This window comes from Dasypus novemcinctus, chromosome 11 (assembly GCF_030445035.2).
Source record: "Dasypus novemcinctus isolate mDasNov1 chromosome 11, mDasNov1.1.hap2, whole genome shotgun sequence".
In the NCBI taxonomy this organism is placed as follows: domain Eukaryota; kingdom Metazoa; phylum Chordata; class Mammalia; order Cingulata; family Dasypodidae; genus Dasypus; species Dasypus novemcinctus.
The window spans coordinates 51,903,934-52,192,291 of record NC_080683.1 but is presented as its reverse complement, the minus strand read 5'-3'; the positions used below and the strand labels follow the sequence as shown (position 1 = coordinate 52,192,291).

At 38.7% G+C, this 288,358-nt stretch overlaps 3 protein-coding genes, 1 long non-coding RNA gene, 1 other non-coding gene and 1 pseudogene across 14 annotated transcripts; 2 read left to right on the top strand and 4 right to left on the bottom strand.

The window, feature by feature from the left end:
* Positions 1-57,813: 57,813 nt before the first annotated feature.
* LOC139439994 (uncharacterized) lies at positions 57,814-62,881 on the bottom strand. Of its 2 annotated transcripts, XR_011650083.1 has the most exons (3): positions 62,749-62,881; positions 61,670-61,768; positions 60,029-61,470 (listed from the first exon to the last, which is right to left on the bottom strand). It is a non-coding gene; the product is annotated as an uncharacterized lncRNA (long non-coding RNA). The 2 variants fall into 2 exon arrangements; XR_011650082.1 differs by having other exon boundaries at positions 57,814-61,768.
* A 96,830-nt stretch (positions 62,882-159,711) lies between these two features.
* On the bottom strand, positions 159,712-189,896 carry LOC131280408 (WAS/WASL-interacting protein family member 3-like). Its single transcript, XM_058307069.2, has 2 exons — positions 189,574-189,896; positions 159,712-160,619 (listed from the first exon to the last, which is right to left on the bottom strand). Exon 2 carries the CDS (start codon positions 160,617-160,619, stop codon positions 159,804-159,806), a length of 816 nt encoding a protein of 271 aa, XP_058163052.1. The 5' UTR covers positions 189,574-189,896; the 3' UTR covers positions 159,712-159,803.
* On the bottom strand, positions 163,417-163,773 carry LOC139439946 (endogenous retrovirus group K member 8 Pro protein-like). Its single transcript, XM_071218378.1, has one exon. The coding sequence runs from the start codon at positions 163,771-163,773 to the stop codon at positions 163,417-163,419; it is 357 nt and encodes a 118-aa protein (XP_071074479.1).
* Positions 169,572-170,511, bottom strand: LOC101420576 (UAP56-interacting factor pseudogene; annotated as a pseudogene).
* Positions 188,661-251,993, top strand: HMGN3 (high mobility group nucleosomal binding domain 3). Of its 9 annotated transcripts, XM_058307073.2 has the most exons (8): positions 188,671-189,042; positions 191,491-191,637; positions 241,334-241,384; positions 247,251-247,280; positions 249,981-250,031; positions 251,108-251,221; positions 251,337-251,379; positions 251,748-251,993. In XM_058307073.2, the coding sequence occupies exons 1-8, from the start codon at positions 189,028-189,030 to the stop codon at positions 251,759-251,761; spliced, it is 465 nt and encodes a 154-aa protein (XP_058163056.1). In that variant the 5' UTR covers positions 188,671-189,027; the 3' UTR covers positions 251,762-251,993. The 9 variants fall into 9 exon arrangements, 8 of the variants coding, with proteins under 8 accessions (XP_058163054.1, XP_058163058.1, XP_058163055.1 ...); XR_009187963.2 differs by lacking the exons at positions 251,337-251,379; positions 251,748-251,993 and adding an exon at positions 250,247-250,656 and having other exon boundaries at positions 188,661-189,042; positions 251,108-251,225; XM_058307075.2 differs by having other exon boundaries at positions 188,662-189,042; positions 191,568-191,637; positions 251,337-251,993.
* Positions 251,994-260,410: 8,417 nt separating this feature from the next.
* Positions 260,411-260,514, top strand: LOC111762345 (U6 spliceosomal RNA). Its single transcript, XR_002795476.1, has one exon. It is a non-coding gene; the product is annotated as a U6 spliceosomal RNA (small nuclear RNA).
* The last annotated feature ends 27,844 nt before the right edge of the window (positions 260,515-288,358 follow it).

Sequence of the window (288,358 nt, the reverse complement as noted above, 5' to 3'; positions counted from 1 at the left end):
CTCTGGGGAAAATAAAGTGGGAATTTAAATAGTGTTGCAACTTGCCATTAGTGCTGGTTTTCACTGTCTATTTCCAAACGAGGACACAAATGATAGATAATGGAGAAACTGCTTGGACTATATTATGCTCAGTCAAATCTTCCATTTATTGATTCTGTAAATACACAATGCATTAACTGCATAGATGGCTTTGTTTTTAAGCTGTTACTCTTTAAAGAAACTTTGAAATTTCTTTACTTAGCAAATATTCTTATAGTCCTTGGACACAAAATGTCTACCTACATATACATATAGAAGCAGACTTATACTTCATATCCATCAAACAGAAAAACAATTTATTCCAAGTTGCAGAGCAACCTACTCTAAGAAAACACTGACTCTCTTCATTGCTGATTATTGTACATTTCCCCCAGCCAGATTATATATTGCCCAGTCCCTTTACTTATGAGCCCTGGTAAAAAGCCCAATACCCTGCAAGACGCAACTAATAAAATGTTAGGGCATACTCAAGTGCTAGAAATAAAAAATAAGACAAAAGCTCATAGATAATAACAGTAGTAATCATCAGAGCAGTCACTTAAACTAATTAGTGCTTTTAATTAACCAACCTAAACATAATAATGCAAAAGCACAAATAGAATTTAAATTTAAATTAACATTCTGCACTGTAAAAAAACAGGAGGGTAGGGGTGAAATTGACAAAGATACTTTTACTTTACCCATATAAAATCAGACTCTTTTTTTCTCCCTAGGCTTGTTTTTCTTTCTTTGGCATGACAGTTCTGATTCTTCAGCCTCCCCATGAAGAAGAGAAAAATTCCCTTGAAGCTGAACTAAATTCATCAGCAAATGAAATTACATTCATTTGATAAAATGCTAAATGGAAAAAGGCAGGTTTATTTTAAGCCGTCAACAGACTGTTTTAGTTAATCATGCACAGTACAGAAGACAGGAGTTTGGTTGCTAAGAAAATGGTTGGCATGCTTCCATGAGATCCATGTGATGTAAAATGCATCTGTTCGTTTTAACAGTGAAATAGAAAAAAAAAATTTAACAGTTCAGGGTATATTTGGTGAGTCATTGTAAAGAACACAGGGCCAAAATAACTTATGTCATTATTTTATATAACCTTATTGTTATGATTTTAGTCTTTCTTATAATTAAAAAATTAATTTGATAGTGATATTTTTATTAGACAAGTAATGCATATTTATCATAGAGAAACTGGAAAATATGAAATAAGAAAATAAAAATGTGCTACAGTTCACACACACACACACAGACAAATGAATACCAACAACTGCAATGGCTGGCACATGCATGGTAGGGGCTCAATATTTATCTGCTGAATGAATATATATATATAATTTTCTTTGGAAAAATGGGATCATATGCTATATACTTTTCTTACCTTCTTGTTGTCCATTACATGAAAAGATTTGTCATAAACATTTTCTATGTTATTAAATCTTCTTTAATATCATTTTAATAGTTTCATTATTATGGGACATTTAAGTTGTTCAGGAACTCTGACAAAACTTCAGTGGCCAGCAACTGAACACAAGCATCTTCCTGATGAGGCTGGTACTATGATGCTGATAAAATCTGAACATGTTCAAAATTTTTCTGCTTAGATGTCACACCTATTTCTCTATTGAAATAGCAAATGTAGTCTCAGCTCTTCTGATCATGTGTAATTTCACCACTTCCACCACCAGATATAGACCTTCACTACATCTGGACAATTACTTGCTGTCCGTGTCCAGGTGTACAAATGTAAAAGAGAATGGCCAAAGATGATAACCTGTCTGACATCCCCCTGCACATGCTATTTACAACATCTTCATCTTGTCTGCTGTGGACAAAGTGAAAAGGCAAAACTGAGCAGTATTAAGTTACAACGCAAAAGAATATACTGTTTAAGGAAGCTACTGACTGCATGATCCAGAAGGCTGAGAAGTTCAAAGCAAAAAAATTGGAAGCAGAGAAACCTGGTTGTTTTTTCCTAAGAACTAACTTGAATCCACCCTCTTCACTAAGGGAAAAGTGGAAAGCAGGAAAATTCAAGGTAAAAACAATAACAGAGGGAGAACAGATTCTTAAAGATACAGTAAAACCATCAGTTGGCCAAACAAGACCAGTCTGCAGAAAAGAAAGAATTGGAGTATCCGCAAGAGTACTGGAGGAATGTCTTCAACTTTGCCATTACATGCTGTATCAGGAAGTTAAGTACATGCCAAGAAAAATGGCTTCACATGTACAGACCTTCTCTGTTCCCTGAAACCACTATCGAAGAAGGTGACTTTGCTGACCAGAAAGAAAACATGTTCCACGGACTTGTCATAAAGCTTAAATTAATTGGCAAGTCAATTCAGTGTCAGTTTAAAAACTTTTATTTGAACTGTGGATGAGCTGTAGAGATAAACAGGTCCAAAAATGTAAAATGGCTCAAACAAAATATTTATTGCTCACTTAACACTCCAAAGCAGGTATTTCAAGATTGGTGCATAGTTCTCCACAACACAATCATTCAGGGACCCAGGCTTATTTTGTCTTGTCTCCATCATGGACTCATCCTCATCATCATTTCTCAGAGAAAGAGAGCATGAAGGAGGCATACCTGCTTCTTTAAAGCCTTGTCCCAGAAATGGTATTAATCTTTTGTGCTCATATTCCACTGCTAGAATTCAGTTTGTGATCTAACTGGAAGGAGACTGGAATATGCCAGCCAGGAACAGTGGACTTGCTCTAGGTCCATGTACCAAATGTTGAGTAGCATTTCTCTACACCATTCCTGGACCCTAAATCCACACATTTTTCAAAACCAAGGCTCCTGCAATATAAGACAAGGGTGAAGAAGGGGCCAATTTAAGTGTTCTGTATGTAATATGCAGCAAATGTTATGACCTCTCCATTCTTGTAGTCTGGTTAGATATAGTTTCCAAAATATGTCCTTAGCCTTGGTATTTAGTTCCAAACTTGTAAAATAACCATATATTTAGAATTTCTCACGCTGTAGATTATGGTCAGTCCTAAAGGTGCTGGTTGCATAGCACATTCCATTTTACGAGTGAAAAAATTTTTGTTTTCTATGCTTAAGAATTTTTTTTAAGTCAACATGTGAACTCCTATGAATTTGGAGTCATGTGGAATGGTACATGGAACTCCCCACTCAGGTTTTACTCCACATAAGGGTTCACCAGACTACCTTTGGTCTACGGTTTCCTAAACAGGGCTCTTGGCATTTTAGGCACTGTCTCAGCTTTTGTTTTCAGCATTGAAAGGACTTGTTGCATCCAAATAGGAATGTTCATAGAGATCATTTTACCGATTTCCTCTCCTCTGCCTCTCTGACTCTTAAGCCTCCAGCATTCTGCGTTTTGCTCATGATGTAACCCATTTAGTATGATTAGACTGGGGGGTGGCATAGTACTACCAATCTTAGTTATGTTGTTAGACTGTAGGAAAATCTATTTCTTTTTTTTTTAGTTGTAGGTTTTTTAAGTTGTAGGTTTACAGGAAAATCATGCATAAAATATAAAGTTTGGATACACTACCCTAGTATTAACACCTTGTATTTGTGTGGTACATTTGTTACAATTCATAAAGGAATATTTATATAATTGTTCTATTAACTAGAGTCCATCATTTATAATAGGGTTCACTGTTTTTGTTATGCAGTCCTAAGTATTTTAAAAAATATTTTATTCTAGTAATATATACAACATAAAAGGGAAATAATTTCTTGACTGTCCTTTCTCCCTGAAAAATGTAGATTTCCCAGAGAGAGAGCATCCATTTTTATGTAGTTTATATAGTGGCAAGATAACTCCATTTTATTGTTTAGATTTCAACTAATAATTCTCTTCAACAGTGTTGCTTCATGCAACAAAATAATGGTATCTAGAGTATCTGTAAACATTAGCAGAGGTGAGAAAAAAATTTAACCATTCATTCACCTTCCAGGGCATAGTTCTTTCAGTCACCTTTGATTAATTAGAGCATGTTTAGAAAAAGCAAACTTATAGTTATGGTGGGCACAAGAAATAAGTAAAATTTTAGCATCAAGTCCCAAGCAAAATGCCATCCATACTTAATTTTATTGCAATCTATTTTAGCACATTGACCTTACTGACAGCTCTATCTTAGTCTTTACACTGTAGCTGGCCTCTTTTTGTTGAATAGCTTTCTTCTTTCATTCCCTACATTTGTTGTATTATACTTTTAAGAAAGAAAAATCTGCTAATGTAAAAGTTCACATTTACCAAACAGAAAATACTCTGAAGGCATTTGTATGTCAATCAAAATATGTACTAAACATAGTTATACATATTAATTTACAAATATAAATGGGGATAATGTCTAAACCCTACTCTAGATGATAAGTTTTAATCATTCACCAAAATAATAAAGTCTATTAATAATCTAAAGAGTCTCTCTGGATCTGCTTCAGAGAAATGGCTGTAACAGTTCGAAGGAAGAAAAGGGTCTGAATATGCCAAACCCAGGCATTTCCCCTAGGTTGGGGAGAAAAGGGGAGAGAAGACCATGATGGGATCAACCTCAGATCTCTGGGGCTACAATTAGTACAAACTGGGTTCAAAGTCATCAACATTGTTACCTGATGACCTAAAAGACTTGGGGTAAACTATAGATGTCATCACCAACCATTAGGCATCTTTCTCTTAACAAGATTCATCCTACCAGTCCCATTCTGGATTCCACCTCTTCCAGCTTCTTTCCTCCCTGGGATCTTATTCCATTAACTATCCTTGACATGTGACTGCATAGGGAACAAGCCTAGGGAGCATCATCATGTTCTTACATCTCATTCATGCAAAGGTGGGAATGTTTGTAAACCATTTCTTGACAATCCACACATCTGCAGTGCCTGGAATTTCAAAAATGAAAGCCCACTCTGACATTATTATACCAATTATCAAAACCTCTAGTGTTAATTAGAGACAAAGAGAGCTGAGGCACTGTTACTGCCTCTGGAGTTTGGGCTTCTGTTCAACCCAACCACTACCCACTTTTGGAGTATGTATTCACAATTAGGATACCTGTCTGCCCCCGGGTCTGGCTTAAAATGAACTGAAACACCTACTTACACACACACTGTCTCTACTGCAATATTTTAAGTAAATCACAGACCACATAACACCTTCCCTTTATAAAGACTAGCTACTTGAAACAGAGAATTACAAGCAGGATGTCCTCTTCCTCATATCCTGTTCATTTTTTTTTCTTTTATTCCCCCAGAGATACTGGGGATTGAACCCAGGACCTTGTAAATTGGGAGCAATTTATGGGCACTCAACAACCTGAGCTACATCCATTCCTTGCTGTTCATTCTTAACCCAGGGCAGTTGATCTCCCAGCCCTACCATTGCACTAAACTTTCTCCTGCCAACATCATTTATGACCTAATGCTAACTCCAATGTGTTAGGTCCTAGTGAAGCCAGCTAGTAAGATAGGGAATCAATAGATGGATCTGGAACCTGGCAAGAAGTCCATGTGGACATCAATAACTCCAAGATGGCTGCTGGAAACTCTCCCCAAGATTCTGCCATTGAGAACAAGACTTCCTCCAGAGATCAGGAGAAGCCTGGGATATTTCCCAAGGACTTTATCATTGGGTCCTCATGGGAGATTGAAGGGGGGGGGGTAATTAATCAAAATGGTAAACAGCTGGAATTCCTCCCCTGCCATTAGCAAAGGGGTGGAATAATTAATGGTTCAAAAAGCAGGCACAAGGCCTGAACTGTCACTCTCGCTTTTGGATCCCTGTTCCAGCCTTCTGTGCCCTGCTCTCACTGTTTTTCCTCTGCCATGATGGCCACGCAAGTAAAACCTGGGCATTTATAACCTATAATGTGGAATTATAGTCTGTAAATCAGCCCTCTTTATCACTTTTCAGTCCCTTCGTCTATACCTGGGACACATGATCTCTTCCTCTCCACCTGGGACCCATAATCTCCCATTTCTTTTCCCTCCCTACCTGAATAAATTAGTGGCCTGACTCACCCAATGTGCTCTTGAAATTCATTTCTCAGCATAATCAAGAACCTAGACAAAATCTAGTAACACTAGTGCAGTTCCTGAAACATAGTTTTAAAGTATCAATTTTCTTTCTCACAATTTTAGGAAGAGTTAAATATGTCTCAATCCTATTTTCCTCTTGCCACATACTCTGAAAGTTTTAATTAAACTTTGTGGAAAATCTTGATTCAGGTATGAAACAGGAGAATCTGGAAAGTAATTAAGTGGAATATGCCATGTTCATTATTTAGAATTCTCACCTTACATGAAATGGTAAAAAAAAAAAAGTCCGTTTATTTCCCTAAGACCCCAAGCTCTCCTGCAAACTTATGTAGAGAACCCAAATATGTAAAAGCACCTGCGGATAATAATAAATTAAATGGCTCTGGAAAAAGCACAGATAGGTAAAATTTCTCTCATGCACAAGTTCCCACATTTTTCTAACGAAACTAGTAGAGTCTATGAGTTGTTGACGGCAAGATTCTTTCCTATATTAAGTGTATGATATTTTCTTATCCATACCAATTTTAATTCCTCTTCAAAGCCTCCAGGCCAAATAAAGGAAGTAGAAGTAGGTGATATATTCACAGGGTCATTTCTGGGAGTTCAACGATTATATTATAACACACACTGTTCTGAAGCTGTCTGAATCTTAATTCAACACAAACAGGAAGTGCAAGTTTTCCATTCAACATATTTAAGGGCATTTTCTTCCATAGAATGGAATTTTGGATATGCCTTTATTTCTATTCAAGTGGGATAATATAAATATGCATGAGATGAGGAAGATACAGCTAGTAATAACAGAAAATTTAAGTGATAAAAGCCTTAATTGCAGAGAAATAACAAGAGTAGATCCAGAGCATTACTTTCTTTCATTTGTTTCTCACATATATGAAGAAGGCATATAGTTCATAGGCTAAATAACTTCCTAAGTTCCTAAAGCTAGTAAATGATGGAGTCAGCCAGCTGCTAGAATCAACTATGTCTCAGGTACTACGACATATTTCATAGGGCTGAGATTTCATTGTTGTGAGAGGTTTTGTGGAGTGTTATACATTTTATTTTATTATTTTTTTAAGTGAGAGAAGCTCCTTTTCTATATAGTCACAGGCAGAAAGTCATCCTGAATGAGATCTTTTTCTGGGAAAAGTCAGTAATGTGTGCCCCCTCCATTATGCAAATGAATAGCAAAAGATACTTCTTCTTGAGGGGAAAGTAAATTAATTCTAGAGCTCCATGAGGACCCAACTTTTTAGGGTTCTGATGATACAATTTAGATAAGGAGTTGCCCAAAGTTTTCTGGAAAGGAAGAAATTGAAACCCCAATATTTGCTCCCTGAGATTCAAATTTTAAAATTCTTGTTAGAGTAGACTGGAATGACCCTGATGGAGTCCCTGGTCAGGGAAGAACAGGAGGGCTTTTATGTTGCCTTAATAGAGCAAATGAACTCTTCCGGATGTGACTACTTAGGCGAACTCACTCAACTTTCCCTCGCTGACATAAGAGGTAAACTGCGACCAGTTCTAAGGAGAGTAGACCATCACTTAAGGGAAGGGCCATTTGCACTGCAGTGCCTGCCTTCTGTAGGGTCTGAAACACCAAGGACAGCATAATGATAACAGTAGATAACAGCTATTTTATCTTTCTATGTGCCAGGTTCTATGTGAAAAGTTTGACATTAATACATGTTACAACCTTAACTACAAAAGCAGCCCTGCTTCCTCTGTCATCCTCATTCTTCTTACCATGCTTTGTGTTTCTTCATATCATGTGCCACTGCTGAAAGTATGCTATCTATTTGTTTTATTTTTTATCTGACTCTCAAATTAAAATGTGGGATCTATGAGGACAGGACTCTGGTTGTTAATCTCTGTACCCAGATTGTCAGCAGATGGTGGGTTTTCAACTGAAATTCATTGACTTAATGAAAGTATTGTTAAATTTCATCATAAGAACCTTATGGGACAAGTTTTGATAGACTAAGAAAATTGCCCAAGACAGCACTGATGGCTAACAGAATCAAGATTTGAATTCACCTGTGTGACTCTGAAACTTTTGCTTTTAAAAAAAGTTCAGGTAAAACTCACAGAACAAAGAACTTAACCATTTTAAAGTGTGATCTCAAATGGAATGCTTACAAGAGCCTTGCTTGCCATGAACATAAGGATCAATCACAACTGTCCAGACCCTTGAAATGAAATACTGGGCAATGCACATTCCTTCTATGAGGGAGCACCAACCTACTAGCTCTGCTCTGTAAATGTAAAAGGGTTCTAAAATATATTTTCAAGTTTCTTTGGCATCATATAAGGACAATGACAAAGTTGCTTGACTCCCAAGATTGTTTCTGTCTATAGGATAAATTCTTAGGCAAATTTTCTGATTCAGGGGATGTTGCTCTTATTTTCAAGGATGCTGTAGTTGGAGCTTGAGATATTTAGAGTTATTTGCCCAGAGCTGTCACTATGAACTGGAAGAAGCACATAGATATTCTGGCAACTACAACATATACTGCTGTCTTTATTTGTTATATCAGAAGAGATGACCATTTGTTTGGCTACTTTTTCTCTAGTTAAGAATCTGCTCTAATTTTCAATTATGAGGACCTCTTTTTAATATCAAGAAATAGTTCCATCCCATTCCAAGAGCAGTTGTCCATTGACTGAAGAAATACATAACGAAGGAGTTATAGTGAATTAACTAAGACTTTTAAATGAACTGGTGTTTTATGAATCACACTAACATCTACACACAACTGAAAGATGGTAGTGCATTTACAAGTTTGACATTTAGCTATTCAGTGAGCAGTCATCCAAGAAGCAAGTTGAAAATGCTTTGCATTGATATACAGGCATCTCAGAGTCTCACTTCTTTCAAGAATCTGGAGAGGAAAATACCACAAAGTTAATTTGAACTTTATCTGAGTGGTCTATAATTCTACTAATGACTTCCCGAATTTAAAAATTAAAATAATGAGAGGTTAACTATAAATATAATTTTGTTTTTTAAACAGGAATTTCTACATGATTCAGAGCCTAATTTTTAACTACGGTAGACTGATCTAAGTCTTGGCAGGATACTAGGCATAATCTGAAACCATGAAGGTATAAACCTAAGGGAACAATGTGTATAATGCTTGAATTATGTTCATACTGATTAAGGGAGTAGCTAAGGGGGTATCTTTATTAAAATTATTGAACAGGAAAGTGCCTTCAACCACAATATAAAATGCAATTTGCAATTATCCTTCTACTTTTCCTCCATGCCCCATTCTTATTTATTCCACTAGCATTTTGTAGCAAAACTAGGTTTTGCATCTTTTGGGTTCCTTCTATTTTTAAAGGGAAAAAACACTTCATATTTCATTTCAATGGCACTATGTACCAAACTGCATCAAATGTAAAAGAATTATCTCCCTTCTGACCTCCTTACTTCCACTTTTAAAAGGAGTTTCAGATTTACATCAAGTAAGAAACAAATTCCTCTTCTTTTATCTTAAATGATCAGGCAAGTGACATTGTTGCAATTTTAAAGATTCTGAGAATGAAATATATGTTTCACTATGGAAGTGAAACTTTTTTTAGGCAAATCAGTATTTTTAAAGTGGGATCAAATAAAATTCATTTGTTGTAATAATTTCAGGTTGACTTAGCTCTGGGCTATCTGAAAGGGAATTTCTTAATGTAAGAAATAGCTGTTTAAAATAAATCTAGGGAAACGGACTTTGGCCCAGTGGTTAGGGCGTCCGTCTACCATATGGGAGGTCCGCGGTTCAAACCCCGGGCCTCCTTGACCCATGTGGAGCTGGCCATGCGCAGTGCTGATGCGCGCAAGGAGTGCCGTGCCACGCAAGGGTGTCCCACGCGCAAGCAGTGCGCCCGTGAGGAAAAGCCGCCCAGCGTGAAAAGAAAGAGCAGCCTGCCCAGGAATGGCGCCGCCCACACTTCCCGTGCCGCTGACGACAACAGAAGCGGACAAAGAAACAAGACGCAGCGAATAGACACCAAGAACAGACAACCAGGGGAGGGGGGAAATTAAATAAATAAATAAATCTTTAAAAAATAAATAAATAAATAAAATAAAATAAAATAAATCTATAACTTTGGGATTTACATACCTAAGATTCCCAGAATATAGGAGCACTAAAAAATGATCATTTTTCATGTTTTTGGGGATGAAAATGCTACTATTCCTTCTCTTAGAATTTTTTTAAATTCTAGATTTAAGTTTTAAGAATTACAATAGAAAGTTAAGATTTAGAGCAAAAGCTTCACAAATATGTAAACAAAAATGTGCGAAAGCAGTTTGTAAATTAAAAAGAAATACTGGGACCACACCTATCAATAATATGTTAATTGAAAACCTATTTCACAAATAGGTGTAGTCATTCATTCATTCCTTCATTTACTCATTCAACAAACATTTTTTGAGTAATAGGCATTTTGTCATGTGCTTATGATTCAAATGAGGCAGTGGGGAAGCCAGATATTTTAGGTTCTAGAGTCTAGGTTTGAATTCTGGCTTTGTTCCTTGCTTATTGTGTGGCCTTGGACAAATTACATGACCTTACCATGACTTGATTTCCTCTTCAGTGGATTGGGGTATTAATGGCTCTTAATCATAGAGATTTTGAGGATTAAATGATATATATATCATGAAACTCTCAGCACAGAAAGTGCCTAGAATGGTGATATGCAACCTTGGATGAGCATTAGAATCACCAAGGGAGCTTTTAAAAAATGTCTATGTAATCTTCAGTCATTACAGCTCTGGCAAAGTGAGAATGGTGATGTGTATTCTGACAGCTGACTGACAAGTGTCACGGAGAGGACATGCAAGTCTTGCTCCTTTGACTCCTTCAAGGAGAGCCCAGTATAGGCTGGGGATCTTGCAGGTAGAATTTGACAGGTGCTTCATTCATATTCACAATTAAAACTTTCCCCATATAAATATGGATGTGCATAACTATCCCAAAAGAGTATGAAAGAGCCATCATCTTTAGATTGGGCTGACTTTTACAAGGAAGAGCCAAAGAACCTGGTGTGTTTTGATCCTGCCATGAATGACAGCTTGATTCAAGTAGGCATGAGAACTATTTCATTGGGTAATCACACAATTGGTATGGATAATGTGGTCTGTCACTAAGTTCAGAATACACGATGGTAAATATCACCAATGCTAATTTGGAACCTGTATTTTGGTACCAAATTTTCTCAGGTCCCTGTGACAGAAAAGAAATTGCACACAACATGTAATGTATTTTGTGTGATGCAAGTGATACATGTAGAATGTAAGGAAATTGAGAACACAAACACACCTGTGCAATTTTTGAGAGTCGCAGATTCATTCAGAAGTGTCCCATAGAGCTCAAGCCAATGTTGTCACAGCTCAGGGAGAAATTTCTGCACTCTTGTCTCTGCATAAAACTTCCATGGTCAGCACTGGGTTTATTGATGGGCTTAGATTGGGACTCTCCAGGCTTCCTGAGAAGAACTCTGTCTTCCTTGGTTCACAGATATGTGGTGAGGCATTGGATCAGTTTCGTATTGCTGCTCTAACAAAGTACCACAAATGTAATGGCTTAAAACACAAATGCATTATCTTACAGTCTGGAGGTCAGAACTGGAGTCATAAAATGGGCCATATAGGGCTAAAATCAAGGCGTTGGCAGGGATGTGTTCCTTCTAGAGGCTCCAGGGGACAGAATCTGTTTCCTTGCCTTTCTCAGCTTCTAGAGGTCACCTGCATTTCTTGGCTCATGGCCATGTATCTCTTAGATCTTCGCTTCCATTGTCCCATCTCCTTCTCTGACTCTCCTGCCTCCCTTTATCTCTTCTAAGGACCCTTGTGATTACATTGGGCCCACCTGGATAATACAGGCTAATCTTCCTATCTCAAGGGTTTTAACTTAATCACGTAGGATCTCTGGGGGTGGGGGACATGGTTCTGTCCACCACAGGCATCATGGGGCAAAACATTGACCTCAAAGGTCAGGGCAGAGTTTAGGCTATTGAAGGCTGAGGGGAGCAGGGTTCTTGTGCCTTCTCCTTCTTTCCCATTTGAAATTACTGTGCTTAAAATGTGTAACAAATGAAAGACTTGTTGGTCGGTAAATACTGAGAGACATAAAACTTGGTGGTTTATGTAAGAAAATCTCTTAGTTTTCATAATATTTGAGCTCTTATTTTTGGTTATCACTGAGAAGCAGGTTAAATTCTTCTTGTTTCTGGCTTCCATAGAGTCACTCTGTACCTAGAAACCAGGACAAAGTCCAGCAGGTAGGTAGTCACCACCACCACAGACCATCTTTTATTGTCCTCACTTCTGAAGAATCTCTGATGGAAGAGAGTGTTCCCCAACACTGTTTGGTCTCTGGACCCAGGACATATTTCAAAATAATCCTAACCTGGGAGTAGGCATTTCCTTGCCAGTACCTGCCAGCACTAAGGAAGTGGGCAAGACAAAGGACAAAGATTGCCCAACCCTTCCATGATGCTTAAATCTGTTATTCTAGACAGCCTTTATAAAACCAGGCTGACTTATTTTAACCATTTTTAGCCTTCTTTATGAGCAAATGATTCTTCCATGAATTGTCTTTCGAATGAGGTAAATGTTGTCTCAAAAGCACCTGGTTTCAAACAACAGGCTTGAAATGTTTTGCTTTTTAAATCAATCATTCTCTACTGAGCCTTAGCAGTCAAGACAGAATAGCTTGGGACATGACTCCTGGGGATGAGCCTCCCTGGTGCCGAGGGATTACTACCAAGTGCCAGCTGATGGTGTAACTAGAAAATGACCTTGAGTAAAAGGGTCAACATGGACCAGCAGAATATCTCAGATTACATATAATACCAGGAGTTAAAAATGCTTTTTGATCTGAACAAAAGGGGGAAATGGAGAGGACAAATGAGTTTATATGGCTATGAGTCTCCAAAAAGAGCCAGGAGGTTATCAGAGGGGTTGCCTTTATGCACACCTCAGCAGAGTCCCAGAGATAGATAAAGTAGATACAACCTCAGGTATTGGTTCTTCTGAGGATGTTCTATGGTCATTGCAGATGGAGTTCAGTGCCATATCAGTTGGCCCTACTTTGGAGTTTGTGCTTCTGTGTGATGGAGCTGGACTCAGATGTGATCTTTGTACACAAGCCTCTTCTGTTACTTTTACTGGAACTGTAGTTGGTGCTGGGGTTTAGTGTATACCAAGGGGACCTGAATCTCTGGACTGACCATGTGATAGCCAGGCCCTGAGCCTCAACAGACTTTCAACTCCTACACTCTGGTTTATTGGATTTACCCCACTCAGCTAACAGGGAGGCAAAGAAGGTCAACCACCACACCAGGGAGACAATAGTGCCTACAACTATAAGCAGGAGAATTGCATCTAGCATCCATGTAGAATCTAAGTCCCCTCTTGATATAGATGTGGAGTGGACACAACCATTCTAAGGTCCACAGGATAGAGGAATAGAGTATGGATTAGAGTGGACTTACTGATATTCTATTCACGAACTATTGTGATTAGTAATCAGAGAAAATGTGGTATTGGTGTGGAGAAAGTGGGCATGGTGGCTCTGGGGTAGGGAGTGGGAGGAAGAGATGTGAAGTGGGGGCATTTTGGGGGCTTGGAGTTGTCCTGGGTGGTGCTGCAGGGACAGTTACTGGACATTGTATGTCCTCCCATGGCCCACTGGGTGGCCTGTGGGAGGTATGGGCTATGGTGTGGACCATTGACCATGAGGTGCAGCGGTGCTCAGAGATGTATTCACCAAATGCAATGAATGTCTCATGATGATGGAGGAGGTTGTTTTTAAGGGCAGAGGAGAGGGGTGAGGGGGGGTTATATGGGGACCTCATATTTTTTTAATGTAACATTAAAAAATCAAGTAAAGAAAAAAAATTTAAAAAAAAACAGAATAGCTATTTGAACTAGCTGTTCTGAATAACTATTTGAATAACTTCAAGACTGATGTGCTTTTCCTACTATCTTCAGGGAAGCAGTATTTCATTCTCTGCATGTGGTATGCTACTGTACATTCTGTGGACCTGAATTAAGATGCCTGGTTCTCACAGTGTACAAGAATATTGTGCACTGGAATATATGGTATGTGGGACACAAAATGACTAATGAACCTCAGTAGATGCTGTCAATTGTGTGAAACAAAGAGAGAGTTTTGAAATCTCCAGCCTACTTATCTGCTATTTGCTTGTTTCCATCATAAAATTGATCATGATACAAGAAGCAGTTCTCCCTCTACAGATCTCAGTTTCTTAGTCTGTAACATTAGGAAGCACCTTCCAGCTCACAAAGGTCTATGAATCTGTGTACATGACCCTCCTTCTTCTGGGTCTATCAGGACAGAGATTGACATTTATATCATTTCTTCTTTGAGACTCTGAGTTCACCTTGAAAAGTCCTTATCCAAAACCACCCATGGCATCTGCCCTTGGATAGATAACTCTTGTCTGGCAATGCCTCTAGAGTGACCCCTTTATCCTTTCCTCTGAACTTAATCCACACTCTTCCCACATCCAAGTTCTATCCAAACTTACTGGATGCATCTGGAATTCTTTGTCTTAGAATTCAAATTGCATTTCTTGTTTGAAGTTTAAATTTTGATTTTATCTGCTTTCTCAGAGACAACATCTCCCCATCCTGGTTGAAAATCCCCTCTCTGACTTAGAATAATGATGTTCCTTGAGTTTCCTAAATCTAAATCCTAAGCACCCTCCCTATTCTGCCTTTGCGAATTCCTAGCCCATTAGGTTCCAACTGCATCCCTGGGGAGAGAGGAAGTAGAGACCTAGATCCAGGATGAGAGAGTCAGGACAGTGCTTCTCCCAAATGCCTCCTTTTCCAATGATGTATATAAAACTGTCTAACTTTTCTAAAAGATGGAAACAAAACAAAACTGGCAGCCCATCCTGACTCAAAATCTGTCTTGGAGTCTAGCATATGAAGTTTTAAAAAACTCCTCAGGATATTGAATTGTACAGGCAGGCTAGAAAAACCCTGGTTCAATCAAGGTTGGGTATAAAATAATGAAAATCATAATAATAATGAGGAGAAGAAGGAGCCTCCAATTCAGTGTGGGTAAACAACCTACCAAAATGCACTGTGATAATTATTGTAACAGGAGTAACGAGAGGGTTCTTTGAGAGCACACCAGGAGGGTGCTTGATTCACACTTGGAAAGAGAGGAGGGTGGAGGGAAGAAGATAATGTCTAAAAAATCCTAAGGTCTGACAGTATGAATTCATACCAAAGAAAATACAGAGACTGGTATTACATGCATTATTAATGGCATAACCTTTGACTGTATAATAATAAAATACTAGAATACTTATTTGGAATAGGTTGAAACAAGTGAACTTAAAAAAAAAAAATAGAAAATGTGTTTCTACTGTCAAGCATTTGCTCTTAGAAGCCTCAGAACCTGGAACTTGCAGCTACTGGCTCCTTGATTTTTCTTAGCAACTTCTAGCCCAGAGAAGTTAAACATGTGCATAACAGCAAAAACCCCTGGGCCCCTCGGGCCCAATTACCACACCAGACATTGTGTCTGAGTGGGAGGAAAAAGATTGGATTCAGGCCTCTGGTAATGCTCAATGTGGTGATATCCAGCTGCTGCCAAGGAGGAAAGTACCTGCTCAGAACCTGTGACCTTCTGGGCTCTAGAACCTTTATGACGGTCACCAAACCACAGCTGCAGCAGTGCGAGTGCTTGGAGAGCTGACTGTGTTCTTTAATTTTACTAAAGGTCTATATTTAATGCCAGACTTCAAATAGGCCAGAAGTGTCAGCTAATTTGTTTGAAAACCTTTGTTTATCAAAACACTTTTATGGTGTTTTTCAGCTATGATTTTTTTAAAAAGCATTTAAGAGAATCCAGACTGCTTGGCTAAAAATCCCAGGGCAAATCCAAATCTGAGTTGCTTGCCAACATTTAATGGCTGGCTGAATAAAAGACCAGAGTATAAAAAGATGTAGCAAATTAACAGCCCAAAGGCTGTAATAAAACTTAAAGGAGCTCTGTTAAAGCTACTCAACCTGAACTTGAACCTGTCTTTAATTCCTAACACAACTATATAAAATATTTATAATTGTATTTTTCCTCTACTTATTCCTATTTCCCCTTGGCTCTCTTATCCCAATAAAATAATCAATTCACTTCTGTGACCTTAAGTTTTGAGGCATAAATGGTACCTCAAAGTTTTGAGGCTATAAATGGTGAGTAAAAAGAATATCTTTTAAGATCTAAAAAATGCATTAACCCCACACTTTTAGGAAATCACTGTGCACTATTTTGAAATAAAATGCAGGTCCATAAGGGCAACTGACAACACTACAAAAATGTATCACTATAATTCATAAATAAAATTCTGGTTTCTGAAGAACAGTCATCTCTGTTGATAACATTTTTACTCCACTCAAAAGTCAAAATTGACATTAGGGTAGAAAACTAGAACAAAAGGAAAACATTTTTTGTGTTGTTTACTTTCTGGCTGCCAGGACAACAACTAGATTTAAAACTGTGATTTCCAAGAAAATAATATTAATTCAAAGATCTCAGGAAAAAGTATTGAATGGCTTTTCTTTGTGGAAGCCATTTCTGCACTATTAAATAAAAAGGTAGTTTTTATTTGAGACCCATTTTAGAAAACTAAGAAAAGTGTGTTGGTAGAGAAAAAAGGTAAAATGTTCATAAGATAGTTACAAAGAGAAACCATGTACCAGGTGATGAGATTAATTTACCAGTTATAAATTGTGCTTTCCATTCACTAACCTCTATGTTCAATTGCTGTTTTATGCCACTCTAATCCTAATTTGTTTTTTTTTTTTAATGCAGCTAGAATGAATGATGCTCTTGGATTATTAGCACCAAGCAGGGCTACAGATGAATAATTTTCTGAGTGCAGGTCACTAAGAGATATATTGTGTACATAAATACATTAGGGACATGCAGTCGAGTAAGTTTTAAATTATTTTTTATCTCCCTCAGTTGGTGGTAGAATAGGGACAAGGAAGAAGAACGTAAACACTTAATAATTCTCAAGGATTTAAATCTTTCAGAAAAGAAATTGTGAGGTCCCTTAACTGCTGTGATAGGATTCTGTGTGCATGAGAAAACCCAGGAAAAGGCTGGGTAGCTGTGACAAGACACCAAGAGGGCTACAATAAATAGCCCATAAACTTCTCAAAAACCAATCATGCTTTATGCTCCTTTCCCCCTCTCAAATTATCTTTCCAGTAAAAAATTTACATTTCCATTTTATGAGGTTGAATAAAGTTGCCCCATGTCAAAAGTATTTTTCTAGCTTCCAAATAATAGTGAAATGTCAGCAATGTTTTTTACATGGTCTCAACCATAGGTGATCAGAATTGCAGTTTAAGAGATTGGATCTTAGACCCTGGAGTGCATAGTACCAAGCAGCTGTTACAGCTCTCTAACTTGTCTATATATGACTTCCTTCCAAATATTTCTGGTTTGGGTTGAATTTTGTCTCTTCCCAAAATATGTTCAAGTCCTAACCCCTGGCCCCATGAATGTGACCTTATTTAGAAATAAGATCGTGGAAGATGTGATTGGTTAAGGACAAACTGGATTATGGAGGGCCCTAATCCACTATGACTGGTGTCCTTATAAAAAGAGGAAATTTAGACAGAGACAGACAGACCTGGGGAAGATTGCCGTGTGAAGATGGGACAGAGACTGCAGTTATGCAGCCAAGGCACACCCAGGATTGCCGGCAAATCACCAGAAGCTAGAATGAGGAAAGTGCGGTCACCCCTCGGGCTGAAGTGTGGTTTGCTGGCCCCGCGGGGGAGCAGCCGCGGTAGGCCTAATTCCGCTGCCCCCATAATAGGGTGGTTGGTCGGGCTCACCGCCACCCCTGAAGGGAGCTCGGCATGGGCGCAGAGTGCCCTCGGGTCTCCCCTTCTCGGCAGCCATGCTTCCGCGGCCGCCCCTCCTCCCAGATGGCACCACCCGATGCCTTGTGGGGCGGCACCCTTCTTCTTCTTTCTCCCTGCGCAGGCGCAGGGCAGAAAAATCCAGTCTACCCTTTTCCCCTCCCCCGACAGCAGCAACAGCCAGGCGTGGGCGGAGAAATCCAGCCCGCCCTTTTCCCTTCCCCCGACAGCAGCAACAGCCAGGCGTGGGCGGGAAACTCAAGTCTGCCCTCTACCCCAGCAACAGCAGCCACCAATCCCTAAACCCTGCCCCTTCCCCCAGCAACAGCGACAGCCAATCCCTAACCACCACCCCTCCCCCGTCCAGTACCGCCCACTGACCTTTCGCCGGCAACCAATCAGAACAGGGCGTGGCTTCGACCAATCACCCTTCCCCAGCCCCTATAAAACTGTTGCCTCTCGCTCAGTAAAGTGGACTTGCGTGTTTACCTTGTCTCCGCGGTAGTTCTTCTGCCGTGCGCCCTCCAGTCCTGAGAGCCCCCGACAAGGGCCTGGCCTCCCTTGTCCCCAGTTCGTCGCCTGCTTCTCCGGGCGACCCCTTCGTCGCCTGCTTCTCCGGGCGACCCCTTCGTCGCTTGCTTCTCCGGGCGACCCCTTCATCGCCGGCTTTGCCGGGCGACCCCATCAGCCTAACCGCGCAACCCCTGTGAGGCCGATCCCTCGTCTGCTGCCGGACCGACCCCTCGTCCCAAGTGGGACCGACCCCTCGTCCCGAGTGGGACCGACCCCTCGTCCGCAGCCAGACCCCACCTCTACCGACCGAGCAAGCCGCCGCAGGAAAGGAAGGATTCTGAGGGAGTGTGGCCCTGTTGACACCTGGATTTCCAACTTGTACACTCCACAAATGTGAGTCAATAAATTTCTGTTGTTTTAAGGTACCTCATTTATGGTACTTCGTTAGGGCAGCCCTGGAAAGTCAGACAACTTCCATTACCCTTTCACCTTTTCACAAAATAGGAGAGTATTGGAAATAAAAATTGTAAGCACACCAAGAAAGGCCAGACTCACCAGTGATTCTAAAAGTAGTGTTAATAGAATAAAAGAGCCCCGTCTATCAACCCCGTGCTCTTCCTCATGCTAGATCAGTGTGGTCGGAAAGCTCTCTGCCTATCCAGGTCAGGTCTCCCTTGTATTAATGTGTAATGTGTAATTAATATGTAATTTACCAAGGATAAACAGGTGGGCACAGTTGGCAGTAACTCATTCCTTGTTCTGACTCAGAAAGAACTTGGCACACTCTCCACAACAGTTAGCAAATCCCAGAAGCCCCAATCATCAGGTAATTGCTTGATCGTGAATGGATTAATCCAGGGGCTAGAAGTGCCTGATAAGAAAAACAATACAGAACTACGGAACTCTATTTTCCTGTTGTATTTGGCATTTCAGTAGAAAGACCAGGTTCACATTAGAATTCTAATGGAGAGATTTTTTACCTGAGTCTTAATCAGAGTCTCATGTGCTATTCTCCTACCACCTTTCTTTTGCCACCTACAGCTCTTACCTGGGTATTCACTGTGTGGTGAGAACACTACCAGCTCAGAAAAGAGAGCCTGATAGTTAAAGCTGCTAAGACCAGAAAAACTATCAATTATCTGAAAGATTCTGACCCCTAATCTTTTGTGTTCTGTACTGTTCAAATAACTGAGGTGAAAAGGGGGCTTTTCCTAAATTGTCTCAAAATTGCTTCTATTTCCTTCTTTGCTGGTGGAGTTTTTGTGGCATTGTGCCTTTTCAGCTGAAAGGCAGTTTTAAACAGGAATGAAGATAGACACTGTCCTTGTGTCAATAGGATGGGCATGGGTTTTCTGAGAGATTAGTGTGTTTGCATATGTTTCTCTTCTCATGGGTTTTTGCTCTCAGCCCAGAATGTTGGTACTGGAATTGTAAACCAGTATCAGCTTGAGCCTCAGGCGAAACAGTTGAGGAAGAAGAGAGCCTGGTGAGAAAAGAACGGAATTTGTATTAAGTCAGGCCTGGATTCCTCTCCTGGCTATTGCACCAGTTTCCTGCATGCCCTCTGGTAAATTGTTTAATATCTCTGGCTCTCCTGAACCCAGATAGGACAAGCGTCACAGGATTGTTGCTCAGATGAGATAGCATAGATTTAAGCAGTTAACAGTGCAGGGGACATAGAAGCAGTTAGCATCTACATTCCCTTCTATACCACATGGGAAGCCTGGCCATGCATCCTGGTTTTCCTGCTGTGTAAGTATAATTATTAATAGCCCCCAACTATCTTGGTTAGGATGATAAATTATCTGATTGTCCTACACACAGGTAAAATTGGTTTTTGATCACTTGCTAACTCTGTGTGGATATCCTATCTTTGTCACAGAGGTTTAGTTGTAAGAAATAGATGCAACTCAATCCAGTTCAAGCCAAGAGGGTAATTTATTGAGAAAGTGCAGAGGTAGTTCACAAATCAGCCAGGCTTCTGGAGGGGTGAGCGTTCAGAAACTGAAGCCACTGTCTCTCCAGAGCTGCATGCCCTCTTGATTGCTTCTCTCTGCACACCCAGTTTAACCTTTTCTCTTTTTGCATACTAACTTTTGCTGCTTTAGTATGCAAGTGGCCACCATTTTCTCCAGCTTTACATCATCTTTCAGTTCCCAAGTTCAGCAGACATTAAAGTCAGATCTTTAACTCCAAATTCCATATTCCTGAATAAAAGAATTCCTGAGTATTTTCAGGCTCACAGATATTTTTCAAATACAACTGTCCTGGGGCTAGTATCCACCTATAGTTAAATCAGCTGTGATTGGGGAGGACAGAAGATGTCATGTGGTTAGCTACCCATTTATCAGGGTCTCTGTGAGCATCCTCTCTGAGAAGATTCTCATGGGAAGGTTCTTTAAGAAGAGTGTGGGGGTAGAGAATAAATGGTTGACAGAGGAAACCCAGTAACCCCACCTGCTCACATTCCATATTCTGCTATCCTACTGAGATACTTCATACTGTTGTTCAAATGGAATGATTTCTATGCTCCCAGAATTCAATCAAACTCATGTGTCTAGGGCTCATTACCTCATGTATTTTCTCAGAGCTAGGTGACATCTGAGCTGTAGCAATTTGATATTATTTATTAATTCCAAAAACAGATATTGGATTATGTTTGTAAAGTGGTCTGATCCTCTGGGTACATTAGATTGTATTGGTTTCAGAGGTTTCACTCTTAATTGACTGAATTATGACTAAGGCTTCAATTGGGCCATGTCAGTAGGACATTGAATCCCTGCCCCCTTGGTGGGCAGGGACTCACAGAGAAAACAACAAGGCAGAGGAGTTAGTTGGAGTTTTGATATTGGAGCCCTGGGAAGTAAACACATAGAGAAGCAGATATGTGAGAAGGAGAGAAGACTCCATTAGACATGGCAGAGGCCCTGGGAAGAGCCTGATAGTCTAGAGCTGACCTTGTGGAGAGACCAGAGCTGCTGAGCCCAGAGAGAAACGAGCCCCGGGAGAGAGACAAGACTTATCCCAGCCCACAGCTGATATTGGAAGGAGCTGGGACCATGGAGTTTAAGAGAAAGAGGAAGGCTGAACATCAGCAGCCATTTTGCTCCAATACACGGCAACAGGCTTTGATGAGGGAAGTAACACTTTATGGCCTTGTGACTAAGTTTCTACCCAAAAAAATACCCTTTTATAAAAGCCAACAGATTTCTGGTATTTTGCACCAGCACCCCTTTAGCTAGGTAATACATTAGCTAATAAATTAACTGTCCTCAAGTGTTCATATTTGAGAGTGAATTTAAATGTTTCCTCATGTTTTCATTTTACCACAGGCTTCCTATTCCAAGCCCACTCCTGAAGGGCATGAGTGGTGCAGCCATAAGACCAAAGAATGCACCTGGCACAGTCAGACATAAACAGACAGGAGACAGTCTCCAATGGTGGCAGTTGGGAGAATGAAGATAGTGCTCTGCAAAGAGATGGGAAAATGAAGGGTGATATATAAGGGGTTTCAGAACAAGGACATTCCATAGGGTATGAGAACAGAGTTCCTGCTAGGGTCATGTGAAGCACACACATGGGGTGTGTTGATGTTTTCACTATGCTTGTAGGAAGGATGTTTACCAAAGACTTTACTGCTTTTGGAAGATTATAGTTTATGATACCATCTATGCAATCTCTCCCCTCTGGGGTGGGTTGTTCATCTTGCCCAATGTAGGCCGCTACATGGAGTTGAATTGCGGGGACCCAGGGCCCCCTCCAAGTCGTTAGTACACAGCCACCTGCATGACCTAGACATGTGTATGCTTCACCTGACCCTAGCAGAAACTCTGTTCTTATAACTGATGGAATGTCCTTGATCTGAAACCCCTAGAACCTTTCATTTTCTCATCTCTTTGTGGAGCGTTATCTTCATTCCCCGATTGGCTGCCATCTGAGACTCTCTCCTGTTTGTAAGTCCTAATAAAGTTTATACCTGACTATGCCAGGTGTAGTTCTTTGGTCTCATGGTTGCACAAACTCATGACCTTCAGGAGTTGGGTTGGAACACTTCCTAAGGACAGAATGTCTTTTACTAGAACTTCTCAAACTTTTCCAACAAAGTAGCCCTTACTGCAGAAAGAATTCTTATTCTCAGGGTTCTAGGATTGTAGCACAAAGCAAACGTGAAATTTCTCATGCTTGAGCTTTTAAGTGCAGCTCAAATTTACATTTTATAAAACATTAGTGTTTGTTTAGATATAACTTTTTCTCTCAAATTTTTGAGTGAAACCACTGTTCTTGAACACTTTACCATGAGTCTTCTGTGACTGAGTGCCTCCAGGTACATTACCATGTACCTGCCAGGCTATGCATGTCCTTGTTTGACAAACATGAAACTTAGATAGGTGTGTAAGGAGTCATTTCGGAGTAAAGGGCCTTTTTTTTTTTTGCCGTCAGATCATATAACATTTGAGCATCTGTGGGTAGGGTTGGGTCTAAATAATATAATATTTATTCTTTCTCCTACTTTCTGGAGACAGATCTAGGTTCTAATCTCAGTTCCACCTGGGTTCTCTCCCAACTCTTCAATTAACTAACCTTGGGATCTTGAGCAAGTTACTGGGTTTCTTGACCTGAGTTGCCTTATTTTTATATTAGAAAGGTTAAAGAAGGATGATGGTGAAAATCAAATGAGGTATTTACATGTATACTACCCGGTACAGTGTCTGGTACATGTTATTTCTCCCCTTCTCTTTATTGTGTTCTTCTGTGTGCATAAAAATTGCTCTGTTTCCTTTCCCAATAACTTGCATCTTTTTTTTTTTAATTTTTAAATTTATTTCTCCCCCGCCCCCTGCACCATTGTCTGCTCCCTGTGTCCATTTGCTGTATGTTCTTCTGTGCTGGCTTGCATTCTTGTCAGTGGCCCTGAATCCGTGTCTCTTTTTGTTGTGTCATCTTGTTGCATCAGCTCTCTGTGTGTGCGGAGCTGCTCCTGGTCAGGCTGCACTTTTCTCATACAAGGCAGCTCTCCTTGCAGGGCACAATTCTTGTGCATCGGGCTCCCCTATATGGGGGACACCCCAATGTGGCATGGTACTCCTTGTGTGTATCAGCGCTGCGTGTGGGCCAGCTCACCACACCAATCAGGAGGTCCTGGGTTTGAAACCTGGACCTCCCATATGGTAGGCAGATGCTCTATCTGTTGAGCCAAATCCACTTCCCTGCATCTTTCTTTAGTCAATCTCTTTAGTTGAAATATCTGAATACTCAGACCTCAGGGGGAAAAAAAAAGTCAAAGATAGGCAGGGTTAAAAATCAGGCTGGGGGAGGCGGACTTGGCCCAGTGGTTAGGGCGTCCATTACCACATGGGAGGTCTGCGGTTCAAACCCCGGGCCTCCTTGACCCGTGTGGAGCTGGCCCACGCGCAGTGATGCACGCAAGGAGTGCCGTGCCACGCAGGGGTGTCCCCTGTGTAGGGGAGCTCCATGCACAAGGAGTGTGCCCCGTAAGGAGAGCTGCCCAGAGTGAAAGAAAGTGCAGCCTGCGCAGGAATGGTTCCGCAAACACGGAGAGCTGACATAACAAGGTGACGCAACAAAAAGAAACACAGATTCCTGTGCCACTGACAACAACAGAAGCGGACAAAGAAAAACACGCAGCAAATAGACACAGAGAACAGACAACTGGGGCGGTGGGGGCGGGGGAGGGGGGAGAGAAGTAAATAAATAAATATTTTAAAAAAAGGAAAAAAAATCAGTCTGGATTCTTGTAGATTCTCTCAATGTAAATGAAATGTTTCTTGGCTTGTCATTCACATCCACCCTTTGCTCTCCCGTCTTCTTTCACATATCATATGGAACCCAGAAGTAAAAGAGTTACAAAGAAAGCTGGCATAAACAATTTCAGATATTATCTGAAAAGGCCCATTCCACCCACGTAAAGGTCACAGGCAACTTAGAAGAAGCACTGGTGTCTAACAGGGAATCTCCTGTTTGTGTCTAGTTTTGTCTTTCTACCCAACCCATGGCCCAGTCTTTCTGCTCTCTGCCCTTGGGCCCAAGTTTTGGTTCTCAGAAGCCCAGTATAGCAATTCAGACTTGTTTCTGCTTGTCTTAGGAATGAGGGTGGAGACAGGTTTTGCCTTCTTTTTAAAATCTTCCTCATGAGTTCCTTAGAGTAAACATATAACATGAACTCAAAGATTGAGGCTGAAAGCACTGCAGGCTCTAAAAAGAAGATGCATTTTCCTCACTCTTGTAGATCTGCCTATGCGCTATTTTTACCTAAGAAAATACAGAGTAAGAATGATGTGGGACAATCTACGAGGTTACCCCAAAGGGAAGGGCACACCAAGGAAATAAAGTACAGCCCCTTCTGTATATTGTCTCAAGGAAATATCAGAAGTGAAATAAAACACAGTAGTTTCTTAAAGGTCCGTGGACTCAAAGCTATCAGTTGGCAGTCATTCATTCATCTCCCCTCTCTGCCCCCATATGCACACACAGGAGGAATCTCAAGGCATGAGGATGGCAGGGATAACCACAAAATAATGGGTCTACCCACTATAACAAGTGTCTCAGTTTCAGGAGAACCACATATTAGTCAGCTTTTGTCATAATAGTACTGTAAAACAATGGCTTACAATAACGGCATTTATTCTCACACTTATGGCCTGTGGATCATCTGGAACTCAGCTGGTCTAAGCTGGGACCAGATTGGCCTGGCTTCAGGCTGCTGGTTGGGTTCCGGCTGCTGCCCATGTGTCGATGCCGGAACTTAGCTAAAGGGTTAGTAGCTACCAGGAATATCTCAAGGTGGATCACAAGGTCTCAAGAACTAGTCAAACCAAGCAATCACATTGAAGCCTCTGCTGAGCTATGTCTACAAACATTTCATTGGCAAAAACAAGTTACCTGATCAAGCCTATGGGGCTAGGAATTCTACTCAATCCCAAGAAGGAGAGGCTCCAAGTGGCTTTTGCTGAACAACAATCTATTCTGTCACTCTAGGTTCAACCAGATATGGATCCCACCACCACCAATTCATTCAATCCTAGAAGCATAGAGTTGGGGGGCAAGTTAGAGGTCATTTAGTGCAAACTCCTCACTCCAAAGCATTTCTGAGAGGTGAAATGGAGCCTCAGTTCTAGCATGTATGCTTTATCTAGAACTTTCACTATCTTTGAGAAAACATTTTGTAAGATTCTCAGGTTAGAAAATTCTTCCTAAAATCCTCTTCTTCTTTCACCTATGTGTCTTGGTTCTGGATTTGGGGCCATAAAATGAGGTAAAAAGAGCCACATTATGAGTTTTTGCTAGTCTTGAACAAGTGGCAACACACTGTAGTAGCACTTAATAAATGCTGGCTATTATAGTATAGAGTTGGAAAAAGCTGTTACCTCACATCTTCTTCCGATGAAACATCCTGTGTTCTCTCAACTGTGCCATTTGCATGGCATCCTAATGCTTCCCTTTCCTCATCCTCTAGCTTAATGATGTCTGTGCTTTGATCTCATTGAGTACACAGCAGGTCATCCATGTTCTCCTTCACATTCAGGGCAATAGGCTTCTCAGTGTAGCCTAAGATTATAGCAGCTCTTTTTTCTTTCATTTTGCAGCCCCCTCCCCTTGTTAACTCACTGGAGCACACCTGTTTCAAAATGGATTTTTTTATTACTCAATCTTTCTGATGCTGTATTGCTACAGAAAATATTTTTTTAAATTAAGTACATGTTTTTATATATATTCGGATTAAATTTTGCCATTTACCTTGCCACTAGTTTAGGTTTTTAAGATCTTTTTGAACCTTGATCTGTTTATTTTCCCATTTTTTTCCAGCTCTGTGATCTCAATGAGTATATCTTTGTGGTTTCATCCAAATCATTACTAAATACACTGAACAGGGGGACACATCTTGCAGGATTCCACTTAAGTACATACTCTAGTTCTTTCATTCATGCATCAAAAATGTACTAAGCACATACTAAATGGCAGGTCTCTTGCAAGGCATTAGGGATACGGTGTTGGGAAAAACAGCCATTGTCCCTACCTTCATGGAGCTTACAGTTTAGAGGGGGAATGGACATTGACTGTAAAATCACACCCCTAAATGTGTAATTATAACAGGTGGTGAATAATTTGGAGGAAAAATATAGGGAACTGAAAGGGAAATCTGATGTTATGAGGATTCAAGAAAGGCTTTCCAGATCAGATGCTATTTGAGCAGAGAGCTGAAGGATGGTTGGAAGCAGAATGGTGAACAGGGGGTGGGCACAGCATGGGCAAAGGCCTAATGATGGAGCACAGGATAATGAGGAAATAAATGGAGGCCAGTGTAGTTGGAGCATAGATATTGAGGGGAATAGTGTGACACAAGAGCTGGTTTAGAAGCTGGGTCTTTATTGAGAGAGCAATGGATAGATCTGGAAGGTTTTATGCAGAGGGTGGCATAGTAATATCTTCAATCTAAAAAAATCATTCATTATTGGGAAAGGTTTAGAGAAAGGCAAGAGTGTTGATGTGGAGACCATTTGGGAGGCTAATGAGGTAATTCAGGCAAGGGATAAAAGTAGTTAGGTCTAGGGCATGGGGTGTGGAGATGGAGAAAAACTGGATTTAAGAAGTACCTGGGAATAAAATAGACAGGACTGACAGTATAAATATGAAGAGGGAGAAGAAATTTAAAGTTTTTCATTTTTATAACTACACGAATGGTGGTGCCCTTAATGGTGACAGGAAATACCAGAAGAGGAGCAGGTTTGGGGAGGGAATGGGATGAGTTTTATTTCAGTTTGAGTAACATCGAGACATCCAAATAAAGATGTTGAAGATTAAAAGTCAACAGCAAACACGTGAGTCATGCTGTGTGCCAGGCACTGTTCAAAGCACTCTGCACATATTATTTGGTTTACTCTTTACAATAACCCTACATGACAGATTGTATCATTAATTCCATTTTGTTGAGGAGGAAACAGAGGTTAAATAATCTGCCCAGAGTCATACAACTAGTTAGTAGAGAGTTTAATGTGCAAGTTTGGAACTAAGAAGAAAGGTCTAGATAGAAGTTATAAATTTGAGAATCATTGGCCAGTACCCAGTATGAAAGAAATTGCTCAGAAAGAAAGCATGGAGGATGAAGAGCTGAAGACTTGGGACTGTTAAGAAAAACTATCTAAAAGCTGTAAATAAGGCGAAAAGGATGACTGCATGTCCTTTCAATGTCATCCTGAGTCATCGTTCATCAGGCCCACCTATTGATTACTTAATTTTCTAGGAAAATATAGCATTACTTGATTTCTTTTTTGGACTCTGTGAAATTCCACTGCATTTTTGTGCCCAGTAAATTATTTTCTAACCGGTGGAAAAAAGAAGCCCAAAAGTCACAGTTACTAAGAACATTAACCAAGTCATACACCAAAGAGTAATCTTATTCTAACCTTCTTTTCTTAAAATGATTATCTAAACCCCAACTCCTCAAATCCTTTTAGAACAAGCCTCACCATTTTGCTGGTTCTTTCATGAATTAATGCGTTGAATAAAACCATTGACACATGCTTTTTCTCTATTTGTGAGAGAGTCATGTTTTAACTTTTGAGAATTGCCCTATTAAACAACTGGGCCTTGAACATCTTCAATAGTTTTGGGGAGTGTCATTTTACTAGCCACAAACCCACTCACAATTACCAAGCCCACAGTTCTCCTTTTTTTCCCATTTATTCATTCTTTCAAAAGTATTACTGGAAAACTCTTTAGTATAAGGCATTGTGGAAAGCTCAGGGCATGGGAGTGGGAGACTAAAATATGAAAAGGATACTTTGGGGATGCCTGTGGTCTCTGGTGGAGGGGGTAGACAGACAAATCAATAGGAATTGTAATATGAAAAAGGCCACAGAAGAGCTACTCATAGGAAGAATGCTGTGTAGCAGATGGGAAGGCTCTGCACTGGTTCTTCAGTGATGAAGAGGACTTTGTCTGGTGGAAAGAGAAGAATAACAGAGGACGAATATGAACAAAGGTAAGAGAGCAAAATTAGATATCATGAGAATTTTTATTAATGCTTCATATTATTAATGCTGATATTCGAACATCCTTTGCTTTAGCAATACCCTGATCTGTCATTTTAGATTTTGGGGGAGTGATTTAACTAGGGACCCCAAGCTGGTTGGCTCTTAGTACTTAATGAGCTCCTTCCTAAAGACTCAGAAGCAGTTTATATTCACAGAATCTCGTGATCTGTGAGCCAACATTTAGAACACAGAAGGTCTTTATATTCATTACATTTGCTATACTTGCTCCTTTTTAGGTTGTGGGCATGACATCTTCATGGAATTTTTAAGCAAATTAATTATGGCAACATATACAACACAAAATTTCCCATTCTGACCATTGCCATGTGTACAATTCAGTGATATTAATTAAATTCACAATAGTTTGCTACCATCACCACCATTTATTACCAAAACTGTTCCTTCACCCCAAACAGAAACCCTGGATCCACTATGCAATAACTCCTGTACCCTCCTGCCCCATACCCACCCCTAGTAACCTGTTATCTACTTTTATGTCTCTGACTTTGCTTATTCTACATGTATCCTTTTATGCCTGACTTACTTCACTCAATTTGATGTCTTTAAGGTTCATCCATGTTGTAGCATAATATCATGCTATGTATTCCTTTCAATATATCATGCATAATATTCCTTTCAATGAATGAATAATATCCCACTTTTTGTATATACCACAGTTTATTTATCTCTTCATCTACTGACAGAAACTTGGGTTGCTTCCACCTTTTGGATTATGAATAATGCTGCTCTGACTATTGGTGTACAAATATCTGTTCTAGACACTGTTCCCAATTCTCTTGGCTATATACCAAGAAGTGAAATTGCTGGATCAAATGATAATTCTTCTGTATGGGATTTTGTCCTTAATGTTGAAAAAGAAAATAACCACTATAAAAACAGAGAATTAAAAATAATTACTTAGGTTTCCAAATTAATTTTTCTGAGAACGTGGCTTTGACATTCATGCATAAAATGAACAAATAATTACCTAAAAGTAGATCTTCAATAATGATATTTCTAAGTATATCCTGTGCAAAATCAGGCAAGGCAGTACTTTTCAGTGCCCAACTCAATGCTATTAGGCTACATTTTCTGAAGCAGATTTTATCTGCATTTATTAAATCCTTACCATGTACCTGGCATGCATTAGTTCATTTCATCTTATAATTCTTAATTCTTATAATGACCCTATATGATTGTTCTTTCCATTTTACAAAAGAGCAAGCAGACATTCGAAAAGAACAAGCAGTGTCCCCAAAATATTGGAACTGAATTTTAACCCAGGCTTTCTAACTTAAAGTGCCCATTTTATACTTAAAAGCAATTAGGTGTCAGGTATTAGTTTCTGTAAAGGTTTCCTGGCTTGATTGGAAATGTTCCTTTTGTACACTTGGGATTACTGGCCTCGATCCTACAGTGCCAAGAGAAGACCCTGGAGCTCCAGTCCTCTTTATTATTACTCCCTACCTCAAGTCCAGGGGCTCTACTCTCAAAACAACTATTAAGTGCTCAGAACATCTTATTTAAGGCCCTGGTTATATGAATGCATTTGGCTAGACTGTGCCATTAACATAAACCAAGCACCTAGTTATGGACTAGAAATAGAATCCCAATCTGCAGGGAAAAGGCCAGAATCTTCCACAAAGACCAAAGAGCTCTTTCCTGCTTCCAGGAGAAACCCAGTGGTTTAAATCTATATATTTCATCTCATTTCCACAAATATTTATCAGACCTATATCATGTGCCAGGCATGGCTCTGTACCAGGAATAACCAGGAGTGCTAAGATCTAAGAGGCATAGTTCCTGCCCCAAGGACAATAGGTTCTCATCAAGTAGGGGAAATCAAACATGTGCAAAGTAGCATTAGACAAATGTCTAAGAAAGCTGACTCTGTGGGAATTTAAACTGGGATAGGCTGTTGGAGGACAATTTGGCAGTTCTACCAACATTTTAAGTGTGTACACTCTTTGATAAAGGAATTTCACATCTAGAAATTTATCCACAAAAACAGTCATACATGCATGAAGATATATTTAAGTGTGCATGGCAGGTTTCTGTTTTTTATTTTTTTAGGAGGTACCAGGGATTGAACCCAGACCTTGTACATGGGAGGCAGGTGCTCAACTGCTGATCTACCTCTGCTCCCCAGCAGGTTTGGTTTTTGTTGTTGCTTTTGTAAGGTACTCAACCAGTGAGCCACATCAGCTTCCCTGGGTGTGTGTTTGTTTGTTCATTTTTTTGCTTGTTGTTTATTTTTGTTGTTCTCAGGAGGCACCAGGAACTGAAACTGGGACCTCCCATTTGGGAAGAAAGTGCTCAACAGCTCGAACCACATCTACTCCCAGGTTTGTTTATTTATTTATTTATTTATTTATTGAAGTATATTACTCATACATAAACATACATAACAATAAGTGTATAATAGTTGTAAACTTACAAAACAAGCATATATAACATCATACAGGACTCTCATAACTCACCCTACCACCAATAACTTGCATTGTTGTTAAATCTTTTTAACTAATGATTAAGAACATTGTCAAAATATTACTACTAACCAAAGTCTTTTTCTCCCAACCAACCCTTTCATTATTATCTTTATATCATTTATATATGAACATACATAGACAATTAAGTGTATAGTAAAAGTTGTGAACTTACAAAGCAAACATGCATAACATCATACAGGGGTCCCATACATCAACCCTCCACCAACACCTTGCATTGTCATGAGATGTTTGTTACAAATTATGAAAGAATATTGTCAGAATCTTTCTATTAATCATTGTCCTTATCTTATATTTGGTGTGTTTTTCCCCCAACCCACCCTGTTATTATTTTTTAAATATATTTTTTATGACAGAAATTGTAGACTTATAAAACAATCATGCACGTGTGCAGAATTCCCAAACAACACCCCTCCATCAACACACCACACTGTGGTGGAACATTTACTACAGATAAGATAATATCATCTATTGTTACCATATCCATAGTGTACATTTGGCTCACATTTTCCATACTGCCTCATTATCAACACAGTACATCTTTCGAATAGATGCAAGAATATTATATTATTACTCCTAGCCACAGTCCATAGGTCATACCAGCTGTACTTTTCCCATGCTTCTCCACATTCCTAACACCCTGTAATAGTGATGTACATTTGCCCTAGCTCACAAAGGACACTCTTGCATCTGTACCATCAACCACAATTCTCATCTACCTCTGCGTTTACCGTGCTATTCAGTTCCCAGATTATTCTCTAACATTCTGTTATTTGGCATTTACATCCCTAGACTGCCATTTTCAGTCACATCCCCATTTATAAACTATAACTCACTGTGTGTTACCATCCATTCTATGCATTTCCACATTTTTACAGTAAAGCTAATTAAAACTTCTACATACATTAAACATCTGTAGTCTACTCAGTCCTCCTCTTATGTCCTTTAAGAATCTACCACCTACTACTGGGTCTTGAAGATATTTTCCTACAATCTCTTCTAGAAGTTTTATGGTTCTTGGTTTTATTTTTAGGTTTCTGATCCATTTTGAGTTAATTTTTTGATAAGTTGTGAGACAGGGGTCCTTTTTCCTTCTATCAGCTATGGATATCCAATTCTTTCAGCACCATTTGTTGAATGGATTGTTCTGCCTGAGCTGTGTGACTTTGACAGGCTAGTCAAAAATCACTTGACCATACATATGAGGGTCTGTTTCTGAACCATAAATTTGGTTCCATTGGTCTATGTGTCTATCTTTAGGCTAGTACCATGCTGTTTTTATCATACTAGCTAGGTAATACGATTTAAAGTCTGGAGATGAGGGTTTGTTTTTCCTTTTTATGATGTTTCTGGCTATTCAGGACCCCTTAACTTCCAAATAAATTTGATGATTGTGTTTTCAATTTTTTTTTTTAATGCTGGTGGAATTTTTATTGGGATTGCATTGAATCTGTATATCAATTTGAGTAGAACTGACATCTTAAAGATATTTAGTCTTCCAATTCATGAGCATGGAATGTTCTTCTAGTTACTTAGGCCTTTTAAAATTTCTTTTAACTTTAAGTGGCAGTTTTCTGAACACAAGTACTTTACATCATTGGTTAAGTTTATTCCTGCCTATTTGAGTTTTATCTGTCATATTTTATTTTCACCACTATTTGACATTTCTAGTTACTTTTATTGATATAATCTTCATTTCTAGGCTCTTTTCCAGGCCCCTTTCTCTTGTCTTTTCTTTTCACACTCTAGCACACCCTTAAGTATTTCCTGAAAATCTGGACTCTTGCTTAGAAATCCTCTCAGTTTCTGTTTATCTGTGAATATTCTAATCTAACCCTCATTTTTGAAAGACAGTCTTGCTGGATATAAAATTCTTGGCTAGGAATTTTTCTCTTGTATCTTAAATATATCAGACCACTGTCTTCTTGCCTCCATGGTTTCTGGTGAGAAATCAGCACTTAATCTTATTGGATATTCCTTATACGTTATGCATTGCTTTTCTCTTGCTGCTCTCAGAATTCTCTCTTTGTCTTTGGCATTGACATTTTGATGAATATATGTCTCAGAGTTGGTCTATTCAGATTTTTTCAGATGGGAGTAAGCTGTGCTTCGTGGACATGGATATCTATGTCCTTCAATAGTGTTGGGAAATTTTCTACCATTATTTCTTCAAATATTCCTTCTGCCCCTTTTCCTTTCTCGTCTCCTTCTGAAATAACTATGACATGTATGTCTGCATGCCTTTTCCTGTCATTTAGTTCCCTGAGATCTTGTTCAATTTTTTCCATTCTATTTCTTCACTTGTTCTTTTGTATGTTCACTTTCAGAGGCCATTTCTTCAAGTTCACCAATTCTTTCTTCTGCTTCCTCAAATCTGCTATTATATGATTCCAATGTTTTTTTAATTTCATTTATTGCATCTTTCATTCCCATAAGATCTGCTATTTTTCTATGTGTGCTTTCAAATTTTTGTGCTCATCCAGTGTGTTCTTAATATCTCTTTAGCCATCTCATTGAATTTATTAAGAAGATTTGTTTGAATATCTAAGATGAGTTGTCTCAACTCATTTATGTCATCTGGAGGCTTATCTTGTTCCTTTAACTGGGCCATAGCTTCCTGTTTCTTCATGTGGATTATAATTTTTGTTTGGTGTCTTTGCATCTGGCTTACTAGAGTATTTATTCTGGGTGTAGTTTTTCTCTTTTGTTTAGGGCTTCCTGCCCTTTCTCTTCTTGCTGTTTGTGCAGTAGGAGCCAAGCATGTAGTTGGTGCTATAAGCTGTAAGCTCAAGCTGCCCTCATTGTGCCAGGGACCAATGAAGTTTCTTCCAACTTTCTCCTTTGCCATGGGTAGGGGCAGAGTCACAGCTATGTGGAATAATCCAAGTCATACCAGCCTGGACTGTAGTTGCCCAGAAAGACTAATGAAGCTTCATGCCCTTTCTCCACTGCCTGGGGCGGGGACAGAGCTGCAGGTGTGGGCAGCAATCTATGCAGTGTGGGTCCAAGATGACCACAGTTGCCCCAGTAGACTTCCGATTTTCAGTGTGTGCCAGCCAAAATTACCTGCATTTACCTGGATAGGCTGGTGCAGGGCCTGCCAGATTCCTCCCTGCCAGAGGTGGGGCTGAAGCCTATGCTAGGGTTGCAGGTCAATCTGGGTGAAAGAAACCAATTCCTACCATCACTGAGATTTTCAGTCAGCCCGGTTTCCCCTCATGCTGGGGGTGGAGTTAAAATGGCAGGCACTGGCCTTTTTCCGACTTGGGCTGATTCACACCCCAGCTGTTCCCAGGGTTATGTCTTAGCCAGCCAAGTCTACCAATCAGTAGCCCAAATCAGCAGCCAACCGTCTCCTCCTCCCCTGCTTTTGGGAAATGGAGCTTCCAATTCCAGCCACAGAATAGGACCTGGGGCAGCTCATGCTGCCAGGTGGGATAATCACCAGCCTCCTCGGCTTGGCTGGTAATTTCCCAGAGAGGCTGGCGCAGGTCTCCGCAGCTTCCTCCCTGCTAGAGGTGGCACTGGGGCCTAGGCTAGAGCTGCAATCTGACCTGGATGGAAAGAAGTCAGTCCCCACCAGCACTGTGATTTTCATTCCACCCCATTTCCCCTTGTGCCAGGTGTGGAATTAAGATGGCAGCTACCAGCCTCTTTCTCACTTGGACAGGTTCAAACTTTAGCTGTTCTCAGGATTATACTTTAGCCTGCCGAATTTACCCTTTAGTAGCTGAAGTTGGTGCCCAACTGTCTCTTCCTTCCCCATTTTTGGGAAGTGGTGCTTTCAATTCCAGCTGCAGAACAGCTCCCAAGGTGGCTTATGCCTCCAGTGGAGGATGGGCACCAGCCGCCATGGTGTGGAGTGCTCTACTTAAGAGTCTTCTCGGCAGATGGGCAGTCTCCTCCTTCCATTCCTTCAAGGATGTTGCAGGATGCTCTTCTGGCTTCCTGGAGCCCCCAAACAGGTCTTGAGCTAGCTCCAGAGAGCCCTGGCTGTTTACTAACTGCCCTGTGGCAGGAGCTGACTCTAGGAATGCCTTACTCTGCCACCATCTTGCTGGTTCTCTCCCAGGTTTATTTTTAACCATGGAATGTTGGAAAACAAATGGCCTTCTACGGATTACTATGCAGCCATTGAAAAGAACAAATTGCATGTACTGACATGAACTGTCCAAGTATAATCTTCACAGGTAATTCCAAAACAATGTATAAAGCATGATTCCACTTATGAAAAAAATTAACTTCCATCATAGATTTGGTGTGTGCATATGTGTGCATGTGTGTGTGTAAATTCCAAGAGAAAGCTCTGGGTGGATGCACACCAGCTTGTTAACAGGGCTTTGTTCTGGAGAGAAGAATGGCATATAGAGTCAGGTAAAGACAGTTTTCCTCTTTTTACTATGTATACCTGTATGTAACTTAAATTTTTTATGCATTACCTTGAAAATCCACTTAAAATAAAAGTTGTGCCATGAGAAAAGTACAATATGCTATAGGATATCAGGATAGTGATGGATTCCTTCTGACTAGGGAAATCACAGGACATTAAGAGGTACATTTTGGACTAGTTCTCAAAGAATCAGGGGTATTTTAAATTTTTAAAAAATTATTCTGGATGAGGAAATAGAGCAGAAAGCATGGCTGGCATGCATTCTGCCAGGTGCATATTGGCAGCAGCTAGCAGAGGGCCTGGCTGCTCAGACAGTCCTGAGTGACTGATGAAGCATTAGCTCATTTGAGAAACTTTCACTGATTCACCTCCCTCTGATTCCGATCTTTCATGTGTTTGTCTACTGCTCTCATTATTGTAGGTGATTGATAGACGTTTGTGAATAAAATCACCTATTAATTCTTAAATGCATATCAAGCGTACACCTCCATCATAACACTTGGTAAATTTATTAAACTCCACCAAAATTTTCTCTCCAACTTGACTGTAAGCCTTTTGGGAACAAGAAGCATGTCTTTTACTTTCCTTCCCTTTTCCTTTCCCCTTCTCCTTCCCTTCTCTGCCCTTTCTTTCCTTCCTTCCCCCTCCTTCCTTTCTTTCTACTTTATGTCCTCTGGGCCCAATACTTGAAATAAAATAAACTGTCCAAAAGGTTTGTTAAATAAATGAATGAATATGTCAATAAATGAACTAATCAAGTGTGCGATAAGAATAGAAAGAAATTAATACATGAGTAAATGAAAAGGAGGTTTATACTCGACTGTAGGCAGCTATGAATGCCAGCATGGGGCTAGTCTGCAGGCAGTGAAAAGCCATTAGAATCTTTGGGTAGATAAAAATATCAGAGCTGGTTTGGAGGATGGAGTGAAAGAAGAACAGTTAAGAAACTCTTCAAATAGTCAAGGCATAACAGGTGAACATATAAAATTACCTAAATCAGATCACACTTGATTTAATGTAGAGTTGCTATAAAAAGCATCATGCTCAGAACAAATAGGGAAAACACAATGAACATGTTTTTTTATCAGCATTAGTATTCCATGGGAGAATGGTTCTTTTATTTTCTTTAGGAAACGGGGGTGGCGGGAAAAGAAGGAAACTATCATAGATAGGAAAGAAGGTGAATAAATAGGTGACTATGTCACCGAAGATAAAGATAACCCATTCTCATATTTTTCAGGGCAGCTCCTTAAACTTCACTAATGCACAAAATATTGCTGACCAATATGACTGCCTGTTCACATTTACTGCTTAGCAAGGTTACTGGTTCAAGAAAACTAGTAATGAAGACCTTTGCTCATTTATTTTAAGACAATTTAAAAAGGCAAAAAAGAAAAAAATAGGAGAGCTTTTGTTATTCTAACAAACAATACTACAGATACAAAGAGTAATGGGGAATTTAGAAGTGTAAGTAAGAGCCCAAGCTACTGAAGCACAGAATGTTTTCCTGAGGCCTCTTATACCAAATGAGCCCACTCCTGCTGTTGAAGATTCTTTTTTACCAATATCTTGCAAAAAGGGAATAAATACAATTGGTGTCAAATGAAATATTTACTGTTTAGACTGAAGAGAACATGAAGAATTGGAATCTCTTTACACCAACAGACTCTGGGGACCACTCTGGGCTATCAAATTCCAGTGGTAGCATTTGGCAAAGTAATGCATGAAGCTCTAGTGGCAGACATTGCTGTCATCAAATAGATAGGCAGGGGCAGAAGGAAATGGAAGAGTAAATTGGTGGGCCTGTCTCAGCCAGGAGCCTTTGACAAAACAAATATATTAACAACAACCATGAAGTTTTTTCCTGAAACAAGGCAACAAGGAAAGAAGCTTTTTTTTTTTTTAAATGCTAATGACCTTAGGTGTAGCTGAATTCATGTCTGGTTTTCTCAGAGTCCAGATTTATAACGGGAAAGTTTTCACCTTTTGTACTAGTCAGGGTTCTCTAAGGAAACAGAATCAACAAAGGATATCCATTGATAGTAAGAGATTTATCAGAGTCTCTCACACAGCTGTGGGGATGCACAAGTCCAGGTTCTGCAGGCAGGCCGTAACCAGGCGCTCCAATGAAAGTCCAATGAAGGTTCTTGAGTAGTTCTGGGAGATGTTGGCTGTCCAAAGACGAACTGAGAAATTCTCTCTCAATGCTGAAATTTCTTCCCCTTTTAAGGGATTCAACTGATTGGGTTAAGTATCACTCATTGCTTGATTGATGTAATTATAACCAGCTATCTATGATTTACGACTGCAGTAAAGTCAATGGTGACTGAAGTCCATAAATGCCCTTGTATTACAGTTAGCCCAGTGCTTGCTTGGCCAAACAACTGGGCACAATTACCTGGGCAAATTGACACAATAGCCTAACCATCATGCCTTTCATCATCTAAAAGGATCTATTGTTTTTATCCTATTTAACTTAAATTGGAAAACTGGATAATGTGAATAACCATAAAATAATGAGATAGACTTTCTAGGCAAATAGAATTTAAGCATCTGGTATTCAATTGCTCAGCCAGATGAGTGTTTTCCCTTTGAGACACTCAGTGCACATGTCCACACTAACTCCAGGGATGATGCTATTACACAGACCAGGACGGGAGGTTCTCTCTAAGAATTGCCTCTAGAGAGCTTTACAATCTCACTGTGTGTTTTCTCCCACTTGACTGTTCTTATATGAATCCACTGTCAGTGTCAGCATGGTGTTCTCTGTAAGCCTCTTGTATGGTTTCTGTATAACAAAAGGGGCAGGGGAGGGAAGGAAAATGCATTCATTTACTTATTCAACAAAACAGGTGCTAGGTAAAGTGCTGAGTATTGGGATAAAAGGGCAAGCAAACTTCATGTTTTAAAAATGTGATTTTTTTAGCAAGGTAAAATTAGAGGAGTTGTCTTTTTATTGTCAGTTGGTCAGCCAGCCAGCCAGCTACCATGGAGCAGGCCCTCTGCTTTTGTCTCTGTGCAAAAAAAGAGTTAACATAGCAGGCCTGAGACTTCTTTCCTCATAAAGGCCTGCTTGCAAAGTTGGCCCTTGGCTGGAACCTGGGAACCTGGATTTTGAGAGTGTTCCCATCATTCCTTAATTGATAAGGGTGATTTACTACTGTGCAGACAATGTGATTTATGCTGAACACCTGCTTTCCTTCTGAGAGTCTGGAATTTTGGTATGTGCTAGGCAGAGGCTGCCTATCTGACCAGCAGCCAATAAAAACTCTGGCCACTGTGTCTCTAATGAGCTTCCCTGGAAAACAATACTTCACACATGCTGTTAAAACATCTTACTGGAGGAATTAAGTGCATCCTGTGTGGCTCCACTGGAAGAGGAATCCTGGAAGCTTGTGCCTGGTTTCCTCCAGACTTGCCCCACATGCATTTTTTTCTCTTACTGATTTTGTTTTGTATCCTTTCAATGTAATGAATCATAGCTATAAGTACAACTATATGCTGAGTCTTATGAATATTTGCAATGAATCACTGAACCTGGGGGTGGTCTTGGGCCCTTGATATAGTATCTTTACTGGGCCCTGTACTTACAATCAGCTCAGATCAAATAAGTTCCTATCAGGACCATTTTCAGCAGCTGATTTAATGAGTCTTTCATGAAATAGAAAGTACCAGGGGTTATTTTCAAAATGGAGGAAAGATAATGCAGGGGGCAAGGCAGTTTATCCAGGCCTTGCCAACAGTTTTGGAGTTTAATATATGAGATTTTCATTATCTTTATATTGTGTTTAGTAATTGTTATTATTACTGTACTTTGGTGTGTGCTTGTTCTGATGTCATATCTTATGTTTCCTATATTCTGAAGACAACTAAAGTTCATGCATCTCCACAATTATTGTCAAAATTGTATTTGGCCAAGTCTTGAGTTCTCCATTATTCTTAAAATAAGGAATTTAAATACCAAGTATTAGATTCACAGAGAAAAACATTTTGGTTTGCTGAATTTCTTTTGCCTCATTTTTTTTTTAAAGATTTATATGACTTTGCTTTTCTTTATTTATCTCCTCTCCCCCCAGATCATTCTCTTGTTTGTCTGCTCACTGTTTGCTCTCCTTCTCCTGGAGGCACCGGGAACCGAACCTGGGACCTCCCACATGAGGGGGGTGGGGTGCCCAATGGCCTGAGTCACATCCATTCCCAAAAGGCTGCAGTGTCTGCTGGTCTGTGCATCTGCTCTGGTGGTGGTGCCTAGTTTGCTTGCTTTTTCTTGCAGTTGGGGTGATGTCAATTCATCTTCTTTTAGGAGTCATCAGGACTGAATTGGGACCTCCCATGTGGTAGGTGGGCACCCAGCTGGTTGAGCCACATCCACTTCCCTTTTGCCTCATTTTTTTAAAAAGATTTATTTTTTATTTATTTCTCTCTCCTTCCCCCTCACCCCAGTTGTCTGTTCTCTGTGTCCATTCACTGTGTGTTCTTCTGTGTCCCTGTGGCACAGGGAATCTGTGTCTCTTATTGTTGCATCATCTTGCTGCGTCAGCTCTCCGTGTGTGCGGCACTACTCCTGGGCAGGCTGCACTTTTTTCATGTGGGGCAGCTCTCCTTATGGCGCACACTCCTCGCACATGGGGCTCACCTACACAGGGGACACCCCAGCGTGGCATGGCACTCCTTGCACGCTGCACATGGGTCAGATCACTACACGGGTCAGGAAGCCCTGGGTTTGAATCCTGAACCTCCCATGCAGTGGGTGGATGCTCTATCAGTTCAGCCAAATCTGCTTCCCTTTCCACATTTTTAATGAACCTCCTTTTGTCAAGCTCTGTCTCTTGATTTTTAACAACAAATGTATATACAATAATACTATGGGCTTCTTACAGAAGTTAAATATATATGTGTGCCCATGTTTATGCACATATACTCATGGAGGGGAGCTCTTTATTTCGTTTTTAGTAGATATTTCTGCTTTATTTCTTTTCTTTAATCTATTAACACCTCTTTCTTTCCCACATTTTATTGGTTTCCTTAAGACTTTAAATACAAGAATCCGCACTTTCAAGAGGTCCTGAAAGTTTTTGAGCAGGAGAGTAACAAATAAGAGCCCCTCTTTGTCCTTTCTTTCAGAATAGCAGTTCTTATGTTGCATCTAAGCACTTTTGATGGCTCTTTTTGGCAACAAATATGGCAGACACTGGTAGTTGGCATATCTCACAGCCAAATATTTCCCTCTTCTTCCTTGCTAACAGAACCTTGATATTTTGGGGGGTGTGGGTAGGAGGCAATGTGCCAAGCTCCAGGAGGTAATGAATCATGATTGGTTTAAGTACATCATGGCAACCCTGCTCCCCTTTTCCAATAATTGTTCTTGGGATGGTCATGTGACCCAGTTTTGGCTAATAAATTAAAAGGGAAGTCCACTTGGAGCTTTTGGGGAAGATTTTCTTCTCCCTAAAGAGATACTTATGACTAGAGTGTGCTTTTTCTTTCTTCCCTCCTTTAGGCACAATTAGGTAAAAACTTGATTTCTGGAGGTGAAGCAGTCATCTTGTGCTCATGAGTTTACAAATCTAAGGGAAAAAGATAGTGTCTAACAACAGTGGAAAGTGCTTGAGCCTTTGATGCCTTCGTTGAATGGCCCGACCTATAGAGGCACACTCCTTCTGGTTTTGTTTTGTTTTATTTTTACATTATCTCATTGCTTCATCTCATAAATTTCTGGATCTTGACAGTCAAGAAATTGACTGTATTAATTTGACTATATCAGTGCCATAAGCATGTTTTCATCATGAAAGAATTTGTTTTTGATCTTGATAAATCAGTTAAATCAATCAATATACTGGTCCACCCTTGAATTGGTAAATAAGACCTAACAGCCTAAAGATAAAGAAAAATTTAAGTGCCCCAAACCATTTTTAAAATAGTAAGTTATATTAAACTTTTTATAACTCAATGAGTTTTATTCAGATTTCCAATTCATTTTTTGTTGAGTTAGCAAAATCATTTTTTTCATTTAATATAGAATTATAAATGTTTGAACATTAATTTTATTTGAATTTAGGTAGATTCTATTTGCAAACAACACATGGCTAATTTTCACAAATGGGATAAAACTCCCTCAATAAAGCTCTGTTCACACCCACAGACCAAAAAATCTCTTTCTAGATAGGAATTATGTGTAGGTTATTAGGATATCCCATAAGTTCAGTGGTTTTCACTGTAGCTTCCATAAAATCTAAGCTTCAATTTGTACTACTTGGTTTTGTTTTCTGTTTGTTTTGATTTCAAATTGTGAAGCATGACACAATGGTTTGAATACTTTCAGCATAAGAATCCACATTTCTAATATTCTATGTATATTCTATTCACAGGAAGAATTTTATTTAGTAAATTTTTTTTCTATATGTTAATACATATGCTAATATATTTTTATTTTCTATATGTAATACCTTATAGTACACATTGAAATAACTTATATTCATATAATACAAAATAAAATGTTTAGCATATACTAAAAGTTGAATGCTATCATAATTTACAGAACCAAAGCAAAACCAAATTTACTCAGCATAAACTCAGTTATACAACCATCAATGTCAATTCAATTAGGTAAACTCTCCACACCATTTCTTATATTAAGAAATAATATAAATTAGAAAAATTTATATTAAGCTGCCATACTTACTAGATTCTTTATTTGGGGCAGATGTGGCTGGGGAGAGAAAAGGAAAACTAAATTTAATACTATTTATTTTTATGCAAAATAGTCCATATTTTATTAAACCATCTGTAGGAGAGGAGGATAAATTCTTTCTGTTTTCCAGGAAGGTTTATCTGAGATAGGAATCCCCAAAGTGCTGATAGGTAGCTGAACATACTCATGACCTTTGTCAGGAGTCTCAGATTCATATCTTTAACAGTTCCTTTTTTCACCATTTTGTGCTTTGAATTGGGTTTAACCGGTGGTCAGAAGGCAGGAAGATTATCTATTACAGGGAGGTCTCTGCACAAAAATAACTACTAAGCGAACTGTAGACAAAATTGTGTTTCTGTGCTTGCTATGATTTCTCTTTCTTACATACGCATACATGTGCACACACACTCAAGGTACATATTCTAGCATGCAGGAGTCTGCATACTATGTGTACCCGGTGTATTAGCCTCCAGTCCATCCCCGACCTCTAACTGAAATGATTTCCTCCATGTTCCACAATAGTCAAGGACACAACTTTCTCAGAGACTCTTGCTTTATCCTTCCATTCCAAATGACACCTCTTTTGCGTTTCATTGCCAGTATTTCCTCCAAGAACATTCTCACACTTTGTAGTCTCAAAACTCTCTCATAGCTAACCTTGCTTCCAGACTCACAAAACTTTTGAAGCTGAAGCAGAAAGAGAACTGCTGCCACATTTGATCAGCCTGAGGGATCAGAGTTAACAAGAGGAAAGAAGGTCCCAGTTCCAGTTGCAGTTGTCTCTTTTTCAGATACATGACCCCAGGCAAGTCACTACCTCGGGGGATCTTGGTCTTGCCAATAGCTATCTCTGACAACCTTACAGGGAGGCTGTGAGAATTAAGAAATCAATTTATAATAACAGTTATTTCTAATATTTGTTAATGAATAGCACATTTTTGACACTTTTCTTAAAAATTATAATTTGCTTTGGCTATGATATTTTCCCTAGTGGATTTTATGTTCTTTTACTACAAGAACCATGACTAATTTGCTTTGAATGATTAACATCTATTGCCTGGCAATTGCTATATAATCCAATAATATTTGCTAAATGAGAATGAATGAGTTAAATGAAAGTAAATAATGTTGACACCATGTTTCAATATTAAGCAAGCTAATAAAGTAAGGTGTTGTTATTTTTCACTCATTTGTTCAACAAACATTTCTGGAATGCTTGTTCTGTGGTAGGCAGAGAAAGTAGAAGAAACCTCGCGTCTGCAGCAGCCATTCTTAACACAGGCAAGCTCTTTACTGACCACTCACTGAACAATTAAATGAAGAGTTAAATATGATAAAAGGGTATAACATCTGAATGGTAAGGAAGAACTGAACTTTGACTTTATATTCTTGTGGACAGAAATGCAAGAAAACATTCTGAATTTAATATTAATGAATCAGTGCATTTAACCCAAATGTGCCAACTATTCTCTTCATGTCTTTTTTCCCCCCACTTTCACATAGATAAGCCCATGTGTTTATAAGGCTTTACCTTCTTAAGGAATCAGAGCAAATTAAGAGCATCACATATATATTGTGAAAATTATTACTTTTTCAAATGAGAAAAGAATTTAGCCTTTGAAATTTCTTTAATAATAGTGTGCAAATAGAGATCTTTCTCCAGATAATGGCAAACACAAACAGAACAGGACCGGTTATACAATTTAATTCCACAAACGTATGAAAATGGCAGTAAATACTGGGTAAGGTTCAGAAAGTCATATCAAATTGATTTCAGTATCACCATGGTCCTCAAGGAACTTACAACTTAGTAAACCAGGTAAGATGTGCATACAAATATTCAGTCATAATTGTGAGAAAACATGTATTATAAGGAAAGAATTATGTATGCATTGTCAAATATTCAGAGAGAAATTGTCCTTATTGTAAATGGATCACAACGACAGCCTCACAAGGTGTTAAAATTGCCTATAGAGCCTTAAAGTAATTAACAGAATGTCTCCAGTAGAAAATCAGTCATTTCCTGGTTATTACCTCAGCCTTTACCAGTTAGATTTTCCCTGCATAATCTCAGTGACTTCCGTGAAGTAACAGTGATTCATCTTGTATTTTATGTAGTCTTTTCTGGAATCATTGTTTGTATCTCTAAATACAGACCACATAGATTCAGTGTCTTGATGCAATATTAACGTTGTGTGTGCATAGAAATGTTCTCATTTACCTGTCTTTACTGCTCTTATTCTAGCAGTTTGCAGCTGAGACGTTTGTTTCTCTCATTGTGTGAGATGAGCCTATAGCTCATATATAGTGGAGGCATAATAGCTAAACTGTTTTTATTTTAGCCTGGAGGATCACAGATCTGCCCCCCTGGGATTTATGAAGTAATTTCCAACCCCCAAGCTAAGTGAAATGTGTATTGTCAGGCTTGCTTTACCATTCTTTCAAATGAAAGTTTAATCAACTTGACATTTATAGTAAATGCTATCTTGGTGACAGCATTTATGCAGCATACAGTGATTTTTATCCAAAAGTAAATATGAAAATGTGGAATAAAGAAGAGTGGCTGAAGATATAATCAAGACTAAGTCTAAAAACAATCTTTCAAGTGCTGAGATATACCTGAAGCTGCCTCATGTTTTAGAGGCCATGTTTTTTCACCATGCTGCTAATAGGCTTTATGAGGAAGAAAAAAAGATTCTTTAGTCAAGTAAGTTTGGGAACACCTGGTCAAACACACAGGGAAAAATGTTTAATTTTAGAACTTCTTTGAGCTTTTAATATGGTAATATGCAATTTGAAATTCCATAAGTGATATATTATGAGGCATTCCAGAATTTTTATGATGACAGAAACTTATTTTTTCAGGGAGCATTTTCAGGATGGTAACTGTTTTAGCACCAGAGAATTTTATTTGCCCAGGTATTTTGCCTTGCCTTTTTAGCAGTGAAAATTGTTTTCCTTTTTTTCTTTTCTTCTCTTTTTTTCTTATTAGAGTTCCTTGAGGGTTCCTTTAAAATACTACAAGGGAAACGGAGGTGGCTTAACCAATTGGGCTCCTGTCTACCATATAGGAGGTCCAGAGTTTGATGCCCAGGGTCTCCTGGTGAGGGTGAGCTGGCCCATGCAGTGAGCTGGCCCATGCTAGAGTGCCACCCTGAGTGGGAATGCTGCCTGGCACAGGAAAGCTGCCCCACACAGGAGTGCTGGCCAATGTAGAGAGCTGGCACAGCAAGGTGACACAACAAGAGACACAGAGGAGAGAAAATAAGAAGACATAGCAGAACAGGGGAGCTGAGGTGATGCAAGAGAGTAATTGTCTCTCTCCTACTCTGGAAGGTCCCAGAATCAGTTCCCGGAGCCGCCTAATGAGAATATAAGCAGACACAGAAGAACACACAGTGAATGGACACAGAGAGCAGATAACAGGGGGAACAGGGGGAGAAATAAATAAAATAAATCTAAAAAAATAAATAAATAAATAAAATACTATGAGCCTCCATTTAAGAAATTAACAGGTAAAATCCAGGTTTCTATTTTACAGGAATTTGATGTACCAACAACAACTCCACTAAATGGGTTTACATGATTTTGGTTATATAACAATTTTAATATCTGGTTTATGGTTAAGAGTTCATGAAAACTGAATTGTTTGAATAGTTTAAACTATCTGTCTTTACAAAAAAGAAAAACTAGATTGGTAGATTAAAAAAGTTCAGTTCCTAGAATGGAAACCTAAAGAGTTTGAAATAGCCTCAATTAAGGTAATAACTAACAATGTAAATATTTGGTATTTTGATCAAACTCTCCCAAACTGTATGACTCTTAAAATAAAAGGTTTTTCAAAATTTCATATTAGGATTTCCAGGTAGATGGCATTGGAGTAGGCAGGCAGAGCTCAACTCTTTCCAAAAAACAGTGAAGAAAGGGCCAAAAGCTGTCTGAGGGACCTATTTTGGGGGTCAGCAGACCAGGACAGTGCTTCAGAACCCCCAGAAGGGTAAGGAACAGAGACAAACTAAAAAGGCAATTGTGGGTTATTAAACACACATGGAAGCCAGGGAGGGCTCTTATCCCCCACCTCAAGATATTAAGCCTGGATAAAACCCTTACTGCATGGAAAAGATGTCTTCTTCCCTGTCAGCTTGACAAGGTAAGTGGAGAGGTTGAGTCAAAGGACTTCTCTTCAGTGTGTTCAGCCAGCAAAGCTTGCTTTCAGTCTTGGCTCTGGCCATCTACAAACACAGTAAAGTCGAGATTGAAAGAAACATCTCCATGGAAAGATTTGTCAACAAGTGTCATCTGCTGCCAGTCAGGAAATTTTAAGAAGAAAAACTGTTTTAGGTCTCTCTTTAGCCTCTTAACTGGGAGAAAATCTGTGCCCCATAGTGAATCCCTGGCCCAATTTTGATAACTTAAACTGGACAACTTTTAAAATGTAGAATAATTTGAAGCCAAAATCTAAGAAGAGCTGCAGGAAAAAAAAAAAACACTAGACAAGGGAGAGAAATTGATCACAACATATTCAGATGTCCAGACACCAGCAAAAATTATGAGCCATAATAAGAATAGGAAGATATAGCTCAGCTAAAGAAATAAACCAATATTCTTATGAGATACAGGATTTAAGCTAACTAATCAATGGTAACCACACAAATCTCCTAAATCAATTCAAAGAATTGAAGGAAAATATGACTAAAGGAATAAAGGATATTAATAAGACACTTTAAACTACAATGTAAACTATAATCCACACTGTGTAGCAGTGTTCCAATATGTATTCATCAAATGCAATGAATATGCCACACTGATGAAAGACATTGTTGATGTGGGAGGAGTGTGTGGGGGGGTGGGGATTGGGGTTATATGGAAACCTCTTATATTTTTCAATGTAACATTTTGTGTGATCTATTTATCTTTTTAAAAAAGCTTTTAAAAAATTAAATCAGGAAAAAAAGAAGACACTTGGTGGGCATGAAGAACAATTTGAAAGACTGCAAAGAAAAGTACAGAGCTTATGGGAATGAAAGACACAATGGTTGAGATTAAAAATATATTAAAGGCACATAGCAGCAGGTTTGAATTGCTCTAAGACAGAATTAGTGATTTTTGAGGACAGAACATGCGAAATGGAAATGACAGGAAAACAGATAAAAGAATGGAAAAATGGAACAGGGATTTAGGGAAATTAATAACAATGTGAAATGCACAAACATATATGTTGTTGGTGTCCCAGAAGGAGAAGAGAATGGAAAAGCAGCAGAAAGAGTAATTTGAGGAAATAATGACTGAAAACTTCCCAACCTTTATGAAAGACATAAATATCCATATCCAAAAGGGTAACACACCCCAAACAGAGTAAATATGAATAGACTTATGCTGAGAGAGACACCTACTATTCAGAATGACAAATATCAGAAAATATTTCAGAGAGGATTCTATAAGCAGCAAGAAAAAAGCAAAGCATCACATCCATAATCATATTGTGTGCCAATCTCTCATCAGAAATCATGGAGGCAAATAAAGTGGTATAACATATTTAAGGAACTGAAAGGGAAAAACTGCCAACCAAGAATTCTATATCTAGCAAAACTGTCCTTCAAAAACGAGGGTGATTTTAAAGTATTCACAGACAAATGAGAACCAAAAGAGTATGTTACCAAAAGACCAGAATAACAAGAGCTACTAAAGGGAGTTCTGCAGTCAAAAAGGAAAAACAAGGAAGAGGGACTTGGAGAAGAATGTAGAAATGAAGATTATTAGGAAAGGTAAATTAAAGGTAAAAAGACAGACAATAGTAAGATATGACAATGGAAAGACAAAGGATGAAATGGATGAAGTAATAATGCCTTTATAGCAATAAACTGAATGTTATTGGCTTGAACTCCCCAATCAAAAGACCTGGACTGATAGAATGGATAAAAAAAATATGAGTCCTTTATATGCTGTCTACAAGAAACTTACCTCAGACATAAGGATACAACCAGGTTGAAGGTGAAAGGTTAGAAAAAGATATTCCACACAAAGAAGTAACCAAAAAATAAGAGCTGGAGTAGCAATGCTAATAATGGATAAAATAGATTTTAAATGCAAAATTGTTATAAGATAATTATATATTAATAAAGGGGGCAATATACCAAGTAAAAATAACTATAATAAATAATTATGTGCCTAACCTGGGTGCCCCAATATACATGAGGCTCACACTGACAAAACTGAATGTAGAAATAGATGTCTCCACAATAATAGTTGCAGACTTCAATATACACTCCCAGTTTTGGATAGAACATCTGGACAAATTAAGAAAGAAACAGAGAGCTTAAATAATATGATAAGTGAACTAGACCTAATAGACATTTATAGAGCATTAGAGCCCAAAACAGTTCATTCTTTTCAAGCACTCATGGATCCTCTAGGATAAATCACATGTTGGGTCACAAGACAGATCTCAATAAATTGAAAAGGATTGAAATTATACAAAATACTTGTTCTGAGCCTAACAGGATGAAGCTGGTTATCAATAATGGCTAGAAAAAGGGAAAATTCATAAATACATGGATACTAAACAACACACACTTAAATAATCAGTGGGTCAAAGAAATTGCAGGAGATAAGTAAATATCTTTAGATGAATGAAAGTGAGAACACATTTCAAAATGTATGGAAAATGACAAAGGCAGTGCTAGGGGAGAATCAACAGCCCTCAATGCTTACATTAAAAAAGGAAGAAAGAGCTAAAATTGAAGATATAACTGCATACCTAGAAAAAGAAGAGCAAACTGTTTCCAAAATAAGTAAAAGAAAAGAAATAAATGAAATCAAGAACAACAACAAAAAAACAAGAGAATCAACAAAACCAAAAGTTGGTTTTTTGAGAAGATCAACAAAATCCACACTCTCACCTAGATTGAAAAAGAAAAAAAGAGAGAAGACATAAATAAAGTCAGAAATGAAAGGGGTATATTACCACTGACCTTGCAGAAATATTAATAATAGAGATTATAAGAGGATACTATGAACAACAGTATGCCAAAAACTTGACAATAAAGATGAGATGGACAAATTACTAGAAATATGCAAACTACCTACACTGACCCTAGAAGAAATTGAAGACCTCAGCAAAACAATCATGGGTGAAGAAATTGAAACAGTCATGCAAAACCACTCAAAGACTAAAACCTGGGACCAGGTGAATTCATGGGTGAATTCTACCAATCATTTCAAGATGATCTTATACCAGTCTTGCCCAAACCTTCCAAAAAATTGAACAGAGAGGAATGCTACCAAACTCACTCTATGAAGCCAACAACACCTTAATAGCAAATCCAGATAAAGATACTCCAAAAAAGAAAATTATAGACCAATATTTCTAATGAATATAGATGCAAAAATCCTTAACAAAATACTTGCAAACCTTTTCCAAAAGCACATTAAAAGAATTATACACCATGATCAAGTGAGGTTTATCCCAGGTATGCAAGGGTGTTTCAACACAAGAAAATCAATTACTGTAATAAAACACATTTATAAATTGAAGAAGAAAAATCACATGATACTTTCAATTGAAGAAAAAGCATTTGACAAAAAACAGCACCCTTTCTTGATAAAAACACTCCAAAATATAGTAATAGAAGGAAGCTTTCTCAAAATGATAAAGTGCATATATGAAAAAACTACAGCTAGCATTATACTCAACAGTGAAAGATTGAAAGCATTTCAGCTGAGATCAGGAACAAGGCAAGGATGCCCACTGCCACCACTGGTTTCAGTATTGTGCTAGAAGTTCTAGCTAGAGCAATTAGGCTAGGTAAAGAAATAAAATGCAACCAAATATGAAAGGAAGAAGTAAAACTTTCACTATGCACTGATATGATCCTATATCTAGAAAGTCCTGAAAAATCTACAACAAAGCTACTAGAAGTAGTGGATGAGTTCAACAAAGTGGTGGGATACACGATTAATATGTAAAAATCTATAGCATTTCTATACACTACTGATGAGCAATCTGAGGAGGAAATCAGAAAAAACATTCATTTATAACAGCAACTAAAAGAATAAAATATTTAGGAAAAACCTTAACCAAAGGCATAAAGGATCCTAAAAGAAACCAAAGAAGACTTAAACAAATGGAGGGACATTCCGTGTTCATGGATTGGAAGATTAAATATTATTGTTAAGATGTCAATTCTACCCAAACTGATTTACAGATTCAACACAATCCCAATAAAAATCCCAACAGCCTTTCTTGCAGAAATGGAAAAGCCAATTATATTTATTTGTAAGGGTAAGGTACCCCGAATAGTCAAAAAATCTTAAAAAAGGAGAACAAAGTTGGATGACTCTCATTTTCTGACCGTAAAGCATATTACTTAGTTACAGTGGTAAAAACAAACAAACAAACAAAAAAACCCAGCACTGTAGTGGCATAAAGACAGGCAGATTATCAATGGACCTGAATAGAGAACTCAGAAATAGACCCTCACAGCTATGGTGAAGTGAGTTTTGACAAGGCTGTCAAGCCTCCCAGCCTGGCCAGAAGAGTCTATTCAACAAATGGTGCTAAGAAAACTGGATATCCATATCCCAAAGAAAGAAAGAGGACCCCTAGCTCACAACTTATACAAAATTTATTCAGAATGGATCAAGGACCTAAATATAAAAACAACTACCAGAAAACTACTAGAAGAAAATTTAGGAAAGTATCTTCAGTATCTTGTGGTAGGCAGTAGTTTCTTAAACCTTATACCCAAAGCACAATTAATAAAAGAGAAAAATAGATAAATGGGACCTCCTCAATATTAACTTCTTTTTGCATCTCAAAGCCCTCTCTCAAAAAGGTGAAAAGGCAGTCTACTCAAAGGGAGAAAATATTTGCAAACCACAATCCAGTAATAGTTTGTTATCCATGATATATAAAGAGATACTACAACTGAACAATGAAAAGACAAAAATGGGCAAAAGACTTGAATAGACAATTGTCCAAAGAAGAAATACAAATGGTGAAAAAAACAAATGAAAAAATCTTCAACATCACTAGCCATTGGGAAAATGCAAATCAAAACTATAATGAGATATCATTTCACACCTATTAGAAAGGCCACTATTAAAAAGGCAGAAAACTACAAGTGTTGGAGAGGATGTGGAGACATAGGAATGCTTATTGACTGTTGATGGTACTATAGAGTGGAACAGCCACTGTGGAGGATTTTTGGCATTTCCTAAGGAAGGTGAACATAGACTTCCCATGTGACCCAATAATACCACTACTAGGCATATACCCATAAAAATTGAGACCAGTGACACAAACAGACACCTGCACACTGAGGTTCATTCACAATTGCTAAAAGATGGAAACAACCCAGGTATCCATTAGCCAATGAATGAATAAACAAATTGTGATGTATACACACGATGGAATATTATGCAGCTATAAGAAGAAATGAAGTCATGAAGCATATGACAATATGGACAAACCTGGAACTCATTATGCAGAGTGAAGCAAGCCAGATAAAAAGGGCAAATACTGTACAACTGCGCTATTATGAACTAAATAAATCGTATAAACTCATGGAGTTATTAATTAGGATATAGGTCACCAGGTAATTAAATGTGGATAGAGAGTGGAAAGCTTAGGATTAATCTGTGCAGAACTAGTAAAAAGGTTGTTTGTAAATCTTTGGAAATTAATAGAAATGGTGAAAGCACATCAGAGTGTTTGTAAGAAGCAGAGCTATTATATGGGCATAGTAGTCATTGAAAGGGATAGTCGAAGACTAGAAAGAAAGCAAAAAAATGTAACAAAGGACTGTATAACATAGTGAAACCTGATGTGAAATAAGAATTTGGTAATATTGCACATATATTATGTTTTTACAAAACATTAATACAAATAAACTAGAGAGATGGAAACAGAATAACAGCTTTTTACAGCAGCTATATATGGCAGAGGAAGTACAGAGAGATTAAGTGGTGTTGAGTTTTCTTTGTTTATCTGTTTTTTTCTTTATTCTTAGTAGGAGTATTAGAAAAATGAAAATGCTCTAGGAATGACTAAAGTGATGAATGCACAACTATGTGATTATACCAAATACCACTGATGGTACACTTCAGATGGATTTATGCTTTATTATATGTATCAATAACATTGATTTGTATAAAAAAAAAGAAGGCAATAAGAAAGATCAAGAGAGAAAATACCCTCCAAAAGAAGGAAATACTAAAATAAGATCAGAATTCTCTCAGTGACATTAGACAATTAGAATAAGTAAACTCAAAGAGTCAGAATCTAGAATATAGGTTTCCAAGGCATGGGGTGGGGATAAGGAATGGGAAGTTAGTACTTGAAATGTACAGATCCTATCTTGAATGATGGAAATGTTTTGGTAATGGATGGTAGTGATGGATAGCACAACATTGGGGAAAAAAACCCATTGCCTCATTTGAGGCTGGTTAAAAAAATTTTCAAATTAGGTTATTTTCCCCAAATATGTATATACAAATTCTTATTGATTGTATAATTCTACACTAATTTCTATTACTATGAGTTGAGAAATTTTCACCCCAAATTTTTAACTTTTGGCACTCTAAAATGGTATTACCTTTCCTTTTATAATTTCCCATATAACTGATTTCTGGATAGATTTATAAAAGCCTTTGTTATCATTTAAGAAGATGTGCTCTGCAATGGGGAAAATATTCTTCGGTATTTCATTCTTTCCTAACTCTGTTCTGGAGCAAACTTTGGCTTTTTTCCCCTCTGTATATGTAGTATTTATTACAAGCACAATTCATTTGGGAATTTAAAACATCTGTGAAATAAAAACAAATCCCAAGCCATACTTAATAATCTTGTGTAATAGTATTAGAAAAACAAGATATGTATAGCAACACAAAATATTTTTCTCATAACAAGAACATTTGCCGCCTGCTCCCCCTTTTATGCAGCACTGGGCAAGTGGTCCAGGGAAATAGACCTGGGATTTTCAATTAATGAATGACAACAGAAACAGTGATTTTTCTACCACACAACCAAAACCATGCTCTATAAAATAAGAATATATTCATTGTGTACAAATAGAGTGGCAAATGCACTCAGCAAGGTGGTAATTGAAGAGGGAGTTGTAGGAATTCTAGGTGAGGAGAATTGTGGGTGTACTTGCCATCTGTCTTCTTTAGAGTCCCAGAATAGAGTTTTAGGAGCTGTTTGTGTGATTAAGGGAGAAAGCCTGGGAAGCTGTTAAAGGGTCAGCATTTTAGGAATAAGGTGAGACTCAGAGGCAGGGTGATTAAAGAGAAAGCCACTAGGACAATGGAAAGGCACAAATTAAGGGACTCAAAATTGTCTGTGGAGAGAATAAAAATGTTTTCCCTCATGATCAGAATGAAAATGTCTTTCATGAGCTCCAAGGTAATTAGAAATTTTCACAACCCCAAAAACGAGAGGTGTCTTTGGTTGACTTTGGTTGACTTGTCTTTGGTTGACTTGCTTCACACTTTCCAGTGTAAATCAGGAGGACATGGAGACTGAAGCCTGGTGGGAAGGCTGCCCAGAGATATAAATCAGAGACACTTGAATGCCTTATGAATTCTCACCTATTATCTCATTCCTGAATCTACAGGACATCCAGGGAGAAAGATGGCTCTGTAAGGGTGAGAATGGTACTTTCAAAGTAGGGGAGAGGAAACTTTGATGTGAGCTATATGCCCCAAAGGCTTTAAAAATGCAGAAAATACCAGACAGAGAGTTCATCAGGATAACGCAAGAACGGAGTCCATGAAGAAGCCAGGAGAAAGAGCAGACCAGTCCCAAGTGCAGTACAGGACAGCACAAGGATAATTACTATGAGAGTTTCAGGAGATTTCTTAACTCTTTCAATACCTTAATGCTATTGTTTCTGTTCCCCTTTCTCATGGAATATTTTGTAGCAAAACTCTAAAATAAAAAGAATATATAATCCTTTAATTCTGGGTCACAGAAAGTCAAAGAGACTGCATCCTAATTCGATATGCAGTCTTGAGAGTCAGAGCAAATGAGAGACAGGAGAAAATGAACCAAGTTCCTGAGATCTGAGATTAATGAGAGGGTATGAGAAAAATTCCCTGGACTATAACAGTGGACCCAGGAGTTTTGCCCAGAGGAAATCCCATATAGACCAGACTGTCAAAATGATTCAAATTTAAATATTTATTATTTTTTCAGTTGAACTGTCATAACGAGACTATAATTGAATTTTTTCTATAAGATATTCTGATGTAATAATACAACTTGTTAAACTTAGTTTGAAGGTGAAAAAGAAAGCAATATCCAATTTAAGGTAAAAAATAATAGGCAATCTTAAGTTTATTTACTACATTATTTGCATTTTTTTCTCTAAAGACAACTCATTTGAATTAAGGGTTGTACCTAGAGAAGTTTAAAAAGACACCCTAGGGAAGTGGACATGGTTCAAGTGATAGAGCTTCTGTCTACCATATGGAGGGTCCAGGGTTTGATACTCAGGGCCCTCCTCACCCATGCAGTGAGCTGGCCCACGCAGTGCTGCCACATGCAAGGAGTGCCGTGTCATGCAGGGGTGCCCCCACATAGGGGTGCCCCATTTGCAAGGAGTGTGCCCCACAAGGAGAGCTGCCCCATGTTAAAAAAAAAAAAAAAATGCAGGCTACCCAGAAGTGGTGCCACACACATGGAGAGCTGATGCAGCAAGATGATGCAACAAAAAGAGACGTAGTTTCCCAGCACTGCCTGACAATGCAAGCAGACACAGAAAAACACACAGCAAATGCACTCAGAGCAGACAATGGGTGGGAAGGGGAGAGAAATAAATTTTTTAAAAATCTTAAAAAAAAAAGAAGACACCCTATTTAAGTCTGGAAGTCACCATTAAAAAGGATCAGTTCAACTTATAATTTCACAGAACCTTGAATTCATTTCTCTGGTGCACCCTTGTTTCCATATCTATGACTAGATCGAACACTCCAGGAAGATAGGAATCCCTGTATCTTAAACTTTTGTTTAAGAAGTTTTCAAAGATTGTCAATACCTTTGTTCTCAGGTATCTTTTCCTAATTATAAATTATTTCCTCATTTTAAAATATTTTTATAAGGACAAAGATTGTATGGTGTCCCTAATATACAATGAGTAAACTTAAGGAGTTAAACTATAGAGTATATACGGGAAGCAAATGTCGCTTAAGTGATTGGGTTCCTGTCTACCATATGAGAGGTCCAGGGTTGGATACCCGGGGTCTCCTGATAAAGGCAAACTGGCCTGCATGGTGAGCTAGCCCGAATGGAGAGCTGGCCCATGTGGAGTGCTGGTCCACATAGCAACCGGGCCCAACAGGAGTGCTGGCCCGTGCATGAGTGTGGCCCAAGCAGAGTTGGTGCAGCAAGATGTCAAAACAAAAAGAGACACAGAGGAGAGACATTAAGAGATTCAGCAGACCAGGGACCTGAGGTGGTCCAAGAGTTTGTGCATCTCTCTCCCACTCCAGAAGGTCCCAGGATTGGTTTCCAGTACTGCCTAAAGAGAAGATAAGAAGACACAGACAAACGCATGAGTGGACACAGACAGCAGGCATTGGAGGGGGGTGGGGATCAATCAATCAATCTTTTTTAAAAATAAAAAAAACTACAGAGTATAGGTTACTAGGAGATAGAATGTGGGTTAAGAAAGGGGAGCTGATGCTGAAAGTATGTAGAATGTTTAATAAGGGATTTGTAAATGTGGGGAAATGGTGAGAATGGATGATGACACATTATAGTATATATAATAAACACTGCTGATTTATAAATGTGATTGTGACTAAAAGAGGTTGATTACAGTGGTTAATGTCAATTGAAAGAAAGCTAGAGGATAATCTAAGGACTGTATAACAGTGATTTTGGTGGTGGATGATGATTGTGGTTAATAGTAAAAATACAAGAATGTTCCTCTATTACAATGTGTTAGGAATATGGAGATACATGGGAAAAATACAAATAATGTAACAGACTATAGTTAACAGGAACACTGTAATATTTTTACATCAATGTCAAAGAAGGTACTGCGTCACTGCTAAGGGTCAACAACAGAGGATCACTGGTGCAGGGTGTTGGTGATGAGGGGATGTATCGGGAAGGGTTTACCTGGGGCATGCCTCTAGAGCATATGAATATGTTCAAGTGTTCGGGGGTGTTGCTTTGGTGGGTGGAGACACACACAGTTACTGGAAGAATACTGAATTTCCATCCTGGGGCCTGATATATTCTTTAATATAATAGCAAGAATCCCCTGAGAACATGGGCAGTACCCAGTGAAGGAAGACAGACCATTATGCCAGGCCCTTGATATTGATGGTTGCTCTTATGAACCTTTTACTTTGAAAGTGAAACTTAACCTAGTATTATATGTTTCCTAAGAGTTATCTCCTGAAAACCTCCTTGGTGCTCAATGTGGCCTCTCTCAAAGCCAAACTCAGCATGTAAACCCACATGACTCCCAGGGATGAGCCTCCCTGGCACTGAGGGATTATTACCAAGTGCCATCTAGTAATACATCTGGAAAAAGACTTTGACCTAAATGGGAAAATATTAAATATAAATGAATTTTTAAGGCTAAGAAATTTCAAAGTGAGTCAGGAAGTAAGAAGTTATGCTTTGTGCAAGTCTCAGCAGGATCTCATTGCCTGCCACAGTAAACAGTACCTCAAACAGCAGGGCTCCCAAAGGCTCCAGAGATATCCAGACACTATAAGCCAGGCAGAGAAACTCCAGAATTCAGCTCCCTGCTGGTGGGCCTTACTTTGGAATTTATGTGCCCCAGTGTAACAGAGTTAGACCTATTTATAGTTTCCCTCCACATGGCTCTTCTGCCCCTTTTATTTGAACCTATAATTAGCACTACACTTGTTAAACATATGTCCCAGAGATTTAAATCTTTGGTCCATTCATGTGCCAGTTGAGTCCTGAATCTCGGCAGAGTTGCAACACCTACGCTCCACTTCACTGGACTCACCCAGGACGACTAACAAGGAGATGATGATGGAAAACTCCCATCCCAAGGAACAAAGAGTGTCTGCAACTCCAAGCAAGGTATTTACATCCATCTGCCCCATAGGATCTAAGCCCCCTCTCAATTAGAAACAGAGTGGACATTACCATGCCCAAATCTTCAAGACTGGGGAATGAACAATAGACTACAGTACACTTATTATTATTCTGTTATAAACTTATTACTATTCTGGCAATGGAAGAACTTTTATCATTGATATAAAGGCAGTGGCCGGTAGAGGTTCTAAGAGGAGAGAGAGGGAAGAATAGGTGTAATATGGGGGCATTTTTGGGACATTGGAATTTTCCTGCATGACATTGCAATGATGGATACAGGCCATTATAGCCATTATACATTTTGTCATAAGCTATAAAATTGTGCAGGACAGAGTGGAAACTATAATGTAAACTATAGCCCATGGTTAGTAGCAATGCTTCAATATGTATTCACCAAATGTAACAAATGTACCTCACTAATGAAAGATGTTATTATTCTGGGAAAGTGTGGGAGGGAGAGGGATAGGCATATGGGAATCCCCTATATTTTTTATGCAACATTTATGTAATCTAAAGCTTCTTTAAAAATAAAAAAAAAATTTTTTAATAATGAAGGGATGTAAGGGGGTGTATTAATCAGCCAAACGGGTGTTGATGCAAAATACCAGAAATTGGTTGGTTTTTATAAAGGGTATTTATTTGGGGTAGGAGCTTACAGATACCAGGCCATAAAGCATAAGTTACTTCCCTCACCAAAGTCTATTTTCATGTGTTGGATGTCGATGGTTGTGAGGGTTCAGGCTTCCTGGATTCCTCCCTTCCTGGGGCTGGCTTCTCTTTCCTCTGTGAGTTTACTTCCTGGGGTTCCAGCTTAAGGCTTCAGCATCAAAATCCAACATCAAAACTTCAACATCAAAAACCCTTAACTCTGTCCTTTGCCATGCCTTTTATCTCTGAGTCCCCACCTACCAAAGGGTGGGGACTCAAGGCCCTACTGGCACAAGAGGTTTACGTGATTACTTGATCAAGTAAACCTATGAATCCAATATAATCTAATAGGCCCAGAGGAAAAGATCAGTTTACAAACATAATCCAATATTTCCTTTTGGAATTCATCTATAATACCAAATGGCTGCAGGGGGTATGAGATTTTTCCCTTTTGGAGTAATGAAAGCATTCTGAAATGGACTGAGCGGATGATAGCACAACCCTGTGATGAAACAGAAAGCAATGGAGTGTAAACTTTGGATGGATTTTACAAGGGAGGGAACCATATAACACAGTGAATCCCATGGTGAATGATGAACTGTAGTTAACAGTGCAAATATAGGAACATTCTTTCATGAACTATAATAAATATACAATACTAATACATGTAGTTAATAATAGGATGGTTTGTGTGAAAATACACCAAATATAAGCTATGTGCTATAGGTAGCTACTGCTACCTATAGTAATATTATGGCGATGTTCTTTCATCATTTGTAACAAATGTATCAACAATGTAAGATGTTGGTGGTGGGTGATGTATGGGAATCTCATATTGCATGCATGATTGTTTTGTTAACTCATAACTTCTCAAAAAAATAAAGTGCTATGGAGTAAAAAAACCCATCTTTACATATTTTCTTCACTGTTTAAAATCCCTTATAATTTAGAGGCAATGCCATTTGATCCTATATATAATTACTCTGACTGTATTTGTATAATTTTCTGAGACTTTTTAGCAAACTAATATTTCTGCCATTTCTTTTTTATTGTGGTAACATATATATAATAAATGTGACATTTTAACCATTTTTAAATGTACTATTCAGTGGCATTAATTAGTTGTACAATGTCGTGCTATCATTACCACCCTCTATTACTAAAATTTTTTCATCAAAAGAAACAGAAACTCTTTACCCATTGTATCAGTCTGCCAAAGTGGTGCTGATGCAAAGTACCAGAAAATCTGTTGGCTTTTTAAAAAATTTTTAAATAAAAAAAAAAGTCCTTTATTCCCTTCCCCATCCCATCCCCACCCTACCCTGCTGTTTTTGCTGTCTGCATTCATTCATTGTGTGATCTTCTGTGCCTGTATTCTATTGTATGGATATACCACATTTTGTTTATCCAAAATTCTGTTGATGGATTGTTTCCACCTTTTGACTATTGTGAATAATGCTGCTATGAACATTGACGTACAAATATCTGTTCAAGTCCCTGCTTTCTGTTCTTTGGGGCTATATCCTAAGAGTAAAATTGCCAAGGCATATGGTAATTCTATTTTTAACTTTTTGAGGAACTGCCAAACTTTCTTCCATAGTGGCAGCATCATTTTACATTCTCACCAGTGGTACATAAATTATGCCCAATTTCTCCACGTTCTAATCACCACTGGTTATTTTCTGTTTTTAAATAATAGCCATCCTAGTGGGTGTGACATAGTGTCTCATTGTATTCTGATTTGCATTCCCCTAACGGCTAATGATGTTGATATTGAGCATCTTTTCATATCTTTCTGCCATTTCTTGTGGGAAGTGTTATCTTTGAAGATTTTTGCATATGTGAAATTTTGTGAGATATTTTGTTTTATTATCCTGTCCTTTATAAAAATATCATAAGCAAAACTTTTTCCACTTTATCTTACAACTTTTTCTTTCCCTTGCTCTATAAGATGTACATTTTATAATATAACCACATTATGCAAATTCCCAGCCTCCTTCTATAACTAAAAGAATGTATATAGTTTTATAATTAAAGCTTTTGTAGGTGGATTATTATTAGTCTAGTTGATATAAAGGCCCCATTTCAGAAGCTTTAGTTTTACATTAGAAATGATAACAGGCAAGAGGATTACTTGTCAAATTTTCTTTATAATTTCTACTACAAGTACTTAATATTTGTATCTTTTTTCTGTCTTTTGTAACAATACATTTTAAATGTTTTGTTTCATTTTGTTTCATGATAAATACCATTACATAGTATTATTAAAGCAAAATAACAACAAAAGTTAAGGAAAAAATTTAGAGGAACAACATTAGTCTTAATTCCCTCAATTTAACCACAAACATTTTCAATCATGCAAGTTGACATAAATGTTTTAACAAAATAGAATCATGGTGTAATGCTTTTTTTTTTACTTGCTAGCTTATCATAAACATTGCCTAATAATCATTTTATAACAATTGTATAATGTTTCATTGGGTTTGTTACCTATTCCTTTGTATGCATATTCAAGATTGTCCCCCATTTCTTTATTATTTTCTAATATTGTTGTGAATATCTTCATGCAGATAGCTTTTTTCCACTTTTAGATTGTTTCCTCAGGAATAAGAAAACTGCATCAAAAGGTAAGGACATTTTGAGGGTTTCTGAGAAAAATTATTTATTGCTTTCCAAAATGTGTCAATTTACATGGTCACCTTTGATAAAAATGTACTAGTTAAACATAACCTTACACTAAGCAGGGGGTATTATTCTTTTAAATGCTTTACTTTGCATAAATTTTTTAATGAGATTTGAATATTTTCCTCCCCTTATTACTTTGTACTGCAACATCTATGATTTATCAGTTCATGTTCTTTGTCCATTTATTAACTGAAGTTTTTTTTTTCCACTGTTTTTCCAAAACTTTGATCGAGTACCACGGTGGATATCTGTTACCAAGATGTACCAACTTTTCAGTCTTTCCTTTAGTTTTGCAAACAACATCATATAATTTAATTCCAACAAATTTCAAAGTACTTTTTTTGTCATTAACTTGGTTAGAGCTGATTTCTACAAACATTATAAAATCAATCCTTAGTCAAATTTTATGTAAATGTTTCCCAGCTAATCGACAACTTTTTGAATTTTATTTTTTCACTGTTTAGAAGTTTTCAATTTTGTAGTCAAGTCTCTTAATCTTTGCATATGACTTTTTTCTATTCCTTTGAAGCTAAACACAGCAGTCTAATAATTTTCTTTCTATTTTGATAATTTCTAAATTGCTCCAAATTATGCCCAATTTTTCATTATTCCTGTATACTTAATTTAGATTAATTAATATGCTTTTATATAACTTCCAGTTTCTAGGTCTCTGAAAGTGTTTGATTTTATGGAATAACAGCTACTTTCTATTTGTGAAGAATCCATTCTAAAGCTCCTAAGGTTAATGATGTTCTAGAAATACTATATTTTAGGAAGAGAGGAAGTAGCTGAAGCATGTGCACAGCTATTCCTTGTTTTCCTCTCTCTTTTCATTTCTTATCTCCTTCTTCTTCTTCTTGGTGGAGCAAGCATAAGCATCTAAGAGGAGGCAGGAGAGTAGATCTGGATTGTCATCTGGGAAGGCAGCAACGGCCTGTGCTGGGAAGAATGTCCAAGTCAGGAGCAAGGACTAAATGGGAGAGTGTGGAATATGAGAGAGCTCACTAAGAGTAATGGCATAAGAGTATTGAAGTCCACTCTGGGCCACATGCCACCCTGGAAGCTTAAAGTACAGATATAACAAAATAATAATTTAAAACCCTTTTTTCACATAAAATTTTACACAGAGGCCCAATACCTAGTAGGTAGCAGCAGATGTGCACTGATTGAAACCCAACGCCATCTGACTCCTTATCCTGCAACGATCCTTATGACACCTCCTTGGAGCTCTAGGATTCTGCAGAACAGGATTAGAAAACAACTGGTTTAAGGAAAAAGAGGCATCAAACATCATCACGATTTGTGCTCAAGTGACTATAGCTAACAAGAGCTTAAATATTTAACACCTCTATCCAAAGAAGTTTTAGGCAGAATAGGGATCAAACAAATTGCACCACAATGGAGGAATTTCATAAATCAGTGAGTAAGTTCAAGAATTGGAGGAAAGGGTGCAGTGGCAAGCATAGAACAAATTCAATGGTACTAAAATCATGTCAGGTGTTCTGTCACCTATTCCCTAGATGAAGTGATGGCCATGGACAATTTATCGTGAGTCATCATTATCAAATGACAATACTATTTTAGGATCCCTCAGTGCACATGCATACAAATTAATCTTCATTTTACCATATGTGGCAGAGGCCACCTTATGAATATACTAATAAAAAACATAATATTTGAAATGATTTCCAAAAAAGACTAGGAGAGGAGAATAAAATTTGAAGACAATGATGGCAAGCTAGAAAGAAGAATTTAAGATTTTTTCCAATCCAATCAAAACAAGGTAACATAGGAAAATGGCAAGTGGTGATTATTTAGCATCTGAGAACCTGACAGAGAATATTGTTTGTACTCTCAGCCAAGGAACTGAATGTTCCATCATGTCACTGAAGAAGGAAATGTCACCTGGTGGAATTAATAGCTGATAAATTTAGAGCAAGTAGAAGAAACCATTATTTTGTATCACATTTAGCCAACCTGTAAAACCCAATGCCACAGGAGGTTACGGAGTTGAATACTGTAGTTGGATTTAAATCAGAATGAATAACTTTATGACTAATAAATGCCAGTTCCAGTTTTTCATGCTAAGATAAAAGAGGCACTCAAAGTACATATTTCAGAGCACAGATCAATTGCTGCAGGGGTCAAAAGCAAGGAACATTCCCTTATAAACATTGATAAATAATTAGCCACATGGAACACAGGAAACATTTTTACCTTTCTTTCAAAAACAGGTATTGCTCCCTTCAGAAACAGAGTCAGACGTTTCCTGGCCCAGAGAGAGGCTGCTTTGGGATTGATCCAGGAAGGACGGTAAGTGAGATGCCTGTGCAGAGATTCCACAGCCATGAGCTGCTAACAACAGACAAGTAAAGAAACAAGCATTAGTGATGACTTTTCCCTTGCCATCCTTAGTTACCACTTCACCACCTCAGCTACTGTCATCCTGGGGGTCCATGCAGCCCTAAACGCTTGGCCTCACCTCTCATGGGTCTCACTTTCTGCTAGTTCCCTGATAGCCGTACTGCCAATAACCAAAGGAGATTCTCTGTTTCTCAGTGTTTGCTCAGAGTTGCCATACATTCTCCATCCTGATGATCTGATCGTGAAGAAAGATGAAGGATCCCTTGACACTTTCTCTTTATGCAGAGGTTAAAAAATGAAATGCTTTCGGAGTCCAGGCAGGTAACATTGTGTGCAGTGGCCCAAGAATAAGGAAATACACTTATTTTATATATATATATATAGTATATTTTCACTAAACTAGAACTAAATTGAAAGTGTGTTACCTAATGTAAACAGATCTGATGTTTTAGATTATATATTAAATTCAAAATAAAAAGTTTAACTGAAAAATTTCTAACTCTAACCGTTTTGATTTAGAATTAGAAGACTATCATCTTTTTTTTCTGCGCAAGATATACTAGGCCTTGTCTTTTTCTTTGGAATGTACAATATAGATTTTGGCCTTGAATCCCTTAACTGAGAACACTATTTAGTTGTATTTCATTTCATAATGGAGAACAGATGTTCTTAAATGTAGGTACTTCCAAACATAGTTTGGTTTTATAATTAGAGTTACTACTCCCAAGATATTTGAAAAAATCTAATCTTCCAATAGCATCATATTTACCTTTCAGTATTATATCATACTGCTATATGAGTTTTTAAGAATAATCATAATTTATTACAATAAAAATAAATATCTGACCAAGGAAATTTCTGCCTGTATCCATTAATGTTTTTCTTTCTTCTTTTTAAATTGCATTAGCTCTTCATTTTTTAACAAGTTCTCCCTCTTTTTTCTTTTCTAATTCTCTTTTTTCTTTATTTTTAAAGAAGCTTTAGATTACATAAATGTTAGATTGAAAATATAGGGGATTCCCACATACCCAAATGATTCCCCTTCCCATTCTTTCTCCCATTTACATCTTTCATTAATGTGGTACATTTGTTACAATTGATGAACACATATTGAAGCATTGCTACTAACCATGGTTTATAGTTTACATTATGGTTTACACTTTGCACCACACAATTTTATAGATTTTGACAAAATGCATTATTAATAGCTTGTGTCCATCATTGCAGTATCATATAGAACAATTCCAATGTCCCAAAATTGCCCTCTGTAAAAACCTTCTTCCCTCTCCCTGGTGACCACTGTCTTGCTATATGATTTTATTTTATAACTCCTCATTCATTCTAACAGTATAATTGTGAGAGACAAATTGAACAACCCTAGTTTATTTTCAAAAAGTTTGAAATTAGAGAATAATACTTGAAATTGGTTCTTCAACTCTGCAATTATGGGATTCTTATTAATTCCCCATTCTGAAAACTGATTTTAGCTTAAGAAGTATGGTACAATATTCCTTGCCAAAAAGAAAAAGCAGTTTTCCTAAAAATAAGAGACTCAAAACATACAGTTTTAAATTATTTATAAACTCTCTTGCATTTTTTCATTAATAGATAACTACTTTTCATGGTAGCATTACTTATTTGTTTTCAAAATTGAACTCCATTGAAACTCCTGCTGTTTTTCTCTGTTCATTAAAATTTCCATCATGCATTATCTTTCTATGGTTTGTTTCATAATAATGTCTTAAATTGCATTCTTTAGATAAGACATGCTCTGCATATTAAACATGTAAGCATTTCTCTAATTCCACAAAGAACTCTACCATCTCCTACTTTTCTTTGACTATGTTACTTTTTCAGTCTCTATCTCATTTTCTACCTTTGATAGAGACCTGGGAACAGAAAGCATTTCCAACCTCCAAAAAAACAGCAATACAAATATAGTGAAAAATGGGGACCAACACTTACTTGGTTTCAGGCTCATAAAATAAAATGTGGCTATAGTAAAGTGGAGAAAGCATGCCTGGTCTAAAGGGAATGACAACTACACAGCTCCAGCCAACCGTTGCCTTGCAGGACTGAGAGGAGTGTTATAAGAACATGTGCATGTTTCCAGGAAGACCAGATACCCAGATTCTCTCCCAAATTTTAAGTGTAGTCAAATAATTTAAAACTTTTAAATAAAATGCATACCACTACATAGTCATGAGAATGGCTGTAATCCAAAAGACAAACAATAATAAGTGTTAGTGAAGGTAGGAAGAAACTGGAATTCTCATAATATTCATGGTAGAAATAATAACTAGTGCCACAACTTGGGAAAACAGTTTGGCAATTTCCTTAAAAGCTCAATATATACTTAACATCCAACCCAGCAATTCTACTCTTAGGAATTTAACAAAGAAAAGTGAAAACATATGACTACACAAAGGTATTTATGCAAATATTTATGGCAGCATTATTCTTTTTTTTTCATTTTTTCTTTATTTTTTTAATGTTACATTAAAAAAATATGAGGTCCCCATATACCCCCCACACCCCTCACCCCACTCCTCCCCCCATAACAACCTCCTCCATCATCATGAGACATTCATTGCACTTGGTGAATACATCTCTGAGCACCGCTGCACCTCATGGTCAATGGTCCACAACATAGCCCACACTCTCCCATAGTCCTCCCAGTGGACCATGGGAGGACATACAATGTCTGGTAACTATCCCTGCAGTACCACCCCAGGACAACTCCAAGTCCTGAAAACGCCCCCACATCACATCTCTTCCTCCCACTCCCTACCCCCAGCAGCCACCATGGCCACTTTCTCCACACCAATGCCACATTTTCTTTGATTACTAATCACAATAGTTCATGAATAGAATATCAGTAAGTCCACTCTAATCGTACCAAGCTGTAAACAATCCAAATGCCCATCCACTAGTGAATGGATAAACAAAATGTGACATATCTATATAATGAAATAGTATTAGGCCATAAAAAGTAATTACTTACTGAAATACACTACAGCATGGATGAACCTCAAATCATCATGCTAAATGAAAGAAGCCAGATGCACCAAGACTGCATACTGAATGACTCCATTTGTATGAAATGCCCAGAAAGGGCAAATCCATAGATACAGAAAGCAGATCAGTTGTTGCTAGGGCTGAAATAGGAGTGGCGATCTATTGCAAAGAGGTACAAAGAAACTTATGGGCAATAGGACTGCTCTATAACTAGATGGTCAGGCTGGCTATACAATGCTATAAATTTACTAAAAATAAAAAAATTGCTCACTCAGAGTGAACTTTATGGTATGTAAATTATCCCTAAACAAAACTGTTAAAAATACAATGTAAGGTAATACTGCATGAGCCAAACACAACATATGTGGGGTTAGCCAGTTTGTGACCCTGCTACTATAAAACCCAGATTCGATATTTGGGCTTAAGAATTCACCCTTTTTTCTTTTCCTTGGCTCCACCCTGTTCCCATACTTCACAGGTATGAGTACTACCCAAGGAAAATATTTCCTCAGCTTAATTTTACAGCTCTGCAAAGAGATAAGAGAAGAGACAAAGGGAGCTAGTGAGGAGACTGTTTTATGAACTCTTTGCCCTGGGGGGTCAATGCACACCCAGGTATGGTACCAAACCAGAGATATAGTTTCCAGGGTTTGGATTCCAGGGACTGGGTACAAAGTTGTTGGGAGCAAAGCGTGGTGTTGCTATTAGAGGTAGTAGCCAAGAGTGAAATTGCCAAGAATAAATTCCAGCTTATTCCATACAGAGCTCTGAGGAGAAAACTGCAGGAATTTATATAAGCTTATAGATCAAATGCCCAGATATTCCCAAGAGAAATGAAAACATGTCGACATGAAGACTTGCCCATAAATATTTATAGCAGCATTATTCATAATGGCCAAAAAGTGGAAACAACCCAAATGTCATCAACTTATGAATGTATATATAAAATGTGAAATATATGTACAATGGAATATTATTCAGCAACAAAAAACAGATTAATTATAGATACAAGGATGACCCTTGAAAACATAATGCTAAGTGAAAAAAAGCCAGCATAAAAGCCCACATATTGTAGGATACCATGTATGTGAAATGTTTAGAATAGGGAATCTATAGACAGAAAGTAGATCAGTGGTTGTCTAGGGTGGAAGGGGAGGAGGGTTGGGGTAAAATGGGGAGTTACTGCTAATGGGTAGTGGAGTTCTTTTTAGGGTGTGGAAATTTTTAAAAATTGATTGTGATGATGGTTGCACAATTTTGTGAATATACTGAAAACCACTGAATTATACACTTTAAATGGGTTAATAGTTGGGTATGTGAATCACATCTCAATAAAGCTTTTATTTTAAAAAACGGGTGTGTGGGGGCAGGATTGGAGTAGAAAAATGGGAAGTAAAGTTTGGGGACAAGAAACATAAGGAGCCAGAACAGAATGGGAAGAAGATCAGGAGTGAGACAAAGAGGCTGGACATTATATACTGTGTCTTGCTGAGGAGAAGCAATGTGTGGAATCAGGGGGATGGTCACATGGATAGAGGGTGGGAATCCCACTGTTGACTGAACTTAAATTACCCAACATCAGTGTGGGTAGCATCTCAGTGTAGATTAAATTTGGTCTAGAGTAACACTGCAATAAAGGTGGCTGAAGAGGGCAGTAATTTTTGTTTCACTGGTAGTCTCTTCCTTTCCCTTCTGTGGTGTGCTAGCCGTGAGTTTTGGGAAGACTGATCTTATCCTCATCTCCAAGCAAGCCCTGAATAGTCTTAGTTAATCAGAATAAACCTTTCTCCTTTGCCACATTACAAACCTACCTTCCATAAAATGTTTTGCTTTTTGCTATAATGGTTCTTAGAAATCATACCATTTTCAGGCAATTTTTTTTCATATATGGATTTTTTTTAATCCCAAACACACTAAATAAATAATAGAACTAATAATAGAAGCACTATTTTTTATATTTTGGTTTGAGACAAAGATATGCTCATCAATTTAATCAACACATTTTCTAGTCAGAAAGTATCATATGGGTCCAATTTTAATTACATGCAATGTTTGGATAAACCCTAAAAGATTGACTCTGCTTAGCTATGCCAAACGAGAAGGATAAAAGGTTTGCAACTTCAGCAACTCTTAGTCTGTTGCGTATATGCATTATTTCCAAATGTTTCAAAGCATCTGTTGCTTAGCTTTAAGTTTATCCCAAAAGTATTATAATGTTTACTTTAAGTGCAGTTTGAGTGCAGGATTATCGGAGTCCCAAAAGTTTGAAAAATGATGGTAAAAATGATAGAGAATGAAAAAAAGAAGAATAAATATGTGCTTTTAATATTACATTTTATGAATAAACTTGTATTATTTGCCTTCAAATTGTTGGATTTTTGAAGATACATTATATAAACTTGTTTCATTGATTAATTTCTATGTAAAATTATCAGGTATCTTGAGTTGTGATGAACTGCATCATACTTTTTCTGTTAAAATGAACAGAATCGGGAAAACGGACTTTGGCCCAGTGGTTAGGGCGTCTGTCTACCACATGGGAGGGCCACGGTTCAAGCCCCGGGCCTCCTTGACCCGCGTGGAGCTGGCCCATGCGCAGTGCTGATGCGCGCAAGGAGTGCCGTGCTACACAGGGGTGTCCCCCCTGTAGGGGAGCCCCACACGCAAGGAGTGCACCCATAAGGAGAGCCGCCCAGCGTGATGGAGGGAGCAGCCTGCTGAGGAATGGCGCCGCCCACACTTCCTGGGGCGCTGACGACAACAGAAGCAGACAAAGAAACAAGACGCAGCAAAAAGACACAGAAAACAGACAACCGGGGGAGGGGAGGGGAATTAAATAAATAAAAATAAATCTTAAAAAAAAAAAAAAATGAACAGAATCACTAAATGGGAAATATTTCACTTGCTAACTTTTCACTTAGCAATAGGGATTTGGGGAAACAGTCATTAAATAAGGGATGGGTATAAGTGTTTCAAATATCTAAAGCTAGGTTAAGAAGTGCATGGCATTTCTCGGGTTACAGGGTTTGGTTCAGTGGTTGCCCATAGGTAAAAGTTCGGGAAACTCATTTGATAGTTAGGGAAGGGACTCTACCTCATCCTGTAGCTCTGTGAGTATTTGATAGCTATTATACGACCATGTCAGAGAGACAAATAGCTATGGATTGAACTTCACATCATGAAAGGCAGAGTGAAAAGACTGGAAAAAAAGATCTATGGCTTTGATGATATATTTACCTGCTAAATCAAACTAAACAGAAAAATCACCCTATTTCTGGAGTTTCTAGGTAACTCTTCTGTTGTTTATGGCAAACTGATCTGGATTTTCTGTATTTTGCAACAAAAAAGTATACTAAATTGGACCTTCAGTTTCCAGCAGTATGGTAGACTGCATGTGCAGAGAAATTCCTTCAGGGACAAGAAAGAAAAAAAAAAAGTAAAATAATTTTAGAAAATCTTTCTCATGGCATAGCTGAGCTGGAAGTTAAAAAATGGAAATAGAGGAGACAAAGAATGAAAAAGTGTGATTCCATGAGGGTTTAGCTGAGTACTGGAGCTGGCATTATCCCTCAGGGTATCTGCCAATTATAATAGTCTTGAGCATGGTTTTAATTGGCCATGTGTTTGGGGAAAAGAGCCAAAACTAGGGGCCAAAGCAGAATAGCAGACAGAATCCGAGAAACCTGCCTAAAGCCAGGACTACTGAAGAGTGATACCCACAGAGGGGAAACAAGAAAACAAAACTGATCCACAGAAGGAAGGATGCCTGTGTCAACCTCCTTTCTGGATAGAGTAGAAATAAAGGAAAAAAAGTCTCCCTTGAGATCTTCTCTTAACCACAAGCCATATTCACATGGCTTTGGCACTAAAATTTATGCCACCTATAGGCCCTAAAAAAACTCAAGCTAAAAACTGAGTTTAAAGTGATCACATGTTGGTAGTGCCTCAGGCACTATCTTTTTAGAGAAATGTACTTTAAATGCATGCTTCAAGGAATTTCCTCAAAGATCCAAGAATCATGAAATCACAATAAAAATGATCAACACAGGAGAAAACAAGCAACCATGAACAAGAGCCAACATAAATAAGAAGTGCAGAAGAAAATCTTCAGAAACTAGAGATACTGGAAAATCTAGGAGAAAATTATGAACCACAGATGAATCTATAGAAATTACCAAGAAGGCATTATAGAGAAACAAAAGGCTAGAAAATATAAAATTAAGAGATATGATAATTAAGCAATAGTGTTCAATGCATGTCTAATCAACATGTTAAAATAATAGAGTGAAGAGAGGAAATTCAATATGTGAAGAGATAATAAGGAAATATTTTCCAGAACTGAGGAAAGACACCAAATCCTCAGATTCAGAAAATTATTCTAAGCCATAGAAAGAAAAAGAAATCCACACTTAGATATAGCATAGTGAAAAAGTAGGCCACCACAGACCTAGAAAAGATCTCAAAGCAACCAGAAGCAGATAGATTACCCACAAAGGAACATTAGACTGACAACTGATTTCTCAATAGGAAGCCAAGACAATGGAATATATTAGGTTAAGCCACATGAAATTGCCAAAAGTCAACTGTTTTTTACATATAAAAATGGCAATATTTTAAATTTTCCTACACATGGTTCTTATCCTCCTTTTATTTGAACCTATAATTAACACTATACCCATTAAATACGTGTCCCAGAGACTTAAATCTTCTGGCTGTTCAGAAGATTGAGCCCTGAATCTCAGCAGAGTTGCAGCCAGCACCTATTCTCCAGTTCATTGGAGTTGCCCAAGGCAACCAACAAAAGGATGATAGTGGACAATGCCCATACCAAAGAATGGAGAGAATCTACAACTGCAAGCAAGACAGTTCCATTCATCAGTCCCCATGGGATTAAACACCCTTTCAACCAGAAGCAGAATGGCATCACCATCCCCAAATCCTCAAGATTGAGGAATGAACAAACATAAGGGAGAATGCAACTATGCACTAAAGTAGACTTAGTATTATTCTAGTAATGGAAGAACTTGTATCACTGATAAAAAGGCAGTGACCACCAGAGGTTCTGAGGGGAGGGAGAGGGAAGAATAGATGAAACATGGGGCATTTTTGGGACATTGTTCTGCATGACATTGCAATGATGGATACAGGTCATTACACACTGTCAAAACCTATATAATTGTGTGGTGAAAAGTGTCAAACATGATGCAAACTATATACCATTTTTAGTAGCAATGTTTTAATATGCGCTTATCAATTGTAACAAATGTACCACACTAATGAAAGATGCTGCTAATGGAGAAAAGTGTGGGAAGGGGAGGGGCTGGGGTATACGGGAATCCCCTATGTTTTTGATGTAACAATTCTGTAATCTAAAGCTTCTTTAAAAATAAAATAAAAATAATAAAGGGAAACGGACTTTGGCCCAGTGGTTAGGGCGTCCGTCTACCATATGGGAGGTCCGCGGTTCAAATCCCGGGCCTCCTTGACCCGTGTGGAGCTGGCCATGCGCAGCGCTGATGCGCGCAAGGAGTGCCGTGCCACGCAAGGGTGTCCCCCGTGTGGGGGAGTCCCACGCGCAAGGAGTGCGCCTGTGAGGAAAGCCGCCCAGCGTGAAAAGAAAGAGCAGCCTGCCCAGGAATGGCGCCGCCCACACTTTCCGTGCTGCTGACGACAACAGAAGCGGACAAAGAAACAAGACACAGCAAATAGACACCAAGAACAGACAACCAGGGGAGGGGGGGAAATTAAATAAATAAATAAATCTTTTAAAAAAATAATAATAAAAAATGGCAATATCATATAGTTCAATATAATATCTTTTAAGTGCTAAGAGAAAATCATTGCTAACCTGGAGCTATATGTCAAGCTAAATTATAAAAAAAAAGAGGGTAAACATACATCTTCAAATAAACAAAAACCAAGGAAGTTCACTAAAAACAGGCTCATATTAGAGGAATTTCTAAAGAATAAACATTAGGAAAAAGGAAAATGATTCCAAATGGAAACTCTGAAATGCAGAAAAGAAGTTCAGCAAGGAAATGAATTTGTGGGTAAATTTACAACATTATAATATATACCATCATAAAAACATCTAAACCAAGCAGTTAAAAAATAGAACTCCTATACAAAAACAACACATAATTTAGGGTGGGAGCTGCAGGATTAAATTGAAGGCATTATAAATTAATTATATTTGTGAGGAGGATAAAAATATTGGTTAACTTTAAAATTTTAAAGTTAAATACATATGTTAAATTTTAGAGTATCCACTAAAAGTATAACATACAAACTATGAAAGAAGAATATTGGAGTAAGGGAAGATTAAAAAACCAATCACTCCAAAAGAAGGCAAAAAGAAATTTAAAAGAATCAGAAAAACTAGGGAAAAGAAAAGCCCACAAAAGATATTATAAATAAAGAAATGCATACCAATATGTGTGTATGTATATAAATACATTCAATGTAAATGGTTTAACTCACCAGTTAATAAAAATAGCAAATAGTTTTTTGTACTTAATCATAACCAGGCACAGCTCTAAGTGTTTTGTATCATTAACTTATTTAATCTTTTCAACAGGGCTATGAAGAAGGTACCACTATTCTGCTTATTTTATAGATGAGAAAACTGGATGACCGAGAGGTAAATAACGTACTATAATTTTATCTAATAATTTTTGTATCAATGGATACTAAAATCATTAGATAAAAGGCTGATGAAGAACTGGACATGCACATGGTGTTAGAGTATCCCATTACATATTACTTGTTCATTGCAAAAGAAAAAGCATAACTATAAAATGCAGAGACCTAGTGGTCACCATCTCAACTTGGTGATCAACCTGAGAGCATCAGTGGTTATTGTGTATCTCCTAGTGAGATGCAACATGAAACACAGACCATCATCATGATGAATTCTTTAAATCTACCTTATAGTTTACAGAAAATGCAGAGTATAGAATATAATTTAAATAGCACTGGAATAAACAATCAGAGAAATTAAGGATCTGTCACATTCCTCAAGATAACTGCTCTCTACCACAAGTCTGCATTATGGGAGGAAAAGAAAAAAGGGCAGAGAGATGGGGAGACTGTTCTATTAAGAGACTTGGAGGGAAACGGACTTGGCCCAGCGGTTAGGGCGTCCGTCTACCACATGGGAGGTCCGCGGTTCAAACCCCGGGCCTCCTTGACCCGTGTGGAGCTGGCCATGCACAGTGCTGATGTGTGCAAGGAGTGCCCTGCCACGCAGGGGTGTCCCCCACGTAGGGGAGCCCCACGCGCAAGGAGTGCACCACGGACCAAGAGCCTCCCAGCGCGAAAGAAAAATGCAGCCTGCCCAGGAATGGCGCCGCCCACACTTCCCGTGCCGCTGACGACAACAGAAGCGGACAAAGAAACAAGACACAGCAAATAGACACAAAGAACAGACAACGGGGTGGGGGGGAATTAAATAAATAAATAAATCTTTAAAAAAAAAAAAAAAAAAAAAGAGACTTAGAAGGCATAGAAAACAAATGCAATGCATGGTCCTCAATTGGAGGTTACTTCGGGGGGAAAAAAACAGCTAAAAGACAATAAAGGAAATTTTGAATATGGATCTGTTATTTTTAAAAATACTAGAGAATTATTTTTAACTTCATAAATGTGATAAGAGTATTGTGTTTATGCAGGAGAATGTCTACACCTTGAAGTAGCAAGCCAAAGGATTGTGCCGGGATGCCTGTAATTTAAATAATTCAGCACAAACCGACCTACACATGCTCTATATATACATACATGTACACACTATCATAAATGAAAACTGGCAAATCTAATTTGTGGATATAGGAGTATTCATCGTATATTTCTCTCCTTTCTTTATTTGAAATTTTTATTATAAATTTTTGAAAATTAGATGTAAAGGAAGGAAGATGAGAAAATATTTAGAAGGCAAATGCTAGGCAAAAGGAGGTTACTACAGCTATAATAAATAAATTTTAAGGCAAAATTATTAGAGAAAGTTACTATATAATGATAAACAGTTCAATTTCCATAAAGAAAAAAAATTCTAATCCCAGTTTTATCTAATAACTTAGCTTTGAAATACATATACAGAAATTGACAGGAAAAATGGACAAATCTACCATCATACTGGGAGATTTCTAATGCATCTCTCTCAACAATTAATAAATTAAGTAGGCAAAAAAATCAATATAGATGGAAATAACTTGAATTATGCAATTAACAAGCTTGAACTAAAGGGCATAAATAGAACTCTGCACCTAATACTGAAAATATTTATTTTTTTCAAGCATAATTAAGACATCTGGAAAAACTGACCATGTTCTAGGCTAGAAAGGAAGTCTTTTCAAATACTAAAGAATTAGTATTATATCACATAGACCACAATCAGGAAACAATGTAATTAAATTAGAAATCAAAACAACAACAACATGAAAACTTTTAAAAGAATGTTTAAAAAGTACAAATATAAATAAACTTGGGTCAAAAAAAGTGATGATAATTGCATATAATATTACAACTATACATAAATAAAAATACTACTTAATAAAATTTCTGGGATGTAGCCAAAGGTCTTTAGAGAGAATTTAAAGTCCAAATTCTTATATTAGAAAAGTAACAACACTCAAAGTCAATCATTAAGCATTTAGCTAAAGACAGAAAAAGAAAAGCATAAAACGCCAGAAAAATATAGAAGAAATAAAATAAGGACAATAGCAGAAAGCATGAAATAGAAATAGCAGAAAAGTATGAAATAGAAAACCAAAGGTGATCCTTTAAAATGACTAATGAAATTGACAAACCTCAGGCAAGCTTGATTAAGGAAACAAGAGACAACATAAAATAATATTAGGAATGAAAAAGAGGGCATAACTAAGAGGCAGCAGGAATCAAAATGATAAGGAAATATAAACAACTCTAATGTAAACACACTTGAAAATTGGGTAAATGAAAAAATCCTTTTAAAAACTACAAACACTGGCTCTAAATTTTTCAAGAAATGAAAATCTGAATGGTTCTATATCCATCAAAAAACTGGAATTAGTATTCATAGTTCAAAAATTTCCCTCAAAGAAACAGCAGGCCCAGATATTTTTACAGGGGAGTCAAACTTAAACTTTCAATTAGTAGAGTAAAAGGGAACATTTTCTGACTAAGTTTATACATCTAATTCCTTTTGTGATCAAAAATGAAGAGAGCAAAAGAAAAGAAAAAGCAAGCCTATCCCCCTCATGATTATAGGTACAAAAACAAATTCTAGAAAATGAAGGTGCAAATTGAATTCAGCAATGTACAGAAAGGATTACCATCATCACTAAGTTAGATATTTTTTAGGAATGCAATTTGACTTGACATTAGAAAATCTACTAAGTAATTTATCATATTAACATACATAAGGGTAAGCGGATTTGGCTCAACTGATAGAGCATCCTCCTACCACATGGGAGGTCCAGGGTTCAAACCCACAGCCTCTTGGTCCATGTAGTGAGCTGACTCACACGCAGTGCTGATGCACGCAAGGAGTGCCATGCCACGCAGTGGTGTCCCCCGTGTAGGGGAGCCCCACGTGCAAGGAGTACACCCTGTAAGGAGAGATGCCCTACGCGAAAAAAGACAGCATACCCAGGAGTGATGCTGCACATACACAGAGCTGACGCAGCAAGATGACGCAACAAAAAGAGACAGATTCCCAGTGCTGCTGACAAAAATACAAGCAGACACAGAAGAACACACAATGAATGGACACTGAGAGCAGACAACTGGGGGGGGAGGGGAAGGGGAGAGAGAAAAAATCTTAAACAAAAAAAAATACATAGGGATTAAAATCATGGAATAATTTCAGTAGATGTAGAATAAGTAGCTGATAAAATTTAATGAGTTTGACACAAATTTTCAGTGTATAGGGAATAAAAAGGAATTTCCTTAAACTGAATATAAGCTATGCATAAAAACCTTACAGCAAACATTATAATCAATGGTGAACCATTATAGACATTACCACTGTAACTCTTTTTTTTTTTTTTGGTGTTCACTCAGTTCAATAACAATAACTTTGCCATGTTATCACCATGTCACCATGGAATGTAAAGTCAGTTAGAAAAGAGAATTTCAAAAGTGCAACAAAGCATTAGGTAGTATGTCTAGTTTGCATCTGACCAAACCAACACACTCATAAATCACTAATCACTTTTCATACAGGTAATGTGTTGTTTAACATTGTGAATCTTACAGAGAAAATACATACTATACACATTTGAGGTTTTCTTTTGCTATTGGATTAACACTTTAAATACATACTTCTATTTCAAGACAACATTCAAATATTATTCTATAACAGCAAAATATATAATCCTGCAATTATAAAAGAACTAAGCTGGAATCCATAATTAAGTTATTCTCATGTATAACTCTTTCTTAACATTGGAAAAAGCTGTGCAATAAGATAAGAATAAAATTAAAAGCTATAAGAATTGGAAAGAAAGCAAGTAAATTGTCTTTATTCAGCAATAACATGATTACCAGCAAAATGGAAAACCCAGAAAAAACCATCCATAATATAATAATTAATCATAGATTTTAGCAGAGTTGCCAATTAAAAGATCAATAATCAAAAGTCAATGGCTGGAGCAGATGTGACCCAAGCAATTGGGCACCCACCTCCCACATGGGAGGTTCTGGGTTCGGTTCCTGGTGCCTCCTAAAGAAGACAAGCAGATGCCGCAGTGAGCAGATACTACAATGATAAGATGCCACAACGAACAGATGCAGCAACCAGCAGACAGTGCAGGCACCACAACAAGAAGACTCCACAACCAGGAACTGCCACAACTAGCAGACACCACAACCATCAGATGATGCAAGAGCAGGCAGAAGAAGTGGCTCAAGTGGATAGGCACTCACTTAACACAGGGCAGGCCCTAGGTTTGGATTCCAGTGCCTCCTAAAGAAGATGAGCAGACAGCTGAGGGAGCCATGGGGAAAGGGGATAAAAAAATTAAAAAAATAAATAAATTTATTAAGGTCTTGAAAGACAGAGAAAGACTGAGGAACTGTTCCAGATTTAAAGAACAGTGAGGATATGACAATGAAATGAGACAGTGATCCTGGATTGTATCCTGGACCATGAAAACGAAACAAAAAATTTAAGGGAAAAAAAAAATCAGTAGCATTTCTGTACACCAGCAACAAACAGCTAGAAAACGAAAATTTAAGAATATACCATTTACGAAAGAAAAAATATAAAAGGATCCCCAGGGAATGATTCTAACAGAAAGTATATAAAAATGGTATTTGTAGCTTTGTTTTGGTCATTTGGGTTTATTCCTTAAAACAAAACAAATTAAACAGAAACCAGAGCTGTCATTTTAGTGAAGTGCCAGAAGGAAGTGGAGGTAAAAGGATGCTTCTTAGACAGTAATCCAGTACTGCTTTTAGCCACATCTGTATCCCACTTCCAGACATAACAGAAACTTTGAGGATTCTGCAATGCAAATCACCTTTCCTGAATCTGCTAAATCAATTACCACATGTTCACCTACCATTCAGATTCTGTCATTTTCTCCTCTCTTATTCTCTTTGCCCTTGGCTGTTTATGCCTTTAAAAAAAAAAATCTCTTTGCTATTGTTTAAGAAGAAGTTATGAATTTTGTAGAGGTGAATAGGTGTATTAAATTCGCCATTTTTACCAGAGGACCACTCTAACTTCTATGAGTATATCCCTGAAGGATATCAGGTATTCACTTGGAAATCAGGTAATTTCGGTATTTACTTGGTAACCTAGGAAACAGTATGCTCTTTTATTGCAGCAAAGTAGAGAGTTCCTGGAAACCCTAGTCACTAGATAGTAATCACACCAATTGCAGTATTATATATATCAAGTATATTTAACATGGGTGGAGAATATTAACAATGACAGAGTTGGGGTAAAGTCTAACGGCTCTGGGGGGACACCAAAATGTTGCTCTTTGGCCCTGGCTAAATGTGGCTTTTATCTCAGGAATAGGGTGAGAGAATCCAAGGTACACCACCAGTTTTCTCAAAACACAGAACATTTAATTGTATATCATGATGCTTTTGTAAGACCAAAGTAAACTAGGCATATCTCTTCTCTCTTCCTAAGACTGATAAGAAAAGATAAAATGTAAAGACATGCTTGCAGATTTCATCTTTTGCAACTGATGTTAAATATGCACTGTTCACTACTGCTGTTCTTTTTTTTAGGTTTTCATATTACACATTTACCCAAAGGTGATTGTTCACAATTGACATGGTTTTAGAAACACTTTTTAGGGATGGTTTTAAAAGATAATGGTTATAAGAACTTGACTAATTTAGATTTTGGATCCTTATCTATAACTGAATAAAATTAATTTCCTTCAAAACTTGTAATTCAGCACAGAATCAAATCTTCCTTTTCATCCTCAGATATTCTGCCTAGTTTTCAAATCCCTTGAGATAGATCTAATCCTTTATGATTTTCTTCCCTTTAACTCCTTCCTTCTCAGGCACTCAAACCATGAACCATTTTCTCAGAACCTTCAATGCGGGTATTGTAACAAACACTTTGGAAACATTTTAAATATTAAGCAAATGAATCTAATGACCACTGATCTAGGAGGTAAGGATTTTCATTCATGTGTTTGAAAAATGCCTTAACTCCATTTTCTCATCTTGTAGAATGAAATAATATTATTTATAATTACTACCTTTATCTTTGCAAATAAAACAGTGTGTATAAATAGGTAAAATATAAAAATATATGTATATTGAAGCCTTTCCCAACTTCCAAAACAAAATTAATTACATTCCTCTTATGATCTCTCAGGACTTTGAATTAATTTTCTAGTAGCATTTATTGCTAACATTTTTTGTATTGTTCTTATCCCCTAGGCTATGAACTCTTCTAGGAAAAATATTGTGACATTCTTTTAACCTCAGTGCCAAGGGCCGAGTGTGGTACACATTCTGAATAAAAAAATATGTTATTTTTATCATTTTCATTAATTATTCAAGATAGACATTTAACCTGAATAGAGTATTTATATAGAACTTAGTTTCTGTTATGCCTATTTATACTTGTTTAAAAGTATATTCATGATTTCATTCATTTAATTAAGATACACCTTCTTTCCAAAATTATAATTATATTACATCACAATCCATAAAATGACGTGAAATCTATCACCATTCAGTGATTTTCCACATAAACAGACAGAATTCTTTATTAGCATCTTACTGTCACACATTAAATGTCCCAGCATAATAAAATGTCACCTGCATCTTACTAGTAGTTGCTTCCACATAGGAGTTAGCCAGCAATAAATGTCCTGTTTCACTGACCTTTTTTCTCTTTCTAAATTTGAAGTGTATCTATCTTAAAAGCATCAAAGAAAAATCTGACAATGCTTTTAAGACACAGTTGATCCTTTTACACCCCAAAATAAATTTTCTACTTGGAAGGAAAAAGAACAATGTGAATTTTTTAAAATTGCATTTCACTCATGAGAGAGAAGGAAGGAAATGGCATATAACTCCATTGAAAAAAATGTTAGGTTATAGATTTTACGGTTTCCTGTCTGGTTCCAGTTTCAACACCACTGCCATTAACTATGCCTTAGGCCAAGGCATTTTAATCTCTCTTAGACTAAGTTCTTTATCTATAAAACAAAAATGTAAGACAGGATGATAACCAACATTCTTTCCAATGCATCTGCAATGAAACCACCCTATAACAAAGACTTTTTTATTTTTGTAACCAAAGCATTTTGGATGGTATTCAATCCTGACCTACCCCATGAGCAATTTCAGTCTAATACAGCAAGTAGTATTAGAGGGAAGCTCTATTATGTGTGTATAATCAGACTCTGAGCCCACAGAGGTGAATACGTGATTACATTTGATGATAAAACACAGTTTTGTGCTGGTGACAGGTTAACGTTAAAAGGATTAAGTCTTGCTTTGACATGGGCTGACATCCAAAAATTAGATTTAATGTTAACAGCTAGAAGGCTCAAGAAAATAAAGAGTAAGTAAAAGAGATACAAATGGAATTAAACTAGAACAAGTGGGTGTTAAAGGCATGTTAGAATTATTTTCAGCTCAGTTTAGAAAAGTTTCATCCAATGACTAAAAAGGGCAGAGATGGCAATAATTGTCATCTATGATTACAAAATATAGAATAAATACCTTGGGTAGAAATTTTCATCTTTTAAGGTAAGTATCGTGCCACTGGTAATGTTTTTAGAGAAATGACTAATCCAGGAGATTTTTAAGCACTTTTCGGCTTCACAGTACTTGAAAAAACATGTTAATATTTTTAAATCAAGATCTGCTAAGTCTCAGGAGGCAGATTTATTTTTCTCTCAGTGTATTTGCCAGGAATTTAACTTACAGGTCTGAGCAGAACAGGTAAATGTTGATTAAAAAGCTTTTTGATGGCTGACATGGGGGTGCACCTCAAGATACTTGGTGAGCTGCAAGGGGTTGAAAAGAACCAGTATCCACAAAATATCCATAAATTCCTTTCCACCTGATGGTTCACCTGCATCTGAGTCACAGAAGTGGGAGTGGAGCTTATTGAAAATGCCGATTTCTGGTCCCCACTCTAGATCTTCTGAAGCAGAAACTCTCAGGTGATGCCTAGGAATAAACACCCCACGTGATTCTTATGCTTAATGAAGTCTGAGAACAACTGACTTATTTTTTGACCACTCACAAAACTCTTTAGACCAGATCACTCACCTTATTTTCACTGGGAAAAAAATAACCCTTATTAAACACTGCCCCACACTGGGCTGGGTAGTAGAAGTAAGTTTGAGGTAACCTAAAACAAACATGAAAATAAACACGTGCCCAGGCTGTTCCCACTGCCTGAAATGCCTCCACCACCCGCTCACTTTGTGGCTCAGCTAAATGCCTTCCTTTTCATTCTCAGGACCCAGTTGCAGTATCTCCTCCTCCTAATTCCCTAGAGCAGAGCTGATTAATGACCCTCCCCTGGACCATTATTTGGTCTCAGGACAAAACATACAAGCTGTGGAAGCCCAACAACAGCACATTTCAAACTGTTTCCTTTGTAAAACTGTTCACTTGAAGGCAAGGAGAATCTCTTAGAATTTTATCCCCAGTTCCTTGGAGAGTGCTTGAGACAGCATAAATGCTCAATAAATATTTGTTGAATGATCATAGAGCATTCACAGGATTTTTGAGGTGAATGAGTTTTTAAAATAACATGGCTTTTTTTGTTGTTGAGATATACTGCAATTAAAACAAAATATAGTAGCTTTCAATAGTTACAGAGACCCACATTGCCTTTAGGAGGACTTTACCAGAAGCATTGATAAATTCATCCCTTCTATGCTAAATTAAACGTTGAACCTGGGAAGCTGAAGTAGTCTAATAGAAGCTTGATTTACTTTTCTTTGGTAGTTCTTAGGCTTGGTAAGGGCATTTAATATCTGTTAGCTAATTCACTGCCTTTTAAGAATGTTTGTTTTCCATCTCAGTAGATGCAGAAAAAGCATTCGACAAAATCCAACATCATTTCAAGATAAAAATATTCAACAAACTTGGAATAGAAAAGAACTTCCTCAACCTGGTTAAAGGCATCTATGAAAACCCCACAGGTAACATCATACTTAATGGACGCCTTTCTCCAAAGGTATGTCCACTCTTACCACATCTATTCAATATTGTGGAGAGTCTAGCCAGGACAATTTGGCAAGAAAAAGAAGTAAAAGGAATCCAGATTGGAAAGGAAGAAGTAAAACTATCCCTCTTCACAGGAGGCATGATCTTATATATAGAAAACCATAAGAATACACTAAAAAACGATTATAACCTATGAATAGCTTGGCAACATTGCAGGATACAAGATCAATATACAAAAACCTCAATGGCATTTTTGACGTTCATTTACAATGAAGCAGTTGAAAATGAAATTAAGAATATGATTCCATTCACAATAGCACCAGAAAGGGTAAAAATAATTAGGAATAAATTTAACAAAAGATGTACAAAACTTATACGTGAATACTATAAAACCTTTCTGAAAGAAATTAATAGAAAAAATCCCAAATTCATAGATCATAAGATTTAACATAGATCACACGACTTAACATTGTTAAGGTCCCCAAACCAATCCACAGATTCACTGAAATCCCTATCAGAATCCCAGCTGATTCCTTAGGAGAAATTGACTGAGGATTCAATTATTAATATGTAATTACAAGAAACCTAGAATAGTCAAGACAATCCCAAAAAACAACAAGGTAGGAGGACTCAACTTCCTGATTTCAAAATTTAGTACAAAGCAATGGCAATCAAGATGGTGGTGCTGGCATCTGGATAGACATATAGATCAAAGGAAAAGAACTGACAGTCCAGAAATAAACCCATATAAATGGTCAAATGATTTCTCACAAGGGTGCCAAGACTCTTCAGTGGACAAAAAAGAGTCTTTTTAACAAATGGTAATGTGACAATGAGAAATCCACATGCAAAAGAAATATGTTGGACACTTACCTCACACAGAAATTAACTCAAAATGGATCAAAGAGCTAAATGTAAGAGCTAAAACCATAAAATTCTTACAAGGAAAGTGGACGTGGCTCATCTGATAGAGTGTCCACCTACTACATGGAGGGTCCAGGATTCAATACCCAGGACATCCTGACCCATGTGGTAAGCTGGCCCATGCACAGTGTTGTCATGTGCAAGGAGTGCCCCCACATAGGGGTGTCTCATGTGGAAGGAGTGCGTCCTGTGAGGGGAGCCACCCTGCGTGAAAAAAAAGCTCAGCCCACCCAGGAGTGGCACCACACACATGGAGAGGTGACACAGCAAGATGATGCAACAAAAAAGAGATGCAGTTTCCCAGTGCCACCTGATAATGCAAGCATATGCGGAAGAACACACAGCTAATGGACACAGAAAGCAGACAACCATGGGGAAAGGGAGAGCAATAAATAAAAATAAATCTTTAAAAAATAAATAAATAAAACTCTTACAAGAAAACAGAGGGGTAAATCTTCATAACCTTGGATTTGACAAAGGGGTCTTAGATAAGAAACCAAGAATGGGAGCAACAAAATTAAAAAATAGGCAAATTGGAATTCATAAAAATGTAAAACTTGTGCATGTCAGAGGACATCATCAAGAAAGCGAAGTGACAACACATGGAATAAGAGAAAATATATATGCAAATTATGTATCTGATAAGGTATCAAAAATACATTAAGAACTTTTACAACTCAATAATAAAAAGACAAATAACCCAATTAAAAATTGGGTAAAGACTCTGAAAAGACATTTCTCCAAGGGAGATATACAAATTGCCAATAAGTACATGTAAAGTACTCAACATCATGAGTTATAATGGATGCAAATCAAATCCATAATGAGATACCACTCCACACCCAACTAGGATGCCCAGTATTAAAAAGCTACATAATAACAAGTATTGGTGAGAATGTGGCCATATCATACACTGTGGGATGGAATGTAAAATGGACCACCATTTTGGAAAACAATTTGGCAATTCCTCAAGCTATTAAACATGAAGTTCTATATGACTCTACAATTCCACCCCTAGGTGAAATGAAAACATATGTCTACCCAAAATCCTGTACATGAATGTTTATGCCAGCATAATTCATAATAGTTAAAAGACAGAAACAATCCAAATGTCCAAAAACTGATGAACGGGTGAGCAAAACATGGCATCTCTATGTAATGAAATATCCAGCCATAAAAAGGAATGAAGTACTGAAGCATGCTACAACTTGGATAACCCCCAAAATTATGCTAAGTGAAAGAAGCCAGACATAAGAGTCAACATTTTATTATTTCATTCATATAAAAGTTGAAAATATGGAAATCTATACAGATCAAAAGTAGATTAGGGGTTGCCTAGGACTGTGTTGGGGGGTGAGAAGTTGGGAGACAGGAGGGTGATAGCTAAAGGGTAAAGTATTTCTTTTCTTGGCGATGAAAATGTTCTAACATTGACTGGGGTAAGGATTGCACTATCTGTGCATATACTAAAAACCAATGAATTGCATATTTTAAACAGTTGAATTGTATGGTACATGACTTGTATCTCAATAAAGCTGTTCTTTTAAAAAGAATATTTATTTTCACTCTCAGCTATTATCTTCTTAAAGTCTCTGATAAGTATAAAGATTGGACTATGACTTTTTTTCTGTGAGTCTCCCTGATAATCCTTCGATGCACCTAAGCTCTGTGCATCAAACATAAGCACGTCTTATTTTTTCTCGAGTAAGAAGTCCCTAATATTTTAAATTCCAAACTCTAAGCCTCCTAGTTTTATTTAGTTTTCTATACAAAGGTTTTACAATCTATAGTTTATACTTCCTAGTGGTTATTGTCCTTAAGAATTCTACTAAATTATCATATTTCAATAATCCTAAGTACACCTGATTTCAGGAACAAATGCTGAAATAGACATGGCTGAAATCAGATTTTTCTTAAAACCAGTGATGTCTTTTTAATGAAGTACAGTAGTTTTATTTTTATCAGTATTCACTCTAAGCAATTACAAAGTATCTCAAATGTTATATCAAAAATTACTATATATACATATACATAAATTTAGTACAAAAAATTGCTTATAAGAGAAATGAAGAAAAATTCACCAAGTTTCTGTAAATAAATCTTCCAAGGACAAATAGAAGAAGCAGTTTATTTTACAAATGTTTCTCTGAAAGAGTCCACAAACTTTAATGCATATCTTAATATTTTCCTTTTATACCCAAAGCTATGACTTGGTAAGTTGTATAGCTTCAGAAACTAAAACGTGGATGTTTTTCCCCAAAAATTATATGTACAGACAAGTTTTCATTGGATTAGGGAATGTGGCGTGTATTAGTAGTACTTGAAAGAGATAGTTCCCAGAACTAGGAAATGAGGTGACTCTTGGTAGTTAAATTAATTAAGGTTAACACACACGAATAAAAGTAGCCATCTGTAAGAGGTGGTTTAAAACATTCCTGCTGGAAAACTTTGGAAACATACATGTTCAATCAAGGTCACTAGAATGTGATCACAGAAAGGCTGGACTCAGACCCATGATCAAAGGGACCGCACTTGCTTATCTCCATTAACAAAATGCCTCCTGTGGATAAGAGATGAGAGAATTCTAAAAAAAAGAGAAGTCCCAAAAGCAAAGGTCCAGAGAGTTTGTCTCTCATGGAATAGGCACTCTGAATTCTGGCAATCCCAACTATTTAAATTCCCTTTTGTGGGGCAAGGATAGTTCACAAGACTTTATCACAGTCTAGAAAATTCCTCGTGCTCTGAAAATACTCTCAACAAGCACACTTATATTACATATTTTTAAAAATCAATAATACATTCTACCAATTTAATAATGGATTTTCAAGAAAAAATTACGCCTGCATCAATATTAGTAGAGTGTGTCTGATTTCAGAAACAGTGAAAAAGACAACTAGAATGAGAGCAATGAGGTGAGCAGAGACTGCTAACTGCTTTCTCCAACATCCATTTTCCCTTTTCTCCTTAACAGCAAAATGCTAGTTTTATTCAAGACAGCAATGCATACAATTAAAGATTAAATTTTTCAGAGACTTTTGCAGCCAATTATAATCATAAGCTCTAATCAATATAATACAAGTGAAATTCAGTAAAGATTTGTCTCACTCCCTTTTTTGTCTTCCTACTTCCTTCCTACATGCTTCCTGGAATACACAGGTAATGTCGGGAGTCTTAGCAGCCATTTAGGGCTTTCAAACAATTTGAAGATAGAAGGATAATGGAATAGAGAAATAGAAGGATAGGTCCCTGATGATCCCATACACCATACCAGGGCTGAACTATGTACTTTCAAACTTCTTTAATGTGTCAGTAAATATACATTTCTATCTTGTCTAAGCCACTGTGTTTGGGAGTTTCCTGATGTATGCAGTAAAGCCTAATTTTTAAAAATACATATTTTGTATTAGAGAAACAGTGAACTTATAAAACAATAATTCATTCTGTACAGAATTTCCATACAACACCCATCCACCAACACCTTAAACTGTTGTGGAATATTTGTTATAGATTATGAAAGAACATCATCAGACTATTACCACCAACTATGGTCTATAGCACATATTTGTTATGTTTTTTCCACACCCCTTTATTAACACCGTGTATTAGTATTACATATTTGTTATAGTTCATGAAAGAACTCTCTCAAATTTGTACTGAGAACCATAGTCCATCTCCCACCACATAGTTCACTGTGTTACACAGATCCATGCCATATATGTTGAATCCAAAGTGTACACTCAGTGGCTGTCACTTTCATCAGAGTTGTGCAGTCATTGCCTCAGTAAATTTAACATTTTCCATAGTCCAAAGAAAAAACCCCATTACCCCCTATTATTAATCCTTAGTATTGATATCTTACCTTCTTTGACATTGATGCAAGAATATTACAATTTTGTTGTTACAATAGCCTTAAGTTATATTAGTTATATTTTCCCATGCATCACCATATTCTTGCCACCTTGTAATAGTAATATACATTTTTTTCTAGTTCATAGAAGAACATTCTTGAATTTGTCCTATTAACCACAATCCTCATCTACTTCCAGGTTCACAATGTTACTCAGTCCCTAGATTATTCTCTAGCTTTCTTTCAATTGACATTTATATCCCTAGACTACCCTGCTCAGCTACAATCCCATTTATAAGCCAGCTGTGTTAGTTACACTCACTATAATGTTACCATCAACTCTATCCATTTCCACACTTTTACTATCAAACTAATTAAAAATTCTATATATGTTAAGCATCAGTACCCCTTCTCTCAGGCCTCATTCTATGTCCTAGTGACTTATACTCTAGGTTTTAACTCCATGCATTTATTCTTTGTATTTAGTTCATGTTAGAGAGACAATGCAATATTTGTCCTTTTGTGTCTGATTTATTTCACTTATCATAATGTCTTCAAGGTTCATCCATATTGTCATATGTATCCCAATTTCATTTCTTCTTCCTGCAGAATAGTATTCCATCATATGTATATACCACAATTTGTTTATCCATTCACCTGTTGATGGACACATGGGTTGTTTCCATCTTTTGGAAATTGTGAATAATGCCACTATGAATATCAGTGTGCAAATTTCTGTTCACATCACTGTTTTCAATTTTTCTGGATATATTCCTAATTGAGGGATTGCCAGATCATACCAGAGGTGTGGGCAGCAAACTAAGCCATGCAGGTCAAAACTGACTGCAGTGGCCCATGTAGGTTACCAAGCACCAGACTCCTCCTCCCTTGCCAGGGGCAGGGATGAAGCCACTGCTGTGCCCACTTATGTAGTCCATGTGGGCTGAAATCAACTGTAGTTGCCCGGAGAGGCAGACAGAGCACTGTCCCTCCTCCTGCCCTGTCAGGGGTGGGAATGGAGCTGCAGGAATGTCCAACAATCTAGTCCATGCAAGGCCAGTAGTGGCTGCAGTTGCCCAGAGATGCTGAGGGTGTACTATCCCTCCTCCTGCCTTGTCAGGGACAGGGATGGAGTCAGGTATCTGTCCAACAGTCTATACCATGCAGGCCAAAGTGACTCCAGTTGCCCTGAGAGGCTGAGGGAGCACCGTAAATTTTGCCCTTTTAGGGGCATGCATGGAAGCACAGGAGTGCCCAGAAATCTAGCATGTGCAGGCCAAAAGCACCTGCAGTTGGCCAGAGAGGTTGAGGAAACATCAGCCCCCTCCTGCCTATTGAGGTGTGGGGATGGAGCCACGTGTCCAACAATCTAGTCTGTGTGGCCAAAAGCACTTGCAGTTACCTGGAGAGGCTGGTGCAGGTCTCCCCAGCTTCCTCCCTGACAGAGGTGGGGATGGAGCCTAGACTAGGGCACCAATCCAACCTGGGTAGAAAGAAGCTAGTCCCTAACATCACTGTGATTTTCAATCAGCCCCACTTCTTCTCATGCTGGGGGCTGAGTTAAAATGGCAGCTACCAGCCTCTTTCCAACTTGGACAGGTTCAAACTTTAGCTGTTCTTAGGATTAGACTTTAGCCAGCCAAATTTACTAATCAGTAGCTGAAGTCGGTGCCTGACCATCCCTTCCTCTCCCATTTTTGGAAATGTTCTTCCAACTCCAGCCAGGGTATATCTCCCAAGGTGCCACCAGCAGGAGATGGCACCAGCCTCCATGGCAGGAAGTACTGTACTCACAAATCTTCACTGCAGATGGGCAGTCTCCTTCCATTCTTTCAAGGATGTTCCAGAATGCTCTTCTGGTCTCCTGAACCCGCCAAACAGGTGCTTTAAATAGCTTTAAATTGATCACAGTGCCCTGTAGGATGAGGTGACTCTTGGAGCTCCTTACTCTGCCACCACCTTGCCCATCCCTTTCTCCAAACCTAATCTTAACTGGTATATATGATGATTCTACTTCCCCAGTATCTAGTTCCAAGACAGGGTGCCTGGAAAAGTAGACATATATATTTTGTTAACTAGAAAAGCATATCTTTTATAATTAAAGAAGAAATTGGGGAAACGGACTTTGGCCCAGTGGTTAGGGCGTCCGTCTACCATATGGGAGGTCCGCGGTTCAAACCCCGGGCCTCCTTGACCCGTGTGGAGCTGGCCATGCGCAGTGCTGATGCGCGCAAGGAGTGCCGCGCCGCGCAAGGGTGTCCCCCGCGTAGGGGAGCCCCACGCGCAAGGAGTGCACCCGTGAGGAGAGCCGCCCAGCGTGAAAAGAAAGAGCAGCCTGCCCAGGAATGGCGCCGCCCACACTTCCCGCGCCGCTGACGACAACAGAAGCGGACAAAGAAACAAGACGCAGCAAATAGACACCAAGAACAGACAAATGGGGGAGAGGGGGAAATTAAATAAATAAATAAATCTTTAAAAAAAAAAAAAAAAAGAAAAAAGAAGAAATTGTTCTCTGGCTTATGCATTGTTTTGAGTTGAGTTATTATGTGTCATTTGGGTTATTGTACATGGTCAATTCATGGGTGCCCTGAATCAGTGGATTTGGTATTCTAAAAAACTGAAGAATCTACAAGGCCTTGCCTAATTGATCAACTGGCTTCTCTTCATCTGTCATCTTTGTATTACCAATTTCTATCAATAGCTTCTACAGCTGTCCCGACTATATATAAATTCAATATATGTAGAATTCTTTACTTAAAGAATAAAGCAGATTATAACTCATTTTTTATTATATGAAACCAAAACCTAAGGAGTTTTAAGATAAGCCATCTAGTATCTAGCACTGTACTAGGCACATAGTTATTTCTTGAATCAGTCAGTTTATGCTATGCAAAATCCTTTATTAAAAACAAGTTTCTCAAACAAACAGGTGTCTATTTCTTATTCACACATCTGCAGTTTGGCTGGGTTTCAGGTGATTTAGGCTAAGCCTGGCTGGGTTTGGTGCCAAGATGCAGGTTTGGTCCAGGTCTGCTCCATATGTCTCTCACCTTCCTGGGATCAGATGCTACCCAAAGCAGGCTTTCTCATGGCAATAAGCAGGAGTAAAAGCATATGTCAAGCCTTTGCTTACATTACATCTATTAATATCACATTGATAAAAGCAAGTCCTGTGACCAAGCCCAAAGTCAAGGGGCAAGGAAGTATACTCCGACCATTCTGAGCCAATGTCAAGGGATATGCAATACTAGTAGAGGGGAGTGAAGAATTGAGAACATTTCATCAATCCACCACCATTCCCAGTAAGTCTGTTGGAGGAATGAATAAATATAGTAGTGATTATAGTTGAAGTATGTTGTACCAACTCAGTTAATAGTTTGACTCAGGGCAACACTGGGAATATTGAGAGAAAATACTGAGAACTGTAAAAATGTGGAGGTGAGAGCAGGGGTACAGCCATGTTTGGATATTTGTGGTATATAAAAAAAGACCCACCAGGAATAATGGTAATGAGTAACTGGAGACTAAGGAGATATTTTAGAGTCAACAGGGTATAAAAAATAAAAATATACTCTTACTATGAGATAGTAACTTTGAGTAATGATGTTTCAGCTTCCAAATTAACCTGGGCTAGCTCCATCTAAACTCCTTCCTTATCAAAACTTAATCATTACTTATTGAGAAATATATAAGCACACTTTAGAAACATACCTCTAGTTTTAATTATGATACTCAAATGGAAACTTGATTCACTGAGTGGAAAGACATTTAGACAAAATGCATTTGTTTTGCTTTGAAATAGTATAGTCATGACCCAGACAGAAAACCAAGCCTCCGAAAGTGGCTAAGTAACATTCAGAAAATATGGACTCTGTAGCCTTTTATTCTGGGTTCAAATCACAAAATCATTTTATGAAAAGGAAATAATAATAATACCTACCTCTTTGGCTGTGATGAGAATTAAATAAATTATATAGAAAGTACTTAAAACATAATAAGCACATGATAAATGTTAGCTATTATCATAGATATTTCTATCTTCTCAGCCTTTGGTGGACCAGAAAGAGTAAATAATATTTAAGACTTAATGCCCCAGGAAGCAGATGTGGCTCAAGTGATAGGGCTTCCACCTACCATATGGGAGGACCTGGGTTCGATCCCTGGGGCATCCTGGTAAAAAAGAAAAAACAAAGAGAAAGCATGCCTGCACAGCGAGCCAGTGCCTGCATGGCGAGCCAAGTGCCTGCACGTAGAGCTGAGTACCCACATGGTGCCCGTGCCATGAGCAATTGCCTGCACAACTGCCATGCAGCAAGAGGATGACACAAGAAAAGAGAGACAAGGGGAAGAATCAAGGTGAAGCAGAGCAGAAACCAAGAACTGAGGTGGCGCAAGAGACAGGGAACCTCTCTTCACATCAGAGGTCCCCAGAATCAAATCCTGGTGAATCCTAGAGAGAAGGAAAAAAAGAGAGAGAGAGAAATAGATACAGAAGATGGAATAGCAAATGGACAGAGACAGTAAAAAAACAACACAAAACAGCAGGGTGGAGGGGAGGGGGACAGGAGGGAAGGGGGAAAGACAATGTCCCATGTAGGTTGAAGTGCTTATCTAGTGAAGAGATCAGCTTTGGCAAAATATGCATACATATAAAAACAGCAAAATATGTGTATATATCAACTATAAAATATATATTTATTAATTCACTTTTTTTAAAGGAGCAGCTGATTTGTCTAGAACCTCACTTTTAACATCTATGCTCTCTAGTGCTTTAAAGCAATATTCTGTAAGTCAATGAAGAAAGTATATTTGATCTGCCTCCAGTGATGAAGAGGCCGTAGTTGATATGTTTTCCACCTTAATTCAACACAGAGCACAAGCGCAGAACGTGAAGGTAAGGGGGAAGCCGAAATGTGTTTCTGGTCAACCTTTCTTTTTAAGCCTATGAAAAAATACATGACTGTGGTTTCCATAAGCATATATGACCTGCTGGTTAGAAATATATTCAGAGGGAAAGAGATTTGGCCCAGTGGTTAGGGTGTCTGTCTACCACATGGGAGGGCCGCGGTTCAAGCCCCGGGCCTCCTTGACCCGTGTGGAGCTGGCCCATGCACGGTGCTGATGAGTGCAAGGAGTGCCCTGCCACGCAGGGGTGTCCCCCATGTAGGGGAGCCCCACGCGCAAGGAGTGTGCCCCGTAAGGAGAGCCACCCAGCGCGAAAGTAAGTGCAGCCTGCCCAGGAATGGCGCCACACACACGGAGAGCTGACACAAGATGACGCAACAAAAAGAAACACAGATTCCCGTGCCGCTGACAACAACAGAAGCGGACAAAAAAAGAACACGCAGCAAATAGACACAGAGAACAGACAACCGGGGGGTGGGGAGCAGGGGAAATAAATAAATAAATAAATCTTTAAAAAAAAAAGAAATATATTCAGAACGAACACAAATACATACTTCTTAAATTTGTCTGGCTTCCTCTTCTGAAAAGGAACTTTCCAAAAACAAACAACTTGGCAGTTTCATAAAAGTAACTTAGAAAATGAATTATTTGTGCCTCTCGATTGGGTATTGATTTAATTAAAACTGATATTGATGAAATAACATGAAAACAAATAGTTAAGAAAAACACTGAGAACATCAGCATACATTTTTACTGTGATTTCTGTATTTTACATCCTCTAAGAAGCCCTCCCAGATTTTTCTTAATAACTTTGCTCTCCTTCATTATTCCCATAAAATTTGGTGTGTATACTTCTTCTATCCATCCTAGTATTCATTCTTTAGCTATCTATATCACCTATTAGCTTATGAGTTCTTGGAAGATGGAATGTCTTTTTAATGATAATTATAACTGACATTTAAATACTCCTATATAGTTTATCAATGGCTCCCACATAAATTTTCTCATTTGTTCTTTATTTCCTCAAAAACCCTGTAATCACTGTATTCTTTTCAGTGCCACATATGATATTTTGCATATATATTGCAGGCTTTTAAAGATATTTGTTGGGTTTAATTTTAAAAACCCGAATGTGCATGTTGAATTAAAATATGTCAATTTTCTGAATTTTTATTTCCTGTAAATCAATTAAGAAAGAGAAGGAATTTCATTTCTTTTGTGTACAACCAAAATATCCCTAATAACAAAAGATAAATTATAATCTCATGATAACTATCTGGAATAACAAAAGCTTTCTTCCCCATTATCCATTGAAAGTAATTTGCTTCTTTCTACCAAGACCTTCTATTTTTATGAGCAATTTAAAAATCACTTACAACTCTAGCTCACCTCTTACTTTGTCTTTAAGACAGCTGTAAGAAGATTCCACCCCATGTCAAAAATCATTATTTTCACTGGACTCAAATTGCCTTTGGTTCTCTGGAACATAAAGACCGTTCAAAATGAAATAAATGGGAGGCAGCTAATATCCAGAACTAGACTTTTTTTCTTTTTAAAAAAAAATTTTAAAGGAAGAGCACTTAGCAGCTAATAGTTTTGGAATGACAGGTAAGACTTCTGAAAAAAGAATAAAAACAGAAGAGGGTTGAGTACCAGAAAGAGGCAATGTGACTACAAGGGCAGATTCCGGAGCTCTGCAGGATGGCGGGAGCTAGAGAAGGACTCTACAAACACTGAATTGAAGAAAGAGAAAATGAAAAATGGACCAAGAACTCCTCTATGACACATGCTGTACCTGTGTTACCATTCCTTGACATCCATGGAATCCAGACAGAGAGGGCAATTGAGTGAAGAAGATTTCTTCATGGGGTGAAGAAAATTTCATATCATTTTGGAGGATGCTCTGCACATAAACTCATAAAGAGAATATAGGCAACAAAAAGAAATGCATATGACAAGCAAAATAAAGCCACCATTTAAGAAAAAAAAAAAAAAGAAATGACTAATACCATTCACATGTAGAGTACATTGGCAGTGTCTTGGCATTCCACTTGCAATTCAGACTTTTTTCCTGTGGGCATTAAGAATGCATTAAATGAAGTAAAACTGCCAACAGCAGTAGCTGTTTTCCCATACGCCTCATAATGGACCTGTGTTAGCAAATGAGGAGAAAGATGAACAGATCACAATCCCAGCTCACAACCTAATGGTGGAGAAAGATGCATATACAACACAATTTTAAAGAAAAAAAGGACAGAAATGCTTAGATTGAGAAAAGAGAGTTTTTTAATGTATTTTTTATTTATTTTTAAAAGATACATAGATCACACAAAATGTTGCACTAAAAAAATATAGGGGATTCCCATATGCCTCACTCCCAACACCCCCCCCCTTTTCCCACATAAACAACTTCGTTCATTAGTGAGGTACATTCATTGCAATTGATGAACACATTTTGGAGCATTACCACACAGCATGGATTATAGTTTACGTTGTAGTTTATACTCTCTCCCACTCAATTCTATAGGTTATGGTAGGATATATGACATCCTTTATCTGTGTCATTCAGGACAACCCCAAGTCCTGAAAATGCCCCAATATTCCACCTCGTTTTCCCTGTCCCTGCCTTGAGCAACTCCAGTGACCACTGCCTCCACATCAATGATATAATTTCTTCCATTGCTAGAATCACAATAGGTTTATAGGTCTATAGAAAAATACCAGTAAGTCCACTCTAGCCCATATTTTATTTCCCAATCCTGAGGACTCTGGGATGGTGATGCCCACTCCACTTCTTAATTGAGAGGGGGCTTCAATCCCACATGACTGATGGACGGGACTCTCCTGCTTGCAGCTGTAGACTCTCTCGTTTCCTTGGTGTGGTGGTTGTCCATCCTCATCTCCTTGGAAAGAGAACTTTTTTTAAAAGTGGAAATAATAAATTCAAACTAGGAGGATTAGGAAAATAATCACACAAGAATTAAAGTTTAATTTGGGCCTTGAGGTGAGTAGGAATGAACTTAATAGAAGAGATAGCACAGTCTAGTTTGAGGAAACAGCAAGGAGGGATAAAAATGAAGCCACGTCCAGGAAGTGGCAAGAACTACCACATGGCTGGAGTGTGGGGCCAGGAGATGGTACTGTATTTGGGTTGGGAATCTTTTTTTTTTTTTTATTTATTTTTTATTTATTTCTCTCCCCTTCTTCCCCCCACCCCAGTTGTCTTCTCTCTCTGTCCATTCACTGGGTGTTCTTCTGTGACCACTTCTATCCTTAGCAGCAGCACCGGGAATCTGTGTTTCTTTTTGTTGCATCATCTTGTGTCAGCTCTCCGTGTGTGCGGCACCATTCTTGGGCTGGCTGAACTTTCTTTCGCACTCGGCGTCTCTCCTTACAGGGCGCACTCCTTGCACGTGGGGCGCCCCTACACGGGGACACCCCTGTGTGGCAGGGCACTCCTTGCACACATCAGTACTGCACATGAGTCAGCTGCACATGGGTCAAGGAGGCCTGGGGTTTGAACCGGAGACCTCCCATGTGGTAGATGGACGCCCTAATCACTAGGCCAAGTCCGCTTCCCGAGAGTCTTTTGAACCAACAAAGATTTTTGTACAGAGGTTGAGTTACCTGATCATATTTGTGGTCCAGAAACGTCTCCTGCAGCATTATGGAGAAATTAGATGGGAAAAACCCCAATGAAGAGTTTTAAGAGCTATTGCAGTATTCTGGGAATGGGAGAACAAAGGCCTAGTATCTACAGTGACACTGGGATACAAGGAGGCAAAGGATATAAAAGACATTAGAAGATAAATTCAGTTGAACTTAGTAACTTCCAGACTATGGAGGGTAAAGGAGAAGAAGTTGAAACTAAGCAGATAGCTTATAATTTTTCTGAGCCTTGGATGGATGGTGAGATAATGTACTGATTTCCTAGGACTGCAATAAAAAATTACCACAAACTTGGTGGCTTAAAACAACAAAAATATATTCTCTCATGGTTCTGAGGTCTAGATGTTTGAAATCAAGGTGTGGGCAGGGCCATGCTCTCTCTGAAGGCTCTAGAGGAGGAATTCTTCTTTGCCTCTGCCTAGTTTCTCGTGGTGGTTGGCAACCTTTGGCATTTGGTGGCTTGTGGCTATTTAACTCCAGTGTCTGTCTTCATGTGGTGGTGTCCCCGTATGTATCTGTCTCTTCTCCTCTACTTATATGGACACTAGATATATTGGATTAGGGACCACCCTAATCCAGTATGACCTCACCTTATCTTGATGACATCTGCAAAAACCCTATTTCCAAATAAGGTCACATTCACAGGTATGGGGAGTCAGGACTTCAGCGTATCTTTTTGGGAGATACAATTCAACCCATAATAAGTAGTAACTGGGCACATTAATTAAGATATGGAGAAACAGGATGCAAAGAAATCAGAAAACAACTGAAAATGCCACATCATCAGTAGGAAGGCAACAGTTGAAACCATAGGAGTGATCCTAAAGAATTAGAATAAGTAGCATCTTTTAAACTTTGTAGAAATAATTTTAATACTTGACAGATTGCTAGTTTAACTACTTTCCATTGTTTATTAGGTGCATCATTAATTTCAGAGGCATTGAGATGTAAGATACAATGGATAGGTGAGTCCTGCTTTACTAGTGGAAAGCACAAGAAACTTCTAATATTCAAAATAATAAGTCTAGCTCATCCTCATCCTCCTTATGACGAGTATGTCTTCCCTCTTCATCACTCAGTTCTAGAGATCTGTTTTTCTTACTTGGTTTCACCAAAAGAAAATGAAAACACCTCAGTAATCCACCAGATGCCCCCTTCTCCACACACTGCATCACGCTAGAAAGCTGGCGACTCCGCAGCCCTTAGCTGGCCTCTGCCACTGTGAGGGCAGCTAAACGGCAGAGGCCCACCCACTTGAAACTGACCAGGTTGAAGCTTCTGGGCCCCTCCCAAATTTTAAAATTAGTATATAAATTTAAATACAAATGACTTTTTAAAAAAAGATTTATTTTATTTATTTATTCCCCCCCCCCCCCCCCCGTTGCTTGCTTACTGTCTGCTCTCTGTGTCCATTCACTGCACATTCTTCTGTGTCTGCTTGTCTCCATTTGTTGCGTCATCTTGCTGCACCAGCTCTCCATGGGTGCAGGCTGTCAGCTCTCCATGGGTGCAGGCTGTCAGCTCTCCATGGGTGCAGGCCAGCTTGCCTTCACAAGGAGGCCCTGGGATGGGAACCCAGGGCTTCCCATATGGTAGAAGGGAGACCAATGGGTTGAGCCACAGCCACTTTCCACAAATGACTTTTTAAAGATTGACAAAGAGAAGATGAAATTGCCTCTGGATAAGTTTTTAAAAACAAGGTACAAAATTGTAAGAATAATGGGCCCTCAACCTGTTAAAAAAAGAACACAGAAAAAAGACATGAACAAACTACATGCCAATGTTAACAGGGATTGCTTCGGCTAGATGGTGGACAATTCTTTATGCTTTATCCTTTCTAGACTACTCACATTTTCTGTTTTGTGCATGTATTTCTATTATAATGTTGGGATAAAACAAAACAGTTTTCCATATTAGTTGGGCTCAGCTGTTCTGGGCCTGGTGCTAATAAAGCTAGATTTCAGGAGTTGATTTCTGTATTGGCTGGTATCCCTGAAGAAATACTCTGTTCAACAGACATTGACTAAATCACATCTTTAAGCAACTACCTTGAATGTTTCTGTCCGTGATCCCAGAAGAAACTTTGTAAGACAATAAAGATGATTTAATGCAAATCCCACATGGCATTAAACAACAATTCAAAACCTATGATTCATTCATTGTGAATCATCTTTCTACACTCAGGACAGAATATTATTTCACTGATGGATTTTTAGGTTTAAAGAAAGAGTGATTCCTCAAGTAAGCATCTAATAATATCTTATCTGGCTTCTGTATTTATAAATTATGACTAGGTTATATTATGATAAATTTGTGGTATTAGGTGATATTTGTGATATTAGAAAGGCCAAGAATAGTGACCATGAAATATTAGAACTGAAAGAAACTTGCTTGAATTTTTAATAATGAGGCTGTATTACTTTGAATTTTAAAAAAGGACAGTTAAAGTTGTACTCACAGGCTGGTAGAGTCTTTACCTGCTAGGTAAACTAGTTCCAAAAACTTCTGTTGGCCCTTGGGAGGCCAATTCAGTTTCTCAGAAACCTTCTTGGTTAAAATTATTGTTCTGGTTGGCAGGCTGAATGAATAAACTATTGGGGATGCCCTTTACCCTTGTATATTATATGTGTTTGATCTGAATACCTGAAGATAATATGAATAAATTGGAGGTGATCTTCTAGACTTAGACATCAGCAGAATTAAATTTTTAATCTGCAAGGGAAGTGCCCTTTGGAGATACCCTAAATTGATGCTACCTAGGAGATGGAAGTCTCCCTAATGCTTCCTGTAGTAGCCAGCCAAAGGGGTGTTGATGCAAAGTACTGGAAATCTGCTGGCTTTTATAAAGGGTATTTATTTGGGGTAGAAGCTTACAGTTAGAAGGCCATAAAGAATAAATTACTTCCCTCACCAAGGTCTGTTGCCATATGTTGGAGCAAGATGGCTGCTGATGTCTGCAAGGGTTCAGGCTTCCCCTTCCTCTTAAGTCTCTGTGCTCCCAGCTTCTCACAGTATCAGCTGTAGGCTGGGATAAGTCTCATCTCTCCCCTGGGGCTCATTTCTCTCTGGGCTCAGCTGCTGTGTTCTCTCCACAAGGTCAACTGTAGACTATCAGACTCTCTTTCTTCCTGGGTCCTCTGCTTTGTCTATGGAGCTGTCTCTATTCCTCTATTTCTCTCCTGTATATTTACTTCCCAGGGCTCCAACATCAAAATGCCAACTCTCTCCTCTGCAGTGTGATTTTCTCTGTGAGTCCCTGCCCACCAAAGGCGTGGATACTAAAACTCCTACTGACATGGCCCAATTAAAGCCTTAATCATAATTTAATCAAGTGAAAGTGAACCCTCTTAAGTTAATACAATCTAATATGCCCAGAGGAACAGATCAGTTTATAAACACAATCCAATATCTATTTTTGGAATTCATAAACAATCCCAAACTGTTATACTCCCTAACTCCCAAACTATACCTCCTCAACATTTATTCATGACAGAAAACAATGAAAACATTTTAAATGCCTAATGACTAAGAATGGAGTCTTCAGGATTTTCCATTTTTCAGTACCTCTCATACCCAGAATTTAGGGGGATTTTTAAAGTTTTGAAGTTATGGTTACTTTGAAATACCATTTTAAATACAAGTAATTCAAGAATTCATTCATTCAACAACAACAAAAATTATAGAGATGAAAAGTATAACTCCTTCTTTACCTCCTCCAACCTCTAATACACTTCCTCTTCTTCAGGAATAGCAATAATTAACATTTTGGTGAGTATCCTTCAAACCTTTTTTTTTTAATATACAAGCTTATCATTTTTGTTGTTGGCTATATTTTTTAAGCTGATATTTCTTTGCATGGTTGTACCATCATTTATTTTTCTCCATTGATGGACATTTAAGACATTGCAATGAGCATGTCTGCATCATCCTCTTTGAGAACATGTGTAAATATTTCTCCGGAGTGGACTTATGAAAGTAAACTTCACTGGGTCAGGAAAAATGGATTTTAAAAAAAGGTACTATCAAATTTTCCCAGCTAAATTTTGTACCAATTTATAAACCCATCAATAATACATGAAAGATTGTGTTTGCCCACTCCCTCACCAAAAATGAGTATTAATAGCTTTTTTATTAATAGCTTTGATTTTTTTGGCTTTGTTCTTTGTTGTATCAATCACTCTGAGTTAAAAATAATATTTTCACATTTAAATGTGAACTTCCTTGATTACTAGAAAGTTAAGTATTTTAAATATATTGTCCATTTATTTTATCTTTTTCTATTAATTGTTTGTATTCTCTATTTCAACTGGTATATTAGTCAGCCAAAGGGGTGCTGATGCAAAATACCAGAAATTGGTTGGTTTTTATAAAGGGTATTTATTTTGGGAAGGACCTTACAGATACCAGGACATAAGGCATAAGTTACTTCCCTCACCAAAGTCTATTTAGAGCAAAATGGCTTCCAACGTCTGCAAGGGTTCGGGCTTCCTGGGTTCCTACATTCCTGGGGTTTGCTTTTCTCGGGTTCAAGGTTCCTTTCTTCCTGGGGCTGGTTTCTCTTTTCTCTGTGAGCTAACTTCCCAGAGCTCCAGCTTAAGGCTTCAGCATCAAACTCCAACATCAAAAACCCTCAACTCTGTACCGGCAATCTACATATCTGTATAATTGTTTTGCAAGTTCACAATATCTGTAACAAAAATATATTTTAAAAAAATAGTATGGTTTGGGGGAAAAACATACCAAATGTAAGATAAGGAATATAGTTGGTAGTAATATTTTGACGATGCTCTTGCATAGTTTGTAACAAATGTTTCACACAATGCAGAGTTGGTGGAGGGGTGATGTATGAGACCCCTGTGTGATGTGATGTTACATATGTTTATTTTGTAAGTTTGCAATCTTTACTATACACTTACTGTTTATGTGTGTTCATGTATGAATGATATACTTCAATAATTAAAAAAACAACAACCCTCAACTCTGTTCTTTGCCATGCCTTTTACCTGTGAGTCTCCATCCATCAAGGGGTGGGACATGACTCAGTCATGCCCAGGTACAGATCAGACTACAAGCATAATCCAATATCTATTTTTGGAATTCATAACCATATCAAACTGCTACAACTGGTTTATAAGAAAGCTGTATATTTAGGAGGCAATGGAAATGTTCTACATGATCTTGTAATGATGGATATAGGCCATGTTAAATTTCATCAAAAATTTATAAAAGTGTATGGTCAAAATGTAAATTATAAAGTAAACCATTGACCACGGTTAGCAGCTATGTTTCAATCAGTCGTAACAAATGTACCATCCACATGTAAAAAGTTTATTAATAGGGAAGGGGGAAAGGGGGAGAATGTTGGATATATGGGAGTCCCCTGGGTTCTATATGTGACTTCACTGTGACCTAAAACTTCTTTGAAGACAAAATGAAAAGAGGTAAGACACTGGGGAAGAAATGGAAGAAAATGCCACTGCACATGCAGGACAAGAGATATTACAGTGATGAAAGACAAAACATCAAAAATTTTTAAAAATATTTTTCATTTTAATATGCTAATTTTTTACTTTATTCTAGTTTTAATTCTTCTAAATTATTATGTATTGTATTTCTTACATTTAAATCTATCATTATTTCATTTTCCTATTAGTCAAATTTGGCAATACTCTTGGCTTCATTCTGAAGAAATTTTGGATCACAGAAGGGTTACAACTATGGCAGGGGGAGAGCATTGGTGTGGGGTATCAGTGGATGGAGGATACATGGGAGGAAGTTCACCTGGGCATACATATAAGGTATATAAATACATTCAAATGTTCATGGGGCATTGTCACGCAACAACCAAAAGAATATTGAATTCCCATCCTGGGGAGCTCTGCCACATTCTCTAATGGAACAGCAACAATCCCCCAAGTACAGGGCAATGACTAGTGAAGAAGGATGGTCCACTGATGGGCCCTGGATACTGACAACTACGCTTATGGGACTTTTGCTCTCGAAATTGCAACTTAGCCTAGTGTTGTAGGGTGCCTAACAGTTACCTCCTTAGAGTCTCCTGTTGCCCAAATGTGGCCTTTCTCTAAGCCAAACTCAGCATATAAGTGCATTACCTTCCCCCCAGCATGGGACATTACTTCCGGAATGAGCCTCCCTAGCACCCAGGGATTACTACTAAGTACCAGCTGGTGAACTGGAAAAAGACTTGAATAAAAGGGTAAAAAGGTAATGACAAATGAGTTTATATGGCTAAGTGACTTCAAAGTGAGTCAGGAGGTCATCAGAGAGGTAACACTTATGCATGTCTCAGCAGGATTTCACAGACAGTCAAAGTAGATACTACACCAAATAGTGAGACTCCTGTTGGCTCTGGAGACACACAGGTCTTACAGTCGTGGCAGATAGCTCTGGAGTTTGGTGCCTTGCCATTGTGCCCTACTTTGGAGTTTGTGCTCCCAAGTGTGATAGAGTTGGACTCAGATGTGACTTCTCTACACATGCCTCTTCTGTCCTTTTATTTGAACCTATAGTTGGTAGGCATACATCCAAGAGACTTGAATCTCTGGGCTATCTATGTGCCAGCTGGGCCCTGGGCCTCAGCGGAGTTACAACATCTACTCTCCAATTCATTGGACTCACCCAGGACAACTAGCAAGGAGATGAGGATGGACAGCCACTGCACCAGGGAGCTGAGAGAGTCTACAACAGCAATCAGGAAAGTCCCATCTATCAGCCATATGGGATGAAAGCCCCCTCTCAAATAGAGGTGGAGGGGGCATCACCATCCCAGAATCCTCAGGATTGGGGAATAAAATATGGACTAGAATGGCCTCACTGGCATTCTATTATAGACTTATTGAGATTCTAGCAATGGAAGAAATTAAACTATCAGTGATGTGGGGACAGCGGCCACTGGAGGTGCTGAAGTCAGGGAAAAGAAAAAAGAGATGTAATACGGGGACATTTTCAGGACTTGGAATTGATCTGAATGACACTGCAATGACAGATGCAGGCCATTATATATCCTGCTATAATCTGAAGAATTGAGTGAGAGAGAGTGTAAACTACAATGTAAACTATAATCCATGCTTAGTGGCAATGCTCCAAAATGTGTTCATCAATTGCAATGAATGTACCACACTAATGAAAGAACTTGTTAATGTGTGGAAAAGTGGGATGTGTGGGAGTGGGGCATATGGGAATCCCTTGTCTTTTTTGTGTGTAACATTTTATGTAATCTAGTATCTTTTTTAAAAGGGGGAAATGGAAAAGGACAAATGAGTTTATTTGGCTATGAGTCTCCAAAAAGAGCCAGGGGATTATCAGAGGGGTTGACCTTATGCACACCTGAGCAGAGTCCCAGAGACAGATAAAGTACATACAACCTCAGGTATTGGTTCTTCTGAGGGCTACAGAGACCCACAGGTTCTATGGTCATGGCAGATGGAGTTCAGTGCCATGACTGACAGCTGGCCCTTCTTTGGAGTTTGTGTTTCTGTGTGATGGAGCTGGACTCAGACGTGATTTTTGTCTACAAGTCTCTCCTGTTACTTTTACCGGAACTGTAGTTGGTGCTGGGGTTTAATATACACCCAGGGGACCTGAATCTCTGGACCAACCATGTGATAGCCACGCCCTGAGCCTCAACAGACTTGCAACTCCTACACTCTGGTTTATTGGACTTACCCCACTAAGGTAACATGAAGGTGATGAAGGTCAACCACCACACCAGGGAGCCAAGAGTGCCTACAACTGAAAGCAGGAGATTGCATCCAGCAATTCTTGATATAGATGTGGAGTGAACACAACCATTCTAAGGTCCACAGGATGGAAGAATAGAGTATGGATTAGAGTGGATTTACTGATATTCTATTCATGAACTATTGTGAGTAGTAATCGAAGAAAATGTGGCATTGGTGTGGAGAAAGTGGCCATGGTGGCTGCTGGGGGTAGGGAGTGGGAGGAAGAGATGTGATGTGGGGTTGTTTTCAGGACTTGGAGTTGTCCTGGATGGTGCTGCAGGGACAGTTACTGGACATTGTATGTCCTCCCATGGCCCACTGGGAGGACTGTGGGAGAGTGTGGGCTATGGTGTGGACCATTGACCATGAGGTACAGCGATGCTCAGAGATATATTCACCAAGTGCAATGAATGTCTCATGATGATGTAGGAGGTTGTTGTTATGGGGGGAGTAGTGGGGTAAGGGAGTTGTGGGGTAAATGGGGACCTCATATTTTTTTAATGTAACATTAAAAATATAAAGACCAAAAAAAATTTAAATAAATAAATAAATAATGTATTTAAAAAAGAATGCTAGAGAAACAGATGTGGCTCAACCAATTGGGCTCCCATCTACCATATAGGAGGTTCAGGGTTTGACGCCCAGGACCTCCTGGTGAGGGCAAGCTGGCCCACGCGGAGTGCCGGCCCACGGGAATGCAGCCCTGCACAGGAGAGTCGCCCTGTGTGGGAATGCTGCCTCGTACAGGAAAGTCACCCCATTTAGGAAAGCCACTCCGTGCAGGAGTGCCAGCCAATGTGGAGAGTTGGTTCAGCAAGATGATTCAACGAGACACAGAGGAGAGAAAATAAGAAGACATAGCAGAACAGAGGAGATAAGGTGGCACAAGAGAGTACCTCTCTCCTACTCCAGAAGGTCCCAGGATCGGTTTGCGGAGCTGTCTAATGAGAATACAAGCAAACACAGAACACACAGCAAATGAACACAGAGAGCAGACAACAGGCGGAATGGGGAACAGGGAGAGAAATTAAAAAAAAAAAAAAGAACGCTATATAATATGTACAATATCCCTTGTCTATTATATTATCCCTGTTTTAAAATTCATTTATAGGCTCTGTTCTGCGTAGAAGTTCCTAATTGTATGTAGAAGTTCCTAATTGTATTATTTTTAAATGGCTTCCAGGTTGTGTGCTTTTCCACCCCCAAATTATAAATATTCCCCAAATTTTTCAAACCTTTTTAAAGTATATATAATCTGTATATAGTACACACAGAATTCAGCCATCTTACTGAATTGTTTTTTCAATTGGTCATCTTTTATTTTTTTAAAAGGATAGTCATATACCTGCAAAAAAAAAAACAGCATTGTTTTTTCTTTTCCAAAATTTATGCTTTTTATTACTTTTATTTTCTCATTGCATTGTCTAGGACCTCCAGAAAAATTAAAATGTTGAATACAAAAGTGATGGTGGCATTCAAGTCTTATTTCTAATTTCAGTGGGAATGATTCTAATGTTTCACCATATATATGATATATATTATAGGTTCCCATACATACACTCACCACATTGGGGAATGGTCCTTCTATCCCTATCTTTGTAAGTATGTTTTGTTTTTGCTTCTGCTGTTGTATCAAATCAGGAATGGATGTTGAATGATCCTAGCGGCAAATGTATGGACAGGTTTTTAAATTGCAAACTGTCCTTGAATTACTGAGCTAAGTTGTACTTAGGTGTGATATGTCATTCTTTTAACATTCATCAGAATTTTATTTGTTATTTAGGAATTTTGTATCTATGTTCATAACTGAGATTGGCTTCTAGTTTTTCTTTTCTGCTACCCTTGCCTAAAATAAGGTGGGAAATTTGTCATCATTTCCTACTATCAGAAATAATTCATTAATCACAGGGATTATCTGAACCTTGTAGGTTTTCTAGAATTCATCCACAGAACTGTATGGGCCTTTTTGTAATTTGACTTTTAATTGCCTTTAAATTTTTTTTTTATGGCTGCTTTATTTATCCAGGTTGTTTTTCACTCTTTACTCAATTTTGGCAATACACATTTCTCTTAAAAATCAGACCTGTAAAATTTACTGAACCTTTCCATAAATTAATCACATCAATTTAATCAAATTATTGACACAAAGATAGTAGTCTCATATTCTTCAACAGTTCATTTTTTTCTATAAGTTTGTTCCTTTGTCATTCATAAAGCTGATTTATATCTTCCTATTTTTTTACTTACAAAGCTTGCTTATTTTTGTTGTTTTTTCATGATCTTTAAAAAATCAGTTTTTGTTTCATTGATGATATTAACTGGCATAATTTTTAATATTTCAGTGATCTAAGTTTATATCTTTAATTTATTCCTTCTATCCTCCTCTACCTCTGCATCCTCATCTTCCTCCTTCTTCTTCAGTTTACTATTCTTTTTCTAACTTGGGGGTCTAATTTTTAAAAATTCACTGTTGTCTAATAAGGACATCTAGGGCTATATCTTATCCTTCAGGAACTAATTCTAATCATCCTACATGTAGTACTCTCGTTCTCACTTATTTATCAATAATCTATATTTTATTTCCTCATATTCAATAGCTTTTTAGAGAGGATACTTTAAAATATACAAGTGATGTTTCAAATGCATCCCTGGATTATGAAGTTTAATTTTGGGACATTGCTTTTAGAAATCACATTTTATTGGTACATTTTTGTCCACATCATATTACATGTTTCTATGTTCTGGATAAGTCTCTAATGAATAGTGCATTTTTAGGGTTTTTTTTTTCAACCTAAGTATATAGGGCTTTAACCCATATATATTTATTATTATTACTATTATTATTACTATTATGTTTGGACTTATTTCTACAATTTCATTTTATATTTTTTATTTAATATTCTTTCCTCTTTCTTTATCATGTTGTTTGTTTGCTTTTCCTATCTTGTTGTTAGGCAGATAGAATTTTTTCATTTGTTTCCCTAGTGAAGCGACTGGCAAACACTTTCTATACATGGCCAAATAGTAAGTATGTTTGTGGACCATATAGTCTCTGTTGCAACTGTTCAACTCTGTGGTAGAACAAAATGTGTAAACACATTGTGTAACAAATGTGTAAACAAATGGATAGAGCGATGTTTTGATAAAACTTATTTTAAAAAGCAGACAGCAGGGCAGATTTGGTCTACAGGCTATAGTTTCCTATCACTGCCCTAGTGTTTTGCAAGTTATAAGAATTATTTTAGGGAAGCAGATGTGGCTCAAGTGATTGTGTTTCCACCTACCACTTGGGAGGTCCATGATTCGGTCCCTGATGCCTCCTCAAGAGGACAGCAAGCTGGCACAACAGGCAGGCATGACAAGCTGACCCAATAAGAGACACAAGAAGAAAAACATAATGAGAGACGCACCAAAAAAAACAGGGAGCCAGAGGTTCCCGGTGCCTCCTAAAGAAAACGAGCAAGACAGCAAGCTGACATGATGGGCCAGTGCAGCATGCTAACGCAACAAGATGACACAAGAGACTCAAGAAGAGAAACATAATGAGAGACACAACAAAGCAGGGAAAGGAGGTGGCTCAAGTGATTGGGTGCCTCCCTCCCACATTGGAGGTCCCGGGTTCAGTTTCTGGTGCCTCCTAAAGAAACAAAAAGACAACAGACACAGCAAGTGCAAAACAAGGAAGGAGTGGGGAAAAATAAATAAATAAGATAAATCTTTAAAAAAAAAAAAAGAAAATTTTAAAGCCGCCTAGCGAGTTGCCTCCCTTTCATTTTCTCTATTGTCTCCTAGAAATCTTGTTAGGCCTGCATTAGTCTTTCATATATCTTAATCCCTTCTCATATTTTACACCTCTTTCTTACTCTGCCTCCTGGAAATTTTTCTTTTTGTTAATGATAGTAGTGTGTGGATACAGTAACAAGTCAAATAATACAGGAAAAACAAAAATCTCCAGTCTCATCACCTCACCTCTTTTGTTAACCATTTGTCTTTTATATTTTCTGGTGATTAACTTCACAGTGCTACATATCTTTACACCTCTATGTCTTGTCTCCTTGATATGAAAGATAGAGATTTAGTTCATTTATATTACCCTTTGCTATATTATCCTTCTCTTTCCTTTCTTCCTCCCTAAGTTTGATTCTGTAACATTACCTTCAGCTCTTCTAATGGTATCTTAATTCAATCAACTTTGACAGTATGTCTTAATTCCAATTTTGTAAGACAGATATTAACATTTATATCTCTTCCTTCTTTCCTTCCACTTTCCTGACTACCATCTCCAAACTTTAATTAGGTGCACTTTAAATTGTTTTATGGTTAAATTTATACTTTTTCTTGAAACTCAACCAAACCTTCCATGCCTCACTCATTCCTTGATTCTAAAAGGTGAAAATCTACAAAAGTGTGTACAATTTTCTATGTATATAAATACTCTATAGCACCAGAAGAAGCATCATGTTGGGATTACCTCTTCTTTCAATGTCATGACTTCAAATTCAATTATAATCATGATCCTAAATTCAAGGACAAATAAATTTTTCTTACATTATATTAATTGCCTAAATTTGGGTCTTAATTTCTTTTTCTATTTATATTCATGACATTTTTTATCTACCTTTCTTTCTTCCTTTTGCATCTTTTCTTGTTTTTCTTTCTCTTTTCTCCCTTTATTATATCATGCTTCTTTTCATACATCTCATCATACCATCTATTCTCTTTACTCCCCTGTCATTTTTCTGAAGAAATTCCTCCCAGAGTCCTCTATTTATCCATCTTCCTGTTCCATCTATCTGGTTACTCTTTGTTCCTGTTGCATTGCATCAACCCAGGATCTCCTTTCACTGCTCCCCTGATCTGAGCATTCTGTTTTCTGGATCCCAAGTTGACTTTCTCTTGCTCGATTTGCCCCCTAGTTCTACTGAAGTGCATCCTCAAAAGCAATTTCATTTACAACTTCTAAATATTCTTTCTTGTTTTCTAAAATTGCTATTTCCTTTACCAGCCTCCTATGAATTTTTCATGGCAATATCCCCAGGAATTTTTTAAGTTCCCTTGTCCTTCAATTTTTCATGCTTCTTTTTTGAGGTCAGTTTTGTTTATTGTTTTTATTGTTCCTTTCATTTAGTTCATTTCCCACAAAATCCAATGACATGTTGCTATCCATTCATGTTTTATGAATGAAAAACTCACCTGATTTTTCTGGTGGCTGATAGTTTTCTCTCCCATGAATGGCAATTTTGATTGCGGGGCTTAGGCAGCTGAGTGTAGCCTAGCCACTGTGAGCCGTCACTTTCTGGTGCCTGGGCAGGGAGCAGGCAGGGAAACCGGAGATCCTAGTTGACAAATAAGCAAGGCTTTTCTATGGAAATTTTGGCCTTTCGTGTTTCTTTGTCCTGGACAGAGCTGCTTTATTCCCTTGGTTTGACTCCATTTTTCTCTCAGACATCTATACCCTCACCATCTCTCCCCTGGCGGCATAGCATTTCTTTTGGAATATATGTTGGAGATTTCATGTCTACCAAAATAGAAGTCTACAACCCTGGTGCTCAGAAATAGTAGGGTTCTCTAGGGAAACTTAACCAATGGGAGATATATACATATTATATATATTATGATATTTTTATAAGAATTGTTTCAGATGACTGTGGGAATTGGCATGTCCAAAATCTGTAGGGAGGAGGCAAGCTAGGAACTGTGATGAAGGTTTGTGATGAATTCCCCAGGAGATGCTGGCTGGCTAAAAAAGAGAAATTCTTCCTTCTGACTGCTGAAATCATCACTTCTCTCTTTTTTTTTTTTTATACTGGGGGCTGGAGATTGAACCCAGGACCTGGTATGTGGGAAGCCACCACTGAGCAACCTCAGCTTCCCTCAGTTGTTTTTCTCATTTGTTCTGCTTGTTGTTTGTTTTGGTTTTATCAAGAGACACTGGAGGGAAACGGACTTTGGCCCAGTGGTTAGGGCGTCCGTCTACCACATGGGAGGTCCGCGGGAAGCCCCGGGCCTCCTTGACCCGTGTGGAGCTGGCCCATGCGCAGTGCTGATGCACGCAAGGAGTGCCGTGCCACACAGGGGTGTCCCCCGCGTAGGGGAGCCCCACACACAAGGAGTGCACCCGTAAGGAGAGCCGCCCAGCGCGAAGGAGGGAGCAGCCTGCCGAGGAATGGCGCCGCCCACACTTCCCGTGCCGCTGACGACAACAGAAGCGGACAAAGAAACAAGACGAAGCAAAAAGACACAGAAAACAGACAACCGGGGGAGGGGAGGGGAATTAAATAAATAAAATAAATCTTAAAAAAAAAAAAAACAAAAAGAGACACTGGAATCTAAATCCAGGACCTCCAATGTAGTGAGACAGGTGCTCAACTGCTTGAGCCACATCTGCTCCTCACTTCTCCTTTTAAAACCTTCAAATGATGGATGAGACTTCTCACTGCTGAAGGCAATCTCTTTAGTTAATTGTAGATGAAATCAGTCATAGATGCAATCAACTTACTGATATTTAAATCCATAAAATATCCTCACAGTAACAATCGGCCAGTGCTTGCTTGTTCAAACAATTGGATGCCATAACCTGGCTAAGTTGACACATGAACGAAACCATCACAGGTATCAAGTGGGAAAACACCCAATGAGAGCAGAGCACTCAGGTGGAGCAATAAAGCCTGTTGAGTAACTGGAGGCCTATTATAGGTACCTAACTGAAGGATCAGAGGGGTCACTAGGTGGGCCCTCCTTATAGCGCTTTGAGACTTTCCAGAAACACTGAGTGTCTAAATCTTTATATTTGCACTCCGCTGGCAATTTCTCCAAGTATAGCTGTATTTTATGTGCCACCAGTGATGTCACTGATGTCCAGCTTGCTGTATTCTAAAACCAAAGATGTCCTGAAAGGAAACTGAATATTTTAGTTTTCACTGTAGCACTTTTGGTCCTCACAGACTCTTGAATTTAGTGACTCTGTTTCTTCAGCACTGCAGCCTTCCTGGACACCTGACACCTACTGACTACCTTTCTTTTCTTTTTTGGTAACTTTAGGAAAGACCGAAACTGGTAGAAGAGGGTTTTTTTCTTAACAGAGTAGCCCCATGGAGCTAATTCTTCTAGTCATTCTTTAAAAGAGGATTTGAATGGAGCAGTAGTAAAAATTCCCAACAGCTCAAAAGCCCTCCCAACCAAGAAAAAGACCTCATTCGTAGATTGTTCTCTGACATAGGTTTCTGAGTCATGAGATATTTTTAGAGAATTTTATATGAAACACAAGAGATAAATCATCATTCCAACTACATCAGAGACTAATACTACAATAGATACATATAAACTTTTCAATTATGTATACCAGAAATGAGAAAATCAAAATAGGTTTTTGAGAACTTGCTGGACTTACCAAAACAGAAAATACAACTGTGGTCAGATTCTGGTAGAATTAAATGCTATTAATATATAATTGATCTTTTACAGGTTTCAGAGCAGAGATGGCATTTTTATGGGTGAGTGGCCTTTAATAACTACCAAATCACTAACTTAGAAAACTGGGCACCCAAATTCCCAGCCTTAAGAATGTATTAGGATGGTAATTTTAAGATTAACGTGCAAGGCCACAAATATGTAGCTAAGAACACAAGCTTCTAAGATGAGCCAAGAAAAAAATTACTGATGTTTGACTTTGTTAGCTATTCTTTCTGACAGGAGATTAAAGTTGCCTCTGAGATTTCTCTGAATCGTGACTCATTTAATTCATTTAGACATTGCCAGCAGAGCAAGCTACGACAAAGCAGATCCATCTTAACAAGCTCACTCTTGGCTCTTCTAATAAAGAAAAATAACTGAATGGCTGATTTTGATTTTTTAAATGCACTCAGCATCTGAGTGTTTGGCTTCATACACCAAATAAACGCAGAAATATTGATTACTTCATCTTTCCCTTCACAGTGAACGGAGAAAACACTCACATAATTAGCTCCAGGTATCCTTTAGACTAGTGCTACATTGAAGTTATCTTTCTTGACTTTAATTTTTTATGATTCAACGTTTAAATTAAAATCTCAGTGCCTTATTTGAAGCAAGCAATGGTTCCAAGCACATAGAACTACATAGATAAGGGAATGTGCTAAGTTAAGCACATTTACAGTTAATGTACTTCTCACAAGGCATCTGATGCAGCAGAGAAGAGTCAGTCTCTGTAAAAGCAGGTAGCATGAAGAGCAGAGGCAGCAAGCTGGTGACCACAGACATGTTTTATTCAATCTGAACACTGTTTTGTTTTTTAAAATTGAAGGACTTAAAAATCACATGAAAATTCAGACTTGTACTTCCCTTGAAAATTTACAAGAGCTTACAACAGGGAACCTCATTGTTAAATTCATGGAAACTAAGTAACAGTGGCCACCTTGGTTGCTTGCGGCTTATATATAGATGCTTTCACCAAGCCAGCCTCATTTGTAGTACCTGCCTGACTCTTGTTAACACTTGGATTTGGGATCACTGAAGTGGGAGTAAAGCATAAAACTTAGAATTAAAAGTCCTACAATTTCAATCCATTATTGGCTCCAAAACTATCTTCATTTGGATAAATATATTAGCTAGATCTCATCCAAATCTACTGATATGATGGGATGTGTACCATCCATTAAATGGCAGCTCTACCACAGCTATGTCAAATGCACAGCAAACTTTTTCAAATAATGAATTATACTTTACTACAGAGAGGATGGTCCTTGTATCTTGATTAGGGTGGGAGGTCAGGGAGTTATCATTAGTTTTGTACCTACAATTTAAACTTTAGATATTATCTAATTTAATCCTCACAATAAGGTTAGGAGGGAGATATTTTACAGGTTAGGAGAGCAAAGGTAAGGGCTGTAAAACAAATTACATAATATATGTGACTAAAAGTTCATAGTTTATCAATTTCACCACATTAACTTGGAGATATATCTCCCCTCTACAAAATGAGAATATTATGAATCATCTGACTCTCAGAGGTATTCATTAAAGTAATGATATTATTTTATAATGTTTGTGATACTATGGGGAATATAGGCTCACAAATACAAATATTTCAAGCCAAAGAAAAAGCAGAACTTTAAACAGAGCCTTTTTTTTTATCAACTTCCAAGTGAGCCATTATCTTCTTTATATTAGTTTGGCAGCTGTAACAGAGACCCTAATTAATAGTGGCTCAAACATGTTAGAAATTTCTCTCCATGTAATAATCTGGGAATAAGCAGTCCACAGCTGGTATCTTTGGAGGAGGAAACCAATATTGTGAGTAAACTATCCATCTCTGGCACAACCTTTAAAACTTACAGATACAGTATTACCAAAACCACACTTACCCCTTCCCATGTGGACACATATCTTTGCTTCTTCCAACTTTACTTTGCCTGTATGTCCATTTTTGTTTCACTGTCAAAGACTTTTAAAAAGTTTTTCCTACATTAAATCTGAAGTTCACATTTTCCTAGGCCAATCATTTTGCCATTCTCCTTTTTCAGTATTTCCTTTTCCCAACTCTGTATATTTTCCAATGTCATTGTTCTCATCAGGGAATTATTATTCCTTTATGTTTCAACAAGTGTAATATCACCATTCCTCAAGATTTAATTCAAAATATGAATTTCTAATACACTTGAGTATAATATGGTTAGTAATATTCTTAGGTTTCCAAAAAATATTTAATGGCATACTATTTTGACTGAAAGATGGAAGGACAGTATATGTGTAAATTTCTTTGTTGGTTTCTGGCATATGGATTCATTTAACAAGTAATAATCAACAACAGCATTGATTCTCAGATGCTTTCATAGAACCATCAGGCTAGTCATCATAAACAATTAATAGTCATTGCACAAATTGATTGGTAGATTTAATGCAATGCAAATAAAAAATCCTAGCAGGCTTTTGGTAGAAACTAGCAAACTGATCCTAAAATTCACATGAAAAACTCTAGACTATGGAATAGCCAAAGCAAACCATAGAAAAGAAAAGCAAATTTGAAGGACAAACAGTACCTGATTTTAATTCTTATTATAAAACTACAGTAATCAAGACCATGTGGTATTCATGTCAAAAAAGACAAACAGATTGCTTGAACTGAATAGAAATTCCAGAAATAAACCCATACACACATAGATAACAGTATTCAATGAAGGTACAAAGGCAATTCATAGAAAAAGAAAGAATAGATTTTTTTCAACAAATGGTGCTGGAACAAATGGATATCAGAATTTAAAGAAAATAATTTTGCTCTCTCCTCATAGCAAGTACAAAAATTAAGTTAAAATTAATTAAGGGGGAAGATGGCATCAGATTAGGCAGGCAAGGCTTAGTTATCGCACAAAAACAATGGAGAAGGAGCCAAAAGCTGCCCAGGAGACCTGATTTAGGAGTCAGCAGACCAGGAGAGTGCTTCACAACTCCAGGGAAGGTGAGGGACACAGAGATGAAGAGGCCAAACAACAAATATGTGTTACCAAGCCCCAGCAGTGGCTGGGAAGAGCTCCACTCCCCCACCCCCAAGCTAGAGTAAAACCCTTGGCTCATTCCAACTGAGAGGGGAGCAGACATCTTCCTCCTTGTCAAATGTTACAAAGGAAAAGGGAGGGGGAGTCAGCGGGCTTTTCTTCAGTGAATTTGACCAGAGGAACCCACTTTGAATCTCGACTCTGGCCAGGCCAAAACAAAGGAAAATGGAAAGAGATGACCTCTGTGGAAAGGTGTGCCAACAAGTACCACCTGCTGGTCATTCTGGAAATTGCAGGGACAAAAACTGTACTTGGTCTCTCTGTTCTCTAACTTCTGGGAGAAAATGTGTGCCCCTTTGGTGAGTTCCTGGCATGATTTTGATAACTTAAGCTGGGCAATTTTAAAGACTTATTGAACCAAATATCAAAGAAAAACTCTGAAAAAATAATAATAGGCAAGAAAGAGAAATTTACAAACTGATTGAGTAAATTCACAAACATATTCAGATGCCTAGACATCAGCAAAAAAATTACAAGCCATACTAGAAAACAGGAAGAGATGGCCCATCCAAAGGAAAAAGCCAAATATCCTGAAGAGATATAGGATTTAAGACAATTAATCAACAATAATCACACAACTCTCCAAAAACAATTTAGAGAATTAAAAAATATTTAACTGAAGAGATAAAGAATATGAAGAAGACACTGGGTGAGAATAAGGATCAACTTGAAAGCATGCAAAGAAAAGTAACAGACCTTATAGGAATGAAAGACACAATGGATGAGATTAAAAATACATTAGAAGCAATGAGTAGATTTGAATTGCTCAAAGACAGAATTAGTGATTTTTAAGACAGAACATCTGAACTGGAAAAGACTGGAGAAGAGAATGGATAACATGGAACAAGGCCTCAGGGAATTGAATAACAACACAAAATACAAAAACATGCATTATTGGTGTCCCAGAAGGAGAATACGGAAAAGGGACAGAAAGAATATTTGAGGAAATAATGACTGAACACTTCCCAACCCTTATGAAAGACATAAATATCAATATCCAAGAAGGACAATGCAGCCCAAATATAATAAATCCAAATAGACCTACCCTGACACACTTACTATTCAGAATGAAAAATATCAACGATAAAGAGAAGACTCTGAAAGCAGCAAGAGAAAAGCAAAGCATCACAAACAAGGAAAACTCAATAAGATTAAGTGCTCATCAGAAACCATGGAGGAGAGAAGAGAGTGTTATAATGTATTTGAGGTACTGGAAGAGAAAAACTGCCAGCCAAGAATTCTGTATCTGGCAAAGCTGTTCTTCAAACATGAGGAGGGGGAAAGCAGATTTGGCTTAACTGATAGAGTAGCCACCTACCATATAGGAGGTCCAGGATTCAAACCCAGGGCCTCCTGACCCGTGTGGTGCGCTGGCTCACATGCAGTGCTGATGAGCACAAGGAGTGCCATGCCACACAGGGGTGTCCCCCGCATAAGAGAGCCCCATGTGCAAGGAGTACACCCTGCAAAGAGAGCCGCCCCATGGACAAAAAGCCGAGGAGTGGTGCCACACACATGGAGAGCTGACACAGCAAGATGACGCAAAAAAAGAGACACAGATTCCTGGTGTCACTGTCAAGAATGCAAGTGGACACAGAAGAACACACAGAGAATGGACACAGAGAGCAAGACAATGGGTGTGGGGGAGGGAGGAGAGAAATAAATTAAATAAATAAATAAATCTTTAAAACAAAAATGAGGAGGAGTTCAATGACTTCACAGCCAAACAAGAACCAAGAGTGTATGTTACCAAAAACCAGAGTTACAAAAGATAGTAAATGAAGTACTGCAGCCTGAATCGAAAAAACAAGGGCGAGAGAAGAGAGTAGAAATGAAGATTATTAGAAAGAGTAACTTAAAGGGTAAAAAAGATAGACAATAGTACGATATGACAACATAAAGCCAAAGGTCAAAATGGATGAAGTAATGGCTTTACAATAATAATATTGAATGCTAACAGCTTGAACTCCCCAATCAAAAGGCATTTAATGATAGAATGGATAAAAAAATATGAGCCATCTATAAGTTGCTTACAAGAGACTCACCTCTGATATAAGGACACAACCAGGTTAAAAGTAAAAGGTTGGAAAAAGATATTCTATACAAATAGTAACCAAAAAAAGTGCTGGAGTAGCAATATTAATATGAGACAAAATAGATTTTAAATGCAAAACTGTTCAAAGGGATAAAGAAGGCTATTATATATTAATAAAAGGAGCAATTCAGCAAGAAGAAATAACTATTCTAAATAGTTATGCCCCTAACCTCAGTGCTACACAATACATGAGGCACACATTAACAAAGCTAAAGGGAGAAATAGATGTCTTTACAATGATAGTTGGAGACTTCAATACACCACTCAGTATCGGATAGAACATCTGGATAGAAGATAAATAAAGAAATAGAGAGCTTGAAAGTTGAGTTAAATGATCTAGACCTAACAGACATCTGTAGAGCATTGCAACCAAATACATTCTTTTCACATGTTCATTGATCTTTCTCCAAGATAGACCATATGTTGGATAACAAGACAAGTCTCAATAAATTTTTAAAAAATTGAAATTATACAAAACATTTTCTCTGATCATAATGGAATGAAGACAGAAATCAATACTGGATGGATAAAGGGAATATTGATACAAAATACTCAAATAATCAGTGGGTCAAAAAGAAACTGGAAGAGAATTCAGCAAATATCTTGAGATGAATCAAAATGACCACACAACATATCAAAACCTATGGGATACTACAAAGGCAGTGCTGAGAGGGAAATTTATAGCCCTCATTGCTTACATTAAAAAAGAAGAAAGAGCTAAAATTGAAGACCTACTGCACACCTGGAGGAAATAGGAAGAGAAGAGCAAACTAATCCCTAACCAAGCTGATGGAAAGAAATAATAAGGATCAGAGCAGAAATAAATGAAATTGAGAACAAAAACACAATAGAGAGAATCAAAAAAACCAAATGTTTCTTTGAGAAGATCAACAAAACTGACAAAGCCTTAGCTGGACTGACAAAGAAAAAAAGAGAGAAGATGCAAATATATAAAATCAGATATGAGAGGGGGGCTTTACCACTGAGCCTGCAGAAATAAGACAGATCATAAGAGATACTATGAACAACTAACTGTATGCCAAAAAACTGGAAAATGTAGACAAGATGGACAAATTCCTAGAAACACATGAACCACCAATACTGGCCCTAGTAGAAATAGAAGACCTCAATAAACCAATCACAAGTGAAGAGATTGAAACAGTCATCAAAAACTTCCCAAAGAGGAAAAGCCTGGGATGAGATGGCTTCACAGGTGAATTCTAATAATCATTCAAAGATCTAATAAAGATCTTGCTCAAGCTCTTCCAAAAAATTGTAAAGGAAAGAATGCTACTGAACTCATTCTATGATGTCAACATCAACCTAATACCAAAACCAGACAAAGATACTTTGAAAAAAGAAAATTACAGACCAATATCTCTAATGACTATACATGCAAAAATACTCAACAAAATACTTGCAAACTGAATCTAAAAGTACACTAAAAGAATTATACACCACAATCAAGGGGTTTTATCTCAGGTATGCAAGGGTGGTTCAACACAAGAAAATCAATTAGTGTAATAAACAACATTGATAAATTTTAAAAAATCATATGATCCTCCCTATGATGCAGAAAAGGCATTTTGACAAAATACAGCACCCTTTCCTGATTTAAAAAACACTCCAAAAGATAGGAATAGAAGGAAGCTTTCTCAATATGGTAAAGTGTGTATGTAAAACCTACAGCTAACATTGTACACAATGGTGAAAGACTGAAAGCTTTCCCACTGAGATCAATAATAAGACAAGAATGTCCACTCTCACCATTATTATTCAATATTGTGCTGGAAGTTCTAGCTACAGCAATTAGGCAAGACAAAGAAATAAAAGCTACCCAAATAGGAAAGAAAGAAGTAAAAATTTCTCTATTCAATGATGACATGATCCTATATGTAGAAAATCCTGAAAATCCCACAACAAAGCTAGTAGAATTAATACACAAGTTCAGCAAAGTGAAGGGATACAAGATTAATATTCAAAAATCAATCATGTTTCTATACACTACTGATGTGCAATCTGAGGAGGAAATCAGAAAACAAAATTCCATTTATAATAGTGACTAAAATAATCAAATATTTAGGAAAAATCTTAACCAAGAGCATAAAGGACCCATAGTCAGAAAATCACAAAACATTCCTAAAAGAAACTGAAGAAGACAAATAAATGGAAGGACATTCCATATTCATGCATTGGAAAACTAAATATCATTAAGATATCAATTCTACCCAAACTGATTTACAGATTCAATGCAATCCCAATAAAAATCCCAACAGCTTTTTTGGAGAAATCGAAAAGCCAATAAACAAATTTATTTGGAAGAATAAGGGGCCCTGAATAGTGAAAAATGTCTTAAAAAAGAAGTTGGAGGATTCTCACTTCCTGACTTTAAAGCATATTACTTAGCTACAGTAGTAAAAAAAAAAAAAAGCACATGGTAATGGCATAAGGACAGACAGATTGACCAATGGAACTGAATCTAGAACTCAAAAATCGACCCTCACATTTACAGTCAAATGATTTTTGACAAGGTTATTAAGCCCACCCAGCTGGGTCAGAACAGTCTATTCAAGAAATTATGCTGGGAGAACTGGATGGCCACATCCAAAAATAAGAAAAAAGACCCCTATCTCACACCTTATATAAAATTCACTCAAAATGGATCAAGGACCTAAATATAAAAACAACCACCATAAAACTCCTAGAAGAAAATTCAGGAAACATCTTCAAGATCTTGTGATAGGTGGTAGTTTCTTAAATCTTACACCCAAAGCATGAGCAACAAAAGAAAAAATAGATAAATGGGAACTCCTTAAAATTTAACACTTTTGGACCTCAAAGGACTTTGTCAAAAGGGTGAAAATGCATCCAACTCAAGGGGAGACAGTATCTGGAAATCACATATCTGGTAAGGGTTTAATGTCCATGATACACAAGGAGATCATACAACTCAACAATAAAAAGAAAAATTTTCCAATTAAAAAATGGGCAAAAGACAAATGTCCAAAGAAGAAATACAAATGGAAAAGCAACACATGAAAAAATCTTCAATATCAGTAGTGATTAGGGAAATGCAAATCAAAACTACAATGAGATATCATTTCACACTTACTAGACTAAAAGATGGAAAACTGGAAATGTTGGAAAATGTGGAGAGATAGGAAGCCTTATTCACTGCTGGTGGGAATGTAGAATGGTACAGCCACTGTGAAGGACTATTTGGCAGTTCCTAAGAAAGTTGAACATAGACTTGCCATGGAGCCTGGCAATACCATTGCTGGATATATACACAGAAGTACTGCGAGCAATGACATGAATAGACATCTGCAAACCAATGTTCACAGCCATGTTATTCATGAATGCCAAAAGTTGGAAACAATCCAGGTGTCCATCAACTGATGAATGAATAAACAAATTGTGGTGTACACCCACAATGGAATATTATGCAGCAGTAAGAAGAAATGAAGTTTTGAAACATATGACAACATGGATGAACATAGAGGACATCATGTTGAATGAAGCAAGCAAGAAATAAAAGGACAAATACTGTATGATTGTCCTCTTATGAACTAAATATATTATGTGAAACATAAATATAGTATGTGAAATACAAATATGGGTAAAATTGCATATATAATAACATTTTTCTTTGAAGCTAAACAAATGTAGATTAATACTACAAAATGTTAATATCAGACAAAAAAATACCACAAAACACTATATTAAGTGAAGGAGACCAGGTACAGAGTACTACATATTGTATGATTTCATTTATATAAAATATAAATATAAATCAATTTATAAAGATGAAATTAGTGGTTATATAGGCCTGGGGAAGGAATGCTAAGGGGTGAGGAGTCTTTCTTTTGGAGTAATGAAATTGTTCTAAAATTTTTGAGATGGTGAATGTACCACATTGTGATTATAAAAGCCACTGATTATACACTTTGAATAGATCACATGATATGTGAATACATCTCAATAAAACTACTTAATAAATAAATAATTGTGCAAGAATAGCAAGATATAGCAGCTATGTACAGCAGGGAAAACAGAGAGAGATTGAGAGGTGAGGAAATTTCTTATTTGACTGTTTTTTGTTTATTATTATTATTACTGAAATAATGAAAATGCTCTAATAATGATTGAAGTGATGAATGCTCAACCATGTGATTATACCAAATACCACTGATGTATACTTAAGATGAATTGTATGATTTATTAATAGGTATCAATAAAACTGATTTGTTTAAAAAATATTAGAAAACCAAAACTATAAGATTTCTAGAAGAGAGTATGGGTGAATCTTTGTGACCTTGGGTTAGGCAAAAATTTCTTAGATTTGACACCAAAATATGATCCAAAGAACATATAAATAAACTGAACTTGGTCAAAATTATAACTTCTGGTCCTCAAAAACATTGTTAAAAGTGAGAATAGACAAGTCACACACTGAGAGAAAATATTTGCAAATCATACACTTGTATCCAGTATACATGAAGAACTCTAGAAACTCAATAGTAGTAAACAACAATGGAATTTTAAAAAGTGGAAAGAGGGACAAAAGATTTGAACAAACACTTTACCAAAGAAGATGGCAAATATGCCTATGGAAAAAAAAATTTAAGGATCAACATCATTAGGCATTAGGAAAATGCCATAAAAACCACAATATGATATTGTGGTTTTACACACTTATTAGAATGGTTAGATTTCAAAAGATTGATCATACCAAGTACTAATGAGGATTTAGAGCAACTGCAGGTGGGAATATAAAATGATACAGTCACTTCAGATATCGTTTGGCAGTTTCTCTAAAAGCTAAGTATACACCTACCATATGATCCAGACATTCCACTCCCGGATAGTTTTCTCAAAAGAAATGAAAGCGTATGCTAATACAAAGACTTATACATGAATGTTCATAGCAACTTTATTTTTAATAGCCCCAAACTGGAAACAAGTCAAATGTCCATCAACAGTTGAGTGGATAAACAAATTGCAGTATATCTATGTGACAAAAAATTATTCAGCAATTAAAAATGAGCTTTGCCCTTTTATTGAAACTGTGGTTGGCACTGGGGTTGTTATATGCCCAGGGGACTTGAATCTCTGGGTTGTCCATGTGCCAGCTGGGCCCTGAGCCTCAGTGATGTTACAACACCTACTCTCCAGTTCATTGGACTTACTCAGGTCAGCTGACAAGGTGAAGATGGACAATCACCACACCAAGGAACCGAGAGAGTCTACAGCTGCGGACACAAGAGTCCCATCCACCATCTATGTGGGATAGAAACCCCCTCTCAGTTGAGAGGTGGAGTGGGCATCGCCACCCCAGGGTCTTCAGGATGGAGGAATAAAATATGGATTAGAGTGGATTTACTGGTATTCTACTGTAGAATTATTGTGACTCTAGCAATGGAAGAAATTATATCATTAATATGGAGACAGTGGCCATGGGAGTTGCTGAAGGCAGGGAGGGGGAAAATGAGGTGGGATATGGGGGCATTTTCGGGACTTGGAGTTGTCCTGAATGATATTGCAGGGACAGATGCCAGACATTATATATCCTGCCATAACCCACTGAATGGAGTGGGAGTGTAAACTACAATGTAAACTATAATCCAGGCTGTGTAGCAATGCTCCAAAATGTATTCATAAAATGCAATGAATGTACCACACTAATGAAAGAAGTTGTTGATGTGTGAAAAGTGGGGGTTGTGGGGAGTGGGGCATATGAGAACCTCCTATATATTTTAATGTAACATTTTGTGTGATCTATGTATCTTTTAAAAATAAATTAAAAATAAGTTTTTTTAAAAATGAGCTATTGATACATGCACAACTTTGATGAACTGTAAAATAATTATTCTGAGTAAAAGAAGTAAACAAAAAAAAAGTAAATACCATGAGTCCATTTTATATAAAACTCCTGAAAATGCAAACTAACTAATTCATAATGACAGAAATCAGATCAGTAGTTGCCTCGGGTGGGGGCAGGTGTGTGTGTATAGGGGCTAACTACAAAGGGGCTGCAGGAAGGAATTTTTTGGAGTAGTAGAACTTGATTGTTGTGGTAGTGATTACACAATTCTATTTTTCAAAACTTACAGAATTGTATTTTCTCTAACACAGTAAAGCTTTAAAATTGGCTTCCACTAAGTGAATTGATAGGTCCTTTATGTATATCAGAAACAAAGTCAAACTGATTTTTAATAAAGAAAACAATCTAAAATATTTATTCATTTCTCTCGCTTTTTCCCTTGATGTTGGCCCATGACATAATACCAATGCATAATTCATGAAAGGTAAATTCATGAGTTAAAAAAATGAGATCCAAGAGTAATGATGCTCTTATTATAAAGAGAATTTACAGTGTTCAAAATAATAAGTAAACTTCTTATCCACAATTAATTTACCCACAAATACTATTTCTTACAATAATAATTGTGATAAGAATCAAACATTTGAGAGTTAACCATTAGAAGCTGGACTGCAGATATCATAATCACTGATGTTTAGACTTGCATAACCAATGAAAGCAAAGTGTAGCTGTTAGCCTATTTTTACAAATTAAGGAGTCTAACCAGAACACAGCCAATCTCAAACAGATGTAGATGTGTGGGAAGGATCAAAGTTTCCTCATAAAATAATGGTCTTCATACTTACACACACATACACACACAGATCAACAAATTCTATCACATAGAATAGTATTTTTAAAACTTATACCAGATAAATTCTCCTTATAATGAAACACAATGAACAAAACAGATAAAATAATACTTTGGAGAGTTTAAATCTTCATATTTTAGCAGAATTATATTATTGCTTAAACCTAAAATATCATCTGGGGTCTAGGATTCAGAAAAAGCTCATTTGTTCATTTATTTAGAAAATATCCACTGAAAACAGCATGTTTCAAGCACTGTGATAAATGATAGAGATACATCAGTGATTGAGAGAAAAGTTCATACCTTCATTCAGTTTATCTCTAGTATAGTTTAATACCTCTGTCATCATGCATGGTCACAGTGATTTTCGCCTTGAAATTTTTCAAGGCAAGAACAATTAAATACCAACTTTTTCTTTCTCTCTCTCTCTCTATTGCACGCACACATACACAAATGTATGGACATGTTTATATAAATTTGCATATATATTAATTCATATTTTAGGGTTGTCAGATAAAATTACAGGATACCAGTGAAATTTGAATTTCAAGTAAACAACAAATAATATTTTAGTTTAAGTATGTCCAAAATATTGCACAGGGTATATTTAAACTAAAAAAAAGTTCGCTGTTTCTCTGAAGTTCAAATTTAGCTAGATATCCTTCCTGGCTTTGGGATATGTCTATCAATGACATATGTCATGTCTATTTTTAAACAATTTAACTTAGAGAAATTTCCAAGATGAACTGTTTAAAACTATGATCCTACATAATTAAACATAACGATCAGGTTTTAAGTCATTCCATATAAATTAAGCACTGGAAACCAACTGCCCAAAAATAATTATTTTCATTTACTTTTTTAAAATTATTTTTTTATTTATTTCTCTCCTCTTCCCGCCCAAACCCCCGTTGTCTGCTCTCTGTGACCATTTGCTGTGTGTTCTTCAGTGACTGCTTCTGTCCTTATCGGCAATACCAGGAATCTGTGTTTCTTTTTGTCGCCGTCATCTTGCTGTGTCAGCTCTCCGTGTGTGCAGTGCCATTCCTGGGCAGGCTGCACATTCTTTCGCGCTGGGCAGCTCTCCTTATGGGGAACACTCCTTGAGCATGGGGCTCTCCTACGCGGGGGACACCCCTGAGTGGCAGGGCATTCCTGGCACGCATCAGCACTGCGCATGGGCCAGCTCCACACAGGTCAAAGAGGCCCGGGGTTTGAACTGCGGACCTCCCATGTGGTAGGCGGACACCCTATCCATTGAGCCAAGTCCGCTTCCCAATTATTTTCATTTAAAGTAGTTAAATTAAATCATTACCAGTGGCAATAACAGGTACCTGTTTTCTCTGAGGCCACTGATAGTTCAAGAAAATAAAACATAATTCACATATATTGCAAAGAAGGTCATACAAAAGTGGGATAAACTCACTAAGCCACAAGGTAAAAAACAGAAAGGAGCGTAATATTAGAACAAACATATTTCCCAGTTTTGGGGTTTTTTTTTAAGTACTTTTTTAAAAAGATTTATTTATTTCTCGCTCCCCCTCCCCCATTGTCTCCTCTCTGTGTCCATTTACTGTGTGTTCTTCTGTGTCTGCTCTGCTTGTATTCTCATTAGGCAACTCCAGGAAATGATCGTGGGACCTTCTGGAGTGGAAGGGAGGGGATCATTCTCTTGCGCCACCTCAGCTCCCTGGTCTCCTGCATCTCTTATTATTTCTCCTCTGTGTCTCTTTTTCTTGCATCATTTTGCTGCATCAGCTCTCCACATGGGCCAGCACTGCTGCACAGCACAGCACTCCTACACAGGGCAGCACTCCTGTGCGGGCAGTACTCCTGCACGGGGCAGCACTCCATGTGGGCCAGCTCGCCATATGGGCCAGCTTGCCTTCACCAGGAGGCCATGGGTATTGAACCATGGACCTCCTATATGGTAGACAGGAGTCAAATTGCTTGAGCCACCTCTGCTTCCCCATATCTCCCAGTTTCATTCTGTCAGAATTAATGTCTGGTAAGCTAAGAGAAGATTCTAGGAAGATGGCAATCGACCTACCCTTCTATTCCCAACTCCAGGCTGCAAGCCTATCCTGAGCCTAAAAGCTGCTTAAATCAATAGATGGCTAGGTGTTAGGATGGCCTTGGACTCTGAGGGCATCCCAGGGGAGAGCGGATACGAGGCCTTCTTCTAACCCTGGACAAGAGTCTGAGACCTGCATCAGAAAACACAGGGAAAGGATCAGAAAGCAAAAGATTTGGAAGGAAGTTAGTCCCCAGGGATCTGATTATCATAGTGAAAAGGTTATTTTGTGCCCCACATTAAAGTGCCTGATATCTTCACACTAAAAGAACTATGGAATTGCTGAATGGGTGTGCCAATTTCCCCTCAGTCCTAAGGCTGGAAGAGAAAGAAAAAAGATTGGGGCCCTGGAGGCTTCTTCTGGTAGCTCACCTGCCTTCCACTGTATTGGCAGCAACATGTAGACTGCTTTACCACGTGCACCACACTGCAACAACGTGGGGTGCTCCTTCAACCAGCCCAGAACAATAATGATATAAACCCAGCTAAGGGCCCAGCAATCAGAGAGAAGAAGCTCAGTCAGGAGAAATACAACATTCCTGGTGAAACACAACAGTTGTAAAAGAAAGATGATAGAAGGGGTGTTCAAGATGATTCAAATGGAGCAAAAACATTCCTAGAGCTAAAACAAACTATAATTTCCCTATGAAACAATTCAGTATATGAATTGAAGAAAAGGATAGTCATTATAGAGGCAAAAATAAATAAATTTAATTAAAAGGCCTAGAAGACCATTAGAAGAAATAGCTGAAAGCACAGACATGTGAAATCAAGGTAGAAATTATGAGGGAAAAGATAAGAAAATATGAGGAGAGATTTAGTAGATAGAGAGTAGGAACTATTGAAAGAGAAATAAGTTAATAAACTAACAATAGAAGAAAATTTCTATGACCTGAACAAAGACCTGAGTCTGCAAACTATAAAGAATTACTGAGCACTAAGTAGGATTGATAAGAAAAGGACATGCATGTGGGCATACCCAGATAAATTCCTGAAATCCAAAATAAAAGAAAAGTGCACAAATTTCCTGGCAGTAAAGGCAAGCATCCTACAAGAAAAATAATAGCACAGGAAAACAGAAGATAGCAATTAAATTTAATTAATTAATTAATAGAACTAACATAATGGAAAAGTACAGTAGAACATCCACAAGAAAGAGGAAACAGAAAAAAAGCACTGTAAAAGAAGTAAACATAAAGATGGAAAGGAGAAATGAAGTATATCAATCATTACATTAACTGTGAGTGAGATATTTCTTCCATTAAAAGCCAGAAAGTGTCAAATTGGTTAAAATACAAAACCCACCTGTAAACAACTTAAAGTATTAAGAAAGGTTAAAAAATAAAGGCATAGACATAAATATCAAGCATATGCAAATGAAAGAAAAGCAAGAATGACACAATATCAGACATGGTAGAATTAAGGTTAAAGGCATTTAAGAATAAAGAAGGACATTAGGGAAGTGGACATGGCTCAACTGATAGAGTGTCCGCCTACCACATGGGCGGGTCCGGGGTTCGTGATCTAGGGCCTTCTAACCCATGTGGTGAGCTGGCCCACGCACAGAGCTGCCGGGCAACGAGTGCTGTGCCACGCAGGGGCACCCCTGGGGGTACCCCATGCACGAGGAGTATGCCCTGCAAGGAGAGCTTCCCCATGCAAAAAAAAAGCACAGCCCACCCAGGAGTGGTGCCGTGCACATGGAGAGCTGACACAGTAAGATGATGCAACAAAAAAGAGACTCAGTTTCTTGGTGCTGCTGAGGGTGCAAGTGGACACAGAAGAACACACAGCAAATGGACACAGAGAGCAGACAATAGCGGGGGGAGGGGAGACAAATAAATAAAAATAAATCTTTTGAAAAAAAGGGCATTATATAATGAGTAAAAGCTCAATACATGATTACTATTGGGATATGTGTGCAGAAAAATCACATGAACAGAACACAAATATGAAAATTGAAGTTGCCCAGAACATAGTTGGGAAAGAGACAAGAAAGAAAGAAAAAGCAGTTGGATTTACCCTGCTAAAGAGGGTAGATTTTTGGGGTGTGGAAAAACTGAGCAAGGAGAGGTGAAGTGCAGGGAAAATAAATGGTTACCTTCAGAGAACAAACAACAGTGAAGAATTTCCAGTGGTGAGATGACAAATGGTTTTTAAGAAGCAGCAATGTTTAATATTTAGGGATGTAAACGTCCTCCACCATCAGTCCCAAAACTTCAGAAAAAGGAAGCCAAACATTTTTTTAAAGGCACAAATCTATTAAGAAGTGAAGTCTTAAACCTCTATGTGCCAAATACTATGGTAGCTAAAAGTATAAAGCAAAAATTATTAGAAATGCAAGGAGAATTGGATAAAAACAGAATTAGAGAAGAAGATTTAAATAGAGTTCCTTCAGAACTGAATATATCTTGTAAACAAACCAGTAAAATTTCATTTAACATCTTTATACAATCCTAAATCCCTCTAATAGAGAATATACATTTCCTCCCATCTCCCATAGATTCATGAAACATTTACAAAATCAATTACGTATTTGGTCAAAAAGAAATGTTTAACAAATCATAATTGCATAAAAGAAAATGACAACTTTTTCAAGTTATCTTCCTTGATCTTATGCCAATAAAATTTAAAATAATTTATAGAAGTTTTAACTTTTGGAAAGTTAATCCATGAGTCAAAGAGAAAGATAAAAGGGAAACTATAGACTATTGAAGAAAGCAATGAAGTGGGATGGTAAAAGCTATGTTGAATGAATTTATTGAGTGAAATGTCTTTACCATTAAAGAAAAAAACAAAGAAATTTAGAAATCATCACCCAGAAATTAGAAAATAAGCAACAAAAGAAACAAAGAAGGATTGATTGAAACAAAAGCCAAAATCAATAAGCTAGAAAACAAAAAAGAGAAAGAATAAATAAATCCAAAACCTGAATTTTTATCAAGCCCAATAAAGCAGATAAACTCCCTGTGAACTTGATGAAAGGAGAGCATGCACATGGCAAACATACATAGGAGAGGGCATTCACAAAAATATGCAAAATTTAAATGAGAAGGAGATTAAAAAACCACAGATACAGTCGTGATTAAAAGAATCATGAGATTACTGCTTGTAATTCTATGACTACAAATTTGAAAATACAGAGGAAATGAATGATTTCCTAACAAAATATAAATTAGTTAAATTGCCAATCACTATAGAAGACATTAGCCTGGTGATTAACAACCTATCATTGAAAAAGGCACAAAGACCAGATGGAGTTAATCTTTAAGAACAGATGATTTCAATGTTATTTAAATGTTTCTAGGCCACGGAAAAAGAGAAAATCTCCCCAATTCATTTTATGAAGCAAGATTAATTTTAACTACAAATCTTGATATATCAAAAAGAAAATGCTAGACCCACCTTGCTTAAAAATGCAGATACAGAAGTTTTAACTAAAGTATTAGCTAATAAAATGCAGCTATGCTTCCGTGCTAATTTGGGCTCCCTGATAAATCCAAAATGCCAAATGTTTATTGGGAAGGGCTCTCAGGGACAACATCTGTAAGAGAGAGAAGTGGGACTGGATAGGGGGAGAAGTTGGAACAGATACCTCAGCCCATCTCATGGAGATCTCTGAACCATTTACAAAGTTCATATAATGATTACATGAATAGATACTAAAAAGGTATTTAATACATTTGTTAAATTCATCAGCCATTTCTAATGTATGTATTATTTTTACATTTGGTAATGAAATGTGAATATATCATACATACTTGTTTTCGTGTGTGTGTAGTCTTTTTTTTCTTATCTTTTTTTTCTTGACTTTCCCTCTCCCTCTTCACCCAAATTGTCTCTAGTACAGCATGAGAAAAGAAATAACTAATATACTGGCTCTGAGAAAGTAGAGATAGGTTTAAACATTGTTCCAGATTTGTTTCAGAAATAACCATTCTCCACTCCTGGTTCCCCTTTATGTAGGCATTTGTCAGAGAATTTTTTATTTATTTAAACTTATTTATCTCTAAAGCCATTTCTAGAACAATTTCTAGAGCTCTCCATTGAATATACCACCAATATTTCCAGGAGAAATTTACCTCTGACAGGAGATAAATGAAAATAAACAAATAATAGCTCAGAGATCTTCAGAGTTTGACCCTATGTCCAAACAGCAAGCACACATCTTGGTAATATAACAGTAAATCACCACCTACTTGTCAGGGAATTTAATCAGATCCATTCAGAAGTTCCCAGCCAATCTATTAATGGCAAATGTTGTCCCAACAAACACCTCTTCTTCCACCCATAATTAGAGAGATGAAAAAAAAGTATGAAATCTCAAATACTAGAAAAAAGCATAAAACCTAGGTCTTCTGCTGATATACAACAGCAACTATTAGGAATTGATCTGGTGGCTTATAGATGGAGTATTGCAAGCACTGGTTATACTCAATGCTTCTAAAGCTGAGATGTACATCTGCCCCCAAAGATTGCTGGGACCATGGCTCATTACATATAGGATTCACAACAGCTTTGGGGCTCACCCACCCCAGGGACATCTCAGAGGCATACTCCCCAAAGGAGACTCTGAATGGCTGGGGGAGAGTTTAGTGTTTGGCTGCCTAACATCCGGTTGTCCACACCCCAGCAGGTCACAGTTAAAGAGCAGGATTGGTTTCACTTGTTTCCCATGCATAAGCCATGGCAACCTCAAGAGGAAAGACTTCCTACAGGCTGCTCTCCCCAGTGTAAGGTTCTAGAAGTGACTCTGAGTTAGGGTTTTATGGTTTTTCCAGGGGAAAGGTCATTTTCTCTTTGAACAGAGAGCTGCACAGAAATCCAAATCATAAAAAAAAAAACTTTTAGGTAAGCACTGAATCAAAACAAGGAGTCAAATGAATTACAAGTTTAATGTCTACAGGATAAGAGACCCTGATATACTCTTAAAACACATGGGAAGACCAGTGAGCTCTGAGTACTTCAGATCTGACATCTAAAGCTCTTTTTCTCCTCATGGTAGCTGCATGAGCACCACCATTACGTTCTTTTGTGATTTTCTTTTTTTAGTTGAAAAAGGGTCTGGTTAACCCCTCTTCTAATTGGCCCACTCATTTTTAGATTTTTTTGTTTTCAGTTCAGGTCAGGTTTTATCCCCAAATCAATGACCAGAAAACCTTTTGGTTTTCGGAACACCCTGCTTTCAGAAGGCCAATGAGGGCTGTGTGTGCCCTGTTCAGTTTTAGATATCCATCCCAGCATTGTGCCTTTGTTCATGCTATTTCCTCCACCTGCAAAGAAATTCCCCTGCTGCCTTCACTTGCTGAATTCCTATTCATCCTTCAAAGACTCATCTAAAATGCCCTCCACTAAATGAAATCTGATGAAGTGGAGGGTAATCTTTGCAGGGGAATGAGCATTTGCCTAAGAGTCTAGTTCTAACCCATCAAGGAAATAAGGCCTCCCTCCTTGGGCCTCCGTTTCTCATGAGTAAAATCAAAAGATTGGTATAAAATCTTTTTCTGCTTGCCAAAAATACGTTCATTCTAAATTTTATTCAACAAAAAACCATTGAATTACTGGATAAGCTAAATTTAGGAGGCTCCTGTTCCAAATTTCCACTCGGGCAGAAATATCCACTGTTGTGGGAAACAGGCTTACCTGTCCTGTATTTGTTGCACTTGTCCCCAATTATTCTAAATGTTTCCGTGCTGATGAGGAACAGCTGCTTTGGAGTTCCTAATAAATATGATGCAGAAACTAGGGTCAAGGCTCTCAGTTCTGGAAGCGGCAAGGCCCCTGGTTCCATCCTTGGTTCCTCTCTCGTGTTTCTCTTTGTTATTTCAGTAAGTTCTGCGTTGCCTTCCCTTCGAGTAAGCCTATTGCTGAACTGGTTCTCATCAACTGGTGCCCAATGTGGGACATAAAGGGAAGAAGGCTCACAGCAATCCACAAGTGCTGGGTTCAGGTAGTTGTCCAGCCTCTGCTTACTCACCTCTCAGGATCGGGCATTCACTACTCCTACAATAGTTATTTTTGGGCAGTCTTGACTTGGCTTTTTTTTTAAGTAAACTTTATTTCAACTTCAAAAAACAAGCTAACGGACAAAAAGCAGCTTAACAAATTATGGAATCAATACTTTAAAAATTCTGTCCAGGCACATTCATCTTATTTAACCCTAAAATCAAACTTAATTGTTTCTCCAGTGTATAGAAAGATACATAAATGAGCACAGATTGGTTAAATGGCATAACCAAGGTCTCCTTGTTAAGGAAGAAAATAAAGGGGAAAAAATGCTTAAACATAGTCATAGCTCATAAAATGAAATCCCATATTTTTTTTGCCCTTTAGCATTGATATAGTACTCTTTTGCCTTTGTTACAAAAATATTACAATATTATTATTAACTTTTAGTTAGTACTTTAGTTGTACTTTTCCCAGGTATCACCATATTCTTAACATTTTTAGATATGTTAAGCTAAATTATATCTGTTGGGAAAATTTTAATAAATTGCTGTTGACCCAACTCTTTTTCTCATATTGACTTGATGTGAAAAAGAATAAAACAGACCTAAAACGGATCTGAAGTACGTAATATTTGGAATTTTCTTTTAGACTAATTCTAAGGATCAAAGCAAAAAGCAGGACTTCACTTTTATTTATTTTTACATTTTAAAAGCTAGCAAAAATATACAGGAACCACTTCAAGCAGCTTAGAAAGTCACCTGACTAGACAGATGACCTCTTTGGACTCTCTTCTAGTTCTATGTTACAAAGCTTGTGTGCCAAAAGGAATCTCTTTACATGATATTCTTTCAGTGAATATCTGAAGAAATAGAAATAATTCTGACATTTAACAGATTTCCAATTCTTCAGAAGAAACAGGTATTTTTTGGACATTGAAATAATTAATTTCACATTTTCCATCCATTTGATGCTATTTTCCCAGCCTTTATTTCTTATCGTTTTAATTCAAATTCTTTGCTGGGAAAATGCAATTATATTTAACTAGAGAAAGGTAGTTACATGCTACCTGCTTAAATTGTATGTTTTAATGATTCTTTCAACCCTTTGTTAAATCAGACTAATATGTCTCTATTCAACTGATCTAATAACCAAGGTCAATTTAGTTAAACTGTAATGTTAAAACAACCAAAAGCACATTATACTGAATACTCCTTGCTAACAATATGACTGCCTTTTGTCTTTATCTTCTGTTTAAAAACCTCACATTCTCAATTAGAATAATTTCCAAACAGCACTGGATTAAGAAAGAAGAATCTAGATGAAAGTTTAGCAATAGTGATCTACAAACTTCCCAAATGCACAGGAAGTAGCAACTTGACCCCAAGTGTTCTGGCTCCCACCCACAGTCCTGCCCCAGGATTAAGTCTGTGTCTATACCTGCACTGCCATAGTGAACTAGTGAGTGAGATAATTTTATCTGTCCTGATAACCCAAACCGCATTAATGGTTGAGTTTTATTTCTTTGCTAAAATGACTTATAAATTGTATTGTGTCCCCCAAAAAGATATGTTCAGATCCTAAGCCCCAGTCTCATAAATTCGATCCTACTTGGAAACAGGATTTTTGAAGATGGTATTGGTTAAGATGAGGCCAAATTGGATTAGGGTGCTTAATAGGAAAGGAAATTTGGACACAGACAGAGAGAAAGGGAGAGAAGACAGTCCTGTGTCAGAGGCAGAGATTGAGTTATGGCCACAGATTGCTGGCAAGCAACCAGCAGTACCCTGCAGAATTAAGAGGCAGCATGGCCCTACCAACATCTTGACTTGGGACTTCTAGCCTCCAGAACAATGAGACAATAAATTTCTTTTGCTGTTTTTTGTTGTTTATTTTAAAGTTGTGAGTTTATTGCATAAGAACTTGACCTCCCAGGTCCAGCCTGCTGTACAATCACTGTTTTGTGTTTCCAGCTGGTTCCATAATCATATTAAATAGAATTAGTATTTCTTTAAATACTTTTGATTTTTGACAAAACCAAACATTAGTGTACAACTTTCACAAAATAAATCAGCAATAAAAACAATGGGAAGAATAACAAGGATAGCAGCAATACTTAAAAACAAGACATTACAAAATAATTCACTAGTTTATGGTGCTTTGGAACAGCAGCTCTAAGACATAGACTATTTTTCTCTCTACTTGTGCAGATGTTAAGCCTATGTGCTTTTCATTTAACACCCATTAAGTTTACCTACCCTACATATATAAGAATCTTTTTCTACTAGGCAGCACCAGAATTCTTATATAGGAGGAACTATGGACAGCAGTCTTCTTGGAACTGGAAATGGGGGAAAGCAAACACTTTTATTAGGCTACATGTTTATTGAAGGTGGCCTTATGGGGGTGATTGAGATTGTGGTGGTGGGTGCTGAAGTAAGAGACACTTTACCTGGCTTAATAGATGAGGCAGAAATCAAATTTCTTAGGGAGGAACCATCTCATATTTTGAGGTGAGACAACTAGGGTAAAATATAACTGAAGTACACAGTTATACGTAAGTTAAGAAAAAAGTAGGGCATGGGGTATGGTTGATGGAGACCACAGGGTTCCATTAAATTCCACCAAGTAAAGTGAAACCTTTTGGCAGATATTCATTGCCCATTAATGCTACAACTGAGCAACAGACAAGGGTGATACCATAAATAAGGACTCTCAAGCTTTCATAGTGAGAAACATACTCACTTGAGCATCTTAACATTATCCCAAGGGTCTTTCATGAAATTAATGTGTTACAGGATTCTTTTTCCATTTCTACTGATGTATATAAACCTCCATATGGCTTCCAAGGTGCCTAAGCCTAAGTTATGTCACTTAATCAACCAACCATATAATAGGAAGCTTCTAATGTAAGAGAGAAATAGGTCTTTCTGTGTCATTCTTTTTTATATTGTTTCCTTCAAGGCTATAGCTTCTCTGGTAAGATACTGAGATTTTGTTGTTTTCCTTTTACTTTGCTTGAAGATATTCTCTTGCAATGTGTACAGAGCTGTGGCCTGGGAAGTATATCAAGTGATCCTACCTACCTTTACTTACCTTTGAAGAGGCAAATGATGCCAAAGATCACGTATCTGGACTGAGAATCAGAAGAACTAATTATCAGTCCTATTTATACTATTTTAAAATGTGTGACTTCAGACAAGTTACTTTACCACTCTAAGCCCCATTTATAAAATGGAAGTGTTACATCAATTTTCTGGTTTTCCAACCATTTTTTTAATTACTAAAATCCTTATCTGCAAATGGAATTTCATTTTTTTTTTTAAAGATTTATTTATTTAATTCCACCCCCTCCCCTGGTTGTCTGTTCTCTGTGTCTATTTGCTGCATCTTGTTTCTTTGTCCGCTTCTGTTGTCATCAGCCGCTCGGGAAGTGTGGGCGGCGCCATTCCTGGGCAGGCTGCACTTTCTCTCGTGCTGGGCGGCCCTCCTTACGGGGCGTACTCCTTGCGCGTGGGGCTCCCCTACGCTGGGGACACCCCTGCGTGGCAGGGGACACCTTGCGCACATCAGCACTGCGCGTGGGCCAGCTCCACACAGGTCAAGGAGGCCCGGGGTTTGAACCGCGGACCTCCCATGTGGTAGACGTACGCCCTAACCACTGGGCCAAGTCCGTTTCCCGGAATTTCATTTTTAAAAATCCCACTATGTAAAATAGATCAAAGTGAAACATCCTGAAGTGAAATGAGGACATAGAAAATGTTACATGAAGCCCTGTCTATTTGGCCCCACATTCTCACCCCCGCTGCCCCCGTGTTAGCCCCTGAGTCACTTTAGTAGAACTCAGGAGTTTGAGAACCCATTTTTAAAGCAAAAATGGAGGAAGATTTTCTACTTTTAAATTCTGTGATTCAACAATAAGTTACCTCACTCTTCTTTGCTTGGATATAGAGCATCTGGCTCAACTACAGTCAGTGAATTTAATGCCAGAGAAAGGGAAAGTCAAGGAGTGACAACTGTGCAAAACAAAGGAAAACATTTTACCCTAGCAGTCAGTAGAAAATAGAACTCAAATCTAAGTACGAGTGCTTATTAAATTGGTTTGAATTCCACTGTTACATCTGATGGCATTACTTTCCAGGTTTGTATCTAAAAAGTTAGCTTTATGGAATAAAGTGCTCCTTCACTGCTGAATGCTGGGGCAAACTCTTCCTACAGACTCAGGCTTGCCCCAGTTCCTAAGCCCTCTGCAGTGGAAGAGGGATTCATACCTGTAAACATAGCCTACCCCCTACCTTCCACTCTATCTTGCAGCACTTGGGAACTGTCATTCAGAATTCATTGATCTATCCAACTCTGCAGTGCCCCATGGGTTCACTCCATGTTCAGCAAAATAAAAGGCTGGGAGCTATTTAAGGAAGCTCTGGTGCAAACAAAATAATAAAACAATAAAAATTACTATTGTTTCTCAAATACTTACTCTATGTTAGGTATTATTGTGCTAAAAGCTTTATTATATACATATATTGATAAGAATCCTACAAGTTATATATTATCATCCCCTCTTCACAGATAAGGAAACTGAGACTCAGAGAGTTCTTCTAAATACAAAGACAAGATCCAGCACACCAAAAATGAGTCAAGCATCTGCATGATCTCTTTTTCCTCCCTCACTGGAAGCATTCTTGGTACCTCAACCTGCTTAGCTGAGATGCAAAAATTATGGCCAAATCCTTGCAGCCTTGAATGACTAACCAATTGGCCATTGGTGTCTATCAGTCAAACTTAGGCCCTTTACAAATAAAATAATCTAATGTTTAAAATGCTATTAGATGTTTGGTGACTATTTAAGATCACTGACTATGGTTGAAAGCAATTTACATTATGTAAGCAATCATTTAATCACTACAATTAGACAAATTATTACCTAATCAGCTAATTATCTTTTACTTATATAATTAAAAATTAAACATTCTATTCTAGCCAATGCCAAATTTTTATTTCATAACTTCACAATGAAAAGTATAATTTACAACATGGTACAATGTAATTTCCTACAGAAATTAAGCTTCATTTTATTCTTTTTTTTTTTTTTAAAGATTTATTTATTTATTTCCCCCCCCTCCCGTGGTTGTCTGTTCTCTGTGTCTATTTGTTGCGTCTTGTTTCTTTGTCTGCTTCTGTTGTCGTCAGCGGCAAGGGAAGTGTGGGTGGCACCATTCCTGGGCAGGCTGCACTTTCTTTCGCGCTGGGCGGCTATCCTTACGGGGTGCACTCCTTGCGCGTGGGACTCCCCTATGCAGGGGACACCCCTGAGTGCGGCGGCATTCCTTGCGCGCATCAGCACTACACATGGCCAGCTCCACACAGGTCAAGGAGGCCCGGGGTTTGAACCGTGGACCTCCCATGTGGTAGATGGACGCCCTAACCACTGGGCCAAGTCTGTTTTCCCTCATTTTATTCTTAATTACAGGATAAATCTTTCCATAATTGCCATGACCTGTACATAACCAATGAGAGAACTTGGCTTTTCAGGAAAATGTAATTTAATTACAAAGGCTAAAAGAAAAAGAGTCAGGTTTTTCCAGACATGTTACAAAAGTACTGACTTCTATACAAAAAGCATCATCAACCTAGCAGGTCTTAAGTAGCTGCATATTAGAATTCTCTCGGGGGGGGGGGGGGGGAGGGGAAGGCAGGGGTCTTTAAAAAATAGAAGGTGCACAGATGTCGCCCCTAGAGATTTTGATTTAATTGGTGCCTGAGGTGGGGACAAGAGTGTTTTAAAAAGCTCTCCAGGTGATCCTAATGTTCAGCCAGGGTAGAAAACCATTGAGATCATTTTCACCTTTGCTGCCTTTGATTTTGTTTTGCTTTTTTTTTCAGGCCAAGTTGATGGTAGGCACTGAATCAAGAAGCATGATGTTGGGCATGTGGGGATTGGAAGGGCAGGATCACAAGGATGTATCTACGAAGAGCCAGACAACCATCCTGACTACCTTTATAAGGTGGAAAGTTAGGAGCTTACAGGGTCAAAAGGTGAGTCAGGCTAAAGGCCAGGATTCTAGACAGTCCAGTTCAGCTGCCAAACCATGCCAGTGTCATTTGTCAGGGACAGGCAAAGGGTCCAAAATCTGAGTAGGCAACTTACCCACTATGGAACCATAGGACGGTGCACTTAGAATCTAAAAGCAAAAGCTACAGGCTGCTTATAAAATTCTGGGCCAAAGCAAATCTACAAGAAGATACAATAGCCATGGTTAAGCACAATGTGGTTCCAGTCAATTCATTTCAGTATATGTATGTATATATTTGACACCAGGCCCTGGGTGAGATGCTTTCAGGATAACAAAGTTGAAAGACAGATGGTTTCTGCCCCTAGGGAGCTCACAATTTGGTGATTTTGTGTATTTACTGGGAATGCCTCAAGAAAGGATGAAGGAGCCTTCACTACCAGTAGATTCCGCTGCTGAGTGAGAGGACAAGCATGGTTGGGAGGTTGTCTTTGGTCACCAAAGATGCTTCCATGAGGAAAGCTCAATAAACATGGTATTCCGTACACTAAACAGATACCCTGCCAACCCAAAGACCATGGATGTGTGAAACCTGAGGATAGACCTCAAAAGGGGCCAGGTATGAGTTGGGTTTTTAAAATCGGCTTTACTGAGACATAACTGACACAAAATCAACTGCACATATTTAAAGTGTACAATTTGATAAGTATTGTAATTCCTGAAAACCTATCATTGCACTCAAGATAATGAGCATATCCCTCACTCCCAAAAGCTTCCTTGTGCTCCTTTGTAATTATTCTCACCCATCTCTCCCTCATTCTGAAGCAACCACTGATATGCCTTCTGTCACTATAGATTACTTTACATTTTCTAGAATTTTATGTAAATGGAACCATGTAGTAAGTACTTCTTTTTCCTGGGATTTTGAATCAGCATACTTATATTGAGATTCACCAATGTTGGTGTGTGGATCAATAATGTGTTCCTTTTTATTGCTGAGTAGTAGTATTTAATTGAATGTTTATACCATAAATTGTTTATCCATTAACCTGTTAATGGATAGTTTGGCTATTATAAATAAATTTGCTATGAACACTCGTGTACAAGTCTTCGTACAAAAATATTTATTTTATCTTAGGTAAATAAGAGGGGATCTGTAGTAGGTGTAGGTTTAACTTTTTAAGGAAGTGCTAAACTATCTTTCAATGTGGTTGTCCCATTTCACATGCCCACCAATAGTCCATAAGCGTTCTACTTACTCCACATCCTCGACAGTATATGATATAGTCAGTCTAATTTTAACCATTAGAATTTTAGCCACACACACACACACGTATATATATCCTGCATCAGGTTCAACTGATTTGCAAATATTTTCTCCCAGTCTGTGGTTAATATTTTCATTTTCTTAGTGGCATCTTTTGAAGAGCAAATGTTTTTATTTTGATAAAGCCTGGTTTATCAAAAAATTTTTTATCATGATTTTTGTGTCATACTACTCTGTTTTGATTACTGTAGCTTTATAGTAAGTCTTGAAATCAGGTGATGTTAGTCCTTGAACTTTGTTATTCTTTTTAAAAATTGTTCTGACATTGATGTGAGATCTCTCTTCTTTTCCAATATAGGCATTTAGTATTATAAATTTCTCCATAAGTTGTGCTTTAGAGGCATCCCACAAAATTTAACATGTGTTTTTACTTTCAGTCAGTTCAAAATACTATCTCATTTCTTTATTTTTTTATTGAAGTATGTCATTCATACATGAACACACATAAACAATAAGTATAAGTAAAGATTGAGAACTTACAAAATAAACAGACATAACATCACAGGGGTCTCATACATCATCCCTCCACCAACTCTTTGCATTGGTGTGAAATATTTGTTTTTTAAGGTAAACGTTATTTTTAGAGAAGTTTAATTACAGAAAAATTACACCTCAAGTACAGAGAGTTCCCATATAACACCTCTGCCACACACACACACACTTTCCCCTATTATTAACATCTTACATTAATGTGGTACATTTGTTACAATTGATGAACCAATACTGAAGCACTGCTACTAACCAAAATCTTTAGTTTATGGTTTATACTTTATGCTATACAGGAGGTCTCTTTTCGCTTTTGATTTTTTCAACATACGGGTGTTTGAGAAGTGTGTTATTTAGGTTTCCCAATATTTGAGATTTTGTTCACAGATCTTTGTTATTAATTTCCAATTTAATTCCATTATGGTCAAAGAACATACTTTTTGTGACCCAAATACTTTTAAATTTATTGAGACTTTTTCATGGCCCAGAATATGTTCTACCTTGGTAAATGTTCAGGTGCAATTTGAAAAGAATGTATATTCTGCTTTTATTGGGTGCAATGATTTATTAACATCCCTGCAGGAGTTTTAATTTGGCATTTATTACTAGGTTTTTAGACCACTCATAAAAACTGCTAAAGATTTTTGTGCCATCTGTTTTAGAAAAATAAATTTTTTAAAGTTTTGTTTGAACGAATTGCTTGTTTTGTGAGTTTCTCATGCTGGCAAAGTACAAAGCATTATTTTTAGTTTCTAAATAATATATTAAACCAATGGGTGAGCATCAGAGGGCTAGATCACTAAACCATACAGTGGAAGGCAGTTCTGGATTACCTTGTTCCTTTAATGTGGAAAAATATTACTGAGCCTATTATCATTATAAATATTTATTGATGCTGACTTTCAGGCAATTTGTTGGTATACTAAAAAAATAGATCTTGTGATCACAGCTAGAGTTGGAGGCAATCTAAATGCCCTAATATAGAGAACTGCTTTAAAATATTATGATATATCTAGATAATTGTATATTGTGCATCATTAAAAATATGCCAAGCACTCTTCTTCAAACTTATGTCACTTTATCCTCAGAATCCTACCTTACAAGGTAGTACTATTATTTTCCTCATTTTACAGATGAAAACACTGATGCACAGAGAGAGAGGTTAAATTGTGGACTCAAGACTCAAGCAGTCTAATTTTAGAGCACACAATTCTTATCTATCATTTTTTGTGTCTCCCATATGCAGGAAAAGTTAGACATACTTAGGTGAAAAATATTACAAAAAAGTGCATATAATATTATTCCATACTTAAATGAAAAAAAACAAGGAAATACAAAAGAGTAGGAGTGTACATTCCAAATTACATAGCATGGTTTATCTCTTGGGATATAACTGTGAGTGACTTAATTTTCTTCTTAGTGATTTTCCTTTGTATTTTCTTTCTTTTTTTTGTAAAAAAGAACATGTGTCCTTTTGGAATCAGAAAAATGTTTTTTAAAAGTGGTCTAAAGGAAAAGCTTATGTCACACTAACATGGGTTCATCAATTTTTTTAAAATGAGTTTGTTGTGCAGATGCCAAAGTCAGACCCTTTCATACAATTTTAAAAGTTTATATACATCAGAAGATAGCCAAATTTAATACTTCATTCCAAAACACAAATTTCTAACCAGGAAATGAAGAATTTATGCAAATTATCCTTGGCCCTCTTGTGTGGTAATTTTCAAAGTTAAAATCAGAATCTACCAAAGGTGGAAAGGACATTAAAAGATATCTAGTAGTATTCTCACATAATCCTTGGATCTTCCCACATTTCCCCTCAGGACTGAACACTCACTTAGCACTTCTGGCCCAACAATGCCTATGATGGAAAGGCCAGAGTTAGACTTATCACCACCATCCCAATGTTCCATTTCTGTTTTAGTTTGCTAAAAGCTGCTGGGAGCTATATACCAGAAATGAGTTGTTTCTATAATGGGATTTATTAGGTTAAAAGCTTACAGTTCTGAGGCCCTGAAAGTGCTCAAATCAAGGCATCATCAGAGAAGCTTTCCCACTGAGCTGCTAGTATGGTCAAACAGGCACATGGCAGCTTCGTCTAAAGATGTTTCTCTCTGAGCTGAGGCTATGGGTGATCAGGCTCATGGTGGCATCTGCTAGTCTCCTCCTCTCCTCTGGGCCTCATTGCTTTAGACTTCTGGCTAAAGTGGCTTCCTTGGCTCCCAGGGCCTTATTTCTCAGCTTTTGGTTTCCTCTCTGTCTCTGTCCCTGCAGCTTTTCTCTGTGTCTGTGGCTTTTTATTCCTCCATTTATAAAGGACTCCAATAAGAGGATTAAGATCCACCCTGGGTCTTGACTCTACTGAAGTGATCTAATCAAAAGGAAGGTCCATCAACTGAATATAATCAAAAGATACTGTCCACAATAGGTTTACATGTACAGGAATGGATTGGCTTTAAGAACAGGATATTCAAGGGTCCACAAAAGACTCAAATGGGATACTTTTCTTATCTCAAGTTCAGAAACAGCTCCACCATCACCATTATCTTTTCCAAACTGTTCTCGCTAAATCCTTTTTCCATTTAACTCAGCCAAGCTCTCTTTGGATTGGCAATTTTACCTCAGACTGACCTGTTAGCCATGATCCAACACTTCATTAAGAAACAGTTTTGAATAATTGCCTTTTGGTTCTAGATATCAAGGCCCTTGGTCAAATGGCACAAGGTTTCACACCTAATACCAAGCCAGACTGCAATTTCCACTCATGCCCATCCCAAGTCTTCCTGATCCCCACAGATATGTCTGATATTTAGCCATGTATCTCCATGACTGAAAACTCACTATCTCTCAAAGATATCCCCTTCATCTTTAAACGGTTTTGATTATTATAAATTTATTTTGAATATAGAGTCCAGATCTGTCTTCCAATAGTTTCTAGCCAGTAAGTCCTAGTTCCTCATCTTGAGATTAAGCAGAACAAGTCCAATTCCTCTGTGACATGACAATGCTCTGAGAATATGAAAAACCCTTCCAAGTTTTCTAGCAAACATCCCAGCTACTTGAAAGCATTCCTCACATGCCGTGATTCCAGCTTTTTAAATCTTTCCTAGAACATGGCCCATTGATTTATAGTAGGGGTGGCCAACTTAAGCATCTAGGGAAGCCTGGCTAGAAATAGGTGAACTGAGGGCGAGAATGCACAGACCTGGTATAAAGGGGGCAGCAGCTACTCAGCTCCAAATGATTATTTCAGGGGGCAAGGTGGGCTCAGCTTTGCCAGATATCAGGTTTTGAGGGATCATATGACATTTCTTGGTTTTTCTATAATTAACAAAATTTCACTTTTTAACTCCTACCCCTTGCCCAGGACCAAACAAAGATACCCCAAGGTCATATCCAGCCTATGGGTCACCAGTTTGAGACCTCTAATTTACCACCTTCTTAAGGAGTAGCAGTCAAAACTCAGGACTAAGCATTTGGAGGAGTAGAAGGATTCTAGACCAGTAGTTCTCAACCCAAGCAGACTAGGATGGTGCATGGAGAAGCTCACACCAAAAGGTTTATCAGAATCTTTGGAAGGAGGCACTCTACCATGTATATTTTGGAAAACACTACTTTCCACGATTTTAACATATACTGCTCTCAGTTAAAAACCATTACTCTAGGACACTTATTCCCAAATTTGGCTGCACACTGGAATCATCTGGAGAGTTTTAAAAACTGATATATAGGTCCCAACAATGAGATTCTGATTTAACTGGTGTGGAGTGTGGCTTGAGCAGAAAGAGGTATAAAAGTTTCTCCAGGTGATTCTAATGTATAATAAAGTTTGAGAACCACAGTCCTAAGTAGTAGGATCCGATAAAATCCATCTAAACTTCTCTTACCTTTTTTTGGCAGCTATTTCATGCTGTTGACTCAAATTAATTATCAAATAGTTCCTATAAGTTTCCTTTCTACAATAAATTGAGAAGTCAATTACCCTCATCCTGTACTTGTGCTATTAAACCTTTAATCCTTTTTAAATTACATTTTATTACATAGAGCTTATGACTCTAGTCTGTCAAGATTTTCTCACATCCTAATTCCTTTACCTAATGTATTTGCTATTCCTCTCAGTGTCACATCATCCAAACATTTAAGGAATGTGTTTTCTTACCTAAGACATTGATTGAAAAGGTGAATACAATAGAGATGTAGACAAGGTCTTGTGCTGCTCAATTAGGGTCCTCCCTTCAGCAGGCTTACTTTGTACATTTATCAGCACATTTAGATATGCTCACTCAACAAGTCTCAACCTGCCTGGCTGTCCTTATAGCCATACCAAATTTACCCATTTTTCACAAGTAATTTAAGAAAAATGAGCCCTCTTTCTGATTTCTGATAGATCCTTCTTGGTCTTTTCATAGGTTTCTCTTATATTCATCACTCAAGAAGGTTGGTTTTCTCCAAGATTCCATTCAGATCCATGCTCTTCTAAGCCACATTTTCCTCTTTATTTTTAAAACTACTACCTATATAAAGATGGATTTGTAGCCCCATCTTCTCCCTAAACATCAGGATAATAGATATAACTGCCTTCTGAAAATCTCCAATTAGATATTCTATAGGTTCCTCAAATCATCATGTTCAGAACTGAATTCACCATCCCTCCCCACCCAATCTGACTCTCCTGATTTCCCCATATCAGCAACTATAACACCATTTATCTAGGTACCATGCAGGAAGATATGAGTTATTCTAGATTTATCATATTCTCAGCAAATCTAATCAGTCATATAATTCTGCCTATCTTACATTTTAAATTTCTCAAATCCATTCCCCCCTTTTTTTAATTTAACACTTTTTTTTATTAAAGTTAATAGATCACAAAGAACGTTACATTAAAAAACATAAGGTTCCCATATAACCTACCCCATCCCCATTATTTTTGTAATTTGTATGTTTGAGATATATACATATTAAAAAACATAAGAGGGTCCCATATACCCCCCATCTCCCCACCCCACTCCTCCCACACCAACAGCCTCCCTCATCACTGTGGCACACTCATCACACTTGGTGAACATATTTCGTTCCCCCTCTTAATCATACCATTACTATCCTTGTCTAGGTACTAACCTCTTCTTGACTGGATTCTATCCAAAAAAAATCCTAAATTGGGATCTATGTTTTCTGTTTGACTCATATCACAGTCAGAGAGGCCAATTTAATTTGCAAATCTGAAAATTTCATTCCAACAATTAGAATACCTCAATGGGTCTCCTTTTGGTACTATAAATAAAGGCCAACCTCATCAGCTTGGCAAAAAAAATTTCTTCCCTGTACCTGGCCTCAACCTGCATCTCCTTCCACTTCCCACTTTGAACTTTATATTATCACACTGAGTTTTATTCTCCCACTCAACATGCTGCCTTGTGCCTTTGTGCCACTGCTGGAGCAGATCTCTTAACTTGGAATATCTTCCTTCAATACCAAACTAATTAGTTTTCATTTTCAATACTCAGCGTGTACATCATCTTCTTCAGATTGCTAAATTGCCACTCCTCAGAGCTCTTTACCATTCTGGACATACTCCTTTCATAGCAATTACAACTTTATTTGGAATACATATTCTTCTGTTGTAGTACTACAACAACCATAGACAATGTGTAAACAAATAACTGTACTCCAAAAAAACTTTGTTTACAAAAATAAATGATTGACCAAATTTCATCTGTGGGCTATATTTTGCCCACTGCTGATCTAGATGCTTCCAAACTTACTCTAAAAATTCAACATCAAGTCACTGGTGTTTGTTATACAAAATATCCCTACTTCCACTTTCTGAAAATAGGGACATTACTAACCCTTCTTCAGGTCTCCGGTGTCATTCTTTCTGGTTTTTATTCTTTATAATCAGAGCAGCAGTATTTTTCAAGAACATTGGGATGCAATTTATCTGAATTGGGAGACTATTTAGAGATACTTATCCTACCTCAGGCTTCTCTTTCTCTTGCTAATGTGTCTCTCCTTCCCACCTACTCTCCCCACCTCAGTTCTCCTCAATAAAAAGACAGTAGTAAAAATGAAGTTGAAGAGCATGGTTTTTCCCAGGTCATCTTTCAACAACAGTCTATGGTCTACTTGATTCACTCCTTGTTCTTCATTTTTAAGCAAACTTTAAAAAGTTGTGTACATTGTTACCTTTATTTCTGCAAACCTCCAAATCTTTTTGATATTTAGGTTTATGCTAACCTTATGAGCTCACCCTTGGTTGAATGCCCTTTTTTCACATAATACTCGTTATTTTGTAAGAGAAGGATTCCACTCACTGCAATGGGATGGCAAACTGTGTAGAAATTGTTGGGAACTATGGCACTCAATAACTATTTGTTGAATGAATGAAAAATGGTTATTATTAGACAGAGTAACATCCAGATGACAGGTAAGCCAAATATCAGAGTATTACTACTAGATAACAAGGGATCCTAACAGGTAAGCAGAGCCTGGTTATAAAGGCTCCAGGACAGATGACTTGAGCACACAGCAACAAGCAAGCATGCCTCTGAGTACCCAGGCTTCAACGCAGCCAATGCATTAGGGATAGAAATGCAGACTTTGAGAAATGTGTCCTCCAGGCAAGGAGGTGTTCAAGTTTTACAAACATGTTATACCTGACCATTTACTCACAATGAGCTTCAGACCCAGGAGCAGTGACCAAACCTAATTTTCAGATGTGGACCATATTACTAGGGATAACAGCAAAGCTGACTTGATGTTGATTCCCAGGTGGTGAGGTAAAAGCCCCTTAAATTCCTCCTGACTAATGTGTTTCTTGATTCGAATCTGAAAATTTGAAATATTTCCCACAAAACTTTTAATCATAGTTTTCCTTTAGAGTCAAAAGTAGAAGTAAAGCCTCCTTGAGATTTTCCCTGTAATACCCCACTTTATACAGAAGCAGAACACCCATGTGGTCAGGTGCCAGACTGGATTCAAAGATCTAACTAGCTAAATGCCATGGTATCTAATGTCCCAGTAGGGTGAAGATTTATGGGAGCAAAGGGTCAGAGGCTGAGGCCAGACAGAACTTGATGATTCTTCAGAGTGAAATTCTAACTTATTTGTATTTCTTAGATTTTGCATTTGTTAAGTGGTTTTCTTTTGAGGGTACCTAGAATATACATATAAGAAACAGAGAAATAAAGGGTTTTAACCAGTATAGTAACTAATTAGGTATCACATTAGCTTGCAGCTGGCAGGACTATTTCTTGTCTCAGACTGTATTTCTAGTTCCTAATTGAATGCCGGGTAGGAACCAATACAAATGTACTGTATGGTTGAATAAATAAATGGATGAAATAATCAGCTGGTTAAAATTTTGTTTATTTCATTTTTTGTGTGCATCTGGATTGATGATTTTAATGTAACTAAAGGTCTTAATTAAGAGATGTCTCAGTACTCATTTGAGTCAAGGGGATAGTCAGTGGTAAGTTCCTGTCTAAATTACAGCAGAATATGGTTAAAAGAGCTTAACCATGTACAAGTGTAACATTTCATTCACTTACAGAGCTGTTTTTCTCTATTACATTTAGAAAAGCCTTTTAACAAGATTCTTGAAAGAGCTCTTTAAAAATGCTATATATATATATCACATATATATATATATATATATATATATCACATACCAATCATATGATAGTTGAGGTACTTTCACTGCAGAAACATAATGTAAAACAAAATAACAAACAGCTACAATAAATTCCCCAAAACTTTAAAATCTGCTTATATCTTCTTAATCAAAAGCACATATAAACATTTGAATAAATGGATACACATATGTGTGAAACATACTCTGTCATAGTTAAGATGGAGACTTTGACATTAAATGACTGGTTTAAATACCAGTTTATCCATTTGCTAGCTTTGTGGTGTTGTGTAATTTGTTCAACCTCTCCTAGGCTCTTTCCTTATCTGTAAAATGGAGCTGATAACTGTACTAACCTCATAGCATTTTTGAGAGGATTAAATGAAATAAAAAGAGCTTGGCACAGTACGGGATATATAGCACAATATGTATTAGTTAATATTATTTATTCAGTTTACAGACTTATTTCTTGTAGGTGAATACTCACATTCTTAAAGTAATTCAATGACTTACAGGGATCTGAAGACCACAGATTGGAAACCCTGCAAGGGATTGTGACACGAAGTACCTTTACAAGAATAATAAAGAGCTGCTCTACTGCTGAAGGAGTTTGACACAGCAACTTGGGTGTTTCTGGCAGTGCTGCCTCCCCTCAGGAAAGGTGGCTGACAACTGCAGCAGCCCCTGGAAAGTCTGTCGCCAGGAAGTGACAGGAACCACCACTAACTGGATTAGTCCCTGAGAGCTAGCCACGACGCTGACAAGAGTGCTGTCAAGAGGTATGACTGTGGTCTGCCCCTGGATCCCTGCTAAACACACACCAATCAATAGCAATGGCTTGAGAATGGGGACGAGGGAAATCCAAGGATTCCATTTTCGGACACTCTCTTTTCATCATGACCTATCACCTGCAAAAAGAATCATCAGCCCTGTGCAACAACCAATGGAGTGGTTAAAAACAAAACAAAACTGTGCTCTGTCCATCACCCCCTTTGCCTCTTTGATTAGGGTCAATAATAACTTCCTACCGAAAAATCTGGTAGAGTTGGAAGCCAGAACTAAGTTATTAAGCCAGTTTAGAGATGTGGTCTAGAATCTAGTCCTCAGGTTCCTAGGGGATTGTTAAAATCTTTAATCAGCATAGATGTCAAAGTTTTCTTTTCATATGCATAGTAAAAATAATAACGATGATGATGCTGTCGCTCATTTTTATCTATTTATATGGATAAACACTATCACTTTTATTAAAATAATACCTTAGCAATAATTAATAAGAAATTATTAGGTGATATTAAATAATACAAATTTGTTACCAAGACTTGGAAGAGTTTCTCAATTCAAATCTCAGTTCTGTAACCAAATAGCATTTCCCAGAGGCTCAATTATGTCATCTAAAAATGAGGCCGTAGAAGAAGAGGGTTTCAAGGTCACTTCCAATTTTCATGTTCTCTGACTAGATCACTCTAGAATAAGGTCACATGTGTGAAAGCCAAGGCTTGTTCTCCATCTTTTCTCTTTTATGCTTTTGGAAACCCTTATTTCACCTTCTTACGTTTCCTCCATGACATGCTTCAAGTAACAGTGCTCATTACTAAGATTTTTCCTCCCCAGATATTGGTTCACCAAGGATTTTTGATTCTCGTACAAAACTTTATTTTGGGAGAGAGGTCATACTTTCTGTGATAGCTTAGAACCCATCAGCCTTCAGTTAGTCCAGTTACTTACTAACTGAAAACGGATACACACACTTGCTCAGTCCTGTCCTTGTAATCTTATGAGTTTTCCTGCAAAGCTATTTGACCATATTCAACCATTTCCTTCCTCTGGCGCAGGTAGTTTGGCTTATTTTCAATAAATGACCATTTTCCACAGCCAATTATACATTCTACTTTCCAATTCAATTTATTTTTCACTGAATTTCTTAAGAAGAGAATGTTTCTTAAATACCACTACCATGGAATTTTTGGCAGCTATTTCATTCCTTTCATTTATTTCCTTCTAGATTCAATACCATTTCTCCCCTCCCCCAAAAAAGATATTAGTGATTATAGGAATCAATGCATATACAAATGATTTTTTATATATTGTTTGATGTTACATTATACTTCTATTTTTAAACATCACATACCAAATTTGAGATTTTTTTATCACACAAATATCACTAACACATGGTAAAGTAGAATTTACCACTTTCAAAATGGGAAAGGAAAGATAATTTTGTACCCGAGAAATAGCACTGTACATCAACATCACAGTGAAGCTGACCTTAGTAGGGATATCATAGTTTTCCTAAAGTTTAGGCCAGTAAAAAGACTTTATTGAGAAATGAGAGAAAAGAACAGAGCATGCTGAGAAATGGGATAGAAGGACAGAAATATATTGAGATTTGACATGGGCTCCTCTAGGCAGAGAGCTCAGCTTTTTTAAGCTTTAAGGAATTCTACATTAACCCTTAGATGGAAGCCATTTTATGGGGTCTTCAAGCATGATGGGATATTGTTCACAAGCCTCTCTGTAGAACTGTAGTTGGTGCTGGGATTTAATATATACCCAGGGGACCTGAATCTCTGGACTGACCATGTGAGAGCCAGGCCCTGAGCCTCAACAGACTTCAGCTCCTACACTCTGGTTTATTGGACTTACCCCACTCAGCTAACATGGAGTTGAAGAAGGTCAACCACCACACCAGCGAGCTAAGAGTGCCTACAACTGAAAGCAGGAGGATTGCATCCAGCATCCATGTGGAATCTAAGCCCCCTCTTATATGTGGAGTGGACACAACCATTCCAAGGTCCACAGGATGGAGGAATAGAGTATGGATTAGAGTGGACTTACTGATATTCATGTGATTAGTAATCAAAGAAAATGTGGCATTGGTATAGAGAAAGTGGCCATGGTGGCTGCTGGGGGTAGGGAGTGGGAGGAAGAGATGTGATGTGGGGGCGTTTTTGGGACTTGGAGTTGTCCTGGGTGGTGCTGCAGGGACAGTTACCAGACATTGTATGTCCTCCCATGGCCCACTGGGTGGACTGTGGGAGAGTGAGGGCTATCATGTGGACAATTGACCATGAGGTGCAGTGGTGCTCAGAGATATATTCACCAGATGCAATGAATGTATCATGATGATGGAGGAGATTGTTGTTATGGGGGGAGGAGTGGGTTGAGGGTGGTGGGGGATATATGGGGACCTCATATTTTTTTAATATAATATTAAAAAAATAAAGACCAAAAAAAAAAAAAAAGGATTTGAATCCAATGACCTTCCAGACTGAGGTTCTTTTATTCTAATCCAGAAATAAATGATGTGTTAGTGTTTGGTGGGCTTTTAAAATCCAATACTTGATTTTAGAGTGTAGCATAGACTAGACTTTCTGGATCTAAGAGGCTAAACCTCTAGGAAATAAAATAGTATTTAAATGAATTCTTAAACCAAATAAAAACATAACCATTCAGCCTATGGGATTTAATCTTAATATTTTTTGTCAACATGAACTCACAGCTTGCAATATTCAAAGTAAATATGGTTTTTGTTAACATGTTGTTAGAGAAATTGAAAATGGCTTACAGTTTAGCCCCAGATCTGAATGTGTATAAGGTACATTATTCAGTAACACAGATGACTGATTAAAGTACCTGGAGCTGTTCACAAGTGGACTGCAAAGACCAGCTCTTGATAATTTCAAATCTGTACTACATAAACTCAGCATCTTAAAAACGTGCCCTCTGAAAGATAGTTTTAATTCAGTCCATCAGTTATTCTACGCAATTTTTGGACCCTGTTTTCTAAAAATTAATATAGCCTCTAGCTATTAAAATAATAGACTGAAATTACTAATATGGAAATAACATAAAAGTTAAAGTATAACTAAAAAAAAAAACCAGAAACCACAAAAACATAAAATCAAAGAGAAACACTGAGTCAATATTCCCATTACTTCCTCCATGAAGCTCAAGTAATCACCAAAGCCTATATGAAATTGCTGACCTTCAATTATATTTTGTCATATAAAACAACAGTTTCATATAGTGTAACCTGATATGAAACAAGAATTTGACCATTAGGTGAATGATTTAAATTAGTTGCTCGGAGTATATTTTTCTGGTTGGAAGAAAATCATCATAGGATTAAACATGCTTTTCAGTAGATGCAACATGATCTTTTCAGTTTATCACCAGAAAGAAACAAAAATAATAGCAGTTGTAGGAAAATGTAATTTGAGGACTCCCCTGAGACTGGTAGGGGAGGAATCAGCTAAGTGATGAGAGTGAGTACAGAAAGCAAGTACCTGCGATGTTGGAGGTTCTCTTGTGATGAAGCTTGCAAGAGAGGGTGGGATAAACTGTTAAGAGTCCATCCTTTCACAGAGTGTTTCAACAATGGCAATGGAGGGATACTGGTATGGGATACCAATGACAGATGATATATGACTGACAGGGAGCTGTACAGAACATATGTCCAGGGTGCATGGTAATGTTTGGATATACTCATAGTGGCAACAATTAAAAACCACAGTAGGGGGGGTACTGGGTTCCTGGCCAGTGGTGCTCTGTCGTGGTCCCTAGGGGAGCAGCAACAGTCTCCCAGGTACAGTGGTGGGGACCGGGAGGGAGTGAGGGTTCAACAGTGAGCCCCTGATACTAATGACTATGCTTGTGAGCTGATAAACCCAAAATAATAACAAGGCCTAGAGCAACTTTGTGCCTGGGAATTTCCTTCTGTCAGCCTTCATGTTACTCAAATGTGGCCAGTCTCGAAGCCAAACTCAGCATGTAAATGCAATGCCTTCCCCCCAGCGTGGGACATGACACCCGGGGATGAGCCTCCCTGGCAACGAGGGACCACTATCAACTACCAACTGATGATGCAACTGGAAAATGACCTTATACGGAAGGTTCAATGCGGATCAGCAGAATATCCATGTCTACATAAAATACCATGACTTTAAAATGCTGTTTGACCTAAAGTAAGGGGGAAATGGAAAGGAGAAATGAGTTTATATGGCTACGAGTTTCTAAAAAAGAGTCTGGAGGCTGGCAGAAGGTTTGCCCTCATGCACAACTGAGCAGAGTCAGAGAGACAGATAAAGCAGATACAACCCCCAGATATTGGTTCCTTTGAGGGCTAAAGAGACCCATGGGAGTTATGGTCATGGCCGATGGGGTTAACTACCAGGGCAGATGGCCCCTCTTTGGAAATGGTGTTTATGTGTGATGAATCTGGACTCAGATGGGATCTCCCTTCATAAGACTTTCATGCTAATGTGCTGGAGGTGCAGTTAATGTTGGGGTTTAAGATATATTTAGGGGATTTGAATCTCTGGACTGACAATGTGATAGCCAGATCCTGAGCCTCAACAGACTCCAGCACCTACAATCTGATTTATTGGACTTACCACACTCAGCTAAGATGGAGGTGAAGAAGGACAACCACCACACCATGGAGCCTAGAGTGATTACAACTGAAAATGGGAGGATTGCATCCAGCATCCAGGTGGAATCTGAGCCTCCTCTTGACATAAAGGTGCAATGGACACAACCAATCCAGTGTCCACATAGAAGAGGTGGCATTGGATTGGGAAAAGTGGACATAATGGACAAAGGGTATGGGGAAAGGCAGGAAGAGATGAGAGGTGGAGGCGTCTTCGGGACATGGAGCTGCCCTGGATGGTGCTTCAGAGGTAATCACCGGACATTGTAAATCCTCACAGGGCCTACATGATGGAATAGAGGAGAGTATGGGCCATGATGTGAACCAATGTATATGAGGTGCAGAGGTGCCCAAAGATGTACTTACCAAATCCAATGGATGTGTCATGATGATGGGAACGAGTGTTGTTGGGGGGGGGAGAGGGGGGGTGGGGGGGTGGGGTTGAATGGGACCTCACATATATATTTTTAATGTAATATTATTACAAAGTCAATAAAAAATAAAAAAATTAAAAAAAAAAAAAAAAAAAAAAAAGAGTCCATCCTTAAAGAGAGGATTCAAGTAGATCACAGAGAGCCAATGGCCCAAAACAAGATCCATAAGCAAGGGAAATGAAAGGTCTTTCTGAGGCTGTAAACTCAAAGCAAAGTGATAACAGTTGAGCTTAGTAAGCAATGCTATTTAAATTACATATTATTTTTAGAATTCCTAAAATTATGTAATATCTCTTCCTAAAAATAACTTCATAAAATGATTTTATAAAGGACCTGGCATCTGATAAAAGCTTGAAAGTGTCAGTTCACTTCATACTTGCCTGGCTTCTCAAGGTTTGACCACAAATCTTAAGTGCTGGGAAAAGGATCAAAGACCTGAAATAGAACTTGCAAGTTGGTGTCCACTATGACAGTCAAATACAAACAATGCTAGATTTTTCTTACAAGGCCATGAAATATTTGCATTTGCTCTCTCTCAAGCCTCAATTCATGGCTTCTCAGCCTACAGTAACCAGGCTTCCTCCCAGCACTGCTCTAAGCTGGTCTGGTGCATATCAACAACGACCTCATCGTTTTCAAATTTAACTCACACCTTGGAGTGCTGTGCAGCATTGGATACTTCTTGGTTCTCTCATCCATTTCTCATGTTTCTCTTTCCTGGTTTACTTCTACCTACTTCCACCTTCCTCTTTCCTGGTTTTCCCTTTAAATGTCAGTGCTCCCCAGAGTTCTGCACTCAATCTCTGTTCCTCTCATTTTAATCAAACTCTCATGATTTTCTACAAACCCATAACTTCAAGTACTACTTATACCCTCCTGCTGCTTTACTTACATCACCACTCACATTGTGTGCTCCAGCCTCTGGTCTGTAAATCCATATTCCATCTGAATATTTCCACTTGAATGTCCTAAAAATATTTCAAATTAAATACCCTCCCCCAACTCTCCAACTCTTCTATGCTCTTGTGGTACTTCGCAGATGCCTTATCCTAACGTTATTATACTGTACTGCTGGGTTTAAAAACATTATCATTGTTCATCGAAGACAGGGACTGTTTTACTCAACTTTGAATCCCTAGCTCCTAGCAGAGCACAGCAGACACACAGTAGGCATCCTCTAAATATGAGTGAGCAAGTACAAGCATTGTACGATGGATGAATTGAACCTGACATTAAGCATTTTCACTCTGCCTGTAGTATTTCCTTCTTTCCTTGGCTCAGTAGTCTAGGTTATGTTTTGGTTACTATATACTTTGTTTTTAACTTCCTGACTGTTGCTGGGTGATTTCCATGAGACTCTCTCCTGGTTGCTATGCTTCCTGTACTCTGAGATTTCCATCTGTAGCTAAAGGGTCACTTTTTTTCTTTAACAGTCTCTGGAATGGAACGGAGACTGAGGGAAGCTCAATTGCAACCACACACATATTTGTGGACTATAGAGGCAGGGAAGAAGTTTGGCAGGAGTCCCCATATTTCTGCCCAGAGTTATCCCTTGTGTCTTTTTTCACTATCTGCTCTATCAAAAAAAATCTTGCTTTCTCAGTATTCACACTCCAGTTTGGATGTTGTTTTACTAATAGTAGATCTATAAACTTGAAAAATGAGAAGATTTCTAAACCACAAAATAAAAATGAGAGTTGAAGTTTTTTTCAAGCCTTTGAAGGATAAGGTCTTTTTATTGTTTTTGTCTTTTAATCTTTAAAACAAATATTGCTGAGCCATTTTTTTTTTAAATGGAAGACTTCTGCTAAAAACAGGATTTGGACAGACATCTAGCATATATGCCTTTTACAAACATGTTATACTAGACTTCCTGTATCTGGAAATGTTGGCAACTGAAGTGTTCTGATTAATTGAATACTTGGGTTAATCAATCTAAAAATATTTCTTAAGTGGTTGCTCCACACTGCCCAATACACTGAAAGGAAATCAAAAGTCAATCTTTCAAGTTGTTAGAAGTGAAGAAAAGTCCAAGACACATGAAATAATCTGTAAATGATTTAAGATGATATTAATTAACCATATAAATCCTTAAAAGGGTCCTTGAAACTGACAGAAATACTCCTATGATCCTCTGGCCAACTTATTCTCCCATGCTCCAGAATGATTATTTCAAACTTTCTACACTCTCCTCAGACTCCCAATGCTCCACTGCCACAACCACCACCCTAACTCCACCTCCACTCCCACTATCTCCCTCATTCTCGGAAGGTGACTCTGACTTTTACCTCATAGGAGAGAAGAAAATGTAGAAGCCCTCAGAAACTTCATCATCTTCCCATGGCCTTCCTACACATATCCTTATTGTTTTCATTCCATTCAATTATAACCAAGGAAGTATCCCTTTTCCTATGTAAGGCCAATCCCCCTCTAGTGTGATGGGTCCCTTCTCAGCCTTCTTTTCAGAATTCTTAAATAAAGATACCTCTTCTTTCTCACTTTTATACATTCACTCTCTCCATCAGAAATTCCCAACAGTTTTTAAACAGTCTTAAGAGTTCCATTTAAAAACTCTCCCAAGTCCCATACCCCCGGAAATACTGTCCTATCCTTCTGTCCCACTTCACAAGCATACTTTGCAGAACAGTTGTCTATGCTTGCAGTCTCCACTTCCTCAACTCTCATTCACCTTGGCTTCTGCCCATCATTCCACCCTTGCAAATGTGACCAGTGTGCTCTATGTTGTTAAATTCAATAGGTATTTCTCAGAGAGCTGAAATTAACATCTACATGATAATAATTCACAGAACTTTTGTAAGAGATGACCCTAACTATGAGGCTAGACTTCCCATATTTGAGCCATAGCTCCACATACTATCTCTATGACCTCAGGCAAACTATACCCTCATTTCCTCACATAAAAAAATAGAGATAATAACTAGCCTGTGAATATTGAATGCATTACTACCCACACATGCACATATAATTTAGTTAGCATAGAGCCTAGAAATCATTAGGTTTCCAGCTTATATCTCTCTTCTGAATGCTGAACACGCTAATGAACTGCATACTAAACATTTCTACTTGGATGTCTCAGGATATTGTATTAGTATTCTATTACCACTATAAAAATTACCACAAACTTAGTAATTTGAAATAACTTAAATTTATTATGCTACAGTTCTGTAGGCTGGAAGTCTGGCATGGGTCTCACTGGGCTAACATCGAAATATTAGGAGTGCTGCTTTTCTTTCCGGCTTCTAGTGCCACCACATTCCTTGGCTCATGGTATCTTCCTCCATCTTTAAAGCTAGCAATGTTGCATCTCTTTCTCTGACTCTCTTCTGTCTCCCTCTTCACATTATAAAAATTGAGATATGACTCACATGCTATAAAATTCACAACTTTAAAAGTGTAAAATTCAGTGGTGTTTAGCATATATACAAGATTGTACATCACCACCTACTATTTACAGAACATTTCCATCACCCCAAAAGGAAATCCCACACTGTTATTAGTTATACTCTCCATTCCCCCAACCCTGGGGACCATTAATTTACTTTCTGTTTCTATGGAATCATACAATTCGTGGCCTCTTGTGTCTGACTCTTTTTCACTTAGAAAACGTTTCAAGGTTCATCCATGTTGGAGAATATATCAGTCCCTCATTCTTTTTAAGGCTGAATAATTTCCTATTGTATGAATATACCACATTTTGTTTATCAACACATCAGTGAATGGATATTTGGGTTGTTTCCACATTTTGACTATCATTAATAATGCTGTTATGGACATTCATGTACAAGCTTTTAGAGGAATATGTTTGTTTGTTTGTTTAAGATTTTTATTTGTTATTTATTTCTCTCCCCTTCTCTGCCTTCCCCTCTCTTCCCAAGTTGTCTGCTCTCTGTGTCCATTCGCTGTGTGTTCTTCTGTGTCCACTTATATTCTTGTCAGCGGCACAAGGAATCTTTTTTTGTTGCGTCATCTTGCTGTGTCAGCTCTCTGTGTGTGCGGCACCACCCTGGGCAGGCTGCACTTTTTTCATGCTGGCAGCTCTCCTTATGGGGCACACTCCTAGTTTGTGGGGCTCCCCTATGCAGGGAACACCCTGCATGGCACGGTACTCCTTGCGCGCAACAGCACTGCATGTGGGCCAGCTCATCACATGGGTCAGGAGGCCCTGGGTTTGAACCTTGGACCTCCCATGTGGTAGGGAGATGCTCTATCCATTGAGCCAAATCAGCTCCCTGGAATGTTTTCAATACTCTTGAATATATACCTAGGACTAGAATTGCTGGGTCATATACTACCTCTATATTAACATTTTAAGGAACTGCCAAATTGTTTTCCAAAGGTACTACATCATTTTACATTCCCACTAACAATGTATGAGGGTTTCAATTTTGTCCACATCCTTGCCAACACTTGTCATTTTCCATTGTTTTGGTTATAACCATTCATCCTATTGGGTGTGAAATGGCATCTTATTGTGGTTTTGATTTGCATTTTCCTAAAAGCTAATGATATTGAGGATCTTTTCATGTGTTTATTAGCCATTTGTATATCTTCTTCATAGAAATTTAAATTCAAATCCTTTGTCCACTTTTTGAGCTATTAATATTTTTATTGTTGAGTTATAAGAGTCCTTTTATATTCTGAACACCACAGCCTTATCAGATATATGATCTGCAAAGATGTTATGTGATCCTTTGGGTTGCCTTTTCACTTTCTTGATAGGGTCATCTGAAGCACACACATTTTTAATTGTGATTAAATCCAATTTGCTATTTCTTCTTTGGTTGTTTGGGCCTTAGGCATCATAGCTAAGAAACCATTTCCTAATGAAGGTCATGAAAATTTACATCAGTGTTTTCTTTTAAGAATTGTATAGTTTTAGCTCTCACATTTAGGTCTTGGATTTATTTTGAGTTAAATTTCTATATGGTGACGGAAGTATCCAAATTCATTCTTTTGCCTGTAGATATCCAGCTATCCCAATACTAATTGTTGAAAAGACTATTTCTTTCCACATTTAATGGTCTTGACAGCTTTGTCAAAAATCATTTGAGGGGAGCAGATGTCGTTCAAGCAGCTGAGCTCTCACTTCCCACATGGAAGGTCCCAGGTTTGGTTCCTAGTGCCTCGTGAAAAAACAAAAATGAACAACAAGCAAAATAAACAAACAAAAAAAACAACTCAGGGGAGCCAATGTGGCTCAGTGGTCAAATGCCAGCTTCCCACATATGAGGTTCCAGGTTCAAACCCCAAACCCCAGAACCTCAAGAAAGAAAAAAAATCCATTGACCACAGGTAATAGGTATTTCTGCACTCTCAATTCAATTTCATTAATCTATTGGTCTATTCTTATGCCAGTATTACACTGTCTCTACTACTGTTTCTTTCTAGTAGTGTTTGAAATCAGGACATGTGAGTGCTCCAACTTTGTTCTTTTTTCTAGATTGTTTTAGCTAACCTAAGTCCCATGCAATTATATAGGAATTTTAGGGTCAGCTTTCTGTTAGACACAGCTGAAATTTTGATAGGGATCTCACTGTGCCTGTAGATCAACATGGGGAGTAAGTATTGCCATCTCAACAATATGTCTTCTAATCCATGAACACAAATGTCTTATTTAGGTCTTTTAAAATTTCTTTCAACAAATTTTTATAATTTTTACTATATAAGTTTTGAACTACTTTTGTTAAATTTATTTCTAAGTATTTTTTTTAGGAGGTACCAGGGATTGAACCCAGGACCTCGTATGTGGGAAGGAGGTGCTCAACCACTGAGCTACATCTGTTCCCTAATGATAGAGTTTTTCTGCTTGGTTGGTTTGTTTTTAGGAGGTACTAGGGATTGAACCTGGGACTCTGTACACATGGGAAACAGGCACTTAACCTCATGAGCTACATTCACTCCCACATTTCAAAGTATTTTATTCTTTTCGATGCTATTGTAAGTGGAGATGTTTTCTTAATTTCGTTTTCTGATTTTTCATTGCCAATACAATTGATTTTTATACATTGACCTTTTATCCTGCAACCTTAACTGAACTACTTTATTTGCTCTTGTAGCTATGTTATGCATTCTTTAGGAATTTCTATGTGTAATATTATGTGACCTGTAAATAAAGATAGTTTTATTTCTTCTTTTCCAATTAGGATTCCTCTTATTTCTGTGGAACAGAAGTGGCAAGGGTGGACATCCTTGTCTTTTTCCAGATCTCAAAAGAAAAGTTTTCAGTCTTTCCACTGTTGACTACAAAGTTAAGTATGGGTTTTTGCAGATGTCCTTTATCATGTTGAGGAAGTGCCCTTCTATTCCTTGTTTCTTGAATGTTTTTATCATGAAAGGGTATGGGGGGATTTTGTCAAATTCTTTTCTGCATCTATTGAGATGATCATAAGGGCTTTTCTCTTTATGGTGTATTATATTTATTCATTTTTGTATGTTGAACCAACCTTGCATTCCTGGGATAAATCCCACTTGATCATTTTGTAGAATTCATTTCATATGCTGCCAGACTTCATTTGCTAGTATTATGTTGAAGATTTTTATATCTATATTCATAAGTGATATTGATCTGTAGTTTTCTTGTGATGTCTTCATCAGGCCTAAGTATCAGGATAAAAGTAGCCTCAGACAATGATTTATGAATTATTCCCTTCTCCTTTATTTTTGGGGGAAGAATTTGTGAAGGATTAACAATTTTTCTTCAGGATGTATTTCTTGTAGCTTAGGTCTGTTAGTAATGAACTCTCTCAGTTTTTGTTCATCTGGGAATATTTTAATATTGCCTTCATTTTGAAGAACCATTTTGCCTGATATCGAATTCTTGATTGATGTTGTTTCTTTCAGCATTTTGAATATGTCATTCCATTGCCTTCTAGTCTCCATGGTTTCTGATGAGAAATCAGCTTTTAATCTTATTGAAGATCCTTTGTACATAAGTCATTTCTCTCCTGCTGCATACAAACACACAGTCACACACACCCTAAGAGATCCCACAAAATAAACAAGCAAGTAACAAACCAACAACTAGTGCTCTTCTAGTTTTCCCTATTCCCTATGTCAGTGGTTGGCAGAATCATCTACATTGTACTATAAGCCAGACCTACAAGTCATTATTCATATCTTCTCCCCCTCTCATCCTCCATAACCAGGATATCAACTCAGCATAGCTTGGTAGCATTGATCTTACATACATTTTGGGTTTCTTCAGTAAAATCAGTGTCAATGCTAAGAAGAAATTCCCAAGAAACTCCAAGGAGAGAAATTAAATACTAAGTAATAAGATTTAATTGGGTAGGGTTTAGCTTTGGAAGGCCATGAACCATTGTAGTATCCTATATTTTTCTGTTCCCCATAAACTAGTTTTTGCCCTGTTTGGAGTTCTATCACCCTTGTTGACAATGTATGGTCTAAGCATATATTGTCTTCCTAAAACAATCTTCTAATGGATCCTACTAACTCATTCTTGCCTCTCTCTATACTCTACAATGCACTTAGAGTGATTTTCCATATTGTAAACCTGAACATGCCCCTAGTCTTCAATACATTTAGCTACTCTCAGAATAAAGCTAAAATGCCTAACACTGCCTACAAATCTTTCATGGCGTGGTCCCAACTCTGGGCTCATCTCATGTAACAACTTTAAACCCCTCTTCCAATTCATTGGACCACCCTCTTGTCATTGGGACTTAGCACATGCTATTTTTCTGCCTAGAAGCCTCTTCTCTGCCTTCTTTGTTTATTAAAGCTTATTTCTTAATCAATCCTTCTTCAAAGAAGTCTTTCCTGTTATTCTCAATTTCATTAAATCTGCCTTTAATTAACTATCATACTACCACACCTACCCCTCAGTAGTACTCATACAACTGTGATTTTATATTTTTATTTGTGCTTTAGTAGTCTATAAGTGTTATATCTGGATTTTTTACCAAAAGTAAAAGTTTGTATTTAAAAAGGAAATTAAGCTACAGATGCACAAAGAACAGAAGTTTAATATACCAAAGAAAATTTGTTGTTTGATATTTGGGGCAATTATTTAACATTGATATTTGGCATGATTTTTAGGGTTTTCCAAAAAAATGGCATGAATTATAGCTCTGCACAATATTTAAAATAACTCAACAGGAAACTGAAAATTACCTTTACACCATATTTTCACAAATTGTTCTAGAAATAACAAACTCATGTTTAGTTGCTTTTCCTTTGCTTTAAAAGAAGCTACCATGCGGGCGGTTTCGGGCCTCCGGGAGGGCCTGCGAGGCTGGCCGGGCGGGCTCTCCGGATGGGGCCGCCGCGCGGGCGAAGGAGGAGGAGCGGGCACGAAGCCTCAAGGCCCCTTCTCGCCGCTCAGGTTTTGTGGGGATGTGCGACGCGATGAAGAACGCCACGGAGACGAGGACTATGCGCAGGTCTGTTTATTGAGGAAGTGCTTGCAAATAAAAGTCTGGGGGAGCAGAGGCGGGGCTGGCCTGGGGCGAGTGTGGATTGGTGGGAATGGACTTTATGCCCTAATATGGCTGGGAGATGTCGCTATCCAGGCCAGTGGGCGGAGACCGGGCGGGGGGGGGGGGGGCCGGCAAGGGGCGGGCGGGCCGGGGGCTGGCAGGCTGTGACTGCCAGGCGCGCCCGCGCCCTGCCGGGAGGGGTGTGGCAAGCGGTGATTATGTCTGCACTTGCGTGTTGTGGGAGGGGGGAAGAAGCGCGGGGGTTCCTCTATGGCGGCGGCCTCTCGCGGAGGCCCCTGGAGGTGGGGGGGTTGAGAGAGAGGCGCAGGCAGCGGCTGGATCGTGGCGGGGGAGCGAGGGGAGGGCGGGAAAGCGCCCGGTTTCCCCTCTCGGCAGAGGGCCGTACGCCCGTGCCTGCCGCCGGGGCTGGCCCACGGCGGCGCCTGGTGTGTGCCGAGCCCTGCCACTGCCGTGAGCCACACCTCGGCCTGACGTCTCTCCCCATCTCCCCCTTCTTTTTTAATAAGGGCCAGCGCGGCCGTGGCAAGGAGGGCCTGGCGGTCGTGATGTGTCCTGAGAGCGCGTCGCACACAGAGGAAGCCGCCAAGGGCTATTATGAGGAGAAGTAGAAAGATGATGACAAGGATGTGAACGAGGGGAGGGGTGCCGGGGGGCGGCAGTGGCCTTTGCCCCGCAGCCTCTTTCGCGCGGTGGAGAAGGTGCAGGATCTGTGAGCGGAGGGGATCCTCAGGGTTGGAGATGTTGAGCTGCTGCATGCGATGGTTGAGTAGCCGAAGACGGCGGAGCTGGCGACGGGTTGACGGGGCTGGATCGCCGGTGCTCGGGACAGGCGGTGGGCGACGAGGGGCCATCTGCGGAGACAGAATGAAGAGAAAATCCTACACTTCCCCCCTTCCCCCCACCCACACCTCCCTCTGAATGTTGTTGGGGGGGGCAGGGAGAAGGGAAGAGCAGAATGAATGATAGCATGGAAGGGAGGGTCAGGTGGAAAGTTCGGCCGGCTGACTTTGAGGGTCAGCATCAGCCGGGGTCTCGGCGGTATAGGGCTTGACGAGGCATCCGGGGACCCAAATGGGCTGAGGCTCTGAGTCTGGGAAGACGCAGGCGAATCCTCGCCCTTGGGCCAGGAGAGGGGCGGGCCCGCACCAGTTGGATGTTTGCCGGTCGCGCCAGAGGACGAGCGGTGTGGGGGTAGCCCGGAAGGTAGGCCCCAGTGCTTGTGAACTGGTGAGCACCCCTGGCTGTCAAAAGCCATTAAATTGTGGCGGATTAAAACCTCGGTGACGATGTCACGGGGGGTGCGGCGTGGATGGTTGCTGGTCTCCTTAGTGATAAGAAACTTGAGAAAATGATGAGTGCGCTCTACCACGCCTTGGCCCTGGGGGTTGTATGGGATGCCAAAGTGGTGAGTGATGTTGTACAGCTTGAGGAACTCCGCGAAGGAAGCACTTCTGTAGGCAGGTCCGTTATCTGTTTTGATGTCCCAGGGGACGCCCATGAAGAGGATGGACTCTCGAAGGGCTTGGACGGCATGCTTGGCGGTTTCTCCCGTGAGTGCGGTAGCATAACAGAGATGAGAGAATGTGTCGATCACTACATGAAGGTATCTCCAACGACCGAATTGAGGAACATGAGTCACGTCCAATTGCCACCTAGAGTTGGGCCGAAGTCCACGAGGATTAACTCCTTGGGGCTGAAGTGGTCCAAGAGGCAGCAGCGGGGCACAGGTCCGGCATGACCGGACAAGGTGCTTGCAAGTATGAATTGGCAGGTCCGGAAAGAGCTTGTGTATGCTTCTGGCTGAAAAATGAAACCTGGCGTGCAGCAACTTGGCCTGATTGATAAGATCGCCGACTGCAGCAGCGGCACCCACAGGGTCTGTTGGTAGTAGGTGGACGGCTTGATCGGCCAGATGGTTGCCATGAGCCAAAGGCCCTGGGAGGCCGGAGTGACTGCGGATGTGGGTGATGAACCAAGGCTGCTGGCGCTCTTCAAGCTGCTCCTGGAGCTGCAGAAGAGCGGCATTGATGTCCTTATTGGGAGGGAAGTCGGGTGGAAAAAACGCTGAAAAGGCGATGACTTGACAGACTTGAAGACAATAGAGGCTGTTGGTGAAGATGTTCAAGGGGCAATCAGGATTCAGCTGGAGGGCCATAAGGACAGCTCGCAGTTCTGCTACTTGGACAGAGGACTGATGGAGGCGCACATGAGTGCGCGGCTGGTGCTCATTAGGCGCGTAGACAACTGCGGCGAACTTAGTTTTTGAAGCATCTGTGAAGACGATGGCCGCACCCGGGAGGGGTTTGCGGGACGGAAAGGGGAAATGGTTAGGCGCTGTGATATCTAGCAGGGGGAGGCCTTGCAGCAGCCGGTGCTGCGGAAAGTGGTTGTCGAAGCTCCCGCGAAAGAGTTCCATGAGCACCTGCATGTCGATGAAACTACGCAGCAAAGTAGTGGTCTGTTCAGCAGTTAGTGGCCACACGATGGTGTCAGGCAGGTACCCATAATGATATGAGGCGTGGGTGACCAGGGCTGTGGTGAGCTGAATGAATAGGGTAGCTTGAGGGCCAATTTTTCTGAGCTTGCTCTTGGCCATGTGGACCCAGAGGAGTGGCCCGTCCTGCCAAAGAAGGCCCGTAGGTGTGCCCCGGGTGGGCAAGATTAGTCCCAGTAGTGGTTTTTCGGGGTCATACCGTTGGAGCTGACAGTGCTCGAGGGCGGAGTTGATCTGATGAAGGGCTTCCTTGGCCTCAGGAGTGAGGGTGATTCTTCTGTGAAGTCCTGGCGAGGGCGGCGCATTAGTGCGCAAGAGCTGAAACAATGGCTGAAGCTGCTGTGTGGTAAGGGAAAGCGCCGAGCGCACCCAGTTGATTTGCCCACAAAGCTGTTGCAGTTCATGGAGCGTGAGCGAATCGGGCACTTTAAGTTTTGGCGTTTGAGGTGTAACAGTGGAAGTGATGGAGAACCCCAGGAACTGGTACGGCAGATGGACTGTTAGCTTCTGTGCATTGACTTTGAGACCCAAATCCTGAAGATGGCCTAAGAGTTGCTCCAGTACTGTGCGCAAACCTGGCTCGGAGGGATGGGCGATAAGCAAATCGTCCATGTAGTGAATGATGTTGGCATACCTCACGAGCGGCTGGATGGCTTCCCACACGTACATTTGACAAATGGCGGGACTATTCCGCATGCCTTGGGGCAAAACGCGCCATTGGTATCGCTGTGCTGGTTCCCGATGATTGGTTTGGGGAACCGTGAAGGCGAATTTCGGCCGATCTGCCGGGTGGAGTGGAATGGAAAAAAAACAGTCTTTGATGTCTATTACTGCAACAAACCAATGCCGAGGGACGGCTGTAGGGTGGGGGAGGCCGGGCTGCGGCGACCCCATAGGCTAGATATGTTTGTTGATTTCCCTCAAGTCTTGGAGTAGACGAGGCTTGCCATTCTTCTTCTGAATGAAGAATATTGGAGAGTTGTAAGCGCTGGTGGAGGGCTCGATGTGGCCCGCACGAAGCTGCTCGCTCACGAGTCCCTTGAGAATGTCCAGTTTAGGGATTGGAAAAGGCCATTGTTCCACCCAAATGGGTTCCTCTGTATCCCAACGCAGAGGAACGGGCGCTGGAGGTTGAACGCGAACAATGGCCGAAGCTATTGGGGGGGCAGCTGCGGTGGCGAAGCAGTGAGAATGGCCCCCGACTGGTGCAGGATATCACGGCCCCAGAGAACTTGCGAGATTTCTTTTAGAACGAGGGGGCGGAAGGTTCCTTGACGGCCCTCAGCATCTCTCCAGACGACATCTTGGGCAACTTGCTGGGAGGGCGCTTGGCCAGTGGCCCCAACAACCAAGGGCCCATCGGTGAGGGGGAGGTGGCCGGCCTGATCAAATGGGATGCAGGAAATTTCCGCTCCTGTATCAAGCAACCCTGTGAGCCAGCGGCCAGACACTTGGATGGAGAGAAGAGGTTTGGTGGAGGGCGCAATGGGAACAGACCAGAGTACTCTCATGGGCGGGGAGGCTGAGTCGCCGTGGCCTCTTTGTTGCGGGGCTGAGGCCTGCCCCCATGGCCGTTTAAAGGCATGCGGCTGGTGTTAGGGACGCGGCAGTCGCGGGCCCAATGGTACACTTTTCCACATCGTGGGCACGGAGTGGAGGGAGCCCGTGGCGGACGGCTTGCCTCGGGCAAGTTCGGCGGTGGCCGCGGTTTGTTGGGACATCCTCGAGCGTAATGACCGAGTTCGCCACAGCGGAAGCATTCATTGGAGGCTGAGACGGCAGCGAGGACGGCCTGGGCCATGGCGGAGGCCTGGACATTGACACCGGAGCAGGCCAGGACCCAATCATGGAGGGGCTTGTCTCTCAACGGTCTGATGATTGCTTTGCAATTGGGTTTGCACCCTCTTGGACGATGTCCTTGATGAAGGAAGTTTGAGCTTGTGCGCCGACGACTTTGCGCTCAGCGGCGGCCTGAACGCGCGCCATGAAGTCGGCGAATGGTTCCTCAGGTTTTTGAAAGAGCCTAGTGAGTGGCTCGGGAGCGGAGGCGGCGCAGTTGCAGAAGGCTCGGAGGGCACTCAACTGGAGAAAGAAGCCTTGAGGAAGGCCCAAAAAGCGTTGAGGCGCGCTGAAGCACCCCAGCCCGAGGAACGCGTTGGGAGGGTATGGGGTCCCGTTGCGGGCGTTCTCGGCGATTTGTCTTTCATTCTCGGCGGCAAAGTGCGCGCGCCAGTCGATGAATTGCCCTGACGGGAGAGCACCCCTCGCGAGGGAGATCCAATCATATGGAAGGCAGCGGGCAACGGACATGCGCTCTAGCAGGTCCTTAGCATGGGGACTAGCGAGCCCGTCCTCTCAGATGGCGTTACGGAGGGCTTGCACATCCTTAGGGGAGAAGGGAACCCACACTTGGGGGTTCGCCGGAGAACGGTTGGGGTTTAGCGGGTACATATCAGCGAGCGGAGCGGTGGGAGGCTTTAAGAGAAATTCGTCAGTGCGTGGGGAAGGGTACCCTTGGTGAAGGAAGGGTTGCGGCGGTGCATAAGATGGCGGCCGCTCATGTTCAAAATCCAGGTCATCATCGGAAGATGGCGGACGCAGCATTTCCGTTTCCGGGTTGGGCAGGTAGTGGCAAGATGGCGCCGAGGCAGGAAGGGGAGGGTATAGAGGCGGAGGTTCCTTCCGTGAAGAAGCAGGAAGGGGCGGGGAGTGGGACTTCTTCCTCTTTTGAGAGGAAGAAGGAGGAAGTGCGCCATCTTGGGTGGACTTCCCCTTCTTCCGCGAAGAAGAAGGAGGAAGTTCGCCATCTTGGTCAGAGTCAGAATCAGCGGCGCAGAGGGGGTTAAGTTCAAGGGCGGTGTTTAGCTGGGCTGAGAGAGATTCAGTGTCAGAATCACTGTTGGGAGCATCCTCCTCACAAGCGTTTCCCTTATCGGAGCCACCCAGAGTATCGCACGGGAAAGTCTCGGCCTCAGGGGTGGGCACACCTTGCAAGCAGGCGCGAATGGCCACGAGGGCAGGGAGGAGGCCGGGGGAAAACGATCGGCCTTCACGCTCCATAGAGGAGGTGACTCGGTCAATCAGCCTGGCATAAGTCTGAGGACTCCAGAGCAGGCAGGTGGTGAGCCAGGGATTGAACAGGAGAAGCAAGTCCCAATAGCGCTGAAGCTGGTGGACGGAAACCTTGACGTGGTTGGTTTCCAAGAGGGCAGCCAGGGCCCGAACCTGCGGGACCTGATGGGAGGAAAGCGAAGCACCCATTCTGGTTTGAATGGAGGACGCCGAAGAGTCCCTACCTTGAGCGGAACGAGGGGCCTGGCGTCGAGGACTGCCCCACGTTGGGCGCCAAACTGCGGGCGGTTTCGGGCCTCTGGGAGGGCCGGCGAGGCTGGCCGGGCGGGCTCTCCGGATGGGGCCGCCACGCGGGCGAAGGAGGAGGAGCGGGCACGAAGCCTCAAGGCCCCTTCTCGCCGCTCAGGTTTGGTGGGGACGCGCGACGCGATGAAGAATGCCACGGAGACGAGGACTATGCACAGGTCTGTTTATTGAGGAAGTGCTTGCAAATAAAAGTCTGGGGGAGCAGAGGCGGGGCTGGCCTGGGGCGAGTGTGGATTGGTGGGAATGGACTTTATGCCCTAATATGGCTGGGAGATGTCGCTATCCAGGCCAGTGGGCGGAGACTGGGCAGGGGGGGGCCGGCAAGGGGCGGGCCGGGGGCTGGCAGGCTGTGACTGCCAGGTGCGCCCGCGCCCTGCCGGGAGGGGTGTGGCAAGCGGTGATTATGTCTGCACTTGCGTGTTGTGGGAGGGGGGAAGAGGCGTGGGGGTTCCTCTATGGCGGCGGCCTCTCGCGGAGGCCCCTGGAGGGGGGGGGTTGAGAGAGAGGCACAGGGAGCGGCCGGATCGTGGCGGGGGAGCGAGGGGAGGGCGGGAAAGCGCCCGGTTTCCCCTCTCGGCAGAGGGCCGTACGCCCGTGCCTGCCGCCCGGGTGGCCCACGGCGGCGCCTGGCGTGTGCCGAGCCCTGCCACTGCCGTGAGCCACACCCCGGCCTGACGTCTCTCCTCACTACCATAATTCTAACCATTCTAAAATGTATTGTTCCTGGACCAAATACAAGCATTTATACTTGCAAAAATGTTTTGCAATGGTACCTTGGCCTCTACAAAAAGCATAAAATAGCTAAGGAGTGACCAGGGTTTGTACTGAAATACTGTTACTGATTTCCAATAATCCCTTATCAGTAGAAGTACTGGCAAAATACCAGATATTTAGGATCAGATTTAATGCTTTGGTATAAGCACAAAACTGTTGTTCATGGCCTTTTGTGGCTAAGCTTCTTAATAAACCAATAGGTAAACCCAAGGAGTTATGAGTGACAATGAAGTTTAATACACAATGCAAAGAAAGCAAGAGTGAGCAACTTTTTTTTTTAAATGGGAAAAGTCAACACTATCATACTCTAGAGAAACTAATGCCTGTTTAGAGGTTTTAATGTTATAGAAAACCAAAGGTCAAGCTTCATAATGAACAAAATTATAACTTGTAGCTGGAATATTTTACTGCATTTTGGCATTATCCCAAAACTTATAATGTACAGCTATATGAGGAACTCTTAGTGCTTGGCATAACAGACTAAATCCTCCCACCCCCCACCTCCCAGAGCATGGGGGGGGGGGGGCTAAAAGGGAGAGGGGGAGCAGGGAACTAAATTTTTTTCTCCCCATAAATGCCTCAACTTTATACCATAAAATAAATCAGTGAGAGGTATAAAGCAAATTTATAATATAACTCTCATCACTTTTGCACTTTTTCTTCATGATATAGACAAGTATATTTTTGTCTTGTAAAATGTAACTTTTTGAATAAGAAGAAAGTCTAGGACTTTATGGCTATTAATTTTACTACCAAAATATCTAAGGGACTCAGTCCATTTTAATAATTATAGTGCTTTTAAATATCATTTGTAAAATTCTTTGTGGACACTAGACCCAAGACTATACTATATCCAAAGAGAATACCTATGATTTGAGTTTTGAAGTTTTTCACCTTAGTTATCTGTTTTTCAACCTGCTACTTCCTCTCATGCTTTCTTCATTTACTAAACACAAACTGTCAGATTTTTTACATTGGACCTTCTCCTCCAAGGCTCTATCAGATAACTTTGTAAACATACATTTACAGCCTTCCAACACCAATGTCTTAAACTAAAACTAATGCCTAGATCCACATTTTTTTGTTAAACGTTTGTCACTAGAGATTTACCAATCACAGGGATTAACCTAACACCACATGAAAAAAAAGACTGTGTTCCAGATATTCCCATAAATTTTCACACTTCAAACTGAAATACTAATGAATTTTAATTTAATTTAATTTAATTTAATTTGAATTTTTAAAATTTTAAAAATACATTTCTATTGAAAAAAGGCAACTGCATTTATTGCATCAACACAGCAACTAAAGGACCTATTCATATTTCCAAAAATTTACCACGGCAAATTCTAAAAAGTAGGCACAGGAGACAAGATACTAAATACCACTATCATAAAAATAATGAATTTCTATCTTTGTCTTCTGCTGCATGAGGAAACAAAGAAGTCAAATAGAGGATTGTTATGCTGAGCAAACCACGAAAATGTTAAGAACAGATAGTGGGTGTTATCTCGGTAGGTGCAGACCCACACAATAACTGAAAGAAATCTGAATTCCTATCCTGAGGCATCCTGCTAAATTTTCTAATAGGATGGCAAGAGTCTCCTGAGCATAAGGGCAGTGCCTAGCGAAGGAAGACATTACGCCAGACCCTTGATATTGATGATGGAATTTATGAACCTTTACTTGTGAAATTGAAACTTAGCCTAGTATTATATATTGCCTAAGAGTTACCATCTGAAAGCCTCCTTGGGCTCAAATGTGGCCTCTCTCTAAGCCAAGCCCATTATATAAATGCACTACCTTCCCCTCTCCCCACCCAGTGTGGGACATGATTCCTGGGGATGAGCCTCCCTGGCACTGAGGAATTATTACTGACCACCAACTAGCAATGCATCTGGAAAAAGACCTTGACCAAAAGGAGCACATATTTAATACAAATGAGCTTTTATGGCTAAGAGACTTCAAAGTGAGTCAGGAGTTCATTCCAGAGGTTAGACTTATGTATGTCTCAGCAGGATCTCTTTTCTACCACAGCAAACAATGCCTCAAACAGTGGGGCTCCTGAGGGCTCTAGAGACATCTAGATGCTATAGGCAGGGCAGACAAGCTCAAGAATTCAGCAGCCTTTCAGTGTGCCTTACTTTGGAACATATGCTCCACAGTGTAACAGAGTTAGACTCAGTTATAGTTTCCTTATACATGGCTTTTCTGCCCCTTTTATTTGAACCTATCATTAGCACTATACTTGCTAAATATATGTCCCAGAGACTTAAATCTTTGGCCCGTTCATGTGCCAGTTGAGCTCAAATCTCAGCAGAGTTGAAGCACATATACTCTAGTTCATTGGACTCACCCAGGACAACAAGGAGATGATGATGGACAACACCCATCCCAAGAAACAGAGTGTCTGCAACTACAAGCAAGATAGTTCCATCCATCTGCGCCATGGGATCTAAGCCTCCTCTCAATTAGAAGCAGTGTAGGCATCACCATCTCCAAATGCTCCAGATTAGGAAATGAACAATGGACTAAAGTAGACTTACTATTATTCTATTATAGACTTATTTTATTCTAGCAGTGGAAGAACTTTTATCATTGATATAAAGGCAGTGGCCACCAGAGGTTCTGATGGGAGGGAGGGGAAAGAATAGGTGTAATATGGGAGCATTTTTGGGACAATGGAATTGTCATGTATAACATTGCAATGACCGATACAGGCCATTATACATTTTTTCATAACCTACAAAATTGTGTGGGACAGAGTATAAAGTATAATGCAAACTATTTTCCACAGTTAGGAGCAATGATTTAGTGTGTGTTCATCAATTGCAACAAATGTACCACAGTAATGAGGATGTTGTTAATATGGGAAAGTATGGGAGGGGGAGGGAATGTGATATTTTTATGTAACATTTAATGTAATCTAAAGCTTCTTTAAAAATAAAAATAAAATTTTTAAAACAACAGGTATAGTATTATCTGTTATTCTTTCAGGGCATGATTTATACATGTTTTTTTTTAACTTCAAAAATAAAAAGTTATTTAGCCTTGTGAATATTTTAAAATAAAGTTTCTTGAATTTCTATGACAAACTCTTCAAGCAATTCAACTTTTCAAAAAGAGTCATCACTAAAAAGCCCCTTTGACATGGCATTTATCCCACAGTTACAAAGAGGCTTCCTCCTTTGATGAACATCAGAGTGGCTCTTTGTTCCTTCAGGATCCCAACTCACTCGTTCAAAGTCATCCCTGTGTGTTTTCTTTCTATTAGATTGCTTGTGCTTTACCAAGAATGAGGATACAATGGTATGAGTTAATCATAGTTTCTGAGTTACAGGGCATTGTACTGCTCCAGGATTGTCAATGGATGCAGTTAAAATTTCTCCATTTGTGGTGGAAATCCGCCAGAGTTCTTTTTTGCCACTATAGCTCCTAGCAGTTGTTCTGTGTTCAACTAGGCCTGAACTTTTAGGGCTTTTCTGAAAAGAAAAGTTGCTTTTAGTGTCTTTCTGATGGCTTAATTTATGTCAACTTCTGGTAAAATCGGCTGGAATGTTATTTTTTTCCGTTTAACTGGTTAAGTCTTTTGAGAACTGCAACTGGTTTCGTCTGTGCTTCATTTTGTCTCAAAAAGTTTGCTTTCCTTTTTAATACAGGAAAGTATCACTCTATATTCTTGTCACTTAAAGGTGGTTGATTCACAAGACTAATTCCTTTTCAAATTCCATTTGCTTCCCTAAATGCAAGGCCACGGATAACCCTATAAGGTATCTCTTTCTAGGCATTACTCTTCTTCTATGGCTCAAACTATTCTTACCAAAACCAGAATTTTATTGGATTCCCCATGGTATTCTCATTCTGAATTGTCTGGTACCACTTTGTTGGGGTCTTCTGTTTAGTATTGGAAAATTCTGCTTCTTTCCTTTCTTTTGATTCAATTTCATTATACTACCTAATTTGGTCCAGGTTTTCATTGCTGCAACTTTTCGTTCATGGCACCAGAGCCACCATGGCTCCCACCAATCAGGTACCATATGCGTTCATGACTGAAGACAGTTGTGCTGCATCAGTCAGTAGGGAAGGCCTGAGTTTGAGTCCTGCCACCTTTCACTCACAGAGGCAGACTACCTTAGGTCTGGAAATTTTTGCCAATATTTACCCAGTATCTAGCAGATGTCTGGCATACAGTAGATGCGTGATGAATTTATTGAATGAATGCATAATTTGTCAGTTAATTGTCTTTTAAAGAACTTGAGTGTTGAGTAATTCAACAAAGTAAAAAATACATTAGTTTTAGACTGTATATATGATAACAGAATAAATGTTTTAAAATCCATGGAATTATACTACACAAACAGGGAACCCTAAATTAAACCATGGATTTTAAGTAATAGCACAGTTTTTAAAATGTACTATCATCAATTGTAACAAATGTTCCACACCAGTGCAAGGGTTGATGGAAGAGAGTTGCACGGGAATCCTGTGTTTTATGCATGATTGTTCTGTAGTACATAACTTCTCTAATAAAAGAATAAAAATAAATAAATGAGAGCCATACCACAAAAGTCAGTAAAGGCTTGATGAGTGTAGCAGGTTGATATTATTTATGAATTCCAAGAAGGATTATGTTTTTAAACTGGTCTGTTCCCCTGGGTGCGATCCCCTTGAGTGTATTAGATTCAGCTCAGATGTCTTTGATTAAATTATGTTAAGATTAGGGCTTTGATTCAGTAGGGTGTAACTCAGGGTTGAGGCCCTACCCCTTTAGTGGGCTTTATAAATGAACCCTCAGTCAAGAAGACACACAGGAAGAGAGAGAGCTCCATAGACACAGCAGAGAAGAGAACTTTGATCCTGCAGCTTCAAGAATAGAGATGAGCCATTCACCTGATAGTTTGCGGCCTACAGCTGAGAAGGCACCTAAAGAAACAAGCCCTATGCCAGTCTGTAGCTGAAAGAGAGAAAGGTTGAACCTCGCAGAAATCAGCAACCATCTTGCTTCAACACATGGCAACTGACTTTGGTGAGAAACCAACCTTGAGTTGGGACAAGATCTTTAGGGCCTTGTAACCATAAGCTTTTACAAATAAATACCCTTTATAAAACCCAGCTGATTTCTGGTATTGTATCAGTATCCCTTTGGCTAATACAATGAGGCAAAAGTAAAACTATTTAAACAAGTATAAATTAACACTGGTTAGTAATATGACCCTAGACCTGAAGTCTTCTATTAAAATGTGTTTCAGAAATCTTATTTTAAAGTCCGCTAAACAAATTGTGTTTGAGAGTTGCCATATTATCACCTTAGAATGTTAACATACAGAGTAAATGCTAAAACCGTTCTAAATGTGCTCTAATACTTCAGAGCACACCAGAATCGTGGTTCACAATTATCACAGCAAAGTTCGCCAGTCACAGACAATACAAGCTTGCTTTTAGAGTCTGTCAAAAATGCTGCACCAGCATTTTGCCTCCCAGCTTTCTGCTGTGCCCTAAACTGAAGACAACATCCTGGCATACAAGCAGACAGGCAGAAGCAGCTCTCACAAGCCTTGGAGTGTGAAGGCAGCCACTAACCTCTGTCTACAGAGAATGGTCTTCATGCCACTTATGGCACAAGTGTTTAATGCTGTCCATGCTGAGAACAGCATTAATGTAGTGAAAAGAATGGAGTTTCCAGTCAGAAATTTGGGACTTAATCCTGCCTCTGTTATTAACCAGATGCATGACCTTGGAAAATGGATTTGACTTCTTTAGACCCCTGCAGAATGTTAAACTAGATAAGTAGTTGAAATACTTTCATTAGTAAGATCTCCTGTTAATAATTTTTCACCATAGACCTTGTGCTTCAAAATATCATGTCTAGAAAAAATCATTTATTGAGCCATAATTATTTCATTTCTTGTTTTGTTTAAATCTAACAAATCTCTAAGAGGAATTAGGAATGGTGGTGACACAAATGAGGAAAGCTGGGGGAAAGAGGGCAGGGTAGGTAATTGGGCAAGAAGGAGATGTCGGTCTTGTCAGATAATTAGGCAACAATTTGATATTTCCACTTTATGAAACAAAGACCTATATAACTGAGCGCATTAGGGAAAAAAAATATCAAGGGAAGCAGATTTGGCACACGCACTTGGGCCCCTGTCCACCACATGGGAGGTCCTAGGTTCAAGCAGACAGCAAGCAGAAACAAGAGAAGTGTGGGGGTGGGGAGTGAGAAATAAAGAAAATAAATCTTTTTAAAAAAACAAAACAAAACAACAAAACCATCAAGATGCCAGTAGGCCTGCTGAAATATTGAAAATAGCTCACTATACATCCACTACTATCTTCTTAATTATTCAGAGATCTCAGGCTGGGCACTTCAAGATGATCTTTGAAGTTCTTAGAAAAAGTGCTGCAAAATGAATTTCTATTTAGTGATCTATGGATCACTGACTTCTCTAATCAATTTAGGTATGAGGTGTTCTGGGGGGGAAAAGTTAGCCTTGTACATAATAAAAAATTTTCATTATACATTTCAAGCGAAAAATATAGTTTTCTTGCATATATTCAAAACATTATTTTTATAAATACTTTCTATGAGTAGTTTAAATTCAGTTGCATTATGCATTCTCAAAGGGGACAGTATCACTGCCAACAGTGAAAAATTTGTGGTTTTTTTTGCAGGAAGGGTAAAAATCAAAGTTCATCTCTCTCTGATAAAGTCTTATTCCTTAGTATTTAATTTCTCTGGTTTAGTTTTGCAATTTTTTAGGAATTAAATAAGCAACAGTTGTTGGACTCATGGAAGATACATGAAATCAAGATCAGTTCTATAAAACTATGGCAAACAGATGACCGTGATTACAGAAATTTTTGCTTAATTGCTCAATCTTGAAATCATATTGTGCGGGTGGCTGGCCCATCTCTATGGGCTGCTGTCAGCCTCCTCGTGGATGCTGTTTATGCTTGATCTGCAGTGCTTTTGTATATGATTTGAGCTTTGAGAATTAAGTAAAACTAGCTTATATTTTTTATTTAGTTCTACAAAAATGGTTCCGTCTATCATTAGGTATGTAAAGTGCTGAAAAGAAAAATGTGAACAATACTAAATAAATATCTAGTAGCTAATTAAAAGTTATATTCTCATACCAAGCAAAAGTCAAAAGTTAAGTTCACTAAAAATAGTTTTTAAGAAATTATTTTAATTTTCAATAGTTTTACTTTCCTGGAAAAGGAATAATTTTTTTTTTCTTTTTTTGGGAGGGGGGATGTGTGGGAAACAGTTATTAATTATTTTTTAAAATTTTATTCCATTGCTATATTATTATATATTTTTAAAAATTGCTAGAATCTGTCCCTCTTCATGTATCCAAAAGCTCTCTGGTGTCTTTTTTTTTTTTTTTTTAAATATAATTTCCTTTTTTTTTTCAGGGTTTTAGATGTATGATTTTCTTAATTTACCCAACTTTTTTGTTAGTTAAGGGTGGATGTGATTGTTCATCATAACATTTTATATCCTAACTGGAGCAGAATGCAATTTACTTTAATTTTGCCATTTTGATAGGGGGAAAATCAACAGGGTACAGGGGTTTTATATATTTAATATAAATCTCTAAGGGCATGTCAACATATGAGATGAGAATTAATTCTCTAGTCTAAAGATAGTGAGACACTAGGCAATTTACTCTGAAAGCAGTCTCAGTACAGAGGAAGTTCCCAAAATGAAATTTTAGAAATGGGCCACAACCATGGGGATGATACTGTTTTCAGATGGTGGGGCTGAAGGTCTTTAGGTCTTTTGTATGTAAAGTCAATTGATCACCACCTTTGAACTAAAATGACTCATAATTTCCCTATAGAGTCAAAAGCAGATGTGAAGCTTCGGAGACATTTCTCTTTGGTCCAGGAAGCAGAGGTTGGTCAAACTAGTGTCAAATGCCAGACTAAATCAAAGGTCTGGAGAGGTGATGTGGTATATAATGTCCTTGCATGGTGACCTGTGTGGGAAGCACAGGTTATAGAAGCCAAGAGCTGGGCACAGCTTGTATTTTTCTTAAGTTCTATGTTCTGATAAGTGAATACCCCTGAAGAGAAGTGATGACTTAGGTGAAAACTGAGTGTAAAAAAAATCTGATTAGAACAAAAGCAATCATTTTGCATTTTCGAAGTTCTTTAGAACTTCATTCATTCTAAAGTTTTAAAATATTTCTCTGGAATATTTTACAATCATTTTGTAAAGCTTCTCTTTAAGGTCAAAGCCATAAGTAAAATTCCCTGAGCTCCTTAACCTTACCTTTTGCAAAACAGATGACAGTGAAGCCCCCAATTTTTTTAGGGTCTCAAATTATAAAGGATGGCCCAGAACTTAATTTAAAAGCTCAAGGTCTTTCCCATCACTACAGGAGGAAAAACAGCAGGTTTTACAATGTCTTTTAATACATGGCTGGACCTGGAATTAAAGAACTGTCTTGGTATCTAACTCCCCTTACTACTAAAAGAATGCATTTGTGTGACAGCTGGCTAAAGTGAAGGTTACTCTGACTATGATACCTCAATTCTGCAGAACTTTGTAATCTAGGATGTACACTATCAAGTTTTTATGAAGTAGACAGCGAAAGGAAAGGCAATCTGGGTCTCTAAGAAGCTGACAGGCATAGCTGAACACTTCTGTGTTTCCATTTGCCTACTGCGAGCCAATATAGACAGTCAAGGTACACAAAATGCCAATAATAGAAGACTGACTCTTCCATCCCTTTTCCAGTTCTTTGCTTGCTTTCATCACTATGAGCTCCCTCTACACTAGAATGACAAGATTCACCCTCTCAATGATCAAGTTCAGAACTGCAGCATCGCATAGTACAACACAGCTCTACCAAGTTCCACTCAGCAAATTCCCTGTAGTGACTTAACTGATGTCCAGAAACCAAACATTGTGACAGACACTGCAGTTAGCTGTTACCCTTCTTTCTCAGCAATAAAAGCACCCAATGTTAGTTGTCAATATGGACACCCAAAATAAAAACTCCATTTCTCAATCCCCTTTGGAGCTTGGTGCAGCTACATCAATAATTTCTTATTAATGCAACTTCTGGATAATGTCCTGAAAGGGAAACACTGAGACCTTCTCCTCTTTTCTCCTTCTTTTTCATATCTGCTGGCCTGAATGCAGATATGATAGCTGGAAGTAGAGTAGTCATCATAGGACACAAAATGGAAACTACATGTTTAGGGTGATGAAGCCTAGAATCTGATGACTGTAGAGCTGCTGTATCAGCCCCAGACATGCTTGGCTTCTACCTGAGATAGACATAGACATCTGCCCTGGTTAGGTCACTGTTATTTTGGAGTTTCTGAAAATTACAGCCAAACCTAATATGGGATTAGGTCCTTAGAACTCTGGTGATGTAAGTAACAGAACCTAAACATGTAATTTAATGGAAGTGGTCAGGCAGTGAAAAACATATAAACTGGAAAACTGTTGATCCTTGTTGTTCTGTGGCAAATATTTGGTAGTAAAGTGGCTATCGAAACCTTGATAAGCAGGGAAAAAGGTAGGGAAGGTTCCAAATGTAGGTGTATTTTGGGTATTTCTTGCTGCCTTAAGAAAAGTCTCATAAGAAAAAGACAAACTCAGGCTAGAACTAGAAGGTATGAAAAGAGAAAAAGAAAGGAATGTTGCTCAGCTAAGAGAGAGATATTTATCTGCAGTTTGCAAACTAATTTGACTAAAAGTCTGATAATGGAGATTTGACACTTTTAGAAAAGTGGAATGCTCGAAATTAACAGTCATAGCTGGGGATCAGACTGTGACATCCCACACTCTTCAAGCAACTTCTATTAAGAATTGTCTGCCAGACAATGCAAGTCAGTCCAGCAACAAAGATGAGAATAAAATATTTTCTTCCTCCTCAGGTCTATCATGTTTTATGTCCTCAAAGTAGCCATCATTTAGTTGAGAGGGAGGAGAGGAGGAACATAGAGCCCAGAACTTAAAAGAATACAGTCTTAAGGCTAAAACAAGTCTAGGCAAGATCTGGCTATTACTATTTGCAAATGGAACTGAACAAAGAAAATAAATTTGAAGTCAACTAAGTGTTTGGGGAAGTATATTGCAAGGATAGCACAAGCTTGGAAAACTCAAGACTGTTCAGCTCCAAAACAATCATTGGGCACTCAAATCCAAACCAGGAAGAAGTGATATATCAATGTTTGGCAGTTCCTTATAGGATAAACTCTTCAATGCCCTCTTCAGCTGGGCCCTGCAGAATGCAGGGCAAGGAAGAAACTCCCAGAAAGCAGAACCAAGGGACGTGTAGGAAAATGGATATAAGGGATCTTTCTGAAAAGGAAAACCTGTCCTGCAAGCTGCCAGATGAGCCAGTCAAGGAATTTAGTTCTAGAGAAGTGAGTCTTTTCTACCCCATTGCGATATATTAGATGTTTGGGGAACACATAACTTGGCCATATCCAGACATGATGGAAAGGACTGCACATTTGTGGAGGCCCTGAACTTTGATCTGAACACCACACCTGGAAGGTATGGATGGGATTTAAAGGGTTTCTCTCTTGGACAGAGGGTAAATATATTCTATGTGTGAAAAAGGAGAGTGTACATAGATACTTGGGTGGCCAAAGTGGGTACTATGGCTGAAGCTGCTAGAATATTAGTTTCCTATTGCTGCTAAAACAAATAATCATCTTAGTGGCTTAAAACAACACAAATTTATTTGACAATTCTGTAGGTCAAAAGTCCCCTATAGGTCTCAGTAGGCTAAGATCAAGGTGTTGGCAGGGCTGTATTGCTTTCTGTAGACTCCAGGGAAGAATCTGTTTTCTTGCTTTTTCCACCTTCTAGAGATCACCCTCCTTCCTCAGCTCGTGGCCCCTTTCCTCCATCTCGAAGCCAGAAACAGTTTGTCGAGTTCTTTTTACATGGAGTATCTCTGATCTTCCTTCCATAGACAGATCCATTCTGACCCCAGCTGGGACTAGACTGGACCCATGCAGATAATCCATGATAATCTTCCCATCTCAAGGTTCTTACCTTAACCACATCTGCAAGATCCCTTTTTCCATGAAAGGTAATATATCCAAAGGAATATTCTAGGAATTAGAACTAAGACGTCTTTGGGGGAACTATTATTCTGCCTACCAGAGCTAGTTATTCCCCAATATCTGTTTTCCCTTTCTTCAAAAATAGAAGACTAATGCTAGCTGGCACACTGCTACCCAGAACAAAAACCACATTTCCCAGCTTCTTTTGCATTGGATCTGACTAAACTCTACTATAGGATGTGAATGAAAGCAGTAAATGCTGCCTCTTAGAGATGCCTTAAAGAGAAGGCATTTAGCCAAAATGCATACACGATGACTAGAGCAGGATGAGGCACCTTGGACCACGATGTGGAAGCTGTATGGTGATGGTGATAAAGCAATGAGACAGGAGGCTGGGCCCCAGCTGACCATGTTGCTATCATACCAGCCCTTGTTTTTAATGCAGGGGGACAATTAACTCCTATCTTCTTATGGTTCCGTTATTTGGGGTTTTTCATGCTCACAGCCTAACCTAATCCTATAAAATAAATCAGGTGTAATGAAGTAGCCAATCCAAAGCATAAGAAACATGATAAATGAATAGGGAACAAGAAGAAGAGATTTGGGTTTTCTCCCATCTTGAGTAAGTTAAAGAATGAGAAGTGAACTTCTGAGTGTGCCCATAGACCTCAAACCAAAGGGAAAAAACCTAGAAACAAGGTGTCATGGAGGGTACAGAAGAGAAGTAGGGGACTTATACATAGCCTTCTCTACTCTGTCAGTCTCCGACCAAAGTTATTCTCTGAAATCTTTGGAAGATCGAAATTTTAATTTAAAAAGTGAAATCCTTTTCACTTTTCACTAAAAAAGGAGAACCCCCAAATTTCAGTGACTTAAAACAATAAGGTTTATTCCTCCCTCTATTCCACTGTGGGTCAGCAGATAGCTTTGCTCATTTTAGTACCTCAAGAACCTGGCTGAGAGATGGTTGTTTTGAAATGTGCTTCCATGCCCACAAGCAGAGGGAAAAGGAACTATGGTTAATCATCTACTGGGTCTTAAAGATGGTGCTCAGGAAAGACACATGGTTTCTGTTCACATTTCACATTTAATTAGCCAAAGCAATTTACATAGCTGTGACTAACTTTAAAAAAGAGGGAGAGGAAGTGTAATCTTACCATAGGCCCATAAGGAGTAAAGCAAAATACTTGGTGAACAGCACTCATGAGGACCACAGTCTACTGTTCTGGTCATGAAATTTAACTTTCACCCTCCTTTCTGCACACAAAATGCATTCACTCACTCCCTGTCCAGGGAAGGTAATTCAAAAGTCCCAGTGACAGCATCAATCTCAAAGCCCAAGATCTCGGGATGATGCTTGGTAGGTAATCTCTATCAGGGGATAATATGCAAGTAGCATGCATATCAGGTCCTCTAGATCCAGAGACCAGTTCCTCCCCAAACAACACACACACACACACACACACACACACACGCACACACACCAATAACCAGTGATGAAACAGGGACAGAATAACTTCAAGAAGCACATTAAATATAGGAAGAATGGGAAACACATGGCAGTCACTGTCCATTACTGGCCTGTAAAAATTCTGATATGATGTAAGCTTTAGGACCCTTCACCGTGAGGCTGAGAAATATTCCCTAGACAGCCTCTGGGTTTCCTAAAAAGGACTCCATTGTCCAGGGTCTTCCTTTTCTGTTATTTTTCCTATTCTTGTCTGAAGTAGGCATTGGAGATTATGCCTACCTTAGAGGTTGAGCAGCTTTCTCAGCCTACTTCCTATCTATAGATGGTAAGGAACCCAAGGGTCTTTTAAGTTGCAAACAGCCACAGTCGTAGTCCGTGGTGCCTCTTTCAGCAGCAAACTCCCTTAAAAACTTCAATTAGGTTGACTGCTTACCCACACTCCAAAGGTCCTTTCTAGAAATAATTTTTGGGTTTGCTATATTTCTGTGCTCTTTTGCCCCAAAGCTTTGCTTTTGCAAAAACATTCTCTCTTTCTCTCTCCCGCTCTCTCTCTCTCACTCTCTCTTTTTGCTCTCTCCCTCCCTGATTGTTGGTACCCTGAGCCTAGAGAGCTACACCTTTTTCCCTAAACCTCGGTAAGTCATTTTGGACCATGTGATCCAATTGAAAGGAATTTTATCGCACCACACTGTAATTCATGGTCAGTCATCCCATCCTTGATGCAAAGTTGAGTTTTAATATGCCTTTGTTGCTCAAAGCATATATATATATGTTTTTAATGTGTTTTTTTGTTTTTTGAGGTACCAGAGCTAGGATTCAACCCGGGACCTCATATGTGGGAAGCCAGCACTCAGCCACTGAGCAACATTGGCTCCCCTGAATTGGTTTTTCAGTTTGTCTGCTTGTTGTTTGTTTTTTTGTTTTTAGTAGACACGGAAACCAAACCCAGGACCTTACAAGTAGGAACCAAGCGTTCAACCACTCAAACCATATCCACTCCCTCAATTTTATCTTTTACTCTTTGGGTTGAAAAGCAGTACCTTTCCAACCTTATAAATCCTTTAATTTGTAGACTCTCTCTTTTTTAATTCATCCTTGTAAACTGACCAATTCTTCCCTGAATGTATCTTTTTCTTGTAAACAGCTTGCCAAATGCAGCTAATAACAATCCAAAACAATAATAATCTGTTTTCCAAACTCTTCCCTAAAGTTACAAGTTGATTAGGTACATCTTTTGCCTTTCAATTTACTGCAGGCAGCAATTTTACCAAATGTTTCACTTCTAGAAAACATGGATTTCCATCATTCTAGTCCTTAAAAATAGTTTCCTTGATTCCTTCTGACCAACTCTTAAGCCAATGACACATATTTTAGGGTTTATTTTATTATTAAAGCAGCATTCTACTCTTAGATCCTAATTTTTATATAATTTCAGGATAGAATAGAAACTCCTATGGTAACAAATTTCCCCAAAACCTCGAAAGTAAATTAAAAGATCTTAACTTGTGCTCCATGTCCATTAGGCAGGTATCCAAAGGCTCTGTTCACAGTAATCACTCAGGAACACCCATACATATTCTCCACCTGAACATACACTTCCATACTCATAGCTGCAGGGGAAAGGGAGGGAGCCTCTTAAAGATGGAAATATTGGTAAGTAGAACTTACAGAAGCTTTATATCTCTGGGTTCAGTTACAGAGAACAGAATTCACTAATTTAAGCAGAAAGAGATATAGCCAAGGATTAAATGTTTTACAGGCTAGTTTGGAGAACTAAAGAAACAGACTCTAGGCTGAATTTGCTGAAAACTCTCAAAAGTCATACCCCAGAACCTGATTACCAATGGAACTGTGGCTCTAATGCAATCAGGAATCCACTGGGATCAGGGCTTCAGGAGAATACAAACACTTTTCAATCATCAAACTACACCACTTGCTGTCAGTTCCCAACTACATCACACCTGCTACAATATATAACTACAGAGTAGATGCTGGGAAACTTGCCTCCCAGCACCCACAAAGCTGATGAATGGGATTTCTGCTGGTGCTGTGATCAAAAAACTAGAAGTAGCAGATAAGCAGATGTAGCATAAATGTGGCTCCCCCCTCATCTCCACTTTCCAAATCTCATGTTAATGTGTGTGATTAGCCAAATCCAATTAACATCCATACCCCTAGATGCAATGGATTCTAGACTACGGTTTTTAGATATTAGCACCTACAGTACAGGAAGACATACTACAATGATTAATAATCCAATTTATCTATCCCTTAAAATACAGCAGTAGGCTAGAGTGTAGGGCACCACATTCTACAGCAACCATGTAATACTTTTTACACTTTATATATCCAACAACTTAAAAAAATAATTTTAAGTGTTTTCACTTAATTTCCATATTCAGGCCCTTAGGTGTTCAGGAAAATTTAAAGTTTTCCTATGCTCTTATTTATACTTTAAGAGGGAATAGAGTACACTTTCTCCAATCTTGAGTACTATGCATCAGGCATATGCTCATTCATGTAGTTTATCATCTTAAATCTTCACAATTCTGAAAGGTAGTGTATCAGATTTTGCATTCTGCTGCATGTCACAGACACCCCCTGCAGTTGCTTGATGAAACACTTTGTTTTCCATATACAATAAGTATTCTGGTGCTGGCCAATCCAGGGCCAGTATGAGGACCCAGGCTCTTTCCATCTTTCTGCTCTTTCAACCTTAAGTTGTGACTCTTACTTTCATGGACATAAAGTAGCTGTATGACTTCTAGGCACTGTTATCAACTTTCAGGATGAAAGGAGGGCAAGACCAAAGGCAAAAAGCAGCTGCTGACAGGTCTGCCCTCTGGGAACCAGGGAACTCAAGTTTTTGTTTTGTTTTGGTGGGGCCTTTTGTTAAAATCAGAATTCAGTTAGTAAGGAAGAAGGTTAGTGTGAACACTGGGTAGGTACCTAGCAGAATCTGCCTTGGGTAAGCATTATTATCTCTATATTAAAATAAGTAAACCAGGTTCAAATAGGTTAGGTAATGTGATTGTAGGGCATGGGTTTGGGTTTATAACTGCAAATTCAGGGCTTTTTATTTAGAGTTTATTAAAAATTGGTTATATCTTTTTGGGGCATATAACAGGTAAATAAGATTATTCAAGGTAAAAAAGAACCCATTTGCTGAAGATTCTGGAAAGCAAAAGTGGAAAAGTGAATGAGTACCTATTAGAACCCAGAAGACCTATGGGTACCTATGAAGTATTAATACCTATAGGTACTTCTGGAGCCTATACGGGACCATACTGTGAGAATAGCACAATCACATGCTGTTTAAAAAATAAATTCCAAAACTGTATGCTTAAAAGTAGCTTAGAAGGTTATGGCACATTTTTCAGGATAGTTTTCCACTGCTGGGTAAAAATGTATTGCCTTATAGCTAAAATCCATTCTGACCTAGCAAGACTCATTTTATTGCCTTTATTAAGTCTTATCTGGTGCTTGAGAATTACAATAGTTACCAACCAAGCTAATATGAACATCATCTCCAATTATTATATGGTCTTTTCCAGAAAGATTCATTTGATTGCAATTTCCCTAAACCTGGATTTTTTTTCTTTCATTGGGAATAGGAAAATGGTATGATCTGTCCTGAAAGGCAGGATCATGGTAATTGGAGGTGAGTTAAAAGTGATAAAAGACACAATGTGTGAAAAATTTTTATTTTATTTCAGATTTTTAAATTTATTTTTCTATTTTATTTTTTAAATTACTATTGTTCTTTTATTTTCTTACTAATTTAATTTGGGGTTTTTTTTTGTGGTTTTTTTTTTTTGGCTTCATTTTTGGAGAGGTTTTAGATCCCAAAAGGGTCACAATTGTAGCAGGGGAGGATCACTTGTGCGGGGTGAGGACAAAACGGGTCCACAGGTGAGACAGTGCCTTCAGGCCTCCCGCCTGCTTTTTGAACTGTTAATTCTTCCACCCCTTTGCTAATGGCAGGGAGGAGTTCCAGCTGTTTGCTGTTTTGATTGATTACCCCACCCCCACGAGACCCAATGATAAAGTCCTTGGGAAATATCCCCACTTCTCCTGGCTTCCAGAAGAAGTCTTTGTTCTGAATGGCAGAATCTTGGGGAGGGTCTTCCAACAGCCATCTTGGGGGTTACTGATGTTCACGTGGACTCTGCTAGTTTCCAGATCCATCTATTGATTCCCTATCTTAATAGCTGACTTCAAAAGTGTGGGAGGTGGAGGGGCTGAGTCATATGGGAACACCCTACATTTTTATGTAACACTTATGTTAAGTAAAGCTTCTTTAAAAATAAAAAATTTTTTTTAAGTTTTTAAGTTATGAGATTGGGGGTGGTAGACATTTCTTACCAACTCCCAAGGATTCTGAGATTTGAAGGAAATGCCAAAGAAAGGGGTAGCCAAGATCCCCAGCTCAGAGACCAGGTGTGTGGTCCTCTTTGAGAGGGTTCTGGCAATGTCAGTAGTCTACAAGAATGTGTAACTCAGCTGAGAGCACAGCAACAACCACTAACTGGTCTTTGGTACCTTGGAGATTGGGGCTTTTCCCCCAAGGGTAAACCCTGCGGATTTCCCTCCCTTAAGTTTCCCTGCCTTGAGCCTGGCTGGCTCTTGGCACTGGACATGTTAACAACTGTAGCAGAACAGGACGGTTAAATAAATGTAGCACAATCTCTGATTCTAGCTACTAAGCATGCCTAATTCACCCCCAAATTTGACATTTGGTAGTGTGAAAGAGCAAATTAATTACATTCTCATGAGTTTAAGCAGCAGCAGTAGGAGGGCGTGGTAAAGAACACAGAGATTGAAACTGAAATGGACTGAGGATATGAAAACTATAAAACATACTTGGGATAAAGAATCTACACACACATTAAATTAGACCAAAGCCCAGAAAACAAAAAGTTGGTTCCTGCCCAAAGACTGCAGAATTCACCTAGACCACCTTGCTGTTAATGCAGTTACAGGGTATATTTGTGCAACCCGGAAAGTAATAAAATGTTGAAAGGGTGTGGCCTGCAGGGCTTTGCCTCAGGTTAGGTTCCCTTTGAGGATGTGCGGCCAGGGAATTTAATCTTGCCTGGGGCTCAAGGAAGTAGCTGCTCTGAGCTCTGCCTGGGAAGTTTGGAGAATTCCTTTCTAGAGATCTGGATAAAGTATCCTTGCCACTAGAAAGGAGGAAAAAGAATTAGAAATAAAAAAAACAGTTTCAGGCAAAACTGCAAGTTAGGAGAGATGGGACACAATCACAAACAAAGTCTATGAGGGGAGTTTACCCCAAAGAAATATGCTCCTGCTTTGGAAATACGTAAAGAAGTCAATAGATTTTCATTTATTTTTTAACAGACTTTTAACAGATTAGAATCTGAGTACCAGCATTCAGATATTCAACATTTATGTATTGAGAGCTGGAGGCTGGAACTCTGGAATTATAGTTTGAGAATCACAAGAGAAGCTTATTTGAAATATAGATACCCCCTTCCCAACCACAAAAGATTCTGATTCTTGGGGGCAGAAGATTGTTGGGTAGAATTATTATCAGGCAGCTCAAATGGTCTGGGACCAGTGGCTTTTGGAGTGTCTAATTGCACTGGAAGAACTAAATACTGTCTCTTCAAAATTTAAAATAAAAACAAACAAAATAAGATATTTCTTCTTTTTGCCACCTCTTGTGTGTTGCTTTTGATATTGTTTTGTTACATTCCTGAATTCATTCAGCTCTGGAATTCTTTGGCTTATTTATTGAGGAATGGTTACCAGAATTACAGAGCTATCAGAAGCACCAATCTACAGATTCTAGACCTGACTTCTTCAGCATTTTGCCATTACTTAGCACAAAAACCTAAGAGAGCCTGCCTGAACCTACCTGAAAGAGGGAAGGAAGGATAGATTAAAAGCGAGGTGATTTGTTAGTGATGCTTTCAAAATTTATATTGGAAGATTAAGCACCCTTCTTCTAGGGAAAGAAATTGATAGAGCGCTAAAGTTCTACAAGATTCAATTGTTTTTAAACCAAAACCTGTCCTAAAAAAATACATTTCACGCCACAACCCAGAACACACATTTTTACATATGTTTGTCTGTATCTGTGTGTGTATGCATGAAAAACCGAAACAATCATTTTATAAAGCACTACTTATTTTTACCATGTGAAATGCTGATGCTTTCTATTCCCAGTCCTTTCCTTTCCCTTCCTTTTCCTCCTTCCCTCCGTTCCTTCTTTCCATCCTACTTTCCTTCCTTCCTTCCTTTACTTTAATGCTAGTCATGACACCATAACTGATTTTGCCCCGCTATATGAAAAATGCCAGAAAAGGGCTAGGATGGCAACAGTTCTGAGAAGGAAAGGAAAAACAAGGAGTGAGAAGTGGAAAAAAGGTTGTTCACTAATTTTCCCTCTTTTCTTCCTTAGCCAGTAACTTATACATTGTCTATCTTGGCCAAGGTAGTATACACATCTTGTGCAGACTCCTCTATTGCTTTGAGATTGGTATTTCAAAGCAGAAAAAAAAAACAGTGGCAAAAGAAATGCTCAGTGGAATATTTTGATAAACAAATGAGTCTTACTTCTTACCAGACTGGCCTCCTTGCTGTCTTGCATGTGACATGCTCATTTCTAGTCAGGTATCTTTATCTCCTAGCCTGGAATTCTATCTACGCACCAAATCATTCTCTTTGCTTACTCCTCTTACAGCCAAGGCTGCCCATGGAGATCTGTACTGATTTTCCCAGTCCTTGAATGCTATTGAAGGTACAGGGGAGAAGCTCCATTCCCTAGTGTCCTGTTCAGTCAGGTGCAATCTACTTCAAAGGAAATACAATCTATGCTGTTATTTATTTACACTTAAAGCTGTTATTTTCATCACTTTTTAATTAACTAAGAGTCTAAATGACTCAAGGTCCCCACAATCAACTTTCTTTATTCAACTAGCAAGCTTCATTACCACTGCAGACATTTTATTATGTGCAGTAAAAACATTTCTAATTTTGTTTGCTGTTGTTGATTGAGTCTTTAACCTTGAAAATTTTCAAATAAGAAGCCAAATTTGTGAGTCACTTTTCATCACTGAGGCAAACAATTCACCTTAATCCTGCCTTTTTTTGGACATATTCTTTTCTCCATAGAGAAAAAACAGCAATTCAACCCAGAATTCAAGTGCTACCCAGCGTCCTTTCCATACATATCTTATTTTTAAATGTTTTCACTGGCTTTTTTTTTAACCATCAAATACTTTGCAAATTAACTCTCTTCTGAGACATTTTCATTATAAATATTAATTTTAATACTAAGTTATTAACCTCTAAAACAAAGTATTGGATTTTTTTCAGTTGTTCATTTGAGTGTATTATGATCCTGACAGCAAGGAATCTATCAAAGACAATTAGGATCATGTCAAAAGGACATAGGAACCATATGACCTGGCATTCTACTCTAAGATATATATCCCAAAGAACTGAAAGCAGGAACTCAGACACTTGTACATCAATGTTCATGGGAGCATTATTTATAATAGCTAAAGGTGGAAACAACCCAAGTGTCCATCAACAGATGAATGGATAAACAGGTATCCATATAATGGAATATTATTCAGCCATAAAAAGGAATGGCATTCCAATAGATGCTATGACATGAATGAACCTTGAAAATATTATAAGTGAAATAAGCCAGACACAAAGGACAAATATTATATGATTCCACTTACATGAATACCTAGAATAAGCAAATTCATAGACAGAAGGTAGATTAGAGGTTACCAAAGGCTAGGGGTAGGAAAAATGGGGACTTATTACTTAATTAGTACAGAGTTTCTGTTTTGAGTGATGAAAAAGTTTTGGTAATGGGTGGTGGAGATGGCAACACAAAATGGTAACTTTAATTAATACTGCTGAATTGTACACTCAAAAATGGTCAAAATGGCAAATTTCATGCTTTATATATATATATATATATATATATATATATGTATGTTAACATAATAATTTTAAAAACACATAAATTTTTAAAAGGGCACCTTACAACCAAGTCACCATCAATTCTTATCCTCCCCAGTTTCCCTCTGTGCCTTTCTCTTGACAGAGCTACTGGAACAATCCCTTTAAAACCTGAATGAAAATTTAAAAGCAAAGCAACAACAACCAAAGGGCTGAAGAGCATATGAAACCTAATGTAAACTACGGACTATAATTAATAGTAAAATTATAATAATATTCTCTAATCAACTGTAACAAAGATACCACACTCATGCAAAATGTTAAAAAGGGAGCAGGTATATAAGAACTCTATTTTCTGCATGATCTTTCTGTAACCGACAGCTTGATAGAGGGGAAAAAAAAGGGCCACATTAGAATGTACAAAAATATATTTAAATGCCTAACACACACACAAAGACACATGTCCCAACTTGAAGAGGTTCCTCATTAAAGATGGGACACCAGTTTAGCATTAAAAAATGACAGCAATTAATTGAAGCACACCAAATATATAAAAATCCATGAATTCACAAAGATGCAACAATCTCCTCTAGAGATTTCTAGGATGTCAATTCATTATCCTGAAAACTAATGAAGTAAAATTTAAGCATTAAAAGCAATTACGTAGTGATAATGTTAATAAATACTCAGTTTCTGTGACGAAAGTGAATTTGACTATATTATAAGGTTTCAGTACATTTTCCTGTGATGTGGAACTTTGCCCTCTAAGATGATTCTAAAACTAACTTTGAAAGACAATTAAAAAAAATTTTTTTAATAATAAAACTAACTTTGCCTTCTCTATAATTTCATAAATGAAATTCAGCATGGTTTTTGTATTTGTCTTTTGTATTTGTCGCATAGCATTTTTATTTCTGGATATTCATACAAGTTGTTGCATATATTAACATTTTGTTCCTTTTTATTACTGAGTAGTATTCCATTGTATAGATATACCACAATTTGCTCACCAACTGCATATACTGAAATGTTCATGTTAGATTTTGCCTTTATTCTATTAGTATGGCAATTTACATTGATTGATTTTTAGATGCTAATCAACTTTGCATTCCCAGGATAAACCTCACTTGGTCATGATGTATTATCCTTTTTCTTTTTATATGTTGTTAGATTTGACTAAAATTTTGCTCAAATTTTTTGTTTTCTACCTGATACTGTTGTAGCTCTCTTTTCTTTTGAGGTGTTTGGCTGGTTTTGGTATCAGAGTACAAAGGGAATCATAAATTCAGAAATGTCTTTTTAATGCCTGCTTCCTGCCTTGGAAAACTTTGAGAAACATTCAATTAAGCATAAAATGCAGTATATTTTAATCATACGTTGAAATATAATGTTTGGACCTTGTTTATTCTTTTCCTAATTTCCATAATAAACGTATTCTATTTCTCTTAACACCCAGCTTGAATTTGACTGAATTCGCTCATGACTAGTCATTAGATTTTAGAAAATTAGAGCTAAGCAATTTTGGGGACTGTAGTCACTAGATATCTATGGGGGGACCAAGATGTTTGAAATTGCCACTATTCAGCACAGAGTATTTCCCAATTCTTACTGGCCTCCATCATGTGTGACACTTGTGACACAGCTTTCTGAGTAGGAAACAAAGTGCTTGGTGTGTACATACTTATATTATGCAGTTGACGTATCCATCCTTACTTTTTTCCTCCCTGTACAGGTCCACACTTTTCGTACTGCTAAAATCCGGAAGGGTAGCAGCGAAACAGCGAAACTCCAGGATTGTGGCATAAGGGTTACTACTTCAACCGGGCATGCTCAGTCGCCGGGCAGATTTTTCGGTGAAGTGGAAACTACAACAGAGCGTACAGTGCGTGGGGAGTTGGGCGTGCCCTCGTGGAATTTAGAACGTTGTCGTAGCCAATAGGGCCTCGCGGCTGGTTGCCTTAAGTCCTCATTGGAGGAGCCAGAAGGCGAGAGAGTAGAGGACCCAGAAGGGAGCCGCGGAGGTGCGGGTCGGAGAGGCCGCGGTACGCGGTGCCCTGCGCGTTAGGAATTGCAGCGGCGGTGTCAGCATCCAGCGGTGGTAGCAGCAGTTCCAGCCGGTTGCTTTACTTTTTGCTGCACGAACACAGCCATAATGCCGAAGAGAAAGGTAAGTCTTGCCAAAAAAGATCTCAAAGGCCTTCCAATTTTGCTTACAGCAAATCCTATCATTGCAATGGATTGAGCGTGGCTGTAACTCGTAGATTGCGACCCGCTTCCCTTCTCCACGCTTCTTTACAGATGCCTGTTGCAGGCATTCCTCCCTCTGTTTTTCCCTCCCTCCGACCTTATCGAGCTCGGAATGTTACTTTCTCTCCAGCAACGCGGCTTCCTGTATTTATGAACTCGTTCTCGCTGGTATGATTTCCACCCCCCGACAAGAAGCAGCAAAAGCGGCTTTCCATTACCCCTTCCAGGAGGGGAGTTTCCTCTTTGCAAACTGCTAGGTTGTGATTAGTGTGGAGAGAAAGCAGCAAGGGGAGGAAAAGAAGTAAAAGCATAGAGAAATAGGGGGAAGGGAGAAAGAAAGGGTCGAGCAGCTGCTGGGGTCATTCCCATGTGGGCCATGCCCACAGCTGGGTGCGCCGCGATGGCTCTGAGGCGAAGGGAGATGGAAAGCCATGTTTAAAATAGCGCTCACCCTCTTGCTCGCCTCCGCGGCAGACCCGTATGTACCAACTCCAGTGTCAATCAAGGCTAGGGACGGCGCAGGCGGGGCCCGCGCGGCCGGGACCTGCCGGCTGTGCGGCGCGGCGGAGTTGGAAACGTGGAAGACTGGACGGCGCCCACCGCGGCTGATCCACAGGCGGGGGCTGCCAGGTCCTCCCCTGCGGCTCGAGTCACAGTAGAGTCGAGGAAGGCGGCGTCCGCGGGCTCCCGCCCCTCTCTGCGCGTGGAGGGAACTAGGGTCATTTTAGGATTGTCTTCCGCTCCGCGCACGCCGTGTGCCCTTCCGCACGGGTCCTGGAGCCACGGACCGGAACGCGTGTTTCTCTCGAGCTCCGGCTGCGACTTGGCATTGTCCCAGGGAGGGAAGGGAAGACTGTCCTCCGCCCCAAGAAAACCAAATTGTAGAGACTGGTTCTAAAGAAATGCTTTTCATTCTTACACTCCCTGTCCCAGTGTTTCCAACAATGTTAACTAGTCTCGGTATTAAATTTGAAGCAAAATTACAAATAATACTCGGCTTTATCAGTTGAAGACTGTGGACTGGTGTGTGTGTGTGTGTGTGTGTGTATATTATTAGAAAATATTGAAGTTTTTATTTTTATAATCCAGTAGTTTTTACCTATTTATCTGTGGTTACTTATAATTCAGTAGAAATTTTGTCTCCTATGCCACTTGCTAACCATCATAAATAAAATAGTTTTTAAAAATCTTATAGTTTTCATGTACTGTGAAGGGTTTGTTGTACATTATCTTGGAACACCTTGAGGTGTTATTCTGTTGAACCGAGGCCTGAAGCATGAATAGTCCAACATCTCACCAACCGATAATTAGTAGTATAGATTTAATCAAATGCCGTAAGTCCCATAGCTTACTCTCAACCATTGGAATTCTTGTTTTTTCCTTCATTAGAGGAGTTGTGGGTTTACAGAACAGTTGCGCATGTGAGAACATATACCACTTGCATGTGGTGTGGAACATTTGTTACAACTGATAAAAGCACGTTTTGTCATTGTAATATTAACTATAGCCCATGGTTTAACTTGGGTTCACTGATTTTTTTTAAATTTTATTCTGTTACCGTATGTACAATCTAACATTTCCACATTTAATCACACTCAGGTACATATTTCAGTGCTGTTAATTACACTGACAGTGTTCTGCTACCATCACCACCATCCATTACCAATACAATTTCCATCAGTCCAAATAGGAGCCCTGTACATACTCATTTCTTCATTTTGTGATGGGTGGGTCAAGAGAAATTGAGGAAATCCGAAGAGACTCCTAGTCAAAGAGATAGTATATTAGAGTACTAATACTTGAAATTATTTATTTAAACTTAATTTTTATGGAAGTATTGTTTTTCTAGCTCTGTTGTACTTGAATGAGGATATTAAAATAATGCCACCATTTTCAGCATTTCATCTGCAGCTTACAGGGTGGTGGTGGAAGAGGTGTTGTAGAGTTAAAAGGACCTAATCATCAAGAAATAGGTTACAGGGTTAGTTGGTGCCTTCTCCTTTCCTGGGAATTAGTAACAACAGGTTAGACAAAAGTTAGACTAAACGTGCACCTTTTATGAATAATGGATCCTGAGGTGGTAGAACCCTTAGTTGTTTCTGTTCAAGGTCCAGACTTCGTGAAACCATTACTATTACTTTCTCTTACTGTCTACCACTCACTCTCAAAGAGACAGAAGGGAACAAGAAAGTAAAGGAACTGGCTTTTGGTTATGATTTAATTTCTCCAGAAGGCAGAGACTCCCCATAAATTAGCTGACCAGGTGTGCTGAGAAGACTAATGTAGAGGGCATCTTTCAGGACATGGGAATGTTCTTCAGAAATGGAAAAGCTTGATTAATAGGAAAGGTTTCCATTTATTCTTGGAGCCCAGAGTCCTGGATTGCTACCTGGACAGAAGTAGCCACAAATTAAACACAGCTGCCATGATCTTCCCATCTTTCAGTCAGACCTTAGAGATGCACCACGGAATCCTGGAGTTCACTGGATCTTACATTGGAAACTACTGTCATCAGGTAAAGCCTCACTAGATGTGGGGGGGGGGGGTAGTGCTGGGGTAACTGCCAAAGCATTTGTGTACTACTCCACAATATTTTTCCTGACTAAAGAACTTCCCATTCTACATTTTAATAAGCTTTAAAAGTGCCCCATAATTTTTTTTTTTGCCACCTTAGCTCCTTTTTCCACCGTTTCCCAGAAATCGAAAAATGTTATTTAATTAGTACCTGAGCAGGTTGTTCTGCAGAGTAGGAAGCAGCACTAATAAAATCAATAAAAACTTTTGGAATCCTAGCCCTATTTAATGCTGTTGAATTATACAGCTTGCAGTCATAGTGCTTATATTTAATTCACTGCTCTCATTGAGCTTATATTTAATCCAGTAGGTGTTAAGGCTCGCAGACACAAAACAACTGAACAATATTACGACTATATATACTTCAGAATGGATAGTATAGATTCTAAAACATGTAGAGTAGGGAAAGAAAGAAGGTTTAATTTGGGTGTCCTGAAATTGTGGGTAGGACTCAATATACAGAGAGCAAAACAGTCATTTTCTGGTGCTGTATTCAGGTTTTTTATTTCCTCTTCTGATTTTATCTTTTATTTTTCATATTGTATTTGAGTTTATAGTAGTGGTTGAATGAGCATATTTAAAACATGTTAATCTTGGATTAACAACTTAATGAATGTTTGGGATTCTGTTTATATCTTAATGTGACCAGGCCTTGGTTATACAACTTCAAGGCCATAATATCATCCTCATTAATAAAAAGTGCTCTTATGACATTTCCTAATAATATCTTTGTGAGTTTTAACTAAATCTTTGTGTGTGATAGTCATAGCTACATTAAACCAAATTGGTTTTTAAAGCTATTGTAGTGTGGTTTAAAACAGTGTAGTATTCAACTGCAAAGAGTTCTTCAGTGTGTATTAATCTTTTTCTGAGTTCACGAGGTTTAAACAAAGTCTAGTTTCCTAGACTTTGTATTTATTACCTAAAAGGAGTTAGGTCACTACCCATTAATAGTGAGTAGAATAGCTGGGAAAGTGAGAACAATCACGGTCGCAGGTGGTGGAGGGACAACGAATGATGAGTTCTAGACTGTTCTGGTTAAACATCCATGACTGCCTGCAGCAATCACAGCCTTCTAGGATGCCCAGACATCTACAAAGAGACATCAGCCAGTGAGGCCTAGAATCACAGTCCTGGGATGATTAGAAGCAGCACACATGTTTTCACATCCTTCTTTTTATTTTTCCAGTTCCTCATCACCAGAACTATTGGAAATGTCTAGTGTATCACATCAGAAATTCTGTAAGGAAGCAATTTTCCATGAATTGGAGAATTCATGGAAATGAAAGAAACAATAGTGTCTCTTTACACTTAAAGCAGAAGTTTAAGGAAGAAAAGACTGCCTCTAGCTTTGAAATCTGAAATTTGGTTTTTATTCATTTCCTTAAAATGTGACAGTATTAGATGACACAGAGGATACTTAACTAACAATGCTTAGGGTTTTTTATCAGTCTTTTATTACTTATTTTAGCACCAAACACAGAATGTGTAAATGAAAATATAAATTTGACTACATAAAAAATGAATATTTTCAACATGGCCAAAAAAACCACCATTAACAAAATTTAAAAGCTTATGAAAACCTGGGGAAAATATTTGTATTTATACCATGCATCACTGAAAATAAATTGCTGTTTTAAAAAGATACAGAGCTTTTACACATTCTTATAAAAAAGATGAATATCTTATATAAAAATAACAGCTAAAACAATTCATGTGAAAAATGTTTAGCTTTACTAAAATTTTTTTAGAGTATATTATTGTAAATAATGAGGTTTTTTTTTTTTTTTTAACACAATCGATTGGCAGAGATTGAAATTATCACTACCCGGTGCTAAGTGATTTGAACATTCCAGCACTCTCATACAATGTAAATAGGAGTATAAGCTTTATTGAGGTATGATTTACCTACTTACTATAAAATCCATTTGAAATGTACAAGTCAGTGATTTTTAATAAATTTATAGTTGTGCAGGCACTACCAGAATCCGGTTTTAAAACATATCCATCATCCCAAAAAGTTCCCTCATATTGTTTGCAGCCCATCTCTGCTCCCACCCCAGCCCCAGAAAAGATCTGTGTTGTATCGCATATCAGTACTTCATTCCTTTTTATCACCCAACTATTCTATGAATGTATCATTTTTGGTTTATCATTTCTCAAGTTGAACATTTGGATTGTTCCAGTTTTAGGTTATTATAAATAATGTTGTCATTAATACTTGCGTATGTCTTTGCATGGACAAATGTTTTCATTTCTCTTGGGAAAATTCCTTGGAGTAGAATTGGTAGGTCATATTGAAGTCTGTGTTTAATAGTTTAAGTAATTGCCTAATTCTTTTTTCTAAAGTGGCTGTATTATCACTGTATTTGGGTCCCAATTTCTGTACATCTTTACTTGTACTGATATTTACAGTCTTTTTGCTTAATATATATTTCTGTAATAACCAGTGATGATGAGCATTTTTTTCATGTGCTTCCCAGCATAATATAACATAGGCAAAGTGTCTATTCAAATATTTTTCCAATATTTTAATTGGGTTGTTTGTCTTTTTACTGAGCTGTAAGAGTTCTTTATATATTCAGAAAAAAGTCCTTTATCAGATATATAATTTGCAGATATTTTTCTCCTAACCTGTGGCTTTTTTTTTCCTTAATGCTATTTTTAGAAAAGCAAAAGTTTTGATTTAGATGAAATTCAGTTTATAAATTTTTTTCTTTCCATATTATGCTTTTGGTATCACATACAGCTTCACTTAAACCAAAGTCACAGATATTTTCCCCTGTTTTTCTTCTAGATGTTTTAGAGTTTTATAGCTCTTACATTTAGGTCTATGATCTATTTTGAGTTAATTTTGTGTGTGGTATAAGGTAAGGATTTAAATTTACTTTTTTACATGTGGATATCCAGTTGTCCCAGCACCATTTGTTAAAATGACCATCCTTTTTCCACTGAATTGCTTAGGCACCTTTGTCAAAATCAATTCACCAAAAACGTAAAGGTCTGGACTCTTGTGTTCTACTGATCCATATACATCAATCCTTAAAACCAATACCACACTTTTTTGATTACTGTGGTTTTATAATAAGATTTGAGTTGGGTCACGCCTTTTTAAAAATTGTCTTTGTTGTTCACATTCCTTTGTGTTTCGATATAAAACTTTAGAATCAGTTTGTAAATTTTTTTTTTAGGTCTGCTGTGATTTTGCTAGGGAGATTACATCATTTGGGGGAGAATTGCCATCTTAACCATTTTGCTTCTTCTGGTCTGTGAATAATGAAAGGGTCTTGATGGCCTGATGTGTAACATTTCATCCAGAAATGCTTCCTGAGTTTAAGTGTTAGATATTATAAGGAACCTGTATTTGAGTAAAGGCTCCAAAATGGCAGGATTATTTTTTTTTTCATTCACTCGCTCCACGTTAAACATTTATTGAGCATCACCGTTATGAAAGGTTCCATCACCTTGGGAAATTAAGTGAAGAATTATTGTTTTGTTCATCACTTTTTAGAGTCAATAAGTAAATGTCCTTGTAAGATCTTTCAGTCTGACAGGGTAGATAACACACATAGACAGGTATTTCTAATTCATGATAAGAAGTGATAATGAGCCTCTAGAAAAGCTATAAACTATGTGCATTCAAAGCTTGATCCACAGCATTCAAAGCTTCAGCCCAAAGAAAAAACGCTGAGGAAGGGTTGCTGTTTGGTTAAAAGGGTTGAGAAAGACAGGTTTTTGTTTTTAAATTCATAAAAGGATCACTGCTAGTTTGTAACTAAACGTGATCTGTCATTGGTCTTTTCTGAAGGATAAGGAAGTTAAATTCAAAGCCTGTTGAAATTCTTGAGATTAGGTCAAATTACTTGAGATTAGGCTCCATCTACTAACTACCCTACCCTGGTGCTAGAGATCCAGTACTACTTGGTTCCATTACCTCTCTTAACCACCCTCTTCTGTTTTAAAGGTTGTTGTCTGAAACCTTGTTTCTAAATTGGCACAAGATGTTTGATTACCTGTTTTTTAATTAACTTTCTTTTTAAACCTTCTAATTTGACTTGACCATGAATTCTTCGATGGTGCCTGTCTCTTTTATCCCCCATAGCACGTAACATAGGTAGTGTAAATATTTGGTGAACAAGTACATGAATGAGTTGTTTTCAAAGAAAGAAAGAGGTAAATTTAATTATTTCATACCATTGTTTGGAGAAGTAGTGCAGTATAATTCTGGTACTTTCTAGCTATATGATCTGTTGCAAGTTACTTAACCTCTTCCTAAATTTCTAAGCTCCTAATTCTCTTAGGCTCAGTTTCCTCATATGCAAAACTGGTATAATATGCTCTACTTCATTGGTTATTGTGGGAATTAAATGAGATGGTGAATGCAAAGTTCTTAGCACAGTGCTTGGCATATTATAGAAAGCAGTCAATGAATGTTCATTATTGGGGTGATGGTTTTTTTTAATTATCAAAAGAACTGCAGCAAAATAATAGACTTGTAGTAAGCACCAAGTTTCATTTTATAGGAGGACAAATGGCACATCCAGTATATAGGGAGTAAGCAAATTTCAACCTGAATGTCTAATTACGTGCAATTATAGGAGTAGACTTTCAACAACCAAACAACAAATAATGGTCTTTTTGAAAGAGCATAAGCTTTAATATAATGCATTTTTACATGACTCATTTTTCTCAGGAAAAAAAACCTCCATATAATTTTAAAATTCCCATGGTAAATCAGTTATTAAGTGATCTTTTCCTATTTTCCCCTCTAAAACATTGTTTTTGTTTACACCAGATTTAAATATATTCCACTTTCCTGCAGGGTACAATTTGGAAATGGTGACTGAAATAAACACCATTTAAGTTGTCTGCTTTTACAGTACCTAGTATGTTGAAATACGATGTTGATCTTGAGTTATTTAGAAATCTGTGTTGAAGTTCACTGCCTGCTTATTTATAATTGAGTATTTCACTGTCTTTTTGGAATAGTTCACTTGAACCACCTTTTGATTCCTGGTCAAGGTATTTACTGAGTCCAGTAATCTATTTATATTTTGTGGACATGTCTAGAAATAGGGCCATTTAGATAATGCCTAAGGCAAATGCATATTAGCTCACATACAAGTTAGTGATAGGCACATCCAGAAGCAGGGAAATAATAGAAAACTATTTTAAATTTAATATTTTAAAAGAAATTTGTATCAGTGATTTAACATATAAAGATATTTATTCATATTAAAATTTAAATAGTTACCATATATTTTATCAGGGTTGAGCTGACATATTTATTATTTCATTTAATTCTCACAAAGTTCCATGAAGCTGCTCTTATCTCACAGATGATACTGAGACACAAAAAAGAACACTTAACACTTACACCAACACTAAGAGGCACTATTATCAGCATCCTGCTTTAATATACTTAATCCTCCCAACCACCCAATAAGGTGTGTACTCTTTTGCATTCCCATTTTACAGAAATGGAAATTGAGGCACCGAAAGATTAATGGACTTACCCAAGGTCCTAGTGATAGGGAATAGCAGAGCTGAAACCAGTCCAGGAAGTCTGAGCAGCTGCTAACTTTTTCATGCACAAATGAGAATATTGTGACTTAGGGAGACTAAGAAGTTTCCTCTGGGCTATTTAGCTAGGAAATGATAGAACCAGGATTCTCACACAGGCCTCTTTTACTTGAGAATTTTGCTCTGAACCATTACACAATCATCTCACCCAAAAATGTTTATTTTAATAAACCTCACACATTTTTATTTAAACTGATATACCTGATGAATGTAACAAGGAAGACCCAAGAGCTATTTAAATATGTATTGAATGTTCATTTGTCCAAAATGTTGTCTTTATTAAGATATAGGCTGATAGCATTGCCTCTTTGTGCCAGTCATAGAAAGTTACCCCTCAAGTCATTATTATTTGTGACTATGCCCTAAAGCTAGCCTCAGGGTCCAGACCTCTGCTTGTAGAAGAGGCACATTATTACAAAACCTTTAGTAACTAATGAACTGACGAGTCAGAGACGCAATTTCTTTGCCCAGGTATTGATTTCTTCAATTCTTAAAAGTCTAAGACTCTGCATATTTTCTCAGATTCCATCATGAACTTGCGGATTGGCTATTTCCAAAATATTTTGTCTTCATGAATTTGTTATGCTGCTGCTGATAACAGAGATATTCTCCTATGAGCAATAACATGTAACTATGCTTGCATATTAGACAGCTTATGGAGAGATTGTAATGTAAATATTAAACCACATTCCTTTAAGCATTGGATTCAGAAAAGGAGCAGGAGCTTTTGTTTTTAAAATTCATCTAGTAAATATATTGAGATATCTATTAGAGCTAGGGCTGTCTGGATTTTGTTCAGTGTTATAATTTATCAGTAGATTAATGTTACTTAAAAAGTAATTTTTAAAAGGTGCAAAGTAATATTATTTTTAAATTATATCTTTAATTTTGACACCATAAAAGATAAATTACAAAATCTACCTCTCAGGTGTCGGTTTTCGTTTTTCTTTTTCTTTTCTCTTTCCTTCCTCTTTCTTTTGATTTAGGTATAAGCCACGGCTTTCTTTAAAATATTGGATAGAATTAGTTTTAATTCTACTTTGTGGGGGGCCATGAGTTTTAGTTTGGTGTGTGTTTGTGAGAAATATCTACATACCAAAGTACTCGAGACAATCAAAATGTGAAGCTTTAAAGACTCCTTCTAAAGTTCCACATGTATTCCATGAAATACTTTTTTTTTTTTTTTAACTATATTATTTCTGGCTACTTCTCATTGCTGACTTTACCTCTTCTGTCTTAATTGCAGTTTTTAATCTTCTTATTCTCCCATTTAGTAGTTACATGTAGAGAGCAATAGAGTCAGCTAACTAGGTTGGGGGAGGGAATTGAGGAAGATCATAACTGTGTTTACCATTTACTAGAAGTTAATCTCCATCTGGAAAATGGGAATATTAAGACCGTGCCTGTCTACCTTAATGCTATTGAGACGATCAAAAGCAACAACAAATGTGAAAGCACACTGAGAAATATAAAGTGCTGTGAACATGACAGAAATTATTAGGTGTTTTCTCTTTAGTTTAACAGTAAGATAAAAATACTTAGATTTGTGTATGTGGCCATTTAAAAACTTAGACTAGTAAAATTACGTCCAACCCAACATACATTATTTTTAAGAGGAGTTTGTTTTTTGTCATTAAAAAAGGTTCACAAATGAATGGGAATAGAAAACACTCCATTACATATTATCTCCTCTTCAGTTGGGGCTACAGATTAAAGCCTTTTCCAAATTGGAAACCTTTTGATCTTCTGACATCCCAGATCTGTACTCAGTTTTGAAATTAGGAACGCTGACACAAACCATTGAGAGGAGTGTACTGGTGAAGGGAATGAACTCTGAGCCAGCCTACCTGGCTGCGAATCCCAGCTCTGACTAACCAGCTGGGCAACCTTGGGCAAGTTACTTAACCTCGCTGTCCTGATTCCTCATTTAAAAGATAACCATGACACTATTTTACCAACTTCATAGGATTGTGGTGAGGATTAGATGAGTACTGTATGTAAGGTGCTTAAATCATTGCCTCACACAAAAGTGCCATGTACATGTTCATTAACATTATTATTCCTTTGGGCCCCTTCCCAAAGCCTTCCTAGACCTCTGTGCCTGGCAATACTACAATATGTATGTGGCAGTTCTATAGTGTGATACATGAGTACATGAGCCTCTAAGTAAGCCATGAGTGAAATCTTCCAAACCATCCTCTTCATTTTACTCATGAAGAAATGCAGACCCAGGGAAGGTAGGTTTGAGTCAGCCAGGAATTCAACTTTCCCACTTCAGCCAGTTGCTTTCTCCACGCTCCTGTCTGTATAAAACCACGGCACATGAAAAAGTCAACTCAGGTAAAAGAGGCAACTCTGACCAAAGAGATGTGTAATCTTGAAATTATTTATTAAAATCTATTCCCATTATTGAATTATATTCGTTTACTCTAATAAAGTTACACTGAACATACTTAAATATGGCATTTTCTTTATTTTATCTTTTATAGTTGAATACGTTCAGATATTTCCCCTAAAAGTAATCCTCAGAAAAGGGAGAGTTGCTCCTTATTTCAGTTCATCCAAAACCTTTTAAAGCCAGGTTCTTACTAGTTACTGTTTTGAACAACAGAGCATTATATGGGGAGGACATATTTGCCTGCAGCAACCTTAATCAATGCAATTTGGGTTTATAGAAGTCACCTGATAAAATTGATATACACACCCAAGGGACGAGTTGGCAAAGAAATTTAACATGGGTTTGATTATTAATCCTCCATATGTGGTCTCTCAGTTCCAAATATTGGATCTTTAAGAAATAGAGTATTGGGGAATCCCAAATATACATCTACTGGATGAATGAAAAACAACCATCCTAATGTTATAGTCCTTTGAGCTTATATAAAATTTTCATTGTTTCATGGACCATGTGAATATGTGAATTTATAGGAACTTCCTGTTATTTGAAAACCTCTTGAATTTCTTGGCCAAATTATTTGTAGAGGAAGTTAACCTTGTGTTAATCAAGTAATTGAGTTATGTGTTCATTTTAGCAGAAGAGTGACAGGTACAGCACATTTCAGTCTTTCATTTTTGAGGTCTGATTTTTTACCCTGGAATGTTTTTCTTCTTGCTTAACCAGCTCACTTTTGAACTGCTTTTTTTTCCTCCAGCGGGTTTATAACAGAACATACAAATTCATTTTTAAAATAAGCCTTATTGACCAAATTAGAGAATAATCACCTAAAAGAAATAAAGTTACAAAATTTAAAAAAGTTATTGTTGGTGTATTTCCATTGTTTTATCTATTCTCAGGTTTTCCACATTAACCTAGATAATCCAGTGATGGAGACTGGGTTTGTTCTGTGGCTGCTGGCAAATGGTTACTTAAGTTTTATAAGTATTCTAGGCTCTCAGCTAATTCACCCACGTTATAAACCAGTAGCCTTGTCACTTACCAGTATATTTACCAGACTTAAATGTAAGAACATTCCGGCACTTTTTTCTTCTCATGTGTAGCTGAGGAACATGGTACCTGGGATACAGAAGCCTTACACGTCCCATTCCTGCCACACCCTGGAGAGCTGTTTATTGCAGTGACAAATCAACAGACCTATGCTCTCTAGGGCTGTTCCCAAGTACCTGTTAAAGGGCGTAAGGATTTACCATCTCTGATTCACATCTACCTGAGTTGGAGGGAGAGAATTGGACTCATTACCCTCAAAGGGCCTCACTGCAAGGTAGTGACCACCATTTACTGAAAGAGAAGTTCAGCAATTGCATTACTTTCCCTGTTGTTTCCTTATGGATGGTCTATGGAATAAAAATTCCAAGTTTCTTTTCTTGATTTACTGATAAGGGCTGCTGGTTCTGATTCAGTCTAAGGGAAGTACAGTTGTGTCCCCTTAAGTACACGTTAGCCTCCTGCAAATGCTAGACCCAGGCATCTTTGTGTAAAGAAAGAATGGGGATAGCACAGTTTGTCACCTGCTGAAGAAATCCATGCTCTCTCTGCCCATTTCTTCTCCTATAGTAGCTTGAGAGAGAGATGTTCCAAATCAGTATTTGTGGTGCTCTTGGCTCCCCATCTTGCCCAGCTCCAGTTCCTTCATATCAGCACAAATAAAGCAATTATGAATTATATGTCTTGGACAGAAAAGGAGGCAGTAGTATATGAATCAGATTTGTAGGCCATTTAAGAAACACAGAAAACACTGTGAATAAATGGAATTTGTGGTAAGGAGTAGACATAGAACTTTTAAACTGGACTTAATGAAGTGAGTTTGCTTCTAATCTTTTTTCTCCCGCTATAGGTAACATTTTTATTTGGAAAAAATTAAGTACAGAAAAATAGAGGAAATAATATAAATACCTATTTACCCATCACTGAGAATTAACAAATTTGAACATTTTATCATATTTTCTTCACATCTTTTTAAAAAATGAAAAGTGTTACAGATAAAGTGTAAGTTTCCTAGAATCATCCCCTTGATCCTTTTCCCTTGTCAGCCTCCCTAGAGGTCACCATTATCATGAATTTGATGTGTTTCCTTCTTGTCCATGTTTTTATATATTGTACATATGTATATCCATACTATTTTTCCGTATTTTCTTTTTAATTTTTTGGTTTCTTAATTTTTATTTTATTTCTTTATTCTTATTTATTTGTGCATATTTTAAATTGTTTAAGAGGTGACTGCAATACATGTATTTTTATGTTTCTTCCATCCGTCACTTGACATTTTAATCAGTGGGTATAATTTGTTTAGGCATATTGTGATTAATGATATGTTTGAACTTCTTCTAATATCTTATTTTGTGTTTTCTCTTTGTCAGTAGCTTGCTTTATTTTATTCTTCTCTGCCTTTTATTGGTAAAGTTTTCTTTATTCCATTCCTCCTAATTTGGAAGTTACAGATTCTATTAAAATTTTTAGTAGTTATCTTTAAATATTAAGGTACAAAGTCTAAAATTGTTTTTTTGTCTGTATCATCTTCCAAAGCAAGGCCAAGGCTCTAGCATGCTTTAACTTCGTACTATTCACCCACTCCAGGTTTTGTTGGTTATGTGGTCTAGAACTGTGCTGCGCAGTATGGTGGCCACTAACTTCATGAGGCTAAGTACTCAAAATTGTCTGAGGAATTTTAGTCAATTTTTTGGAAAATTTTAAATATATTCGAAACAACCTGGGTAAATTTCATGAAATCTAAGTCTAAGTACAGATCAAGTATTTCTAATAAAAATTTCGTATCTGAATGGCAGTGTGCTCTAAGTGTAAAATATACATTGAAGTCTGAAGATCTAGTACAGAAAAAGGTTGTTAAATATCTCAATTTTTACATTGATTTCATATTAAAGTGATAAAAGTTTAGATATGTTCTGTTAAATAAAATATTAAAGTTAATTTAACCTGTACCTTTTTACTTTTTAATGTGGCTATCAGAAAATTTTAAATTTTATACATGGCTTACATTATATTTGTATAGGACAGCACTGACCTAGAATTTCTTTTGAAACTTTTTTAAACACAAAAAAATGATAAATATTATTTACAGATGGTAATTAATTATATTTATCAATATTTTATACATTTCTTTTTTACTTTAGCTGTTAAAAAGACTTTATTGTAAAACTGTAAAATAAAATAGAAAAATAGATTGAAAGAAATTGCAAATTTTAAGAGAGCATGTAAGGCCAGGTTAGATTTAATATAATCAATTATAAGAAATAGATGGTATAGCAACAAACATTTTTAAATCTAAATAATCATTCTAGTATAATAGAAATTAATTATAACATAATTCTAATTTTTATATTAAATCTTTAGCTCTTGGACATAATCTCTAAGAAAGAAAGAAATTATTGGTTTAGTTATTTAATTTCCATTTAGGCCATAATTCTTTCTGGATGGTCAAATTCCTATTCTTTTCCTTCCATCTGGTTTATTTTTCTTATTGTTTAATTTGTTAGGAGCAGATTCCTCTTGAGTCTGTTGGTGGTAAACTTTCTTAGTATTTGTATTCTGAGATGGTTTTATTTTACCTTCACTCTTGAATGATAACTTAGCTGGATATAGGATTCTGGATTGACAGTTATTTTTCCTCAGCTCCTTGAAAGTACTCCATATTTTTCCACATTTGTAATTACTATTGAGAAGTAATTCTTAGTAGATAATCCATCTTTTAACTTGGATAACTTTTAAGATTTTTTGCATTTTCCTTGATATTCTGTAGTTTTGTTATAGCATATCATATTTGCCTGTTTTGTTTGTTTTTCCAGTTTATTTTGTAGTGTGTATTTCATTCTGAAGGTTGGGAAAATTCTCAAACATTGTCTTTGTCTTCCTACTATTACTTGTGTTCTCTGCTTCTGGAATGTCTGCTAAATACATGTGGAACTTTTCAATGTATCTATCCTGTCTCCTAACTACCTTTTTTAATAGTTTCCACTTCTTCTTGTTCTTCGTTGTATTCTGGGGCTAATTCCTTAGCAGTACTTGACAATTCGTTATTTGTCTTCCACTCTCTCTGGCCTACAATTTATCCATGTTTTATGATTTTTATTTCAATGAGCATACTTTTCATTTTAAGAATTTATAATTTTTAAAATCAACTACATGTTTTTCCTTAGTACCTATTTTACTTCACTCTTTTTTATATTTTTATAAAGTTAAAGATATTTTAGTGTAAAATACATCATAATGCATAGATACTTTCTGCATGTTTACATCAGTGTACTTCACCATCCAGCTTAAGAAATATAATATTAAGCAATGACTTTGTCTCTCCAGTCAAATCACCCTCCATCTCTCTAGCCAGAGGTAACCGCTATTTTTTTTTTTAACAGTAATAGCCAACATTTATTGAGAGATTCTATGTTCTAGGCATTGTATAAAGCAATTTATATGGATTACCTCATTTAAAGTACCCAATATACAGGTCTATGAAATATGTCCTTTTTTTTTCTTTAATTTTTTTTTTTCTAAGTTAAAGAAGTTGTATGTTTACAGAAAAATCATGTAGAAATTACAGCATTCCCATGCACCCCCCTATTTTTGGTACTTTGCATTAGTGTGGTACCTTAAAACTGACAAAAGATTATAAAAAGAGTACTATTGTCCATAGTTTACATTAGGTATATTTTTCCCCATATCACTTGTTTTGGTGTCATACATTTGTTATAACTCATGAAAGAACATTCTAATACTTATACTGTTACTATAGACCACAATCTACAGGAGGGTTTACTGTGTTATACAGTCCTATGTTTTATCTTTTAATTTTTATTCTAGTAACATATACGACTTAAAATTTCCCCTTTTAACCACATTAACATATATAATTCTGTGCTGTTAATTTTACTCCCATCCATTTCCAAACCTTTGCAGTCAACCTAAAGTTTATTCCATACAAATTCAGCATGAACTCCCCATTCTCCACCCCCAATCTATCCCATGGTAACCTATATTCTAGATTCTAACTCTGTGAGTTTGCTTATGATAATTCACATCAGTGCGATCATACAATATTTGTCCTTCTATGTCTGATTTATTTCACTCAACATAATGCTGTCAAGGTTCATCCAAGTTGTCACCTACATCAGGACTTCATTCCTTTTACAACTGAATAACAACATTCATCTATATAAATTCTGTATTAATCAGCCATAGGGATGCTGATGCAAAATACCAGAAATCTGTTTGCTTTTATAAAGGGTATTTATTTGGGGTAGGAACTTACAGTTAACAGGCCATTAAGCATAAGTTACTTCCCTCACATGTTGGATCAAGATGGCTGCCAACGTCTGCCAGGGTTCAGGCTTCCTGAGTTCCTCTCTTCTCAGGCCTCCATTTCTCTCCAGGCTCAGCTGCTGCTTTCTCCACAAGGTCAGTTGTAGTCTGAGGCTCTCTAGGCTTTGTCTCTCTTCACAAGGCCAGCTGTAGATTCTCAGGTAACTGGTTCTGTTTTTCTCTCCTTCGCTTGATTTTCTCTCCAGGCTCAGCTGTTCTGCTTCTCTTCCCAAGGCTCCAGCTCAAAACTTCAAACCCCTTTCTTTGGGGTGCTGTTTCTCTGTGAGTCCCCTTAGCCCACCTACTACTGACATGGCCCAATCAAAGCCTTAATCATCATTTCAATCAAGAAAAAGTAAACCTCTGAATCCAATACACTCTAATATATCCAGAGGAAAAGACCAGTTTACAAACATAATCCCATATTTCTTTTTGGAATTCATCAATAATATCAAACTGCTGCATATACTTGCTACATTTTGTTTATCCATTAATTGGTTGATGGACACTTGGGTTGCTTCCATCTTCTGACAGTGGTGAATAATGCACTTTGAACATTGGTGTGAAAATATCTGTAAATCCCTGCTTTCAGTTCTTTTGAGTATATACCTAGTAGTAGGTAATATGGTAATTCTGTACTTCCCAAGGAACTGCCAAATTGTCTTCCACAGCAGCTGTATGATTTTATATTCCCACCAGTAATGAATGTGTTCCTATTTCTCCACTTCCTCTACACTTGTAGTTTTCTGTTTTGTTAATAGTAGCCATTCTAATAATTTTAAAATTCTATCTCATTGTGGTTTTGATTTGCATTTCCCCAATAGCTAGTGATGTTGAGCATCATTTCATGTACTTTTTAGCCCTATGTATATCCTCTTTGAAGAAATGTCTATTCACATCTTTTGCCCATTTTTTAATTGGGTTGTTTATCTTTTCATTGACTTATAGGATTTCTTTATATATTCTGGACATCAAACCCTTATAGGATATGTGGTTTCCAAATATGAATTTCTCCCCTTGATTATGTTGTCTTTTCACTTCCATGACAAAGCCCTTTAATGCACAAAAAGGCTTTAATTTTGAACAGTTACCATTTATCTATTTTCTCCCTCATTGCTGGTGTTTTGAGTGTAAAGTCTAAGAAACCATTGCCTTACTCAAGATCCTGAAGAGGTTTCCCTGCATATTCTAACAAGTGTTTCATAGTCCTGGTTCTTATATTTAGGGCTTTGTTTCATTTTGAGTTAATTTTTATATGTAGTGTGTGTGGCAGTTTGATATTATTTATGAATTCCAAAAAGAGATTAGATTATGTTTGTAAACTGGTCTGTTCCTCTGGGTGTGATAACCCTTTGTATAATATTAGATTGAGCTGAGACATCTGATTAAATTATTTTAAGATTAGGGCTTTGATTCAACCATGTCATTAGAGTGTGACTCAGTGTTGAGTCCCCACCCCCTGGTGGGCTATATAAATGGACACAGAAAAACACAGGAGAAGAACATAGAGGAAGAGAGATAGTCTATAGACAGGGCACCTGCCCCAGGGAGAGAGATGAGCTATTCTCCTGATAGTTTGCAGCTGAAGAGACCAGAGATCTGAGCAGGCCCAGAAAGAAATGTACTTCCAGTTTACAGCTGAGATCAGAAGAAGCTGGGCCCACAGAGCCTTAAGAGGAAAGAACCCTCACAGACATCACCCACCATCTTGCTTCAACACATGTTAGGGCCTTGTAGCTGTAAGCTTTTACCCCAAATGATTACCTTTCATTAAAACCAACAGATTTCTGGTACTTTGCATCAGCACTCCTTTTGGCTGACTAATATAGTGTGAGATAGAGGTCCTCTTTTATTCTTTTCATATGGATATCCATTTCTCCCAACATCATTTGTTGAAGAGACTGTTTTGTCTCAATTGAGTGAATTTGGCAACCTTGTCAAAAATCAGTTGGCCAAAATGTGAAAGTCTGTGTGAACTCTCCGTTCTATTCCACTGGTCAGTATATCTGTCCCTGAGTAGTACCATGCTGCTTTTACCACAGTAGCTTTATAATATGCTTTAAATTCAGGAAGTATGAATTACCCTTCTGATAAATTTGATAATTGGCTTTTCTATTTCTGCAAAGTAGGTGGTTAGCATTTTGATTGGCCTTGCATTGAATCTAGAAATCATTTTGGGTAAAACTGACATCTTAATGATAACTTAGTCTTCTCTCCATGAACATGGAATGTCCTTTCATTTATTTAGGTTTTCTTTGGTTTCTTTTAGCAATGTTTTGCAGTTTTCAGTGCACAAGCCCTATAAATCTTTGGTTAAATTTATTCCTAGTTATTTATTCTACTGGTGGCTATCGTAAATGGAATTTTTTCCTGATTACCTCCTCAGATTGCTCATTACTAGTGTATAAAAACTGTACTGATTTTTGTGTATTGATCTTGTATACTGCCACATTGCTGAATCAGTTTATTAGCTCTAGTAGTTTTGTTGTAGACATTAAAGGATTTTCATTATATAGGATCATGTCATCTGCAAATAGTGAAAGTTTTACTTCTTCTTTTACAATTTGCATGCCTTTTATTTATTTTGTTTCCTAACTGCCTTGGCTAGAAACTCCAGTACAGTGTTGAGTAACAGTGGTGGCGTTGGACATCTTTGTCTTATTCCAGATCTTAGAGGGAAGGCTTTCAGTCTCCTGCCATGAGTATGATGTTAGCTATGGGTTTTTCATATCTATGTCCTTCATGTTTTTTAGGGTGTTTCCTTTTGTTGCTATTTTTCTAAGTTTTTTTTTAATCAAGAAAGAATATTGGATTTTGTCAAATTTCTTTTCTGCATCAGTGGAGATTATCATGTGTTTTTTTTCCTTCTTTGTTTTGTTACTTGATTTTCTTAGGTTGAATCACCATTGCATCCCTGGGATAAATCCCATTTGATCATGGTATATATTTCTTTTAATGTGCTATTGGGTTCAATTTGTAAGTATTATGTTGAGGATTTTGCATCTTTATTTATAAGAGAAATTGGTTTATAATTTTCTTTTCTTGTAGTTTCTTTATATGACTTTGATATTAGGGTAATTTGGCCTCATAGAATTCAGTTTTTTGGAAGAGTTTAAGCAGAATTGGTATTAATTCTTCTTGGAATGATTTACCCATTATGCTATCTGGTTCTGAGATTTTCTTTGATGTGAGATTTTTGATGACTGATCAGTCAATCTCTTTACTTGTAATTTATCTGTTGAGGTTTTCTATTTCTTCTTGATTCAGTGTAGGTCATTCTTGTATTTCTAGGAATTTGTCTATTTCATCTAGGTTGTCTTAATTTGTGGGCATACAGTTGTTCATAGTAGCCTCTTATGATCCTTTCTTTCTCTGTGGGTTCAGTAATAATATACCTCCTCTCATTTCTTTTCTTTTTTTTTTTTCTTTATTTTTAAAGAAGTTTAGATTACATAAAAGTTACATCAAAAATATGGGAATTCCCATATATCTGAACGCCACCTTCTCTCATATTTTTCCCTATTAATAACATCTTTCATTAGTGTGGTACATTTGTTATAATTGATGAACAAATATTATAAAGTATCACTACTAACCATAGTCTATAGTTTACATTATGGTTTACACTTTGCACTGCACAATTTTATAGGTTTTGACAAAATATATAATGGCCTGTTTCCATCATTGCAATATCATTTAGAACAATTCCAATGTCCCAAAAAAATGCCTCATGTTACACCTATTCTTCCCTCTCCCTCCCCTCAGAACCTCTGGTGACCACTGTCTTTATATCAGTGTTACAAGTTCTTGCATTACTGGAATAATAATAAATCTACTTGGGTCCATAGTGCATTTCCTCCTTAAGTTTGTTTATTTCTCAGTCTTGAGGATTTGGGGATAGTGATTCTCATTCTGCTTCTGAAGGAGAGGGGGATTAGCTCCCATGGGACAAATAGATGGACCTGTCTTGCTTGCAGCTGTAGATACACTGTTTTGTGGGATGGGGTGACCCATCATCATTTTGCTAGTTTTCCTGGGCAAGTTCAATGAACTGGAGAGTAGTTGTTGGCTGCAACTGTGCTGAGATTCAGGGTTCAACCAGCATATGAACATATTGAAATATATTGGGGCATATATTTAATGGGTATAGTGCTAATTATAGGTTCAAATAAAAGGGGGCAGAAGAACCATGTGTAGGAAAGTTATTAATGAGTCTAATTCTATTACATTGGGGAGATAGGTTAATAAATATTTCAAGGTAAGGCCTACTGATCAGTGCCGATTTCTTGGGGTTGTCTGCCCTGCCTATATTGTCCAAATTTCTCCAGAGTACTTAGAAGCACCCCTGTTTGAGACATTGTATATTGTGACAGTCCGGAGACATGCATAAGTTTAACTTTGTATTTTATATTTCCCTCGTTTGGTCAAGGTCTTTTTCCAAATGCATTGCTAGTTGGTGCTTAGTATCTCTTGTTGCCAGGGAGGCCCGTCCAAAGTGTAATGTCCCACACTGGGGGGGAAGGCAATGAATTTATATGCTGAGTTTGACTTAGAGAGAGGCCACATTTGAGTAACAGGAGGTTTTCAGGAGATAACTCTTAGGCAATACATATTACTAAGCTAAGTTTCAATTTTACAAGAATAAGATTCATAAGTAGGAGCATTAATATCAAGGGCCTGGCATATTGTCTTTCTTCTTTTGCTAGGCACCGCCTCTGTACTCTAGAGATTCTTACCACTCTACAAGAGAATGTAGTGGATGCCCCTGAATGGGAATTTAATATTTTGTTGGTTATTGTTTGGGTCTCCACCCTCTGCGATAACACCTCATAATGACATGAACACATTCATATTCCACAGAGGCATGCCCCTTCTCACACATCCCCCCACCACTGACATCCTGCACTAGTGATCCTTCCCTGCCATAGTTGTAATTTTTCTGTAATCCAAAACCTCCCCAAAATCGAAGCCAAAAATTTTTTTATTGTGTCTTTCATCACTGTAAGATCTGTTATCTTATATGCACAGTGATGTTTTTTCTGTTCCCCTTCCCCCAGTGTCTTATTTTTTTTTCACTTTATTTTCAAAGAACTTTAAGTTATAGAAAAGTCACCTCGAAAATATAGGGAATTCCTATATACCCCACCTCACATTACACTCCCTCTCTCATGTTTTCCCCTATTAATAACATATTACATGAGTATGGTACATTTGTTACAATTGATGAACAAATACTGAAACATTGCTACTAACCATGGTCAGTGGTTTACATTATGGTTTATACTTTGCACTGTACAATTTTTTGTTTTCACAAAATGTATAATGACCTGTATCCATCATTGCAAAATCACACAGAACAATTCCAATGTCCTAAAAATGCTCTATGTGCTACCTATTCTTCCCTTATCCTCCCCTTGGAATCTATGGTAACTACTAAGTTTCAGTTTTTCAAGAATAAGATTCATAGGTAAGTGCACTGATATTGAGGGCTTGCCATACTGGTCTGTATTCTTTCATTAGGGATAGCTTGTGTACTTGAGAGATTTTTGCCCCATTTGAGAACGTAGCAGGACTCCCCAAGATGGGATTTTTTTCTTGTTTTATTGTATGGGTCTCCACCCACTGAGATAATATCCTGTGACAGGATGAACATATTCATATTCCATAGAAGCGTGCCCTGGGTGTACCCTTTCTCACATATCCCCCCACCACTGCACCAGTGACCCTCCCCTGCTCGCCCTCATATTCCAGCACCATTGACCCCACTCACATCCCTACACCACCATCTCTCCTATCCACTGCCAAACCACCCCCTTCCACCATATCATAGGTTGTGCCCAAATCCTGCATCAGCTCGCCACATTCTACTCCTTTTCTGTCTCTTGATAACCTTTCTTTCAGACTGTATCTCTATGAGTCTGCCAGTATGCTTAGGTCATGAGTCTGCCAGTATGCTTAGGTCAGTGAATCAAAAAAGAACTTGGAAGGGAAAACAGTAAATATTTCGAGATAAATGAAAAGGGAAACATATATCAAAACTTATGGGATGCCAAACCATCCTCCACAATGGCTGCACCATCCTACACTCCCACCAGCAGTGGATGAGGGTTTCCTTTCCAACACTTGTAGTTCTCTGTTTTTTTAATAGCCACCAGTCTAGCGGGTATAAGATTGTAGTTTTGATAGCTAGTGATATTGAGCATCTTTTCATGTGCTTTTTAGCCATTTGTATTTCCTCTTTGGAAAAGTGTCTATTCAGATCTCTTGCCCATTTTTTAAATGAGTTGTTTGTCTTTCTGTTTTTGAGATGTAAGATTTCTTTATGTATGCTGAATATTAGACCCTTATTGGATAAGTGATTCCCAAATATTTTCTCCCATTGAGTAGGCTACGTTTTTACTTTCTTGACAAACTCAGCTGATACAGAAAAGTTGTCAGTTTTGAGTAGGTACCATTTACCTCCTTCTCTTTTCTGACTTTATTTCTTCTGTCTTTTTCTTTGTCAGTCTAGGGATAGTTTGTCAATTTGATTGATCTTTTCAAAGAACCAAATTTTGGCTTTGTTAATTGTTTTGTTGTTGTCAATTTCATTTATTTCTGTCTAAATTTTGTTTTCCTTTCCTTCTTGCTTTGGGATTAGTTTTCTGTTCTTTTTCTAGTTCCTCCAGGCAGCAGCTAGGTCCTTGACTTTAGCTCTTTCTTCTTGTTTCATGTAAATATTTAGGGCTATAAATTTCCCTTTCAGCACTTCCTAATATATTGCCAAATTCAATTACTAAGAAATTGAAATATAGTGATGGGTTTAAAGTTTAGAAATAGAATACATAATAATTTGGAAATACTAAAATAAAGTAAAAATAAATTGGTGTATTAATAAAATGAAAAATTTTATAAATCTTTGTTTCTAACGTTTTTCCTTTCATCACTGTAATAGGTGTTGCCCCGTATGTACAGTGACAAGGCACTTTCATTTCTTCCTCAGTGTCTACATCCTTTCTTTTTTTTTTTCTAATTTTTAATTTTGTCTTCAGAAAAGTTTTAGATCACCTTAGTTCACATACACAATATAGGCAAATCCCAGATATCCAATATCAAACCCTTTTCCCCTTTCCCCTGCAGTGATCTTTTTACATGTTCATGATCTTTTTACATGTTCATGTTATATTTGCTGCAGCTAATGTACAAATTTTGAAACATTGCTATCAAACATGGTTCCATTTTGGTTTACATTATTGTTTATATTTTAGACAGTACAAATTTCTAAATTTTTAGTTTCCTTATGTTTTACATTATGGTTTACATTTTAGTTTATAGACTTTTATACACTTTAGTTGTAAGTTAACATGTCCTATATCCATCATTGCATGATCTTGTGGAGAACTTCCATTGCCCCCCCGTTTACCTGCTTCCATCTATGCTGTACCTCTCTCCTGCTTCCCTCAGGGGAACTGTGACAATCAATCTTCACTACTTGAGGGACCAGATTTACAGATACTGCAATAATGCTGAAGGCTTGACATACTAGACTGCCCTAACTAATTGGGAGCCAGAGATTCTCTTGAGACACACAATTCCCTCTATTTGGGAACATCAGGTCTCCCTAATTGGGGTGGATTGGGTCTCCACCTAATGATATAACACACTATGACAAAATGAGCACTCACATACTCCCTAGAAGCTTGCCCCTGTACCAGATGCCCCCCGCTTAAGCACCTTAAACATGTGGTCCTTCCTTATTATATTTTCTAAAGAGTTTTCTCAACAGTATAGTTTCAACCATATACCTGACATTCTCCCATATTCAACTGTTCCCCCCAGCCCTCCCCCCAATTCCTTGGGTCATCTGACACATCCTCCCAGCCCTAGCCCCCCTCAAGCCCATAAAACCTCACCCAAAGTTATCCCTGTGTCCCCATTTTATCCCTTCCCTGTACAAATACTTACCTCCTGCTTATAGACTTCTGTTTTTTTGATAGCTGGCAGTCTTATGAGAGTAAGATGGGATCTCATTATAGTTCTCATTTGCATTTCCCTAATAGCTACTGATTTTGAGCATTTATTCATGTGCTTTTTAACCATTTGTATTTCTTCTTTGGAGAAGAGTCTGTTCAAATCTTTTTTCCCATTTTTTACATCGGGTGTTTGTCTTTTTATTTTCGAGATATAGGAATTCTTTGTATATGCAGGTTATAAGTCTCCTATCAGATATATGGTTACCAAATATTTTCTCCCATTGGGTAGGCTCTCTTTTCACTTTCATGACAAACTTTTATCTATTTGTTCTTTTGCTGCTCGTGCTTTGGGTATGAAGTTCATGAAACCATTTCCTATTAGAAGGTCCTGTAGATGCTTCCCTACATTGTTTTCCAAGGTCTTTATGGTCTTGGCTCTTATATTTAGGTCTTTGATCTATCTTGAGTTGATTTTTGTATAAGATGTGAGGTGGTAATCCTCTTTCCTTCTTTTGCATATGGATATCCAACTCTCTAGCCACCATTTGTTGAAGAGGCCATTCTCTCCCAGTTGAGTAGGCTTGGTGGTCTTATCAAGTATCAGGTGACTATATATGAGGATCTATATCAGAACTCTCAGTTTGGTTCCATTGGTCAGTGTGTCTATCCTTTTGCCAATACCATGCCGTTTTCACTACTGTAGTTTTGTAGTATGTTTTGAAGTCCATAGTGTGATTCCTCCAGTTTCATTTTTCTTTTTCAATATGGCTTTGGCTATTCAGGGACTTTTTCCTTTCCAAATAAATTTCATAGTTTTTCTAGTTCATTAAAGAATGCTTTGTTAATTTTTATTGGGATTGCATTGAATCTATAGATCAGTTTTGGTAGGATAGACATCTTAATAATATTTAGTCTTCCTATCCATGAACAGGGAATATTCTTTCATTTATTTAGGCCTTCTTTGCTTTCCTTGAACAGTTTTGTGTATTTTTCCGTGTATAAATCTTTTACATCTTTAGTTAAATTTATTCCTAGGTATTTGATTTTTTTATTTACTATTGTAAATGGTGTTTCTTTCTTGATTTCCTCCTCAGATTGCTCATCATGGGTGTACAGAAATGCTACTGATTTTTGTGCATCGTATACCCTGTGACTTTACTGAACTCATGTATAAGTTCTAGAAGCTGTGTTGTAGACTTCTCAGGACTTTCTATGTATAGGATCATGTCATCTGCAAATAGTGAAATATTAACTTCTTCCTTTCCTATTTGGATCCCTTTTATATCTGGTTCTTGCCTCAGTGCTCGAGCAAGTACTTATAACACAATGTTAAATAGAAGGGGTGATAGTGGGCATCCTTGTATTGTTCCTGATCTTAGAGAGAAAGATTTTAGATTTCACCATTGTAAATGATGTTAGCTGTGGGTTTTTCATATATACCCTTTATCATGTTCAGAAAGTTTCCTTCTATTCCGTCTTTTGCAGTGTTTTTATCAAGAAAGGTTGCTGTATTTTGTCAAATGCTTCTTCTGCATCTATGGATATGATCATGTGATTTTTTTCCTTCAATCTGTTTATGTGGTGTATTGCATTAATTGATTTTCTTATGTTGAGCCTTCCTTGCATACCAGGAATGAAACCCACTTGATAATGGTGTATAATTCATCTAATGTGTTGTTGAATACGATTAGCAAGTATTTTGTTGAGGATTTTAGCATCTCGGTTCATTAAGGAGATTGGTCTGTAATTTTCCTTTCTTCTGGTGTCTTTGTTTATGTTGGCATCATAAAATGAGTTACGCAATGTTCCTTCTATTTCAATTTTTTTAAAGAGTTTAAGCAAGATTGGTGTTACTTCTTTCCAGAATGTTTCGTGGGATTCACCTGTGAAGCCCTCTGGCCCAGGGCTCATCTTAGTTGGGAGGTTTTTAATGACTGATTCTATCTCTACTTGTGATTGGTTTGTTGAGATCATCAATTTCATCTATTGTCAATGTAGGCTGCTTATGTGTTTCTAGGAATTTGTCCATTTCCTCTAAATTGTCTTTCTTGTTGGAATATAGTTTTTCAAAGTATCCTCTTATGCTAGTCTTTATTTCAGTGGGGTCAGTCGTGATATCACCCTTCTCATTTCTTATTTTGTGTATTTGCATCTTCACATATTTGGAGGAGCCCTTGTTAGGAGCATAAATGTTTATGATTGTTCTTTCTTCTTGAAAGATTATAGCTTTCACTAATATGTAGTGTCCATCTTTTTTTCTCTCTTCACCAGCATTGCCTTTATTTTTTTTTTAATGTTACATTCAAAAAATATGAGGACCTCATATACCTCCCACCCCCCTCAACCCATTCCTCCCCCCATAACAACAACCTCCTCCATCATCATGAGACATTCATTGCACTTGGTGAATACATCTGTGAGCACCACTGCACCTCATGGTCAATGGTCCACACCATAGCCCCCACTCTTCCATAGTCCACCCAGTAGGCCATGGGAGGACATACAATGTCCAGTAACTGTCCCTGCAGCACCACCCAGGACAACTCCAAGTCCCGAAAATGCCCCCACACCACATCTCTTCCTCCCACTCCCTACCCCCAGCAGCCATCATGGCCACTTTCTCTACACCAATGCTACATTTTCTTTGATTACTAATCACAATAGTTCATGAATAGAATATCAGTAAGTCCACTCTAATCCATTCTCTATTCCTCCATCCTGTGGACCTTAGAATGTTTGTGTCCACTCCACATGTATATCAAGAGGGGGCTTAGATTCCACATAGATGCTGGATACAATTCTGCTTTCAGTTGTAGGCACTCTTAGCTCCCTGGTGTGGTGGTTGACCTTCTTCACCTCCATGTTAGCTGAGTGGGGTAAGTCCATTAAACCAGAGTGTAGGAGTTCCAAGTCTGTTGAGGCTCTGGGCCTGGCTATCACATGGTCAGTCCAGAGATTCAGGTCCCCTGGGTATATCCTAAACCCCAGCACCAACTACAGACCCATTAAAATTGAAAGGAGAGGCTTGTGGACAAAGATCACATCTAAGTCCAGCTCCATCGCACAGAAACACTTAACTCCAAAGTAGGGTCAACTGAGATGGCACTGAACTCCATCTGCCATGACCATAGAACCTGGGGGCTCTGTAGCCCTCAGAAGAACCAATACGTGGGGTTGTATCTACTTTATCTGTCTTTGGGACTCTGCTCAGGTATGCATAAGGGCTACCCCTCTAATAACCTCCCGACTCTTTTTGGAGACTCATAGCCATATAAACTCATTTGTCCTTTCCATTTCCCCGTTTGATTCAGGTCAAAAAGCATTTTTAACTCCTGGTATTATATGTAGACTGAGATATTCTGCTGGTCCAAGTTGACCCTTTTCTTCAAGGTCATTTTCTAGTTACATCATCAGCTGGTACTTGGCAGTAATCCTTTGGCACCAGGGAGGCTCATCCCTGGGACTCATGTCCCACGCTGGGGGGAAGGCAGCATATTTACATGCTGAGTTTGGCTTCGAGACTGGCCACATTTGTGCAACACGGAAGCTCTCAGGAGGTAACTCTTTTTTTTTTTTTTTTTTTTTTTTTTATTATTATTTTTTAATTACATTAAAAATATATATATATATGAGGTCCCATTCAACCCCACCGCCCCCGCCCCCCACTCCCCCCACAGCAACACTCTCTCCCATCATCGTGATACATCCATTGCACCTGGTAAGTTCATCTCAGGAGGTAACTCTTAGGCACACTGCTGCTCTAGGCCTTGTTCTTACTTCAGGTGCACAGGCTCACAAGCATTGTCATTAGTATAAAGGGCTCATTGTTGGACCTTCCTTCTTTTTCGGTCTTTGCCGTTGCACTTGGGGGATTGTTGCTGTTCCTTTAGGGACTGTGGTAGAGCTCCCCTGGCTAGGAACTCTGCACTCCCTCAGTTGTTTTTAATTGTAACCACTATGAAAATATCCAAACATTTTTATGTACCCTGGATATATGCCCTGGAGAACTCCCTGTCAACCATGTGTCCCCTGTCAGTAACATCCCACACCAGTATTCCTTCCCTGCCATTGTTGAACCTCTCTGTGATCCAAAACTTCTTCAAAAATGAAGCCCAATATATTGCCAGGTTCCATTAATAGTAAAATGGAATATAATGATGAGTTTAAAGGTTAGATATAGAATACATATTAATTTAGAAAAATTAAGGTAAAAATAAATTGGAGTATCAAAAAATTTAAAAAAGCAAAAGCTTTGCTTTTGATGTTTTGCCTTCCATCACTGCAATAAGTGTTGCCCTGTATGCAAATTGGCAAGGCAACTTCTTCCATCTTTTCCTCAGTGTCTATGTCCTTTCTTTTTCTTTTCTTTTTTTTACCTAATTATTAAGCTTATCTTCACAAAAGTTTTAATTACAATAGTTCATATATACAATATACACTACACCCACATATGCAACATAAAACCCTTTTCCGTTCCACAGCAATAATCTTTTTACATGTTCATACTATATTTACTGAAACTGATGTTCAGATATTGAGACAATAGCTTTAAGCCAAGGTAACATTGGGGTTTACATTGTGGTTTATATTTTAGACTATACAATTGTCTAAATGTTTAGTTATCTTGTGTTGTACATTATGATTTACATTTTAGTCTATCATCCCCTATATATTTTTTGTGTAATTTAACATGTCTTATATCCATCCTTGGGTATTCTTGTGGAACACTTCTATTGCCCACACAGTTACATTGATTCCATCTATTCAATACCTCTTCCCCTCAAGGCCCACAGTGACAGTCAGTCTTCATTGCTTGAAGGGCCATGTTCAGAGATACTTGCAACAGTGTTGAGGGCTTGACATGCTGAAATGCCCTAATGCATTGGGAGCCACCATTTCTCTCGAGAGATACAATTCCCTCTATTTGAGAACATCAGTCCTCCCCAGGATGTGGGTATACCTTCACTCATTATATTGGTCTCTATCCAATGATATAACCCACCATGGCAAAATGAGCACTCACACACTCCCTAGAAGCCTGTCCTGTGTCAGATTATCCCCTTTAAGGGTCTTAAACAGGTAACTTTCCTTATTATATTTTTGAAAAAGTTTTCTCAGCATTATACTCTCAACCAAATACCTGACAATCTCCTATGTTCTTGTGTTGCCCCACCCACCCCCAATTTCTTGGGCAATATTACCCATCCTTCCATCCCTAGCCCCCCTCATGCCCGCAAAGCCCCACCCAAAGGTAACTCTTACCCCCATTTTTTCCTTTCCTTGTACAAATACTTACCTCCAACTTATCATAGATTTCACCCATGTAGGTGTCACCTTACATCCTTCCTCTAACCCTCAATTTCCTTTAAACCTATCATCCAGTCTTTAACTCTCTGGGGCAGCTTGGTGTACTTATTTCATATCATCGAGGTCATGTAGTATTTGTCCTTCAATGCTTGGGTTGCTTCACTCAATATAAGGTTCTCAAGATTCATCTGTGTTGTCACATTTGTTTGTAGTGTATTCGTTCTTAAAGCTGAGTAGTATTCCATTGTATGTATATACCATATTTTATTTATCCATTCATCTGTTGATGGGCATTTGGGTTGATTCCAATTTTTGGCAATAGTGAACAAAGCTGCTATGAACATTGGTGTGCATATATTGGTTTGTGTCCTTGTTTTCACTTCTACTGGGTGTATATACCCAGCAGTGGAATTGCCGGGTCGTATGGCAAATCTATAGCTAGTTTTTTGAGAAACCGCCAAACTGTCCTCCAGAATGGCTGGATCCTTCTGCATTCCCACCAGCAGTGGATGAGTGTTCCCATTCCTCCACATCCTCTCCAGCATTTGTAGTCTTCTCTTTTTTCCATAGCTGCCAATCTTATGGGAGTAAGATGGTATCTCATTGTAGTTTCGATTTGCATTTCCCTAATACCTTGAGATTTGGAGCTTTTTTTCATGTGCTTTTTAGCCATTTGTATTTCTTCTTCGGAGAAGTGTCTGTTTAAATATTTTTCCCATTTTTAAAATGGGTTGTTTGTCTTTTTATTTTCGAGATATAGGAATTCTTTGTATATGCAGGTTATAAGTCTCCTATCAAATATATGGTTACCAAATATTTTCTCCCATTGGGTAGGCTGTCTTTTCACTTTCTTGACAAACTACTTAGAGGTGCAGAAGGCTTTAATTTTGAAGAAGTCCCATTTATCTATTTGTTCTTTTGCTACTCATGCTTTTGGTTTGAAGTTCATGAAGCCATTTCCTATTACAAGGTCCTGTAGATGTTTCCCTACACTGCCTTCCAAAGTCTTTATGGTCTTGGCTCTTATAGTTAGGTCTTTCATCCATCTTGAGTTGATTTTTGTATAAGGTGTGAGTTGGTAATCCTCTTTCATTCTTTTACATGTGGATATCCAGAGTTCCAGGCACCATTTGTTGAATAGGCCATTCTCTCCCATTTGAGAGGGTTTGGTGGCTTTATCGAATATTATATGACTATATATATGAGGATCTATATCAGAACTCTCAATTCGGTTCCATTGGTCTGTGTGTCTCTCCTTGTGCCAAAACCATGCTGTTTTTACTACTCTAGCTTTTGTAGTATGTTTTGAAGTCAGGTAGTGTGATTCCTCCAATTTCATTTTTCTTTTTCAATATGTCTTTGGCTATTTGAGGCCTCTTTCCTTTCCAAATAAATTTCATAGCTAGTTTTTCTAGTTCCTTAAAGAATGCTGTGTTGATTTCCATTGGGATTGCATTGAATCTGTAGCTCACTTTTGGTAGGATAGACATCTTAATAATATTTAGTCTTCCTATCCATGAACAGGGAATATTCTTCTATTTATTTAGGTCTTCTTTGATTTCCTTGAACAGTCGCAGTTGGTCATGGTGTATAATTCGTTTAATGTGTTGTTGAATACGGTTAGCAAGTATTTTGTTGAGGATTTTTGTGTCTAGGTTCATTAGAGAAATTGGTCTGTAATTTTCCTTTCTTGTGGTGTCTTTGTTTGGCTTTGGTACTGGGGTAATGTTGGCATCATAGAATGAGTTAGGTAACGTTCCTTCTGTTTCAATTTTTTGGCATTAGTTCTTTCTGGAATGTTTTGTAGAATTCACCTGTGAAGCTGTCTGGCCCGGGACTCTTCTTAGTTGGGAGGTGTTTTGCATTGTCATTCAGGTCCCTAAGTCCCAGCTGGATTTTTTCTTTTTATCGATTAATTCTACTGTCTGTTTGATTTTAGATGTACTGTCTTCCACGTCACTAATTCTCTCCTCTGCCTCTTCTAATCTGCTGCTATTTGTTGAGAGTGTATTTTTCATTTCTTGAACTGTGGTGTTCATCACCATCATATCTGTTATCTTTTTGTGTATGTCTGTAATTTCTTCTGTATTCTTTCCAAGTGTTTTCTTCATATTGTTAATCTCTTCCTTTAGTTCATTAAGTTGTTCTCTAATATATGTTTTGAGATCTTTAATTACTTGTCCAATGTTCTGCTCCTCTTCCTGGTTTTTAGTTTGTTCATTGGATATGGCCATGTTTTCCTGATTGTTGGTTTGGTTTGTAGTTTTCTGTTGCTGTCTGGTCATCATTTTATCACGGGTTTAATCAGTTCTTTAGCTTCTTTGTCTAGTCTTGGGGATTAATTAGTTGTTTTTCGTGCGTAAGTGTTATGTCTTCTCTTTGTCACTTTGTTCTTCTTACTCTGTTTTCTTGTTGCTGGCTAAGTTCACTTAGAAGGAAAATATTAGGGTCAGGGAAAGCAAAATGAGTAAGAAGAGAAAATGTATAAAGTAGTATTGGTAATAAATGTTAACAGAGCAACAATGTGAGATCTAGGAGAATGGATATTAGACTCATGTAAGTTGTGTAGAGTTATAGCAGTAAGTAGAGTACCTATAATGAGACAGTCAACTGAATAATGCGGAGGAATATAGTATGAATTAAAAGGCCAGTGTTTTCATGAGAGAGGGAAAGAGAAAAGAAAGACAATAATATCAAGAGTAGATAAAAGACAGAAAACAGAACAAAGATATTAGAAATAAAAAGTCAGACAATTTGGGGGCCAAAGAAAGGGAGGTAGAATGTAAGAGAAACAATAGATGATGAAGGATAGAAAGATGTAGGGGAAAGAGGATAGTGTAGGTGGCTAAAATCAATACACACAGAAAAGAGGAAATGGAGTATGAGTATGAGGAAACACAGCAAATGTGAAGTATTCCTTGCAGCACCTATTATATAAAGAAAACAAAATGAAAAAGAAGAAAAAGAGAGAAAAGAAAAAAAAAGAGAAGAGAAAAGGGGGGTCAAAGAAAAGGGGCGGGGGGGGAACAAGCAAGAAAAAGAAAAAGAGAAAAAAACTAAGTAAATGAAAAAGGACCTTGGGGATAAAATGGGAGAAAAGACCAGGAGACAATGCAATATTAGCAACCATGAAAAAAAGAAAAGAAAAGAAAAGAACCAACGTTTCAAGCTAGGAATCCTCTTCGCAGTTAAATAAAACGCTTAATGATCTGGCCTTCCCTCTTTCTTTCTTCCTCACTTCTCTCCCAGGGCAGCAGGAAAGCTGCCTGAGAGGTCTGGTAGGAGATTCAAGTGGGTCCTTGTTGAACTAACTCAACACAAAAGACTATGACTATTTATTTCCAGCGTGAAAGCACCTACACCTCACCAGAAGCCCCAAGTATGCTATTGGAAGCTTGGATAGCATGTCCTACAGTCCCTCCCCTTTAGGTGTGCTAGGGGAGGTCTAACTGATTTTCTGACTCCACCTTCTCCCAGACCAAGTTTCCTATCCCAGGACATGTGGGTAAATTGGGCTTCCTCAGCAGATTCGCCTCTCCTTTCTTCCCAGACTCTCCCTAGGTCAGCTGGTACACTTCTCCAAGCCCAAGGAGGGAAAAAACAACAACAACGACACAAAACGCAGAGGGCTAGGGTAATCAAGGACCTCAGACGGACTTCAGGGCGTGGTGGATTCGGGAATGGGACGTCCGTGATATTGCAGACTTAAGGTGTATGAGTCTCTGGAGCATGAGCTACCAGGGTTTAGGGGATACAGACCTGGGAACCACATATCTGGTTAACACTGGGTTTGGGAACACCATTGCACAACAAAGTTTTCAGGGATTGCCGCGGCCGGGCTCCCAGTCCTAGGGGGAGGGGTCTCTCCCACAATCTGACCTCCATGTCAGAAACCCAAAATTCCACCTCTCACAAGAATCTGTTCTGTCACTGTCTCATCAAATTGACATCCAGACACCTCCTGCCCTGCAAGCCTCTGAAACAGCCCACTGAGGGTTTGGGAACACCGCAGCACAACAAAGATTTCAGGGGTCTCCACAGCTGGGCCACCAGCCCTAGGGGGAGGGGTTCTGCCTACAACTTTTGACTTCCGTGTCAGAAACCCAAAATTCCACCTCTTGCAAGAATCTCTTTTGTCACTGTTTCACCAAATCGACGTCCAGACACCTCCAGCCCCGCAAGCACCTGAAACAGCACGGTCCAGCAGGACTCCGGCCCTACTCAGCCGCTTCTTTGCAGGAGAGATTATGAGGTGTACTCACTCAGACACCATCTTGCCCTGCCTCTCCTGTAGTGTCCATCTTTGTCTCTCACAACAGTTTTGCATTTAAAGTATTTTGGGGAAGCTGACTTGGCTCAATGGATAGAGCATCCGCCTTCCACATGGGAGGTCCGCGGTTCAAACCCAGGACCTCCTTGACCCGTGTAGAGCTGGCCTATGTGCAGTGCTGATGCGCGTAAGGAATGCCATGCCACGCCGGGGTGTCCCCCGCATAAGGGAGCCCCACGCACAAGGAGCGCACCCCATAAGGAAAGCCGCCCAATGCAAAAGAAAGTCCAGCCTGCCCAGGAGTGGCGCTGCACACATGGAGAGTTGATGCAGTAAGATGATGCAACAAAAAAGAGACACAGATTCATGTGCTGCTGATAAGAATAGAAGACACAAAAGAACACACAGCAAATGGACACAGAGAGCAGACAACTGGGGGGGGAGGGGCAAGGGAGAGAAGTAAATACAAAATAAATTAAAAAAAATAAAGTCTATTTTGCCTGATATTAATATAGCTACACCTGCCCTTTTTTGATTATTCTTTGCCTGTAAAATTGTTTTCCAGCCATTCACTTTCAATCTCCTTGAATCCCTGGGTCTAAGATGTGTTTCTTGTAGATAATATATAGATGGGTCATATTTCCTTACCAGTTTTCCAATCTGTTTCTCTTAACAGGTGAGTTTAACCATTGACATTCAGTGTTATTACTTCCAAGGAATTACTTATATTAGCCACATTTTCTTTGGATTTGTGTTTGTCCTATGTTGTTTGATTTTTTTTTCTCTTTTTGTAGTTTTAGTTGTTCTTACACTCTTTTCCAACTCTGTGTCTCCTTTTTTTTTTTCTTTCCTCCTGCAGAACTCCCTTTAGTATTTCTTGAAGGGCAGGTTTTTGTTGGCATACTCTCTTAGTTTCTGTTTATCTGTGAATATTTTGAACTCTCCATCATTTTTGAGTGCAAGCTTTGCTGGATAGAGTATTCTTGGTTGGAAATTTTTTTCTTTTAGTACTTTTACTATGTCATACCACTGCCTTCTTGCCTCCATGGTTTCAGATGAGAAATCAGTACTTAATCTTATGGAGCCTCTCTTGTATGTGATGGTTCTCTTTTCTCTTGCAAAATGGAGCCTCCCTTGTATGTGATGGTTCTCTTTTCTCTTGCTGCTTTTAGTATTTTCTCTTTGTCTTGTGCATTGGATAATTTAACAAGTATATGTCTTGGGGCCAGCCTGTTGGGATTTATGCTGTTTGGGGTGCATTATGATTCCTGGACATGTACATACATCTCCCTCTATAGGTTTAGGAAGTTTTCAGCCATCATTTCCTCCAACACCCCTTCTGTCCCCTTTCCATTTTCTTCTCCTTCTGGGATGCCTATAATGCATAGGTTTGTGCGTTTTGCATTGTCATTCAGGTTCCTAAGTCCCAGCTGGATTTTTTCTTTTTAGCGATTAATTCTACTATCTGTCTGATTTCAGATGTAGTGTCTTCCACATCACTAACTCTTTCCTCTGCCTCTTCAAATCTGCTGTTATTTGCTGAGAGCGTATTTTTGATTTCTTGGATCCCCATCATATCTGTTGATCCCCATCATATCTTTTATCTTTTTGTGCATGATCACAGTTTCTTCTGTTTGCTCTCCAAGTGTTTTCTTAATATGCTTAACCTCTTCCTTCACTACATTGAATTGGTCCATGATAGATATTTTGAGAACTTCAATTACTTGTTCAATGTTCTACTTCTCTTCCTGGTTTTTAGTTAGTTCATTGGATTGGGCCATGTTTTCCTCATTATTGGTATGGTCTGTAGTTTTTTGTTGCCATCTGGTCATCATTTTATCTTGTTGGATTTATTCTGTTGATTTTCTTCTTCATCTAGTCTTGGGGTTTAATTAGTTGTTGTTTTTGTGTGCATGTTAAGTCTTCTCTTTGTCACTTTGTTCTTCTTATTTTATTTCCTTGCTGTTAGCTATGTTCCCTTGAATGAAAATATTAGGTCCAGAGAAGGCCAAAGGGGTAAGAAAAGAAAAATATAATAGTAGTATTGATAGTGAATGTTAGCAGAAGAACCATGTGATCTAGGAGAATGGATATTGAACTCATGTAAGCTATGTATAGTTACAACCGTAAAAAAGCGGAGTACCTATAATGAGATAGTAAACTGAATATAGGGAGGAATATAGTATGAATTAGAAGGCCAATGTGGTCAGGAGAGAGAGAAAGAGAAAAGAAAGGACAATAATATAAAGAATGAATAAACGATAGAAAACAAACTAGAGGTATTAGAGATAAAAAGTCAGAAATATTGGGGGCTAAACAAAGAGAGGTGGAATGTAAAAGAAGCAATAAATGATGGAGGAGAGAATGATGGAAAGGGGATATCGTTAGTAGCCAAAATCAGTACACACAGAAAAGAGGAAATTGAGGATTAGGAAGCACAGCAAATAAAAAATGTTGCCTGCAGCACCTAATATAACAAAAGAAGGAAAAAAAGGAAAAAGAGAGAAGAAAAAAAAGGGCAGTGGGATGAATAAAGAGGAAGGAAAAACAAGAAAACAACAAAAAAGACCAGACAAGGCCTCAGGCAAGGAATCCTCTTTGCAATTGAATAAACTGCTTAGGAGTCTGACCTTCCCCCTTTCTCCCTTCCTCACTCCCTCTCTCCCAAGGCAGCAGGAAGGCTGCATGAGGGCTCCTGTAGGAAATTCAGATGGGTCGCTGGTGAACCATCGCACCTCAGAAAATAATCTCTTAATTTCTTGAGAGAGCACCCTCCCCTTGCCAGGAACCCTAAATATGCTATTGGAAGCCTGTAGAGCACGTCCTATTGTCCCTCTACTTTAGGTGTGCTACAGGGGAACTAGTTAATATTCTGACTCCACCTTCTCCCAGACCAAGTTTCCTATCCCAGGGTGTTTAGGTAAATTGGGCTGTCCCAGTAGTTTCACCTCTTCTCTCTTCCTAGGCTCTCCCCAAGTCAGCTGATATGCTCCTCCAACATCAATAAAATGGGAGGGCCAGAAAATTGAACCTGCACTCCTTGGGCCCCTCTGTACCTCCCACCTAAACCCTCTCACTCCCGGAGTTAGTCCAACACTGGAGGGATAGGGCATTGTTGGATTTCCGGGGGTGCTGGGCTCAGGTAACAGAGGCCCGGGAGAATGTGGACTCCAGGTATGTAGGTCTGTGAAACATGGGCCGCGGGGGTTCAGGGGACGCAGGCTTGGGGTTCACGCATTTGGGGAACGCGGGGCTTGGAAACTCCGCCCCGTGACTGGCAGTTCTCAGTGAATGCCATGGCTCTTAGCCCTAGGGAGAAGGAATGTACCTTCCCACGGCTTCCGAGTTCAGTGTTAGAAACCCACAGTTCTACCTTGAGCAAACACCAGTTCTGCTACAGTGTCTCCAGATCAACGTCCAGACACCTCCTTCCCTGCAGGTTCCCGAAACAGCCCGCTCCGGCAGGACTCCGTCACCACACAGCCAGTCCTTTGTAGGAGAGATGACGACGGTGTACTTAGACGCCATCTTGCTCCACCTCCTCTCCTTTGGTTTTTATTTTTTTTATTTTTATTTTTTTTAAAGATTTATTTATTTATTTATTTAATTTCCCCCCCTCCCCTGGTTGTCTGTTCTTGGTGTCTATTTGCTGCGTCTTATTTCTTTGTCCGCTTCTGTTGTCGTCAGCGGCACGGGAAGTGTGGGCGGCGCCATTCCTGGGCAGGCTGCACTTTCTTTTCACGCTGGGCGGCTTTCCTCACGGGCGCACTCCTTGCACGTGGGGCTCCCCCACGCGGGGGACACCCTTGCGTGGCACGGCACTCCTTGCGTGCATCAGCACTGCGCATGGCCAGCTCCACACGGGTCAAGGAGGCCCAGGGTTTGAACCGCGGACCTCCCATATGGTAGACGGACGCCCTAACCACTGGGCCAAAGTCCGTTTCCCTGGTTTTTATGTCATATCTTTTTTAGTTTGTTTCTCTTCTCTTTCACTGCAATTGCTTTTTCTATATAGTTCTTTTGTGACATATCTGATTGATCCCATTTTCATTTCTGTGTATTTTTAAAATACTTTCTTTGTGGTTTCCTTGGAGGTTATATTACACAACCTACATCTATAAGCTACTATGTTGAAAAGATACCAACTTAGTTTCACTAGCCATATATGTTCTTTATTCTCATATTCCTCTGTTTTCCCTCTTTATGTTGTTTTTATCTGACCTTACACTTAATATTTTGCATGTCCATTATGAGGAAATATGCCTTTTTCTAAATAAATTATATTCTGGCTCTTATAGGTATTAAAAAGTAGAATTATATATTGATGATACAGTACTACTGGGTTTTACATTCATGCTGTTAAGTTACCCTTACTGATAATATTCATTTGTTCACATCACTCCAAGCCCCTCTCCCCTGTCTTTTCCTTTCAACCTGCAGAACTCCCTTTAGTAATTCTTGTAATGGCAGGTCTTTTGTTGATGAAGTATCTCAGTTTCTATTTATCTGTGAATATTTTTAACTCTCTTCATTTTTGAAGGACAAGTATTGCTGGGTAAGAATTTTTGGCTGGCAGTTTTTCTCTATCAGTATCTTAAATATGACTTCTTCTCACCTACACGTTTTTTTTTTTTTTTAAGATTTATTTATTTATTTCTCTCCCCTTTCCCCCCTACCCCAGTTGTCTGTTCTCTGTGTCTATTTGCTGTGTCTTCTTTGTCCGCTTCTGTTGTTGTCAGCGGCACGGGAATCTGTGTTTCTTCTTGTTGCGTCATCTTGTCGTGTCACCTCTCCGTGTGTGCAGTGCCATTCTTGGGCAAGCCACACTCTTTCGTGCTGGGCGGCTCTCCTTATGGGGCGCACTCTTTGCGCGTGGGGCTCTCCTATGCAGGGGACATCCCTGCGTGGCATGGCACTCCTTGCGTGCATCAGCACTGCGCGTGGGCCAGCTGCACACGGGTCCAGGAGGCCCCGGGTTTGAACTGCGGATCTCTCATGTGGTAAACGGACGCCCTAACCACTGGACCAAGTCCGCCGCTCCTACATGGTTTTGATGAGAAATCAGAACTTAGCCTTTTTTTTAATGTTAGACATTTCATTAATTCAGTTGTTATAACAATTCAAAACATATTTCCCTTAAAAAGAGGAGTGATATAGGGGCATTTTCAGTAATTAGAGTTGTCCTGAATGATATTGTAGGGACAGATGCAGGACATTATATATCCTGCCATAACCCACTGAATGGACTGGAAGAGAATATAAACTACAACATAAACTGTAACCCGTGCTGTGTAACAGTACTCCAAAATGTATTCATCAAATGCAGTGAATGTACCACACTAATGAAAGAAGTTGTTGATGTGGGAGGAGTGGGGGTTGTGGGGAGTGGAGTATATGAGAACCTCTTATATCTTTTAATGTAACATTATGTGTGATTTATGTATCTTTTTTAAAAAAGATAATAAATGAAAAAGAAACATTTCCCTTAATAATCCAGCTTCAAATATTAAGCACAAATATTAACAGAACTATAAGGAAGAATTAATGTCACTATCATATTGTGAGGATTTAACATAGTTCTCTCAGTAAATGACAGATGAAATAGACAAAGATTTATTTAAAATATAGAAGATTTAAGCAAATCAGTCATTCTTGATCTAAAATACGCATATTGAAAAATGTATCCAAGAACTGAATAATACATGTTTCTTAAAGCACACATGTAACTTTTTTCTTGTATTCTGCCTTTGTTTTTTAAAATACATTTTTTATTTTTTTAAAGGATACTTTAGATTACATAAATGTTACACAAAATATAAGGAATTCCCATATGCCCCATTCCCTACACCTCCCACACTTTCCCACATTAACAGCATACTTCATTGTTGTGGTGTATTTGTTACAATTGGTCAACATATACTGAAGCATTGCCACTAACCATGGATTATAGTTTACACTGTCACCCACACAATTTTGTAAGTTATGGCCTGTAACCGTCATTGCAGCATCATGGAGGACAATTCCAGTGCCTCGAAAATACCCCCATATTACACCTATTTCTATCTCTTCCTCCCTACAGAATCTGTGGTGGCCACTGCCTCTACATCAATGATGAAAGTTCTTCCATTGCTAAAATAACATCTGTAGTAGAATAATAGTAAGTCTACTTTAGTCCATAGTTCAATCCCCAGTCTTTAGGATTTGGGGATGGTGATGGCCACTCTGCCTTATTCAAAGGGGGCTTAGATCCCTTGGGGCACATAGATGGAACTATCTTTCTTGCAATTACAAACTCTCTCTGTTCCTTGGGATGGGAGTTGTCCATCATTTTGTTCTTGTTAGTTGTCCTGGGTGAATCCAATGAACTGGCGAGTAGGTGTTGTAACTCTGCTAAGATGTAGGACCCAACTAACTACTATCGGTTCAAATAAAAGGGGAAGAAGAGCCATGTATAGGGAAACCACAAATGAGTCCAACTCTGTCACACTCGGGAGCATAAATTCCAGTTAGGCCTGCTGGCAGGGTGCCAAACTCCTGAGCTGTCTGCCCTTCCTATAGTGTCTGGATTTCTCTAGAGCCCTCAGGAGCCCAGCTATTTGAGGCAGTATTTACTGTGGCAGTCACTGAGATCCTGCTGGGATGTGCATAAGTGTAACCTCTGGAATGACCTCCCTACTCACTTTGAAATCTCTTAGCCACAAAAACTCATTTGTATTTACCTTTTCCTCATTTTGGTCAAGGTGTTTTTCCAGGTGCGTTGCTAGTTGGCACTTGGTAATAATCCCTCGGTCCCACAGAGTCTTATCCCCTGGAGTCATGTCCCATGCCAGGGGGAAGGTAGTGCCTTTATATGCTGAGTTTGGCTTAGAGAGAGGCCACTTTTGAGCAATAAGGAGACCTTCAATCATCACTGTCAAGGGCCCATCGCAGTGGTCCGTTCTCCTTCACTAGGCACTACACCTATACTCTGGGATTCTTGCTGTCCCATGAGAGAATGTGGCAGAGCTCCCCAGGATCAGAATTTTATATTCTTCCATTTATTGTGTGGTTGTCCACTCACCGTGACAATGCCCATGAATACCTGAACACATTCATATGCCTTAGAGGTATGTCCTAGGTGAACCTCCCTCCCATGTATCCCCCATCACCAGCACCCCTCACCAGTGATCCTCCCCTGCCGCAGTTGTGACCCTTCTGTGAGCCAAACCTCTCCAAAAATGAAGCCAACAAAATAATCAAGTAAAATTAATAAGAAAATGAAATAATATTGAGAGTTTTAAAAACAAATAAAATACAAAGCATTTTTTAAAAATTTGAAATAATAAATTTTTAGCCATTGTCTTTCATCACTGTAAGCACTGTTGTTTTGTATATACAGTGACATCTTCTTCCATATATTCCCCCAGTATCTTATTTTTTTCATTTTATCTTCAAAGAAGCTTTAGGTTACAGAAAAATCAAATACAGAATATAGGGGATTAGGAAATGGTTTCATAAACTTTACACCCAAAGCACCAGCAGCAAAAGAAAAAATAGATAAATAGGACCGCCTCAAAATTCAAAACTCTTACATTTTAAAGGAATTTGTCAAGAAAGTGAAAAGGCAGCCTACTCAGTGGGAGAAAATATTTGGTAACCACCTAGCCAGTAGGGGCCTAATATCCAGCATATAGAAAGAAATCCTTCATTCAAAAATAAAAAGACAACCCATTTAAAAAATGGGCAAGTGATTTGAACAGACGCTTCTCCAAAGAAGAAATACAGGTAGCTAAAAAACACATGTAAAGATGCTCAACATCACTAGCTCTATTAGTCAGCCAAGGGGGTACTGATGCAAAGAACCAGAACTCTATTGGCTTTTATAAAGGATATTTATTTGGGGTTTAAGCTTACAATCACAAGACCCTGAAGAGTCCAACTCAAAGTACCATAAGAGGTACTTTCTCACCCAAAGTCTGTTGCCACATGTTGATGGAAGATGGCAGGCAGTGTCTGCAAGGGTTCAGCCTTCATTCTTCCTCTTAAGGCTCTGTGGTCCATTTTCTTCTGATCTTAGCTGTAGGCTGGCATGAGGCTTGTTACTCTCGCCAGTGCTCATTTCTTTCCAGGCTCAGGTTCTCTGCTCATTCCACAAGGTCATCTCTCGTCCCAGGGCCATGTCTGTGGAGCACTTTCTCTTCCTGCCTATCGCTTCTGTGTTCTACTTCACTGTGTATTTACTTCCCTGTCTTTGATTTTGCATCTGTTTATATAGCCCATGGCTACAGGCAAGCTGTAGGCAGGGACTCAAAGCAAGTCCCCTAATAACGTGGTCAAATGAAAGCCCTAATCTTGATTTTAAAAAGTGAAACCTCTGAGTCTAATATAATCTAATACACCCAGAGGTACAGATCAGTTTACAGACATAATCCAATATCTATTTTTAGAATTCATAAACAATACCAAACTGCCACACTAGCAGTTAGGGAAATGCAAATCACAACTACAGTGAGACCATTTTACACCCATTAGACTGGTAGCTATTAAAAAAACAGGACTCCAAGTGTTGGAGAGGATGTGTGGAAGAAAGGGAACCCTTGTCCATTGCTGGTGGGAATGTAAAATGATGCAGCCACTGTGAAGGACAGTTTGGTGGTTCCTCAGAAAGCTAACTATAGAACTGCCATATGATCCAGCAGTCCCACTGCTGGGTATATATCCAGAACTTAGTTTTATTGAGGATCCCATGTATATGATGAATTGCTTTTTTCTTGCTGGTTTCAGAATTCTCTTTGTTTTTGGCATTTGCCATTCTAATTAGTATGTGTCTCAGGGTAAGTCTATTAGGATTTATTCTGTTTGGAGGATGTTGCACTTTGTAGACATCTATGTTGATGTATTTCATAAGAGTTGGGAAGTTTTTGGCCATTATTTCCCTCAGATATTCTTCCTGCATCATTTCCCTTGTCTCTCCTTCCCAGACATCCATGATGTTTATGTTTGTGCACTTCATGCCACCACTCAGATTCCTGAGACACTCCTCAATTTTTTTCTAATATTTTCTCTGCCTCTTCTTCTAACGTGTGATTTCAATTGTCCTATCTTCTAGTTTTCCAATTCTTTCTCTACCTGTTCAAATCTGCTGCTGTATGCCTTAGTGTAATTTTTTTAAAGATTTATTTATTTATTTCTCCTCCCCCAATCCCCCTACCCAGTTATCTGTTCTCTATGTCTATTTGCTGCGTTCTTCTTCTTTCTTCAAAAGATTTATTTATTTATTTCTCTCCCCCCCCACCTCCACCCCCGCCCCCACCCCCACCCCAGTTGTCTGTTCTCTGTGTCTATTTGCTGTGTCTTCTTTATCCACATCTGTTATTGTCAGCGGCATGGGAATCTGTGTTGCGTCATTTTGTTGTGTCAGCTCTCCGTGTGGGCGGCGCCATTCTTGGGCAGGCTTCACTTTCTTTCGCACTGGGCAGCTCTCGTTACGGGGCACACTCCTGGCGTGTGGGGCTCCCCTACGCGGGGGACATCCCTGCGTGGCACAGCACTCCTTGCGCTCATCAGCACTGCACATGGGCCAGCTCCACACGGGTCAAGGAGGCCCAGGGTTTGAACTGCGGACCTCCCATGTCGTAGACGGACACCCTGACCATTGGGCCAAGTCCGCTTCCCGCATCTTCTTCTTTGTCCGCTTCTGTTGTTGTCAGCGGCGCAGGAACCTCTCTCTTTGTTGCGTCATCTTGTGTCAGGTCTCCATGTGGACAGTGCCATTCTTGGGCAGGCTGCACTTTCTTTCGCGCTGGGCGGCTCTCCTTACGGGGCGCACTCCTTGCGCGTGGGGCTCCCCTACACGGGGGACACCCCTGCATGGCACGGCACTCCTTGCGTGCATTAGTACTGCGCATGGGCCAGCTCCACACAGGTCAAGGAGGCCCAGGGTTTGAACCGCGGACCTCCCATGTGGTAGACAGACGCCCTATCCACTGGGCCAAGTCCGCTTCCCCTTAGTGTATTTTTAATAACTATTATTGTGCCTTTCATCCCTATAATTTGTTATGTTTCTTTTTACACTTTAAAATTATTCTTTATCCTCACACATTGTCCTCTTAACATCTTTTACCTCTGTATCCATATTTTCCTTTATCTCCCTGAATTGATTTAGGAGATTTGTTTGAACTTCTTTACTTATTCCAAATTCTGTGTCTCCTCTGAAGTTTTAATTTGTTCCCTTCACTCTGGGCCATATCTTCCTGTTATTTATTATGGTAGTAATTTTTTTTGTTGATGTATAGACATCTGATTCTCTTGATGGGTTTACTCTGAAGCTCTGTTTCTTCCTCTAGTCCAGGGTTTTATTGTTCATTGGCTTTATGTTAAGACTCTTCTTTGATGCTTGGTTCTACTTGTTCTAGATCTTTAGACTATCCTGTGTTTTACTGATCAGATTTTTCTCCGCTTTTCTTCGTCTGATTCTTGCTTTGGATATGATTAAAATTTTTAAGTTTGCAATTTTTTTGTGATCATTTCACCTACAAGAGAATGCTTCTTTTCCTCTACTCCTTCTCCAGGAATCTTGATCTTTTCTGTTTGTTCTCATACAGGAATTTTCTCCCTAATTCCTATGACGTGTTTAAATTCTTTCCCTCACTCAATGCTCCGTTTTCTCTTACACTTTCATTCTGGGACCCTTCTATCTTATAGCAGTTCAGTCGAACAATCTCCCCTTCTTTTTTCTTTTTCTTTTCTTTTTTTTTGCTCTGTGAGATATTTCTGCCTCTGGTTTCTTCCCTGTTAGGATGTCCTGTCCCAGGGAGCCAGGTAGAGTCAATCCAGAAATGTGGGTCATTCAAGAAAATTATGTTTTGCATTTAGTGGTCTTGCCAACAGAAACTGGATTTCATGAGTGCACTACTAGCCAGCCATTCTTCTGCAGTCTACTCTGCACCCCCATACTGGGACATAGCACTTCTCAGCAGCTAGTGTTCCACTCTGGGTCTCTGCAGACTTGGGTCCCTGTGTTTTTACGCTTGGGGTTCTAACTCATTACTGTTTGGAGGATGTTGCTGTGAGTGGCTCTAGAGTCTATGTCCATGTAGGAGGGGCCCAGGCCACTGCCTCTGAGTGACTTCCAAACTGCATAGGACTGAGTAACAGGGAAGGCAATGGTAGGGCAGGGAAATTTGCTACCTGATATTTTTCTTTTTCTTCGATTCAGTGTTTGTGGAGTCCTTCTCCAGTTTCTACTGTCCTCCAGAATTCAAAGCAAGGTGGGTTTTGTCCTTTTATTTGCAGAATCTCTGGCAGATTTTTTCAAGAAACGTTTACGTTACCTTCACTACAACTCTATCTTGATTTTGTGTTTGTTATTCTTTTGCTTTCCTTTATAGTTTTCCACTTGTATGCATTTTAAACTTCATTTAGAATTTTATTTTTTAAAGATTTTTTTTAAAATTTATATCTCTTCCCTTCCCTTTCCCCCTCATTGTCTGCTCTCTGTGTCCATTCGCTGTACGTTCTTCTGTGTCCGCTTGTGTTCTGGTCAGCGGCACGAGGAACCTATGTCTCTTTTTGTTGCGTCATCTTGCTACATCAGCTCTCCGTGTATGTGGCGCAACTCCTGGGCAGGCTGCACTTTTTTCATGCAGGGTGGCTCTCCTTGCAGGGCGCACTCCTTGCCCATGGGGCACCCCTACGCAGGGGACACCCCTGCATGCATGGCACTCCTTGTGTGCATCAGCACTGCATGTGGGCCAGCTCACCACACGGGTCAGGAGGCCCTGGGTTTGAGCCTTGGACCTTGCATATGGTAGGCAGATGGTCTATCAGTTGAGCCAAATCCACTTCCCTTCATTTAGAATTACACCATAATTAGATTTTTTCATCCAGCCTTATGTTTGTGAAAGTCATCCATGATATGTTTGTTCCCATATATTTTATTTCACTCATATATATTTTATTAGGAGTACAGCACAATATATTTAACTACCCTACTGATGATGGATATCTGAGTTGTTTTTAGATTTTAGTTAATTTTAGCCTGATATATATATTTATATATATATATAAATTATATATATATATTTTTATATATATATATAAACATCCTTTTACTTTCGTAATTCTGTGCCTGATATATATATTTATATACATATATATAAATTATATATGTGTATATATATAAAAACATCCTTTTACTTTCTTGATTCTCTGCCCTTGGTGCATCTTTTAAGTATCATACTGCAGTATAGGTGTTGGATACCTGTATTGTTGGGTTTTTTTGATCTTTAAATTTTGTTGGGAAAGCATCCTTCTTCCTGGTCTCCCCTCCCCAATGTTTTTCCTTCTCTGGAAGTAATAGATGGGACAGAAAACATTTCCTAGCTCAAGCACCTAGTGGGAGAGCAGACAGGAGTACCCCCACACAACAGCACCCTAAGTGGCACAAGATATTAACAACAACAACAAAAAAATCACCTCTCAGAGGAAACAGGTAAAGGAACTTGCCCAGATCAGCTTTAGCACTGGGTGTGAGGGAAAAAGTCTCTCACTGCTTTGACCCTGATATGTAGCCACAGTCCACAGCAACTAAGTATTTTGAAAAACTGTAGGCCAAAAATTTTGGAGGTTGGTAGAACCACAGATGCCTGGAAGAAAAAGATGTAAATCTTTGAAGAAACTCATCTTCAAGGTTCTCATTTCTCAAATCTCACAGATTGTGGAGGTCACATTAAAAAAGAATCACAGGCAGCAGACTTGGCCCAGTGGTTAGGGTGTCCGTCTACCACATGGGAGGTCCACGGTTCAAACCCTGGACCTCCTTGACCCGTGTGCAACTGGCCCATGCGCAGTGCTGATGCGTGCAGGGAGTGCCGGCTACGCAGGGGGGAGCCCCATGGGCAGGGAGTGCGCCCTGTAGGAAGAGCCGCCCAGCACGAGGGAAAGTGCAGCCTGCCCAGGAGTGGTGCCGCACACACGGAGAACTGACACAAGATGACACAACAAAAAGAAACAGATTCCTGTGCCGCTGACAACAACAGAAGCGGACAGAGAGGACGCAGCAAATGGACACAGAGAGCAGACAACTGGGGTGGGGGGGGGAGAGGGCAAGGGGAGGGGAGAGAGAAATAAATAAGTAAATAAATAAATAAATAAATCTATCTTAAAGAATCACCAAAAAAAAACTGAAATAGCACATTGAATTTTGAAACTCCACAGAGACTAAAGATACTGTAATTATCCAATTCAAGTAAAATATTTGTATTTTATATGTTTGAAGAATTAAAAGAGTAACGAAAGTGAGGCTGAAGAATAAACAATCCGTGAAAATGACTAGGTAGTCAACAAAAAGAGTCCAGAAATAGAAAAATAAAACTCAGTGGATGGTTCAGAGTAGATGTAGACCAAAAAAAATTATTAGTGAGATGGAAGATCAATCAATCTAGAAATTGCCTAGAATGCAGCAGTGGGAGACAAAGGTGGAAAAAAACAGAACAAGGCTAGGAAACAGAAAAAAGTGAGACAGTCTAACATATGCTTGGTAATAGTGCCTGAAGGAGGAAGGAGAAAGGGAGAGACGTAATTCTCAAGGATATATTGGCAGAGAGTTTTCCAGAATTAGAAAGATACAAATCCTTAGATTTAATATCCCAAACCAGACAAATGAGGAATTGAAGCATAACACAGTAAAACCAGAGTATAATAAAGACAAAAAAGGTCTTAAAAGAAGACAGAGAGAAAACCGAGACTAATTCTCAACATCAAGAAGAAAGAAAAACGGTGGACTAATATCTTCATGGTGTTGAGACAAAATAGTGGTTAAACTGAAATCATATACCCCAAAAAACTATCTCTCAAGAGTGAAGATAAAATTAAGCAGTTTTGTGCGATCATTGTGAACTTGCACCATGGCTTACAACAGTTAGGGCTAAAAAGTGCAGAAGGTAATGGTGCAACCCTTCAGCCTCATCTTCAGATATTTGTAAAATAGATCCCAGATTCAGGTGTGCTTCTATGAGCAAGTAAATATACGGATAAAGGGGTGTATTATTGGTTTTGATGAGTACATGAACCTCATATTATTAATAGATGATGAAGAAGAGATTCATTCTAAAACAAAGTCAAAAAAACAGCTGGGTCAGGTCATGCTAAAAGGAGATAATATTCCTCTGCTACAAAGTGTTTCCAACTAGAAATGAAGTGACAAGTTGTTGAGAAGTCAGTGTTTTTTTTAGGTGTCCCTTGTTGGAAGTATAGTTCTAAACAATTGTTCATATTGTTTTTGATCACCCTTATATTATTAGCAGGTCACAGTAAATGCTGTGGGGTTGTATTTATTTTTTTAAAAAGATAAAATTAAGATATTTTCAAATAACCAAATGCTGAAACAGTTTCCCATCAGTTGATCCTCACCATAAAATGTGTCTCAGGAAGAAGGATGACCTAAGAAAATGTCACTGCTACATGTTCTTTTTGCAGAAGCAAGTAAGGGTGAGATTTCTCTGTGACCTCACTCCTCTGTCCCGACTAGAAGTTTGTAATGTCATTGGATTTCACTATCATCTTGGCTTTATAAGGTCTATAATGGTCAGATGCTCTTGGCTATAGCAACATGTGGTCAGAGTTTCAAGTTGCTTAGAAAGTAACTTCTGCAGAGAGAGGACTCATGGTCAGTTTTCCCTGTTAGAAAAGGGAAATCTTTACCTGGATAGCAGCATAGGGACGTAAAGCCTTCTTTGGTAGAGTGGCCTAAACAGGGAAAAATCATTTGCTGTTCAAATTCATTCTCCAGATGCTTGAGCCCCTAAATGTGGAAGGCACTTTCTGAATATTAGAATAAAGGGATGGAATGATGCTTAGGACATGGGCATGGCCTCTGGTCTCAGGAGTTTATGATCTGCTTGGAAAGATGAATACAGGCACTCTGTAAGTGTGAGGACAGCATGGGCAAGGACGTGGAAGCAAGGAGAGCATGTTAGCAGGAATGTGAATCGGCCCCTTTTAATGAGGTGGAGAGTTTGTACACAGATGGGGTTTGGTGGGGGCGCCCTTAACTCCCACTTTATCTTTGAAGGTAACTTGGTCATAATAAGCCTGGATTCTAACAGTGTGCAGAAAAGTGGTTGTCCTGATGCTTCTTATCTGCCAAAGGACTGACAAAGCAAACTACCAGAAATCTGTTGACTTTTATAAAGGGGATTTATTTGGGCTAAAAGTTTACAGTTTCAATGCCATGAATAGTCCAAACAGAGACACCATGAGAGGTGCCTTCTCACCAAAGTTAGCTTCTGTTGATCCTGAAGTGTTGCCACATGGTGAAGCAAGATGGCTACTGATCTCTGCCCAGGTTTCTCCTTCCCCTGAGGGCTCACCCTTTCCTCTTGAGCTCCATGGGCCCAGCCTCATGAGAGTTTATGCTTAGTGATCTTGTAGTCCTCGCTCTCATGGTACAAGGCTTATTTCTTTCTGGGCCTCCTATGTTAGTCTCAGCTGTTCTTCTCTCTTCCTAAATTCAGCTGCAAGCTATCAGGCAAATGGCTCATCTCTCCTTGGGGCCTCAGCTATTTAAGCCTTTTCCTTTCTGTCACATAGCAAGATAAAAAATGACAGAGCTCTCTCTTCCTATGTGTGTCTGTGTGAGTGTCTGTTTATATCAGACCCGGCAAGGGGGTGGGGACTCATCCTGAATCAAGACCACTGACATCAAAAGCCCAAAGCAGTCTTATCAAATCATCTAATCAAAGCCCCCTCAGCTGAATTTAATGCAATCAAAGGGTATCACACCCAGAGGAATAGATTAGTTTACAAACATAATCTTTGTGGGATTCATGAAATAATCTCAAACTGCCACACTTCTCCACATACCACATCAGCCTTCAAAGATATTGTGGCTCTACCATTCAGTGAGTGACTAGGGTCTACTATGGCACCTATTCTTTAGATCCCTTAGTACTTGGAACGAATCTGTAATCCTCATCTTGGCAAATCCCTCTGGATTACATCAATCCCCTTTGCTCTAGTGCCCATCTGATTCATTCCACCAACCCCACGAAGACAGCAACTGATGATAATTTATGACTGGCCCTTGTTCTATTCATGAAGTTTATCCTGTAGAAGGTGATGCTTGTTCAGCTTTATTCACACAGTGAAGTTACCTGCCATTTGGAGATTATCTGGATCTGCTATGTTCACTTAGAATAATTCTTCCATCCAAAATTCAGGCTTTCTTGACCCATTCTCTGTCCCCATCCAGTCACCAGATGTTTATTGATCCACCTGCTAACCGCCTGCTGACTTGCCCTCAGATCAGTTCACAGTGGTACTCTAACCTCTCAGAATCCCTACTGAACTGTCTATCTGGCAGTCCTGGGTGTCCCCCACCCCCTTGCTGTCAATTCTGTATGCATGCCATTTGGGAACTGAGGGAGCCTCAGATATGTAAACAAGACCTTTTTTTCTGATCATGTTTCTCTGCTCTCTTGACAATTCTGGGTTCAAACTGGATTAGGGCATTCCTACCCTGTCCAGCATTCTCCTCACAGTATCCCAGATGCGGAGTAGGACAAGAACCCCCTCTGCCTTGGCATTACTCACATCCCATGTAACTCAGTTTGTCCTTCATTTCTTCCATGGCCCTGAGAAGGTTAACCCACGTGTGAAATTATCTCTGCATTCTCTCAACCCTGCTTTTCCCCCTTTTTTTTTCACCATAAATATAAAGGTTTATTTCTGTCCTCTTGTGTTCCATTGGTCTATATTTCTGTCCTTACATCAGTGCTTCACTATCTTGATTTCTGTGGTTTTATAGTAAGACTTGAAATTGAATGAGAGCCCAGCACTCCTAGACAACAAAATGTCTGGTTCGTGGATAGAAGGATCAAGTTTGTAGCCGTGGAAGAGAGCAAAGTGGAATAGTCCACCAGTGGATTGTCTCCATATGCTCAGAGGTTCCAAGATTTTGGTTTCTCTAACTCAGCTGACCTCATTTAGATCTGTGAACCAAACATGCCTATGCAAGAGTGTGGGGAACAGAGAAGAAAATGCTGTTTCCCTTCATGATAGAGAAGGTTCCATGGTGGAGGTAAAAGAAGTTGGTTGTTACAGAAGACAGAAGAGAATGCCATAGACACCAGAGTTCTTAGAGATGGACTGATAGACTGATCAACAAACAGCTGCACAGGCAGAGAGAGTTCATTATGTCCTTTGCCTTGTTGTTTATGTTTCCTTTTCCCCACACTTTCTGCACTTATGACCTATGTTTCACATTTTATGATCTAGTTTTATAAATTTAGCATTGTTTTATGTGGACTTTTCCATGTGTTCACATAGCCCAACAACTATTTTTAACATCTATGCATCAGTATCTGCGTAGTTTAAGCATTTTCACGGATCATGTCAATTATTTCCAGTTATTTCTTGCTATATATAATACAATTTAAACCATATTTTTACAAAGAGTTTTTTGAGTCTTGGTTCCAAAACTGGAATTATGGGGTCATTATATAATTATTTCTCTGTATCTTTTTCATATTGCCAGGTTGTTCTTTAGAAAGATTTTATTAATGTACAGTGCCTCCAGCTCCACCAACAGTTGTTTTATGACCTTTATTTTTTTCTCTCATTTTATCAATATGAAGCATTACCTCACTGCTGTTTTATCATCTTAAACTAAACATTGTACCAAATGTCTGTTTGCTATTTGTAATTTTTCTCATGGGAATGCTGTTCATATCCTCTGCCCATTAGTGCTGTAGAAATTGGGTAGTCACCTTCAACTTTGTATAGTTGTTAAATGTATTAAATAGCTTGGTTTTTAAAATTAGTTTAATTGGTTTGTTTCAATCTTATTTAGTAACTCTTTAGCAAATAAAAATATATGGGGTATGTGATGTGTCATATGAATCTGAGCATATTTTCCCCCATAGTTATATGCAGCCCATAAAGTCAGGTTTGAGCTGTCACGGTAATGGGCAGGTACTCTCCCCAGGAGTGCTTCCCCCCAGAAATGCTGCAGGTGGATGGGGTAGAGTGCTTGCTATCATGCTGTAGCTGGGGGTATAGTAGAGAGACTGGAGTTGAGAACAGAAAAATAATAATCCATGATAAATTTGTCAAGGCATATCAAGAAATGAGCTGGAAATCAAAATTAGGCAAGCATGGAATGAAAATACTCTTTCTCTGGTTGGCCAGGGCTTTCCTAGTACCCTGCCCTCATCATCAAGGACAAAGTGACAGGAATACTTGGGTGGATTCCAGTCATCAATGCCACTGACTGCTGGGTCCTTGTTTTTTAACTGGTGATGGAATCATAAAAAATGAATGAGCCCTTGTTTACCATGTAGGAGGTCCCACGTTCCATCCCTGAACCTGGGACCTCCTAAAAACAAAAGAAACAAATAAAAAAAAACAGTTCTCATTGGGGAGATGTAGCTCAGTGGCTGAGTACCTGCTTCCCACAAGGTCCTGGATTCAATCCCTGGTACCTCCTTGAAAAAAAAAAGAGATGAAGAGAAAATTGTTTATGGCTAATGCACATTGAGAACAAGGGCTCAAAATCGGTCTTTTTGCCACTCTTGTTTTATAAGTAGAACTTTTATGCAAAAAAAATGCAGTGTTTATATAAAACACTTATCCTTTTACAAATCTATTTCTTCCCTGAAAAATATCTGCTGGATTGTGTGGTCCAGGGAATTGAAATAGCTTTTTTTTTTTTTTTGGTATCTTCCTCTAAACTGTTTTTCCAGTTTAAATACAATTCACTGAAATATTTTCTTTCTAGTCTCCAGAGAATTCAGAGGGCAAAGATGGATCCAAAGTAACTAAACAAGAGGTTAGTATATCTTTGACATCCTGTATTAAGTTATTTACATTTAAATTCTTAATATTGTTATGATTGTCTGCAACTGAATGAATACTATTATATGCAAGATTGTTGAGAATACATAAACCAGAAATAAAAATGTCCTTGTGTCATCTTGCTTTGCGTGGGTGTATTTCAGTTGGGTACACTGATGAGGCATTTTCTACTTATTCTATGTTGTTTATGTTTCTCCCTGTCAGTCCCTGTGACTGTCTATTAAAGGGATACAGAGAATTCCTTCTGGGCAAAGAGCAAGATAATAGGTAAATTCATCAAGGAGAACAAAGTGTGTCTTTCACAGCAGGAAAGTGAAAGTGTTGATTTCATAAATTTACTGCTTCACTGAGTGAACTATAAATTACTTCTTAGGTTATGAGTATTTGCCTAAGAGTAGTCATTTCCGAAGTCAAAACCTGGGGAAGGATACTAAAATGTTGAAATATTAAAGTTCTTTTTTTAAGCAGGAAAACTCTTAGGGCTCGGCATAACTGATTTGGCAATCATTCAAAGAAGCTCTGAATTAAAATACAGAAACCTCCAAAAAGCAGATGGCTTTGAAGAAATGTTTGCATTTGACTCTGCATGGTAATGTTCTTAAACATCTCAAAGAAGGTGAACTAAAAAGTAGCCAATGAGATGGTAACTGTCATGACAACCATTCACTCTTACACAGAGCTTTACAGTGTGTAGAAAAACTGTAACTCTTACCTTTGAACGTTTAAACTAAAAGGGATGATGAGAGAGACAAAAGCACTATCTAGTTACAGTTGATTTGGATGATTCATATGGTAGTTAATTATTTGGAGGATTTTGTCATGATAGCAAACTCCCCACAAAGATTTATATAAGGAAATTCTGCCAAATGGAAAACCTTTAACAGAATCTATAAAGAAATAATTTAAAACAAAACAAACAACTGCCACTACCCAAGTTTCCACTGTCTTTTCACCATTCAGTGTCTGATAGAATTTGAGAGGTAAAGTTTGTGATCCTGTCTTCAACAAAGCAAAGCTAGAACCAATTCCAAAATGAAAAATACTTGCATTTTCTTGGAAAAAGCAAAATATAATTTGTAGGACAGTTGGTTAAGTATAACTTACCCTACTGTTTTTAAGTTTGGGCATAAGAAAGCATTTAGGTAAAGTAGTTAAATTGATCTGACAGTCAGAAAGCCTAAAATCCATTTCTAATGCTATGCATCTTAGATAGCAAAAACAGTCTTCCCCATCCCTCTGCACTAAAAGCAAATCAAGCTGGTTAGAATATATGTAAAGTATGTGTCTGTGTGTATAGATTTGATCATACAGCTATACTGTAAATATTATTTTAACTCCAGGGTTGTTAACAAATATCTTTTCTAGACAAGAAGACGCTTTACCTGTCATTTAAGCCAAGGTCAGATTAACCTATAACTCATGATGTGGCTTTAGGACATTTACAAAATTGTTAGAAAAAAAAAAGGGCCAGTCAGCTCATGGTTTAGGGTAAAAACCATCAGAAAGTATGTTGATTGATTTTTTATTTCTATTGAACTGAATGAATTTGCCAGTGATATCACTGAATATGCATAGCCTTGACTATAGTGAATAGATAGCAATTACAAGGGAGGTGGGGGGGACCCTCCTTCAAAAATCCTCTACTACAACCATGATATTTGAAGGGCTTCGTACAGAGTATATTAAGTATTTCAGGAGACTTGGACAATGAATAATTGAATTAATATGTTACAGTCATTATACTTGTCAGTTTACAAAGCCATTTGCATCCATTGTTTTATCTGATTCTTATGATAACCCTAAAATAGGACAGGACAGGTTGATTCCTTAGCAAAAACGTATTGAGCATATGACACACCAGGCACTGTTCTAGGTTCTGCAGATTTCACAGTGAACAAAACAGAAAGATCCTGGCCTTCACAGAGCTTCTACTTTAGTGGGGGAGGGAGGAAGAGAGAAAGGAAAATAAAATAATTGGATATTTGCTATGAGAAAAATAAAACAAGGAAAATGAATAGGACATGTCAGAGAAATGCTATTTTAAATAGCAGTTAGGCAGATATTATTATCCCCATTTTTACTACAGCAAAAAAGATTATCAGAGAAATCTGTGATTTTCCCCAGATATCAACCTTGTAAGTAACAGAACCAAGAAAGAGATCTGTATCTCTTGATTCAAAATCCTCTGTTCCCATGTCCTATTAAAAATCGTGAAAATCTCTGTCTCCTCCATTCCCCAGCCACAGTTCTGTTATACATCTTTCCCCACTTCCCAGTTTTATAAAGGTATTTTTTAATCTAATTTCTTAACTTGTTTTTGAGAATAAAAGCAACTTGACTTTTGAGTTTTACATGGTCAGGCCCAGGAGCAATAATAAATCTCATAAAATAAAAATACTTCTAAATTCCAATAGATCCAATACTGTTTCAAGCAGTATTCAGCAAAATCTAATGATTCTTCTTGGCCCTAGTTAATCCTGTGAACCTTGTCATAATGGGATTAAGCGTCAGTGTTGCTTTTACAATGAGGACACTGAAGTAGAACAGTCCATGTCTTTAATAGTAGCCTCCACTAGAATTTTCTCCAACCCAGGAGATGCTCAGTTCATCAATAAATGCCAGCTAAGTACTTCACCATGTGCAGCACTTACCTGCCACAGTAACAAAACCCTCATGTTAATGATCTCTGTCACAATCCTGGTAACTCATCATTCTAAAAGCTTCACTTCTTTCCCTCAGAACTACACTTTTGATGACTTTTCCCAAGGATTCACACTTAATCAACAATTGATAAACTTTTTTCATCTTTTTCTTTTCTAGATAGTCCTACCCTATATCCTGAATGTCAAATAAGTACTTCAAATTTTAGTGTTTTAAAGCAGAAAAAAATAGCAGTCTAGTTTATTTCATATCCAGTAGATAGTCCAATCATTTATGTATTTTTAAGGCTGCAAAAAGCAGATAGAATTTTCCAGGAAGGTATACACACTTGCATGCATAATTATTACTGCTAACTGTGAGTGAAAGGCTCATCTCAGTTTCCACTGTTTGCAGTGAAAAAAATTCTCTTATCATGGTGACTTGGAAAGGAAAGTTTAAGAAACATCTTCTTGTTTATGGCATAGAAAGAAGAAGAGCTGGTAAATTTTAGGCAAAAATGATTTTTAATAAAACATGCTTTTTAGAGACTGGCTAGTTTTAGACAACCTAGGAAGGCAGACTTCATTTTGCATTCATTTCCTAGGCTTTTTATTTTCAATCTCTTGTGCTGGGCCTGAATTATAAACAAATAGGGAAGTCCCTTGGATCAGTACAGCTTTCAGGCCCTGCAGAACAGTGCTTTGATTGGAATGTCTCTCTGGAAACCCCAAAGGGCTCTTTTATATTACTCTGCCTAGTCAGTATGTTTGGGTATTCCCATGTAGAGGAGAGGAGCATGAGCCTCAGAGTTGGTGATTCAGCCACATGATATTGCCTCACTTCATTGAGAGTTTACTAAGGGCAGCTGGTTGGCAGATAGGCTGACATAAATAATGGTGAACATATTTGGCCCCTTTTCCAGCCCCAGACTGGATAGTAACTGAGTAGTGACCTTGGGTCCCACTCATACTCACAGAAGAGCCAAGCATTTCTGTTGAATACCATTCTGTTTACCTCAACATTCATTGAGGGCCCCTACTAGGCACTGGTGCCATGGAGATGTAAGAGAAGACTGTTCTGTGTAGTAAGGAATTCAGACATGAAGCACGTGACACAAACAGTGAGGTACTGCACATAAGCCAACACCAAGGGAGGTGGGGATTCACATACGGTTCAGTCCCCTCTCTTCAGCACGGAAGCTGCCTTCTTGGACTGTCTCTTTGGGAAAACTTTCTGCTCCTATACTCATGATGGTTGGGGTAGTTCTTAAAGCCTCACAGAAGCGTCTGTGTTGAGCTCTCATTCGTAATCGCAGTTGCCCCTCTACTTCTCTCTTTGGAAAGAGACTTACTGACCTATTGATGTGGCCTTTTCTTTGGTAGTACCCAGTTCATGAAGTGTGGCTTTTAAATGAAACATCCTGGGAAAGGAGCTACACGATTTGTGTTCTGGTTCCAGTGACTTACGGGTGCATCCTCATGAATGCAGCAATCTGCATGATAATCGCACCAGATGTAGGAGTTGTTTAATGTGAATTGAGCAGTGTGCTGAGCTGTACATCCATTTACACTATGCAGTGAATTTGTCACAGCAAACCACTTAACCTGCACGGTCCCCTTTTCTTAGATTCTGCTAGCTGGCCTTAAGTCCGATTCAGAACTTTCCTCAGGACCCCAGGGTTAAAATTATTCATGGAGGCCCTGACCCTTTTTTTCCTTCTATAGTTTAAAGAAAGATGCATTTAGCTTCCTCTGGCTATTTTGAGCAAGAAAGTTCTTAGAGGTAGAGATGGCAAGAAATACTTCTTCCAGTTTGGCCCAACCAGCTGACCTAGACTGACCTGAGCACAGCTTTGAGAATTCCATGATTCCTTACATCATGACAAGGGCTGCTACTGACCATTTTTGCTGACCCCCTTCAAAAAAGTTATTTGTATCATTTAAGCTATTGTAATGAGACAAAGCCTACATAACACAGGAAGAATCAGGGAAAATTTTAAATGTGTTTATTCAGCAGATTATTTCTTGAGCGTCTGTTATGTACTAAGTGGTATGCTACTCTACTGGAGAGAGGACGGTGAATAAAACAGAAAAAGTATGGTGTATATATTTTGGAAACTCTTTTAAAGAAAGGCAATTGTGTATTCAAATGAGAAAGCCCTTGGGGAGCCAGCTTTTGCTGGATGGTAAATAGAATTTCAGTTCTGTGTGCTTATTCCAGAAGTACCAAAAACTGTTCTTTTATTTTGAATTGTTTTTTTTTTTTTTTGCAATCTTATATTTGCTGTTAATTTGCACCACCCTTGAAGAAGAAAAGATTTCCTGAGAAATCCTTAACACAGTTCCTCTCCACATTTTCTAAAATTCCAAATTAAAAGATTAGTGAACATTTAACTTTAAGTGTTTCAACATATGCCTTTTTCTTTTCTTTGTTAGATAAGTTGTTGGTTTACAGAAAAATCATGCATAAAATATAGGATTCCCATACACCACAACACCAACAACTTGCATTGGTGTGGAACATTTGTTGCAATTGGTGACAGCACATTTTTATAATTACACTATTAAGTCCGAGGTTTAACTTAGGGTTCATTGTTTGTGTAGTGTAGTTCCATGGATATTTTCAACATGTGCTTCTAATAGTAAATGTGTTTATTTTGTTGTAGGTAATATGAAGTCCTCCTTGTTAACCACCTAAGATTTTTAGTCATTCTCTTTTCTAACAAAGTCAGAAGATGGGGAACTCCCACTATTTTGGTATCTCCACAATTACATGTCTCTTCATCTATTAATTTATAAGCTCTAATTCCATTTTTCATTGTTCCAAAGATCAGACTGGAGACTAATTGTTACATGTATATGGTATCTCAGTGCTCCTGCTGTGAATTTTATTACAAAAGCAGAGTTTATGATTTGGGCCAAAACCTAAATTCATGTTCTTTTCCTTTGCTTTACACCACATCCTTATTTGGGAGAGGCCATTTCTTTAAATAGTGTGCCTACACCTTTTCAGAAACACTTCCTTTTGAGCATTACAGTGGTCAGAGGATTTGAGATAAGTTTCACTTTGTTCTCTTGGAGAGGGTAATAGTAGTATATATAGTCTGTCAACAAAGGAGGGTATTAAAAATGAATTTTTAAAAATCAACTCAGTTGTATGTAATCACACACAAAAAAAATGTTTTTCCCTTTTCTTTGTAGCCCACAAGACGGTCTGCAAGATTGTCAGCGGTAAGTACTTTAGAAACCTTCTGGTGGTAGTTCTTAAGAGTACAAGTTCCTTCTATCTAGATCAGAGCAGCAAAAGGAAGATTAAGGTGGTGTTTCCCTTGAGGATTTTTCTTCTTTTTTGAAAAGTACCTGGGATCACAACACTCCAGCACGTGTTGCCCAAGCAGCTCACTTGATCAGATGTGTCAGTGAAAAACAGTGGCCAGCCCTGTTACCAAGAATAAAGCCCAGGAGTCATTTGATATTAATAGGTCTCTGAAGCAAAAGACATGCAATAAGCAAAGTTCTAGCCTTCATTTTCTACCTATGATATGCTAAAGTGGACAGAAACTGTGTTTCTCTGTCCCTAAGTGATACTTTAGAACATGTGTCAGTCCTGTGTCAGAATGTTCTGAAAATTTTCTGAACCTGTATGTTTCAGCCTCATTGCCAAACTAGAGAATCTTTGAAAAAACAAGGATGCCACTTTACTACTTGTAAACCTCTGTGTGTGTGCCAGGCATAGGGCAAGGGTTATAATTAAAGTTGGGATGGGCAGGTGTAATCAAGCCTCAGAGATGAATGTGTCCCAGCTCCTCCTCACCACTTTCTGTTCCTTGCTACTCTGGTTCTCCCCTCTGCTGCTCTGTTGATGCACGTGCCCTTGTTCCACCAACAGACAGATCGGCCTAAACATGGGTGGAGGATTTTGGTTAAAATACGTACAACCCAGGCTGCCCCATTAAGATGTAGGGGAAAGGCATTAACATTTTCGCTGACAGCAGATATCCCCACACTGGACATTACAAGAGCTGCAAGCTACTCTGACCTGCAAGGGAACATGGATTTCACCCTCAACCCTGACCTGTGCCTGGAGCATGGCAGGGACTCAAAGCAAAAATGGCTCTTAGTCACAAGTTGAGAAATATGGCTAGGAAGTGGTTGAGCACGTGCTTCCCATGTATGAGGTCCCAGATGCAATCCCCAATACCTCCTAAAAAAATTACGGCTGAGTTTGGGATAGGCAGGCCAATGTTTTACATGAGTACCAACTTAAGTAAGCTGTATCTGAGCCACCAGGAAGAGTTATGAGCCAGGATGCTGTCTTGTGTGTGTGAAGTTGGCCTAGACTTAAAACCCTCAAAAATGGTCTATTCTGTCCAGTAGTACCTCCTTGACAATAGTTTGGAAGTTATGCTTTAACTTCTTTTGGGTTTAACTGTAGATTACACAGAAGATGATGTACTCTATGACATAATCTCTATCCAATCAAGTAAACAGACTTTGTAAGTCAAATAAAAACCAAAATTAAAAACACTACACTTCCTAAGTACAAGGTACCAGCAGTGAAAGCACCTTCCACTGAAAAGGAACATTCCCCATGGTGCCAAAGCAGGGCCTTTTCAGCATGTGAAAGCATGTGCAGAATTTCAGACTGCAAAAAACATTGCATTTCCCCAACCCATCAAAACACTTGAATGCTGAGTCAGGTGGAAGGGTGTGATTTACAGAAATAATATAAAAGGAAATTGTGTGCCGTGAATTGAGAAAATAAGTACATGTAAATATACCATATCAATGCCCAGAATAACAGAATTTAAAATTTAGGAGCCATAAAAACTGCTTTATTGGGGGAAAAGACGGCAGATTTAGGGTGATATGAAGATTAATAAAAACATTTCTTATATTTCAAGCTCATACATATTTTTTTCCCAAAGGTCATTTCTAATAGCCAATCTTCCGGAATCGAATTGTCTATAATTTCATTTTATGCTTTTGATGAAAAGGGCCACATTGAACATGAACCTGAACTACCTAGAGGCATTGAGGAGGAACATATATTTTTCTCCACAGGGGAAAGCCTGACCAATGTTTTCTATTTTAAAACCATTCACTCTGATGTCGGAAGAGATGTGCACTTATTTTTTTCTAGATCTTTGAGAGAAATATTTGCCCTAAAATATCTACAGAAAACCAGTGGCTTAAATGGGTTATCTTTTCCCCAGCGCCTGCATGTGCCACCAGTCTCGGGGCCCTGTGGAAGCTGAAGCCCTGTGTGGAGGGGGCCATGGGAACAGGGAGGGGAAGCATAGCAGGCAAGAGGAAAACAGTAGCCTAGCAGGCTCTTTGGCTAATAAGATCTGTTAAAATCTTAAAGTTGGGGAGGTAGCAGAGGACATGTTATCCTCTTAATAGTATTCTTAATAAAAAGTTATAGAAACAAGTGAATGCCATACCTAGGTGGTTGGAAAACTCTTCTCACCTTGCTCTGACACTAGAAAAGATGAACCTAGGAATAATCTTGGCAACAGACCTTGAAATCTATATCAGAGGTAGAAGGATTTGGAAATAAGTTTGAAATACTTCACAGACAACAAGTCTTCATTACCAAATGGGCTTTGCCTGTGGTTGTGCTGTGATTTCTAGACCATTGGGAAGGCCAGTGTGACCCAATCCATTGAGTTGCTAGGCCGAGGGCCTGAGTAATTCCTCTTGCTGCTGTGCAGTGATAAAAGGAAGTACAGAGGCATCGAAGACAGAAGCTTAAACCTGTTCCCAGAGAGCTCTTTTGGCCTGGAGAATAATAAGTTGGCTTTTAAAAATCACCTGAGGTTCACTTGAGAACCCAAGATGAAAATAGTTATGAAATGTAAGTTTTATGCTGTTACTTCATCCCAAAAAACAGGACAATATTTTGTATTATTTAAATTATCTTTGCAGAAACCTGCTCCACCAAAACCTGAACCAAAACCAAGAAAAACATCTGCTAAGGTAAGAGGTGCTTTTTCCTCCCCTTTTGACTTTTTAAACAATGAATAAGTTATAATTCCATATACAAATATCATCCAAGAAAAGGTCACATTTAATGATTTCAGGCTAAATGTGTACTGACCAGAAAACTGGGTAGCCTGATTACAGGCATTCTCAAAAGGCAGAACACACAGTTTTCTGTGTTAATAGGAATGTGTTTCCTTTTGGTCAACAAGGCGCAGGAAGTCAGAGCATGTTGCTCTGAGAAGCCTGGCATCCAGAGTGGGTTTGGCAGCTGCCTAGTGGACATGCAGTTCACGTGGCTCTCAGAGGAGGTGAAGATGGGCTCTGAAGACACAGCTGCCAACAACTCAATGAATTGGGAAAGCGCGCTTCTGACTTCTTGTAACTGGTCTCAGTAGGCTGGTCTGATGACTACTAATACTTAAAACTACCAAACATTTATATGACCCTGTACTATGCCAGACAATATTCTGTTTGCTTTACCCATGTAACCCTCACATCAGCCCTGTTGAGGTAGGTATGAATATCCCATTTTGAAGATGAAGGAACTGAAGCACAGAGTTAATATGAAGCTTACCCAAAACGCTTTTTCTGCACTCCGCCCTTCAGAACATTGTCCCTTGTGAGTGACTTGATACTGTGTTTTTATCTTTTTTTCTTTGACATACAAACAGCTGATTTCTGAAGCAAAACTAACTTCTGTGGCTTGATCTTACAGTTAGAAAGTTTTCTCCATTTGGGCCTTCCTCTTTGAGCACTTTAGCTTTCTAGTCACTAAAGCCGCATGTCTCCACGTGAGGTGTTTCACTAGAAAGCTGCTGGAGAGCCTGCCACTTTGGTTTCCACCTCCTCCTTCACCAAGCCCTGTTTTCCCTCTCCCCCTGTCAGACTTCTCACCCATTTGGTGTAATTCAGTTGAAGTCCACAAAATGGCCTTCCAGTTTCCCCTGAAGGCTGCCATGTTGGCTGCAGTTGTGCTGCATATGGTATTTGGACGGAACCTGATTGATGATAGCTAACATCACACTGTATCTAATATAACCCTCTTTCCCTGTGCTTTGATCCTCTGTTAGAAAGAACCCGGAACAAAGATTAACAAAGGTGCTAGAGGAAAGAAGGAGGAAAAGCAGGAAGCTGGAAAGGAAGGTACTGCACCATCTGAAAATGGTGAAACTAAAGCTGAAGAGGTACTTTCCATAAATACCTCCCACTGATTGGATCAGTGCCTTAAATTGCTCAATCCTTCAGCTGGTGATAGCCCGTTCATAATGTTTCTTTTTATTGCCTGTAATGTTATTGCAGATCCACATCTCTCGCTCAACTGTTAATGTCTCAACCTGCAGAGGTACCCCACCCAGCACTCTGTCAGTAAAGGGGCAGATTGAAACAGTGAGAGTTAAGGGTACAGTAGAAAATTCTGCATGTTTGCAGTGACTAGAATCAGATAGTAGCGTGGTGTTTTTATGAACAGTGGAAGCTTGCAGGTAAGGCTTCCCTGGTTGTTTGAAAAGCAGAAAGCAATAAATGGAAGAGAAGTGTTTGCATAAGATATCCTTGCCTTGTCAGTTTTACACCCTGAATTGAAATAGGTTTTGCAATAGAACTGCTAAAAAGCAAATGCTCCAAAGTGTGTGTGGTGATGGGGTGGACTTCTCTTTGGCCTTTAGTAGCTTAGAAGTAACTGTCCTTTTTTTCTTCCTTTCTTTTTCACAGGCACAGAAAATTGAATCTGTAGATAACAAGGGAGACTGAATTGTCATGAAAGATTGGGGTTGATTTTATGTACCTCTTGGGACAACTTTTAAAAGCTATTTTTACCAAGTATTTTGTAAATGCTAATTTTTTTAGGACTCTACTAGTTGGCATATAAAAATATATAAGGATGGACATTTTACACTCTCATAGTCCTGCTTTTTGGAAATTTCCATCATTCTTGAGTAAAATATAATATCACTTTAATATTGGAAGCTGTGTGTAAAAATGATTCAGCGTTCCATGCACTTGCTTTAAAAATTTAGTCTGTGCATACTGTGGTGTTTTTACCGTGCATATTTGAATTTTTCATGCAGTTTTTCTAGAGCAATAATCAGTGGTGCTTTTGTACCTAGGTTTTATGTGATTTTAATGAAACATGGATAGTTGTGGCCACCTGCTGACTATATGTGGTTTAAAATAAAAGGTTTTCTTGCCTGCAAAATACCTGCCTCTTAGTGTCATTACTAAATGCAGTGATCATTTCATTTTATTGTTGCAGATGATGCATAAGGAGTTTCTTAATCTGTGTCCATATGTTATCTCTAATAAGCAAAATTTATTATATAAAATATAATTCTTTTAATAAATTAATCCCCTAAGAGTACCAATGTAGAAAATGGCATCTAATACACTTTATACCAGAGGTAGCCAGCAATGACCATATAGTAAAACAAACACTAACTTAAAAAAATTCCTTATAAACCGGATAGAGCTCTGCTAAACCAGAGCTAATGAAACTGCTATAAACCAGGCCTCATCCTTGAAAATCTCCCATTTTCAAAATAGTACTAAATTATATTTGCATAAAAGTATTTCCCATTCATTGAGGACCATATGACTTTGAAATCTCTTTCCCCAACATGAACACATTTTGGTCTTACATCATCAGCCTGAAAAGGCAAGTGGTATTGCATTTATGAGAGCTCCTTTCTAGGCTAAGAAATAGGGAGGCTTAGAGAGTATGTGATTGACTTCAAGTCCAACAGGAAGAAGGACCCAGACTTGGACTTAGTCTTTATATTTTAAACTTAGTATCCTTCTGTTGGTAGAAGGCATAGCAGTACCAGGAACAGAGGAGCTACTTTAAAATTGATGTCTTTTGTGTTTGCCTTCCCAAGGAGTTTGGTAACTGCATGAGCACCCCCAGGAAAACAGAATTGTGGGCATTCTGCTTACATGAAGACTTGAATCTTTAAAGATGGATATTAGTGCCTGCACTACCCAGAGACTACTGCAAAAATTTTTTGTTCCTCAGGGCCTTAGATACTATTGTGTCATGATTTTCAACAAGAACAAGGTTCTTCCTCCAGCTTGTATTTTGGGGCTCAGAACTTGTTCCACATCTATCATTAGTCTGTTACAAATATCAATCATATTATATACAATGGGATCTCATTCAGTTTCCTTGGTTTCTAATTTTGAAAGAAAACACACCTTAATCCCTGAACAATTGTGTTGGGTATGCTGAAAACTACTTTTACCCTAAAGAAACCTATCCAAGATCCTGTGATCACTTTACGAAAGTACTTTTAACATCCAGTTGGTACACAGTTAAAGTACATTGCCAACCATCTTCCCATTTAGAGATGGAGAGCTTTTTTTTTTTTTCATAAATTTGCTTTTTTGAAAATTACAAATATAATACAGTTGATTTTTAAAATATCAGATACTCCAATAATATATCTTAAAGCGAAAAGTCAAAAGTTTTCCTTTCCCCCATTGCCACATTTCACAGGTTATCATTATGTACCATTTTCTCTGTGGCTGTATACACACATACACACAAACATAGGCATATGTATTTTTAAACAAAAGAATCATATTGTACGTCTTAATTTGAATTTATTCTCCCAATAAATTCTGGTTGGAGATATAGGTCATTTCTAATATTAAACTGCTGCCAGTAATACTACAGTAAACATTCTTGTACACATAGCTTTACGAATGCACATTTGACATTTTGAATATTGCCAAAAAAAAGTTGTACCAATTTCCATTCCCATCAATAGCGTATGAATGCTATTTCTTCCTACCTTTGCCAGTTCTTTTATTTTGGTTAGTCTAATAAATGAAAACTAATGCCTCACTGTTTTTACTTGCATGTATTTTATTAGTAAAATTGAGCTCCTTTTCATATGTACAGTAGTCAATTGGATTTCTGTGAATTAAGATTTTGAAAATTTTCTCTCTGGGGTTTAACACGTTTTTAAAACATTTTTCATTATAACCATTGATGCTATAACTTCTATTACACACACAAGATCAGGAGTTTTAGTATACATTGGCCTGCTTCCCACTGATCAGGAGCTACCTTTTATAAAGAAATAAGTATATATTTATGTGCCTATTAAAGTAATGAATATCGGGAAATGGATGTAGCTCGAGCAATTGAGCTTCTGCCTACCACATAAGAGGTACCAGGTTCAGTTCCCCATGCCTCCTGGAGAAGGCGAGCTGACATGACAGGCAGGCATGGTGAGTTGACACAAGATGATGCAACAAAGAGACACAGCAAACCAGGGAGCTGAGGTAGCTATCCCACATGGGAGATTCCTGGTGCCTCCTAAGGAAAAGATGAGCAGACACACACAGCAAATGGGCACAGAGAGCAGACAGCAACCACACAACAGGGGGTGGGGAGGAATAAAATAATCTTTAAAAATAATTATAAAGTAATGGATATTATCATTGCTACATTGACAAAGTAAGGGAATATTATAGAGTTGACAGCTACCAAAAATAACCCAGGAAACCCACACTGATTCCCCAAAACATGAAAATCTGATGGCCACTGCCAAAGACCAATGCCCCCAAACACATGGAAGGTATGAGAATACCTATCCATTGCTACCCAGTTTGTGAATTTATACACACTAAAAAAGTAACCACTTCAAGATACTTGTGAGGAAAATCGACCCTATGAATCTATAAGGACTTTGAGTGAAATGTTGCTCTCTGCAATTGAGCAATACACTAGTACAATCATAAGTGGTAGCTCACGCATTGAAAATTCTTCCTGAAGACCGCTGTGATGGTTAGGCTAATGTGTCAACTCAGCCAGGTAATTGTGCCCAGTTGTTTGGTCAGTCAAGCACTGGGCTATTGTAATACAAGGACATTTACGGGCTTTAGTCATTGGTGAGTTTGCTGCTGATTACATATGCATCAACCAGGGAGACTGCCGTCAGCAATGTGATGATTTATCCAATCAGTTGAATATCTTAAAAGGGGAAGTGATTTCGGCATTCAGAGAGAATTTCCCAGCTGGTCTTTGGACAGCCAACATCACCCAGAAACTCATCAAGGACCTTCATTGGACTTTAATCAGACCCCTGGTTTGCAGCCTCCTACAGAACCTGAACTTGTGCATCCCCACAGTCATGTGAGAGACTCTTAAAAAATAATACACTAGTGACAGGTATCTCCTGTTGATTCTGTTTCCCTAGAGAACCTTGACTAATAGAGCCACCCTCTGGATCCTGGTGGACCTTGAGAAGCAGGTGGCCCTGCAAGTTCCAGTTTTAAGTTCTGAGGAGATTTTCTGTACCAAAAGTTAAGATTCATTGGTCCAAACAATAGGTGAACTCTCTCATAAAATCTTAAATGTATGTTTATTTATTAAGGAGTTTGAAACATGATTATAAACTTTAGGTTTTTTTCTGCCCCCAAATTCTAGGGAACTTCACTCTGGACTAGAGGTACTATTTCCATCATACAGGCTTAGGGAAGCCATCTCAGTTTTTAGCTACTTCATGCTAACATGTCGTTCTTTGAATGTTACTTCTTAGGAGTTACAAACTTTTATTAATATTTTTCTATTTATTATTTTATTCAGAACATTTATTTAAAATCTCTTAGAAGAATTATGATTAATAATAGAAAATAGCCAGGAATTATTCAGTTCCCAGTACAAAGCACCTTACATACATATCTTGTTTAATTTGGAAGAAAATTTATGAATTGTTATTTTAATGTTTCTAACTGCTAGGGAAAATAAGTCCAATTTTCCAGTGCTACACAGAGGTTCAGACTCAAAGTTACATAGAGATTTTGAGGATTATGCATCTCTCATGGGAGAACAATAAGTCTTTGAATGTCCAGTTTAAAAATGACATTTACGTGTAAATCTTCATTATCTTGGATTAGACAATTTTTTTTTTTTGAGGTACCAGGGCTGGGGATTTGAACCTCGGACCTCATGCGGGAAGCTGGTGCTCAGCCACTGACCGACACTAGCTCCCGCAGTTGGTTTTTTCATTTGCTTGTTTTGTATTTTGGAGGTACCAGGAATCAAACCCAGGACCTTGTACTTTGGAAGCAGCCACTCAACCACTGGAGCTACGTTTGCTCCCAGACAATAGTTTCTTAAATATTAACAATTAAGGCCCAAATAACCAAAGGAAAGAACTCATCAAAATTTAAAACTGTGCTTCAGAGGGCATGATTAAGAAAGTGAAGAGATAACCTGCAGAATGGAAGAAAGTATTTGCAAATCATATCTGTTTAGTATCCAGAATATGTAAAGGACTTTTACAACTCAATGGTAAAAAGACAACCCAATTTTAAAATGGGTAAAAAATTTGAACAGATACTTCTCAAAAGAAGATATACAAATGGCCAATAAGCACATGAATAGGTTTTTAACATCACTAGTCACTAGGGAAGTGCAAATTAAAACTATAATGAGATCATTTCTCACCCAATCTGAAAAACTAGCAAAAACTGGAAGAGCCATTTTCCTTGAAAGTCCAGAAAACAGTTAAAGGGTAGCAGTAACTGACCAAATGCTAAATCAAGGAAATGCAACGTTAAACAGGTAGGAGAATCTCATGGTGCTCTTGCTGGCTCTTCCCTAACAGTGTGAAATTGGTGTATGCTCTCACTGTGGGTTCATGGCCCTCTTGCATGGGGAAGTGCCTGAATGTCAGTGCCAATCTATTAGGTGGCAGCCTGAGGGAGTTAACTAGGACATTCATGTCTGGCTCGCCCTCCCAGAACTTTCCCAGCAGGCAGAAGCAGCTTGCAGACAGGTAAAGCAGTGTAAAAAACAATTAAAGCAGCCTGGGCACGGGATTATTGGTTTTAAGACAAAAATTAGAGCACCTGTGAAGTAGATAGTAAAGAGCACATTTGGATTCCTCTAAACATGGGATGGGGAATTAGAAACACCTTAAGCTAATCTAAGCCCAGAACAAGATGCAGGGTCAGAAAAATGGAGAGGACCATGCACTTGACTTTGATAGTAAGGAGAGCACCAGACAGCACAGAGCCAATTTGCTAAGACTGTGAAAGTTGTGGGTTTTTTTTGTTTTGTTTTGTTTTTGTTTTTTTGGTTTGTTTGTTTTTGTTATCTCCTGGCTTTCAGGGAAATCAATCATATCACTTACCTAGATACAAACTTAAGGAACAGATGGCTGAGGGACAAAATCCCAGAAGTAACACAGTAAAATATTAAAATGTACAATTGTAATAAAATATTACAAGACAAAGAAACAGGAAATACTGTCCAAAATAAAGGATAATGATAAGTCTTAAGAAACCATTGTGAAGAAGACCAGACTTTGGACATACTGGACAAAGACTTTTAAAAAATCATCTTCATACTCTCAAAGAGATAAAGGAAAACATGGAGAAAGACCTAAAGGATATCAGGAAAATGAGTGAATATGAGAATTTCAATAAAGATAGAAATTTTTAAAAGAAACCAAACAAATCCTGGAATTGAAGACCAAAATATGTGACACACATTCCCTAGAGGGTTTCAGCAACAGATTAGAGCCGGCGAAAGAGTATCAGTGAACTCAAAAACAAGACAATTGAAATAATAAAGGCAGCAAAACCGAAAGAAAAAATAATTTAAAAAAGAAAACAGAACCTAAGTGTGGCAGTTGGCATTCTTTACAAATTCCAAAAACATACTGGATTATGTTTGTAAACTGGTCTGTTCCTCTGGGTATATTTGTATTAAATTCAGAGTTTCCAATTTTACTTGATTAAATTATGATTAAGTCTTTGATTGGGCCACATCAGTAGGATATTGAGTCCCCAACCCCATGGTGGGCAGGGACTCACAGAGAAAATGACATGGCAAAAGAGTTAGTTGGAGTTTTTTGTGCTGGAACTCTGGGAAGTAAATACACAGAGAAGCAGATAATGTGATAAAAGAGAAAAGGCTCCAATAGACAAGGCAGAATCCCCAGGAAGAGAGAAAGCCATTCACCTGATAGTTTACTGGTGGCCTTGTGGAGAGAGCATAGCAGTTGAGTGTGGAGAGAAATGGGCCCTGGGAGAGAGACAAGACTTAGCCCACCTAGGGCTGAGATTGGAAGAAGCTGGGACCACAGAACCTTAAGAGGAAGAGGAAGGCTCAATCGTCGCTGATGTCAGCAGCCATCTTGCTCCAACACATGGCAACAGACTTTGGTGAGGGTAACTTAAAGCTTTATGGCCTGGTAACTGTAAGCTTCTACCTCAAATAAATACCCTTTATAAAACCCAACAGATTTCTGGTACTTTGCATCCGCACCCCTTTGGCTAATATTCTAAGAGACCTGTGAGACACCATCAAGCATATCAGTACATACATATGAGAGTCCCAAAAGTAGAAAAAATTGAAAGAAAGAGGCAGAAGGAATATTTGAAGAAATAAAGGCAGAAAACTTCTCAAATTTAATGAAAGATATGAATATGCATATTCAAGAATCCCAATGAACCCCAACATGATAAACTCAAAGAGAACAATACCCACACAAATAGTCAAACTGTCAAATGTCAAATACAAGGAGAGAGTTATGGAAGTTGCACAAGAAAAGCAATATGTTATGTATGAGGGAGCCCCAATAGGTGCTGATTTCACCTCAGAAACCATAGAAGGAAGAAAGCAGTGGGATGAAATATTTAAAGTGCTGAAGGAAAATAATTGCCAACCAAGAATTTTATATTCAGTGAGTTTTTCTTTCAAAAAATGAAGGAGATTTTAAAACTCTACCAGAGGCATAGAAGCTGAGGGAATTCATCACCACTAGACCTCTACAAGGAATACTAAAGGGAGTTCTTCTGACTGAAAGGAAAGGACACCAGACAGTGGATCAAAGAGACATTAAGAAAGACCCATGGTAAAAACAAATATGTGGGTAACTATAAATGCTAGAACTATTGCAATGCATTTTTGGAATGGAATCCACTTTTTGCTTCTTATAGGTTCTAAAATGCAAATGCATAAAAAGTAATGGTAAACACCTATGGTTTTAGACTTGCAGTGTATAAAGATACTATTTATAACAAGTGCAAAAAAAGGGGAGGACACTAGGAGATATAAGAATGGTGTATATATATATGCTATTAAGTTGGTATCAAATAAAATATAATGATTATAGTTTAGGATGTCACACATAATCAGTATTCAATTTAAATGTAGATGGATTAAACTCTCAAGCCAAAAGTCAGAGATTGACAGTCTGGATTAAAAAAAAAAAAAAGAAAGCATGACCCCACTGTAAGCTGTTTACAGGAGACTCACCTGAAGTAAAAGACACAAATAGGCTGAAATTGAAAGGATGGGAAAAAAATACATATTTCATGCAAATAACCAAAAGAGAACTGGGTAGCTATAGTAATATCAGCTTAACTAGACAGTAAGGCAAAAACTGTTATAAAGGACAAAGAAAGACACTATATATTAAGTGGTCAATTCAATAAAAAGGCATAACAATTATAAATATATATGCACCTAACAGCATGGCATCAAAATATATGAAACTAATATTGACAGATTTGAAGGGAGAAATACACAGCTCTATATTCATGTAGATCATCTAGATGGAAGATCTATTAGGAAATAGAAGACCTGTATGATACTAAAAACCAAATAGACCTAACACATATATAGACCACTTCACCCAATAACAACACATTCCTTTCCAGGTCACATTGGTCATTCTCCAGTATAGACTACATGTTAAATCACAAAACAAGTCTCAATAAATTTTAAAAATGGAAATTTTACAATGTATCTTCTCCAACCACAATGGAATGAAGCTAACAATCAAGAACAGAGGGAGAACTGGAAAATTCATAAAATCTGGAAATTAAACAATGCACTCTTAAGCATGCAATAGGTCAAAGAAGTAATCAAAAAGGAAATTAGGAAATAACTTGAGGCAAAATAAAAACACAAAACTCATGGGATACAGCAAAGGCAGTACCAAGCAGAAAATTCATAACTCTAAATGTTTACATTAAAAAAAAAAGATCTCAAACTAGAGACCTAACCTCATAACTGGAGGAAATAGAAAAAGAGCAAAGTACACCCAAAGCAAGCACAAGGAAGGAAATACAAAGATTAGAACAAGGAAAAATGAAATAGAGATTAAAAAATAATAGAACCAAATATCTTCATAAAGATCAGTAAAATAGACAAACCCTTTCACTAAACTCACAAAAAAGAGAGAAGATAAATAAAAAATCAAGAGGGGTACATTAATGCTGACCCCACAGAAATAAACAGGCTTATATGAGGATACTATGAGCACATCTACACCAACAATCTAGATAACTCAGATGGCATGGACAAATTCCTAGAAATATACAAACTACTGATACTGACTCAAGAAGAAATAGAAATGCTCCCTTTGGCAGCACATATACTAAAATTGGAACTATACAGAGATTAGCATGGCCCCTGCGCAGGGATGACACACAAATTCATGAAGCGTTCCTTTTTTTTTTTTTTTTTTTTGACACAGTGGGTAGAGATTGACACACTGAGGGAATGCTGGATTCCCATCCTGGGAAGCTCTGCCACATTCCCCAATGGAACAGCAACCATCCCCCAAGTGCAAGGGCAATGACCAGTGAAGGACAGTCCAATGATGGGCCTTGATACTGATGACTATGCTTTTGAGCCTGTTGTGCTTGAAATTTCAACTTGGCCTAGTGTCATAGGGTGCCTAAGAGTTACCTCCTGAGAACTTCCATGTTGCTCAAATGTGGCCACTCTAAGCCAAACTCAGCATATAAATGCATTACCATCCCCCCCAGCATGGGACATGACTCCCAGGGATGAGCCTCCCTGGCGCTGAGGGATTACTACCAACCACCAGCTGGTGACACATAGAAAAAGACCTTGAATAAAGGGGGGAAACAGTAGAGACAAATGAGTTTATATGGCTAAGAGACTTCAAAATGAGTCAGGAGGTCATCAGCGGGGTCATGCTTATGTACAACTCAGCAGGATCTCAGAGACAACCAAAGTAGATAAAAACCCAGGTAGTGGTAATCCTGAAGACTACAGAGACACCCAGGTCCTACATTCATGGCAGATGGCTCCAGAGTTCAGTGCCTTGCCAGTGCACCCTACTTTGGAATTTTTACTGCTGAATGTGATGGAGTTGGACTCAGATGTGACTTCTCTACACATGCCTCTTCTGTCCCTTTTTATTGAACCTGTGGTTGGCACTGTAGTTGCTGTATGCCCAAAAGACTTGAATCTCTGGGCTGTCCATTTGCCTGCTGGGCCCTGAGCCTCAGCAGTGTTGCAACACCTACTCTCCAGTTTGTTGGACTTACCCAGGTCAGCTGCCAGGGAGGTGAGGATGGACAACCACCATACCAAGGAACCAAGAAAGTCTACAGCTGTAGGCACAAGAGTCCCATCCACCAGGCATGTGAGATCGAAGCCCCCTCTCAATTTAGAGGTGGAATGGGCATCGCCATCCTAGGGTCCTCAGAATGAAAGAATAAAATATGAATTAGAGTAGACTTACTGGTATTCTACTATAGAATTATTGTGACTCTAGCAATGGAAGAAATTATATCATTGCTGTGGAGACAGTGACCACAGAAGTTGCTGAAGGCAAGGAGAGGGAAAAGGATGTGTGATATGGGGGCATTTTCGAGACTTGGGGTTGGCCTGAATGATATTGCTGGGACAGATGCAGGACTTTGTATATCCTGCCATAACCCACTGAATGGAGTGGGAGAGAGTGTAAACTACAACATAAACTATAATCCAGACTGTGTAGCAGTGCTCCAAAATGTATCCATCAAATGCAATGAAGGTACCACACTAATGAAAGAAGTTGTTGATGTAGGGAAAGTGGGAGGTGTGGAGAATTGGACATAGAGAAACCTATTTTTTTTTTCTTCCCCTCCCTGCCCCTGCCCTGCTGTTTTTGCTGTCTGTGTCCATTCGCTGTGTGATCTTTTGAATCTATTTCTCTTTTTGTCTTCTCTTCTCGCCTTCTTCTCTAGGATTCACCAGATTCGATCCTGGGGACCTCTGATGTGGAGAGAGTTTCCCTGTCAATTGCGCCACCTCAGTTCTTGGTCTGCTGCACTTCACGTTGACTCTGCCCTTCATCTCTCTTTTTGTTGCATCATCATTTTGCCACATGACTCACTTGTGTGGGTACTGGCTCACTGCATGGGCACTTGGCTTGCCGCATAGACACTGGCTTGCCAAGTGGGCACTTGCTCACCACATGGGCACTCATGGGCACTTGGTTCACCACATGGGCACTTGACTCATGGCCCAGGCACTAGGCTCACCATGAGGGCACTTGTGTGGGCACTCAGCTCACCACGTGGGCAACCATATTGGCACTCAGCTCACCACTAGGCACTCGGCTCACCACGCAGGCACTCCTTCTCTTTTCTTTCACCAGGAGGCCCCAAGGATCAAACCTGGGTCCTCCCATATGATAAGCAGAGGCCTTATCACTTGAGCCACATCCACTTCCCTCCTATATTTTTTAATGTAACATTTTGTGTGATCTATGTATCTTTTAAAAATAAAGATATTTTTTTTAAAAGAAGAAGAAATAGAAGATTTCAATAGAACAATAACAAGGCAAAAAAATTTTTAATTTAATTTAATTTAATTTAATTTAAAAAAAAATCACCTCCCCACAAAGAAATGTTGAGGACCATATGGCTTCACAGGGGAATTTTACCAAACATTACAAGAAAAATTAATACCAGTCCTGCTCAAACTCTTCCAAAAAACTGAAGAAGAGGGAACACTCCCTAACTCATTTTCTGAGATCAGAATCACCTTAATACGAAAGCCAGATAAAGCTAACACAACAAGAAAATATTATAGACCAATATCCCTTATAAATATAGATAAAAATTTTCTCAACAAAATACTGGTAAACCAAATCCAACAGTATATTAAAAGAATTACACATTATCATCAAGTGAGATTTACCTCAAGTATGCAAGGGTAGTGCAACATAAATTGACAAACCATATTTTAAAAATTGACACAGAAAAGACATTTGACAAAATCCAGCTCCACTTCTTAATAAGAACATTCAGAAAACTTGGAATAGAGGGACACTTCTTCAACATGATGAAGGGTCTATGTGAAAAACCCACAGCTAACATTATATTCAATGTTAAGTTCAGGAATAAGTCAAGGATATCCACTGTCACCACTGTTATTCACCATTTTACTGCAAGTTCTAGCCAGAGCAATTAGGCAAGAGAAAGAAATAAAAGCAATCCAAATTGGAAAGAAAGAAGGAAAATTTTCCCTACTTGCAGATGGCATGATCCTATGTATAGAAAACCCTAAAAACCCATAACAAAGCAGCTAATGCTATAAAATTAATTCATCAGAATGGTGGGGTACAAGATCAACAGCCAAAAATCAGTGGTGTTTATATACACAATCTGAGGGAGGGGGGGGAATTATTTTTAATTCCATTTACATTAGCAACTAAAAGAATCAAAAATCTAGGAGTAAATTTAACCAAGATCTTGTACATGGAAAACTACAAAATATTTATGAAGGAAATCTAAAATAATGGAAGGACATTCCATGTTCATGGATTGAGCAACTAAATATTGTTAAGATGTCAGTTCCTCCCAAAGGGGTTTACAGATTGAATGCAATTCCAATAAAAATTCCAACAACCTTCTTTGCAGAAATGGAAAAGCCAGTTCTCAAAGTTGTATGGAAGGGTCAGGGTCCCCAAATAGCCAAAATATCTTGGAAAAGAAGAATGAAGTTGGAGAACTCACACCTCCCAATCCTAAAACTTATTACAAAGCCACAATAATCAAAACAGCACAGTACTGGCAAAGGACAGACCAATTGAGTCAAATTGAGAGTTCAGAAATCAACCCTCACATTTATGGCCAACTGATTTTTTGACAAGGGGGCAAAGACCACTCAACTGGAAAAGAACAGTCTCTTCAACAAATGGTTCTGGGAAAACTGTATCTCCAAATGCAAAAGAATGAAGGAGAACCCGTACCTCACACCAAATACAAAAATCAATTCAAAATTGATCAAAGAACTAAAAATAAGAGCCAGAACTCTAAGAATCCTAGAAGAAAATATAGGGCAGCATTCAGGTCCTTCTGTTAGGCAATGTATTCTTAGACTTTACACCAAAAGCATGAGAAATTAAAGTAAAAAATAGAAAAATGGGTTTTCATTAAAATCAAAAACTTTTGTGTATCAAAAGACTTTATCATTAAAGTAAATCAACAACCTACAGAATGGGAGAAAATATTTGGAACCCACCTATCTGATAAGGGCTTAATATCCAGACTATATAAAGAAATGCTACAACTCAACAACAAAAAGACAACACAATTTAAAAATGGGCAAAAGACTTGAATACATATTCATCCAAAGAAGATGTACAAATGGCCAATAAGCATATTAAAAGATACTCAACACCATAAGCCATCAAAGAAATGCAAATCAAAACCACAGTGAGATACCATTTCACACCCACTAGAATGGCTACTATTATAAAAAGAAAAATACAAGTGTTGGAGAGGTTGTGGAGAAATAGGAACACTAATTCATTGTTCGTGGGAATGTAAAATGGTTCAACCACTGTGGAAAAGTTTGCTGTTTCCACACAAAGTATACAATTAAAATATGGCCCACCAATACCAGTTCTGGGTATATACCCAAATAAATTGAAAGCAGGACTTGAACAGTAGCTGTTCATAGATATGAACATCAATAACACATAAACAGATGTTAGTAGCTACGAACAAACTGATATTCATAGCACATTATTTACAATTGCTGAAAGATGGATCAACCCAAGTGTCCATCAACAGATGAATGGATAAAGAAAATGTGGTTTATATAATGGTGGTATACATATACCACAAAATGTGTTATATACAATGTTTAATTGGTACAGAGCTTCTGTTTGGGGTGATGGAAAAGTTTTAGTAATGGATGGCGCGGTGATGATAGCACAATATTAAGAATATAATTAATACCACTAAATTGTGTGTTTGAAAGTGGCTAAAATGGGAAATTTTTAGGTTGTATATATGTCACCATAATAAAAATTTTAAAATACCATAGGGCTGTTCACAACACAGGAAATGAGCCCTAATGCAAACTTTAATAAAATTGTAATAGCAATTGTAACAAAATTACCACATTAATGCAAAGTGTTAACAATAGTTAAAACTGTGGTTTTGAGGGGAATTATGTACTTTCTGCATGCTTTTTCTGTAAATCTACAACTCCTCACGAAAAAATAAAAAACTAGTTTACTCGTCAATGCAAAGCCCTGGAGCTGCCTCAAAGAGCAACTGTTCAGTAGCTACTTGTTTTGAGAACTGTGCTAAGGAAGTAATCATAATCCCAAGCATAGATGTAATTTTGACTTTATCGTTATGAGACAAGGCAGACTTTTGGCCATTTCCACTTCTGGGTTGTTGTTTTTGTTGCTGTTGTTTACAGCAAATTTGAATCCTGCTCATCGAATTTGAGATGCAGTAAAACCCTCAGTTAATCAAAAACCTCTGAGTGTCTACAGTGTGTCCCATGATGGATAGAAACAAATGAAAACTTTACTGATATTGTCAGAATGAATTGCTTCCTTCTGGCATTCTCAGCCTATTCTTGACCTATTATTTTGTACCTCTTTCATTCTGCCTGGTACTTTAGAACATTTTTTCTTGTCTACTTCTACAAGAGGAATTTGAGTCCCTTGAGGCAGAGACATGTTCATCCTTATTTGCTCCAAAGCATCTAAACAGTGGCTGGTACATAGTAATTACCTTATGAACGTTTGTTGAAATGTTTAAGTGAACTAAATTAAAAGTCCAGGCTGTTCTCGTGACTTTCAAAGTACTACTGACTTTAAATGTGCAAAACTAAGACACATAAAGAGGAAAAAGAATTCCAAGGGTACTAAATTAAGTTCATGCAATTCAGAATAAAAATACTCTAGCTGACAATAGAAGGGAACCATCTGAGGCGCTGTGGGAAGATTTCACAGCGGAGACAACACAGTTATTCCAAATCCTGTAGGGAGGTGCTGCACAAGTCAGAGAGAGGAGTGGTAGAAGCTGGAGGATTTGTCAGACAAAGGAACAACTTGGACAGCGGCTGCAGAGAGGTATAGGGGAGTTAAAATACCCCAAGAATAGGTTCATCTACCAAGACCAAGTTTTGGATACCTGAGAAAATTAATTCACTATTTCTTGCTTCCATTTCTTCTGTAAAAGGTGTGGCTTGGAGTTAACCGATGGTTTGTAAGATAATTTTTTCAAAGCAGTAAAACACCAGTAATTCTTTTCTGGTGAAGGGGGACCGTGGGCTTCAGGGGCTCCATGATCTACCCTCTTGGCCATTCCCTCACCTCTTGAGGTGGTCCCTAAGACTCATCCACTGACCTGCTGGGGCACAGTAAACACTACTGTACCCAGCCATCTCTAAAGGCCCAAGTGGCAGAATGACTTCTCCGTCTATCAATGTGCACAGTTTGTACGGAAAGCAAGGAGACACCATGACTGGAATAAGTGTTCATGATGGGAAGCCGTGGAAACTGAGACTGCAAACATAAGCCAATCAGCATCATACATGGCACACAGTAAGAACATGGGAAATATTACCTAAATGTGTGTGGGAATGTGATATTGTAAGCTAGGTTCATGAGACTCAGCCAATCTTAGAACGCCTTCAACAGCAGTTACCAGTGCTTGGACTTGATTCAGCAAGAAAGATAGACATCTTAGTTTCTTTCTCAAGAGACTAGCAGGATGAATGGGGTATCTAAGAAAGAGGAGTCTGGCAACAGGAGTCTGGATCCCTCAACTAATTTATTTTCCCCTCTAATTAGAATATAGTCTGGGTATTGCATATTAAGTAATTATTAAGTTTTCTAAGGTATAATAACAACATTCTAGATATTCTTAGGAAATGCAGGCTAAAGTTTTTGGGAATGAAGGGTTGGGATAGCTATAACTTTTTTCAAATGATTCAGCAAGAATATTATGTAAATGTGGATATGCACATATATGTATACATATATCCATCTAGATAGATGCAAAGAATACAGCATAACATAATTGTTGAATCTAGTGGTGGGTATGCTTTTTTGTATGCATGAACATTTTCATTAAACAATTTGGAAAAGAAGAGAGTAAATGTATAGAGAAAGAGGACAACTAATAATGATACTCATAAACATTAAGAGAGTACTTACTCTGTGCCACGCATTCTCCTTAGTGCTGTTACATGTGTGACTGTTTAATACTCACAACATGATAGGTTGCAACAGGTCCTACTATTTGCCATTGAACAGAGCAGGAAACCTGAATCAGAGAAGTAACATGCCCAAGGACATACAACAAGGAAATGAGGGAGCTATAATTTAGACCTTGGCAGACTGCTCCACCACCTAGTTCTCTTGCCCACTCTTTCATACTCAATACCTTGCTAAAAGGGAAATAAGCATATCAGGAATATGGGTAGGTTCAGGGAGCAATGTAGGTTGAGTCCTGCCTCTCATGTTTCCTATCTGTAGTTCTGTATAATAATAATGGACCTCAGAACAAGGACCCTGAGGCAGAGCAAGATTCTGCATCCTGAAAGATTCAATGATGTTTAGTCTTACACGCTTTGTTTTCTAAGGCCATTAAGTGGACTAATTCATTTCATAAAGAAGTCTAAGAGTTCTAACATACTGAGTTTTCTCATTAACTCTTCTTTTATCCAAGTAACCAGACCTCTGCATTTTCTGGCCATTCTAGTTAATAGCAAACTTGCTGTAAAATTTCAGTGGCATGGAAAAATGCTTTAAAGAGAAAGCAGTTCCGCACCTCTCCCCACTAATTGATAATTGACAATAATCCAAATCTAAATGGCATATGCTTCAGAATTCAAAAATAGGGGTGGTAAAAATCTCAATATCCTGAAGAAATTACATGAGGGGAAAAAAATCTAACAAGCAAATTCCTGAAGACTCTCTTGCAAATTTCAAAGTGCTCTGATAGAAAGTTCTGAATTTTAACAGACACATTTCAAGACTTTGCAAGCACTTTGGTAATCTTGTAAACGCTTAAGCTGAATATGCATTAAATTTTAATCAAATCGCCACAAAAGCTTCCAGATAAATGGCACTATTTAGGTGCAGATGAAAAGTGTGAATTACCTTCTGCAATAGTCGCTGAAGTTGGTCTTTGAGTTTGTGCATTGATGTGTAAGCAAAGCCCTTACACAGGTTGTGAGGATGCTGCTATTCTTCCCTTGTCCCCCCCAAAGAGCCTGGAGGTAAGCAATTCACTCAGGAAGAAAAAAAAAAATAGGCAATGCCAACAGCTCATAAAAACAAGAGAAATTCAAGTGACTAGACCTCTGGCGCTGCTTTATTCTGATAAATTGAGTCTAATGGCCAATCAGTTTGTGCCCTTCTATGGAATTCCTTAAGTGGCTTAAATTTCACTTAAAACAAAAAACCCACAACTCCAAACATTGTGTTTAGAGATTATTATACTTTGCTCTGATCTCTACTGTAGTCATTTTCTGATTTTTTTTTCAATCATTAAAAACATAAATTTTGGTTCTAAAACATAATTGTGCATTGGCCTAAGCCTTACCTAGAAATGAGGAAAGATAAGGAAAATTTTAAAAAACACCTAAGGAAAATAGTGTTACGTGTTTCCTCATCTGTAAAATAGGAATAATAAAAGTGCCTCATAGGGTTGTTATGAGGATTAAATGAAATAATTTTAAAGTACTTGGCTGTTTAACTGTAAACTATATAAAATTGTTTAATAAAAATTTTAAAAACAAGTAAAAGAAACTTTAAAAGTACAAGTGGAATAAAGTTGGTGAACATAAGAAAACCTGCCTCTGCCCTCTTTAAAGTACAAATACTATGAGGCATTTCTGGAAGCAAAAAGAATTGAGGTACAGTGGAAGAAATGTGTTTCCAACAAGTCTTAGCTGAGTATGTTATCCTTTGGTTTATTTTCATTATATGAGTTTTTGATTCCTGCATACTTTGAAGTTTGCCTCAAGGGAAAAAGTTGAATTGGGACTCTTTGTGACTAAAATCTTTGGCCTAGAAGGTTGGCGCCTTCAGCTGTTTCTCATGCCAAGCCTTTGAGATTCTGTTCCCGTTCCAAAAGCTGACAGGAGCTTCCTTGCAAGTTCTTCTGAAAGAAATGAATGAGACTAAACTCCAACAGATTTCTGCCTTTATAGACCCTTAACTAGCCTAATTAGCTTGGTGAATTAGCAGTGTGAAGGCCAGAATGCAGAGTGCAGCAGGTCCCAGCTCTTGGGGTGGGGAGACACAGGAGGCCCCCACAGATCATGAAGCAGGACCAGTTCTGCAGCTCGTGGGGGGAACTCAAGAAAGACTGCCATGAAAAGATTGCAAAAAAACCCAGCTAATATCCCTTGGCTGTTTCCACAGGAACAGGATTTTGAACTTTGAGCCATGCAAAATTATACTTATACCCAGAAAAGGCTTTGTAATGCCAAACTACTGGCCATAAGCTATTACTTCATTTATACCTTTGGACTTAAAAAAGAGAAAGAAAGAAAATTTTAAGTTGATCCTGAGTAGCTCTTTTCTACCTCTGAGAAAAGGAGGAGGAAACAATACTGAAAATTGAAAATGGCATTATACCCTGTGAAGGGGGATCCAGATTAAAGAACTTCTAGGCTTCCTTAAAACAACAAATCTCAAATATTTCAGATTCACTCCCTTTGTATAACAGATATTTGTTAACACACCTTTTCCTATCCTGAAATTAAAAACCCTAACTTGTCCTTTTTATGCTACCTTGTCATAGCTCTGGGTTACATTTTATTTGGTTTTCTGTCGCCTGAGCCTAATAGGTCATCAGGCACATAGAAGGTGAATTAATGTGATTAATAAGGCCAAAAGGATAAGTTTACATTAATTAAGATGGGAAATGGTAAATACGTAGATTGATATTTTATCAGGAAGAATATTGAATAGTTTTAGGAACATAGAAAATACCTTCGGCTTTCTAGGTAGTCAAGGAGAGAAAGCGAGAGGAACAATTTAAAGAGATAAGCCTTTGTGGCTATGTAAGAGAGAAGAAATAGAATCTGGTAATCACTTACTCATGGATTATGGAGGAATTAATGAAGATATCAAATTCAAATGCTGCTTAGAAATTATGAAGGAAAAGAAAGGAGAGTTTTTGTAAGAGGTGAGGAATTATTTCATTGTCTAATTGAATAAGAAATGATGGCAATGAACACATTAAAAATTATGTAATATTTGTTAATAGCCATCAAAAGATATTTTAATTACCAGCCTTGCATTTCTTTTCTTTTTCAAACTAAGAAGGTAAACACCTTCATTTACTGTGGTAAATAGCGCAAAAAAGTGAAGATGAATTCTGAAACTAGCGTGAATACCCTTCAAGGATTTATATGGGCCAAGGCCTTTGACAACTCCAGTATCTCCTTCTTATGAGGGGACAAGATTTTATGTCTACTGTTGGATTTAGAATTAAGGGAAAATAAAAGTACCCTGTTCACAGACAACCAGATCCTGTACATATAAAACCCTAAGGAACTCCCAACAAAACTATTAGAACTAATTTTTTTTAAAAGTTCAGCAGGCTTATAGGTTACCAGTTCTACACTACTAAAGTCAATTATATTTTTATATGTCAATGATGAACAATCCAAAAATGAAATTAAGATAATTCCATTCACATGGAAATGTTCTAAAACTCAATTATGGTCATGGTTGCAAACGCAGTAAATTTTTTTTTTTAATCCATTAATTGCATAATTTAAAAAAGTATAGTTTATGGTATATAAATTATACCTCAATAAAATTGTTTTTAAAAAGTTAGAGAATGTCAGAAGGGATAAAAGACAATTTTTTTCCACCAAAGGATGATTTTACTCATTACCAATTCCTAACTTTTATCTTGTGATTTCTTGTGTCAGATATTCTAACCTTAAGGGGCAGAGTCCCCAGTTTAGTATTTAAAGGCCATTTGCAGAGTTGAAGTCGAGATGTACCACTGTCATAAATGTCAGGATTGGCACCAGTAGGCAGAAGGTTCACAATCACATTTGTATTGCTATTTATCTGGCAGAACACTATGAGCCTGGTTACAAAAGGAAAAAGCAGACCAAGGTAAGGTGAAAGGTGCTGGAATCAGCTCACAGTAGATTGGCTCAAAGGGAAGGCAACGCAGAACCTTAAGAAATAAAGGGACACAGAGAGACACACACAAGAGGGAAATAAAGATGGGACCAGGGGACTCACAGCTTCTGAAACTGAGAGAGCCTTGACCCTCGTTTCCACCTTGTGTTTATTGGAAACTACCAAGCAGCTGTTTGCATTTAGAACCGCAACATCATCTACAATAATAGGGAATGACTGCAACATCTAACAACTGCAACATCTACAATAGAACAGGTGTAATTTACAATAAGGAAGAGGTAAGCCAGTTTCCCACAATGGAAAGGTAAAGTCAAATGATCAAGGATGGCTGCGGGTGCTCGGGATCTACATTCCCTGGGGTTGGGTGGGTCACACCCTACAGGGACAAAAGTCACCGGTTGCTTAGAAGGGAGCTAACTCCTCGATTTCCAAGGCCCAGTTGGCTCCTTGTACCAAAGCAGAGGACCTGACTAGGCTAACCCCAAATTAACAGGACCCTCAGAACCCTCAACATTCAATTTTGCAGAAAAAGATGAAACCACAATCTTAAGGATATACAAAAGAACATTTCAGAAAATGTCAGAGGCATCATTCTCACCAGTGCGCTCTGCCTTTGGCTTTTTAAAGCCCTATCACACTTATACCTCAAGTCACACGTGCAAGCCTAAAACATTCCAGGGACAAAAAAGGGTATTTAATGCTTTTATGAACAGTTTGTATTTCTCGTTTAGAATATTTTCCATAACCCCCCATTATATCTTTAAAATTATCAGTGGACTTAGGCTTAGATTCCAGTCTTAAGGAGCAAAGTTTTCAGATATAATCTATGCTTTGGTGACTACAAAATTAACAGGTGCTTAACTGTAAAAAAGAATTTTTTTCCATTCAATAATGCAATTCATTAACTGACTTTATGACATTTAGGCCTGTAGCCATTTTTATTTGCTTTATTGTGATACTTATTAATCTACAAAAATAGATATTTTTCTCAAATTGAGAAATATTGAGAGACATAAGAAAATGCAGTAATCTTTTCTTATCTGTCATATTTTGGGTGTGTTGTGTTAACCAAATATTTTGGTTCAAAGAGAGGTGACTTTTTGTGAAAAAAAAAAGAACATAATGAAACAGGCACTACAGCTACATACATGTATTAGATCTTTCAACTAACTTATCTTAATACTCTGCAAAAAAGTGTTAATGGAGAACTAAAGTCACTTGTCTGTGATTACAAGGAGCAGCTCCTTAGATTCCCTTTGTGCTGGCACTGTGCTAAGGATTTTCTATATATTACTATCCTTAATCTTCACAATAAATCTAAGGGAAACGATTATTCTCATTTTACAGATCAGGTAACTGAGTAATTTAGGAATAATTCTTACCCTAAAAGAATTTCATTAGCAACTACCTGGTTTTGAAATGTATCTTTCCCTCTCTTCTATATGGCCTCCAACTTCTTCTTTGGTGATAGAGGATAATGCATATCAAGATCTGCAAGTGTATCAATATGAAAATTAATTATAATTTCCTGAAAAAGCAAGTTAAACTTTCTTTTATCAAGAATATCATCGTTGTCATCATTGCTATCATCATCATTGATAATAAAAATATCCAAATCAATATCATCAGAGATGCTTTTTCACCAAAGGTTGCCTGCTGGTCAGATCCTGGACCCCTGCCATGTGGCAGGACAAAAAGGTGGCTTCAGCTCACTTCAGGTTTGCTCTGCTGATTCCAGCCTCCAGTCTCCCTCTCAGCCTCTCTCTCAGCCTCTCAGTGTTTCTCTGTCTTGCTGCAGTCCTCTATCTCACATGGCAGGGTCAAAATGGTGGCTACCTATGTGTGTTTCTGCTTTCATTTCTCAATTTATGTAAGACTCCAGTATGAGCGTAGTGACTCAACCTGGGTCACACCTCACTGATGTAGTCCAATCAAGGGCCCTAAAGCGATCTAGTCAAATGTCCTTTAATTGAATCTAATGAAATCAAAGGATACCACACCTACAGGAACAGATGGGTTAAAAGAACATTGTCTTTTCTTGGATTTACAAAACTTCAAACTATCACACCCACCTAACCACACAGATCCAGCAAGCTCTTAAATTTCAATTTTAGAATCTATGACTCTTGATTCAGGTACTATTAGATGCTATTGAAATAGTGTTTGGTCCTGGAGAGCCAGGAGTATTCCAGGATCCAACCCCAGATGAATCCCCATTAGGTTGCTAAATTCAAATCCAAATCTCAGAATTTAATACTAAAATGTGATGAGGAACCTCCAGAGAGAATGGAATCAGACCTCCAGAGAACAATAGAAAACATTTTCCAACACCTAGCCCAGAGCCGATGTAGCAGAGACCTTGCCATATGTTTACCAAGCTCATTTTACTTTCCTCCTTGACACAAAGGAAGATGGAACTTCCCTAGCCCCTTAGCAGTTAGGCTGGGGGAAATGTGAGTTCTGGCCAAAGGGAGTTGGGAGGGCAGTAATGTACATCACTTCCAGGTCTGAACATAAAATTCTCTGTGAATACTTCTATACTTTCTACTCCCTATCTGTGATTACCCTGGGGGCTACGTGTTGACAATGGCCACCTCATAAGGTGAAAGGAGACTGGGGTCCTACTGAATCACAACCAATAGTATTGGACCATGATATGAGCAAGCTATATGTTTTTATCAATTTAAGTTACTGAAGTTGTTTATTACAGCAGTGAGACTAACTAGTATAGCTAGCCTGGACCTTCTGCACAAATCTTAGCAGAGGCAATGCCAGGTAGGGGAAACCTAATCTCTGGGTGGGGGCAGACCAAGAGGATTTGTGGGAGATCATGAAAGAAAAGGTGTTGATTTCTATGTCCTTCTTTTCATGGCATTTTACCTAACTTGTTCTCATCTGAGTCATACCCCTTTATTTCAAAAATTCATTCAGGAGCTATTGTTCTCTTTGCTTCTTGGGCTAAGGCAGTGACCCTGGATACTGTGTTGGAGAAGAGAAAAAGGAGTTAAAACAGACTCTTTCATAAGAACTCTATCAGAATTTGTTGAATCTTTAAATTAGTAGTTCCGCCTCTGGAAAAAGTGGCCCCTTCAGTGTCCTGGAATTATACTACTCAAATCACCTTCCTCCTCCTGGGGTGGGAAAAAGCAACATGGAAGGCCAGCAGGGAGACCTTGTGCTCACTATTCTGGGGACCTCTAGTGATCACCGGGACAGGGTATATTCATGAGGCTCCTATTCTGTGCACCAAAACAAATGAATAGGCTAAACCAGATTTTACCTTCCTAAGAAGAAAACTCTAAAATTCTTTAGAAGCACTATTTATATACAATAACAAATACATTCATTGTAGATAACTTTCAGCTGTTCATTAAATCAAATTCCATGGGGACATTTTATGCCAAAGCTTGGAAATTAGTCCTTGTTACTTTATGTAATTGGAAACAATAAAGCTAAGTACCTGTTATACTCTTGTGTAATTTGAAACAGGGATTTGCAACCTCAAGTCCTGTCTCCACACCTCTCAGTGGTCTCAGAATTAGTGGTGGGAATCTATGCACTATTTTCATTAAGTCAGAAAATGTTATAGAAATGGGACATTTAACTTAAAGCTTCATGAGATGACTAAAATGTCAAGTTTCTGTGATTTTGACTAAGATTACATCAGTTAGTATGAAAATTGGTTGTCTCAGAAGATGATTGGTAACTGATCATCTCATGTTACTAGGAAACTTTGAGTAAGTCATTTAATATCTTTGATTTATACAAATGGAATACATTAATCATACAGTAAGATTTTCATAAAGAACAACATTTAAGACATAGGCTCTTTGTAGGAAAAATTATTAATAGTTTGTAAATCTAGTCAAAAAGTGAAAACAACCTAAATGTAAAAAGGAGAATTTGGTCAAACCCCATTACTGAGGAATGAATAGATAAAATGCAGTATGTCCATACAATGGAAAATTATTCAGCCATACACAGGAATGAAGTATTGATGCATACAACTGCATGAATGAACCTCAAAAAGAAACCAGTTGTAAAAGGCCACATATTATATGATTCCATTTATATGGCTCGTCCATCAGATGCTATTTCAGTTTGCTAAAGGCTGCCAAGGCAATATACCAGAAATGGGTTGTTTTTTACAATGGGAATTTATGAACTTACAAGCTTACAGTTCTGAGGCCATGGAAGTGTCCAAATCAAGGTATCATCAGGAGACTTTCTTGCAGAGCTGCAGCTGTAGCAATTAGGCCATTTGTCAGTCTTTGCTTTCTCCTCCAGGCTCCATTGTTGCAGTTTCTGGCTTCCTCTCTCCCAGGTTCCTCTGATTTCAGCTTCTTGCTCTCATAACTTTCTCTCTCAGCTTCTGTAGGTTCCTCTATGTGCCTCTGTGGCCCCTTTCTCTGTATATTCATTCCATATACAAAGGACTAAGACCCACCCCCGGCTATGCCTTACTGGAGTAATCTAATCAAATAGTTCCTCTCTGGATCTAATCTAATCAAAGGTTCACAACAGGTTCACAACAGGAACATAATTTTCTAGGGTCCACAAAAGACTCAAACTTGTACCGAAGCCAATCTACAGAGACAGAAAAGTTCATTACTGGTGACCTAGGGCTGGGAAGGAGGGGAATGAGGAGTGACTGCTAATGGGTTTGAGCTTTCTTTTCGTGGTGGTGAAAAATTAGATTATGGTGATTGTTGCACAGCTTTATAAATGCTGTCAATCCTCTTCCTTGGAGATTTTCCCTTTTCCATCTGTGGCCAATGTCCCCAATCTGCACATATGACACCTTTTCTTTTTTCCTTTTTGAGGCATTTAATAAATTTCTACAAAAGTCACCAAGATGCACAAGAGCATGACTCTAAAATTTTTTTTATAATTATAAGCTATGTCAATTGTGAAATTTTAGGAAAATATAAAAGTATAAAGAAGAAAAATAAAAATGAGTTTGTTGAAATTTTGGCACATTACTTTCTCAGTAATTAGTCAGGGTTCTTCAAAAAAACAGAACTGATAGGGAGTATACACATATATAGACACACAAATATTAAGAGACTTATAGTAATTGGCTCAAGTGATCATCAGGATTGGAATATCCAAATTCTATAGCCAGACTGTTGCAAGTTGAGAACTCAGTTGTGATGTCGAGTTCCCTAGGACAAGCCACAGTTGGAAATTCGCATGAAGGTGATGATGAATTCCCTAGAAAAAGCTGGCTGGCTGAGGTAAAGATAGAAATTCTTCTTTCCGATTGTTGAAATCATCAGTTTTCTCTATAAGACATCCAACTAATTGGACTAGGAGACTTCTTTCATTGTTGAAGACAATGTCCTTCATTGATTATAGATGTAATCATTCATAGATGCAATCAAATGATTTAAATCTGTCTACAAAATATCCTAAAGTAACAATTGGGCTAGTGCTAGCTTGACCAAACAACTGGACACCATAACCTAGCCAAGATGACATATGAAATTAACCATTACCAGGTTTTTTATATAGTTGAAGTTAAATTGTAATTTCATTTTTATAGATTATAAGATTCACATAAATGTTCTTCGTGTTGATATCACCTGCTAAAGAGCCTAAGGTCAAAAGCACAAAGACTTACAGAATTCATGTTGTGGACAAAACTGACTCATAGATTAATTTCATGTTTTACTACTCAGGTTTTTTCTGTCCTACTTTCCAATTTCTCTTATTTCTATATTTAATCTTATTTATTTATTTGTGTTTATATAAACCACTCTAAAGGTTTTCTAAAACAATTTTTAAATAGAATAATTTTGTACCACTTTCTGCTCTCAAAAACATTTCCTACAACATTAAAACATTTATTTTTTTTAAGATTTATTTATTTATTTCTCTCCCCTTCTCCCTGCCCCCACCCCAGTTGTCTGTTCTCTGTGTCTATTTGCTGCATGCTCTTCTTTGTCTGCCTCTGTTGTTGTCAGCGGCATGGGAATCTGTTTCTTTTTGTTGTGTCATCTTGTTGTGTCAGTTCTCTATGTGTGCGGTGCCATTCTCGGGCAGGCTGCACTTTCTTTCGCGCTGGGCAGCTCTCCTTATGGGGCGCACTCCTTGCACGTGGGGCTCCCCTGCGCGGGGACACCCGTGAGTGGCAGGAGACTCCTTGCACGCATCAGCACTGTGCATGGGCCAGCTGCACCCGGGTCAAGGAGGCCCAGGTGTTTGAACCGCGGACCTCCCATGTGGTAGACGGACGCCCGAAACGGACTTTGGCCCAGTGGTTAGGGCGTCCGTCTACCATATGGGAGGTCCGCGGTTCAAACCCCGGGCCTCCTTGACCCGTGTGGAGCTGGTCATGCGCAGTGCTGATGCGCGCAAGGAGTGCCCTGCCACGCAGGGGTGTCCCCCGCGTGGGGGAGCCCCACGCGCAAGGAGTGCGCCCGTGAGGAAAGCCGCCCAGCGTGAAAAGAAAGTGCAGCCTGCCCAGGAATGGCGCCGCCCACACTTCCCGCGCCGCTGATGACAACAGAAGCGGACAAAGAAACAAGACGCAGCAAATAGACACCAAGAACAGACAACCAGGGGAGGGAGGGGGAAATTAAATAAATAAATAAATCTTTAAAAATAAATAAATAAATAAAACATTTAATGTTGTAGGAAATGATGTAAACATCATTTTTAATGGCTACATATAACTCAATCATCTAGATATGCCATAATTTACATGATAATTCCTCATTCCTTTATTTTGGACATTTAGTTTGTTTTAAATTTGTATTATTATAAACAATATTCTAGTGCATATTTTTGTGAATAATTATTAAGTCAAGACTTTTTTCCTTATGATAGATTTCTAGAAATAGAACAACTGGGTCAAAGATTATGGGTATTTTTAAGGATTTTGATACATTTTCATAATTTGGAAAAGCATAACTTTTAAAAATATTAATTGAATAAATGATATTTAGGATATATATCAAACTTTTAAGAATTTACAATACATCCTACATTTTAAGATGGTATGAAATACACAAAACTATAGTTTTAAATATACAAACATGTTAATTATACTGTTTATATCTCTGAGCTGTTTCACTGAGCTTTAAATTCCTTTGCAAACACTGCCCTTCCTTTATGAGCAACCACTACTGAAGGGTAAATTCTTAAGGACAGGATGGGGTAGCCTACTCTAGGATGTACAAAGTAGAAAGCAACCAATTGGCAAGGCTAAGACAAAGTTCTTGGGTATGGGAGATCTTAGAGTCATCCTTCTGAGGAGAATATTAACAAACCTGAAGGGCCTGCAGTAGATTGTACTTAATGGATTTAAAGTGCAGAGCTGGGAAGTGGACATGGCTCAACTCATAGAGCACCTGTCTACCATATGGAGGTCCAGGTTTCAAGCCCCAGGGCCTCCTTACCCATGTGGTAAACTGGTCGATGCACAGTGCTGCTGCACGCAAGGAGTGCTGTGCCATGCAGGGGTGCCCGTGCATAGGGGTGCTCCATGCACAAGGATTGTGCCCCTCAAGGAGAGCTGCCCCATGTGAAAAAAGCACAGCCTGCCCAGGACTGGTGCCGCACACACAGAGAACTGACGCAGCAAGATGATGCAACAAAAAGGAGACACAATTTCCCAGTACCACCTGATAGTGCAAGCGGACACAGAACACCACACAGTGAATGGGCACAGAGAGCAGACAACAGGGTGGAAGGGGAGAGAAACAAATATAATAAATCTTTAAAAAAATAAGAATAAAAAGTGCAGAGCTGTGATCTCAGTAAAGATGGTATTGCTCATGGACGGGGGTGTGGGGGAAAGCATATCAAAGTGTGGATGGGGAGGGTTTTGAGTTGTCACATGATTTGGAGAGCACCTCTGGCATTTAGTGGGTAGAGGCCAGAAGAGCTAGTGACTGCCTTGCTTGAGACTGTCACCTAAAATGATTCTCTAGCCCCTGATGCCAATATAGCTCCCACTGACACACATTGGGCTAGTTTTGAGTTGATGCAAGTACACCCCAAGAACTGACCTGTCTTCTGTTCCTTTAATCATTAAGGACCATAGAAATGTGGACATTCCAAGAGCAAATAACTTCAAAGTCCCTAAATGTGACTTTGTAAAAATGTACACTATGGTTAAAATGGGTGGAGAATAAAAGAAAATTTGAATTTATTAAACATCTATTATGTATCACAAACTTCCATAATCTTTTTCAATTCTTCAGCAATCTTGTAATAGGGCCATCATTATCCTGTTTACAAGAGAAGAAATTGAAATTTAGAAAGAATAAGTAGTTGACCAAGGCTCCTGGCACATGGCAGAGCTAAGATTCACTTTGAGGCTTCCTGATACATGTATTCAGTGTTGATAGGAACCCCTGTGACCAATCTGTTATCCATCCCTATCCTCACCAATGCAAAAGTCAGCGGGAAACAACAGTGTCACAAGTGATCAGGTACACTCCACTGGTCTAGACCTAAAAGAAGTAAAATTCTCTTTGCTAAAGTAGCATTTAGTCTAACATAAGAAACCATGTAGACCAGGGGTTCTAAACAAGGAGTCCATGAGCTTGAATTGAAATGCAAAAAACATTATTCTTGTGGGGACATGTTGGTGCCGGTGTGATATATTTATTAAATAATACACAGTATAGTGTGGACTTAGTAAGGGATCTGTGGTTTTCACCTGACTGGCAAAGGGCTTCGTGGAACAAAAAAGGTTAAGAATGCCTGATGTCGACAAAAAATTAAATGTGTTATTTCACAATAAATTCCATATATGTATCAACATAATGTAAATTTAGATATTCACTCCATGTTCCCAAATTGCCTTTTTCTTATCCCCTAAAAAAAAAAGACATTTATCCAATTTTTCTGCCCATTGATATGGCACCGAACTCCAAATCCATCTTTGTCCAATTCATTCTCTCAACCCCTGTTGAACATCTACTATTATTTATGACAGAACCTCTCTTGAAATCCTTCTCCCCCTATTTTGGAAGCTTTTATTTAGAGTAAGGATACACTTGAACCACACACACACAAAAATTGTAAAGATATTCTGGCGTTTTCTGTATCCTACTTTTTTAAACTAACTTATCAAATATTAACTTTTACCCTTTGATACCAAAACTTAATTTTTTTATTAACACTTTTTTAAATTAAAGTTAATAGATCACATGGGATGTTACATTTTAAAAAAATGAGGTTCTCATATAACCTACTCCCTACCCCCCACCCCATCATTTTTATAAATTGTATTTTTTTGAAGATACATACATCACAAAAAATGTTACATTAAAAAAAAATAAGAGGTTCCTGTATAACCCCCACTTCTCCACTCCATTCCTCCCACACCAACAACCTCCCCCATCATTGTGGCACACTCGTCGCACTTGGTGAACACATTTTGGAGCACTGCTGCACCACATGGATAATAGTTTACCCTGTAGTTCACACTCTCCCCCAGCAAATTCAGTGGGTTATGGCAGGATATATAATGTCCTGCATCTGACCCTGCAATATCATTTAGGACAACTCCAACTCCCAAAAAAACCCCCATATTACATCTATTCTTCCCTCTCCCTGCCCTCAGCAACTACTGTGTCCACTTTCTCCACATCAATGCTACAATTTCTTCTGTTACTAGTCACAATAGTTTTATAGTAGAATATCAATAAGTCTACTCTAATCCATATTTTATTCCTCCATTCTGTGGACCCTGGGATGGTTATGTCCACTCCATCTCCATATCAAGAGGGGACTTAGATCCCACATAGATAATGAATGCAATTCTTCTGCTTGCAGTTGTAGGCACTCTTGGTTCCCTGGTGTGGTCGTTAACCATCTTCACCTCCCTGTTAGCTGACCTGGGTAAGTCCAACAAATCTGAGAGTAGGAGTTGCAACTCTGCTGAGGCTCAGAGCTCACCTGACACATGACCAGTACAGAGGCTGAAGTCTCCTGGGTATACACTAACCCCAGCACCAACCACAGGTTTAGTAAAAGTGACAGAACCAGGCATGTGTAGAAATGTTGCATCTGAGTCCAGCTCCATCACTCTCAGGAGCACAAATTCCAAATTAGGGCCCATTGACATGGCACAGAACTCCAAATCCATTTGCCATGACCATTTACCCTGTGGGTCTCCATAGCCTTCAGGAGAACCAGTACCTAGGATTGTATCTACTTTGGCTGTTTCTGGGGTCCTACTGAGATGTGTACAAGCACAACCCCTCTGATGACCACCCAACTCGTTTTTGGAGAATCTTAGCCATATAAATTCATTTGTCTTTGCCATTTTCCCCTTTTATTCAAGGTCAAAAAGCAGTTTTTAACACTTGATCGTATATGTAGGGTGAGATATTCTGCTGGTCTGGGTTGACCCTCTTATTAAAGGTCTCTTTCTAGTTGCATCACCAGTTAGTGATTGGTAGTAATCCCTCGGTGCCAGGGAGGCTCATCCCCAGGAGTCATATCCCATGCTGGGGGGAAGGTAATGCATTTACATGCTGAGCTTGGCTAAGAGAGTGGCCACATTTGAGCAATGTGGAGGCTCTCAGGAGGTAACTATTAGGCACAAATTTGGGTTGTTTTAAATTACTTTAAGATTTATATAGCTACAACTGTTTACTTCTAAAAAGATTGTTTTTAATAAAGTTTTTTTGTTTGTTTACAGTTGAGATTAAAGCGTGATTAGTAACAGAGCCAAGAGTGCCCATTCAGTCAGGTCCATCAAAGCAATTGTAAAATAAGGAGAAAATCATGCTGCTTTTTAAAGAGAGCTCCTGCTACTACCAAGAACCAGTTTTTCAACAGGTACATATGACAATGCCTCAAGAATGCTACATCTCACTTAGTCAAAAAAGTTGATAGCTTGGAATCACACCACCTTTTAGGGAAGGGATAGATTTCTTGATAATCTTGGTACTTATAGAAATAATATACTTAATGAATATACATACAAAAATAACATATGTTATCAATGATTGGGAAAGTTAATGGAAATGCAAAACTTGAAATGATATTCATTTGGCCTTACCAAAGAGGATTCACATACTTCCATTTAGATGCTTTAAAATGTAAATAGTGCCTATCAGAGGACCTGGCCTCCATTCATGTAATGTGTTTTCAGATAAACATGTAGGGAAATTTTGCACAAATTCCATAGGACTGTAATTTAAAATAATTAGGAAAATGAACATATTTTATAAATTAACTTCAAGAAACAGACAGACAGGATTTTGTATTTCAGCATGTAGCACAGGCTTGGGATCTGAAGTTCCCAGTGATGTAAGCTTCCTTCCTCATGAACACCTGCCAATTTGCTTTTTAAACACTTACAAAGGACTGTCTACAGGGAAGAGAAGGTATACATTTAATGACCCAGTCCTTGGCAACCATTAAGTATGCCAGTTAAATGCAACCAAATCGTCTGTAATATACATACTACAAACATAGGAAAATACTCATATATGTATGTGTGTGTGTGTGTATGTGAAAACAGATACATTCTGTTGAAATGGAAAAATAAGCAGAATGATGATTATACAGACTTCTGCTGCAATAACAAGTAAGACCCAAATCTCAGGGCACCACAATCATTTATTTTTTGCTCACATGACAAAACGGATGCACATCAGCTGGGCTTGGCTTGTGCCTTATTTGACAGAGATCTATGTGTCCTATTATTCTGGGACTGAGGCTAAAGCAAGAGCCCCTATTTAGGGCATGAAATATCCATAACAGAAGTCTGTTAGGACAGAGCCAAACCACACAAGAGCATTATAGTTTTCCACTGGGATATGCCATACTTCTCATCTGCTCACATCCCTTTGGCCAAAGCAAGTCACTTGGCCAAGCCCAAATTCAATGATATAAGGAAGCATGTTGCACAGCAAGGAAACATGGCAAGGATGGAGAGGAAAGGATAACTGTGAATGAATAAAATAGACTACCACAACTAAGATGTAGAAATCAGAAAACATGACCAAATTTACATTAATTTAAAGAAAATATTTATGGCAAGTATTAAACATTTATGCAATACAGAAGGAAAACTCCTTCAGTCAGTAGTGGCAAAGCAGGTTAGTAAGACAGGAAATAAATAGATGGATCTGGAACCTGGCAGAGAGTCCACGTGGACATCAATAACTCCCAAGATGGCTGCTGGAAGACCCCCCCCCCCCCCCACTCCCAAGATTCTGCTATTCAGAACAAAGACTTCCTCTGGAAGCCAGGAGAAGCCCCGGATATTCCCCAAGGACTTTATCATTGGGCCCTCATGGGGGATTGATGGGTGGGGTAATCAATCAAAACAGCAAACAGCTGGAACCCCTCCCCTGCCATTAGCAAAGGGTGAAATAATTAACAATTTAAAAGCCAGGCACGGGCCTGAGCAGCTGCTCACCACTCTCTTGCCTCTGGCCCTGTTCCTGCCCTCTGCACGCTGCTCTTGCCATTTTTCCTCTGCCATGTGGCCACGCAAGTAAAACTTGGGGATTTATAACCTATAAGGGGAATTGTAGCCTGTAAATCAGCCCACTTTATCACTTTTCAACCCCTTCCTCTCTACCTGGGCCCCCTGATCTGTTATTTTCTCCCATTTCTCTTCCCTCCCTACCTGAATAAATTATTGGCCTAACTCACCAGGCATGCTCTTGAAATTCATTTCTGCAGCACAGCTAAGAACCTAGACAAAATCCGGTAACAGTGGGCCCAGGTTTTATGGGGTCCGAAGCATATGTAATTTTTGAGATCCTCTTTAAGAAAAATAATCCAATATTATTATTATTACAAAATTAGGAGCCTTGAAATTCAGGTTTCATTAGTTTTGAAGTATATTTGCTTTTGCCTCTGAATTTCATAATGGAAAAAAAAACTAAACTCCACTCATCAATAAAACCATAGCAAAAATTTTTAAATGGTGTGTGATCATTTATTTATTTGTACTTAAGTACACGATAAGATCATTTTCTGATCTCCTGAGCCCAACTAAATCACAGACCTATAAGGAAGCAGAAATTCCCTGGAGGCCCTCCTCTAAAGAAGCCCATCTATTTGCATTTTCACTTATTCAAAGCATCAAAATTGTCCAACATTGCTAAATATATTATGACTTGTTTGTGGTGATGTTGTAATGAGTATGTTTAATTTGGGAGAAATATTTGACTCCACCCCAGAATATATGTGGTGTGTAGACTCAACATTTTAGGTAAGAATTAATTAATATGTAGTTTTTGGTAAACACAAAAATCGATTTCTTATTTAAGTTCACACACTCCTGGATATTATCATTGAAAATAATGAAGGAAATATTAATAAGAGATGGTTTGCTTTCAAGCCAGGTGAGCTAAAACAAAACAATAAGATTGTAGGTTTAGAATATATTGGAGAGCATGGTGGTAGGTCCAGATAAGCAGCAGATTAAGACATAAAGATAAATTGAAAGCTGGAGGCCAAAAAGAGCCCTCCACTGTTGCCGCCTTTCTCCACCCCTCCTCCCTTTCCAGCCCCCGCCGTCCTTCCCGCCAGTCCCGCCCATATTGCCAACCCACAATCTGCCCTCTTCCCCAGTAACTGCTTACCTCAGGTCTATCCATCAGCTTCAGCCTGTCCACAGCCGCCCCTTAGCCAGCCCTCCCTTCATCACGCCCCTCCCTCTACCCAACCCTATATAGCTAAGTGTACTTCCGTAATAAAGCAGACCTGTTCCTGCGCTCAAGCGGTCTCCGTGGTTTTTCCCCAACCACGCGTCCCCCACGCCTGGAGAACCGGTGCTCCCTCTTGGGGCACCCCCCGCCAGTGGTTCGGCAGGAGCAAGCCCCCCCGACTCTTGGGCCTGAGCGAGGACGAAACCCTCTCGCTCAGCTACAACTGGCGCCCAACGTGGCAGCTCCTCCCCCGGCCCCTCTCTGCTGCTGCTGCTGCTGTGATCGTCCTCCTCTCCAGGTAGGGACCCCTCGCCCGGACGAGCCCCAAGGGACCCCTCGCCGTCGTCCCGTCCCTATCCCGTCATGGGCGCCTCTTTGTCATTGCGTCAGGCGCCGCAAGTCAGAGCCCTCGCTGCCCTGCTCGATGCCAATGGAGTCCGTGTCTCCTTGCGGCAGCTCCAAAAGTACTGGGATCTCTTGCTCCCTTTTAATCCGTGGCTCGCCACCTGCCAACTCTGGAGCCCGGACACCTATTCGCGACTCATAGATCGAGTCACCTCCGCCATGGAGCACGAGAAATGCACCTTCCCAACAGGCCTCTTACCCGTTCTCGTTGCCATTCGCGCTTGTCTCCTTGGCGCCCCGACCGAGGCCGTTTATGAAGCTTCTCCTAAACGGCCTCTAGACTGTGATCCCGATGAGCCCGCCGACACTGACTCTCTGTCGAACCAACTTGCTGCCGCTCTCGAGCGCGAACCTCCCCGCCCGAGCTCCCCGCAGCAGACAGAAACCATTCCTGCCGCTCCCCAAGATGGCGGACTTCCGCCTTCTTCCCCCACTTCTGCCCAAGATGGCGTGCATCCGGCTTCTTCTTCGCCGGTGTCCTCTTCCCGCCTCTACCCGCCTCTTCCTGCCCAGTCAACATCCGGTTCAGGCCCGGAAACTGCGTGGTCGCCATCTTCCACTAAACCGGAAGCACCCCTCGCGCCATCTTGTCCGCTGCTGGATGTCGCAGCTTCGCCATCTTGGCTGGTGCCAGGAAGGGTCCCGCCGCCATTTTGTTGTCGCCCGGAAGCCGCTAAGCCGCCATTTTCTCACCCGTGTTCCGCTTATCCCTTGCCGCCACCGTACGGCAATAGCCCTTCACCTGCCTTGGCTGCTCCATCAGTCCCCGGTGCCACGCCTCCTCAAACCCCTCAGCTGTATCCGCTAAATCCGCAGCCCACGCCGCAGCGACCCCAAACTTGGCTACCCTTTACAGCGGAAGAGGTCAGAACCCTCCGCAAAGCTGTAAAGGAAGACGGGATTGGCAGCCCTTATGCGCAGCAACTACTTGAGGAATTAGGGACCCAACTCGTTCTCCCATATGACTGGATTGCACTAGCCCGTGCCATCCTGACGCCGGGTCAATTTATTGAATGGCACGCCCATTATCAAGGGGCTGTTGACCGGCAAATCGTGGAGAATGCCCAGGCCGGCGTCCTCGATCCCTCCGATGCATACACGGGCACCAACAATTATGTAAACCCTCGTTCTTATCTCGAAATTGACCCAGGGTTTTGGCACTGGGTAAAGGTCCTCGTCCAGTGGTCATTCTCTCTAGTTTCCACCAAGCAGCCCACCAAGCTCGCGCAGCTGCTTCAGGACTCCAATGAGACCTTCCCAGCATTTGTCGCCCGTGTCCTGGAAGCTTTTCAGCAGAAAATTTCCAGCGAGGATGCCCAATTTGCGTTAGCCAAAGAGTTAGTCATTGACGGGTGCCTTGCGCCGTTCCGGGCCATAATCCTTCCCATACGCGACAAAGCTCTGCACGAATGGGTCCTTGCTTGCCGTGACGTCGACCCACAAGTCAAAACACTCACCGCTGCCTTTGCCTCTGCCATGGCTGTTTCATCCAGCCCCACTTCCATCTGCTTTCGGTGCGGCCAGCCCGGCCACTTCGTTCGCGAGTGCTTTCAGCCAGGCCCAGCGCCTCGCTCAGACCCGCCGATGCGACGGCCAAGGGGCCCTTCTACGCCGTGTCCGTGTTGTGGGAAAGGTTATCACTGGGCCGGCGACTGCCGTTCCGCCCAAGGTTCCCAGCAGCCTTTAAACTTCCTCGGGGCAGGCCTCAGCCCCACCCCCAAGAGGCCCTCAGGAAAATTCCCAAGCCATAATGTGGACAATGCCCATCATGCGCCGCCAGAGACCCTCATTAGAGCTCAAAATTGATGGGCAATGGCTCGATGGGCTCCTGGATTCCGGCGCTGAAGTCTCCTGTGTTCCCTTCGAAGTCGCTGCGTTCAATCACTGGCCTCTGGAAACTGGCCCTCAAGTCATCGGCGCCACTGGGGCCGCCACCTCCTGGAAAACATCCCAGCCTCTGCATTGGAGCAACCGAGAAGGCCACGAAGGCCAAATTCGCCCACTCGTCCTTTCGTCTGTCCAAACCATCTTATGGGGGAGAGATGTCCTCAGCCAGCTAAAGGCCCGAATCACCACAGAAGCCTTCTCAGCTGCGCTGCCCCCCCCCTTCTAGGGGCCACTGCTCCCATCTCAAAACCTGACCCTATCCCTCTGGAATGGGACACAGAGGAGCCCATCTGGGTCGAGCAGTGGCCCTTGCCAGCTCACAAGCTGCAAGCTCTCTCTGCCCTCGTCGAAGAGCAGCTACAAGCAGGGCAAATAGAGTCATCCACTAGTCCCTACAATTCACCAGTCTTTGTCATCAGCAAAAAGAGCACTGGCAAATACCGCCTTCTCCACGATCTCCGCGAGATCAACAAGCATATCAAACCAATGGGGTCACCTCAGCCAGGATGCCCGCACCCCACTGCAGTCCCCCAACATTTTCATGCAGCAACCATTGACATCAAGGACTGCTTTTTCTCTATTCCTCTTCACCCCCGGGACTGTCCACGATTCGCGTTCACAGTTCTGCGCATCAACAACCAAGGCGCAGCTCAGCGATTTCAGTGGCGAGTATTGCCTCAAGGCATGTGCAACAGCCCGACTATGTGCCAACTGTATGTCAACCATGCTGTTGAGCCGCTGCGCTCCAAGTTCAATCCGGAGCACACATACATTCTCCACTACATGGACGATCTCCTTTTAGCAGCGAGCTCCAGTGCGCTCCTCAATGATCTGCTCTCGGCAATAATAACAAACCTCTCCATCCTCGGGCTTACCGTGCAGCCTGACAAAATAAACCTCCAGCCTCCTTTTCAATTCCTAGGCTTTCATTTTCATCGGTTCATCCAACCTGCAAGCCCAAAAATCCACCTTTCTGATAGGATGACGCTAACCAAGCTCCAGCAACTTTGCGGGCAAATCAACTGGCTTCGCTTGGCGCTTCCCATCACAACAGCGCAAATGCAGCCCCTCTTCGAGCTCTTGCAGACCAAGGATAGCCCACCAACTGCAGCCACTCGCAGAATCACCATCACCCCCGCTGCCCGAGAAGCCGTCCAACAGGTCAGCGCCGCTCTGCAGCAGTGCCGCCTGGAGCGGT

Excerpts from the sequence above, each read along its gene's own strand:
- LOC131280408 (XM_058307069.2), bottom strand. The coding sequence starts at position 160,619 with ATGGCCCCTCGTCGCCCACCGCCTGTCCCGAGCACCGGCGATCCAGCC.
- HMGN3 (XM_058307070.2), top strand. Across the intron at positions 191,638-241,333 it reads TTGGAAACTACTGTCATCAG|TCTCCAGAGAATTCAGAGGG; the intron begins GTAAAGCCTCAC and ends TTTTCTTTCTAG. Across the intron at positions 247,281-249,980 it reads GGTCTGCAAGATTGTCAGCG|AAACCTGCTCCACCAAAACC; the intron begins GTAAGTACTTTA and ends TTATCTTTGCAG.
- LOC139439946 (XM_071218378.1), bottom strand. The coding sequence starts at position 163,773 with ATGAGAGTACTCTGGTCTGTTCCCATTGCGCCCTCCACCAAACCTCTT.